The sequence below is a fragment of the Triturus cristatus genome, chromosome 5_1, assembly GCF_964204655.1.
Source record: "Triturus cristatus chromosome 5_1, aTriCri1.1, whole genome shotgun sequence".
Lineage (NCBI taxonomy): Eukaryota > Metazoa > Chordata > Amphibia > Caudata > Salamandridae > Triturus > Triturus cristatus.
The window spans coordinates 641,592,907-641,881,264 of NC_140587.1; positions in this window are offsets into that span (position 1 = coordinate 641,592,907).

The window sequence follows — 288,358 nt, forward strand, 5'->3', positions numbered from 1 at the left end:
ACCTGCACCACACCCTTTCTCACCAAATCTTGTATGATAGAGAGCAGAGCCCTTTCGCACGCTGGGGAAATCTTGTATTGAGGTACACGTGGGAGCCAGGCATTATGTTTTAGAGTAATAGAAACGGGTGGAATCTTCAATAATCCTACATCTGTGTCGCAAGTGGCCCACAACGTTGCTGGAATAGCTGTAAGTTCAGGAGGCAAGGGGTTCATTTTTAGTGAAACACTGCGAAGGATGTTTCCCTAAAGAATTAATAGTCAGATGAACGCCATCGGGCGAACAATGAATTTTAGCATGCAATTCCTTCAACCAGCCCCAAACCCAGCAAATTTTCACCACAGTTAGAAGTCAAAAGAAACGGGGAGTCTATTGTAACGGGACCAATCGTGAAGGGAATAGGTTTAGAAATGGGGCTCACCACCGGAATTCCCAAGAATCCTACCGAAACATTATTGTGCCCGGACAGAGCAGCTCCTGGGACCAGGGACCCAGAGATAGAACTGTTCGTTGCTCCCGTATCAACTAAAAACTTTGCAGATGTCCCCATCAAATGTGCCCGTACATAAGGTCCTTGCTGATCAACGGGTACCGACACCTGACCCTCACTCTGTCCATGGCTGTCCTATGTATAAACATACCCCTCGGTCCTGTCCATTTCGCCCTCTTGATTAAAATATTGCCTACCTCTGGGATTATCAAAATAATTAGTCTCCTGTCCAACTTGCGTCGCCTCTTCTCGTCGCATGTCGCTGCGATCTGCACTTCCCCGACCCCTTCCTCTACTTCTTATAGCCCCGTTCTGGACTAGCAACGATGGACACTCGAATCGCCAGTGTCCTTCCTCCTTGCAATAAGCACATTGCTTTATTCCTAAAACAACAGCCGTCCCTCTGCCTCATCCAGCCCCCGCTCCTCTCGAGACAAAACCTCTACCACCTCTTCCTCTACCTCATTTTTGAGCGACTTGCTGCAACAACACCCGCGTTTTAAGGTCCTTCGTTTTCTTTTCCATCTTATCTTTACTCTCATTTTCTCTATGCTCATAATATTGGGCCATACTCAATATGACCGAGGGCATGGAAGTGGTCCAGGTACTTTCAGTGGCTTGTAGCCGCGCAGAAACTTCTGGTAACAAATTAGTCACGAAACGATTAACGAATAATCGTATACCGCCTTCCACCGATAAATCCTGTCCACTAAAATCAATAAATACGCCCTCAAACCTTGTGAAAAAATCAGAAACACTTTCATCTTTCTTCTGTTTACATGCGGTCAATTTGTCCCAATCCACCTTACGAGGTGAAATGAGGGAATGCATATAGGTGATGATACGGCCAGGTAATACCAATATTTCAGGTCTTGGCTTATCCCCAGGATTACGATCCTTATCCCAATCTTTAATTTGGTCCCACGTTCCACTTAACTCTGGGGCATGATCCTGATCGTGCACCTGACGCCATATGTCAACAGGGTCTAATAAAGCAAAGAACAGTTCTATGTCCACTAAGGTCATGACAGCCTCCGTAAGTTCTTTATAATAAGGCGTAGGATTTTTCCGAGGGTAGGGTAACTGTAGTTTTAGCAAGAGGACCTCACTCCTCTTCCAAGGGGTATAAACCCATTGTTCCTGCACTTGAGCCTCCACACGAGGTCTAGTCACTACGCCATGATCATCTTTTAATTCCGGTATCTCGGGATAAAGGATAGGATGGACCTCTCGCATAGGATGCTGAGCATCCCGTGAGGGACACCTCTGATACATCCGTCCTCGATAATTTAATAAAACCTGCACATTTTTATACACCTCTTCTGGACTAAGTTCAGACTTATGAGCCCTGTCCCGGATGTCATACATCACTTGGGGGGCCAACCCTTCTGGGAAACACTGTTCCCAGAGAGTAATGAGACATACAGCCATATGCTTCAAAGCATGCTGCTGCATAACAGGCTCATAGTCTCGGAGTGTGCTCCATATATCAGTTATATGGTAAATAGGCTGTCGCATCTACTGGGATGACTGATCCTCAATCATCTGTTTCTCATGCTGCCCTATAGCCAAACGAGTAAACAACTTCCGTGTGTTGAAATCCCCCGGAGCACGAAACGGAGTCAAAACAGCTGGAGACAGGGTCATGCTCGCAGAAGAAGAGGCCCACACAGGGGTGGGAGGAGACAAAACAACTGGGGACATAACGGAAGACGGCGGAATAACAGGCAACAGGGTAGCTGCTGCAGGCATTGAGGGAGACACAGCAGGGGCGAGAGGGGCAAGCAAAGAAGAGTCAGCAGGGGCGGAAACTGAAGGGGCTTGTACTGAAGTCGGGGGAACAACAGGATATCCACGCTGCGGAGCATAAGGTGGAGGTGGACGAGTATCCAACAGATCCTCTATCTCATCCTCCGCATCTGTCTTAGCCACATAGGTCTTATCTGCTTGCAATCTAAACTGTCTGTCTGCACAGTCAATCCCCTATTCTGTTTGCGCTTTATCATAAGCTATAGCCTTTTGCGTAATCGTCTGATTCCCTTTCATCCTATACATTTTCTCCTCCCTCATTCATCTATGCTTTGCTTCCTTCTGCCACAGGTTCAGGGAGTCAAACATTGACTGTCGGCTACGTCTAGAGAATAATCGATCCAGCAGAAAATTAATCTTTTTCTCATCAAAAGACCCGGTTAAGGGCCATTGCAATTCCACATTGTCCTTGGCATATATATGCCATAAAGTATTAAACAAAAGGGGTGTAAATACCATGCTTTACATACATATCATAACTCGGGCTGCCCTCTGGCAGGGCAGGTTGGCTTTCAGCCAGACGTGTATCATTAGGGCGACAACAACATTTAAAACAATTCAATTTGCTAAAACTCGGCTTAATGATTGTCGTCACGTGTTCCTCATTCAATCATTCAAATAAACCTTCACATTCACACCACATACCACCTCACACTTATACAAACATGCACAAGTCAATAACACATCTATATATATATATATATATATTACCTACTGGCGGTCGCCAGTAGGTAGTTATAGTTAGGACCCTGTTTCCATAGGAAATCCGCAACATTCTATTTGGAATAACTTTGGCGCCGGTCGACGAATCCTCACGAAATTTTCAAAATAGGTGGGGCGCTCCGCTCCGCTCCTACCCTGAAAGTCTCGGGGGGATTCGTCAAGCAGGGGCTGAGATAAAAGGGGGTCCCAAAACGCGTTTTTCCCATGCATTTTTCCATAGGACCTTTAGACACAGCTACAGCCCGAACGGCTGAACAGAGTTACTTGAAATTTGGCAGAGAGGTAGTCCTCAGGTCAAGGAAGTGCCTTTTGTAGGTCTGGTGTAAATCTGTTCAGTAGTTCCTGAGAAAATAGCATTTAAATCAATATATATATCTGAGCCAGCTTACGGTGCGCTTACGGTAAGCTTACCGTACGCGTACGGTGACGTGCGCGAGCGCGATTCTGATTGGTTGTTAGATCTTAGTAAACATTCGAATCGTTCGAAACCAGGAAGCGACGGCCGCCATTTTCTCTCTCGCACTCTTAAGGGAGGAAGAATAATAAAGTCAAAAAACATGTAATGGGACTGTTTAGAAAGCTCCTAACCACCTAGCCATGATTAATGGGTCCCCAAAGTTCCCCCAAGGTCAAAAATTCCTTTTTATTTTTTTATGAAAAATCGCCGATTACGCTTACCGTACGCGTACGGTAAAAAAAATCCCAAAAAATATAAATTAACCACACTCTCCCCACCCCGTGTGCAAATAGTGGCCGAAGGGCACCATTTGTGCATGGCATATATATATAGTAGAGAATTTAAAAGATTACCTTTCCCAACGAAGCGCATAATATGTCCTCCATGTGCGCACGGTGCGCGAAGCGCATCGTGCGTACATGGCCCATCCACGGCACTAACTGCGTAAAGTGGGCGCGTGCTCACTGTGCGCGCACGGTGCGCGAACCGCACCGTGCGCGCACGGAACGAACTGCGTTAAGTGGGCGCGCACGCCACGAATGGCGTAAAGTAACTTAGCATTTAAAAAAACCGTACAAATTCACTGAAAAAACCATAGGTTTCACACACGTTATAGTTAGGAATTAGCATTTAAAAAACCTTGCAAATTCACTTAAAAAACCATAGGTTTCACACATGTTATAGTTAGCTGGACATTTTACTGATAATAAACCATTGAAATTCCCCCGTTATAGTTAGTGCAGGCAACTATAACTCACGCGACCGCAATCCTCTGCTGATGACATATGTATCTTTATGAAAAAAAAATATTTGTAATATATGTATAGCTAAAATTTAATGGAAGAAGACATGGGCAAATAAGTGTCTAAATACAGTATTAGCATCAGCAGAGGATTGCGGTCGCGTGAGTTATAGTTGCCTGCACTAACTATAATGGGGGAATTTCAATGGTTTTTTATCAGTAAAATGTCCAGCTAACTATAACATGTGTGAAACCTATGGTTTTTTAAGTGAATATATATATATATATATATATATATATATATATATACACAGCTATTCAAAATGACGTATTTTCTTACCAAACAAGGAACAGAGCCCGTCGACTCCTGTTCATGGAGAATCAATCCAATTCAGATTCAAGACCACACAGATACAAAAATCAGGCAGTTCAAAGACTACCAAGAGACCGTCGGACAGGTATAACCACAGACTGTCCTACAGACCCTCCTGCAGCCTTCCTGGTTCACCCTTTGGACTATTCTGACTAAGCCCGCTACCTTAGCACCGCTTTAGATGTGTCACCGAGGCTACCCAGGTACAGCCACAGGCCTTTCCGAGACCAGTCCGACTGGGTGCGCATCACACATGCTACACCAAGGCGTCCGATCGGCGTCTCTATTGTTCACCAAACAAGTCCGTGGAGCATCTACACGTGCAACCACAATGCTGCCCCGTCAGACCCCCAAGATTCTCCGTGGTACACTGACCACCAAATACTATACAGTTAACTGTTTCCAAAAGCACTGCTCAACAGTGCGTTCCAAAGACACCAAAACAATCCACTCACCTGGTGCACACAGGTACGAATGCACGTTCTTCACCGCCAGCTTCCTGGGACCAACATGGTCAATTCCTGGGTTACGCCCGTAGGACTCCGGTGAAGGGTCACTAGCAGCTGGGGAATACTCTGATCGTGAGAGTGGAGTAAGTTCATACAAAAAATTGCTAAATTTCAAAGGATCCTTTTTCCGTCCACCCTCTCGACCAGAATTTCCCCTTGTCCTTACCACCCGCTTACGGGGAGGACGACCCTAGCACGGAGTCCCGGCGGAGTCACCAAAAAATAAACTAAAGGACTATACTTACTAATAGTCCCAATACCATTACCCAATAATCAGTCAGCTGGCGGTGAAGAAGGTTCAATCATTTATTAAGCAAAATACTCTATAGAGGAGCCTTCCTGAACCTCACCCATCAGGTGCGCCGAGAAGACTGCTGGCTCATATTCAAACATGGGGTTATATACTTTTCAGTTCAACACATATAATACAGTAAATGGAAAAACACCAGTTGGCCCTGGAGCTCCAGGAAAGGACCATATATGGCATACACCAGATCAGTACAAAGGTTTGGCTATCTATTACCGATGAGGTCAGGAGGGGTGACTCCCTTTTGTCTTGGTGCCTGGGAGTGTAGACACGCCGCCTCCAGGAATGCGCTTATCACCCCCAAAGCCAGATGTGACCTTGAGCCTTAGACCAGAGGAGTAAGCAGCCTACCTTCCACTGCTACCAGTAATTCAGATGAGCAGGGACCTGACAACCGCACGTCATCAACAAGTGATCATAGCCTGCGCTCGAGCATGAATTAAAAGATGGCGTCTATCTAGTTCTCAGCCTACTCTCCTAATAACAATTATATATGAAGAGGGAACTAATACGTTTCCTCCAAGCAGATATATATGTCAAGCAGAGAAGTGTATGTGTAGATGCATCATGCTAACATAATATATGTCCGATACTTCGTATATACAGGAAATCTACCTCTTAATCCCTCAAGGTCTTTCACACTAACAAGACAGTATACTATTGTGAAGAATTCTGTCAGCAGTAAAGACGGCTGTGCTACAAGGATTGCCAATCTGTTTGACTGCTGAAGAACAGCTTTTCTGCTTTTCTGTGCTGCCCTGCTGCCTGCTGATCTCTGCCCTGCTGAGGACAAGGACTGGACCCATCTCACTTGAACCCAGAGTGACTCAAAGGGCTTGCAGTCTTGCCCCCTCTTCTGGGCCATCAAAGCCTTCCTCGAACCCTGCAACAGCACCTGGACTCTGCCATTTATAAATCCTTTCCTGCCAAGGGGTGCCAATCAAGTCCTAGGACTTTTTAATTATTGCTGTGTTGATACATCAAAACTGATGCATCAATGACTTTGCACCGATTGGAACCAACGCATCACTCGTCAATGCCAAAGCACCTGCCACTCAACGACATCGCTTCAACAGTCTGCTTGGCTCCATGCCAACAGACTGTGCCATTCAACAATGATGCATCACCTGCAATGTAAAGGGGGTAATTAACGAAGCCTTTATCAACTGCGCAGATTTGAACCAAAGCCCCGCCTGCATCCACGGGATCAACAACAACGCCGCGCCTCCTCTGCTCCTCGCCATTCGGGTCTTCGACGCCGATGTTTCCTCCATCCAAGGAACTTTTGCAGTGGGACCTGTGTGAGCTCCATATTGAAGATGCAGGGGGATCATTGCTTCATAGGCTTTTAGTACCATTCTGCATGACACAAAAGGAAGGGACATAACCAAAGTGGGAATGAATAGGGGCATATCACACAAACAATGATGGAGATGGTAAATAAAAGTGTAACCAACCTTTCCAACAGAACACTTACATTCGAGGAGGAGGAAGTGTTAAGATTGGGTCTATATTCTGTCCCACCATGAGATTTGACTTTGTGCAGACCAGAATACACTTATTTAATGTATTACAAAAACTGACATTGAAAACACATTTCCTTTCGAATGTGAAAACCAGACAGGGGGAGGAAATGTAACTGTATATGATTAGTATATTATTAAAATATGTGATGTGGACATGCTTGTTATGCTGCATGGACTGGAAAGTGGCAATACAATAGGGAAAGAAAAAGCAGAAACGTTTCTGAATGATTTAGAAATATTATACGATAGGAGCATCCCAAGTCATTTCAGACCTATCTCCACATTTACACATTATAGATGCTTATCAAGAAAACATAATAAGGGAATCGAAAATATTGAAAAAAAAGAGATACAAACATAAGAATAATCTCATTGATCCCAAATAAAAGCCGTTAAAGGAGGAAATGTGGTAATATTGTCAGTTGAAATGTAAAAAACAGAAGCCAATAATCAACTTACCCCACAAGATTACTATGAACCCATCAGAAAAGATGCCTACCACTCCACAATAGGAAAATCTGGGGACAAATTGGAAAGATCAAGGCTGACTTGAGCAAGAGGAGTATGACTACCTGGAATGTATTTTCTCACATAATCTTGTTTTTTACCTCTTACCCAAACCACACAAAGATGCTAGTAACCAACCATGGAGGCCTATTGTATCCTCAACAGGGAACATTCTTGAGAATAGCTCTAAGTTTGTTGATCATTCTATTAAACCTTATGTGACAGGTCTGCCCTCTTTTGTTAAAAACACAAAAAGTTTCCTGAAGAAAATAGAGGGTATTACCTGGGAACACCACTACTGGCTGGTTACATTAAACATTACGTCATCGTACACAACCATCAGGCATGAAGGTGGTCTTGTGGCTATGGAATGTTTTCTCAAAGCCTGGCTAGTGAGTATTCTTTCACATACTAAGATGCTACTAGAGATTGCTAAGTATTGATTAGAAAACAATGCGCTCATCTTTGATGATGTGTTGGACAGACAAACACAGGGGGCTGTGTTGGGCACCTGTTTCATTCCAATGGGCCAGTGGAAAGAGCAGGTGTTGATCGCAGAGATTGTAAAGTTGTGAGTTATGGTTAGTGTTGTCTGGCTAATGAGCTAAAAGGTTTGGAACGAGCTCCACTACTTTATAATAATTTGGACATTTGCATTGTAAATGAAAGTTTTACATTGTAAATGAAAGTTATAACTATAACTTTCAAGTTTGTGTGGTTTAAACCTTGTTTGTATAGGGAAAATAATTTTTCCTAACTATAACTAAGCTTTATTCTTTGATGTGTATCATTGAATTTCAATCGTTTTTTACATTTTTAATACAAATATGTTTAAAATCATGGAGTTCAGTGATGCAAACAGAGAGTTGTTATTGGGGGTTTTGTACAGTACAGTGGAGGGGAGTGTTGTAAGGTTTATTGTCATAGACTAGAGTGATGCAGATTGGAATGTAGTAGTATATCATACAGTGTGTTAAAGTGTTATATAGTGTAGTATCATGATGTCTCATATAGTGGAGTGAGGTATTGTAGAGTTGAGCAGCAAGTTATACAGTGGAATGGCTTGTTGAACAGTAGAGTTGGGTGCCAGCTACTGTCATTGAGTGGACTAGAGTGTTTTAGAGTGGAGTAGGGTGAAGTAGTGTGTCAGAGTGGAGTGTCGTCAAGTGGGGTGCCATCGAGTACAGTGAAGGAGGGTGTTGTAGAGTGGAGTGCTGTGTCAAATAGTGGTATTTTGTATTGTAGAGATGAGTGGTGTGTCGTTGAGTATCATACAGTGTACTACAGTGGCATAGAGTGGATGGGCAAAGAGGGCAGTAGTGTGTCATAGAGCTGCATAGAGTGAAGTGTAGTGTTGAAGAGTGGAGTTGCATACAGTGGGGTAGTGTGTCGGACAGTAGGCCTGGGTGGTAAATTCCGTTCCGCTCGCGGAATTTGCGGAATTCGCGTAATTTCGCGTTCCGCGGAGAACGCGAAATTGCTCAAAAATCTGCTTTCCGCGATTTCGCGAAATTTTTGCATGTTCGCGTTCTCAAAATGCGTGTTCGCGAGATATTTCTCCCCGAGCACGCAAACAGCAATTGTGAACAGGAAAAATGCATCGCGAACAAGCAATTCCACGTGTTCGCGGAATTTCTGTGTGTTCGCGGAGATTTTTTACCGTTTCGCGGAGATTTGCGTAACGCAATTACGCGAATTCCGCCCACCCCTATCGGACAGTGGAGCAGGGTAGAGTGGAGTATAGTACAGTGGTGTAGAGTGGGATAAAGCGTAGTAGAGTAGAGTGGAGTACACTGGAGTGGGGAAGTGTAGAGTGGAGTAAAATGTCATATCATGGAGTGGCATGTCTTAGACTATAGTGATGTGGAATGCAGTAGAATGGAGAGGCGTAGCATACAGTTGAGTGAAGTGTCCTACGTTGGAGTACTGTGTTGTACAGTAGAGTGTAGTGGGGTGTTGTATAGTATTGGAAAGCGATGTAGACTACAGGAGAGTAGAGTTGTATATATTCTAGTTAGTTTTTATAGAGTGCAGTGGTGTACAATACAGTAGAGTGTTGTAGAGAGTGTCACAGTGCATTGGCATACAGTGGTATAGAGTACATCGGCATTGAGTATCGTAGAGTAGAGTGGCGTACAGTGGAGTAGTAGAGTGGAGTAGTGAGTCAGATTACAGTGAAGTAAAGTGAGGTGCAGTGGTATAGAAAGAGATGCGTATAGTGTCATATAGTGGACTAGAGTATCATAGAGTAGAGTGGAATAGAGGGTTGAACAGTGGTATACAGTATAGTACAGTGCTGCACAGTGGATTGCCGGGGTATAGAAAGGAATAAAGTGTCAGAGAGTAGCATACAGTGTAGTGGAGTGTTGTAGAGTCAAGTTGCAAAGAGTACAGTAGTGTGTGAAACAGTGGAGCTGTGCTGAGTGGATTGTAGTATATTAGCATAGAATGAGGTAAAGCCTTGTAGAGTGGAGTTGAGTCGAGTGGAGTGGTGTAACTTGGTGTGGAGTAAAGTACAATAGAGTGTATTGGTGTGTCAAAGAGTAAAGTGGCATTGAGTGGAGTGTTCCTTATAGGTAGTAAACTGCTATAAATTGGAGTGGAGTTGAGTACAGTTGAATGAATTGCTGTGTCTACTAGAAAAGTGTTGTAAAGCAAATGATTGTTGTACATTGGAAAGTACGGTCACAGAGTCGAGTATAGAGTTGAAAAGTGGAGTGTACGGAGACTGAGTCGATTAGAATGTCATGGAATTCCCTGAAGTATGATAGACTTTTACAGATCTGAGTTATATAGAATGGAGGAGAGTGTCATACAATAGAGCAGTAGAGAGGAGTGGCATACATTTGAGTGGTGTGGAGTGAAGTGTACACGGATAGTGTGGAGTAGAGTCTAGTAGAGTGGCATTGAGAGCAGTAGAGTTTTGTAGAGTGGCGTTAGATAGAGTGGAAGAGAGTACACTGGAGTGGTGTAGAATGGAGCAGCATAGACTGGAGTAGTTTATAGTGGAATGGCTTAGAGTGTAATAGCATATAGCATAATAGCCTACAGTAGAGTGGCATACAGGTTAATAGCGTGTAGTGTAGTAGCGTACAGTGTTGTGGCATACAGTGAAGTAGTTTGGATTGGAGTGGTGTATAGTGGTGGGGCAGAGTGTAGTAGCATACAGTGGAGTGGGGTACAGTGGAGTGGGGTGGGGTTCAGTAGAATATGATATAGTAGAGGGGCAAAGATTGAAGTTGCCTGCAGTGTAATAGCATAGAATGATGTGGTGTATAGTGGAATAGCGTGAAGTGGAGTACAGTGGAGTGTAATAGTATAGTGTAGAACAGGTTAGAGTGGAATAGCGAAGATCAGAAAGTGTAGAGTGGAGTGGCGTGGCGTAGAGTGGAGTAGTGTAGAGTGGAGTGGATTAGACTGAAATAACATATAGTGGAGTGGGGTAGAGTGGAGGGGCATCCAATGGACTAGCATAGAATGCAGTGTCATAGAGTGGAGTGGTATACACTAGAGTGGGGTAGCATATAGTGGACCTACATACAGCACAATCGCGTAGAATGAAGTGGTGTACAGTAGAGTGGCGTAGACTGGAATAGCATATATTGCAGTAGTGTACAGTGGAGGGCCATGCGGTGAAGTGTTGTAGACTGGAGTGGCATACACTGGAATGGAGCCGGGTGTAATAACATACAGTGGAGTGACATTTAGTGGAGTGGCCTCCATAGAATAGCGTAGAATGGAGTGAAGTAGAGTGGAGTGACATTCACTGGAGTGGCATAGAGTCGAGTAACATACAGTGAAGTATAGAATAGCATAGAGTGGAGTGGCATACAGTGTAAATGTGTAGAGTGGATTTGCATATGCTGGAGTAGCATATAATGAAGTGGCATACTGTGGAGTGGCGTACACTGACAAAACATAGAGTGGAGTTGCATACAGTGTAATAGCGTAGACTGGAATGGCATAGAGTAGATTTCTGAACAGTGCAATAGCATAGAGTGTTGTACAGTGGGGCAGTGTAGAGTGTAATTGTGTAAAGTGGAGTAGCTTATAGTGGAGTGGCGTCTAATGGAGTGGTGAAGACTGGAGTGGTGCAGACTAGAGTGGCATACAATGGCATCGGGTAGACTGTAATAGCATACAGTGAAGTGGTGTACATTGGAGTGGGGTCAAATTAAACAGTGTAGAATGACGTGGTGTAGAGTGGAGTGCCATACACTGGAGTGGCATAGAGTGGAGAAGCGAACAGTGGTGTGGCATACAATTGAATAGCATACAGTGGAGTGTTGTAGAGAGGAGTGGCACAGAAAGGAATAGAGTAGAGTGGAGTTCCGTACAGTAGAATGGTGTAGAGTGGAAAAGTGAATATTTTATAGTGGAGCAGCATCCAGTTGTGTGGCATACATTGGAGTGGCGCATACTGGAGTGATGCAGACTGAAGTGGCTTACAGTGGCGTTGCGTACAGTGTAATAACATAGAGTGGTGTGGTGTGGTGTAGAGGGGAGTCACATACAGTGGAGAGGCATACAGTGGTGTGGCGTAGAGTGGAATAGTGTAGAGTGGATTGGTTATAGTGGCATGTCATACTGATCTATGTAAAATTTTGCAGCAATGTAGATTATGGTGTGCATGGTGTTTCATCAGATTTATCAAACAATGCAGGGCCACGCAGAGGGCATGTGTTCCTTTGTAATTTTGACAAATATTACGTTGCCCATAAGCTATTGTGAGCAACACAAGAGTACTGCAATCCAATACTACAACTAGGCATACGTTATATTTTGGGCCATGGCATTCTATGATAACTTTGCAGTATACCATAAACAAATATTAAATAAATACTCTCGCATTTGTAAAGTGACAGCTATTCACCCCTCAAGGTCTCAAGGCACTGGGGCCATCGAGAAGATTAAGAGAACTATTGCCCAGAGTCACATGGTGCTGAGCTCAGCTGCTGCCTGTGCCGGAGCTCGAACCGTGAGACCCCATGTTCCCGAGTCAGCTGCCCTGGCCACTGCACCAAAACCTCTTCCTCATGTTACATGATGATGACAAGCCAGTATATACTTGGGTAAAAGCGTTTTTTAGAAAATAAAAAGGCAGCCATATTGTTTTTACCACATTTTGGCTGTGTTAAGTGTTAGGGCCTTAGGTATAGGTAATTAGTAAATCCCTACCTATTACCAATTTATTACAGTTTACAGCCATGTACCGCAATAGTTTCATAAAATGTTGTGACATTCCTCAAAAATACAGCAGTAACAGATATTACTAAGTTTAAATGCCTTATAACTTAACAATTAATGATGCTCCATATTCATCTGAGCTATTTTGAACTTACTTTCAGGCCTCTAATGCAATACTAATTTATAGGGCAATTTGTGCAAAAACAAAGCTTGAATCAATTATATCATTTGAAATGTCATCAGTGATGTCATAAATGATGTAATAGAGCATATCATGAGTGATGTGATATGTTAGGTCATAAACAGTGCATGGTGGGGGCACAAGTTATAGTTATCTCTGCTAATATAACTTGTGAAATTCTGTGTTTTTTTGCACACGTTTATTCTGTCACTGACAAATTAATTCACCTAACTATAATGTTACTTTGACCTTTTTCAGTGAACAAATATATAGGACAGTGAAAAAGTCATTAGGCCATATGATTGACATGAAACTGTGCTAATAAATGCACATTCAAAGATTTATTAATACAGCACAAAGTCCAAATTTCAGTTTATTATCACAGGAGCATCACGTTCACATTGGAAAATCATTGTACTGCATCTCAGATTACATGTTATAATTACTTTACACTTGGAAGTTACTCTCCTTAGGTGGTAGGACCTCTTCAGTATGGTTTTACCTTATTCCACAAATGTACCCCCTTGTATGCTCTGTTTTTTAACTGCCTTTTGTTAAAACAAATGCACATGAAAACTGCCATGAAATACACCACATAGGTAGATGTGTAGTAAGGCATTGATTACCATTGATGAGCGAGGGGAAGAGCATTAGGAGTGGAGTCTGCATGCAGCTTTATGTGCATGGATGCGTGTACCCAAGGACATTAATATTTTATTTTGTTATGATCAGGAGTATGCATGTCCATTGCTCAGACTCTGGTGGTTGTTATGTTTGGAACCATCTTTGATGCCTATGAGGCTTTGTTGCTCTTCTGTGTGAATGTGTGTGTGGCAATGTTACGTAAAAAGTTTCAGCATGATTGATATATACGACTGTCAATATACCATTAATGTATGTAGCTTAGAGGTTATTAGATGTATTAGAGACATGTTGAGCACATGATTATGCCAGGAGCTGTGTCTTTGTGTAGGGAAATGTGTGAGAACATCTTAAATTTGATATGCAATTGAGGTGGCACGTATTGAGCCACCTACATTTCTTACAACCTTGTTGTGAGCATGAGTCAGAGTTGTATCAAGAGTGTATGCATTTTAAAGTTACTTGGACAAAAAAGAGGGACCACATGTTATTTTATGCTTATACCAATAAAGTACACCATTCTGCCTTATCTAATCTTCCCATAAGTAAATGAAATCTGTTTCGATTTTGCTCACTTGTCGGCACTTTTTGCACACATTTTGCAGTGTGAACTTTTATACTACGTTTGTGCAAAATTCTCTACTTATCTTATTTAAATCAATTCATTTGCTTCAGGGGGCCATGTGAAAGAAATAATCTGTCTCCTTCAGCAAATATTGACATATCCCATTTTTATCAATGCATAATGTTGCACTGCTACAAACGTTCACTTATTGTCTTCATTTCGCAATAGGAGAAAGCCTCAACATTATTCTCACAATGTGCTTTTATTGTACATTATTGTATATATAGTAAAATTAAGTTTTGGGTCTGGTCTTCCTTGGCACACAAAAAATACCGCAGAGGTTTTACTTGCCCTCTTCACAGGTTGCCGCAGAACCCTTATTGGATTTTGAATCTTCTCCTGGCAGACGACATACTTGCAGGCTCCAGCCAGTACAAATAATCCTCCTGTTCTTAGTTAGGAAAGATGACAGGGCAGCAGCATTCATAAGAGGTTTAACCATACTCCAACTACTTATGAGAGCAATGGAATTCTGCCATATGCTCTGTCTAAATGTTTAGAGACTCTGTGCTATCAGAGCGCCAAACTGTAATAATGATTAACAAGTACTTACAGCTTTGGAATGATTTATCCACCGGCCGGTGAAATCAGCAGTGCATTTCAACATTGTAGAAACTGTAAAGGAAATTGAAAAAAACACTTCTACTATCTTCCCAAGCAGCTGCTGAAAATGTTTGCATACTCAGTTGGGAACAATCGATTTGATTAGGCTTGAACGAATCTTAATAATGTAGGGGCCCTAATTGACAATTCTTGCAGCATAGCCCTACCATGCTAGGTCTCATGTGTTTTCGAAACAGAAGAAAAATGGAGACTATTTTTATGATGATTAAAAAGGGGCCATATAGATTAAACAATGCTTACTAAATTGTTGGAGACAATTACAACCCCTATTTTGTGACAAGAAATGTTGTAAATTAACCTATGTTCCCATAGGTTGGTTAACAAAATTCCAAATAGTAGAATGTAGCACTCCAACCCACCTCATCAATATAAATAAGGTAGATTGCAAATTGTGACTCCGTGGGATTGGTACCGTCACGAGTATGGTGGACTGCTGGGTTGAGCAGGCTAGCATGTATCCATGTATCTGAAATATATGTATCAATTACATATGCATATTACAAAGTGGCAGTAGTTATAGTTAGGGCTTCCAGAGATAGGGATTTCTTGAATGTTGTCCCTTAATAACATTTCACCCGCTTGCTATATCACTGCAAAATAGGGATTTCTTGAATTTTGTCCCTTAATACCTTTTCACCCGTTTGATATATCACCACAAAACTTTGCAGACCTGTTATACCCATTACATTGTCAAAGGATTGAAAGTTTCACTGTGTTTGGTCAAGGTGGTGCTAAGAAAAAAGGGGGATCCCAAAACACTGTTCAAATCCAATGGATTAAACATTGACTTTTTCTATTTCAAATAGCAGCAAAACATCTGAATGGATTATAATGAAATTTTACAGCAATTTACATTAGACTATGTAGATGACTCCTTTTGTTATTGCAAGTGATGTTATGAAGTTGTTACGAAGTTATAAGGACCAACAGCTTAGTGATATCTTGGATCATAATCCTTCTAAAAGTAGAAAGCAAGCCCAAAAAATAAACTAGACTGCATATGTAAAATTTCAGATTTACTACAGAAATAACTAAAATACTCATTTATGGTCGCATGCTAATGGAAACCTATAATCAACTCCACTCCACTCCACTCTACTCCATTGTATGAGACTTTCCTTCACTCTTTGCTACTATAGAACAATCCACTCTACGCAGCTCCACTGTTTCATAAAGTATTGTACTTTATGCAAACCCACTCTAAAACACTCTACTACACTGTATGCCTCTTTCTGACACTTTACTCCAGTCTATACACCTGCACTCCACTGTACAACACTGTACTATACTGTATGCCACTGTACACCACTCTACTCCACTCTACTCTATGATACTCTAGTCCACTATACAACACTGCATGCATCTCTTTCTATGACACTGCACCCCAGTTTACTGCACTCTAATCACACACAGTACTTCACTCTACTCCACTACTCCACTGTACTCCACTGCACTCCACTCTATGATACTCAATACCGTTGTACTCTATAACACTGTATGCCAATAAACTGTACCACACTCTACAACACTGTACTGTACTGTACACCACTCCACCCTACGAAAATCAACAAGACTGTGTACCACTCAACTCTTCTGTAGTATATAACACTTCACAATACTGTAAAACACCCCACTACACTCTACTGTACAGCATGGTACTCCAAAGTAGGACACTTTACTCAACTGGATGCTATGCCACTCCCTATACTGCATTCCACGCCACTATAGTCTATGACACACCACTCCACTCCATGACATTTTACTCCACTCAGCACAACTCAACTCCAGTGTGCTCCAGTCCACTCTCCTTCACTTTTTCCCATTCTACACCACTGTACTGTACTCCACTCCACTCTACCCATGTCCACTGTCTGACACTCTACTCCATTGTATGCAACTCCACTCCACAACACTATAGTACACTCTATGCCACTCTTCTCCACTCTATGCTCATCCGCTCTATGCCACTGTACCACCACTCATCTTCTCTGTACGATAGGCCATACCACTATATGACACAGCACTCCTTTCTATAACACTCTCCTCCACTGTACTCTATGACACTCCACTTGATAATACTCCACTCTATGGCACTGTACTTCACCCTACGTCTCTCTAAAATACTCCATGTCAATATACAACACCCTACTCTACTTTTTGACATTCCCTTCCACTGTGCAACTCACTGCTCCACTCTTTGATACTTAAGTCCACTATTTGCGACACCATGCCACCACACTATATAGTATTTTACTACACTGTATGATACACTAACACATTCTACTCCACTTGATTTCAATCTACAGTACTCGAGTCTTTGACAACAGACTTTACAACACTCTCCTTCATTGTATTGTACGAAACTCCACATAACAACGATCTGCTTGTGACACTGGACTCTACGATTTCAAACACATTTTTATGAAAAAAAGTTTTAAAAAGCATTGACATTCAATGAAAAAAAAAAGGGTAAAGCTCATTTATAGTTGGGAAAAATGATTTTCCTGTACAAACAAAATTTAAACTACACAAACTTTATAGTTATAACTTTAATTTACAGTTTATCCACCACCCTCAAATTAGGGGACCTCATTACACATTCTTTTCAGCTCGCTAACCAGAAAACATTGACAATAACCATCCACTCAACCATATATGTATGTGTATATATTATCTACTGGCGGTCGCCAGTAGATAGTTATAGTTAGGACCACGTTTCCATAGGAAATCCGCAACATTCTATTTGGAATAACTTTGGCGCTGGTCGACGAATCCTCGCAAAATTTTCAAAATAGGTGGGGCGCTATGCTCCGCTCCTACCCTGAAAGTCTCGGGGGGATTCGTCAAGCGGGGGCTGAGATAAAAGGGGGGTCCCAAAACGCATTTTTCCCATGCATTTTTCCGTAGGACCTTTAGACAGGGCTACAGCCCGAACGTCTGAACAGAATTACTAGAAATTTGGCAGAGAGGTAGTCCTCAGGTCAAGGAAGTGCCTTTTGTAGGTTTGGTGTAAATCTGTTCAGTAGATCCTGAGAAAATAGCCTTTAAACCAATATATATATCTGTGGCAGCTTACGGTGCGCTTACCGTGCGCTTACCGTACGCGTACGGTGCCGTGCGCGAGCGCGATTCTGATTGGCTGTTAGATCTTAGTAAACATTCGAATCGGTCGAAACCAGGAAGCGGCGTCCGCCATTTTCTATCTCGCACTCTGAGGGGGTGGAAGAAAAACAAAGACAAAAAACATATAAAGGGGCTGTTTAGACTGCTCCCAACCACCTAGCCTTGATTAAGCTGTCCTCAAAGAACCCCCAAGGCCAAAAATTCAATTTTAATTATTTTCGAAAAATCGCCGATTACGGTTACCGTACGCGTACGGTAAAAAAAATCAAAAAAAAAAAATCTCCATATTCTCCACACCCTGTTTGCAAATTGGGTCCGAATGGCACCATTTGTGCATGGCATATTTGACGACTCTTGCACTACACAAAAGCAAACATTACCATTCACAACGAAGCGCATAATATGTCCTCCATGTGCGCAAGGTGCGCGAAGCGCATCGTGCGTACATGGCCCATCCAGCGTAACGTGGGCACGCGGTGCGTGTAGCGCACCGCGTGCCCACCCTGCGTGCACGGCACTAACTGCGTAAAGTGGGCGCGCGGTGCGCGAAGCACACCGCGTGCTCACTGTGTGCGCACGGTGCGCGAAGCGCACCGTGCGCGCACGGAACGAACTGCGTTAAGTGGGCGCGCACGCCACGAATGGCGTAAAGTAACTTAGCATTTAAAAAACCGTACAAATTCACTGAAAAAACCATAGGTTTCACACACGTTATAGTTAGGAATTAGCATTTAAAAAACCTTGCAAATTCACTGAAAAAACCATAGGTTTCACACATGTTATAGTTAGCTGGACATTTTACTGATAAAAAACCAATGAAATTCCCCCGTTATAGTTAGTGCAGGCAACTATAACTCAAGTGACCGCAATCCTCTGCTGATGCTAATACTGTATTTAGACACTTATTTGCCCATGTCTTCTTCCATTAAACTTTAGTTATACATATATTACAATTTTTTTTAATAAAGACACATATGTCATCAGCAGAGGATTGCGGTCACGTGAGTTATAGTTGCCTGCACTAACTATAACGGGGGAATTTCATTGGTTTATTATCAGTAAAATGTCCAGCTAACTATAACATGTGTGAAACCTATGGTTTTTTCAGTGAATTTGCAAGGTATTTTAAATGCTAATTCCTAACTATAACGTGTGTGAAACCTATGGTTTTTTCAGTGAATATATATATATATATATTACCTACTGGCGGTCGCCAGTAGGTAGTTATAGTTAGGACCGTGTTTCCATAGGAAATCTCAAAATTCTATTTTGAATAACTTTAGCGCCGGTTGACGAATCCTCGCAAAATTTTCAAAACTAATGGGGCGCTCCGCTCAGCTCCTACCCTGAAAGTCTCGGGGGGATTCGTCAAGCGGGGGCTGAGAAAAAAGGGGGGTCCCAAAACGCGTTTTCCCCATGTATTTTTCCATAGGGACTTTAGTCGCAGCTACAGCCCGATTGGCAGAGAGGTAGCCATAAGGTCCATGAAGTGCCTTTTGCAGGTTTGGTGTAAATCTGTTCAGTATTTCCTGAGAAATTAGCATTTAAATCAATATATATATCTGTACGCGCGTACCGTGCGCGCACTGAGCAAGTCCTGTGCGCGCACCTTGACGATCGCGAGCGCACTTCTGATTGGTTCTTAGATGTCAGTAAACATTTAAATCGGTGGAAATCAGGAAGCGGCGGCCGCCATTTTGTCTCTCGCATAAAGAGGGGGTGATAAACAAAGGGGGAGAACTTGAAAAGGGGGCAGAGTGGGGAGATATTGACCCACTAGGCATTGTAAGGGGGTCACAGTAGGACCTTGTAGGGCAAAAAAAAAGATTTATATTTTGAAAAAAAATATCGCCGAGTGCGCCCCCGAAAATTAAAAAAAAAAAAAATCGTAATTAAGTAAAAAGATATAAGGTGGCTCTAAAAAGAGCCCTTGTGTTTATGAAGTGTTTTTCGGTACCTACAAGTAAGTACCGATGCAGAGTCTAAAGTTCAAGAGGAAGACTCTGTTGCCTTCATCAGTGAAGTGTACACCATCTCCTCTATAAATGTCTTGCATGTTGTAACGCAAGTTGTTGTGGTATATAGAACCCATACCATAGTCTCTGATGAAAGCAGAAATAGATTTGTTGACGTGCTTCCTTGCTTTGTCAATCTGCGGACAAAATTGGTTGGACCAGTTCCACTTTTGCCTTTGGCATATGTTAGAATATACGAAGGCAGATTGAGGAAAAAGCGACATCAATTGCACAAAGGTGTCCTTAATAAGCATTTCCAGACCTACCCCAGTTAAAGTGCCTAGGTCATTTCCACCACAGTGCACAATAATAAGGTTAGGCAGTGGGAGATGTAGAAAGTTTTTCACCAAAGGCATTAATTAGTGCCACTTTAACCCTCTCTGACCAATCCATTTAATGTCTACATTTGGCAAACCAAGGTCTCTCACCATACCTCTTTTTTCTGCATACTTTTCACTCCAGAAGACATAGCTGTGACCTACAATCCACACTGTGAACATCTTCCAAAAAGATCTGGATGCACTCAGGAGGTGTCTTTCAGTAGAAAGGCAATATGAAATGAAAGGCAGTTGAAAAAAGGAGGCACACATACTTTTTTTTATAAAAAGAACTCACTGGCTGTTTCAAACCATTCTACACTAAAAACTAGGCTGTATGTTTAAATTTTAAAAAGCATGTTTTGTATTGTTTGAGAAAAATGTGTGAACAAAGAACATTAGTTTGGATTTGCTGTTAGGTTTGAAAAGTCAAGTAGTCTTGCTCTTTGAAAATGAAACATTGTCTGCTGAACTTCTGACCTCTCTGCTCACACCTGTGTTCCATGACCTGTTGCTATGGTAGCAGGCAGAAGTCAAGTTGGGGGAAGGGTACATTTGGAAAGGGGTTGAAGTTTTCAACCAATAGAAATGTGTGATTTCATTTGAAAAAATGTGGGAAGCACAGAGATTTGAAATTAACATGTATATGTGTGAAAAAAGAGAGGGAAACTGTGCCATTAACTGGTTCTGCTGAGAGGAGAGAGGTGTTCAGCTCAGAGATTCTGGTCTGATAAACTGCTGTGTGACTGCCACATTTCTTTCACAACTAACTAATTTTAAAGGTGAGTTATGAGTTTGAGAGGGGGTGTTTGTGGTTAATTTAGATATAAAAAAAGAATTGTGATTATTTGTTTAAAGTTGTGATTTACATTTTCTGCAGAGAAGAATTGTTGACAGAGATTTAATTTGTGTTGCTGTTGAAAAGTAAGACTTGCAGTTGAAAGAAAAGGACAGCTTCTTTTTAATTGTGATGGTTAGCATTTAGCAGAAATCACTTTGAAAGAAAAGAGAGGAAAATGGCAGCACATTTGAAAAAGGCTTTAGTTCTGTAAGAATTGATAACTCAGGAAAGGGGCAGCCTGTGTTTTGTGCCTACCAACACAGCATGAGTCTGTGTGTATATAGGAATTGTTGTCTGAGATTTAATTTGTGAAGTTGTTGTTCAGTAAGAAATGCAGTCCTAGGAAAGGGGCAGCCTATGTTATGTGCTTAAAATGATGGCATGACTCTGTGTGCACACAGGAATTGTGGGCAGAGATTTAATTTGTGAATTTGTTGTTCAGTAAGAATTGCAGTCCCAGGAAAGGGGCAGCCTGTTGTGTTTACACAAATTATCCCTTAGCACACATGCACTGTTACATACATGTACAATCAGAAGTATGTATGTTTAAAAACATTAGTCGAAAAATGTTTCATAGAAGAGTGATGTTAAATTTGCTAAAGGATCTGAAAAAATATAAGAAAAAAACAAAATTTATTAAGAAAATTTTTTTTATAGAAAATATTGTAAGTAAGGCTCTGGAAATAAAAAGAAAACTTTTTATTCTAATTTTGAATAGGATGCGTAGATTAGAAAAATTAGTGAATGCAATGAAGTCACAAAGCAAAATGAAAAGAGAAGTGAAAAAAAGTAACTTTTGTAAAGTGTTCTTGGGAGAATGGAAATGCAGTTCAAGTACTGAACCATTTTTTAATGAAGAGAGTTATCTTCAAAGTAATAGTTTGTTGCATGCAGTTGACACCAATGGTAGAGCATATGAAGTTAAGGATGGTTGTGTGATGCAAAAAGAGAAAATGGTCCCAAGAAATGAGGAAGAAGTAATGGCTGCTGAGGCTATGGGGAGACGTCCAAAAGCCCCAGTGTACACTTGGAACTGTAGTAGTATTTGTACTGTGCGTCAGGAATCTATTGATAAATTACGTGACTTTCTAAGAGAATATAGTAAAAAGAGTGTAAAACAGAAGATGAAGGTGCTTCAAACACTAGATCCATGCAGAGTGAGAGAAAATACTGGTTTGCAGGGACATTCTCTGGCTTGTCTGTCTAGAAAAGTGTGTAAAAGTGTTTTTCATCATTTTAGGATGCTGGCTGTTCATCATACTGAAATGAGAAAGTTTGTGAGAACATTGTATTTTGCTAAAAGTCCAGCAGTAAAGTTGAATGAGTTGAATAATGCTCTGTTCCGTGGATCTGTATCAGATGTAGTGAAGGTTACTGATGAGATTCAGTTTTGTTACTTTGGCCCAGAACAAGAAAGTGCAGAAAAGGACACAGTAAATGAGGAAAATGAGGAACAGAATGTAGAACTCATTATTACTAAAAATTTTGAGGATGAAATGACAAAATTTACTATCACCTCTAACGAAAGACCAAATATTACTTGTATTTGTTGCCGCAGAAGTCATTATAAAATTCAAACAAGGAGTGTTGATCTGTATAAAAAAAGTGAAAATGAAGATAATTATAAGTGGAAGGATTTTGCAACATATATATATATAAATTGATTCATACCATTTGTTATTCCTTTTCAAATACAAATTTGCTCTTTGTACTTTCCGTACATCTACCAGCTCCTGCCAAATCTTCTTATTCTTTGTAGGTACACCATTAACCAGAATAATTAATGGCTCAGTTTCCAAAGTATCCGCATCAATAGTTTCCATATTTTTTTTCAAATCCAAGGGCAAATACACCACTCTACCTTTTAAACCTCTCAGTAAATCTGAAGGAGGTAATTTACCAGTTTTGGGCTCCATACGTACTATGGTCTGGAACGGATGAACACATTGAATGAGTATAGACTCATATGTATTTAATTCAGAAAGTTCAGCAGGAATAGCATCCAATTCTAAATTATTATGTACAGCTCTGGTCGGCATTCTATTTTCTTCTAACTTATTATAACAGTATTTACAAATACGCTGATCTTCACCCAATTCAAAACAATTTTCAAGAAATATATATGTGGCAAAATCCTTCCACTTATAATTATCTTCATTTTCACTCTTTCTGTAGAGATCAACATACCTGGTTTGTTTTCTATAATGAGTTCTGCGGCAACAAATACAAGTAATATTTGGTCTTTCATTAGAGATTATTGCAAATTTTGTTATGTGATCATTAAATGTCTTACTTACAGAGGGTTCTACATTCTCTTCCACTTCTTCCTCATTTACTGTGTCCTTCTCTGCACTGTTTTGTTCAGGACCAAAGTAACAAAACTGAATTTCATCAACAACCTTCTCTACATCTGATACCGTTCCACGGAACAGAGCCCTATTCAATTCATCTAACTTTATTGCTGGACTTTTAGCAAAATACAACCGTCTCACAAACTTTCTCATTTCAGTATGATGAACAGCCAGCATCCTAAAATGATGGAAAACACTATTACACACTTTTCTAGATAGACAAGCCAGAGAATGACCCTGCAAACCAGTATTCTCTCTCACTCTGCATGGATCCAAACTTTGAAGCACCTTAATCTTCTGTTTTACACTTTTTTTACTATATTCTCTTAGAAACTCACGAAATTTATCAATAGATTCCTGACGCACAGTGCAAATACTACTACAATTCCAAGTGTACACTGGGGCTTTAGGACGTCTCCCCATAGCCTCATCCGCCATCACTTGTACCTCATCTCTTGGAACCATTATCTCCTTCTCCATTATGCAACCATTTTTCACTTCATAAGCACGACCTCTGGTGTCAACTGCATGCAGCAAACTATTACTTTGAAAATAACTCTCTTCATTAAAAAAAGGTTCACTACTTGAACTATGCATCCATTTTCCTAAAAACACTTTAGAAAAGTTTGTTCTGTTCACTACTCTTTTCCTTTTGCTATGTGATTTCAGTACATTAACCATTTTGTCTAATGTACGCATCCTATTCAAAATTAAAATGAATAGTTTCCTTTTTAATTCTAATGCCTTTGCTGCAATGGCTTCAATTTCTTTTTTTCTCTTATAAAACTTAGCCTTTTGCTTATATTTCTTCACATCCTTTATCAAATTGGACATAACTCTTCTCTGAAACATTTTTCTACGTATCTCTTTAAACGCTGTTTTTCTGTTTAAGTTAATCTTTTTAGTTGCAGAAGGTATATTTGCATTAACTAAATTCTCAATTTTTTCCTGTCCTTTTCGATTGAAATCATTCTTTCCAGTACAGACATTTTGTACATTTTTCCTTTTTTTGAATATGTTCTTTAGAAAATTTTTTGTCTGCTTACCAGAAGATTTTTTCTTTTTCCCAACATGAGCATCTTCAACTAACTTAGGTCCTCCAGTTGTCTTCAAATATAGGTTTTTTTTGTGGTCTTTTTTTACTCTGGATTTTGTAGGCATCTTAAATTTTGTTCACTGCTCTTCAGCAATACCTGAAAAAAACTAAAAAAAAATTCCTTTCTTTTATTTAAATATATTACTACATTTGTTTTCACATTAGTCACAAAACGAAATTTCTTTGCCAATTTGAAAGCACACTTACTACTCTTTTTTTTGGCAAGTGATAATCACTTTTACAGACTGACACATTATGAATCCACTTTTCAGATTTTTTAAAAAGCACATGTCCAAACTGCTTTTTCAGACCAGCACCATTTGTAACCTGGGTGACTGCCTACACTCCAGCAAGGGCAACCAGCCTTAGTGATGCTGAATGTATTTGCATTACTGACTGAAACCTCAAACCCCACTCGCTTGTGAATACTGTGCATGATTCCACATGGTAAGCAGCTGGGTGTGTGCTAAGAGTCTGCTTCTGCACCAAAAAATGGCTCCCCCTTTCCATCTAATGCAACTGTGAAATCACCAGAGCAATACGCAATAAATCTCTGCCTATAATTCCTATTTGCACACAGAGTCATGTTTTCACATTAGGCCCTTAAACGAAATTTCTTTGCCAATTTGAAAGCACACTTACTGCTCTTTTTTTTGGCAAGTGATAAACACTTTTACAGACTGACACATTATGAATCCACTTTTCAGATTTTTTAAAAAGCACATGTCCAAACTGCTTTTTCAGACCAGCACCATGTGTAACCTGGGTGACTGCCTACACTCCAGCAAGGGCAACCAGCCTTAGTGATGCTGAATGTATTTGCATTACTGACTGAAACCTCAAACCCCACTCGCTTGTGAATACTGTGCATGATTCCACATGGTAAGCAGCTGGCTGTGTGCTAAGAGTCTGCTTCTGCACCAAAAAATGGCTCCCCCTTTCCATCTAATGCAACTGTGAAATCACCAGAGCAATACGCAATAAATATCTGCCTGTAATTCCTATTTGCACACAGAGTCATGTTTTCACATTAGTCACAAAACGAAATTTCTTTGCCAATTTGAAAGCACACTTACTGCTCTTTTTTTTGGCAAGTGATAATCACTTTTACAGACTGACACATTATGAATCCACTTTTCAGATTTTTTAAAAAGCACATGTCCAAACTGCTTTTTCAGACCATCACCATTTGTAACCTGGGTGACTGCCTACACTCCAGCAAGGGCAACCAGCCTTAGTGATGCTGAATGTATTTGCATTACTGAATGAAACCTCAAACCCCACTCGCTTGTGAATACTGTGCATGATTCCACATGGTAAGCAGCTGGGTGTGTGCTAAGAGTCTGCTTCTGCACCAAAAAATGGCTCCCCCTTTCCTTCTAATGCAACTGTGAAATCACCAGAGCAATACGCAATAAATCTCTGCCTGTAATTCCTATTTGCACACAGAGTCATGTTTTCACATTAGTCACAAAACGAAATTTCTTTGCCAATTTGAAAGCACACTTACTGCTCTTTTTTTTGGCAAGTGATAAACACTTTTACAGACTGACACATTATGAATCCACTTTTCAGATTTTTTAAAAAGCACATGTCCAAACTGCTTTTTCAGACCAGCACCATTTGTAACCTGGGTGACTGCCTACACTCCAGCAAGGGCAAACAGCCTTAGTGATGCTGAATGTATTTGCATTACTGACTGAAACCTCAAACCCCACTCGCTTGTGAATACTGTCCATGATTCCACATGGTTAGCAGCTGGGTGTGTGCTAAGAGTCTGCTTCTGCACCAAAAAATGGCTCCCCCTTTCCATCTAATGCAACTGTGAAATCACCAGAGCAATACGCAATAAATCTCTGCCTGTAATTCCTATTTGCACACAGAGTCATGTTTTCACATTAGGCCCTTAAACGAAATTTCTTTGCCAATTTAAAAGCACACTTACTGCTCTTTTTTTTGGCAAGTGATAAACACTTTTACAGACTGACACATTATGAATCCACTTTCAGATTTTTTAAAAAGCACATGTCCAAACTGCTTTTTCAGACCAGCACCATTTGTAACCTGGGTGACTGCCTACACTCCAGCAAGGGCAAACAGCCTTAGTGATGCTGAATGTATTTGCATTACTGACTGAAACCTCAAACCCCACTCGCTTGTGAATACTGTCCATGATTCCACATGGTAAGCAGCTGGGTGTGTGCTAAGAGTCTGCTTCTGCACCAAAAAATGGCTCCCCCTTTCCATCTAATGCAACTGTGAAATCACCAGAGCAATACGCAATAAATCTCTGCCTGTAATTCCTATTTGCACACAGAGTCATGTTTTCACATTAGGCCCTTAAACGAAATTTCTTTGCCAATTTGAAAGCACACTTACTGCTCTTTTTTTTGGCAAGTGATAAACACTTTTACAGACTGACACATTATGAATCCACTTTTCAGATTTTTTAAAAAGCACATGTCCAAACTGCTTTTTCAGACCAGCACCATTTGTAACCTGGGTGACTGCCTACACTCCAGCAAGGGCAACCAGCCTTAGTGATGCTGAATGTATTTGCATTACTGACTGAAACCTCAAACCCCACTCGCTTGTGAATACTGTGCATGATTCCACATGGTAAGCAGCTGGCTGTGTGCTAAGAGTCTGCTTCTGCACCAAAAAATGGCTCCCCCTTTCCATCTAATGCAACTGTGAAATCACCAGAGCAATACGCAATAAATCTCTGCCTGTAATTCCTATTTGCACACAGAGTCATGTTTTCACATTAGTCACAAAACGAAATTTCTTTGCCAATTTGAAAGCACACTTACTGCTCTTTTTTTTGGCAAGTGATAATCACTTTTACAGACTGACACATTATGAATCCACTTTTCAGATTTTTTAAAAAGCACATGTCCAAACTGCTTTTTCAGACCAGCACCATTTGTAACCTGGGTGACTGCCTACACTCCAGCAAGGGCAACCAGCCTTAGTGATGCTGAATGTATTTGCATTACTGACTGAAACCTCAAACCCCACTCGCTTGTGAATACTGTGCATGATTCCACATGGTAAGCAGCTGGCTGTGTGCTAAGAGTCTGCTTCTGCACCAAAAAATGGCTCCCCCTTTCCATCTAATGCAACTGTGAAATCACCAGAGCAATACGCAATAAATCTCTGCCTGTAATTCCTATTTGCACACAGAGTCATGTTTTCACATTAGGCCCTTAAACGAAATTTCTTTGCCAATATAAAAGCACACTTACTGCTCTTTTTTTTGGCAAGTGATAAACACTTTTACAGACTGACACATTATGAATCCACTTTTCAGATTTTTTAAAAAGCACATGTCCAAACTGCTTTTTCAGACCAGCACCATTTGTAACCTGGGTGACTGCCTACACTCCAGCAAGGGCAAACAGCCTTAGTGATGCTGAATGTATTTGCATTACTGACTGAAACCTCAAACCCCACTCGCTTGTGAATACTGTCCATGATTCCACATGGTAAGCAGCTGGGTGTGTGCTAAGAGTCTGCTTCTGCACCAAAAAATGGCTCCCCCTTTCCATCTAATGCAACTGTGAAATCACCAGAGCAATACGCAATAAATCTCTGCCTGTAATTCCTATTTGCACACAGAGTCATGTTTTCACATTAGGCCCTTAAACGAAATTTCTTTGCCAATTTGAAAGCACACTAACTGCTCTTTTTTTTGGCAAGTGATAAACACTTTTATAGACTGACACATTATGAATCCACTTTTCAGATTTTTTAAAAAGCACATGTCCAAACTGCTTTTTCAGACCAGCACCATTTGTAACCTGGGTGACTGCCTACACTCCAGCAAGGGCAACCAGCCTTAGTGATGCTGAATGTATTTGCATTACTGACTGAAACCTCAAACCCCACTCGCTTGTGAATACTGTGCATGATTCCACATGGTAAGCAGCTGGCTGTGTGCTAAGAGTCTGCTTCTGCACCAAAAAATGGCTCCCCCTTTCCATCTAATGCAACTGTGAAATCACCAGAGCAATACGCAATAAATCTCTGCCTGTAATTCCTATTTGCACACAGAGTCATGTTTTCACATTAGTCACAAAACGAAATTTCTTTGCCAATTTGAAAGCACACTTACTGCTCTTTTTTTTGGCAAGTGATAATCACTTTTACAGACTGACACATTATGAATCCACTTTTCAGATTTTTTAAAAAGCACATGTCCAAGCTGCTTTTTCAGACCAGCACCATTTGTAACCTGGGTGACTGCCTACACTCCAGCAAGGGCAACCAGCCTTAGTGATGCTGAATGTATTTGCATTACTGACTGAAACCTCAAACCCCACTCGCTTGTGAATACTGTGCATGATTCCACATGGTAAGCAGCTGGCTGTGTGCTAAGAGTCTGCTTCTGCACCAAAAAATGGCTCCCCCTTTCCATCTAATGCAACTGTGAAATCACCAGAGCAATACGCAATAAATCTCTGCCTGTAATTCCTATTTGCACACAGAGTCATGTTTTCACATTAGGCCCTTAAACGAAATTTCTTTGCCAATTTGAAAGCACACTTACTGCTCTTTTTTTTGGCAAGTGATAAACACTTTTACAGACTGACACATTATGAATCCACTTTTCAGATTTTTTAAAAAGCACATGTCCAAACTGCTTTTTCAGACCAGCACCATTTGTAACCTGGGTGACTGCCTACACTCCAGTAAGGGCAAACAGCCTTAGTGATGCTGAATGTGTTTGCATTACTGACTGAAACCTCAAACCCCACTCGCTTGTGAATACTGTGCATGATTCCACATGGTAAGCAGCTGGGTGTGTGCTAAGAGTCTGCTTCTACACCAAAAAATGGCTCCCCCTTTCCATCTAATGCAACTGTGAAATCACCAGAGCAATACGCAATAAATCTCTGCCTGTAATTCCTATTTGCACACAGAGTCATGTTTTCACATTAGTCACAAAACGAAATTTCTTTGCCAATTTGAAAGCACACTTACTGCTCTTTTTTTTGGCAAGTGATAAACACTTTTACAGACTGACACATTATGAATCCACTTTTCAGATTTTTTAAAAAGCACATGTCCAAACTGCTTTTTCAGACCAGCACCATTTGTAACCTGGGTGACTGCCTACACTCCAGCAAGGGCAACCAGCCTTAGTGATGCTGAATGTATTTGCATTACTGACTGAAACCTCAAACCCCACTCGATTGTGAATACTGTGCATGATTCCACATGGTAAGCAGCTGGCTGTGTGCTAAGAGTCTGCTTCTGCACCAAAAAATGGCTCCCCCTTTCCATCTAATGCAACTGTGAAATCACCAGAGCAATACGCAATAAATCTCTGCGTGTAATTCCTATTTGCACACAGAGTCATGTTTTCACATTAGTCACAAAACGAAATTTCTTTGCCAATTTGAAAGCACACTTACTGCTCTTTTTTTTGGCAAGTGATAAACACTTTTACAGACTGACACATTATGAATCCACTTTTCAGATTTTTTAAAAAGCACATATCCAAACTGCTTTTTCAGACCAGCACCATTTGTAACCTGGGTGACTGCCTACACTCCAGCAAGGGCAACCAGCCTTAGTGATGCTGAATGTATTTGCATTACTGACTGAAACCTCAAACCCCACTTGCTTGTGAATACTGTGCATGATTCCACATAGTAAGCAGCTGGGTGTGTGCTAAGAGTCTGCTTCTGCACCAAAAATTGGCTCCCCCTTTCCATCTAATGCAACTGTGAAATCACCAGAGCAATACGCAATAAATCTCTGCCTATAATTCCTCTTTGCACACAGAGTCATGTTTTCACATTAGTCACAAAACGAAATTTCTTTGCCAATTTGAAAGCACACTTACTGCTCTTTTTTTTGGCAAGTGATAAACACTTTTACAGACTGACACATTATGAATCCACTTTTCAGATTTTTTAAAAAGCACATGTCCAAACTGCTTTTTCAGACCAGCACCATTTGTAACCTGGGTGACTGCCTACACTCCAGCAAGGGCAACCAGCCTTAGTGATGCTGAATGTATTTGCATTACTGAGTCCAACCTCAAACCCTTAAACTATTCTTTTTTTATACCAGTACACCTTAATTTATTGTGAAAACATAGTCCATATTATTTTACTTGTTCCTCACATTTAAATTTCTCCCAAAACAGAAAATAATAAACACAACTTCAACAAAAAGAATTGCATTTCTATTTTTCATTTCTTAATTTACCATATACATCCCCTCTCAAACTCTAAACTCACCTTTAAAATTAGTTAGTTGTGAAAGAAATGTGGCACTCAAACAGCATATTATCAGAGCCAGGATCTCTGTTCTTTACACCTCTCTCCTCTCAGCAGAACCAGATAATGGCAAACTTTCCCTCTCTTTTTCCACATATATACATGTTAATTTCAAATCTCAGTGCTTCCCCCTTTTTTTCAAATGTAATCACACATTTCTATTGGTTGAAAACCAACCCTTTTCCAAAAGTACCCTTCCCCCAACTTGACTTCTGCCTAGTACCCTTCCCCCAACTTGACTTCTGCCTGCTACCATAGCAACAGCTCATGGAACACTGCTGTGTGGAGTTAGGTCAGAAGTTCGCCAAACAATGTTTCAATTCCACAGAGCAAGAGTGCTTGACTTTTCAAACCTAACAGCAAATCCATAGTACTGTTCTTTGGTAACACATTTTTCTGTACCAATACAAAACATGCTTCTATTAATTTACACATACAGCCTAGTTTTTATTCTAGAATGGTATGAAACAGCCAATCAGTTCTTTTTTTTATGAAAAAAATATGTATGCCTCCATTTCCAAACTGTCTTTCATTTCTTTTTACCATTCTACTGAATTACACCTCCTGAGTGTATCCAGTTCTCCTTTGAAGATGTTCACAGTGTGGATTGTAGGGCAGAGCTATGTCTTCTGGAGTGGAAAGTTTGCAGAGAAAACAGGTATGGTGAGAGACCTTGCTTTGCCAAATGTAGACATTAAATGGATTGGTCAGAGAGGGTTAAAGTGGCACCAATTGATGCCATTGGTGAAATCCTTCATGCAAAACCAACACCCTGACCTCATAATAGTGCACTGTGGTGGCAATGACCTAGGCACTTTGACTGGGGTAGGTCTGGAAATGCTTATGAAGGACACCTTTGCACAACTGTTTTCACTTTTCCCTAAAACTGCCTTTGTGTTTTCTAACATATGCCAAAGGCAAAAATGGAACTGGTCCAATCATTTCTGTCCGCAGATTGACAAAGCAAGAAAGCACGTCAACAAATCTGTTTCTGCTTTCCTCCGTGACTATGGTATGGGTTCCATTTACCACAACAACTTGCGTTACGACATGCAAGACATTTATAGAGGAGATGGTGTGCACTTCAATGATGAAGGGAACAGAGTCTTCCTCTTGAACCTTAGACTCTGCATCGGTACTTACTTGTAGGTACCACTTAAAAATCACTTCATAAACACAACGGCTCTTTTTAGAGCCCCCTAATATCTAAACACTTAAATCTGCATTTCCTTTCTTTTTTTTTTGTTTTTTTGTTACCGTACGCTTACCGTACGCGTACCCCGTGATTTTTTTTTAAATCAATAAATTTTTTCTTTGTACTTTTCTGTCCTTCTTTGACCCCCTTACAAATGTTAGGGGGTCTGTAACTCTCCTCCTTGCCCCCTTTTCTTGTTATCACTCTTTTTTTTCTGAGTGAAACACACGAAATGGCGGCCGCCGCTTCTTGGTTTCGGCCGATTCGAATGTTTACTAAGATCTAAGAGCCAATCAGAATCGTGCTCGCGCACGCCACCGTACACGTACGGTAAGCGTACCGTAAGCGCACCGTAAGCTGGCTCAGATATATATATTGATTTAAAGGCTATTTTCTCAGAATCTACTGAACAGATTTACACCAAACCTACAAAAGGCACTTCCTTGACCTGAGGACTACCTCTCTGCCAAATTTCTAGTAATTCTGTTCAGACGTTCGGGCTGAAGCCCTGTCTAAAGGTCCTATGGAAAAATGCATGGGAAAAATGCGTTTTGGGACCCCGCTTTTATCTCAGCCCCCGCTTGACGAATCCCCCCGAGACTTTCAGGGAAGGAGCGGAGCGTAGCGCCCCACCTATTTTGAAAAATTCGCGAGGATTCGTCGACCGGCGCAAAAGTTATTCAAAATAGAATGTTGCGGATTTCCTATGGAAACGTGGTCCTAACTATAACTACCTACTGGCGACCGCCAGTAGGTAATATATACATATGTGTGTGTAAAACAATGGCCCTTAAGCGTGATGTGAGCCTCAGATGTGATGTTTGCAGCCCCAGAAGAAGAGGTTTTCACCTTGAAACGCGTTGGGCAAACTTATACTATGTGAAGCAAGAAGGCAGACTGCATGATACACGAGCGCCATCGAGTGATCTCCCAAAGCTTAAGGGCCATTGTTTTACAGATTGTTACACGGCAGCCTGGCCGTGGGGAGAGACACCATCGTCAGCTGGCAGAGAATTGAATAACCAGCTGAGCGAGGCTGCAGGTTTGCACTGTTCTAACTTGCTGAGCACGACGCTCCATATGCAAATTTAGCCTGCTTGATTGAAAAACAACCTACTAAGGAAAAAATACTGATGAAATGAGCAAATGAACATTTGAAATAACTAAAATGCATATTGTTTCTCACATCAAGGACTAAATGTCCCATCATGCACTATAATGTTTGGCACTGTGCATACGCCCACTGGAGGGCGGTGTGATACTGAAATAAAACCGGATATGGTATGCGTGATGTGAGCCTCAGATGTGATGTTTGCAGCCCCAGAAGAAGAGGTTTTCACCTTGAAACACGTTGGGCAAACTTATACTATGTGAAGCAAGAAGGCAGGCTGCATGATACACGAGCGCCGTCGAGTGATCTTCCAAAGCTTAAGGGCCATTGTATATATATATAGCCACAACTCGAATTATTCGTCGCCTGCTGCCAACAAACGAGAGCGGACCCAGAGATAAGTGCAGATTTTCTTGATATATTTACCGCAAACAAGTCTCGCCAGTTTGCAGCGTTCTGCTATGCGGAACTCCGCAAAGTGACCAAACATTTCACTGTGCTACGTGGAGTTCGCAAGCGGCACAGTGCCTTTGGTCATGCCGTTCATGTTGCTTTTCAGCACCAGATGTTTGTCCCACATGAACGGCACTGTTATATTCCATATAGGTACCTTATATAGGCGCAGGTTACATTATAACCTCTCACCTATATTCTTCCCTACATTACATACATAACGGTTCTTAGGCACAGACCTTTTACCTAGATATGACACTGTATTCAGAACGCGGGTTCTCCCTAGTTTGAATCTCATACATTATACATGAGGTTTCTTGGAAGCACAGTAGGACTACCATCTTCTGTATAATATCTCTGTATAAATTTCAGGCTCAACGTCATCATCTAGGCCAACACAGTAACACAGCAAGGCAGGACCACTGGGGAGGCCTGTGGGTAAATATACATCATGTCTTGCTTTAGAAAGACAGAGGAGACCATGACTTCCCGGCTGACACACTGACCAGAGACGCTGAGGTTCCTGCATGCAGACACTCCAGCTAGCAGTGGTCTAACATCCCCCGCGGGGTGTCCATCTCAAGACCAGGACAGGGTCCAACATTCTCTAATTCTCAGGTAATGGTATCAACTAGATCCTAGAGCGATTCTTGGCATAACACCTACATAGATGCTAGGTACATTTAGGTACATTTAGTTAGGTAGGCATCATAGGAGTACGCACTTATTATCATGTATTTTATGTACTTGTATATATTGATGATTAATGCAAAATGGTAGAACTGCACCATCCCTTTACTTTCATAGTACTTCTAATCCTATATCTCTGCTACGGTCTAATGGTTGTTGCAGCTCATCTTTTCTACACTAGAATAATAACTGTTCAATAAATCTTTATTGACAAACGCCCAGTTTGTTTATTCTGTGTATCTCTGAGACAAACTAAGTGAGCACGAGTGACTGAGCGAAAAGTAGTATATTGTTTCCATGATTCTGGGGGATCAGGTTTGTCATGTTCTGAGGTTCCCAAAAACGATTCCCTCCCCGAAAAGAGGAGATTCTAGTGGCACTGTGAGCTAGCTGATACAGACAGGCTAACGTATCCGGTGGGGGTGCACAGAATCAGTCTGCCACCAATCCCACAATTTATGTTATCCACATGCGTAGATCCTGTATAGGGTATATAGAAACTACACGACAGCACCATGTGCAGTGCAAGAGGGCGCTGCTTCTTTTCTTGGAGCTCAAGGAGATTTTCTACCCGAGCAGCAGCTTTCCTAATGCAAACAGAAGGTTACTCAACGCAAGCGTTCGGTACCATCCACAACCGCCCGTGGTGAGAAATCTGATTGCCCGCATTGAGAAATCTTTCCGGGAAGTGGATTTTCCTCACTCACACTTGCCAACTTTACATTGGTGAGCATGATAAAGTAATAAAAACTCCGTCCCACAATTTTCGGTGTTCAACGCGCAGCCATCATATATATATATATATATATATATATATATATATATATAGTGGTCCGCTCCAGGCCACGAAGTTGCCCCACTACAGTGACCAAGGGAGAATCACTCCAGAAACGCGTTTGGCAAACAGGCTTTGAAGTTACGATGCTGTGTCAAGTGCGCTGTGTTTTGCTGCAGCCTCCTGATTAAAGATGGTAAAAGGAACGTCGTGTGTGGCACTTCTCAGTTTGAGCAGTTTCGTTTGGATATATATATACTTATTCACGGAAAAAACCATAGGTTTCAGGCACGTTATAGTTAGGAATTAGCATTTAAAAAACCTTAGAAATTCACTGAAAAAAAACAATAGATTTCATAGATTTCAGCCTCCTGAATAAATATGGCAAAAGGAACGCTGTGTGTGGCACTTCTCTGTTTCAGCAGTTTCATTTGGAAATATAGTGGCCCATTCTAGGCCACGAAGTTGCGCCACTACAGACTGTGCAGGTTCGGTTGTTTCAGGACAAAGAACCACAAGGAACGACGACACCAGTTCAGCGAAGCACGAGTAAAGCAGCAAAAACGGCACCTCTTAGCACTTTCAACCCAAAGGATTTTATTGCAAGAAGTTTGAGGGACAGCTGCTACCAGTAAGGCTTTTACATACTTGACACTCCATGAACCAGTATGCAACACTCCCACATGCTCCCTGGGGTGGGACTATGAACTCAAGTGCCGTAATAGATGAAATGCAGCTCTTCCTTCCTCCACAAGCCCGCGAGTGACCAAGGGAGAATCACTCCAGAAGCGCGTTTGGCAAACAGGCGTTGAAGTTACGATGCTGTGCGAAGTGCGCTGTGTTTTGCTGCAGCCTCCTGAATAAAGATGGTAAAAGGAACATTGTGGGTAGCACTTCTCTGTTTGAGCAGTTTCGTTTGGAAATATAGTGGCCCACTCTAGGCCACAAAGTTGCCCCACTACAGACTGTGCAGGTCCGGTTGCTTTCAGGACAAAGCACCACAAGGAACGACGACACCAGTTCAGCGAAGCACGAGTAAAGCAGTAAAAACTACACCTCTTAGCACTTGCAACCCAAAGGATTTTATTGCAGGAAGTTTGGGGGACAGCTGCTACCACTAAGGCTTTTACTTACCTGAAACTCCAAGAAACAGTATGCAACACTCGCACACGCCACCAGGGGTGGGACTATGAACTCAAGTGCCGGTAAAAGATGAAATGCAGCTGTTCCTTCTTCCACAAGCCCACCAGTGACCAAGGGAAAATCACTCCAGAAACGCGTTTGGCAAACAGGCTTTGAAGTTACGATGCTGTGTCAAGTGCGCTATATTTTGCTGCAGCCTCCTGATTAAAGATGGTAAAAGGAACGTCGTGTGTGGCACTTCTCAGTTTGAGCAGTTTCGTTTGGATATATATATTTATTCACTGAAAAAACCATAGGTTTCAGGCACGTTATAGTTAGGAATGAGCATTTGAAAAACCTTAGAAATTCACTGAAAAAAACATAGATTTCAGGGGCGTTATGGTTAGCTGGACTTTTCACTCATAAAAAAACAGTGAAATTCCCCCGTTATAGTTAGTTCAGCTAACTATAACTTGCGTGCCCGCAATGCACTGCTGATGATGTCACATATTACATCACTCATGACAAGGTCAGTGACATCCCTCATGAGATCACTGATGACATCTCCAATGACATCACTGATGACATCACTGATGACATCATCCAGTGAGTGTGTGTTTTTCTGAAAACTAAATATGTTTTATATATGTATGTCTCAAGGTCGATGGAAGACTAAATGGGTATATAAGTGTCTAAATGGATGATTTTTTTGGAAAAAATTGATTGTATAACTGACTAAGTGTATCTTAGTGAATACATGGCTTAGTGAGTAATGTTTAAATATGTAAATATCTGTATCAGTCTCTAACTTTGTGTATAAGTGGCTGCATGGGTTGGTGAGTAGCTACATGAGTGTCTATATAGGTTATTAGTTGTTTTTTTGAGTATCAGTATGAGTGTCTGTATGGTTCGGTGGGGGGTATTACGTAGTGCATAGATGCATGAATGAGTGACTCACTGTTTGTATGTGTTGAAGACAGCGGGCCCGATTCACAGAACTAACTTAAGACAAAATCCTAAACTTACTACCATTTTGGTATTCACAGAAGGCACTTACTCATTTTGGTATTCACAGAAGGCACTTACTCATTTCGGTATTCACAGAAGTTAGGAGTCCTAACTTTAGGACTCCTAAATGCCTTCTGTGAATACCGAAAGCCTTAAAATTAGGATTTTTCTCAGTTTAGTAGTAGTTTAGTTAGGACTCTTAACTTTAGGACTCCTAAATGCCTTCTGTGAATACCGAAAGTCTTAAAATAAGGATTTTTCTCAATTTAGTAGTCCTAAAGTTAGGACTCCTAACTTTAGGACTCCTAAATGCCTTCTGTGACTCCCGAAAGCCTTAAAATTAGGATTTTTCTCAGTTTAGCAGTAGTAAAGTTAGGAGTCCTAACTTTAGGACTCCTAAACTGAGAAAAATCCTAATTTTAAGACTTTCGGTATTCACAGAAGGCATTTAGGAGTCCTAAAGTTAGGACTCCTAACTTCTGTGAATACCGAAGTGAGTAAGTGTCTTCTGTGAATACCAAAATGAGTAAGTGCCTTCTGTGAATACGAAAATGGTAGTAAGTTTAGGATTTTGTCTTAAGTTAGTTCTGTGAATCGGGCCCCGCATGTATGCAGGACTGTATGGGTGGATGAATGTGTGTATGGGTGTGTTAGTGAGTGAATGACTGTCTCAATAGTGTCTTTATGAGTAACTACATATGTTTTAAACTAGTATATGTGACTATTGGTGTATATAAGTGAGTATATGTGAGAGTGAGAGATTGGAAGAGTTCCTGTATGAATAAGTATGTGTTTCTATAAGTGATTGTTTAAAAGACTAAGTATGTGTAAGTTTCTGTAGAAGTAAGTGTAGTGGTGTGTGGATAACTGTATATGCAAGTAAATAGATGTTTGATTCTTTATTAGCATGAGTGACTATGTGTGTGAGTAACATTATGGATGAGTGGCATTGTGTAACAGGTTGTATAGGTGTATGAGTACATATGATGAGTGAGTACATGTATGAGTGACTGTATAAGACTGTTGGTGAATGAGTGGATGTGTATGTGGATCTTAGATTTACTGAATAGGTTGTTGTAACTGGTATTGGTATGTCCATTGTTTTGAAAATTGAAGTTTCTATTTTTGAATGTGTGTTATATTAGGGTGAGAGGTGGTCTGCCACTTTATCACAAGGATGATGTCATCAGTGATGTCATCAGTGATGTCAATTGAGATGTCATGAGTGATGTCACTGACCATGTCATGAGTAATATAAAATGTGACGTCATCAGCAGTGAATTGCGGGCGCGCAAGTTATAGTTAGTGAGTGAAAAGTCCAGCTAACTATAACGCCCCTGAAACCTATGGTTTTTTCAGTGAATTTCTAAGGTGTTTTAAATGCTAATTCCTAACTATAACGTGCCTGAAACCTATGGTTTTTTCAGTGAATTTCAAAGGTTTATTAAATGCTAATTTCTATCTATGCCTACAGAGATAGGACATGTGAAGAAAGAAGAAAAAACGCACAGAAAGAAAAAAAAGAAATGCAGAAAGAAGCAACAGAAGTCCTCAATGACGTAGAAAAGTGCAGGAAGAAGGATAACATGCAGAAAGAACAAAGAGAAGAGCAGAAAGAAGCCTTGTTGCAAAATCATCCTGTACCCTCAACTTTTTCAGACGGATATTGGTGGTAACTGAGTCTGACTAACCAGTCCTAGAGCCAGTGCTATGTTAAAAGACACTTAGAATACAGTGAAAACACCTACATACACTAGGGAACACTATGCGTTGGGTTCACCCTGTGTAAGCCCCTAGTATATAATAGGGCAGGGGGATTAAAACTACCTCTTAAAACGTGCCACAGGGCGTCTTTGAACACGTCACCTTAGGCCCCGCCCCTCCCTTCCCCACTGTGTAAACACACCCTGTGGCCGTTTTAAGTTGGGAGATTAAGTCCCCTTGAATCCTGAGGATCCCTAGGGTCCAACTAGCCCACTAGGTACCTCCAGTAAGCGCCACAGAGCTGTGTTGCTGAGAGATGTAAAAAGGGGCACGGCCTAGACCACCTCTCTGCAACGCAATGCAGTGGCACTTACTGGAAGCACCTGGTGTTCTAGTTGGCCCCCAGGGTCCCTCAGGATTGAAGGTGAATTATTTCCCCAACTAAAAATGTGCCACAGGGCGTGTTTGCACACGTCACCTCAGGCCCCGTCCCCTCCCTTCACTACTGTGTAAACATGCCCTGTGGCCGTTTTTAGTTGGGATATTAAGTTCATTTGAATCCTGAGGGTCCCTAGGGTCCAACTAGCCCACTAGGTACCTCCAGTAAGCCCCACAGAGCTGCGTTGCAGAGAGGTGTAAAAAGTGACACGGCTTGGACCACCTCTCTACAACGCAGTGCAGTGGCGCTTACTGGAAGCACCTGGTGGGCTAGTTAGCCCCCAGGGGCCCTCAGGATTGAAGGGGAATTATTTCCTCAACTTAAAACGCGCCATAGGGCGTGTTTGCACACGTCACCTCAGGCCCCGTCCCCTCCCTTCCCCACTGTGTAAACCCGCCCTGTGGCCGTTTTAAGTTGGGAGAAAAAGTCCCCTTGAATCCTGAGGGTCCATAGGGTCAAATTAGCCCACTAGGTACCTCCAGTAAGCGCCACAGAGCTGCGTTGCAAAGAGGTGTAAAAAGGGGCGTGGCCTCAGAACACCTGTCTGCAACGTAGCTCCCTGGCGCATACTGAAGATACCTGTTGGGCTAGTTGGCCCTAAGGGACCCTCAGTATTGAAGGGGAATTAATTCCCCCATCTTACAACTCACCAGGGGGCGCGTTTGCAGAGTGCTGCAAGGAGGGGGCGTGGCCTCTGGCGCGATGCCGATCTTTTTTTTTTTTTTAAGAAGGGTGGCAGTGTGGCCCCCCTTCTTTTTCTAATTTATTGGCCCTGGGGACCCCATCCCCAGGGCCTGCCCCCTAATTTTTAATTTTGAAAAAAAAGAGATTGGAAGGGGGCCGTGTGGCCCCCCTCCCGAGGCCTTATTTGGCCCCGGGGACCCCAACCCCCGGAGCATGGTCTTTTTTTTTTTGATTCTTTAGGAGTGGGGCTGCGTTGCCCCCCTCCTCAGGCCACTTTTGGCCCTGGGGACCCCATCCCCCTGGGTCCGGCCTTTGTTTTTTAATTTCTTTTTATATATTTTTAGAAACACCTAGGGCATGCTGGACAAACCGTACGTACCTATCACCATGACGATTTGCGTGATATTCATTAAAAGGCGACAATGCATACAATGAATCCACGTGGAATGTATTTACACCACTAGTGAAGCTCTGACATGTCTGACGCCCTACCGTGCCTAATTCCAGCGCCCGCGCCGGTGGGTACTCTCCAAGTAGACACCCTTGTCGTTTATTTATACAAACATGGGTAGCTATTGATGGGCACATTTAATACACACGCACACCAAGCCATTCAAAGGGGATTCGACAAAAATTCAACCAAAACTATGCAAGAAACCCCCTCACGGTTAATAAAACACACATCCACCGCCAGATGTGTAATACTTTTTATCTTACTCTCTGGAAAGGAGACAAACCTCACTTGAGAGTCACAGCGCGCTCCTGGCTGAGCCCAATGCTGTGTTACACCCACCAGTGCCCGCCGAGGGCCAGACACCTCTGTGTTGTATTCCACCAGCTAGTGCGTATGCTATGACACTCTCTAACCCATGTGCACTGTAACACCACCCCGTGAATATGTCATGCCACACTTGCCTTTGCACGGGTTATTTATATTGCCCCATCTAACGTGCCTTCCTCGATGCCTATGTTATAACGCTATGCAATACATATTACGATTTGTCACAGTGCATATGCAACATTACACTCCCCAGCACATATTTTATTTTACAACTTTAGAGACTAGTTAGGTTACACAACACTGCCCTGTGCATATTACACTCCAAGGTGCATATCGCATAGCATGCGCTAGTGCCTGTGCTATCTCGCGCTCTCCAATGAATCTGTCATTGCGCACAATGTATTGCATATATTATTTCACGCCCCGGTTCATCTTATATCACACTTTTTGGCGCGTAGTTTATACCACACACTATATCTAGTTTACATTTTCAATCGTGCTCTCAGGACTATATTCTATATAACAATGCGTTCACCTACCCTTTTCACGGGCATTACATTTTGCGATGGGGGGTGGAGGGTCAGGGGGTGTTTCTGCCAAGTGAGCCCGGAGTTACAGTCACAAACGTCCTCTTCTTCCTGAATAAAAGTGAGATTATGCTGCATCCTTGTTCATATTTTAAGTAGTTCACACAGACACACATTTTAAAAACAATAAAGTTCCTAATACCCGCCTTCTCTGAACAGTTACCTTGCTGCCCCATCCACCTCCTCCCTATCCTCGGTTGTCTGAATCCATGGACTAGCCTCCTCCCTCCAGCCATGCATGCTCTGATGTGCTGCCACTGCCCTCCATTTAGCATGATGTACCAGTCCACTCCTCCTGCCCTCTATTGCCCAATTCAACGCCACATCATTGACCTCCTGCTTAGCCTCTGTGCTTAGATTGCTGCCCCTATCATCCTTCCCCCTGCCCTCCGATGTCTTTGTGCATGCCCCTACTCCATCCTTTTTGCCCACCATGTTCCATGGACCTGCCACTCCTATCTACTCTGAGTGTTCTGTTGAGCTGCCACCCTCCTCCCACCTGCCTAGCATTGTCAGATGACTGTAACCTGTCCCTGCCACCTCCACCCTGCCTGCCCACATTCCATGCCCCTATCGCCTTCCTCCTGTCCTCCATGGTCCATTTTACTGCCACACCCTTCTGCCCTCTCTGGTCTGTTGTGCTGCAACTGCTCCTCCTGCCTGCCCCGCATGGTCTTCCCCTGAACTCTCTTGTCTGTGCCCAGGTCCTGACCCTCCCTTCTATCCTCCATGGTCCTTTGTGCATGCCCCTGCACCCTCCTTCTTGCCCATCATAGCCATTGTGCTGCCACTAACCCTCCTGTTTGCCATGCATGGTCTTCTGTGCTGCCACAGCCCTTTCCACCTTCCCTGTGTGGTCAGCTAGCTGCCGCTGACCCCGTCCCTCTTCCCTCCATGGTCATGTGGCCATCATAGTCTCACTGTTGCTCTCCATGGTGTGTCTTGCTTCTAGTGCCCATCCTGCCTGACCTCCATGGTCATCTTGCTGCTCCTGCCTTGCCCCCTTGCCCCCAGCCCTCTGTTTCCATGTGCAGACACCTATTCCCTCCCTCCTGGCCTTTATGGTCAGTTATGCTGCAGCTTTCTCTCCTGTCTGTCCATTATGGTCAGGTAGCTACCATTGCCTCTTTCCACTCTGTTCTCTGTTGTCCATGTGCATGGTCCTGTCCCCTCCCTATTGCTTTCTATGGATTGTTGTGCTGCACTCCTGTCCCGCATGCCCTGTGTGGTGTAATGTGCTGCTGCAAACCCTGATGCCTGCCCAGTAGGGTCAGTTTGGTGCACCTCTCCATGTCCCTCCTGTCCTCTGTTATACGAGTCCATGTCCCTACCCCAATTCCTCCTGCCTTCCATGATCCAATGTACCATACTTGCGAACATTTTGAACTTGGTAAGAGGGAGATTTTGAAAAGAAACTGGGGTATTGATTTTCCCCTTTGAGTTACATTGAAAAAGAGGAGACAGATCAAATAAATCCCATTTGAGCTTAAAAACATTGGACGTTTCCTGGCTGAATCGGGTCTGTTGACATGTATGGCTGTACTACCACTGCCTCTTCCTTCTGCCCACAATGGTCTATTATATTGCCACAGCCTCTCTTGCCAGTCCTGTATTGTTGGTTTGTTGCCCCTGCCCCCCTTTCCACTGCCCTCCATAGTCTGTTGTGCTGCCACTGCCCTTCCTGCCTGCCCAGTATGGTCAAATTGTTGCCTCTGCACCCTCCTACCTGCCTTCAATTTTCAGAGTCTGTGCCCCTGGCCTCTGCCTCTCAACAGTATCCTAATGAACAACTAGATTGCTAACATTCTAAATTTATTACAAAAGTGTGGAACGCGTGACGTCATCTTGATGTAATCAAAACTGTAATACCTAGAGCATTTCAATTAGAAATTACATATATGAGAGGGTCTTATTTGCATCAAAATTATGGTTAGTGCTCTAAAAAACTAAAATGAGTACATATTTTCTAAGTTTTCAAATATCGACAAAGCACTTTTAAATTATCTGTTATCTTTATGTTTTTTTATCCAGTTGACCACTTGAATAAATGTTGCACTTAGGGGAGAGGATGTGGTGTTAGTTCCAGAGCTGCAGACTTTGCAACTGGGGAACCAGGTTGGAGTTTCTGCTTCAGCTCGACATTTTGTGATTCTGTTCAAATCACTTAATCTCCCCATGTCTACAACCAAAATAAATTTTTTCTTGTGTGATGTAACCAATGGTCATGTAAAGCACTCCAATACCTGACAAGTCTGCACTATATAAAACTGCAAAAACACACAAAATAATAAGTCTTTTGCACACTTCTGTCATTGGGCTATATTTGGGCTACATCTGGGTGATATTTGTGCTGCATTTGGGCTCATTTGTCTCTTGTGGCCATCTTGGGAGATTTATTTGTTATGAAGTTTCCTAATTTCCTCATTTACTGCAGTCTCCTCAGTAGGAAACACTTTAAGTTTTTTACTTTGATTCCCTCAAGAAGGTATTCAGATATGTCACACATTTGCCATAAATTCTGAATGTTAGCACTCTAGTTGCTCATTAGATCACTGTAGTAAAGCTACTGCTCACCAGGGAAGACTGCTGCTGGTATTCAAAGTGCATGTTTCAGTCTGCATGTCAGAAGTTTTTAATGAAATAGAAGAGGATTTGAGAAGTCAAAATGTGCCCTAATTTTTCTTTCTGCAGCACTAATCATAATTTCTATGGCAAAATGAACCCCCTCATTTTGTTCCTTTGCAAATTAAATGGTTTAAGTGTAACCACTTTATCCAATCAAGATGGCGTCAGGTGTGCCATACTTTTATCATAAGTAAGACTGTTAGCGCTCTAGCTGTTCTTTAGAACACTCTGGGACATTCTGTCATTTGGCTATACTTGGGCTACATCTGGGTGATATTTGTGCTACATTTGGGCTCTTTTGTCTCTGGTGGCCATTTTGGGAGACTTATTTATTATGAAGTTTCCTAATTTCCTCATTTACTACAGTCTTCTCAGTAGGAAATACTTTCAGTGTTTTACTTGGATTCCTTCAAGAAGGCATTCAGATGTGTCACACATTTGCCATAAATTCAGAATGTTAGCACTCTAGTTGCTCATTAGATCACTGCAGTAAAGCTACTGCTCACCAGGGAAGTCTGCTGCTGGTATTGAAAGTGCATGTTTCAGTCTGCATGTCAGAATTTTTTAATGAAATAGAAGAGGATTTGAGAAGTCACTCAAAATGTGCCCTACTTGTTCTTTCTGCAACACTAATCATACTTTCTATAGCAAAATGAACCCCCTCATTGTGTTCTTTTTTAAATTAAATGTTTTAAGAGTTACCACTTTATTCCAATCAAGATGGCTTCAGGTGTGCAATACGTTTGTCATAAGTAGGACTGTTAGCGCTCTAGTTGTACTTTAGAACACTCTGGGAAGCTGCTGTAGAGCACAAAGGAATCAACTGACAGTCTCTGCCCTTGTTAGATGTACTTGTTTTACTGAGAATGTCAGACTTTATTCTCACATGACTAAGAAAGATAATGTGAATTTACAGAAAATATGCTCTCAGTTTAGATTATAGATCACCTTCCAAACCTCTGTGGGAAAAGCATGAGAAAATCGTTTATAATGTAACTAAAGTCTTAAAACCTTCTATTAACTGCAATGCTTTTTAATGAGGTGCTATCATGTATATTGGTCCCAAGATCGCTGCCAACACTTCTTGGATGAAGTGCTGACAGCCAATCAGATCTCACAATGAGATGTTTGGTTAGGCTCTTCCCAAATATGTATGTGATTTTACTTTTGATTTTCTCAGGAACTACTGAACGGATTTACATCATTTAACCAAAAGGCACGACTCTGAACCAAGGGCTACCTTTTTGCCAAAATTGGTGTAATTCCGTTCAGCAGTTCGGGCTGTAGCTGCGACTAAAGGTTCCTATGGAAAATTGCATGGGGAAAACACGTTTAGGGACCCCCTTTTTTCTCGGTCCCAGTTGACAAATCACCCCGAGTCTTTCAGGATAGGAGCGTCCCATCAGTTTTGAAAATTTCGCGAAGATTCGTCAACCGGCGCCAAAGTTATTACAGATAGAATGTTGCGGATTTCCTATAGATAATAGGTCCTAACTATAACTATCTACTGGTGACCGTCAGTAGGTAATATATATATATATATATTCACTGAAAAAACCATAGGTTTCACACATGTTATAGTTAGCTGGACATTTCACTCTTAAAAAACCATTGAAATTCCCCCGTTATAGTTAGTTCAGCTAACTATAACTCGCGTGCCCGCAATCCACTGCTGATGACGTCACATATTACATCACTCATGACATGCTCAGTGACATCACTCATGACATCACTGATGACATCTCCAATGACGATAACTATAACGGGGGAATTTCAATGGTTTTGTACGAGTGAAAAGTCCAGCTAACTAGAACGCCCCTGAAACCTATGGTTTTTTCTGTGAATTTCTAAGGTTTTTTAAATGCTAATTGCTAACAATACACTGCCTGAAACCTATGGTTTTTTCTGTGAATTTCAAAGGTTTTTTAAATGCTAATTTCTAACTATGTGACGTCATCAGCAGTGGATTGCGGTCGCGCGAGTTATAGTTAGCTGAACTAACTATAACGGGGGAATTTCAATGGTTTTTTACGAGTGAAATGTCCAGCTAACTATAACATGTGCGAAACCTATGGTTTTTTCAGTGAATTTGCAAGGTTTTTTAAATGCTAATTCCTAACTATAACGTGTGTGAAACCTATGGTTTTTTCAGTGAATTTGCAAGGTTTTTAAAATGCTAATTCCTAAGTGTGAAACCTATTTCTTCCATAAACTTATAAACAGTTTTTTTTTTTGTTGAAAGTTTTCCGCCTCCGTGTGCGCATGAGTGCGTGCTCCGTGTGCGCATGCGTATGTGCTCCGTGTGCGCATGCATGCGTGCTCCGTGCGTGCGCGCATGCTCCGTACGCACATGCGCACGTGCTCCATGCGCGCATGCACGCGTCCTCCGTGCGCGCACCATGCACGCTCGGCGAGTCATGTGATTACAAAATAACACTTTTCATTGGTTCAAAGTAGTTTCAGTTCCAGAATCTTCCAACACCACACCCACTCCCCTCATTATTACTTCTTATTTCCTGAGAGAAGGAGCTGAACTGCTTTTCCTGCACCTGAAAATGGCAGAACAGGAGACTTCTTCAGGGAGTGAGGAGGAGACCTTTGTGCCCCCAAGGCAGAGGAAATAGAAGGACTCATTTATTTGGCAATTTTTTTACTTTTCCAGAGGGTCAGAAGAAGGTGAATGCTCCTAAAGTCACCTGCACTGTTTGTGGAGTGGTCTTATCTAGAGGAGACCCTAAATAAAAATACTCCTTTAGTATTTACTCCATGATAAGGCACTTTAAAGGAATGCATCCTGTGGCTTATGCTCGGGCTGCAAGAGACAACCCTCCAGCAGCTCAGCCGAGCACATCATCTGCAGCCGCAGCTCAGCCGAGCACATCATCTGCAGCCGCAGCTTCACCTTCTTCTAGACCTCTGGATATGCACCCTCTGTTCCAGAAGGTGCATATACGGTGCAATGTGTGCAATGCTGTTCTCTGTTATGGTGAGAGCAGCATTAACCTAATAGAAGACAAGATACAGCAGCACACAAGCTCCACCCCCTAATTTTTTTCCTTTTTTATTTTTTGTTCCTGGTGAACAGTTTTTCATTTTTTTTTGTTGCATTTTTTTTTTGCTGCTCGACAAAAAACAACAGTTCTTTTCAGAACTCACTTCACTTCTCCAAGATGAGTTATATTCCTAATATACTGTGTTGTAATTTTTTTAATGAATTTTTTGCCTCCGTGCGCGCACACCGCGATTTAAAAAAATAAAAAAAAAATGTTTTTTTCACCCTTCGGGGTCCTTCAGGGACCCCCTGACAAAGGCTAGGGGGTCAGGAACTCTCTACCCTGCCCCCTTTTCACGTTCTCCACCTTTCTGTTTCACTGTCACACACAAAATGGCGGCCGACACTTCCGGATTTTGACCGATTCGAATGTTGACAGACATGAATCCACCAATCAGAATTACGGTCGCGCACGGCACCGTGCGCGCACAGTGCGCGCGCGGTCGTGCACGGTGCGAGCTTTTAGATATTTATGTGCTTTTAACTGCAATTTTCTCAGGAACTACTGAACAGATTGACACCATATTTGCAAAAGGCACATGCCTGACCTGAGGACTACCTCTTTGCCAAATGTCAAGTAATTCTCTTCAGCCGTTCGGGCTGTACCTTCGACTAAAGGTCCTATGGGAAAATGCATGGGGAAAACGCGTTTTGGCACCCCCCTTTTTTCTCAGCCCCCGCTTGACGAATCACCCCAAGACTTTCAGGGTAGGAGCTGAGCGGAGCGCCCCATTAGTTTTGAAAATTTTGCGAGGATTCGTCAACCGGCGCCAAAGTTATTCAAAATAGAATTTTCAGATTTCCTATGGAAACTCGGTCCTAACTATAACTATCTACTGGCGACCGCCAGTAGATAATATATATATATATATTACCTACTGGCGGTCGCCTGTAGGTAGTTATAGTTAGGACCGTGTTTCCATAGGAAATCTCAAAATTCTATTTTGAATAACTTTGGCGCCGGTTGACGAATCCTCGCGAAATTTTCAAAACTAATGGGGCGCTCCGCTCAGCTCCTACCCTGAAAATGTCTCGGGGTGATTCGTCAAGTGGGGGCCGAGAAAAAAGGGGGGTCCCAAAACACGTTTTCCCCATGGATTTTTCCATAGGGACTTTAGTCGCAGCTACAGCCCGAACGGCTGAACAGAATTATGTGAAATTTGGCAGAGAGGTAGCCATAAGGTCCATGAAGTGCCTTTTGCAGGTTTGGTGTAAATCTGTTCAGTATTTCATGAGAAAATAGCATTTAAATCAATATATATATCTATACGCGCGCAGCGTGCACGCACTGAGCAAGCCCTGTGCGCGCACACTGCCGTGCGCGAGCGCACTTTTGATTGGTTGTTAGATGTCAGTAAACATTCGAATCGGTGGAAATCAGGAAGCGGCGGCCGCCATTTTGTCTCTCGCAGTCTGAGGCAGTAAAAAACAAAGGGGGAGAACGTGTAAAGGGGACAGAGAGGGGAGATATTGACCCACTAGGCATTGGCAGGGGGTCACAGTAGGACCTTGTAGGGCAAAAAAAAAGAATTATATTATCTTAAAAAATATCGCCGAGTGCGCGCACCCAGCGCGCACCCGAAAAAAACTTTTCACAAAAAAAAGAAAAAAAAATCACAGTGAAGTGTTTAGATATTAGGTGGCTCTAAAAAGAGCCCTTGAGTTCATTGAGTGCTTTTTTTGGTAGTACCTACAAGTAAGTACCGATGCAGAGTCTTAAGTTCAAGAGGAAGACTCTGTTGCCTTCATCAGTGAAGTGTACACCATCTCCTCTATAAATGTCTTGAATGTTGTAAAGCAAGTTGTTGTGGTATATAGAACCCATACCATAGTCTCTGAATTAAGCAGAAATAGATTTGTTGACGTGCTTCCTTGCTTTGTCAATCTGCGGACAATGTTGGTTGGACCAGTTCCACTTTTGCCTTTGGCATATATTAGAATATACAAAGGCAGTTTGTGGAAAAAGTGACATCAATTGCACAAAGGTGTCCTTAACTAGCATTTCCAGACCTACCCCAGTTAAAGTGCCTAGGTCATTTCCACCACAGTGCACAATAATAAGGTTAGGCTGTGGGAGATGTAGAAAGGTTTTCACCAAAGGCATTAATTGGTGCCACTTTAACCCTCTCTGACCAATCCATTTAATGTCTACATTTGGCAAATCAAGGTCTCTCATCATACCTCTTTTTACTGCATACTTTTCACTCCAGAAGACATAGCTGTGACCTACAATCCACACTGTGAAGATCTTTCAAGGAGATCTGGATGCACTCAGGAGGTGTCTTTCAGTAGAAAGGCAATATGAAATGAAAGACAGTTGTAAAATGGAGGCTAACATACATTTTTTAAATAAAAAGAACTGATTGGCTGATTCAAACTATTTTACAGTTAAAACTAGGCTGTCTGTATACATTTTTAGAAGCATGTTTTGTATTGGTTATGAAAAATGTGTTGCAACTGAACATTACTTTGGATTTGCTGAGAGGTTTGACAGGTCAAGCACTCTTGCTCTTTGGTTTTGAAACATTGTGTGCTGAACTTTTGACCTCTCTGCACACACCAGTGTTCCATGACCTGTTGCTATGGCAGCAGGCAGAAGTCATGTTGGGGGAAGGGTTCAGTTGGAAAAGGGTTGAAAATGACAACCAATAAAGAAGTGTGATTCCGTTTGAAAAAATGTGGGAAGGAATGTGATTTGGAGTTAACATGTATATGTGTGAAAAAAGAGAGGGAAACTGTGCCATTAACTGGTTCTGCTGAGAGGAGAGAGGTTTTCAGCTCAGAGATTCTGGTCTGATAAACTGCTGTGTGACTGCCACATTTCTTTCACAACTAACTAATTTTAAAGGTGAGTTATGAGTTTGAGAGGGGGTGTTTGTGGATAATTTAGATATAAAAAAAAAATTGTGATTATTTGTTTAAAGTTCTGATTTACATTTTGTGTTTTGGGAGATAATTAACTGTCTTGAATATGTAAAATATTATGGAGTATGTTTTCACCATAAGTTAAGGTGTACTGGTAACAATGAGGAATAATATTTTGTGCCTACTATCAAACCATGAGTTTCTGTGCAGAGAGGAATTGTTGACAGAGATTTAATTTGTGTTGCTGTTGAAAAGTAAGACTTGCACCTGAAAGAAAAGGAAAGCTTCTTTTTAAAGGTGATGGTTAGGATTTAGCAGAAATCACTTTGAAAGAAATAAGAGTCAAATGCCAACACATTTGTAATTAGCATGGTAGATTTTCGTTCTACATTAAAAGTTGTGAATTACATTTTATGTTGTGGAAGATATGTATCTGTCTTGAACATGTTAGATATTTTGGAGTATGTCTTCCCCAGAATCAAAGGTGTGCTGAAACTATGCACTGTTACATACATCCCAGCAGTCTTCATGCATTTCTCTTGCACCAGACAATAAACAGTCTCTGTGTGCTGTTTCAGATAGCACTGTGTAATGCAAACACATTCAATGTCACCAAGGCACATTTCCTTTGCTCTAGTGTAGTCACTCACCCAGATTACACATGCTCATGGTATGAAGTAGCTGTTAGGACATGTTCTCTTTTCTGCCTCTGTGATATACAAGGAAAATGTGTCAGGCAGTAATAGTAATTATCACTTGCTCTACCACAGTAGTAAATGTGCTTTGAAATTGCCAATCAAATTCTGTTTTCTGCTTAGAAGCACACCATGAGGCTGTGTGCGCACAGGAATTGTGGCCAGAGATGTAATTTGTGTTGCAGTTGTTCTGTAAAACATGCACTTGCAGGAAAGGGACAGCTTGTTTTCTTCAAATGTGGTGGTTAGCAGTCAGCAGAAATCACTAAATCGCAAATGAGAGGCAAAAGCTAAAACATTTGAAACCAACAGGGTAGATTTTCCTTTCAAAATATCAAAGGCACAGGTAGTTGCCATATGTTCAAAACTGAAAATAACCCTTAGCACACATGCATTGTTACATACATCCCAGCAGTCTTCATGCAGTTTTGGAAGTCTCTTTGCTCATCTGTCTTGCACCAGACAATACACAGTCTCCAGAAACACACTCTTGGCACACACGCAGCAGCTTCTCCAACACTCCCATGTGTAGTACTCAGCTCTGTGTGCTGTTCCAGATAGCACTGTGTAACGCAAACACATTCAACGTCACCAAGGCACATTTCCTTTGCTCTAGTGTAGTCACTCACCCAGATTGCACATGCTCATGGTATGAAGTAGCTGTTAGGACATGTGCTCTTTTCTGCCTCTGTGATCTACAAGGAAAATGTGTCAGGCAGTAACAGTAATTATCACTTGCTCTACCACAGTAGTAAATGTGCTTTGAAATTGCCAATCAAATTCTGTTTTCTGCTTAGAAGCACACCATGAGGCTGTGTGCGCACAGGAATTGTGGCCAGAGATGTAATTTGTGTTGCAGTTGTTCTGTAAAACATGCACTTGCAGGAAAGGGACAGCTTGTTTTCTTCAAATGTGGTGGTTAGCAGTCAGCAGAAATCACTAAATCGCAAATGAGAGGCAAAAGCTAAAACATTTGAAACCAACAGGGTAGATTTTCCTTTCAAAATATCAAAGGCACAGGTAGTTGCCATATGTTCAAAACTGAAAATAACCCTTAGCACACATGCACTGTTACATACATCCCAGCAGTCTTCATGCAGTTTTGGAAGTCTCTTTGCTCATCTGTCTTGCACCAGACAATACACAGTCTCCAGAAACACACTCTTGGCACACACGCAGCAGCTTCTCCAACACTCCCATGTGTAGTACTCAGCTCTGTGTGCTGTTTCAGATAGCACTGTGTAACGCAAACAAATTCAACGTCACCAAGGCACATTTCCTTTGCTCTAGTGTAGTCACTCACCCAGATTGCACATGCTCATGGTATGAAGTAGCTGATAGGACATGTGCTCTTTTCTGCCTCTGTGATCTACAAGGAAAATGTGTCAGGCTGTAACAGTAATTATCACTTGCTCTAACACAGTAGTAAATGTGCTTTGAAATTGCCAATCAAATTCTGTTTTCTGCTTAGAAGCACACCATGAGGCTGTGTGCGCACAGGAATTGTGGCCAGAGATGTAATTTGTGTTGCAGTTGTTCTGTAAAACATGCACTTGCAGGAAAGGGACAGCTTGTTTTCTTCAAATGTGGTGGTTAGCAGTCAGCAGAAATCACTAAATCGCAAATGAGAGGCAAAAGCTAAAACATTTGAAACCAACAGGGTAGATTTTCCTTTCAAAATAGCAAAGGCACTGTTAGTTGCCATATGTTCAAAACTGAAAATAACCCTTAGCACACATGCACTGTTACATACATCCTAGCAGTCTTCATGCAGTTTTGGAAGTCTCTTTGCTCATCTGTCTTGCACCAGCCAATACACAGTCTCAAGAAACACACTCTTGGCACACACGCAGCAGCTTCTCCAACACTCCCATGCGTAGTACTCAGCTCTGTGTGATGTTTCAGATAGCACTGTGTAACGCAAACACATTCAACGTCACCAAGGCTCATTTCCTTTGCTCTAGTGTAGTCACTCACCCAGATTGCAGATGCTCATGGTATGAAGTAGCTGTTAGGAAATGTGCTCTTTTCTGTGTCTCTAAATGATAAGGAAAATGTGTCAGGCTGTAACAGTAATTTGGTACTATCCAGGAACACTGTTTTGTGCCTAAAATCACAGCATGAGTCTGTGTGTATACAGGAATTGTGGGCAGAGATTTAATTTGTGAAGTTGTTGTTCTGAAAGAATTGCAGTCCCAGGAAAGGGGCAGCCTGTGTTATGTGCCTAAAATGTCGGCATGGGTCTGTGTGCGCACAGGAATTGTGGGCAGAGATTTAATTTGTGAAGTTGTTGTTCTGAAAGAATTGCAGTCCCAGGAAAGGGGCAGCCTGTTTTCTAAACTCAAATTATCCCTTAGCACACATGCACTGTTACATACATCCCTGCAGTCTTCATGCAGTTCTGGAAGTCTCCTTGCTCATCTCTCTTGCACCAGAGAATACACAGTCTCCAGAAAAACACTCTTGGCACATATGCAGCAGCTTCTCCAACACTCCCATGCGTAGTACTCAGTTCTGTGTGATGTTTCAGATAGCACTGTGTAAAGCAAACACATAAAAACATCATCAAGGCCTCATTTTCTTTGCTCTAGTCTAATCACTCACCCAGGTTACACATGCTCATGGTATGAAGTAGCTGTTAGGAAATGTGCTCTTTTCTGTCTCTGTAAACTATAAGGAAAATGTGTAAGGCTGTAACAGCAATTATCACTTGCTCTACCACAGTAGTAAATGTGCATTTAAATTGCCAATCAAATATTATTTTCTGCCTAGAATCATACCATGAGGCTGTGTGCGCACAGGAATTGTGGGCAGAGATTTAAAGTGTGTTGCAGTTGTTCTGAAAGACTTGCACTTGCAGGAAAGGGGCAGCTTGTTTTTTTCAACTGTGGTGGTTAGCACTCTGCACAAATCAGTAAATCACAAATGAGAGGCAAATGGTAAAACATTTGAAATTAATGAAAAGCTTAAAAAATATTTTAATGAATTATAATTACAAAAAGGAATTTTTTTTAAGTTTCTTGCAGGTATTGCTGAGCAACAGTGAAAAAATAAAAAAATGCCTTTAAGGACAAGAAAGAGGAAAGAAAAGCAACAACAAGTATATCTGGACAAAACTGGGAAAAAAAAATAGGAGGAAAAGCTTGTGATGGAAAAAGAAAAACTCTACTGGTAAGAAAACTAAAGTTTTCTTTAAAAATATCTTCAAAAAAACAGAAAATGGCAAAAATAAATGTAAAACAAACAGTGTTTTATGTACAAAGCAACAACAGAGTCAACAGCAAAAAACAAAAGCTAATGTACAATCTGAAGTAAGTAAAACTGATTTAACACGAAAATTAGATTTTAAAAACATTAGTCGAAAAATGTTTCAGAGAAGAGTGATGTTAAATTTGCTAAAGGATGTGAAAAAATATGAAAAATAATCAAAATTTATTAAGAATTTTTTTTTTATAGAAAATATTGTAAGTAAGGCTTTTTTGAAATAAAAAGAAAACTTTTTATTCTAATTTTGAATAGGATGCGTAGATTAGATAAATTAGTCAATGCAATGAAGTCACAAAGCAAAAGGAAAAGAGAAGTGAAAAAAAGTAACTTTTGTAAAGTGTTCTTGGGAGAATGGAAGCACAGTTCAAGTACTGAACCATTTTTTAATGAAGAGAGTTATCTTCAAAGTAATGGTTTGTTGCATGCAGTTGACACCAATGGTAGAGCATATGAAGTTAAGGATGGTTGTGTGATGGAAAAAGAGAAAATGGTCCCAAGAAATGAGGAAGAAGTAATGGCTGCGGAGGCTATGGGGAGACGTCCAAAAGCCCCAGAGTACCCTTGGAACTGTAGTAGTATTTGTACTGTGCGTCAGAAATCTATTGATAAATTACGTGACTTTCTAAGAGAATATAGTAAAAAGAGTGTAAAACAGAAGATGAAGGTGCTTCAAACACTAGATCCATGCAGAGTGAGAGAGAATACTGGTTTGCAAGGACATTCTCTGGCTTGTCTTTCTAGAAAAGTGTGTAAAAGTGTTTTTCATCATTTTAGGATGCTGGCTGTTCATCATACTGAAATGAGAAAGTTTGTGAGAACATTGTATTTTGCTAAAAGTCCAGCAGTAAAGTTAAATGAGTCAAATAATGCTCTGTTCCGTGGATCTGTATCAGATGTAGTGAAGATTAGCAATGAGATTCAGTTTTGTTACTTTGGTCCAGAACAAGAAAGTGCAGAAAAGGACACAGTTAATGAGGAAAATGAGGAACAGAATGTAGAACTCATTATTACTAAAAATGTTGAGGATGAAATGACAAAATTTACTATCATCTCTAATAAAAGACCAAATATTACTTGTATTTGTTGCCGCAGAAGCCATTATAAAATTCAAACAAGGAATGTTGATCTGTATAAAAAAAGTGAAAATGAAGATAATTATAAGTGGAAGGATTTTGCAACATATATATTTCTGGAAAATTGTTTTGAATTGGGTGAAGATCAGCGTATTTGTAAATACTGTTATAATAAGTTAGAAGAAAATAGAATGCCTACCAGAGCTGTACATAATAATTTAGAATTGGATGCTATTCCTGCCGAACTTTCTGATTTAAATACATATGAGTCTATACTCATTCAATGTGTTCATCCGTTCCAGACCATAGTACGTATGGAGCCCAAAACTGGTAAATTACCTCCTTCAGATTTACTGAGAGGTTTAAAAGGAAGAGTGGTGTATTTGCCATTGGATTTGAAAAAAAATATGGAAACTATTGATGCAGATACATTGGAAACTGAACCATTAGTTATTCTGGTTAATGGTGTACCTACAAAGAATAAGAAGATTTGGCAGGAGCTGGTAGATGTACGGAAAGTACAAAGAGCAAATTTATATTTGAAAAGGAATATTAAATGGTATGAATCAATTTATATAGAAGAAGAAAAAGAAGATTTACAAGAAAACACAGAAACACCAACTGGACAAATTGAAAAAGTGGACAAGTCAAAAGAAGAAGAAATTTATGAACATTTTAGCATACATCCTCTTCATTCAAAAGAAGTTATGGGAGACACTATTGATCTGTTTTAGATGAAGAAAGCAAAAGGAACTCCTGTGAGTGTATGGGAGAAGAGCTTGGAAGCTCGATGTTTTCCTCAGCTGTTTCCTACAGGAAAAGGTGGACGATACGATGAACGCCCAGAACAGATTCCAGCTTCTGAGTATCGGACTACAAGACTATATGCTGAAGATTCAAGATTTCGTCAAAGTATTCCTTATTTGTTTCATCTTTTATTTGAAAGCGACTTGTCTGCATTATCTTATGCAGTAAATCACATTTTAAAAAGTGGAGTACATCTACAAAATGTGTCTGCTAAGGATTTTATGGAGAAAGTGCAGCACCGAGATGATCATTTGGAAACACAATTGATCAATCTGATGGCTTGTCAGCGGGGGACAAATGAATATTGGTACCGACGCCATGGAGAATTAAAATGCATGTTACGGAATTTAGGAACTCCTACATGGTTCGTAACCCTAAGCTGTGCCGAGTACGCTTGGGATGATTTACTGGATTTTCGACGAGAGGCAAATTCAAACATTAAAAACATTAAATACAAGACAGCAGGAGAACTGTGCTCATTGGATCCGGTTAATGTTTGCAGATATTTCAATCATAGATTTGAGGCTATGATGTCCTTCATCTGCAATAAAAAAAATCCACCTCTTGGAGAAATAGTGGATTTCTTTTGGAGAAAAGAGTACCAAGCAAGAGGTGCTCCTCATATTCATATGCTGTTGTGGATCAAGGATGCCCCAAAATTTGGAACAGATGCTGATGAAGCAGTGTTATCTTTCATTGAAGAATATGCAACATGTGCCATACCTAAAAGCACAGAAGAGAAAAAGTTAAAAGAGCAAGTTTTACGTTTCCAAAGTCATCGGTGTGGAAAATACTGTCGACGGAAGTACAAGACCAAAGATAAATTCTACACAAAGTGTTGATTTGGATTTCCTAGACCTGTTCTTTCAAAAGGAAGAGTCAACAGTTTTATGTCAGCTGTGCGACATACTATAACCAGAAAATCTCCCAAAGAAACATACAACCTAAGAAGAAAAGAAGAGTCAAAATTTATAAATGACTACAACCCAGTCATTTTAACCATGTGGAATGCTAACATGGATATTCAGTATGTGGCAGACAATTCTATTGCTGTTGCTCGGTATGTCACATCTTACATCACTAAATCTGAGAAAACAGAATTGAAGGAAATGTGGGAAGAGATTTCTCACGAGAAGACTGTCAGTAAGAAGCTGTACAGTTTCAGTTTAAAGATGTTATCGCATCGAGAAATTGGATCCTACGAATGCTCAGATAGGTTATCATCTGCAAGTCTTTACTCGAAATCCAGAAAAATAATTTGGGTCAGTTTAGGCCTTGCAGGAATGCGAAATCGGGTACTGAAATCTGTTGGAGAAATTGAATATTTGGCCGAGAATGACCCAGAAAGTACAGATATTTTGAAAACAAACATGTTGGACACATATTAGCCAAAAAGAAGTCATCATCTTGAGAACATGTGTCTCTATGAAGTGCTGCAGAACTACATTTTTTCACGGAAAGCCACAGAAGACATCAACAATGGAAAATATAAAGTCATTGGTGAGGAAGGATGTTTGGTGAAGCAAACAAAAGGAAGTTTGATAAATCACAGGAAGCTGAGTTGCGACACTACTGACAAAAAGGAATTTTACTACTTGGCACTTTTACAGCTGTTTAAACCATGGCGTTCAGAGGACGAACTACTGGGAGAATTTCAAAGCTATGAGGATTCATTTAATGCATGTAAAGACAGCATAGAATGCAGTACTTTCACAACTTATGTCCAAATGTTAAATGAAGAAAATGAACAGGAAGCAAAAATTTCAGCTGAAGAAGCGAGAGACAGTTCTCAAGACAGCCAAAGTTCTGGAACACTTAGTCAAGATCCCCTAGGACAACCAATCGTAGAAAATGAAGCTGCAGTAGCCATGACTGAAGTAGAAATGGCTATGAATCAAGCACAGGAAGATTCAATAGACTTACTAAATCTGGAACAACAACTGAATGAAGAAAAAAAACAAATTTATGAAGAAGTCACCAAAAAAATTGATCATGGATTACTACATGAAAAAAAACAGTGCTCATGCACATCATTTGAACCAATCAGGATGTATGTGAGTGGACAAGCTGGAACTGGTAAAAGTTTCTTAATAAAAGTCATCAGAAGCTACCTACAGCAAAAAACAGCTTCAAATTTGTCTTGTGTGGTAACTGCTCCAACTGGGTTAGCAGCCTATAACATAAAAGGAATTATCTTACATCGCTTGCTAATGTTACCAGTGGAGCATGAAAACAAAATAGAATACCACAAGCTAACTGGAGAAGCATTCTTCGAAGTTTCAAGAGTGTTGAAGAAGATGCAAGTTCTCATTATTGATGAGGTGAGCATGGTATAAAACTTAATGCTTGCCTTTGTGCATTTAAGAATGCAACAAATTCTTAAGAGAGACTATGACGTGTTATTTGGAGGTAAACACGTCATAGTTTTTGGAGATCTTTTACAGCTCACTCCAGTTAAAGGACAACCTGTGTTTAATACTGTCACACATGAAGACACGAAGAAGTCATTAGGAAGCATTGGTAATGTGAATATTTGGTCGTTCTTTGAGTACAAAGAACTCACTACCAATATGAGACAAGCAAACGATGAAGATTATGCAAGTATTCTGAAAGATATCAGAATTGGACTACTCACAGAAGTTGGCAAAAAAGCATTACAGAGTAGGATGCTACATAATTTATTTCCAAATGAAGAAATAGTTGCAGAGAAAATATACAAGAACATTGCTGAAAAAAATACTGTAATCTGCTTAATGCCAACACTACGTGAGTGCTCAATATTCAATGAGGAACTTTTGAAATTGGAAAAGGAAAAGATTAAGAAAATGGAAGCAGAGGACAAAATTCAGCATGAAAGAATTACTATTACATTAACAGGCAAACTGAAAAATAAATTGGATTCACTAGAGAAGAACATTTCCAAAACAGCTGGATTAGAAAAAAATCTATATGTTTGCATGAATTGTCGAGTGATTTTAAGGAGAAATTTGGATGTAGGAAAAGGTTTAGTGAATGGAGCTATGGGAAGAGTTGTGGGTTTTATTAATTACCAGAAAAAAGTTGGAATTGAATGTTTAAAAATAAAATTTGATCAGATAGAAGTTAAAGACATTTGTCGTTGTTCAGTTCGTTTCATGCTTGTGAAAGACTTATATGTGCGTAGAAAGCAGTTTCCATTTTCTCTAGCATCTGCTGTAACTATTCACAAGTCTCAAGGATTGACTGTAGATAGTGCTTTTGTAAACATTGGTTCTACTGTGTTCAAAGAAGGTATGGCATATGTTGCTCTGTCACGAGTAAAAACATTATCTGGTTTATTTATGATAGACTTTGATGACTCAAAAGTTAGTGCTGATACAAACTGTGTAAAGGAGTATAATAGATTAGGAAGAACCTATGCTCCTCATTTAGGTCAGTATCCTGTGATTGAAAAACATGTTGTTTCTCGGAAAAGGAGAATTGAAAATATCTGTAATGTGGATGAACAGAACAAAAAAAAAAGGACAGTGATGTGATAGCAAGGAAAAAGAAAAAGGACAGTGTTGAAGAGGTTGTTGGTTGCCAATTTGAAAATAGCTCTGGTGTAAACTGCTATGCAAATGTAGTGCTGAATGTTGTATTTTATCTTGAAAAGTTGCAAGAACAGATAATAGTAAATCATGGAAAAAGATTGTGTTCTCTGCTGAGTATCCTTTATGAGAAGCTAAGTACTGATAAAACTAAAATAGAAAGTGCTTCTGATGTTAGAAATCTTTTAGATGTATGTTCTGGATCTACACAGTTTAAAGAAAATGTCCAGCAAGATGCACAGGAATTCTTAATATATATACTGAGCGTACTTGAAGATGAAGGAGTAGAAGTAGAAAACTTATTTGGCTTCTCTTACAAATGGGAACATTGCTGTGAAAACTGTATGAACACATGCAGTAGTAATGTTGAATCAGAAAGGTTCATATTTTTACCATTACCACAAAGAAAATCAGTGACTTTTAGTAAATTAGTTAAAGATGCCAATCACAACATGGAATGTTCTGAATGTAAATCTGACATGTTTTCCACATTATTTTTACAGAAATATGGTCAGTATGTAATTTTAATGATGCAACGTTGTAGAGCTGATGGTTCAAAATTGGATACTTTAATAAAGAAGTTTATAGGACAACAATTATCAATTTCTGGAAAAACTTTTGTTACAGTTGCAATAATTTTTCATGAAGGACCTACTGTAACTTCTGGACATTACACAGTTTATCTTAAATGTGAAAAAGGCTGGACACTGTGTAATTATTCCCAATTGATTTTCAAGCAACGTTTGCCTTATGATTTACCCAATTCTTACTTAATTTTTCTGAAACCTAAATTTTGAAAAGTAAAAACTGCATCTGAAGAAAGCAGTTTTTGTAATTTAAAAGGAGTATAATTGAAGATATCACTTAAAAAGGATTTTGAAATTACTATTTGGCCTAAAGGAAAAGTAATAAAAACAATTGTGGACTCCTTTGACAGAAATTATTTTGGCATGTGTGCTTTTGCAACAAGGTTTAAAGACGGTTTATCTAGAAAAATTGTATTCATCTAGAAAAGTATTTGTAATATATATGTAATATTTCTAACAAGGTATATTTTAGTGAGGATAGTTTTGGGGCTTTTTTTAAACAATCTTTCTGATTGTTTTTTTTTTTGCCCGCTGTTAAATGATGAATACAATTGTTTTCACTATTTTAAGTGAAAATTAAAAAATTCTGAAAACAGCAAAAAAAGGGCAAAAAATTGCTTTGTTAAATATGTAAAAACATGTAATGCTTTTTAAAATGTTTGATTGTATAGTACTACTTTTTTTCTTTTTTTGCAGAACTAGAAAGAAAAATTAAAAAATGAAATTGTGTTCCCTTGCAAATTACTAAAAAAAAAATGTTTCTTAATAAGTTATTTTTTAAAAACAAATAAGTGAAAAATATTTGTATTTCTCAATCCTCCCTTATCATTTCTTCACCTCTCTTTGTACATTAACCCCAAAAAAATAAAAAAATAAAAATCCCCCAAAAACTTTTGGGGGTTTAGTTTTTAAGTGGCTCTTAAAAGAGCCCTTGAGTTAATGTAGGGAAACAGGAAGAGAAAAACGAAAAAAAAGAAAAAACATCTATGGCCTACTGCACTCATGCGCATCAAATTTTCTCTGAATGAGATCAAGACTGGTCTCACCCACAGAAATAAGTCGACCGCAATTAGTGCAGCGTGTGGACAACCTCGCCAAACAAGGTGGTCCAACAAGAGGTGTAGAAAAAGGTGAAGGCACCATCGCAGTAGAAGTGCTAGCCTGAGCTGCCGAAGATGTGCTCGGCTGAGCTGCTGCAGATGTCGTCGGCTGAGCAGGTGGAGGGATTGCTCCAGAAGCTCGACGAAAAGTCACTGGATGCATTTTGTCAATATGCCTCAACATAGTGTGAATGCTAAAAGAATACTTCTTGTTAGGATTCCCACGTGACAAGACTTTTTGACAAAGTACACAAGTAACTTTAGGTGCATTTACCTTTTTTTGTCCCTCTGGAAAAGTGAAAAACTGCCATATAAAGCTGTCTTTCTTCTTCCTGTTCCTCTGTCTCTCAAGATTGTCCTGGTCACTGTCTGAAGATGGTTGCTGTTCAGCCATTGTCTCTCAACAACAGAATAGCTCCTTCTCCAAGTGAATCAGAACTAATAATGAGGGGAGTAGGTGTGGTTTGGGAAGAATCTGGAACTGAAAGTACTTCAAACCAATCATAAGTGATGATTCTTGATCACATGACTTGCCATGAGGGGATTGGGTGTGGTGTTGAAACAATCAGAAACTGAAAGTAATGATAACCAATTAGAAGTGTTGTTTTATTAAGCACATAACCCGAGGTGCACTCACTGCGCAAGCTCCGAGCGCGCACCTTGTGAATACGCATGCGCGAACGCGTAGCAGCGCATGTGCATACGTCATATGCGCGTACGTAACGCGCATACGTTGCGCACGCGTATACGCGAACGAAAAAGCGCGTAATTTAAGTGTATTCGGAAGTGAACCGCGTGGAGCGCGTACGACGCACGCACGCATGCGTACGTATGTACGCATGCGTACTGGGTGCGCGCTCCCAGCGCGCACTAATATGTATGTATGCGTACGTAAATAACGTACGACGGTATTCATAAAAAACTTACGAAAATGTAACTATGAGTGACTGTACAGGTGAGTGTGTGGAGGTGAATGAAGACCTAAAAGCTATTTTTTGGGTATGCAGTTATTAGTATTGCATTTTTTATGGATTTGAGAATAGTACTGTGTAATTTTCAGTTGGTATATCAAATGTTTTATAAGGGTGTGAGAAGATGTGGTAATTTATCACATTGATGTCTTCAACAGTGACGTCATCAGTGATGTCATTTGAGATGTCATCAGTGATGTCATGAGTGATGTCACTGACCATGTCATGAGTGATGTAATATGTGACGTCATCAGCAGTGGATTGCGGTCGCGCAAGTTATAGTTAGCTGTACTAACTATAACGGGGGAATTTCATTGGTTTTTTACGAGTGAAATGTCCAGCTAACTATAACGTGTGTGAAACCTATGGTTTTTTCAGTGAATATATATATATATATATATATATATATATATATATATATATATATATATCCAACCAACAACAAAAGTTATATGTCGTACGCTCTCAGGAAAAAACCAAGCAGCAGTCAAGAATGGTGATCCAAATTTAATCCTACACAACGCGTTTCGGCGACAGCCTTGTTCACGTGAACAAGGCCGTCGCCGAAACGCGTTGTGTAGGATTAAATTTGGATCACCATTCTTGACTGCTGCTTGGTTTTTTCCTGAGAGCGTACGACATATAACTTTTGTTGTTGGTTGGATAATTATCACCGGCACGCTCCGCCGGAGTGTACGCCACCTTCCAATGGGGCCCAGTATTCCAGAAGGAGCTGTGTAACTTTTCGTATATATATATATATATATATATATATATATATATATATATATATATATATATATATATATATATATGTATATATATATATATATATATATATATATATATTACCTACTGGCGGTCGCCAGTAGGTAGTTATAGTTAGGACCCTGTTTCCATAGGAAATCCGCAACATTCTATTTGGAATAACTTTGGCGCCGGTCGACGAATCCTCGCGAAATTTTCAAAATAGGTGGGGCGCTACGCTCCGCTCCTACCCTGAAAGTCTCGGGGGGATTCGTCAAGCAGGGGCCGAGAAAAAAGGGGGGTCCCAAAACGCGTTTTCCCCATGCATTTTTCCATAGGACCTTTAGACACAGCTACAGCCCGAACGGCTGAACAGAATTACTTGAAATTTGGCAGAGAGGTAGCCATAAGGTCAAGGAAGTGCCTTTTGCAGGTCTGGTGTAAATCTGTTCAGTATTTCCTGAGAAAATAGCATTTAAAAGCATATATATATGTGGGCGGAGCCTAACCACACATCTCATCCTGAGATCTGATTGGCTGTCAGCACTTCATCCAAGAAGTGTTGGCAGCCATCTTGGGACCAATATACATGATAGCACCTCATTAAAAAGCATTGCAGTTAATAGAAGGTTTTAAGACTTTAGTTACATTATAAATCATTTGTTGATGGTACCATACTCATTTTAGGAATTGTGGTATGTTCTAAGGTGATTTCACCATGTGAAAAAGCCTTCTGCTGGGATATCATGATTGAGAGAAAAATATTTTCTCATGCTTTTACCACAGAGGTTTGGAAGGTGATCTATAGGCTAAACTGAGAGCTTATTTTCTGTAAATTCACATTATCTTTCTCAGTCATGTGAGAATGAAGTCTGACATTCTCAGTAAAACATGTACATCCAACAAGGGCAGAGACTGTCAGTTGATTCCTTTGTGTTCTACTGCAGCTTCCCAGAGTGTTCCAAAGAACTACTAGAGCGCTAACAGTCCTACTTATGATAAACGTATGGCACACCTGAAGCCATCTTGCTTGGATTAAAGTGGTAACTCTTAAAACATTTAATTTAAAAAGGAACAAAATGAGGGGGTTCATTTTTCCATAAAAAGTATGATTAGTGCTGCAGAAAGAAAAATTAGGGCACATTTTGAGTGACTTCTCAAATCCTCTTCTATTTCATAAAAAAATTCTGACATGCAGACTGAAACATGCACTTTCAATACCAGCAGCAGTTTTCCCTGGTGAGCAGTAGCTTTACTACAGTGATCTAATGAGCAAAAAGAGTGCTAACATTCTCAATTTATGGCAAATGTGTGACACATCTGAATGCCTTCTTGATGGAATCAAAGTAAAAAACTGAAAGTATTTCCTACTGAGGAGACTGCAGTAAATAAGGAAATTAGGAAACTTCATAACAAATAAGTCTCCCAAGATGGCCACCAGAGACAAAAGAGCCCAAATGTAGCCCAAATATCACCCAGATGTAGCCCAAGTATAGCCCAATGACAGAATGTCCCAGAATGTTCTTAAAAACAACTAGAGCGCTTACTGTCTTCATTATGACAAAAGTATGGCACACCTGAAGCCATCTTGATTGGAATAAACTGGTAACACTTAAAACATTTAATTTAAAAAGGAACACAATGAGGAGGTTCATTTTGCCATAGAAATTATGATTAATGCTGAAGAAAGAAAATGAGGGCACATTTTGAGTGACTTCTCAAATCCTCTTCTATTTCATTAAAACATTCTGACATGCAGACTGAAACATGCACTTTTAATACCAGGAGCAGACTTCCATGGTGCAGTAGTTTTACTACAGTGATCTAATGAGCAACTAGAGTGCTAACATTCAGAATTTATGGCAAATGTGTGACATATCTGGATACCTTCATGATGGAATCAAAGTAAAAAACTGAAAGCATTTCCTACTGAGGAGACTGCAGTACATGAGGAAATTAGGAAACTTCATAACAAATAAATCTCCCAAGATGGCCACCGGAGACAAAAGAGCCCAAATGTAGCCCAAAATCACCCAGATGTAGCCCAAATATAGCCCAATGACAGAAGTGTGCAAAACACTTATTATTTTGTGTTTTTGCAGTGTTATATAGTGCAGACTTGTCAGGTATTGGAGTGCTTTACATGAGCATTGGTTACATCACACAAGAACAAATTCATTTTGGTTGTAGACATGGGGAGACTAAGTGATTTGACCAGAATCACAGAATGTCGAGCTGAAGCAGAAACTTCAACCTGGTTCCCCAGTTGCAAAGTCTGCAGTTCTGGAAGTAACACCACATCCTCTCCCCTAAGTGCAACATTTAATCAAGTGGTCAACTGGATAAAAAAACATAAAGATAACAAATAATTTAAAAGTGCTTTGTCGCTATTTGAAAACTCAGAAAATATGTCCTTATTTTAGTCTTTTAGAGCACTAACCATAATTTTGATGCCAATAAGACCCTCTCATATATGTAATTTCTAAAGGAAATGCTCTAGGTATTACAGTTTTGATTACATCAAGATGATGTCAGGCGTTCCACACTTTTGTAATAAATATAGAAAGTTAGCAATCTAGTTGTTCATTAGGATACTGTTGAGAGGCAGAGGCCAGGGGCACGGACTCTGAAAATTGAAGGCAGGTAGGAGGGTGCAAAGGCAACAATTTAACCACACTGAGCAGGCAGGAAGGGCCGTGGAAGCACAACAGACTATGGAGGGCAGTGGAAAGGGTGGCAGGGGCAACAAACCAACAATACAGGACTTGCAAGAGAGGCTGTTGGATGGAAGATCTATTACGGGTCAAGGAAGCTAGGGGCGGTCCCCAGATCCCCGGGAGCCACCACAGAACTGAGCAGGAGAGTGAGTCAGGGACAAAAGGGGCACCTTAATTTGAGCCGGGGTGCCTAGGAACGCTTGCTCCAAAAATGAAGAAAACAGACATATGAGACATGGAATTGGAGGCAGAATACAATGGCAGTTTAATGAGAAGATGCAACTTCAAAGAAACCGCAGAATAGAGACATAAAGTACAAAATACAGAATCCAGATAATCATACAGCTGTCATAATATTCTCTGTATCTCAATTAATGTACTGACAGAGAGAGAGAGAAAACACATCTATAAATGCATCATGAGAAACAAGTTACACCAAGGAAAATGTTACCTAGGAACACTCACGTTTACTCTTAGAGCAAGCATTCCTGCAATTACAATACAAAATCTTTTAAATGCAAAAGTAAAGAGAACAATGGTTAAACATAACATGACATTTCATATAGGTAAAATAGAATAAGATACTTCAAGCAAAGCAGAGCAAGACATTTTAAGCAAAGGAAGACAAGAGCTCCCAGCTCTTGGGGAAAACCTGCACTGCCTGTTAACCTACATACAGACGGCGAGGTAGTCCGTCGATATCTGTGGGTGCTCCCTTTTTATATCATTTTGTGGGCTCCTTTGCACGCTACATCTACCTACGTATGCTACCCAAAAGCTTCGTCTGCAGATTTTACCAGACATTTCGTCATTTACCCACTTAATGCTGACAATGGACTGGGTGAAAACGTCAGTCTCTCAGGCCAATCGCTTATCGTAAGTTCCATAGAGCAAGCAGAAAATAATGGGTATTGTACGGGAATTCAATATATTCATGTATAAAATCTCCTCAGTTCTCCTAACTTGACGCTCTGCGGTTGCCACTTCCTTAAAAGCGGGAAACCTGCCCAGGAAGCAAGTACCAGTCCAGGATGCAGCCTACTGTATGCCGACAGCTTCAGGGGGATGTTGAACTTTGATACCGAGCACGGAGCACTCGGGTAGGGTGGGGGCTACTAGTTTGGATCAGAAGGCCTCGCAGACCTGCCTTCAGACTGCTATACACTAAAATTGCAGAGCTATGGTCAATTTAACAAAGAGGCCTACATATTGAACAGAAGGGCCTACACAGGGGTTTTATGCTGGCTGAGTGGTAAGGATGTCTCAGGATAATTATATAGCAACACAGGACCCGCTGGTCAATTTAATACGGCCTACAAATGCAGCTGGCAGGGCAAGGACAAGGGTCTCATACTTCAGGTGTGGACAGAACGGGCCAGGGGCCCCCTGTGATACAAAATCTACCCTCCTTCAAGGCTGTGGCAATGTAATAGACCATTGTGGGCAGAAGGAAGAGGCAATGGTAGTACAACCATACATGCCAACAGACCCGATTCAGCCAGGAAACGTCCAATGTTTTTAAGCTCAAATGGGCTTTATTTGATCTGTCTCCTGTCTACAATGTCCTCTTTTTCAATGTAACTCAAAGGGGAAAATCAATACCCCAGTTTTTTTTCAAAATCTCCCTCTTACCAAGTTCAAAATGTTCGCAAGTATGGTACATTGGATCATGGAAGGAAATGGGATAGGGACATGGACTTGGATAACAGAGGACAGGAGGGACATGGAGAGGTGCACCAAACTGACCCTGCAGGGCAGGCATCAGGGTTTGCAGCAGCACAATACACCACACAGGGCATGCAGGACGGGAGTGCAGCACAACAATCCATAGAAAGCAAGAGGGAGGGGACAGGACCATGCACATGGACAACAGAGAACAGAGGGGCAAGAGGCAATGGTAGCTAGCTGACCATAATGGACAGACAGGAGAGAAAGCTGCAGCATAACAGACCATAAAGGGCAGGAGGGACGGATCAGGGGCATTACAATGGAACAGACAAGCCAGGAGGGAGGGAGTAGGGCTGGGGGCAAGGGGGCAGGGCAGGAGCAGCAAGATAGCCATGGAGGTCAGGCAGGATGGGCACTAGAAGCAAGACACACCATGAAGAGCAACAGTGAGACTGTGATGGCATACACACAGACCATGGAGGGAAGGTGGGAGGGGGTCAGGGGCAGCTAACTGACCACACAGGGAAGGTGGGAGGGGCCATGGCAGCACAGAAGACCATGCATGGCAAGTGGGAGGGTTAGTGGCAGCACAATGGCTATGATGGGCAAGAAGGAGGGTGGAGGGGCATGCACAAAGGACGATGGAGGATAGAAGGGAGGGTCAGGACCTGTGCACAGACAAGAAAGTTCAGGGGAAGGGACCTCACAACAGACCACACGGGGCAGGCAGGAGGAGCAGTTGCAGCACAACAGACCAGGGAGGGCAGAAGGGTGTGGCAGTACAATGGACCATGTAGGACAGGAGGAAGAGGATAGGGGCATGGCATGTGGACAGGCAGGGTGGAGGTGGCAGGGACAGGTTACAGTCATCTGACAATGCTAGGCAGGTGGGAGGGGAGTGGCAGCTCAACAGAACACTCAGAGTAGATAGGAGTGGCAGGTCCATGGGACATGGTGGGCAAAAAGGATGGAGCAGGGGCATGCACAAAGACTTCGGAGGGCAGGGGGAAGGAGAATAGGGGCAGCAAGCTAAGCACAGAGTTTAAGCAGGAGGTCAATGATGGGGCATAGAATTGGGCAATGGAGGGCAGGAGGAGTGGACTGGTACATCATACTAAATTGAGGGCAGTGGCAGCACATCAGACCATGCATGGCAGGAGGGAGGAGGCTAGTCCATGGATTCACACAACAGAGGATAGGGAGGAAGGGGATGGGGCAGCAAGCTAACTGTTCAGAGAAGGTGGGTATTAGGAACTTTATTGTTTTTAAAACATTGTGTCTGTGCGAACTACTTAAAATATGAAGTATGCAGCATAATCTCACTTTTATTCAGGAAGAAGAGGACGTTTGTGACTGTGACTCCGGGCTCACTTGGCAGAAACACCCCCTGACCCTCCACCCCCTATCGCAAAATGTAATGCCCGTGAAAAGGGTAGGTGAACACAGTGTTATATAGAACATAGTCCTGAGAGCACGATTGAAAATGAAAACTAGATATAGTGTATGGTATAAACTATGCACCAAAAAGTGTGATATAAGATGAACCGGGAGTGAAATATAATATGCAATACATTGTGCGCAATGACAGATTCATTGGAGAGCGCGAGATAGCACAGGCACTAGCGTGTGCTATGCGATATGCGCCTTGGAGTGTAATATGCACAGGGCAGTGTTGTGTAACCTAACTAGTCTCTAAAGTTGTAATATAAAATATGTGCTGGGGAGTGTAACGTTGCATATGCACTGTGACAAAGATATGGATCCCAGATTGTAATATGTATGGCATAGCACTGTGCGTTATAACATAGGCATCGAGAAAGGCACGTTAGATGGGGCAATATAACCCGTGCAAAGACAAGTGTGGCATGACATATTCACGGGGTGGTGTTACAGTGCACATGGGCTAGAGAGTGTCATAGCATATGCACTAGCTAGTGGAATACAACACAGAGGTGTGTGGCACTCGGCAGGCAATGGTGGGTGTAACACAGCATTGGGCTCTGTCAGGAGCACGCTGTGACTCTCAAGTGATGTTCGTCCCCTTTCCAGAGAGTAAAATAAAAAGTATTACACATCCGGCAGTGGATGTGTGTTTTATTAACCGTGAGGGGGGTTTCTTGCATAGTTTTGGTCGAATTTTTGTCGAATCCCCTTTGAATGGCTTGGTGTGCATGTGTATTAAATGTGCCCGTCAATAGCTACCCATGTTTGTATAAATAAACGACAAGGGTGTCTACCAGGATTAGGCACGGTAGGGCATCAGACATGTCAGAGCTTCACTAGTGGTGTAAATACATTCCACGTGGATTCATTGCATGCATAGTCGCCTTTTAATGAATATCACGCAAATCGTCATGGTGATAGGTACGTACGGTTTGTCCAGCATGTCCTAGGTGTGTCTATAAATATATATTTTTTAAAAATAATAAAAAACAGTGGCCGGCCCTGGGGATTGGGGTCAAAAAAATATAATTAGGAGACTGGCCCTGGGGGATGGGGTCATCAGGGCCAATAAATTAGAATAAGAAGGGGAACCAAACAGCCCCCCTTCTTAAAAAACTAAAATAAATAAAAGACTGGCATCGTGCCGGAGGCCATGCCCCCTCCGTGCAGCACTCTGCAAACGCGCCCCCAACAGGCATCTCCAGTATGCGCCAGGGAGCTGCGCTGCAGCCAGGTGTTCTGAGGCCAAGCCCCTTTTTACACCTCTCTGCAACGCAGCTCTGTGGCGCTTACTGGAGGTACCTAGTGGTCTAGTTTGACCCTAGGGACCCTTAGGATTCAAGGGGACTTAATCTCTCAACTTAGAACAGCCACAGGGCGCGTTTACACAGTGGTGAAGGGAGGGGACGGGGCCTGAGGTGACGTGTGCAAACACGCACTATGGCACGTTTTAAATTGGGGATATAATTTCCCTTCAATACTGAGGGCCCCTGGGGGCTAACTAGCCCACCAAGTGCTTCCAGTAAGCGCCACTGAGCTGCATTGCAGAGAGGTGGTCCAGGCCGTGCCACTTTTTACACCTTTCTGCAACGCAGCTCTGTGGCACTTACTGGAGGTACCTAGTGGGCTAGTTGGACCCTAGGGACCCTCAGGATTCAAATGAACTTAATCTCCCAACTAAAAATGGACACAGGGCGTGTTTACACAGTGGTGAATGGAGGGGACGGGGCCTGAGTTAACGTGTGCAAAAACGCCCCGTGGCCTGTTTTAAGAGGTAGTTGTAATCCCCATGCCCTATTATATACTAGGGGCTTACAGAGGAGGTCATGCTAATCACAGGGGGACCCCAACGCATAATGTTCCCTAGTGTATGTAGGTGTTTTCACTGTATTCTAAGTGTCTTTTAACATAGCACTGGCTCTAGGACTGGTTAGTCAGACTCAGTTACCACCAGTATCCGTCTGAAAAAGTTGAGGGTACAGGATGATTTTGCAACAAGGCTTCTTTCTGCTCTTCTTTTTGTTCTTTCTGCACGTTATCCTTCTTCCTGCACTTATCTTCATATTTGAGGACTTCTGTTGCTTCTTTCTGCACTTCTTTTGTTTCTTTCTGTGCATTTTTTCTTCTTTCTTCACATGTCCTATCTCTGTAGGCATAGTTAGAAATTAGCATTTAAAAAACCTTTGAAATTCACAGAAAAAACCATAGGTTTCAGGCACGTTATAGTTAGGAATTAGCATTTAAAAAACCTCAGAAATTCACTGAAAAAACCATAGGTTTCAGGGGTGTTATAGTTAGCTGGACTTTTCACTTGTACAAAACCATTGAAATTCCCCCGTTATAGTTAGTTCAGCTAACTATAACTCGCGCGCCCGCAATGCACTGCTGATGACGTCACATATTACATCACTCATGACATGGTCAGTGACATCACTCATGACATCACTGATGACATCTCAAATGACATCACTGATGACATCACTGATGACATCATCCTTGTGATAGAGTGGCAGACCTCCTCTCACCCTAATATAACCTTTGATACACACATTCAAAAATAGAGACTAAAATTTTCAAAACAATGGACATACCAATACCAGTTACAACAACCTCTTCAGTAATTCTAAGATCCACATACACATCCACTCATTCACCAACAGTCCTATACAGTCACTCATACATGTACTCACTCATCATATGTACTCATACACCTATACATCCTGTTACACAATGCCACTCATCCATAGAGTTACTCACACACAGTCACTCATGCTAATAAAGAATCAAACATACATTTACTTGCATATACAGTTATACACACACCACCATACTTACTTCTACGGAAACTTACACATACTTAGTCTTTTAAACAATCACTTAAAGAAACACATACTTATTCATACAGGAACTCTTTCAATCTCTCACTCTCACATATACTCACATATATACACCAATAGTCACATATACTAGTTTAAAACATATGTAGTTACTCATAAAGACACTATTGAGACAGTCATTCACTCACTAACACACCCATACACACACTCATCCACCCATACAGTCCTGCACACATGCTGTGTTCAACCCATACAAACAGTGAGTCACTCATTCATGCACCTATGCACTACGTAATACCCCCCACCGAACCATGCAGACACTCAGACTGATACTCAAAAAACCAACTAATAACCTATATAGACACCCATGTAGCTACTCACCAACCCATGCAGCCACTTATACACAAAGTGAGAGACTGATACAGATATTTACATATTTAAACATTACTCACTAAGCCATGTATTCACTATGATACACTTAATCAGTCAGTTACACAATCAATTTTTCAAAAACAAATCATCCATTTAGACACTTATATACCCATTTATTCTTCCATCGACCTTGAGATATACATATATAAAACATATTTAATTTTCAGAAAAACACACATTCACTGGATGATGTCATCAGTGATGTCATCAGTGATGTCATTTGAGATGTCATCAGTGATGTCATGAGTGATGTCACTGACCATGTCATGAGTGATGTAATATGTGACGTCATCAGCAGTGCATTGCGGGCGCGCGAGTTATAGTTAGCTGAACTAACTATAACGGGGGAATTTCAATGGTTTTGTACAAGTGAAAAGTCCAGCTAACTATAACACCCCTGAAACCTATGGTTTTTTCAGTGAATATATATATATATATATATATATATATATATATATATATATATATATATATACCTACAACTATAACTACCTACTGGCGGTTGCCAGTAGGTAGTTATAGTTAGGACCTGGTTACTATAGGAAATGGCAACATTCTATTCCCAATAACTTTGGCGCCGATTGACGAATCTTCGCAAAATTTTCACAACTAATTCTTTGTTGAAATCAGCTCCTATGTATAAAGTTTGGGGGTGATTCATCATGGGGGGGCCGAGAAAAAAGGGGGGTCCCTAAACATGTTTTCTCCATGTTAATTTCCATAGGAAACTTTAGACAAGGCTACAGGTCGAACGGGTGAACGGAATTACCCCAAATTTGGCAGGGAGAAGGGTCTTGGTCTAGAAAGCACGCTTTTGTTTATTTGGTGTAAATTCGTTCAGTAGTTTTTGAGAAGTATCGAAATTTACAGATATCAATATTTGGGAATTCTGCCATCTGATTGGCTGAGGCGTTACGAGCACGAGCTTGTTGCTGATTGGCTGCGAGCGGTGTGAGTTGCAACTAGGAAGTGTTGGCCGCCATTTTGTGATTCCGTTGAAGCGAGTAAGGTGAAAAAAGGGGGGAAAAGGGGGAAGAAGTGGGAAATAGGAGGGTAGGAGCACTGTAACCTCTGTGGGGTGTTTAGGGTGTGCTATAGAGGGGGTGCGCAGCAAAGTATTTACCCCTACCAGTGTGTAAGTGGTGGGCTATGCAAATTAAGTGAGGTATTGGGTAGAGTCTGATGCGGGTAAATTGAGCTGGTACGGGACTCGGGGATTAAAGCGTGAGCCCAAATTGTGTGTCTTATGCTGTGAAGTCATGTGCCGTGGCCGCTGCACTACAGTTGTGGAAGTAGTGTCCAGGTGTGTTTATAACTACTAGGACGAACTACTGGTATGAAAGTCCTGGGGTACAGAATATATGTGAGGTATTGTCTAGAGTCTCATGTTGCTAAGCTGAGCTGCTGCCAGAGTCGGGGATTAAAGCATGAGCCCAAACTGTGTGTCGTATGCTGTGAATTAATGTGCTCTGGCTGCTGTGCCACATCTGTGCATGTACTGTCAGCATTTAGTTATAGGTACTTGGATGAATTTTTGTTTAGAACATTGTAGCTTGTGTCTGGTGCTTAGGTGGTGTTGTATAGGGAGTGCGAAGGTAAATCAATATGGTATTTGTAGAGCGCAAACTACTCACCCCTATGGGTGAGTAGAGCCTGGGATCAAAGCGAGAGGTCTGTGCTACAAAGTGAGATCATCTGGCCACTGCGCCACAGCTGTGTGGAGAATAAATTATGGCAAGGGTGCGAGAGTTGGCGTTATCTGGTCCTACAATAGCGGGCCTAAGTTGTAAGTTATAGGGTGGCTCTAAAAAGAGCCCTTGTGTTCATTTGTTGGAGCTAAATATAAGTGCGGATGCACAGCTTCAAGTTATTCAGGAAAACTCGGTTTCCATGATCTGTAAAGTGTACTCCATCACTTCTGTATATATCCGCCATATCAAAACGTATGTTGTTGTTGTATATGGCCCCCATTTTGTGGTCTCTGAAGTATGCAGAGACAGCTTTGATGACTTTTTTCTGACATTTTTCAATCTGAGGACAACATTGTTTGGACCATGTGCACTTCTGTCTTTGGCATATATTGGAATATACAAAGACAGTTTGAGGTAAAAGTAACATCAAATGTCCAAAGGTGTCCTTCATAAGCATTTCCAAATCTACCCCAGTCAATGTGCCTAGGTCGTTTCCACCACAGTGCACAATCATGAGGTCAGGGTGTTGGAGATGCAAACAGGTTTTAACCAAAGGCAACAATTGGTGCCACTTCAATCCTCTCTGTCCAAACCATTTAATGTCCACATTTTGTAAACCTAGGTCTAAGTCAATACGTCTCTGTTCTGCATACCTCTTGCACCAGAAAACATAGCTATGTCCTTCAATCCACACTAGCATTTTGAAGGTATGGCTGGAAGGTATGGATAGATGTCTGTAGCTCATGCAGTTCCTTCGTAGAATAAGAGATATGTTTAAAGATGGGGAACTAGTTTCTTTTCGCATACAAAACGGTACCTGATTGGGAGATGAAAAGCATTGCTTTTTAAAAGTAGGATGCACATTTGTTTTGTGGAAAAGTATGTTTGTGATTGGTTAAGAAAAAGCAGTTTGCACGTACATGTTATAGTACATATTATAGGATAACATTTGCACAACTCAACCACACCTGCTACTTGCATTTGGAAGGCACTGTTCGAACTTAAAACAATCGTGAACTTTTAACCTGCACGTGCCGTTAAATGTTTGAGAAAATGTTGCAAAAAAATATCGTTAGGTTTAAAAAAAATGGATGAACTTTTAACCTCCGCATGTTGTAGAATGTTCTAGAAAGTGTGTTGATAGAATACGTTGCATTTCTGACTTCGATGTGTACTTGAGTATTAAAAAAACTATTTATATGGAAAAGTAGAAAGACTGTAATAGAGAGAATTTTTGAAAGCTAAAAGAATAAAGGAACTATTGTAATTTGTTCTGGATTACCTACTGGCGGTCGACAGTAGGTAGTTATCACTGTTAACGGTCTGAAAGTGCGGTGTTGCTCAGAGTGGCATTGTGGTGATATGATATGGTGCTACACTCGGGTATGAAACCGAGAATCTAAACCGTGAGGTCATTGCTGTAAAGTGATGTGGTCTAGTGTTTGTAGCATATGTGTGCAAGTAGTGTTAGTAGGCGTTTATACCATACAGGGAGTGGGAAGCGTACTACTCACCGCTACTGTGTGTTGCTAGTAAACCGGAAGCGGAGTAGTTATGCCTACCGGTGTGAAGACTTGGGGATGAAACCAAGCTGATTGCTGTAAAGTGATGGGCTCTGGGCGGTGTAGGATACTAGCCGCTGTAGTATAAGTGTGTAAGTAGTGTTCATATGCGTTTATAGTATATAGGGAGTGGGAAGCAAACTACTCATCCCTACTGGTGTGAAGACTCTGGGATTAAACTGTGAGCCTAAATTGTGAGCTCATTGCTGTGAAGTGATGTGCTCTGGGTGCTGTAGCATACTTGTGGAACAAGTGTTAGTTTACGTTTATACAATATAGGGAGTGGGAAGCGAAAGTCTAACCCCTACCGGTGTCAAGACTCATGGATGAAACTATGAGCTCATTGCTGTAAAGTCTTGTGCTCTGTGTAGTATTCCATTGTCATATTAGAATGTTAGTATGTATTTCTACTAGAATCTAAGGGGCATATTATCAAGGAACGGCGTTAAAATTATCGCCACTTTAGCGGCATGAAACTGCCGCTAAAACAGCGATAATGGGCTTGATAATATGCCGTAGAGAATTCCAATAGAAGCCCATGTTAATACGAGAAAATGGGCTTCTATTGGAATTCTCAACGGCATATTATCAAGCCCAGTATTGCCGTTTTAGCTGCAGTTTCCTGCCGCTTAAGCGGCGATAATTTTAACGCCGTTCCTTGATAATTTGGCCCTCAGTATGTAATGTTAGAATGTAGGGCTGTCATGAGGGGAACCTTGCGGAGTTTGTACACGGTGCTGGATTAGACGGTTGCTTTTCTCTCTGCTCCTGTTGGTGGTTATTTCAGGTCTCTTGTTTTCTTGTAATAAATCTACATATTGGATTCACTACTGTCCGCCTCTTAACTACATACATTTGGCGACGAGTGGGAGAAGGCAAAAAGAAGGCACCATTCAGCAATATTTCAAAATTGCTTGCGTTGTGCTGAAGACCGTTTTTGTTCGTGTAGCTGTTTCTACTCATGCCAGGGTCATCGGCTCATTGAACTATGTCATCCGACTTCTGGTAGGATTTATATTTTTAGATTTTGCGCTTCCTGTGCTTCTTCACTACATCACTGGTCGCTGTACTACACGTGTGTAAGTAGTGTTAGAATACGTTTATACTAACAAATGCATCATGGTAGTAGGGAGGGCGACCTCTCAGGCTGGACATTTGTGTTTGCTATTAGAGGGTGGTGCATGACTTCCACCCTGTGATAGCAAATACTTGTTCGACTACTTGAAGCGAGAGGAGGGAAACCTCGTATCGCTGTAATAGAGGGGATGCGGATGGTAAAAATGGAGAGAAAAGAAGAAAACAAAAAAAACGGGGTCTCACCAGTTCTTTTAAATGAGACCCCTGGTGGGTGGGTAATGTTCCGTGGCCAATCCAATTATTATATTTCAGGGTCTCTGTAGGACTGGAGATCTTAATGTCACATGTAAATTAGGCGCAGAAGGGCACAGAGACGTTTTGCAGCCTAGGGGAGCGCCACCTTCCCGGGTATTGTTTACTAATTGTTCGGGGGGTTCGAGGCCAACTGAAGTCCGGGGATCGCCACACTCCGGGTCTTTATTTAAATATGCAGGGTGGGCCTCGGCAGTCCCTGAAGCCTCGGTGGTCCTAGGCAGTGCCTTATTTGTTCTGTAATCACACGGGCAGTACTTATGGTGTTATAAAGTGATACACTCATAGAACTCTTGCAGTTGTACAATTACCCAGGCTTCATTTGTCTAATAGTCAGTTAGATTATGTTTGGTAGGTGCACCCTGATATTAAATAATGTTGTCCTTAAAATCTCCTATAAACGGATGATATTCACAATAAACAATAGACAAGTATCGTCAGAAAAAGAAGACCTATACACTCAGTTACTTATTTGAAAAAATAAGTGACCTTTATTAAAACAGAAATAAATAGAAATGGAACTTTAATAGAACAGTATAATAAAAAAACGTGGGTTGGACTCCAGTGGAAGCAGCATAGGAAACCTGCAAGACCAAAATAAAACATAAGTATGTGTGCTATGTGGAAGAGGTAAAGAAAGGTAGTCCGAATGAAAGGACCATAGTGAGAATGGAAGGGAGGGGGAGTGGGTGGAAGGGAGAAGGGGAGGGAGAGTCAGAAGAAGAGAGGGAGGAGGAGACAGAGCGTTTGCCTATTGCACCCAGCCCTTAGTGTTTACACTCCATCACCTGTTTGTCTAGGACGAGAAGGAGTGTGGTTCAGCAAGTCCTTAAAATTAAATAAATGAGGCCAGAGATTATGGGCCATATTATGAAGGAAGGGCGACAACATTATCGCCGCTTTAGTGGCAGGAAACTGCCGCTAAAGCGGCGATAAGGGGCTGATAATATGCCCTTGTGAATTCCCTTAGAAGCCCAGGTTCTGGTGTGAACCTGGGCTTCTATGGGAATTTACAAGGGCATATTATCAACCCCTTATCGTCGCTTTAGCGGCATTTTCCTGTCGCTAAAGTGGTGACAATGTTATCGCCGTTGTTTCATAATATAGTCCTACATTATTAGCTACGGGAAAATCGCTTGCATGCACCTGTACACCCAGGGTGCTGCACCCCAACCCCTTCCCTGCACTGTGATCAATTGCAGGTCTCGCACACCGAGGCTTCACTGCTCACCTGCCACCACTGGTGTGTCCCACGACATGTTTTTGCAAGCTTCTAGTCCGGGGGTATGTTTGTCCGATAGACCAGGTCTCTGGTCGATGACGGTGTATTGATACCACGATGGAAGGTGTCAGAATGCCAGGGCATCATTGTGGGGTCAGCTCCCGCTCCGCCCTTCTTGTGACAATCAATGGAATGTCTGAAGAGGGAGAAATAATTTAATGGTGGAAACGTCTGGAGGTAAATGAAGGTTTATTTCAAACTTGATAGAAAATAGGAGTTGAGTGCATCCTTCGTTTTTAAAGTGCGATCTACCAGCTGTTAGTGGTAATCGTGGTTCAAAGAGGAGTTGGAGTGCAAGAGAATACACAAGGTTAGATAATAATATGTTATACCAATGTTCATATACAAAGGAACAGAGCACATGCTAGAAGCATAATGTGCGTGTGTAATGCAGTGGCGGGAGCCTGTGTGCATGTACTCTTAGTAAGGAGCTCAGTACAGTGCCCTACAATCCAAAGCCACGTGTCTGTAGGGCAGCGCTGCCCGCTGCCTCAGGCCTACAGTACGGTCCAGCAGGTCCTTAAAATTAGACCAATGTGACTGAATGAGGTCAGAGATCACATCATTATGCACGGCAACTTCGCTTTTTTTTCACACGTGTGCACTCAGGGTGATGCACCCCACCTTCCTGCAGAACCGCTCTCAACAGGTGTCTGTAGGACAGTGCTGCCTGTAAGTTAAGGCCTACCTTATGGTATAGCAGGTCTTTAAAATGAGACAGAGATGTGACTGAATGCGGTCAAAGATCACATCATAACAAATAGCAATATCGTTTGTTCGGACCTGCGCAGCTAGGCTGAAGCACCCCACCCCTCTCTCCGCAGCATGCTCAATTGGAGGCCCTGTGCACCCATGCCGCTCTGCTTACCTGCAGTCATTGTTGTGCGAGCAAACACTATGGGCAGCAGGGCTCACAATTTAGATGGAGTGTTGATTGCAGGAGAGTGTACACCTCATGGATCTCTTTCGTAGACGACGGGCAGTAGGGCTCACAATTGAGAGCCCGTGTTGATTGGCAGGATGGAGTACACCTCATGGATCCATTTCCTTTTTCTATTGCGCATTGTGATATGCGAGGTAGATGCGGCACATCATTTGAGGTAGTGTGGAAGAAGAGGGACGTGTGGCGTCATGGTTATCCTTTTTATACGTACGCAAAGTGTGCTGGGCTTGCGTACGCCAGGCCAGCATAGAGGTGTGAATAATTATTCCGGGGACTTGGGCGTTGTTCAGTTCCTGCTTGGCCAGGAAGTGTACTTCTATGTGTTTTTTTAGTAGTTTTGACCTCGCAGAGTGTGCAATTTATATTAGTGTAGCATATGTCGGGAGGGCGGAAACTATCGTTAAAGAGATGGCATGTGAACTAGGATGTGCAGTCTGCCCATGGCTGATGATGCTCCCTATAGCCAGCAATACCCAGGCCGAAAGGCAGCACAATTATGTGCAGACACACACACCAGGGGCATCGTGTAACACATATTTTTTTTTTTTTTTTTTAAACTTTGTTTATTGAAGTTTTATGGTTCACTTTCTCATACATACATAACGAAAAAGAAAACAAATGCAGGTTCAAATGGCAGTGAGGGTTAAACAGTACATGTGCATCATATATACCTCTGCCCTTGGAGGCGATCGAGTCTCGTCACATAGCAATGCATATGGCCAGTGGCCTACCCAAATAAGGGGGACATCAGGTAGGGAAATAATGTACATCGTAGTTGTCCATAATCAGCTTGGGAGCCTTTAAATCAATCGTAGCAGTCTTTTCGATCCCCTCTGACGCCTGGCCCCCTCCCAGCAGCTGGGCCTCCCCAGCACAGAAACAAGCGACAAGTCATATGTAGCATAAGATCATTATCTCATCATTCCCAAGGTACCTCTTCAGAGAAGCAAAAGTAACAAAACGGGTGCACCTATAGTGCTCCAGCAATATACCCCCCTCACGATGCAGGATGTCACCCTTGGGTATTGGGAGTAGGATCAGCAGGGGCCGTAGGGGGGGCGCTTTCCGCCAGAATCTCAGGATGTTGTAACAAATAATTTTGCAACGGCCCCCAGATGTCGGCGGGGCGGGACCGGGCGGGAAGTAGCTCGGAGTAGATCAGTACTTGCTCTTGACAATATATAAGGTCTTTGAGCCACTCCTTGAATTTTGGGGCCCGGCCCCGTCCCCAGCGGCAAGCAATACGCCGTTTCGCTAATAAAAGCGCTATCATGACAAATCGGCGACAGGAGCGCGGAATCTGTTTGGTATATCCTAGCAATGCCTGTACCGGCTCAGGCGCAAGAGGAAGCTCTATCATGTGCGCAAGAGCAGAGTACACCAGTCCCCAGTAAGTTTGAATAGCAGGGCACATCCAGGAGAGGTGGAGGAAGTCCGCCCGAGGGGCACGACATCTCTCGCAATTATCAGAATCTTGCAGTCGAAATTTGTGTTTGGTTACAGGAGTGCAGTAGAGACGGTTCAAAAATTTAAAATGGATGATCCGATGCCTACTACTCGCTGAGATCTGCTCTGTCTGCAAGCAGCAGTAGGTCCATCTGTCATCACCGAGCTCCAGCCCCAACTCACGCTCCCACTCCCCACGAGCCCTCGAGGCAGAAACAGGCGCATCCGAGCGAACCGCATGATATAATATCGAGACCAGATGGGAGGGTGAGGCTGCCTGTAGGAGCCTATGTAGGGGAGCAAGGGTCTCGGGCTCATCCGGGAACGTCTGCAGTAGGGCCTTCATGCCGTGTCTCAGTCGAAAGTAAGTAAAAAGCTCCAGAGGGGTGGGCGCGTGGCCTGCAAAGAAGTGATCCCTGTCACGAAACTGCCCACTCGTAAACAGATCCCCCCAAGTCAGAATCCCCAATTTGCGACTCAAGTTTTGAAACAGCTTCTCCTGCAAAAGGGGGAGCTGAGGCTGGTAGGCAATGGGGAGGAGAGGCGAGTACAGAAACGGGCTCCCCACTCGCTTTGATATTTCCAACCACGCATCCACCGTACCCTGGAGGGCGTTATAGTTAGCGGTGGTATGTGGGAGCACGCTATGCAACAGGCCAGGCAGGGGCAAAGGCGCCGCAAGCCAGTCCTCAGCAGCGAGTTGGGGCATGAAGGCAATGGGACGGAACCAGTAGTACGCGTAATGCGCCTGGGCACAGTAATAGTATAGCTCCAGATCCGGAATATCGAAGCCCCCCATGGAGTAAGGAGAGGTCATCACAGCCCATTTCAATCTAGGTCTCCTCCCTCCCCACACCAGCCGTATCAGTTCCGAACGCAACCGGGAGAAGAAGTGTCTCCCCGGAGGAAAAGGAATATTCAGGAACAAGTATAAGAGCTTAGGAAGCACCACCATCTTGATCAGAGCGGCTCGTCCGGCCATCGATAATGGGAGCGCAAGCCAGCGGTCAACGCAAGAGGCGATATGCAGCAGCGTCGTACCATAGTTTAATCGCATCAACTCCTCCCTATCTCGAGAGACCTTAATGCCAAGATATTTGACCTCAGAGTCGCTCCATTCGATGGGGTAGTCAAGCGAGAATGTCCGGGAGCCGTCTGTCAAATGGAAGATCTGAGACTTAGACCAGTTAATCTGTATTCCCGACACCTCCCCGAAGACTACAAATTCCCGAAGCAGAGGGTTCAGATTATTTTGAGGGTCCCGAACATATAGAGTGATGTCATCTGCATACAGCGACAGCAGAATCTGTCGCTGCTCACAGAATAACGCCCTGTTCTGATGGTGCTGCCGCAGCCTCGAGGCAAGTGGCTCAATCGCCAGTGCGAATAAAAGTGGGGAGAGAGGGCACCCCTGTCTGGTCCCTCTGGCGACCCGGAAAGGTTCCGACACTCTGCCATTAACCAAGACTCTAGCGCACGGGCTACCATAGAGGATAGCTATCCACCCCAGGAACACCAGAGGAAAGCCCATGTGAGACAGCGCGGCCACCAAGTAGTCCCATTCCAGGGAGTCAAATGCTTTTGTGGCGTCCAAAAAGACCGCCACCATCTGCAGGTCGGGATCCACGTTCTGTAAAGTAGCGAATAGTGTACGCAAGTTGTGCGACGTCGCCCTACCAGGTATAAATCCCGATTGGTCCGGGAGAACCAGTCCATCCATGAGGAGTGCCACACGATTAGCCAAAGTCTTAGCAAGAATCTTCGCGTCGCTATTAAGGAGGGACAGTGGGCGATAAGAGTCCGGGGAGGTTGCCGGCTTACCCGGTTTTAAGAGGGAGGTGATTAATGCCTCTCTCATGGAAGGCGGAAGCACTCCCAGCGTATGGGCCTCATCAAACACCACCTTCAAGATCGGCGCAAGAATATCAATATAGGTTTTATAGAATTCTATCGGGAAGCCATCAAGGCCGGGGGCCTTCCCTGAGGCCATTTGCATTATAGCCTCCCGGATTTCATCCAGGCCTAGCGGAGCCATAAGGAACTTTCTCTGCGTATCAGAGAGCCATCCCAGTGTGATCTCTCCCAAGTATCGGTCCAGCTCCGGTGGGTGTGCGTGAGCGGAGGAATATAAGTCAGTGTAATGAGTAACAAACTCATGCATTATAGCCCGGGTATCTCTGTGGAGGTCTCCCGAGTGTCCCCGTAATTCGAGGACGTGATTAGTAAATCGAGGCGGTCGCGTCGCCCAAGCCAAGAACTTGCCCGGGCGTTCACCCTCCCCGTACCGTCGGGCCTGAAAGTATTTCCCCCTGAATCGAACCTCTCTGTCCGCAGTTGCCGTATAGTCAGACAGCAGGTCTCGGAATTTGGTTTGCGCTTCAGCATCACTGGTGAACGTAGGGCGAGACTCCAGATCTCTAAGGTCGGATTCCAATTTACGGAGAGTGTTACGCAGATCTTTGAGAATGCCCCCCCCCCCTTGGAAATGCACAGCCCCCGAATGGTGACCTTGAAGGCCTCCCAAACCACCGCCACACTATCCACCGTCCCACCATTACGTTGGAAGAAACTCTCAATTTCCTGTGCTAGTTCAGACCGGAAGACGTCGTCTAATAGGACAGTAGGCTGCAATCTCCACGCCATCGGAGATCCAACCAAGTCCACTAAGTCCACACCCATCGAGACAGGGGCATGATCGGAGTAAGTGCGGGCCAAGTGTTTCACCCAACAGAGCCTGGGAGCCAGCCCAGGGGAAATCAGGATACAATCCAATCGTGCCCATGTGGAGTGTGCAGCCGACCAGTGTGTGCCCTCAAGGGTCGTAGGGTGTCCATGGCGCCACGCATCAACCAGATGGCGATCAGTAAGGAGGCCATGGATGTAAGCCTGGGAGCGGGAGTAGTGCTGAGGGCCAGGGTTCGCTCTCTCCTGTGCGGGGTCTGCAACTAGGTTGAAATCTCCCCCCCACACTAGATACGTGGAGCCAATGTGCAAAATCTCAGTCCAAAGCGCCTGGAGGCAGTGCGGATCGTCCGAGTTAGGGCCATAATAACAGGCTAGAGTAAGCGTATCCATACCCAGACGTCCCCAAATAACACAGTATCTGCCCTCTCTGTCGGTGCGCTCTCCTATGTACGCAAAGGGGGTATGCTTCCGAATAAGGATGGCAACGCCTCGAGAATATGTGGAGTAAGAGGAAAAAGCACGATGATCGGCCCATCGTGACGCAAACAGCGAGGGCCTGGAGGGGTCGAGGTGTGTCTCCTGAAGGAACGCTACCCCAATGTGATGTCTATCTAGGTATGCCAGAATCTGCCTACGCTTTCTAGGGTTACCCAAGCCCCTCACATTCCACGTGAGGAAGGTGAGCTGATTAGTACGGTCCCCACCCGTTAGCGGATCACTCATAATAAATCACCAAATACATATAGCACAACACAATGCACCCGTCGCCCCCCACATGATGCAAAGAGAACAATGCAAATGTCACTTCCTGCCAATCGGAACCATCAAATACCTTAAATCCCCAACACCCCCCTCCTCCCCCCGCCCACAGCAGTATCCCAATCATGCCATCTGGATCAACCCCCTGCCCCCCTCCCTCCCCCAAAACTCCCCCACAGCAAGTACCATAAGGGTTCAACATATAACAATGAACGGTCAATGGGGTGATACCCTTGAGGGCGCAATCTAGGTGGAAACACTATGCCCCCTGAGCCATTAGAGCATACCCAGTAGGAGACCGAGCGCTCACCATGGACAGAGGGTGCTCAGCAAAGCAGAACGTCCTGAAAGTCTGACGCGCCGGGGAGTAGGAGCAAGATGCCGATAGCTGCCCCCCGATACAGTTCAGGTAGGCTCACAGGCCATCATATCCAGTGTCGTATCAGCTTTCACACGCATTAACCTACCAGTCACTGAGCCTCCGGTCCCAGCGTTGCACAACATTGGCCTGGTTCCATCAGTCCGAGGTCGGCGTGGAGGGGCGTTCGAGGTCGCGCTTCTTGACATGCTTCAGAAATTCCTCTGCTTGTTGAGGACTCGTGCAGAAGGTCTGTTTCCCCTGATGCGTGATGCGCAAGCGGGCTGGGTATAATAGCGCATAGTCAATTTGTGCCGCCCTCAGTTTTTGCTTGACTACAATGAACTTCTTACGTTCTTCCTGAACCACGGGGGTGAAGTCCGGGAATATAGTGAAGGAGTTGCCATCATAGGATAAAGTCTTCTGTTCCCTCGCCGTCCGAAGGGCCGCGTCGCGGTCCCGAAAGTTCAGCAGGCGAGCAATGATGGGGCGAGGGGGAGCCCCCGGCGGTGGCTTCAAAGCTAGCGATCTATGCGCCCTTTCGACAATAAAATGAGTAGAGAGGGAATCCGTGCCCACCACCGCTCGCAGCAAGCCCTCCACATAGTCCTCCATCTTACCCGTGTGGGTGGACTCCGGTACGCCAATGATGCGTATGTTTAGGCTGTGGGGTTTTAGGTTTAAACCTATAATAACTGATAAAACCCCACTGACAGAGAAATAGCCCTCACCAGTGAAAACATATAAACACTGAAAAAACACCTGCACAACCACAAACTAAATGCCATTCAAAAAAAGGAAAATGAGTGTGAAAGAGTCATTTGTTTTCTTCCTGAAGCGGCCAATACAATATAACTTTGTGTTACAAGCTAGCAGTAAGAAAGACTGGGCTAACATTACTCTGCTTGAGTTTTGTTGTTTAGTGAAGCCTCTAAAATATTGTTTTTTGTTCCTTTTGTTTTTTTCAGTTTTGTGGTCTTTGGTCTAAAGATGCAGGGTTTATAAGCATGGTTTAGGTCTTGTTTAATTACTTTATAAACTGTAGAGAATCAAGAAACATCAAAATCATATTTGATATTTTGGCTGCATTTGATTCTTTCACTGATAGGTAAAATGGCTGGTTTCATAAAAATCTTTCCTAATATGTGTCATCACATTTATCCACAGAGAATGGATAAAAACCCTTAATACATCAGCCACCAGTTTCTAGCGGGTCAGTATTGATAGTAGGTGAATTGCCAACACCTCAGGCTTTAAACATTCAATGCGAGGTATAGTGACAAGTATATGTATAAAGAGTGCTATCACCAAGCATCTGGGATAGTGGTGAAAACATGGCACCAGACTTTTGGAAAACATAAATAGCGGTGTCACTTGGAATGCTCTGCAAAAAAAGGTTCTTTCCAAGTTCAACAAAGATTGGAGTGATATTGTTTGTATTTGCAGTGATTCAGCTACGTATATAAAAAAAAGTTGGGTGATGACCTGTCAAAATTGATACCCGAGCTGAAGTGATTCCCGGAAGAAGATCCTTGCCACTTGTTAGATGGTATGCCGAAAGCATCTTTACAAACTTCAGAGTGATTGAGGGATGCTATTGACTTTTTAGTCCATTCTGGTGCACTGTTTTCTTATGCACAGGAACTAAAACGCAAATATTTATAATTTTGTGTTTTGTGTGTGGCCTCAAAGAAAGAGTCATCCCAACTGTGTCCATTAGCTGATGGTTCTCAGTCCAAGGGCCTATGAATGCTATATTATCCATGTGGTAACAGTTTACAGAATTTTTGCTGAGTGATGATGCCAAAGGCAAGAAATATGAGGATCTTTGGTCATTTTTGACCGCTTCAATAACTCTGAGGCATAAGCGCCCAGCTCAATGCAAATGTTGCAGAACCTGCCCTGAGAATCGCAATCTTCAAGTGCACCAGTATTGGCATGGAAAGCTATGTCAGTGGCCAGAGTTAGCAAATTGTGTACTGGCTGTTTTGGAGTTGCCCGTCTCAAGTGCCAATGTTGAGAGGGCCTTTCACAGAAGTTTACAAGGGAAGGAAAGAGCGAGCGCACATGACCAAAGACTCACTGAAGAAGTATTGTATGGTGTACTACAATAAGTTTAATTTGCAAAAATCTATTTGCACTTATACACTATACATAGACTGTCTATATACCATGTTCTATCACCAGGAATAATTAAAGCAAAACGTTCCATAAACACCGGAAAAACACTTTTTCTGTTGTTTTTAGTGGCGCGAAAATGTGTAGCCACTGATAACAACTGTTTTTTTAAGGTATTGAGATCACTTGAAAACACTGAAAAAACCCCACCAGAATTTACCAAAAATAGAAACTGAAAACAGGAAAGCCTACGTATGTTATTTCTGCGACTACGCGCCTCCAACTCCTCGTTCTTGGCTGCTATCACTCGGAGGACTTTATCCATACGTGTCACCGTAGCCGATAATTGTGTGGTCCGGTCTTCTGAATCCGAAATACGTCGCTCCGTCTCTGTGAGGCGTTCACCATGGCTATCCACCTTGTGGACTATGGAGTCCATGCGTGATTGCATAGAGTTCATCTTGTCGACGATAGTCGCCAGACTCTGCCTCATGTCCAGTAGGATGGACTTGACATCGTCCACCGGCGGAGCGGCCGACTGGGCCGACCCTCCCGCGTCTTCTCTGGGCTGGGATTTAGTGGCTTTTTTCGCCTCGAAGGTGAGACGAGGCTGACGGCTGTCCGGCTTCCCCATGCCAGTCCCGACACCCAGACCACTGCAGGCACGAAGTCAGAAACTCGCGACCCAATGTGTCCTGGGCGCAGCAATACAAGGCAGTCCGCCCGCTCCTCAATGAGCAACACCCCAGGGCAACCGGATCCTCCTCGCGGTATCACTAGGGCGACCTTCGTCTCCGGCTCCGCGCCCGGAGTCAGCCCCAAACATGCGGGCAGACCGTGCACTCCCTCAGCAGGCCATCCGCCGTCAGGAGTTTGGGAGCGATAGTGACCTCCGCATCCACAGTCGCCGGCAGTCAACAAGGGGGGGGGCAGGGTCGGGGCGACAGAAGTCGGGGTACCCCAGAGTTCACAGCAGGCCTCTTACCTCCGCCGCAACGCCGTCCAGGCCCAGCAGGGGAGGAGCGCGACACTCCGACCAGTGCCCCCAGGCAAGCAGCAACCACCGCAATCTAGGCAGGGCGCACTAGCGGGCGCCAACACGGACCCCTCGGTCGCCACACTCACGTCCTCCAGACCGGGGGCAGCGATGCTTCAGCCTCCTCTCCTAAGCACCAGCACCCTCCCTCCGGCTGGACAGGCAGGCCGCAAGATCAATCAGGAGGCAGCAGGGCACAGCGGGAAGGAGCGTGGAGGGCCGCTTCACACCAGGCAGGACCAATGTCCCAACGCCAGTGGTTTCTTCAGGTAAGGGCGTTAGGAAGGGTTCCGCAGCCTCTCCGCACCTCCAATGTAGGTCCGATTGTCCGGGACCCAGAGGACGCAGCGGGGCCTCTCCGCCCACGTGTGCAGCACCGGCCTCACGTAACAGTCACCGCCCGGCTCCGGCTCCAGCAAGGAGTGCACGCCAGTCGGCGGCCGCGACAGCGACCGTATATCCAGCAGACGCCTGGCCTCCCAGCTCCACGAGGGTCACAATCGGTGGCAGGGTTAGCAAGGCGCCTACCGAGACCCTTTCCGACAGGTTTTGCGACGTTCAGGAAGGATTATAGCAGGATTTCAGTGCTGAGCAGCGGGAGCTTCACCCAGAGGCAGCCATTCCGCCGTGCGCCACCTAGCGCCCCCACATATTTGTTTTTTGATGGAACGTTTGAGATGCATGGCAATCACACGTGGAAGGCTAATGTACAGAGCATGAATATTGATCAAGATGATCGTTGCATGTTGTGTGTAGTATAAGATATGTGTATACAGAAAAACACTTTTCTAAGCAGAAGAGGTGTCTCTCATTAAACGCTGTAGAGAGAATAGGTAAAATGGGTGGGGTCGTATAACTGTTACAATGGGAAATGTTATGAACCAATCAAATGCTTTTTAATAAGGTCACATGGCAATCGCACACCGAGTGCGCAAGGAGGCCGCACCCGACGCGATTTTGACAAAATATATTTATCATAATATAAGTTTATTACAGTTAGAAATATATAAATGTTTAAAATAATTTAGATTTTTGCGTGCTCTCATATACTGTTTAAAGTTATTTAGATATACTTTTGAGACAAAAAAAAGGGAATGGCGTACCCGGCGCGATACTATATGTCTGTGACGTAACACAGGGCCTGGCAGCGTGTACTCGTCGAATACGCAACGCGCAGAGGGCGCGACCCCATATGTACATGGCGTAACACGTGGCTTGGTACTGTGTACCCGTCGGATACCAAAGTAGTACCTGGGGTGACTTCATGCGTATATGATGTTATGCGGGACGCGGTGCCACGAACTCGTCGGATACGAAATTTGCATCATTCACGAGTTTAGCACTATGGTGGATAGGATTCGTATGGTGATGGAGCTTGGTATGCTACCAGTATGGGAGTGCAGTTTTCTCCACCCAAAAAAAATATACATATTTTTGGGGGAAGATATAAAACATTACATGGTTTTTAAAGTTAAAAACAAGAAGTATAATAGAGTTCCAAAATATTTAAAGATATAATAGAAAAAATATAGGTTTTATAAATATTAAAATATGAAATTAATATTTAAAAAACCTTTGAAATTCACTGAAAAAACCATAGATTTTACAGACGTTATAGTTAGAAATTAGCATTTAAAAAACCTTTGAAATTCACAAAAAAACCCATAGGTTTCAGGGACGTTATAGGTAGTTGAACATTTGACTCATATAAAACCAGAGAAATTTGCCTGTTATAGTTAGTTGAGCTAACCATAACTCACGCGCCCGCAATGCACTGCTGATGATGTCACATATTACATCACTCATGACATGGTCAGTGACATCACTGATGACATCATCCACGTGACAATCTGATGCACATACTGATGCTCTAATATAAACTTTGATACACCCATTCTAAAATGCTGACTACTATTTTTGAAACCATACACAGAAGAATGCCATATACTACCTAGCACTCACTATTTCCTAGGTCTACACACACATCCAGTCACTTATACATGTAGTTACTCATCAATAGAGGACTATAATATACACTCATACATCTATACATGCAGTCATACGCTGCCACTAATCCATAGAGTTACTCACACGCCTAGTCATTAATACAAAGAATGAATCACATACCCATTTAATCATGTATACAGTTATACACACCAACTTCGTTATTTTTAGACATACCACATCACTTATTTATACAGATACTAACACATATTTACTGTCTTATACAATCACTGATAGAAGCAGACACTTATTTATACACCCACTCTTGAAATAACTTAGTCTCACGTATACTCATTTATATACTCCAACACTCACATATAGTGGCTTAAAACTTATGTAGTTAGTCACAGATATACCACTGAGACATTTATTCACTCAGCAACACACCCATAGACACACTAACTCACCCAAACAGCCCTTTCCAGATGCACTTTTTAATCTATACAACCACTGAACCACCCACTCAGACATCTATGCACAGCCTTATACACCCACCCGCCCACACAGACACTCAGGGACCAATACAGATACTCAGACAACAAATCAATAACCTATATAAACACTCATGTATGTAGTCAATGGCGAGACTAATACAGACTTTTACCCAGTTTAGTTGGTAACCCATGCATTCAGTAAGACACGTTCAATCACTCACTTATACAGTCAGTCACATACATACGAAATAATTCCTTTAGGCACTTGTAAATGCATTCATTCTTCAATATACCTTGGCATATATATATATAAAACATATTTACATTTTATAGAAACACACATTCACTGGATGATGTCATGAGTGATGTCATGAGTGATGTCATTTGAGATGTCATCAGTGATGTCATCAGTGATGTCACTGAACATGTCATGAGTGATGTAATATGTGACATCATCAGTAGTGCATTGCGGGGACACGAGTTATAGTTAGCTCAATTAACTATAATTGTTTTATATGAGTCAAATGTTCAACTAACTATAACGTCCATGAAACCTATGTTTTTTTTAGTGAATTTATATATATATATTTATATATACGACAATGCATATGCAGAAAGCTTATTATGGTGCATACTGCCAACAGGAAGGAGCAAGTGGGAGAATGTATGAGCTCTTTAGTCCCAAAAGCGATTGTGTACCAAGAGAGGGAAAGATCGGTATAAAGAACAGTGGTCCTATACTATTTTTTTTAAGGAAGGTATTCTTAAATCAAAATCTATATACCCGGTACACATAGAAATCAAGTTGCATCATAAATGTACCCCAGTTATTTCTCAATTTGATTCAGTATATCCTCAAAATGATACATAAGCACCAAAAATAGCTCCAGTAGTGACTGTTTAATTTCACAGTTACTATAACAGATCAATGTAGATAATACTTCAAAACAGAAAGAGGGTTGCTCCAGGGGGAGTGTAAAGAAAGAGAGTGCTCGTGAGAACAGAACAGATATATAGGAAGGGAAATCAGGGAAAACTTTAGAACAATCAATTTCATATTGTAATGTCCTTAGTAAACTGGTCGTGGTTTACAATAACACCAGTCTTACAATGGGGTCTGTCTCTCATAGATTTTACAGGTTATTTGCTATTATCTGATGGCGCACAGAGTATATTCATTTGTGAAAAGGCAGGGCTGGGGTGAAGTAGGGTACAGGCCCACTTGGGGAAAGTGTTGACGTTTCGACCCTGGGACATGTAGGGTAGTTAGTATCCTCTGCAAGCGGGTCTTCCTCAGGACAAGTAGAACAAGAGGTGAAGTCAGGATTACAGCCCATCAAGTGGTGGTCTGCATTAATTCAGCGGTGAATTGAATAGGTATGAAGGATTCAAGGCTGCAGTGTAGATTGAATCAGAACACTGGTAAGTAAATTACCCATGGCATCTCATTAAGCTTTCACGGCACAGTCCCAATGATCAGCACTGTACTCCTCGAGTCAGAGAGGGAAAGAGGCACTGAGAGATTACCCCGCCAGAACCCCAAGCCCTGGAGCAGAATGAGAATGGGGAAGAGTGCTTAACAGGGACCCCATCTTAAAGCACATGGGACTCACACCCAAGTATTGCATATCTACCATAATATTGTGCGTGGTAGAATTGTGCCCTTATGTAAAAAAAAGTGCTTGCTTTTTTCAAAAGAGAAGCACTCTACTGGACAATTGCCTTGTTGTGCTGCTGGGCCTATGTACCCCTATACTAACATCCCTGAGAAGCCTGCACACTACTGCAACCACTGACACTAAACTGCTGAAAGAGTTGTTGGCCCAATTTGCAGAGCAATAGTAGGAACCACCCCAGGAAAGTATTGCCAATTGACCCAAGATCCCCCTGCTGTGGCCCAATAACCCCTGCCTGCCATGCAAATTCAGACGAAAGTGGCCTAACGCTAATTCTTACTATGTGATATCTTGCCCTTCCTTTAAAGAAAATAAACAATAAAATAAAAGGCAACAGGCAAATGTTAGAAAGAAAAAAAAGAAGGATAAAAGTAAAAAGAGAAAAAAGATAGCATTAAAGATTGAAAGGGTATAATAAGGCAAATGTGTAGTCAACAGAGTTGTTCACAACTGTTTAGTAACTGTTGTGGGGGATGGATAGCTCTAGTTGTGTGTTGACAATAACCAGTTCCTTTCAGTTTACATAGTTTATAGATATTGATGTTTAAATTGGCAGAGAAGAACAATGTTGATTTCCAATTTCAGATGTCGGTTCATTTCAAGGTAATGATACCTCTGCACATGCAAATGCTTTTTGTACCTTTATTCTTTTGAAATGTGAAAAATTTCTGGTGATAGGACCTTCTTCTGCCTGATGGTTTCTTGACTTTCAGGAGTGTTGATTGAAAAAGCGTATCTGATTGCAAGTGTATTTCTAACGGACTAACCCCTGAAGAGATACAAGATCTGTTTTCATGCTTTTGTGATCGGAGTATTCATTTTATTTTTTTGCAGGGTTGTCATGTTCAGCAATGTCTTTCTTGTGATTTATATTTCAATTTTGCAAAACAAGTCTGACACACATTTCCAAACATCAGTTCTGATGCAATCCTGCCTGTTGAACCATCAGAGGTGTCATGATAATTGCACAGTACCTGGCACGATGCTTGTGCAGATATTTGCATTAATTTCACCCTTTACATGGTTCCATCAAGGGTAGCATAAACATTTCTGCCATTTCATTAGCTTGAGGGTATTGACGTGTGATCTTGCAGTCCTCCATGCCCCCATTTATTGCACAAACCTTTTGAATGTACTTCTTCTGAATGCGGGCCCATTATCTCACTTTAAACTGGACGCCAAAATAGCTGCTGCAGACTTGCATGATGCTTGCCTCACAATTAGAAATTAAAACTTTACATCAATGAACACATGCAACAAATGACCTGAGTAAAGGAGGGTGTAAAAATCCATTGCTACAGTGAACCACATTCTTTCTGGCAGTCCTGACATTATCATCTTCTCAGGACGATTATTGTTTCCTATGCTCTGACATATGACAGGACTTGATAGTTTTATCTACAAATGCATCATGACCAGCCAGGTAACTTTGTCATGCAAGAAGTTCTAGGTTGCAATCAGTACACCTGTGACTCTCATTAGCAAATGATATTACTCTTTTACGAAGAGATTGTGGAATGAAAATAGGAGGTCCTCTCACAATTACTCCTTCAGCAGTAAAAGAAAACTGATTTTGGACTTTCTTGCAAGCCAGCATTTCTGATTTTCTCACATTTTGTGAGTACAGTGGGGAGTTTAAGACACAAATCCAAAAGTTCTCAATTATATTCTTTAAATCCCTTTTATTGTTCGATCTTCTTGAGAATCTTTATTTAATTCACTCTTTGGTACTTAGTCAGGTATGCACTGGCCAATGATAAAGTTAACATGTGCTTCAGCAAGAGAAACACTGCTTTTACTGTCTGCAAGTGGGTTCATGGAGATGTCAAGCTTGTGCACAATTTTGAATTCATATTCCATATTCCATGAGGCAAATCCCCCATTTTTCAGTCCAGATCATATCTTATCACAAGCAATGGAATATTGCAATGCATCTTCTTCGTTTAGCTCGAGTTGATGATAACCTATGTAAAGATTTAGGGCCTGATTATGGTGGTGGAAGGCCCGCAACCGACAGCCTATCGGTGGCAGGCCCTCCACCATCACACCTCACTTTTCTGCCTGCCATATCATGATGGCAGGGGGAAGCATTGGTGAATCGTGGTGGTTGAAAAGACTGACTGCCACGGTTCCAACTGGCGGTCCTTTACGACCGCCTGTTGGAGCACTCACATTGCCCAATGGTGGCGCTGCCTGCCAGGCACCGCCGGTGGCAGCCCGCAACGAAAAGGCAGGCAGAAACGGATTTGAGGGCCCGTAGCGGGCCCCCCTTCATCCCTGGGCCTGGGGCAAGGGCACTGGGGTGGCCCCCTACATATCCCTGCAGCATGTGGCAGGCATCTCATGGTGCTTGCCACTTAGTGCAGGGATTTGCAAGTGCCTTTTTTTCTGCATTGCAGCGGGGCTGCTAACCGCATCCCTGCCACAATGCACAGTATAGGTGGGGGTCGCATCGTAATTCGGATTGTGGAGAGGCCGCCTCATAGGTGGCCTGTCCCAAATCAGAAATGATGGCAGATGGACTGAAGTCCGTCCGCCATCGTAATTACATCCTTAATTTGGAAATGATAGTGGCTGCTTTAAGCCAACTCTTCATTTGGTTAAGATGTGGGATGTCATCAAGGGTGACTCTCTCTCATTTCCTACATTAGATAAGAGCATGTCTGCACATATTCAAATTTTTGTGCTACCCTTCTGTGACACAACTATAACAAGAAACGTCCATGCTGTTGGTCTATGGCATTTTGAATCACAGTCTTTTAATTTCATCTTTAACTTGAGCAAGTTAGTTAACTGGTTTATTTGTTTATGCTACAAGCATGGGCAGTTGCTTCTGTAGGGCTCTGGGGAGGAGCCTATCCAATGCCCTGCAAAAGAAACATACCAATTTTCTAATTAATATTAAATTGTTATGATAGCAGTTAGAAAACGAGTAAAGCATGGCTGGTTGCCACTTTTTGAACTTGTGCGACCTATAAATCATAGAGTGCTCCTGGAGGCTGCCTATACCACCCGTCATGAATTAAATTTAACACTTCTTGAATAGACTGGTCTTCTAGACAAGCAGCAGACCAGCGATCTTGAGAAATTATTTTATAGTCAATCCCACAAACAAAATCATGAGGTAGACTTAAACTAGGATCATCTTGAGAGTCAGAGTGGTTAAGGGGAACCAGTCTCAACAGCATATCAGCACCAAAGTTTTCTGGGCCAGGAACATGTTTGACAGAGAAATTGAAACCTTGTAAACCAACAATCCACTTGGGGATTCTCAGTGAAATAGAATCAATACCCTTGTTAGTCAAAACCTCGCATAATGCTTTGTGGTCAGTCCTTACCATACCATTGAGAAGTGTGGCTCAATGATTAGAGCGGCAGACCCTGAGGCAGAGGTCTAGCCTGGGACCAGGGTTCAATTCCCCGCCTCGGCGGGTCTTGGGCTCAAAAAATCCACGGACCTGATAATTCTCGCCTCGATGCCATTCTAATCATGGAGTCCCACTCTGAAACTCTGGGCAATAGCTTGCTTAATCTCCACAACGGCCCCCACAACGCTAAGGATGCCTGGCCTTCACCTTGGGGGTGCCCAGGAGTGGACGCCTCACAGGGAAAAGCCAGGATGGGTTCCACAGCGGTATTCGTACAAGCGCCGAGAGGCCTCCGGGTAGTCGTGCGCTATACAAGTATCCATATATAAACGAAGTACCCCAAAGAATTTTTTTTAATTTCTTAATGGCCCAATAGACTGCAAGGGCCTCCCTCTCAATTACAGAATATCTGGATTCTGCCCCCTTCAAACTCCTTGAAATGAACATAATGGTATTCTCAGGGTTAGTTCCCCCTTGATATAAAACAGCACCTAACCCCTTAAGGCTAGCTTCAGTGGAAATGACAGAACATTTAGAGGGATCAAAATTATGAAGTTTGGGAGCAGCTTGCAATTTGCATTTTAATTCAACAAATTCTCTATTACACGACTGATCCCAAATAAATTTGACTACTTTTTAAAGCAAATTTCTCATATTATAAGTAGTTTCAGCAAAATTCTTAATGAACTTATTATAATATTCTGCCATTCCCGGGAAACGCATGAGTTCTTCCTTTGACAAAGGAGGAGTTAGATCCCTGATAGTATTCACCAATTCAGATTTGGGAACAACACCATCTGCAGTAATTGAATGACCCAATTAGTCAATTCTATCAAGACCAAATTTGCACTTTTCACACTTGATTGTAAGATTGTGAGTAGAGAGACTATCTAAAACTAATCGAACTCTCTTCCCATGTTCTAATTCATCAGGACCATACACCAAAATATCATCCTGATAAACGCAGACCCCAGGTATGTTGACTAATACCTTCTCCATAACCCTCTGAAAAACAGATGCAGCGGAGACAAGACCAAAGGGAAGTCTTACAAATCTAAACATTCCAAAGGGTGTCACGAAGGAAGTTAGATCTCTAGAAGATTGGTCAAGCGTAATCTGATGGTACGCGGATGTCAAATCAATGGTGCTGAACACTTTGGCATCACGCACCATGCTCAAGAGTTCTGAGATATTAGGTAAAGGGTATTTATCTATAAGAACACACTTGTTGAGTTGTCTGAGGTCCATACATAGGTGGCAATTACGATCCAGTAAAAAAATTCCCCGTGCGACTCGTATCCGGTCTTTTTACCGTACGAATCGTACAAGTGCCGTACGAACTGGCAATCACGATTCGCATGGTAAAAAGTCCATACGAACCGCATTGGGAATCATTCCCCACACGTCCTCGGGTCGGAAAATGTGTCCGACACGTCCTCGGACGATTTACCGTACAAATGTGAAAGGTGAAGTCCGACCGAGGAATCACGATCCATCCCGTGCGTCCGATCTCACAACCGTATGGAAAAAACACCGTCCGCACCGAACTCCCATAGCAACCATGGAGACATGTGCCCGCATACGCGCCCAACACTCCCCCCGCCCCCCCGTACGTCTGACACGTACCCCCTGTGTATGTACACCCCCACCCGTGTATGTACACCCCTGTACGTTCGAGTCCTACCCCCACCCCTGTACGTGTCGTACCCCCGTCAATGTACACCCCAGTACGTTCCAGTCGTACCCCCAACCCTGTACGTGTCGTACCACCGTCTATGTAAACCCCAGTACGTTCCAGTCATACCCCCACCCCTGTATGTGTCGTACCACCGTCTATGTACACCCCAGTACGTTCCAGTCGTACCCCCACCCCTGTACATGTCGTACCACCGTCTATGTACACCCCTGTACGTTCCAGTCGTACCCCCACCCCTGTACGTGTCGTACCCCCGTGTACCTACACCCCTGTACGTTCGAGTCGTACCCCCACCCCTGTACGTGTCGTACCACCGTCTATGTACACCCCAGTACGTTCCAGTCGTACCCCCACCCCTGTACGTGTCGTACCACCGTCAATGTACACCCCTGTACGTTCGAGTCCAACCCCCACCCCTGTACGTGTTGTACCCCCGTGTACCCACACCCCTGTACGTTCGAGTCCTACCCCCACCCCTGTACGTGTCGTACCACCGTCAATGTACACCCCAGTACGTTCCAGTCGTACCCCCACCCCTGTACGTGTCGTACCACCGTCTATGTACACCCCAGTACGTTCCAGTCGTACCCCCACCCCTGTACGTGTCGTACCACCGTCTATGTACACCCCAGTACGTTCCAGTCGTACCCCCACCCCTGTACGTGTCGTACCACCGTCTATGTACACCCCTGTACGTTCCAGTCATACCCCCACCCCTGTACGTGTCGTACCCCCGTGTACCTACACCCCTGTACGTTCCAGTCATACCCCCACCCCTGTACGTGTCGTACCACCGTGTACACACACCCCTGTTCGTGTCGTACCACCGTCTATGTACACCCCAGTACGTTCCAGTCCTACCCCCACCCCTGTACGTGTCGTACCACCGTCTATGTACACCCCTGTACGTTCCAGTCGTACCCCCACCCCTGTACGTGTCGTACCACCGTGTACCCACACCCCTGTACGTGTCGTACCACCGTCTATGTACACCCCAGTACGTTCCAGTCCTACCCCCACCCCTGTACGTGTCGTACCACCGTCTATGTACACCCCTGTACGTTCCAGTCGTACCCCCACCCCTGTACGTGTCGTACCACTGTGTACCCACACCCCTGTACGTGTCGTACCACCGTCTATGTACACCCCAGTACGTTCCAGTCCTACCCCCACCCCTGTACGTGTCATACCACCGTCTATGTACACCCCTGTACGTTCCAGTCGTACCCCCACCCCTGTACGTGTCGTACCACCGTGTACCCACACCCCTGTACGTGTCGTACCACCGTCTATGTACACCCCAGTACATTCCAGTCCTACCCCCACCCCTGTACGTGTCGTACCACCGTCTATGTACACCCCTGTACGTTCCAGTCGTACCCCCACCCCTGTACGTGTCGTACCACCGTGTACCCACACCCCTGTACGTGTCGTACCACCGTCTATGTACACCCCAGTACGTTCCAGTCCTACCCACACCCCTGTACGTGTCGTACCACCGTGTATCCACACCCCTGTACGTGTCGTACCACCGTCTATGTACACCCCAGTACGTTCCAGTCCTATCCCCACCCCTGTACGTGTCCTACCACCGTGTACCCACACCCCTGTACGTGTCGTACCACTGTCTATGTACACCCCAGTACGTTCCAGTCCTACCCCCACCCCTGAATGTGTCGTACCCCCGTGTACCCACACCCCAGTACGTTCGAGTCGTACCCCCACCCCTGTACGTGTCGTACCCCCGTGTACCCACACCCCAGTACGTTCCAGTCGCACCCCCAACACATCCTCCTAAGTACGGAGCGCACCCCAGGCCCCAACATCACAACCGCATGTACGAGTCGTACCAAGCCACACACAAGGACAGCACCGTACAACCAAATGGCCCATGTACACACCGTACACACGCTCAAAACGCACGTACACAACCAGGACAAAACAAAACAACACAAGAATACACTATTCGAATGGCACAAAGCCACTAAACATGGCCAACAAACACTAAAAAAACACATTCACTGACCTGCAACTGCCAAAAACAAACAGAGGCCCTAAACACCACCACTCCTTATAACACACCCACCCAAACTTCAAACACAGCCACACCCACCAATGGACCAATAAAAAGGGCCCACACACACTAACCATGAGCCTTTGCAACAGACTCACTGCTGCCAGACACCACAGACAACCTACAGCACCATACTACAAGCTTCACCACACCTTACACTTGCACACCTTCACACAACCACCTTCACAAACACCCCCTCATCACATTCACACACACACACACACCTGCACAACCACACCCACACACCCACAACCATCCACACACCCCCCCACCATCCACACACACCCCCTACCATCCACACCCACACCCCTCACCATGCCCACTACCAAGAATCCAAAGTTCAGTAACCGAGAGTTGGAGGTTCTTGTCGATGAAATCCTCAGAGTCGAGCCACAGCTCTTTGGAACATTGGTCAGAAACACCAGCATGGCAGCTAAAACAGCCATGTGGCAGACCATCATCGATGCTGTGAATGCTGTTGGGGACACCAGAAGGACCAGGCAGGAATGCCAATCCAGGTGGTACGATCTGCGGAGGAGGGTCCGAGCCAAGATGCAGGAGGAACACAACCAGGCCAACGCCACTGGAGGAGGGCCCTCCCGCAGACCCGTACACTACCAGCCCTGGGAGGAGAGGGTGATGGCCATACTGCCGGTGGAGGCAGTGGACGGATTAGAAGGACTCCGAGACCCGGGTGAGTACACAAACAACGCACCTCACATGGGGGGAACGTCATCCACAACCAAAATCACTAACAGGCACGCAACCACCCCAAGCTATCGCATGACTCAACCACACTCCATGAACACGCACATGCCACTGCCGCCACCATGCCCCATGCACCCAGCTGGACAATGTCAAGTCACAGGCCACAGAAGACACCAACACATGACACGGTAACCCGGATGGCGGGAGGGTGGGTCACAAAATTCACATAGTGCAACTCAGAAGCAGACAACAATGCCCTCTGCCCATATGGCCTAGGTCACAGCCAGACAAACACTGTGTCCCCACACAGGAAAGACTCGCCAGCAAATGGCGGACGCCTTGCATCAACACATGGGGGTGAAGGCACAGTTTTGCACATGACAGCAGCTAATGAACAGCCAACATTGTGAAAGAGTGGCAGCACACACCACCACAGCAGCAGCGCACAGACACACACTACACCCAATGGGTGCCTGGAGATCAGAAACAAACTCACATCAACAAGCCAAGGGCCATTCAAAGATCTGCTAACAGTGTGTGCCCAGGAAGCTGGCCTGAGGTGACAGAGGGTGACACACAGAGGGAGGGAGAGGGGGACACAGAGGGAGGGAGAGGGGGACAGAGAGGGTGGGAGACACAGGGACACGGACAGAGGGAGGAGGCTGACACACGGAGGGAGGGAGAGGGGGACAGAGAGGGAGGGAGAGGGGGACAGAGAGGGCGGGAGAGGGGGACAGAGAGGGAGGGAGAGGGGGACAGAGAGGGAGGGAGAGGGGGACAGAGAGGGAGCGAGACACAGGGAGAGCAAATCAGCCGTGTGGCGTGTGCGAATGTCTGCTCGTCAGCAGGTAGACTGCGTGCATGTAGACAAGGGTGGCCAGTGCCAGAACCCCCCCTCTTCTCCATGGCAAAACACAGGGCCATGTCACAACCTGTTCACGAGCACAACGACAGCTACCTGCATCATATAAGTGTGTGGATCCACTCCATGTGCACATGTACAGTGCTACATGGAAGGCGCCAATGCATGGCCGCCACACCTGCCCACTCCACTGCTGACTGCAGTCACACTTGACGCAGCAAGTGAGACTGTGCCACACATAGCTAAAGGGGCCAAAGTGGTGCCCAAGGTACACACCCATGCACAAGTGCACTGTGAGTGGAATGCAAGACAGATCCTAATTCCAAGAGGAAAATTGCCAACTTTGAAACTGATGAAACATGGATGTTGCATGGACCAAAATTAACATTGTCTCTCTCACACACAGGTCAACGTCGTGGTTCACCCCCCAACACTGGGGGGGAAGACTCACAAACCCAGATCTGCAGGAGCCCGATCCCACCGGCAGCGACCACTCTCACCACTCTGTGGACGATCCCAACCAACCTGGCCCCTCTGGTGTCCAACCACCTGCAGCACCTGCGTCAGGTACAACTGTGCCAACCACCACCCCCACTCCTGCCACATCCCAGGAGACACCCAGGATCCCTGCCCCACCACCACAATGCAGCCAGGCTGGCCAGGAGGGACACGGTGTCCCGGGCACCCAGGAGGAGGCAGGCGACAACGCCAATGCCACCCCTCAGGGGTCCCGGAGACCCGATGTACCCACAAGGGCAGGCCAGGTGCAAGTTGGCAGGGGTGGTGGGAGTGGAGGACGGCGGAGGCGCGAGCCTGACCAGTTGGCTGGGGAACCGGTATTTGCCCATGTCCGTAACATCATGGACGCATACCGGCAGGACACCACGGGCATGGCTCAGGTTGTGTCCATCCTCGAGGGGATCAAGACCCAGCAGGCCCAGCAACATGCCTGCCTACTGCAACACCAACGGAGGATGGAGGACAGACAGGCTGAGCAAGTGACGGTGTTCCAGGGGATTCACGATACACTCCGTCGGATGGCCGACAACATGGCCGGCCCTCCCTGTGCCAGAAGGCAGAGAACATCACCACCCACAGGGAGGGAGCAGGAGGAGGAGGAGGAGGAAACATCCGATGGAGCATCCCAGACGTCGTCACGGCCTGCTTCTGAGGGTCCCCGCAGGAGGGCGGGTCGTCCATGGAAAAGACCGTGAGGGTCGGCGCAACATCACCATCTCCCAGGACACCTGGCCTGGCACCTGGCCCACTGGAGCAACAGCATCACAGCATCAAGAGACATTCTCTGCCACATGGCCCTGCTGGTCACTGTCTGACCAATGTTGACAAAGACTGTGGCATGGACTATGAGGATTTCCAATGGCAAGGACACCAACTCCCCTACTGAACTTTGGATTCCAAACTCCCGGAAAGCCCCTCACTTTATCCCCCCCCCCAAATAATAAATCACACTATGATGAGAAGATGCCTGCTGGTTGCATTATTACCTTACATGTGTGTTGTAAAGTCTAAACATGCCTGAGTTCTCTTTTGACTTCAACCATCCACACCCTGGGGCCTGAGTCTGGCACAGGACACATGGGTCACAGTGTATTAGGCAAGACAGACATGGAGCACCATACACACCCGTGATGGGCCCAACCAGCTGAGGGGGTGGCCGCACAACCGTGCTGACAGACACATTGAGTACAGCAACAGTCATGCGCAGAGGTCAGGGATCATGTGGAGTGTCCTGGGGGGCACCCAGGTATGTGTAGACAGGTGGCAGAACCATGTCCTGCAAGCTTGAGTCCGGTGGATGCAGAGAATGGGGGCCTGGCCAACGTTGGATGCATGGGGATGGCACATGTCACAATACCCACACAGTCATGGACATCATGCCCACTACACAGTCTCAGCCCACACACACAGCTTGCATCTTGCTACTCGACACATTGACACATAGCCACAATCAGGGAATACCATGCCAGACATGCTGGATGCACCGTGGCAACACACCAGCATTGACTGAGAAGAGGCACCTTGGAGGCATAGGGACACCTTTATTAGTCATGTTTTCGGGATTGCAGAGGCAACTTGAAGTACACATGAACACATCTTGTGGAGTGACATGTGGGTCCAACACTGGCACCCCCCTTCTGCAGCACAAATGCGTGTTAGCCATGGAACTGGCACACAATTGTCGGCTAACAGCTAAACACCCACAGCTGCTCACAGAGAGCCTGCCATACACCATTGATCCGGTGATGTGGAAGTCCCACACCATGTCAAGCCAATGCTAACCGTATGTGTCCGAGGGCAGTGTCACACACATTGATGCCAGCATCACAATCCACTATCCCATCACTGATGACTGTCAACCAGTCAGACCATCTATTCAGGTGTACACAGCTGCATGTCGTGTCCCATGGTGATGCTACATGGCTGCAGAGGAACCAAACATCGACAGGGGCAGTGTGCGTACATCTTGACCAACTGCCACACCCAATACACCCCTGATGCATCCCTTACCCTATGGAGACTTCCAAACGTGTCCGTGCCTGTAACGCTGAGTCAGCCCATGATGACGTGTCCATGAGGAATAGCAGTGCCACAACAATGCAACCAGCAGACGGCATGCGCAAGTACCTGGGGAAGAGAGACACACAAGAAGTCAGCCACAAAAAGCACAGCCACTTGCATGTGCATTTACTCGACACATGTATGGATGACAACATGCTAGGTCACAATTATGACTGGGGAAATGCAACCATCACTGCCACCATCACTCCAGTGACACACCCACACACACCTCTGACTCACATGCCATACATGCAGGTGGACACACACATCACAACACATGCCACACGGGGACAAATGCGTGCACACTCAGACGCTGGTACTCACCACTAAGCAAAGAAGTCGCGTATGAGCCGAGTCCGGATGTCCTCCTGCGGCTCCACATCCTCCACATCACTAGCCCCATTGCCAAGGCCTTCGTCCTCCACGGGTGGATGGTCCTCGTCATGTTGATCCAGGATGAGTGGCACAGCTTTCTCAACTGCCATGTTGTGCAGCATACAGCAGACCATGAAGATTTTGCAGACCTTCGCAGGGGCATATGGGAGGGCACCGCCGGTCTTGTGGAGGCACCGAAAGCGGCTCTTCAGCAGGCCAAACGTCCTCTCTATCACTCGCCTTGTCCGGCCATGGGCGGTGTTGTAGCAGAGCTGGGCCGGCGTGATGGGGTTGCGGAGAGGTGTGAGCAGCCAAGGCATGTTGGGATAGCCAGCGTCCCCTACATGGGAAGCACATGGACATCGTTAGAACTGGTGAAGCGGTCGTGCTGGTAGGCTATGCAAAATACAGGACAGACAGACTGTACCCACCAACAACACATGCTCTTTAGTTGTGCAGCTGCATCATCATTTCAGGCATCCTGCTACACCTCATGATGTAGGCATCGTGTGCTGATCCTGGAAAACGAGCACAGACATGTGAAATCAACATGTTGGACTGACACACCACAAGGGCATTGATGGAGTGGTAGTGCTTCCGATTGTGGTACGCTACCTCCCGTGCGTGTGGTGGTACCAAAGCTACATGTGTCCCATCTATGGACCCAATGACATGGGGCATCCCTCCCAGGGCATAGAATCCACGCTTGACCGCAGTCAACTGTTCAGGGGTTGGGAACTTGATGAAGTCATCCAGGTGAATCAACATGGCCTCTAAGAAATCATGCAGCACACGGCAGAACATGCTCTGGGACATGCCACCAACATGAGCTATGGTATATTGAAAGGTACCCGTGGCAAGAAAATGTAGGGCAGCCATTACCTTCAGCTGGGGTGTCAGTGCCGTAGGATACCTGTGCTGCGGTTGCAGGTGTGGTGCCAGTCTCGCCGTCAACTCCAGAATCAACGGTTGGAGGAAGCGGTAGCAACGGATGCTGTCATTCTCCCGCATGTCAGCCAAGTCCGGAATTGGTCGGGCAAGAGGCGGCGCTCTGCAGTAATTAGGAAGTGACAAGGAAGAGTGAGTGCACTACGACAACAATTCATATGTACTGAGCACATGTTAATCTGTCAATACACATATGCTACATAGGGAGTCAGGTATGTGCTACATGCCCAGGACACGTATGGCTGCCAGGTGACACTCCTACCAAGACCCAGCTACACACGGAGATTCTGAACCTCCACATGCCATGGCATGGGAATAGCTGTGTCCCAGTGCAAGTGAACAGCCAGACACAAGACAGGAGTGACATACGCCCACACATCTGCAGAAGTAGGATGCCTATTGCAGAGACTGGTAGCGGAACACTAGAGACACAGGTCACATGACATTACACTAGGACAGCCCACACACCTTGCCATGAAGGTGCACATGTCATGACTCACCACACAATCATTGTGAGGATGCAGACATGTCCTTGTTACGCTACTCCGTGTCCCATGCATACATGTGCACCTCACATCCGATACCACATGTGGCATGGTGTGCGGAACAGTGTGTGATGTCCATCTACACACAGACACATGTTGGTTGCTGCAACAGCTGCAGCTTTTGAGGGTGCTCCAACATCAACCTGATGGGAAGCCCCCACACATACATGACATAGTCACATTGTGCACCGTGGGTAGTGTCAAGGCAGGTGTGGTAACCCCTGTACCGGGCATGAGGGGACACTTCCGTGTGTTGGTGTCCGTGCCATGCCAGTGACGCTCACCCCAAGTGTGCAGTACGACATGCACACATGTCAAAGGAGTCAAGGGTATGCCTGGCACACATTGCACCGTCACACAGTACACCTGAACACATCTCATCATACATGTGGTGCCTTCTCCACTCAGGAGTAATGTTCCACATCACAGCCTGTCACACCTGTGCCCCACACATGTAGTAATGCACAGACGATGCCTTGATGTCCATTCCTGGACAAGTATGTCCATCCATGGACAAGTATGTCCATCCATGGACAAGTATGTCCGCCCTATTCCTACCTGTGTGCCGCCTATCACCACTGTGATGTGTGAAAACTGCCGTACTGCTGCTAAGAGGGCCTGTGTACGTTCCCAAATCACTATGGGAGTGCTGCCGTATGTGTACCCATCGTGATGGCGAGCGTACAGGCATTTGTACGGTCCGTACCACTACGAGTACGCATACGCAAGAACACCCATAGTGGTAGGGCCGTACACACGCATGTACGCTCACTATCACTATGGGTCTCCTCGCGTATGCGTACTCGTAGTGGTACGGGCCGTACGCACGCATGTACGCTCACTATCACTATGCGTCTCCTCGCGTATGCGTACTCGTAGTGGTACGGGCCGTACGCACGCATGTACGCTCACTATGACTATGGGTCTCCTCGCGTATGCGTACTCGTAGTGGTATGGGCCGTACACACGCATGTACGCTCACTATCACTACGTGTACGCATACGCGAGGAGACCCATAGTGATAGTGAGCGTACATGCGTGTGTACGGCCCGTACCACTATGAGTTCGCATACGCGAGGAGACCCATAGTGATAGTGAGCGTACATGCATGTGTACGGCCCGTACCACTATGAGTACGCATACGCGAGGAGACCCATAGTGATAGTGAACGTAGGCACGCGTGTACGGGCCGTTGCAATGCATTTGGGGTGCCCTAGGGCCCCGAAACGCACCGTACCTGTGTGTGACGCTCCAAATTACATAGGGGACACATGAGGGACAAGTATTAAGGCCTACATGCATGCTGGTTGTCATGGAGACCAAGTTCAAATTTCGAATTTGTTCTGGAAGGTGCACAGCAGAAGTCAGTTGGAATTCTTCTACTTTGTTGCAATGTGTTTGTGGGGCTGACATCATGCAGGAGAATGAAACCGATAGAGAACCCACAGACTGCTAGGTTTGAAGGGATTGGAGGAAACATAGGATGCAAATGTGAGTGACCAATCACTCTGTACTCCTGTGCATGAGATGGGCCAGCAAGGCAGATATAAGGCAGCCAGGTCCCATGAGGGAGCACTTGCCTGCACATCTCTGTATTCCACGACCCAGCTGCTGCTACTGATTCCCTGGAACCATGTCAAGGGCTGTGGAGAGGTCACAGCCATTCACCCTGGAGGAGAACATGGCTTTGGTGGATGTGATCCTCCCACGGTACCCCATGCTGTATGGGCGACCAGGTTATCAGGTGAGTGCAGTGTCCACTGCCACAGACTGTGTCCCTTTTTTGTGACTGTGACTTCTGCCATTGTGTCCAGGTGTGACACACATGCTATGTACTGTAGGGGGGGTCCCAAGGGGGGGGAATGCCTGATGACTCCCAGCAGTGCCCTGAGACAGGAGGGGTGGGTGCAGAGTCCTCCCAGCAGTGCCCTGAGACAGGAGGGGTGGGGGCCTATCACTCCCAGCAGTGCCCTGAGACAGGAGGGGTGGGTGCAGAGTCCTCCCAGCAGTGCCCAGAGACAGGAGGGGTGGGTGCAGAGTCCTCCCAGCAGTGCCCTGAGACAGGAGGGGTGGGGGCCTATCACTCCCAGCAGTGCCCTGAGACAGGAGGGGTGGGTGCAGAGTCCTCCCAGCAGTGCCCTGAGACAGGAGGGGTGGGGGCCTATCACTCCCAGCAGTGCCCTGAGACAGGAGGGGTGGGTGCAGAGTCCTCCCAGCAGTGCCCAGAGACAGGAGGGGTGGGTGCAGAGTCCTCCCAGCAGTGCCCTGAGACAGGAGGGGTGGGGGCCTATCACTCCCAGCAGTGCCCTGAGACAGGAGGGGTGGGTGCAGAGTCCTCCCAGCAGTGCCCAGAGACAGGAGGGGTGGGTGCAGAGTCCTCCCAGCAGTGCCCTGAGACAGGAGGGGTGGGGGCCTATCACTCCCAGCAGTGCCCTGAGACAGGAGGGGTGGGTGCAGAGTCCTCCCAGCAGTGCCCAGAGACAGGAGGGGTGGGTGCAGAGTCCTCCCAGCAGTGCCCTGAGACAGGAGGGGTGGGGGCCTATCACTCCCAGCAGTGCCCTGAGACAGGAGGGGTGGGTGCAGAGCCCTCCCAGCAGTGCCCAGAGACAGGAGGGGTGGGTGCAGAGTACTCCCAGCAGTGCCCTGAGACAGGAGGGGTGGGGGCCTATCACTCCCAGCAGTGCCCTGAGACAGGAGGGGTGGGTGCAGAGTCCTCCCAGCAGTGCCCTGAGACAGGAGGGGTGGGGGCCTATCACACCCAGCAGTGCCCTGAGACAGGAGGGGTGGGTGCAGAGTCCTCCCAGCAGTGCCCTGAGACAGGAGGGGTGGGTGCAGAGTCCTCCCATCAGTGCCCTGAGACAGGAGGGGTGGGTGCAGAGTCCTCCCAGCAGTGCCCTGAGACAGGAGGGGTGGGTGTGATGCACAGTGTGAGCCTGGATCATTGATTGTGTCGTTGCCCTCATTCCACCTGTGTACTTTCAATGGCACGTACTGCTTTTGCCCTTCCCCAGAGGATCATGTCCCTATGACAAAGGTGCAATGCGTTGGATGCATACTAGGCCTTGTTGTAAACAGCGAATGTGTTCTAATCTGTGTCCCTGTGACATGTGCCAGGTGTATTGATGTAGTGTCACTTGTCCATCCTCACAGGTAGACGCCTCTGCCAAGGAGCAGATATGGCTGGACGCCGTCAGCGCCGTGAGGAGTGCGGAAGGTCGGAAGCGGCGCCTGTCCCAGGTGAGGAAACGCTGGCAGGATATCCGGTGCTGGACGTGGAGAATCGCACGGGTCCTGCTGGGGGACTCACCTGAGAGCCACAAGAACCGCGGGCGCCGCCGTCTCTCCCACATCCAGAAACGTGTGCTGGCGGTGGTCTTTCCTGACTTGGACAGGTGTCTACAAGAGATGCAGCAACCGGAAGGGGGTAGGTACATGTGTGTGTTTGTTGTGTTTCACCAGCATTTGTAAGTGCAATGTTCCAGGGTTTATGATGCTGTGCAGATCCTATTCCCCACAGTATTGCAGTGCTCTCCTGCCTCCCTTCCCCTCCTTGCAATGTGTTCCCTGGTCTGTGTGTAGTCATTCCATCACAAGGTTATGTAGCCTGACACCTTCTACAAGTGTACAATGCCTGCAGCATCATGTTCGGGGGTGGTGTGTAACAGGTTTTGTGACCTTGCCTGTGCCCTGTCCAGTTCTGGACTTGTGGGTTCCATGTCAGTTGGCACTAATGCCGAGTCCAGACATGGGAGTTAGTCTCTCAAGTGTGAGGCCTTACAGCACGCATGTCCTATGTGGTGGCCTGTGACATGATGTGCATGAGTGTGCGGTACGCATAGTGCAGGGATGTTAGCGTGTGTTGCAGTCATTCCCATTCAGGAGCATGGAGTTGTGTGGCCACTACTGTTCCCAGGGGCATATTTTCCTAGGTATCATGTGTGTAATCCGAATATGTCGACAATCTCTGTGTCTACAGCATAGGTTGTGCTCTGTGCCATTGTCCCCTGGCAACATGTATATTGACGTGCGATGTATTAAAAGTGTCCACTGTACAGCCTGACCGGATTTTCCTATTACATACTCACGGTGGCCATTGCCTTTGTGTCTTGTTGCAATCATCTGATGCTGCCCATTTGTACATGATAATTTGCACAGCCGCACCTTGGGTAGTTTGTGTGCAATATAGAGGTTTTGCATCACATGTGTATTTCACCCTGACTAAGAGATGTACGTGCTTCCTGTGTCTCCATAGATTTGTCTCATGTAGGGGGTGGGTGGTGCGGGCATGTCTGACATGTCAAGACCTGATATCTCCTTGCTAGGACTGGCCAGTGTGTGATGTTTGCCTGGACATACACTCAAGGTGCAGTGTGCCAGTCAGGGTGGGCATGTTATCAGTATTACCTATGCTGCATGTGCCTGTAGTTCCTGCCTATGGTCCCTGCTCATCCCTATTTGCTGCCACGCTGTGTGGTGCAGATGCAGTGCTGGATTGTCCCCAGGGCCTTGCTCCTCAGTCAGAATACCATGTCATCTCATTTGCTATTGTGTCATGCTCTCCATATTTTTTCCATGGCATGGTGGGTCGAAAAACTGTGTCTTGCATGCCCTACATATGTACCTTGTTTTGTAGATGTAACTCTTCCTTTGTTTCAGGCTATGCACTGTAACCCACGTAGATTTGACTCATGTGACATATGTATACAGGTGTATGGTTACTTTCTGTCTCTTCACCCTGCCCACAGCATCTTCGGGGGACACGGAGGGAGACATGGACACAGACGGCGCGGAGGGACCGAGCACCAGTGCCAGCGGTGACACCGGGGTTGGCACTTCGAGTGGGACTGAGGCGGTGGAGAGTGAACCCGGGGACCTGTCGACTGCCACAACAGAGTATGAAGCTGACGGGTCCCTTCCCAGTGTGCCCGGTCCCCACATGTCTCCTTCCTGCCAGGCACCGCACCCCCTGCCCCTGTCTCCACTGCTGCCGCCAATGCTGAGTCTGTGGACATCCAGCGGCAGTTGCAGATTGGTCAGACTGCGATCCTTAATGTCCTCCATGGCCACAGCCAGGTCCTCAACAACATGGAGGCATACTTGGAGGGCATTCATTCATCGCAGGCTGACCAACGCAACTTGCTGAGGTCCATAGACTCCACACTGACTGCAGCAGTGGGTCTCCTGCAGCGCTACGTCCCACCCCCTACCCCTGCTCCTTCCACAATTCCCACTCCCATGCCTGTCCCACATACACCCAGACGTAAGCATGCACCCACCACAACAGACACAGGCACCACACCAGCAGGGAAAGTCCGCCGCACACCTCCTGACACGCACACACAGGGTGCAGTAGGCACACCCACTGGGTCGGGGGGCAAACGTGTGACATGCAGCCAGAGTGGAAGTCCGCATTCCACCCAATCCACTCCCTCCAAATCCCCTCCCCTCAGCTCTCCTGGCCACATCTCCCCCAAAGACTCGTTCATGGCCGCTCTGTCCCTGAGCCCCACATTGACACCCCCCCGCAAGCGGTCAAGGAAGTCCCCGGTCAGGGTGCTTGAGTCCCCCCCCTGTCCACAACCACCCCCAGTGGCACTGCGACCCATCCCTCTGACCCCCCCCCCCCTCCTTGGGGCCTGTGGTTCCTTCGGGTGCAGGGGAGTCCCTGGAGGACCTTGCCAAGGTGTGCAGCGAGATCCTAGAATCCACCTTTGGCCCTGCCCCACCCCCTGTGGTGGAGTCCTCCATCCCTGCACCCAATTTGCCTACCCTTTGCCCTCCTGTCCCTGCGGTGCCTGTTCCTCCCCCCCCCATGATGCCCTCACCCCTGTGGAAGACGACGACTTGTAACTGTGCAGGCAAGCTAGGGGACACGCATCCCACTGTGTCCCCCATCCAGCTGGGACTCCTGGACTGCCCTATGGCCTTTGTTAATATTGGACTTACGTCATACTAGTTTTTTGCTCATGCTGAATAAAGCTATTTATATTTTTTCCCTTGGAACACTCCTGCATTGCTGGCATTGCTGTTGGTGGGGCTGCTACATGGTTGTGGGTGTTGGTCATGTGTTGGGTGTGTGGGAAATGTAGTAGTGTGCTGCTCATAGGGGGGACCCTGGGATCTGTGTGCCTCACACGGTGTTAGCTACCTTTCTCCATTCATGTAAGCAGTTGCTGCATGTTGCAATTGTCCCAAGGTGTATTCCTTCCTCTGTGTACCCTGACTTCTTCCCTGCTGGGTGTCCCCTGACTTTAGCACAGAGCTGTGTGTCCATTAGCTGGGTGTGTGACCTAGTCCTTCACCTTTGCACATGCATGCTGAGCGATGTCTCCACCTGCATCATTCGTGGCATCCTTGGTAGTCATTGTACTTGTGTATGTGGCCTATTGACATGACTTCATGTGTACATGTTTTCTTTTCTGCGCTATACATGGGTATACTCCCAGCCTCGCACACATGTGGTACATGTACTGCAGGGTCTTTGTGCACCTGACTGACATTTGTGGGCATGGTATATGTGACTACTCCACCCTTTGCGTTCCATGGGCACTGCTGGGAGTGATGGGCACCCACCTCTCCTGTCTCAGGGCACTGCTGGGAGGACTCTGCACACATCCGTCCTGTCTCAGGGCACTGCTGGGAGTGATAGGCCCCCACCCCTCCTGTCTCAGGGCACTGCTGGGAGGACTCTGCACCCACCTCTCCTGTGTCTGGGCACTGCTGGGAGGTCTCTGCACACACCCCTCCTGTCTCTGGGCACTGCTGGGAGTGATAGGCACCCACCCCTCCTGTCTCTGGGCACTGCTGGGAGTGATAGGCCCCCACCCCTCCTGTCTCAGGGCACTGCTGGGAGGACTCTGCACCCACCTCTCCTGTGTCTGGGCACTGCTGGGAGGTCTCTGCACACACCCCTCCTGTCTCTGGGCACTGCTGGGAGGACTCTGCACACACCCGTCCTGTCTCAGGGCACTGCTGGGAGGACTCTGCACACACCCCTCCTGTCTCAGGGCACTGCTGGGAGTGATAGGCCCCACCCCTCCTGTCTCAGGGCACTGCTGGGAGGACTCTGCACCCGCCTCTCCTGTGTCTGGGCACTGCTGGGAGGTCTCTGCACACACCCCTCCTGTCTCAGGGCACTGCTGAGAGGTCTCTGCACCCACACCTCCTGTCTCTGGGCACTGCTGGGAGGACTCTGCACACACCCCTCCTGTCTCAGGGCACTGCTGGGAGTGATAGGCCCCCACCCCTCCTGTCTCAGGGCACTGCTGGGAGGACTCTGCACCCACCTCTCCTGTGTCTGGGCACTGCTGGGAGGTCTCTGCACACACCCCTCCTGTCTCTGGGCACTGCTGGGAGGACTCTGCACACACCCCTCCTGTCTCAGGGCACTGCTGGGAGGACTCTGCACACACCCCTCCTGTCTCAGGGCACTGCTGGGAGTGATAGGCCCCCACCCCTCCTGTCTCAGGGCACTGCTGGGAGGACTCTGCACCCACCTCTCCTGTGTCTGGGCACTGCTGGGAGGTCTCTGCACACACCCCTCCTGTCTCAGGGCACTGCTGGGAGGACTCTGCACCCACCTCTCCTGTGTCTGGGCACTGCTGGGAGGTCCCTGCACACACCCCTCCTGTCTCAGGGCACTGCTGGGAGGACTCTGCACCCACCTCTCCTGTGTCTGGGCACTGCTGGGAGGTCTCTGCACACACCCCTCCTGTCTCTGGGCACTGCTGGGAGGACTCTACACACACCCCTCCTGTCTCAGGGCACTGCTGGGAGTGATAGGCCCCCACCCCTCCTGTCTCAGGGCACTGCTTGGAGGACTCTGCACCCACCTCTCCTGTGTCTGGGCACTGCTGGGAGGTCTCTGCACACACCCCTCCTGTCTCAGGGCACTGCTGGGAGGTCTCTGCACCCACACCTCCTGTCTCTGGGCACTGCTGGGAGGACTCTGCACACACCCCTCCTGTCTCAGGGCACTGCTGGGAGTGATAGGCCCCCACCCCTCCTGTCTCAGGGCACTGCTGGGAGGACTCTGCACCCACCTATCCTGTGTCTGGGCACTGCTGGGAGGTCTCTGCACACACCCCTCCTGTCTCAGGGCACTGCTGGGAGGACTCTGCACCCACCTCTCCAATTGCACAATATGTACGCTCATGACATGCACGGATGTGGGTACGCTCCATGCATTCGAGGTGGGGGTACGTGTCGTACTTACACTGTTGGGGTGGGGGTACGCTCTATACGTACGCGGGTGGGGGTACGTGTCGTACTTACACTGTTGGGGTGGGGGTACGCTCCATACGTACGCGGGTGGGGGTACGTGTCGTACTTACACTGTTGGGGTGGGGGTACGCTCCATACGTACGCGGGTGGGGGTAGGGGTCATACTTACACTGTTGGGGTGGGGGTATGCTCCATGCATACGGGGTGGGGGTAGGGGTCGTACTTACACTGTTGGGGTGGGGGTACGCTCCATACGTACGCGTGTGAGGGTACGTGTCATACTTACACTGTTGGGGTGGGGGTACGCTCCATACGTACGCGGGTGGGGGTAGGGGTCGTACTTACACTGTTGGGGTGGGGGTACGCTCCATGCATTCGAGGTGAGGGTACGGGTCGTACTTACACTGTTGGGGTGGGGGTACGTTCCATATGTACGCGTGTGAGGGTACGTGTCGTACTTACACTGTTGGGGTGGGGGTACGCTCCATACGTACGCGGGTGGGGGTAGGGGTCGTACTTACACTGTTGGGGTGGGGGTACGCTCCATGCATTCGAGGTGAGGGTACGGGTCGTACTTACACTGTTGGGGTGGGGGTACGCTCCATGCATTCGAGGTGAGGGTACGGGTCGTACTTACACTGTTGGGATGGGGGTACGCTCCATACGTACGCGGGTGGGGGTACGTGTCGTACTTACACTGTTGGGGTGGGGGTACGCTCCATACGTACGCTGGTGGGGGTACGTGTCGTACTTACACTGTTGGGGTGGGGGTACGCTCCATGCATACGGGGTGGGGGTAGGGGTCGTACTTACACTGTTGGGGTGGGGGTACGCTCCATGCATATGGGGTGGGGGTAGGGGTCGTACTTACACTGTTGGGGTGGGGGTACGCTCCATGCATTCAAGGTGAGGGTACGGGTCGTACTTACACTGTTGGGGTGGGGGTACGCTCCATACGTACGCGGCTGAGGGTACGGGTCGTACTTACACTGTTGGGGTGGGGGTACGCTCCATACGTACGCGTGTGACGGTACGTGTCGTACTTACACTGTTGGGGTGGGGGTACGCTCCATACGTACGCGGGTGGGGGTACGGGTCATACTTACACTGTTGTGGTGGGGGTACGCTCCATACGTACGCGGGTGGGGGTAGGGTCCATACATATCCGTCCCCACGCTATGTGATGCTTGTGCGGCCCGTACCCAGGCCTTTGCCACGTGGGTACAAGCCGTCCCGCCATTGTTGGGGTGACGTGGGTGTGGGCATGGTACGACTCGTACCCACGCTCTTCAGGCGTGGGTACGGGACGTACATGTCTGGTTGTGTTGCCGGTTCGCGTCGTGGCGGACTTCCGTTGTGGCGGTCGCTGGCTTAGCTGGACACGCCCCCACCCCCTCATAGTGACCAGGGCCTGGGAGTCAGGTATGTCCAGGGCATGTGTGCTGTGTGACTTTGGTGGGGGGTTTGTGGCCTGCCCTGGTCCTGCCACCCCCACCCCACCCCACTTTCCCCCCTCCCTTAGTTGTTCTGACCTTCTGCGGCGTCTGCGTCGGAACCTGTAGAGGAGGTCGAGTGCTATGAGGGCCGGGATGACACGTAGGTTCGGGTCCATGTCTGTCAGTCGCATACGGGTCCTCCTTGTTCGCGTCGTCCTGTCTGTCCGTTGCGTACTGGTCCTCCTTGTTCGCGTCGTCCTGTGTGTCCATCGCGTACTGGTCCTCCTTGTTCGCATTGTCCTGTGTGTCCGTCGCGTACTGGTCCTCCTTGTTCGCGTCGTCCTATCTGTCCGTCGTGTACTGGTGGTCCTTAGTTGGCGTCGTCCTGATTTCCCGGCAGTTTTTGGCTGCCGGAAAATATTCACCGTGCGGGATGACGTCGGTGCGAATCGTAATTCCTGGTTCGTGAATGGCAGGCTGCGAGCGTCCCGACGTCAGGTCGGCGCTTTCCCGGATCGCATTTGTAGGATTATTTTGTTCGGTGGGGGTTTTTTACGATTCGTACGGAAATGGTGTTCCCGTGCGAATCGTAATTCCATGTTTGTATTTTTTTACGACCGGGTACGCGTCGGACGGAGAATATGCTCCGTCCGACGGTTCGTACCCGGTTTTTTACAGGATCGTAATTGGCACCATAATCTCAAAGAACCATCCGACTTCCTTGCGGCCACTACCGGAGCCAACCAGGAAGTGCCTTCCACTTCTTCAATAATCCCCTGTGATTTAAGTTTTACTAATTCTCACAACATCTCATCCCTGACACTAAATGGAACATTGCATACTTTGCTAGAGACAGGAATGGAGCCTGGAGCCAATTTTATCTTGTGACAATACCCCTACAAACACCCAAGTCGGTCACCAAAAACACGGGGATATTCTTCCATAAGTTGAGTTTGTAAGGAAGAGTGAAGACTTATGGTTTCTACGACCTTTTTCTCTTTGAGTATTATTGGGGGGTTATTATTAGGATCTAACATGACTCCTAGATCTTTCTGATGCCACCAACTGATGATGCTGTCACCCTTTTTTGAGACATAAACTTTTCCAGACGTATAACGGCCCTCATATTCAATCAAACCAATGAAATACCCTCTTAGCCCAATAGGGTCTCCACCATAAGCAGTGGGAAAATATCAGCTTTAAGTAGGTTAACTTTGTTACTTAGGTTTTCATTAAAGAACCTACTAGAAACAATAGTAATTTTCGCCCTAGAATCAAACAAAACTTTTGTTTTCTGGTCTTCAACAAGAATGTAATCTAAAGATCCCTCATTGCCTACTTGAACAACAATCTGTGCACACTCAAAGTCGTGTTGATCATTAGAACTTTCTTGGCTTATTTCATTAACTCTTTGTTTAGAGGATTTAATCCTGCAGGCTATTACAAAGTGCCCTCTTTTTTTTACAGTAGGTACAGACAGCATTCAAGGCAGGACACGATATGTCGTCAGCCCAGTGACCAACATTATTACATCAATAACACTTGATATCTTTATTAAACTGTAGACTAGATTTCTGTAGCTGTTTATTCTTGACTTGAGATTTCGTTTGAAAGTCTTTCATGTTAGTATTAGGAACTGGAGTAGAGTTGGTATTGACAATTGCAACATCTTTATAGAGTTTTTTTTTAATTTATTTAACACATTCAACACAATGTTCAATTCTCTTTGCCAAGAGCAAAACTTCATCAAGAGTAGGTTCATCTTTTAACCATAACTCATCACGCACCTTTTCAGACGCACAACCCAACATGAATTGGTCCCGTATCCTTTCTTCAATGAGTGTATCAAATTTGCAAGTGGAATCTAATCTTCTTAAATCTGTAACATAGTTTTCAATGCTCTCTCCTTCATTTTGCATTAATTTTCCAAAATGATAGCGTTCAAGTATAGTACTGACTTTGGGTAAGTAATGTAGATCTAACTTATAAATGCAAATTTCAAATTCATTGAGGCTTGTAGCAGTACTACCTGGAACATTAGGAAGATGGTCAAAAACATCTTGACCCTCGGACCCAAGACAGTGCATGAGTAAAGCTGTTATCCTTTCAACACTAAGTGACGTGCCACATACACGAGCATATCGTTCAAATACTGTTTTCCACTTGGACCATTTTAAGGGTGGATCTCCTGGAGTTTGTTAAAAAAACGATGCAGCTGTGACATTCTGCATTACTAAATTAGGACAGAATAGTTGAAGAAGATGAGAAGAAAAGAAAGTAATAGAAGAAGAGAAAAAAAAATATGAACTTGTTATAATTTGTACGAAAAAAAGGAAAAATGTGATTATACTAGAGAGGTTGTGTGTATCCTCTTGTATTATTTAAATGTGGGTAAAGATGTGACTGTGAAGTTGGGCTTATCAGAGTTGAAATAGAGATTTTTTTATATTCTAATCAATTAAAAAAGAAAAATGTCTACTTTAAATAGAATGAAATGCTATTAAGTATACTGCAAGACTGTGGTGCCGATTACGATCCGGTAAAAACCGGGTACGAACCGTCGGTCGGAGCGTATTCTCCGTCCGACTTGTACTCGGTTGTAAAACATTACAAACATGGAATTACGATTCGCACGGAAACACCATTTCCGTACGAATCATAAAAAACACCGACCGACGAAAATATGCATATGAATGTGATCCGGGAATGCTGCGACGTGACGTCGGGACGCTTCCAGGCAGCGTTTCACGACCCAGGAAGTACGATTCGAACCGACAGCAGTCCGGACGGCAATATTTTTACGGCACCCAAAAAGTGCCGGAAAAGAGAAGTACGGCGCGAAACGACCAGAGTAGGTGGCCCGGTAAGCACCGTACCCCCCCCCCAGCCCCCGCATGTACGCGCTGTACCCCCCCAGGCCCCCGCATGTACGCGCCGTACCCCCCCCAGCCCCCGCATGTACGCGCCGTACCCCCCCAGCCCCCACATGTACGCGTCGAACCCCCCGTGTATGTACACCCGAGTACGTGTCGAACCCCCCGTGTATGTACACCCGAGTACGTGTCGAACCCCCCCGTGTATGTACACCCGAGTACGTGTCGAACCCCCCGTGTCTGTACACCCGAGTACGTGTCGAACCCCCCGTGTATGTACACCCGAGTACGCGTCGAACCCCCCGTGTATGTACACCCGAGTACGCGTCGAACCCCCCCGTGTATGCTACGCGCTGGGGGTACGCACCGTACATACACGGGTGGAGGTACGACTCGAACGTAGTCGGGTGTACATACACGGGGGGTTCGACACGTACTCGGGTGTACATACACGGGGGGGTTCGACGCGTACTCGGGTGTACATACACGGGGGGGTTCGACGCGTACTCGGGTGTACATACACGGGGGGGTTCGACACGTACTCGGGTGTACATACACGGGGGGGTTCGACGCGTACATGCGGGGGCTGGGGGGAGGTATGGCACGTACCGGGCACCTGTTTGGACGTCTCCATGGTTGTTATAGGAGTTCGGTGCGGACGGTCTTTTAACCATACGGTTGTACATTCGGACGCCCGGGACGGATCGTGATTCCCCGGTCGGACTTCGCTTTTCACGTTTGTATGGTAAATCGTCCGAGGGCGTGTTGGACACTTTTTCCGACCCGAGGACGTGTGGGGAATTATTCCCAAAGCTACTCGTATGGGCTTTTTACCATGCGAATCGTGATTGCCAATTTGTACGGCACTTGTACGATTCGTACGGTAAAAAGACCGGATACGAGTCGTACGGGAATTTTTTTTACCGGATCGTAATTGGCACCTGTGTGTATCACAAAATTCTAGAGATGAGGAACTGACGATGAACCTGTGCCCACAATGCTGTGCGTATCAGCGTTAAAAGCTGTACACACCGTAAGGCTGTGTGCATCAGCGTATACACACTGTAAAGCTGTGCGTATCAGCGCTAAAGGTAGAGATGTAGAATTGTTTCTTAGATGAAGATGACGATAAACTGTGCCCACAATGCTGTGTGCATCAGCGTGAAATAATAAAGGTTTCAATCTGCACGCAGGTTTGCGCTCGTATATGTAAAAAACAATATCGCTGTGAGCGCGTATGCAATGTAAAGCTGTGCGCATCAGCGTGCAGAATATAGCCATGAGCGCATACACACTGTAAAGCTGTACACACCATAAGGCTGTGTGCATCAGCGTATACGCACTGTAAAGCTGTGCGTATCAGCGCTAAAGGTAGAGATGTAGAAAGCTATGCGCATCAGCGTGCAGTTACAAAAGGTTTTAATCAGAAAGTAGCTATGCGCCCGTATCAAAAGAAATGAAGTCTCGCTGTTGTGCCAACAGTGCTGTGCGCATCAGCGTGAAGGGATTGCTTATGTGTCGGATCTTCGTTGCCAAGCAACAGGCAAGAGCGTCAGGAAGTAAACTCAGGCTGCGTTCCAGTGACGAGTGGTGAGAATGCTGGGAAAAATCAGAGACGTCAGAGAAACCAGCGCGGATGATGACGATGGTGCGAGGCAGCAGAAGCAGACAATGGGTGCAATCGACAGAAGCTCGAGGAGGTGGTTTTGAAGGTAAACAACAAAAAAAGTTTGGTTTTCCGTGAAGTTAGAGCCTGAGCACTTAGATCTTTTAGATCTTTTAACTGCATAACAGTACGCTACATGACAAAGCGTTAACTATAACCATCAAAAGGTTTAAAAAAAAAAAGTAAAAATCATGTGAATTAATTTAAACGAAATTTCAGTCATCCAAGCTTGAGGCAGACGATGCAGGCAGAACAGAAGGAGATAGATTTACACACTCGAGTAAGGTTTAGTAAGAGTAAGACTCCTCTCATCCCGGATCGGTTTTAAAAAGGCTTGGCATGCATAGACCACGAGCGCTCAGATGATCCTTAAAACATCAGCACCACACAGACTTGAAATATGAACAATCTTACTTTCTCTTGAAAATTGGTCAGCAATGGTGAGAGCGGCAAGGTGGTCTGTAGAAATGTAGTAGTGTCAGGAATCAAGAAGATCTACTTCTTTTGTCAGAAGATGTAGAATTTTGTTTGAAGTAAGATGATTATCTGGAGTTGAGCTGTAGAAGTTCCCAGTTGTCGCCATGGTTAAAAGGTAACTCCTCTGAATGATGACAGGAGAAGGTGAAGGTTTCTTCTTGGTATTTATTTCATAGGTAACAGGTAAAACAGCTCATCCACCCAACTGCCTCAAGTTCATCTCTCAAAATCCCCACCAAATTCTAACATTGAGTCAGAGCAGCTGTAATATTCTAGAATACACAGATGTCATCAAAAGACAGGATCAACAGGGAAAAAAGTAAAATGCAAATAACATTACAACACAATGTGACCTGGAGTTATCATAGCCATGAGCTCTGATGACTCTGTGGCATCAGGTCAGTAGTAAAGAAATACACTGCACACGTTTTAGCTAGGCACGCAGTGTATCTGATGGAACTTGAACCTGCTTTCACTTTCCCTTTGCTGCTGGTGGGGGAATTGACCCTGCAAAAGAAGACTGTGAATTGCCTTCCAGCACGGGTAAGTCATCTCCTGCAGCAAGTATGAAAATCTATCAGTAACACTTGGTTTGGAGCATGCAGTAATGTGTCCATACCAGTAATTGGACATCTAATACTCTCTGTCTTAATGTGCAGAGCTGACGCAACAAGAGTTATTCTGGGCACATTCTTTCAAAGTTGTGAAGAGGCTTTTAAGCTTTTTGAATGAAGGAAATCCTTCATTGTAAATGTTTGTGCGCACATGTAGTCTCTCTATCCTTGTCTCCTGTTTTCTATTGGTTTTAGGCATGTTCCTTGTTCACATTATGCAAGACTCACACTGAAACGGTGTGGCAATGCCTAAAGCTGATCTCCTTATGTTAGTGTGTTTGCCTGATTCAGAATTGGACTATATTTTCTAGGGTACATTTATGTGGCAGTTCAGGTGCTTTGATGTCCTGTGATTGATACTTGGTAGTTGTACCTCAGGACCCACCTGGTTTGACTGCATTTCTTCCATTCTGTGTTTGGCGTCCCTACAGAGGCACTTCACAATCCATTCACTTCTGCTTTGCTATAAACACTCCATCAGTATGCCCCAGCTGTGTAGGCCATATGCTCAGACAGATCCTGGCCACTCTGCACAGAACTATGTTCAAATAAATGAGAATGAGAGAGTGAGATTGTAAGTGGCAGTAAAGAAAGCACATGAGTGACTGACAATAAGTGTATGGCAGTGTGAAGGCGTCAGAGATTATAGGAGTATGGGTGAGAATGAATGAGAGAGAATAAGAATGAGCAAATGAATACAGGTGAGCATGAGTGAGTCACAGTGTTAATGTGAGTGGGTTAACCTTGTGAGTCGGTTGTACGAGGACCCCCACCAGTGACGACTCCTCCACTAAGGCGGAGGAGCATCCCCCGACTGGTCTCAGAGCAGGAAAAAGGTAAAATAAAATAATAATAACCACAGTGCTCAGACCAATCACAATGCTGCATTGCTGCGTTGTGATCGGTTTAGTGAAGCCTGGGTGCTTCCTGCTTCTGGGACTCGCCGGGAAGTGAAGCAATGATGGGGGAGGGACGGTGGCCGTGAGAATGTAAGTGGTTTTTTTATGTTTTGTTCCCTATGGCCTACCACTCCCGTTACCTGCCAGCTGCCACTGCCCCCGACCCTCACCTTTTCTGGAAAAAAAAGAACTTGCTCTTGGGAATTCAAGGCAATTGAAGTATTACGCCTCACCAGTGTCAGAGATCTCCAGCCGCCACTGGCTACTAGGTATGTTCCTTCACTTATATGTAGGATTACATGTGTGTTTCAGCTTTCCAAGGCTTTTGAGGACTGATTGAAATTTCTCAATAGCATAATGAACAGATATAATGCTGAAAGTCATGGTCACCATTCCCATTAATTGTTCAGCTGCATTGCTTAGTAAACAATGTGCTGGTACCTCTCTTTTCAGAGCAAGAACTTTCCAATGAAATGATGTATGGACATTATGTTATTCCCATTTAATTTGCCCAGAGTGATTACAATTTGTTTTGCACCCCACTGGAAAACACCTACTTTGGAAGGCCTCAATGTTGTCTGTATTGCATTCATACAAGTTGCTCCTCTGGCTAAAATAAGAAAAGCAGTAAATGATTTACTGTGAGCACCACTGAAGTTGTTTTCTTAATGACTTATCCACTTAAAAGGTTCATTTTTTTCTTAATTTCCAGTATTATCTGATGCTGAAGTATTGGTCATCCATTTAAATGTCCAACAGGCGACAGGCCAGCAGATGTATCTTGTTTCTGATCATCAACTTGCTGAAGATATTGTTGAAGTCTTTTCTCTCTTCCTCTACCTCGTGAAATTTCATTTTCTTTATGTGTGAGATCTCATCTTGCATACAATGACAAAGTGTTTTTTTTCAATTGCAATTACTTTTTTGCCAAGTACCTGCATGTGGGAAGGACAGCTTATAGCAATAACATATTTTCTTGCTTTTCTTTACATTAGTTTGTTTCTTTGATGTGACTTTCTCAGGGACGGGCATCTGTCTAATTTGTTCACTGGTCATGTGACAACCAGTCTCGCATGGACTTCAGTGCGAACTTCAATGCTCGCAATTTCTACTTTTTTTGTAATTTACCTATGAATGCAATAACGTAGCAGCCTTCAGTGATGTGAAGTTGACTATTCATTGTTATATATATGAAATTCACACCATTTGGTCAGTGTTCGCAGTATAGTTGCAAAAACGTCCATGGACTCATCTTACCCTGCCAGGCCGTATTAAATATGTACCAATCAAAGTCAATGGGGCCTGTTCACAAAGGTAGCTCCACACGTTTACTACTAGTATATTCACTCTTAAACTTGTGCATATCTTTACTTCTTTGCAGCCGCGGTCGGTAGTAGGAGTTCCTGCAGGGCGGTGACGTGGGGAGAGGGAGGGGCAGGGTGAGGGGTAGTAAACTATGGATTACGGAGGTTTTCAGGTAAGTAAACATATAAATTAATAAAACGAATTTCGTTGCACGCAACACCTTCCTAACCCTATTGTTATGTTGAACAAGAAGGAGGTGCACCAAAAAGATTAATATTAGTCCATAATGTTTTCTTCAACATTGTTCTTAATTTTAAATCACAAAACCAGCCATCACGTTTAGTTTCCAAGCATGAAACTGCGGAACTTCATCATGGCTTAATGTTTGCGCCCAAATTCACAAAGGGGAACGGGTCCCTTGGGGACCTCTTCCCGTTTGCAAATGAAGTTGGTGGTAACTGCAAATGTTTTGCGACAGCATTCCTGCTCACAACACATTCATACATATCAGTGCTATCCAGTATTAGGAAGGAACACCCTAAACACGCCCCTTCCTAATACATATGCGCTAAAGCAAAATGCAATTCGGTAACAAGTTACTGAGTCGCATTTTGCCTTCTGTACATGGCAAAAAGCATTTTACAGATGAAACGGCCCAATGATTCATGCATCTGCCCCATGGCTTCTATACTTGTTGTGATTCAAAACGTTCATTAAAGCACTAAGCAGGACTCCAAACAAATTCTTCAGCATCATCCCCTAATACATTGAGCAATAGATCTCTAGGTTGTTCATCTGTGTGCTTTTTTCAAGCTCCTTGAAGATTGTGCTAAAATGTCTACATTTTTTCGATTTGGGGCCCAGCGTTTGTTGTTCTGCCATATCAAATGGAGGTGTGCACAGAATATTGTAATGGAGATGTTTTCCTCTTTAGATGCTCAATTGGCTCACAGACATGCTTGCGTGTCAGATGGCGTAGAGCTTTCAGCCGACATGTCTCTAAGGTGATTTTTTAGTGATATGTGGTTTGTCAGTGATGTCTCGGATTTAAAAAATCAAATCTTAATTTGCTTCCTTCAATTTTAAAATCTAAATGCAATTTAACATTGTGCATTTAGAACATGGAAGTATTGTTTCAGTACTTTGATATTGTTATTTTCTAAAACATTCTTTATAGGCAATGTTTGTTTATTTGTATAATGGATGTCATTTTGCATCAGTGGACAATTCAGTTGAGCTAATATTACCAAGTTCACTTATTGACTGCACTTAATTCAGCTGCAGTTTTCCTTTTGTATTGTTTGTTTGTATCATAACTTGCTATTTTTTTTCCATTGTCGTTCGTCTTCTTTTTTATGCTGTGTAAACCATTCTTACGGGGTCTTCTTTCATTTTAACTGCCTGCAATGTCTTTCCCTACACGATCACATATCTTACCAAGGTATAGGTAGCACGATTAACAAAATGTCTTCTCTGCCCCCTGACACTTTTTCCTTTTCTTCGCTGCCTTACCTGCGTGGAATGCATCTTCAACACATTTCAGCAGCTACAGGATCTCAAATGAGAGCTCTTAAATAAACAATTATTGGCAGCTTTCAAACTGCCGTTTCTCTAGTGCTACCGTAAATTCCTGGTAAGATATATTTTTTCTAGATATATTTGTATTTCCTGCTTTTCAAGAAACAGAATTCTTCTGCGCTGTGTTTTTTATTCCCGCCTTTGCTGTAATTATTTTAATGTGATTTTTGTTCATGTGCTTCGTTCAGAACACACTGACCCTAAGGGATGTGTGGCGTGAGGCATCAGAGGAAGTGTCTTCTTGTCGGCAGGGATCTACAGAGTACGAAATCTCCTCATCTTCGGCTGTCCGATTGACCTCATATATGCACTCTTGACCATTCCAAGTTAAACAGGGATTTCATTTTCTACAACCTAACTACAAAGTCCTACCACAGCTGGGATCTAGGAACATTCTGTCCAGCTGATCATTTCTCTCTTAACTGTTAACTTCTTGACTCCACCTTTTCTGGTTCTGTCCAGACCACTGTCCATTGTGTAAGATGGAACGTTCCAAATTACAGTAGGAGGAGCACGGTGACTGATACATATAAACTATTATATGACAAATCATGATGTACAAGGGCAGTATTACTGGCCAGCCTGGAAATATGCTCACACTTTTAAACCAACATGAATGTAAATGAATAGACATTTTGTTATCGAGTAGGAGGCAAAATTTGGTCATGCCCCAGTCCTCTCAAAGGGCAGGAAACACCATACTGATCCATATATCTTCTCTACGTTCAATTATGTTCTGAAGTCTTTTGGGATGGAAGCCTTTTTTGTATATGGACCCCTGGCTTGTGGTTTGTGAGATGATCCCACCCTATCATCAACAAAAAAATGATGGACGGAATGCTGACAATGCATACATTCTCCCCCAGTCAAGAGATCTGGGTTAAATCCATCGTTCTTTTGCCCACTACGCCACCCCAGTTCAGACATGGCCATATGCAAATCAGTCTTGACCCTGTGCCTCATGGGAACAGTCCAGCCCGAACCGCCAAGCCATGTCTTCCCTGGACCAGAATCAAGCATCCTAGGACCGGTTTCTGGCTATCAGCCGTCATCAGCCAGGATAGCTTGACTCCAGTGGCGTAGTGAGCACGGGTCCCACGTCTGGGAATACCCATCCCACTTAGGGCGAAAAGCGTTACAACAAAAAAATGATGGACGGAATGCTGACAATGCATACATTCTCCCCCAGTCAAGAGATCTGGGTTAAATCCATCGTTCTTTTGCCCACTACGCCACCCCAGTTCAGACATGGCCATATACAAATCAGTCTTGACCCTGTGCCTCATGGGAACAGTCCAGCCCGAACCGCCAAGCCATGTCTTCCCTGGACCAGAATCAAGCATCCTAGGACCGGTTTCTGGCTATCAGCCGTCATCAGCCAGGATAGCTTGACTCCAGTGGCGTAGTGAGCACGGGTCCCACGTCTGGGAATACCCATCCCACTTAGGGCGAAAAGCGTTACAACAAAAAAATATTACAACAAAAAAATGATGGACGGAATGCTGACAATGCATACATTCTCCCCCAGTCAAGAGATCTGGGTTAAATCCATCGTTCTTTTGCCCACTACGCCACCCCAGTTCAGACATGGCCATATGCAAATCAGTCTTGACCCTGTGCCTCATGGGAACAGTCCAGCCCGAACCGCCAAGCCATGTCTTCCCTGGACCAGAATCAAGCATCCTAGGACCGGTTTCTGGCTATCAGCCGTCATCAGCCAGGATAGCTTGACTCCAGTGGCGTAGTGAGCACGGGTCCCACGTCTGGGAATACCCATCCCACTTAGGGCGAAAAGCGTTACAACAAAAAAATGATGGACGGAATGCTGACAATGCATACATTCTCCCCCAGTCAAGAGATCTGGGTTAAATCCATCGTTCTTTTGCCCACTACGCCACCCCAGTTCAGACATGGCCATATGCAAATCAGTCTTGACCCTGTGCCTCATGGGAACAGTCCAGCCCGAACCGCCAAGCCATGTCTTCCCTGGACCAGATCTCTGTACTGGGGTGAATGTATGACATTGTTCTGCATTCTGTCCATCAATTGTTGTTTTTGCATTTGTCACCCCGAGTGGGAAGGGTATGCTCAGACGTGAGTCCCTTGCTCTCCATGCCACTGGAATCAAGCTATCCTGGCTGATGAGGGCTGAAATCCCGAAACCGGTCCTAGGATGCTTGTTTCCAGTCCAGGGAGGACCTGGCTTGGCAGTTCGGGCTGGACTGTTCCCATGGGGCACAGGGTCAAGACTGATTTGCATATGGCTGGGTTCAAACTGGAATGGCATGGTGAGCAAAAAAACGATGGATTTAGGCCCAGATCTCTGTACTGGGGTGAATGTATGACATTGTTCTGCATTCTGTCCATCAATTGTTGTTTTTGCATTTGTCACCCCGAGTGGGAAGGGTATGCTCAGACGTGAGTCCCTTGCTCTCCATGCCACTGGAATCAAGCTATCCTGGCTGATGAGGGCTGAAAGCCCGAAACCGGTCCTAGGATGCTTGTTTCCAGTCCAGGGAGGACCTGGCTTGGCAGTTCGGGCTGGACTGTTCCCATGGGGCACAGGGTCAAGACTGATTTGCATATGGCTGGGTTCAAACTGGAATGGCATGGTGAGCAAAAAAACGATGGATTTAGGCCCAGATCTCTGTACTGGGGTGAATGTATGACATTGTTCTGCATTCTGTCCATCAATTGTTGTTTTTGCATTTGTCACCCCGAGTGGGAAGGGTATGCTCAGACGTGAGTCCCTTGCTCTCCATGCCACTGGAATCAAGCTATCCTGGCTGATGAGGGCTGAAAGCCCGAAACCGGTCCTAGGATGCTTGTTTCCAGTCCAGGGAGGACCTGGCTTGGCAGTTCGGGCTGGACTGTTCCCATGGGGCACAGGGTCAAGACTGATTTGCATATGGCTGGGTTCAAACTGGAATGGCATGGTGAGCAAAAAAACGATGGATTTAGGCCCAGATCTCTGTACTGGGGTGAATGTATGACATTGTTCTGCATTCTGTCCATCAATTGTTGTTTTTGCATTTGTCACCCTGAGTGGGAAGGGTATGCTCAGACGTGAGTCCCTTGCTCTCCATGCCACTGGAATCAAGCTATCCTGGCTGATGAGGGCTGAAAGCCCGAAACCGGTCCTAGGATGCTTGTTTCCAGTCCAGGGAGGACCTGGCTTGGCAGTTCGGGCTGGACTGTTCCCATGGGGCACAGGGTCAAGACTGATTTGCATATGGCTGGGTTCAAACTGGAATGGCATGGTGAGCAAAAAAACGATGGATTTAGGCCCAGATCTCTGTACTGGGGTGAATGTATGACATTGTTCTGCATTCTGTCCATCAATTGTTGTTTTTGCATTTGTCACCCCGAGTGGGAAGGGTATGCTCAGACGTGAGTCCCTTGCTCTCCATGCCACTGGAATCAAGCTATCCTGGCTGATGAGGGCTGAAAGCCCGAAACCGGTCCTAGGATGCTTGTTTCCAGTCCAGGGAGGACCTGGCTTGGCAGTTCGGGCTGGACTGTTCCCATGGGGCACAGGGTCAAGACTGATTTGCATATGGCTGGGTTCAAACTGGAATGGCATGGTGAGCAAAAAAACGATGGATTTAGGCCCAGATCTCTGTACTGGGGTGAATGTATGACATTGTTCTGCATTCTGTCCATCAATTGTTGTTTTTGCATTTGTCACCCCGAGTGGGAAGGGTATGCTCAGACGTGAGTCCCTTGCTCTCCATGCCACTGGAATCAAGCTATCCTGGCTGATGAGGGCTGAAAGCCCGAAACCGGTCCTAGGATGCTTGTTTCCAGTCCAGGGAGGACCTGGCTTGGCAGTTCGGGCTGGACTGTTCCCATGGGGCACAGGGTCAAGACTGATTTGCATATGGCTGGGTTCAAACTGGAATGGCATGGTGAGCAAAAAAACGATGGATTTAGGCCCAGATCTCTGTACTGGGGTGAATGTATGACATTGTTCTGCATTCTGTCCATCAATTGTTGTTTTTGCATTTGTCACCCCGAGTGGGAAGGGTATGCTCAGATGTGAGTCCCTTGCTCTCCATGCCACTGGAATCAAGCTATCCTGGCTGATGAGGGCTGAAAGCCCGAAACCGGTCCTAGGATGCTTGTTTCCAGTCCAGGGAGGACCTGGCTTGGCAGTTCGGGCTGGACTGTTCCCATGGGGCACAGGGTCAAGACTGATTTGCATATGGCTGGGTTCAAACTGGAATGGCATGGTGAGCAAAAAAACGATGGATTTAGGCCCAGATCTCTGTACTGGGGTGAATGTATGACATTGTTCTGCATTCTGTCCATCAATTGTTGTTTTTGCATTTGTCACCCCGAGTGGGAAGGGTATGCTCAGACGTGAGTCCCTTGCTCTCCATGCCACTGGAATCAAGCTATCCTGGCTGATGAGGGCTGAAACCCCGAAACCGGTCCTAGGATGCTTGTTTCCAGTCCAGGGAGGACCTGGCTTGGCAGTTCGGGCTGGACTGTTCCCATGGGGCACAGGGTCAAGACTGATTTGCATATGGCTGGGTTCAAACTGGAATGGCATGGTGAGCAAAAAAACGATGGATTTAGGCCCAGATCTCTGTACTGGGGTGAATGTATGACATTGTTCTGCATTCTGTCCATCAATTGTTGTTTTTGCATTTGTCACCCCGAGTGGGAAGGGTATGCTCAGACGTGAGTCCCTTGCTCTCCATGCCACTGGAATCAAGCTATCCTGGCTGATGAGGGCTGAAAGCCCGAAACCGGTCCTAGGATGCTTGTTTCCAGTCCAGGGAGGACCTGGCTTGGCAGTTCGGGCTGGACTGTTCCCATGGGGCACAGGGTCAAGACTGATTTGCATATGGCTGGGTTCAAACTGGAATGGCATGGTGAGCAAAAAAACGATGGATTTAGGCCCAGATCTCTGTACTGGGGTGAATGTATGACATTGTTCTGCATTCTGTCCATCAATTGTTGTTTTTGCATTTGTCACCCCGAGTGGGAAGGGTATGCTCAGACGTGAGTCCCTTGCTCTCCATGCCACTGGAATCAAGCTATCCTGGCTGATGAGGGCTGAAACCCCGAAACCGGTCCTAGGATGCTTGTTTCCAGTCCAGGGAGGACCTGGCTTGGCAGTTCGGGCTGGACTGTTCCCATGGGGCACAGGGTCAAGACTGATTTGCATATGGCTGGGTTCAAACTGGAATGGCATGGTGAGCAAAAAAACGATGGATTTAGGCCCAGATCTCTGTACTGGGGTGAATGTATGACATTGTTCTGCATTCTGTCCATCAATTGTTGTTTTTGCATTTGTCACCCCGAGTGGGAAGGGTATGCTCAGACGTGAGTCCCTTGCTCTCCATGCCACTGGAATCAAGCTATCCTGGCTGATGAGGGCTGAAAGCCCGAAACCGGTCCTAGGATGCTTGTTTCCAGTCCAGGGAGGACCTGGCTTGGCAGTTCGGGCTGGACTGTTCCCATGGGGCACAGGGTCAAGACTGATTTGCATATGGCTGGGTTCAAACTGGAATGGCATGGTGAGCAAAAAAACGATGGATTTAGGCCCAGATCTCTGTACTGGGGTGAATGTATGACATTGTTCTGCATTCTGTCCATCAATTGTTGTTTTTGCATTTGTCACCCCGAGTGGGAAGGGTATGCTCAGACGTGAGTCCCTTGCTCTCCATGCCACTGGAATCAAGCTATCCTGGCTGATGAGGGCTGAAAGCCCGAAACCGGTCCTAGGATGCTTGTTTCCAGTCCAGGGAGGACCTGGCTTGGCAGTTCGGGCTGGACTGTTCCCATGGGGCACAGGGTCAAGACTGATTTGCATATGGCTGGGTTCAAACTGGAATGGCATGGTGAGCAAAAAAACGATGGATTTAGGCCCAGATCTCTGTACTGGGGTGAATGTATGACATTGTTCTGCATTCTGTCCATCAATTGTTGTTTTTGCATTTGTCACCCCGAGTGGGAAGGGTATGCTCAGACGTGAGTCCCTTGCTCTCCATGCCACTGGAATCAAGCTATCCCGGCTGATGAGGGCTGAAAGCCCGAAACCGGTCCTAGGATGCTTGTTTCCAGTCCAGGGAGGACCTGGCTTGGCAGTTCGGGCTGGACTGTTCCCATGGGGCACAGGGTCAAGACTGATTTGCATATGGCTGGGTTCAAACTGGAATGGCATGGTGAGCAAAAAAACGATGGATTTAGGCCCAGATCTCTGTACTGGGGTGAATGTATGACATTGTTCTGCATTCTGTCCATCAATTGTTGTTTTTGCATTTGTCACCCCGAGTGGGAAGGGTATGCTCAGACGTGAGTCCCTAGCTCTCCATGCCACTGGAATCAAGCTATCCTGGCTGATGAGGGCTGAAAGCCCGAAACCGGTCCTAGGATGCTTGTTTCCAGTCCAGGGAGGACCTGGCTTGGCAGTTCGGGCTGGACTGTTCCCATGGGGCACAGGGTCAAGACTGATTTGCATATGGCTGGGTTCAAACTGGAATGGCATGGTGAGCAAAAAAACGATGGATTTAGGCCCAGATCTCTGTACTGGGGTGAATGTATGACATTGTTCTGCATTCTGTCCATCAATTGTTGTTTTTGCATTTGTCACCCCGAGTGGGAAGGGTATGCTCAGACGTGAGTCCCTTGCTCTCCATGCCACTGGAATCAAGCTATCCTGGCTGATGAGGGCTGAAAGCCCGAAACCGGTCCTAGGATGCTTGTTTCCAGTCCAGGGAGGACCTGGCTTGGCAGTTCGGGCTGGACTGTTCCCATGGGGCACAGGGTCAAGACTGATTTGCATATGGCTGGGTTCAAACTGGAATGGCATGGTGAGCAAAAAAACGATGGATTTAGGCCCAGATCTCTGTACTGGGGTGAATGTATGACATTGTTCTGCATTCTGTCCATCAATTGTTGTTTTTGCATTTGTCACCCCGAGTGGGAAGGGTATGCTCAGACGTGAGTCCCTTGCTCTCCATGCCACTGGAATCAAGCTATCCTGGCTGATGAGGGCTGAAATCCCGAAACCGGTCCTAGGATGCTTGTTTCCAGTCCAGGGAGGACCTGGCTTGGCAGTTCGGGCTGGACTGTTCCCATGGGGCACAGGGTCAAGACTGATTTGCATATGGCTGGGTTCAAACTGGAATGGCATGGTGAGCAAAAAAACGATGGATTTAGGCCCAGATCTCTGTACTGGGGTGAATGTATGACATTGTTCTGCATTCTGTCCATCAATTGTTGTTTTTGCATTTGTCACCCCGAGTGGGAAGGGTATGCTCAGACGTGAGTCCCTTGCTCTCCATGCCACTGGAATCAAGCTATCCTGGCTGATGAGGGCTGAAAGCCCGAAACCGGTCCTAGGATGCTTGTTTCCAGTCCAGGGAGGACCTGGCTTGGCAGTTCGGGCTGGACTGTTCCCATGGGGCACAGGGTCAAGACTGATTTGCATATGGCTGGGTTCAAACTGGAATGGCATGGTGAGCAAAAAAACGATGGATTTAGGCCCAGATCTCTGTACTGGGGTGAATGTATGACATTGTTCTGCATTCTGTCCATCAATTGTTGTTTTTGCATTTGTCACCCCGAGTGGGAAGCGTATGCTCAGACGTGAGTCCCTTGCTCTCCATGCCACTGGAATCAAGCTATCCTGGCTGATGAGGGCTGAAAGCCCGAAACCGGTCCTAGGATGCTTGTTTCCAGTCCAGGGAGGACCTGGCTTGGCAGTTCGGGCTGGACTGTTCCCATGGGGCACAGGGTCAAGACTGATTTGCATATGGCTGGGTTCAAACTGGAATGGCATGGTGAGCAAAAAAACGATGGATTTAGGCCCAGATCTCTGTACTGGGGTGAATGTATGACATTGTTCTGCATTCTGTCCATCAATTGTTGGTTTTGCATTTGTCACCCCGAGTGGGAAGGGTATGCTCAGACGTGAGTCCCTTGCTCTCCATGCCACTGGAATCAAGCTATCCTGGCTGATGAGGGCTGAAAGCCCGAAACCGGTCCTAGGATGCTTGTTTCCAGTCCAGGGAGGACCTGGCTTGGCAGTTCGGGCTGGACTGTTCCTATGGGGCACAGGGTCAAGACTGATTTGCATATGGCTGGGTTCAAACTGGAATGGCATGGTGAGCAAAAAAACGATGGATTTAGGCCCAGATCTCTGTACTGGGGTGAATGTATGACATTGTTCTGCATTCTGTCCATCAATTGTTGTTTTTGCATTTGTCACCCCGAGTGGGAAGGGTATGCTCAGACGTGAGTCCCTTGCTCTCCATGCCACTGGAATCAAGCTATCCTGGCTGATGAGGGCTGAAAGCCCGAAACCGGTCCTAGGATGCTTGTTTCCAGTCCAGGGAGGACCTGGCTTGGCAGTTCGGGCTGGACTGTTCCCATGGGGCACAGGGTCAAGACTGATTTGTATATGGCTGGGTTCAAACTGGAATGGCATGGTGAGCAAAAAAACGATGGATTTAGGCCCAGATCTCTGTACTGGGGTGAATGTATGACATTGTTCTGCATTCTGTCCATCAATTGTTGTTTTTGCATTTGTCACCCCGAGTGGGAAGGGTATGCTCAGACGTGAGTCCCTTGCTCTCCATGCCACTGGAATCAAGCTATCCTGGCTGATGAGGGCTGAAAGCCCGAAACCGGTCCTAGGATGCTTGTTTCCAGTCCAGGGAGGACCTGGCTTGGCAGTTCGGGCTGGACTGTTCCCATGGGGAACAGGGTCAAGACTGATTTGCATATGGCTGGGTTCAAACTGGAATGGCATGGTGAGCAAAAAAACGATGGATTTAGGCCCAGATCTCTGTACTGGGGTGAATGTATGACATTGTTCTGCATTCTGTCCATCAATTGTTGTTTTTGCATTTGTCACCCCGAATGGGAAGGGTATGCTCAGACGTGAGTCCCTTGCTCTCCATGCCACTGGAATCAAGCTATCCTGGCTGATGAGGGCTGAAAGCCCGAAACCGGTCCTAGGATGCTTGTTTCCAGTCCAGGGAGGACCTGGCTTGGCAGTTCGGGCTGGACTGTTCCCATGGGGCACAGGGTCAAGACTGATTTGCATATGGCTGGGTTCAAACTGGAATGGCATGGTGAGCAAAAAAACGATGGATTTAGGCCCAGATCTCTGTACTGGGGTGAATGTATGACATTGTTCTGCATTCTGTCCATCAATTGTTGTTTTTGCATTTGTCACCCCGAGTGGGAAGGGTATGCTCAGACATGAGTCCCTTGCTCTCCATGCCACTGGAATCAAGCTATCCTGGCTGATGAGGGCTGAAAGCCCGAAACCGGTCCTAGGATGCTTGTTTCCAGTCCAGGGAGGACCTGGCTTGGCAGTTCGGGCTGGACTGTTCCCATGGGGCACAGGGTCAAGACTGATTTGCATATGGCTGGGTTCAAACTGGAATGGCACGGTGAGCAAAAAAACGATGGATTTAGGCCCAGATCTCTGTACTGGGGTGAATGTATGACATTGTTCTGCATTCTGTCCATCAATTGTTGTTTTTGCATTTGTCACCCCGAGTGGGAAGGGTATGCTCAGACGTGAGTCCCTTGCTCTCCATGCCACTGGAATCAAGCTATCCTGGCTGATGAGGGCTGAAAGCCCGAAACCGGTCCTAGGATGCTTGTTTCCAGTCCAGGGAGGACCTGGCTTGGCAGTTCGGGCTGGACTGTTCCCATGGGGCACAGGGTCAAGACTGATTTGCATATGGCTGGGTTCAAACTGGAATGGCATGGTGAGCAAAAAAACGATGGATTTAGGCCCAGATCTCTGTACTGGGGTGAATGTATGACATTGTTCTGCATTCTGTCCATCAATTGTTGTTTTTGCATTTGTCACCCCGAGTGGGAAGGGTATGCTCAGACGTGAGTCCCTTGCTCTCCATGCCACTGGAATCAAGCTATCCTGGCTGATGAGGGCTGAAAGCCCGAAACCGGTCCTAGGATGCTTGTTTCCAGTCCAGGGAGGACCTGGCTTGGCAGTTCGGGCTGGACTGTTCCCATGGGGCACAGGGTCAAGACTGATTTGCATATGGCTGGGTTCAAACTGGAATGGCATGGTGAGCAAAAAAACGATGGATTTAGGCCCAGATCTCTGTACTGGGGTGAATGTATGACATTGTTCTGCATTCTGTCCATCAATTGTTGTTTTTGCATTTGTCACCCCGAGTGGGAAGGGTATGCTCAGACGTGAGTCCCTTGCTCTCCATGCCACTGGAATCAAGCTATCCTGGCTGATGAGGGCTGAAAGCCCGAAACCGGTCCTAGGATGCTTGTTTCCAGTCCAGGGAGGACCTGGCTTGGCAGTTCGGGCTGGACTGTTCCCATGGGGCACAGGGTCAAGACTGATTTGCATATGGCTGGGTTCAAACTGGAATGGCATGGTGAGCAAAAAAACGATGGATTTAGGCCCAGATCTCTGTACTGGGGTGAATGTATGACATTGTTCTGCATTCTGTCCATCAATTGTTGTTTTTGCATTTGTCACCCCGAGTGGGAAGGGTATGCTCAGATGTGAGTCCCTTGCTCTCCATGCCACTGGAATCAAGCTATCCTGGCTGATGAGGGCTGAAAGCCCGAAACCGGTCCTAGGATGCTTGTTTCCAGTCCAGGGAGGACCTGGCTTGGCAGTTCGGGCTGGACTGTTCCCATGGGGCACAGGGTCAAGACTGATTTGCATATGGCTGGGTTCAAACTGGAATGGCATGGTGAGCAAAAAAACGATGGATTTAGGCCCAGATCTCTGTACTGGGGTGAATGTATGACATTGTTCTGCATTCTGTCCATCAATTGTTGTTTTTGCATTTGTCACCCCGAGTGGGAAGGGTATGCTCAGACGTGAGTCCCTTGCTCTCCATGCCACTGGAATCAAGCTATCCTGGCTGATGAGGGCTGAAACCCCGAAACCGGTCCTAGGATGCTTGTTTCCAGTCCAGGGAGGACCTGGCTTGGCAGTTCGGGCTGGACTGTTCCCATGGGGCACAGGGTCAAGACTGATTTGCATATGGCTGGGTTCAAACTGGAATGGCATGGTGAGCAAAAAAACGATGGATTTAGGCCCAGATCTCTGTACTGGGGTGAATGTATGACATTGTTCTGCATTCTGTCCATCAATTGTTGTTTTTGCATTTGTCACCCCGAGTGGGAAGGGTATGCTCAGACGTGAGTCCCTTGCTCTCCATGCCACTGGAATCAAGCTATCCTGGCTGATGAGGGCTGAAAGCCCGAAACCGGTCCTAGGATGCTTGTTTCCAGTCCAGGGAGGACCTGGCTTGGCAGTTCGGGCTGGACTGTTCCCATGGGGCACAGGGTCAAGACTGATTTGCATATGGCTGGGTTCAAACTGGAATGGCATGGTGAGCAAAAAAACGATGGATTTAGGCCCAGATCTCTGTACTGGGGTGAATGTATGACATTGTTCTGCATTCTGTCCATCAATTGTTGTTTTTGCATTTGTCACCCCGAGTGGGAAGGGTATGCTCAGACGTGAGTCCCTTGCTCTCCATGCCACTGGAATCAAGCTATCCTGGCTGATGAGGGCTGAAAGCCCGAAACCGGTCCTAGGATGCTTGTTTCCAGTCCAGGGAGGACCTGGCTTGGCAGTTCGGGCTGGACTGTTCCCATGGGGCACAGGGTCAAGACTGATTTGCATATGGCTGGGTTCAAACTGGAATGGCATGGTGAGCAAAAAAACGATGGATTTAGGCCCAGATCTCTGTACTGGGGTGAATGTATGACATTGTTCTGCATTCTGTCCATCAATTGTTGTTTTTGCATTTGTCACCCCGAGTGGGAAGGGTATGCTCAGACGTGAGTCCCTTGCTCTCCATGCCACTGGAATCAAGCTATCCTGGCTGATGAGGGCTGAAAGCCCGAAACCGGTCCTAGGATGCTTGTTTCCAGTCCAGGGAGGACCTGGCTTGGCAGTTCGGGCTGGACTGTTCCCATGGGGCACAGGGTCAAGACTGATTTGCATATGGCTGGGTTCAAACTGGAATGGCATGGTGAGCAAAAAAACGATGGATTTAGGCCCAGATCTCTGTACTGGGGTGAATGTATGACATTGTTCTGCATTCTGTCCATCAATTGTTGTTTTTGCACCCTATCATCAAAGCATTTCCAAACTGCAGGTCAACCCTATTTTGCAGTGGCCCCTGTATTTTTACGGTCGGATTACAGGAGCCAAGGGCCAGTTTCTGGACATTTTTGTCCTTTCCGGAACTGTCATAGTAAAATGAGAAAACTGCTCAAGAAAATTAACCTATCCGAATTCTGAGCCTAAGCCACCTTTTGTGTCGATTGGAAACACCTTGGCTCGGAGTAAGCCACCATCTAAAGCTAGCATCCCACCTAAACCCGGTCTACAGTAAGCAGAGCACTCTGAGGGGTATATTCACAAGAACGTGTGATAACTACCGCAAGAGTAGCGTAACACAACTTTCAATAACGCAGCCCATCGTGGGAAAATATCCCCGTGGCAATGTGGGATTCACAACAAGATGGTAACATGCAATAGTCTGCCGAAACCGCGGACAATGTCTGCGATAAAACCACTTCAATGGAGATAAAAACACAAAACACAACACCAAAAAAACCTACGATGGTCCAAAGCGCGATGAGGAAATCAGCGATAAGCAGTGCCAGGCCTGCAACACACACCTGGCAGGTGGGAAAAATCTCCATAAAATCAGGAAAAGCACCCACACACAAACTGACCTACACCCAAGCACCATGGAGGCAGCCGGAGCAGGCGCAGAGGACGAGCGCAACCCCACAAGCACCCCAGACGACGAGCCTGGGACCTCAGGGACAGGGAAGGGCAAGGACAAGAAGATGAGGAAGATGAAGTTCAGTCCGCAGGCGAACAGAATCATAGTCACGGAGGTGATGGAACACCATCAACAACTTTTCGTCACCTCCAACGTGTCACTGGGCACCAAAACTGCAATATGGCGGGACATCGTCGACAAGGTGAATACCGTCGGAGAGCACAAGAGGACAATGGACGAGGTCAAGAGGCAATGGAATGACATCAAGCGGAAGCCCAAGGAGAAACTCTCTGCCAACCAGAAGGCAGCAACGCAGACTTGAGGTGGGGTTCCCAGCACCACAGCTGGAGCTGGATGACATGGAGGAGCTGGTGTCGACAGTCATCAGTGTGGAGACTGTGAACGGAGTCGGGGGACCAGACACTTCTTGACAGGACACAACACAACGGCAACAGGGTGAGTGACCACCAGGTACTGGGGGGACGGGTGGAGATGGGCACAATGGCACACATGCACAATCAAGAAGAGCACAGTGCACACCCACAATGCTATGCTGTCTGAATGTCAACCTGTACCATGCATCTACACACATGTCGATACATTGTAATACACCGTCTCCCCTTCACATTGCAAGTGCACCGTCAACACCTCCTGCAGAGCAGTCCCAGCCCCTCTTCACGGATGACAAGGAGGTCAATGCCAGAATCGTAGCCCGAACCATCCAAGACATCATTAAGCTCATCCTCCGCTCACCTCCAGGCTCAGGGCAGCCCAGCTACATCGATGATACCCCACCCACCACCCAAACCACCCAGCAGGAGGCACCCACAGCCCCGGCACCCTCCCAAGACCTCCAGGAACAACACATGGTCTTCTAACGCCGTGTGCTGGAGTACCAGATGAAGATGGCTGAGCAGGTGCAGGTGGGCTTCGGCTTCATGGCCGCCAAACTGGATGCCATCCTTGGGTGTCTCTGTCCGCCTCATGGTCTCCAACGAGCCCTGACTGACATTGCTGGAGTCTTGACGCAAAGAGAAGAACACCTGTCTGCTCAGAGTGGCTCCACCGATGCCAGCCGTGAGCTGGCACACATACGGAGGCTCATGGAGGACATGGTGCGGATGGAGGCAGTAAGGATGGCAGCCACCGCTGCACATCATCGAAATGTAGCTGGGATCTATCATGCCCTACTGACCTCCACCATGGCATTGCCGCCACAAGGTGTGGCGCTGATGAATGCTGCTGCACCCACACCATCCACATCCCCACCCCCTGGTGTGTCAGTGCCCCCCAGTGCCGCAGCCGGATCCACTCAGGCCCCTGATGTGTCAGTGGCACAAGTGCAGCAGCCGGATTCACTCAGGCCCCTGATGTGTCAGTGGCACACAGTGTGGCAGCCGGATCCACTCAGGCCCCTGATGTGTTAGTGGCACACAGTGCAGCAGCCGGTTTTGCAACACCTACAGGTGGGGCAGGGCATACACCCAGGGACAAGGACATAGATGGGACTGTGGTCAGAAGGACCAGGCACTAGCATTCATCACTGCCACCTGGCCTGTTCTGCTTGGTCCCGCACATGGCCTCATGACCTTCCACTGACACACGATACCCTCGGATGCACTCACCTTAGACAGCGACATGGACTGCCACTTCCGGATTTATGCCCAATGACACGGTGACCAGGCTGCGGACTGTACCCTTCCCTTCAGCAGGACTTGTCATCCCGGATGGACTCTGGCTGGCCCTCCATGGGCCCATATTGTGTAGTGTGCTGGCCATTGCCTTGAACTGCTCCAGCTGCATAACTGCACTGGATGTGCAATAAACATCCATTGACGCACTGCTGTGTCATGTCTATCATCAATCATGTATGTATGTGTGGATGAATGTAGGGACAGTGCTTTCCCTTGCCTCAATGATGCGCATCCTGTGGGATGCCAGTCAGAGGGTGCTACATTGCATTTTGTGTACCGGGTCCCGTGGACACTACAACTGGGACACATGCATCACTCACTTCCTTGTCCGGACATGGACTGAACCACGCTCAGAGCCCATGTGTCATTGTGGCAAGCCCTGCGCTAGTCCGGCGTACGGCAGGCCAGACCACTCTGCTTACGCTCCGAGGGGGGCCCTCATTGCTACCCATCACAGGGGTACTCGCTGGTGGTGTGCAGTAGGGGTGGGCGGAATTTGCGTAGTCCCGCTACGTAAATCTCCGCAAAACGGTAAAAAATCTCCACGAACACGCAGAAATTCCGCGAACACGCGGAATTGCTTGTTCACGATGCTTTTTTCCTGTTCGCGATCGCTGTTTGCTTGCTCGGGAAGAAATATCTCGCGAACACTAATTTTGAGAACGCAAACAAGCAAATAATTCCACGAAGTCGCGGAAAGGAGAATTTTGGTCAATTTCGTGTTCTCCGCGGAATGCGAAATTACCTAAATTCTGCAAATTCCGCGTGCGGAGTGGAATTTACAGGCCAGGCCTAGTGTGCAGGTCACTGGTCTAGTTTTCAGCATGTCACAGCCACTCCCTGAGGGCAGGTTTGCATGCACACCACACCCATCCGGCACAGGAACCACAGGCCTAGTGACTCCGCCAACATAAGGGGCTGACGACATCACTTTCTCCTCTGCCCGTGGTGACTGGATGACGGACGCCACGGTTCCCAATCATAAAGGGCACAAGAGTTTTGTTGCGCACAGGGTTAGTGGGATCCCAGGCCTGCGTACAGCACGGGCTGACCACTGCTGTGGCGCTGACTGAGGTTGCACAGGGTTAGTGGGATCTCAGGCCTGCGTACAGCACGGGCCGACCACCACGTGGCGCTGACTGGGGCTGCACAGAGTTAGTCGCACCCAGCGCATTGCGGCAGGCACCCCGCCACGGGGCTGTGACTTTGGGTGCACTGAGTCAGTGGCACCTTAAGCTGCTGAGCAGGTGGGCACCCTGCAATGATGCCCCATCCCGGCGGTCCGGGCAACTCAGGTTTCGTGTGCCCTGCTGGACCGCAGTGTAGGACAGAGCCAGTGGGCAGCGCGAGCCTACCGCCACATGGCATGGCTTCTGGGTCACAGACTTCGTGGCACCCATTGAGTTGATCGGGTGTGCAAAAGACACACAATTGATGTACGTAATGCTGAGCAAAGCAAAACTGAGCGGGTGTGCAGCCTGCAATGTTGCCGGGTGCACTGGTATGTCCTCAGCCATGGAGTATTCAAGACCCAGCAACACACGTGAGACCTGGTGGCCTGTGGAGCATGGCTGCATGGTGTGGAGGGTGCCATGTCCGCGGGCCCTGGGCTTGTGGCTTGCAGCGGCACATAGTGGGACATCCAGTCTACACGCCACTGGCGGAAGGGGAGCAGTGAGGCCTGGGTGTGCATGGGCGGGCATGCTCCAGGGGCAGCGGGTGCCTTTGTGATGCCTCTGCCTGGGTGTGCATGGGCGGGCATACTCCGTGGGCGGCGGGTGCCTTTGTGTAACCTCTGCCTGGTTGTGCATGGGCGGGCAGGCGCTGTTGTCTGGTGCGAGTGTGTGTTCTGTGCCAGTCATGTATCTGGACTCGGTTTCAGATGACGGCTCTGACTCAGATATGTGACCTAATGGACTGTACTACATTCCGGCAAGTGGTTGAAAACACACCGGTGGCAGCAGGTGAGTTGTGTGGCCTGGGTGCGCTGGGGCAGTTCTCTCTCTTCTTCTCTCTCTCTCTCTCTCCCCCTCTCTTCTTCTCTCTCTCTACCCCTCTCTTCTTGTCTCTCTCTCTCCCCCTTTCTTCTCTCTCTCTCTCTCTCTCTCTCTCTCCCTCTCTCTCCCTCTCTTCTTCACTTTCTCTCCCCCTCTCTTCTTCTCTCTCTCTCCCTCTCTCTTCTCCGCTCTCTCTCTCTATCTCTCCTTCGCTCTCTCTCTGTCCTTTGATGTGCGCAGGACACACCTTCTCATCATGTTTTTTGTCTTGCAGGGGGTGACCTACAGACTGTCCCGCGGGGAGCCGCCATGTGTCTTCATTTGATTTCGGGGCTTTTTTTGTTGCTTCGGAAGTGAATGTGTGATGCTCCTTTCTGTGTCGACACATGCATTTCAACTGTTGTGATTGTGCGACATCATGCAGAATATTTTGTACATGTTTTTGTGTAGCTGATGTGTCATATATTTGTTGGGGGGTGCGAGGGAGGGGTGGTCCGGGGGGTGTCCGTGGGTGTTGTGGCCCTCTTGGGTGTCCGGGCCGCATGATGTGTGACTTTATGGCATCTGTTGCACTTCTGATGTGGCCCTGGGCTGGTCTCCCTTTTGTGGTGCTGGCTGCCATCTGACTTAACACCAGGGTGCCGATTACGATCCGGTAAAACTTTACAAACATGGAATTACGATTCGCACGGAAACGCCATTTCCGTACGAATCGTAAAAAACACCGACCGACGAAAACATACATACGAATGTGATCCGGGAATGCTGCGACGTGACGTCGGGACGCTTTCAGGCAGCGTTTCACGACCCAGGAATTACGATTCGAACCGACAGCAGTCCGGACGGCAATATTTTCACGGCACCCAAAAAGTGCCGGAAAAGCGAAGTACGGCGCGAATCGACCAGAGTAGGTGGCCCGGTACGCACCGTACCCCCCCCAGCCCCCGTACGTACGCGCCGACCCCCCCAGCCCCCGTACGTACGCGCCGACCCCCCCAGCCCCCGTACGTACGTGCCGACCCCCCCCAGCCCCCGTACGTACGCGCCGACCCCCCCCCAGCCCCCGTACGTACGGGGGCTGGGGGGAAGTGTTTTAAAAATGTTTATATATTTTGTAATATTTAAAAATAATTATTTAGAAATTGTAAATTAAATTTAGAATTTTACAAATAATTTTAGGAGCGGGATGTTGGTTTATAGGGGATAAGGGTGGGAAGTGTTTTAAAAATGTTTATATATTTTTTAATTTTAAAAATAAATTATTTAGAAATTGTAAATTAAATTTAGAATTTTACAAATAATTTTAGGAGCGGGATGTTGGGTTATAGGGGATAAGGGTGGGAAGTGTTTTAAAAATGTTTATATATTTTTGAATTTTAAAAAAAAATTATTTAGAAAATTTAAAAATTATTTAGAATTTAACAAATAATTTTAGGAGCGGGATTTTGGGTTATAGGGGATAAGGGTGGGAAGTGTTTTAAAAATGTTTATATGTTTTAGAATGTTTAAAAAAATTAATGTAGAAATTGTAATTTTAATTTAGAAATGTAAATTTAATTTTAGGAGTGGAATGTTGGGTTATAGGGAATAAGGGTGGGAAGTGTTTTGCAAATGTTTATATATATATATATTTTTTTTTTAAATATTTATAATTTTAAATGTAATTTAGAAATTTAGTTAAAATTTTCGGAGTGGGATGTTGAGTTACAGGGGATAAGGGTAGGAAGTGTTGTAAAAAAATTTTTTTAATTTGGAATATTTAATACATTTAAATTGAAATTTGGAATAAAAATATATTTTTTATATTGTCTTTTAGGAGTGGGATGTTGGGTTATAGGGGATGAGGGTGGGGAGTGTTTTAAAAATTTAGATTTATCTATGAATAATTTGTATACAAATTTTAGAAAATTATAATAAAATTTCGAATGTTATATTTAATTTTTGGAGTGAGATGTTGTGTTATGGGGATGAGGGTGTGGAGTTTGATAAAAATGTGTAAAATGTTGGTAACATTGTATAAAAAGTATGTATAAATTTTGATTCTACAATTTAAAATTATTTTGGGGTTTGGGACGTTGGCTTATAGGGAATAAGGGTGGGGAGTGTTTTAACAATTTATTTGAAATTAGTAATATTGAGTAATTTATATAAAAAATTAATATATTATAATATAGTATTTAGGGATACATTTTAGATTGGGGATTTGGATTTGTAGAGGATAAGTGTGGGTATTGTTTTATGTAAGTTTTTTAATAATGATTAAAACTTATTTTTTATATATATATTTATATTTATATATTTATATTGCAATTACTGTAATTAAATACATATTGGAGTGGGAATATAACATTAATTAAGATTAGTATACATGATCTAGTGTAATTAAAAATATTTATTAGTGGGAATACTAAATTAATGAAGTTTAGTGTTTTGCACCTACCATAATTAAATATAGATGTGAGTGGGAATGGTTAATTAATTAAGTTCAGTGTCCAGCACCTACTCTAATGTAATATAGGTTGGAGTGAGAATAGTAAATTTATTAAGTTCAGTGTACAGCACTTATCTTAATTAAATATAGCCTGGAGTGGGAATAGTAAATTAATTAAGTTCAGTGTCCAGCACATACTCTAATTAAATATAGGTTGGAGTGAGAATAGTAAATTAATTAAGTTCAGTGTCCAGCACTTATCTTAATTAAATATAGACTGGAGTGGGAATAGTTAATTAATTAAGTTCAGTGTCCAGCACCTACTCTAATGTAATATAGGTTGGAGTGAGAATAGTAAATTAATTAAGTTTAGTGTCCAGCACTTATCTTATTTAAATATAGACTGAAGTGGGAATAATTTATTAATTCAGTTCAGTGTCCAGCATATACTCTAATTAAATATAGGTTGGAGTGAGAATAGTAAATTCATTAAGTTCAGTGTCCAGCATTTATCTGAATTTAATATAGACTGGAGTGGGAATAGTAAATTAATTAAGTTCAGTGTCCAGCAGCTACTCTAATTTAATATAGGTTGGAGTGGGAATAGTAAATTAATTAAGTTCAGTGTCCAGCACATACTCTAATTAAATATAGGTTGGAGTGAGAATAGTAAATTAATTAAGTTCAGTGTCCAGCACTTATCTTAATTAAATATAGACTGGAGTGGGAATAGTTAATTAATTAAGTTCAGTGTCCAGCACCTACTCTAATGTAATATAGGTTGGAGTGAGAATAGTAAATTCATTAAGTTCAGTGTCCAGCATTTATCTGAATTTAATATAGACTGGAGTGGGAATAGTAAATTAATTAAGTTCAGTGTCCAGCAGCTACTCTAATTTAATATAGCCTGGAGTGGGAATAGTAAATTAATTAAGTTCAGTGTCCAGCACATACTCTAATTAAATATAGGTTGGAGTGAGAATAGTAAATTAATTAAGTTCAGTGTCCAGCACTTATCTTAATTAAATATAGACTGGAGTGGGAATAGTTAATTAATTAAGTTCAGTGTCCAGCACCTACTCTAATGTAATATAGGTTGGAGTGAGAATAGTAAATTAATTAAGTTTAGTGTCCAGCACTTATCTTAATTAAATATAGACTGAAGTGGGAATAATTTATTAATTCAGTTCAGTGTCCAGCATATACTCTAATTAAATATAGGTTGGAGTGAGAATAGTAAATTCATTAAGTTCAGTGTCCAGCATTTATCTGAATTTAATATAGACTGGAGTGGGAATAGTAAATTAATTAAGTTCAGTGTCCAGCAGCTACTCTAATTTAATATAGGTTGGAGTGAGAATTGTAAATTAATTAAGTTCAGTGTCCAGCACTTATCTTAATTAAATATAGACTGGAGTGGGAATAGTAAATAAATTTAGTTCAGTGTCCAGCACCTACCCTAATTTCATATAGTTTGGAGTGAGAATAGTAAATTAATTAAGTTCAGTGTCCAGCACTTATCTTAATTAAATATAGACTGGAGTGGGAATAGTAAATGTATTAAGTTAAGTGTCCAGCACCTACTCTAATTTAATATAGGTTGGAGTGAGAATAGTAAATTAATTATGTTCAGTGTCCAGCACTTATCTTAATTAAATATAGACTGGAGTGGGAATAGTAAATTAATTAAATTCAGTGTCCAGCACCTATCCTAATTAAATATAGATTGGAGTGAGAATAGTAAATTAATTAAGATCAGTGTCCAGCACTTATCTTAATTAAATATAGATTGGAGTGGGAATAGTAAATTAATTAAGTTCAGTGTCCAGCACATACTCTAATTAAATATAGGTTGGAGTGAGAATAGTAAATTAATTAAGTTCAGTGTCCAGCACTTATCTTAATTAAATATAGACTGGAGTGGGAATAGTAAATTAATTAAGTTCAGTGTCCAGCACCTATCCTAATTAAATATAGATTGGAGTGAGAATAGTAAATTAATTAAGTTCAGTGTCCAGCACCTATCCTAATTAAATATAGATTGGAGTGAGAATAGTAAATTAATTAAGTTCAGTGTCCAGCACTTATCTTAATTAAATATAGATTGGAGTGGGAATAGTAAATTAATTAAGATCAGTGTCCAGCACTTATCTTAATTAAATATAGATTGGAGTGGGAATAGTAAATTAATTAAGTTCAGTCTGTAGTGGCAGTAGTATGTTAATTAAGTTTGGTAAATAGGAAATATTAGATTTAAATATAGAGTTGAATAGGAACAGTTAAATTAATTTGTTTTAATTTACAATAAATCTGTAGATTTGAGTTTTGGTTGGATAAAAGATAGAAGTTATATCAGAATGCAAATTCCAAATTTTTGTATAAAATAGTCGAAAGGAAAATAAGATTTGTTTTATAGTTGTTGGAATGTATATTAATTAGAGAGAAAATATTGTTTATTATTACGCATATTCTAATAATTAAATAATTGAAATAAACATGTAATAAAATAATTAATATTTAACATTTGTATTATTGTAATAATTTTTTTATAATGGATATATATTTGTTTAATGTATATTTTGGACATTAATATATGAACAGACAAAATAATAAAAAAAAACAATTCAGATTTGTATAGCTGTTTAATATTTTTACATTTATTTTGTGTACTCTCAATATTTTTAGACTTTATTTGAATTTATAAGAAATTGGATGTTTTGAAATATATGATAAATATATTTTAATTATTAATATTTATATTAGATAATTAATATTGAAATTGTTTACATTTTAGAATATTTCTTTTTATTTTTAGTTTTGGTATGTTGTAGATACAATATATTAATTATATCATGTTCATCCATTTTTTTGGTAATATATACAGTTTTATTATTATATTAATAAATATATTTTATTTATTATATTTATTTCTATACGTTAAATAATTTTCACATATATAAAAAAAATGGTATTCTTTTTGAGTATTTTATTCTAATGTTTTACTAATTTTTAAAGTAATGTGTAATGTTAAATAAATAGTTAGGGCATTTATTGGTATTTTTTTAGTTGTTATGTTTGTTTGGGTCTTTTATTTTGTAACCGCTCGCTGTTGTTTTGGGTTATTTTGGTCGAATCCAGGTCGCGGTCGGGAGCTGTTTCGCGTTTGAGAAGGTAAGAGTTATTTTCTTTATTATTAAATAGTTTTAAGTGTTTTGTGGAAGTAGTAATGTTGTAATAAGTGTGTATGGATTGATGTTTTAGAAGTTAGGGTGTTAGTAATAGTTTGTATACGGTTTTATAATTTACATTGTGTTCCGTGTTTGTGGCTTTGTTAGTGTTTTGTTATTTCGGTGTGTTAAAGTTTTATAGTATTTGAATAATGTTTGTAGTGATGTTTTTAGGTGCCTTATGTGTGTTTGTGTGTGGGTGGGAATGTTTGTTTCTCTTTTGTAGGTGTTTACGGAGAAGATATTTTCGTCGGTTTCAAACACCTTATTTTTTTTAAAGGAAGTGTGTATTAGTTGTGTTTACTAATCTTTATTTTACACTTCCTTTATTGTTCAGGTTTCCAGGAGCGGTTATTTACCTTTTTTATATTTTTCGGGATTTTTATGGTTAATGGATAGTCGTTTTTTTGCGTAGACGTTTTTTTCGATAAACAGTTGTATTTTTCCATTTTATTTGGATTTCTTTTTTATACCTATGGATTTTGAACTACCTGGATTTATTTGGAAGGAATGTTATTATCCCATTGGAGCAACTACACAGGTAAGTTCATTTAAATATTTTAATTGTGGGTGGGCAAATCTTATATATTTAATATTGTTGTTGTGTACTTGGTTTGTTTAATTATGTTGTCTAAATATATGTAGATATAAATTATTTATATATTTTAGACCACATAATTAAATATGTGATATAATAAAGTGGTTTATTTATGTTGTGATAGTTGTTTTAGTAGAATTGTGGGTTAATATTTTGGAAAGGGTTTAGAAGAGAGTTTGAGCTATTATATTTAAGTACTCAAGTCCTCTTGTGGATGGGTATAGCTGTACCTGTTGTTGTAGGTAATTATACATTTGAGTAGTTTGTCTAGATTGTTTTGGTTTTAATTGTAGGACAGATTGTTGCATTCTTAATTCTTGGAAACTTTGTTCCTTTTGTATGGCAATTAGTAGTTTTTGTAGTGTTGGAGTTGTTCTCCCAGTAGAAGTTAGGAATGCATTATGCCAGCCCTCGACGGCGTTGTTAGTTTTGGCTTGTTGGTTGAGTGTACTTACATTTACATTCCACCAAGGTATTTGGAACTTGGGCTGACGTCTATGGCCTGATCTGTGTAGTCTCCCCACCCAGGTATCCTCAAAATAATCTAAGAGGGGAGATAACTTTACTTCATTTTGTTTGTAGAATGGACTTTCTAATAAAATATTGTAATGTTCTGCAACATCTGTGGTTGGTACATAAGCTAGGGCTGTTAGAAGTTTTATTTGATGTGCAAAACTTATGTTAGTGGCATATTCTACACTTAGGTGCCGATCACGATCCTGCAAAAACCGGGTACGAACCGTCGGACGGAGCACAATCTCCGCCCGACGCGTACCCGGTCGTCAATTTTCACAAACAAGGAATTACGATTCGCACGGGTACACCATTACCGTACGAATCGTAAAAAAGCCCGACCGAACAAAAAAACACCTACCAATGCGATCCGGGAAAGCGCCGACCTGACGTCGGGACGCTCGCAGCCAGCCATTCACGACCCAGGAATCACGATTCGCACCGACGTCACCCCGCACGGTGAATATTTTGCGGCAGCCAAAAACTGCCGGGAAATCAGGACGACGCGAACAAGGACCACCAGTACGCGACGGACAGACGACGACGCGAACAAGGAGGACCAGTACGTGACGGACACACAGGACGACGCCACCAAGGAGGACCCGTACGCGACAGGACGACGCGATCAAGGAGGACCCGTACGCGACAGGACGACGCGAGCAAGGAGTACCAGTACGCGACGGACAGACATGGACCCGAACCTACGAGTCATCCCTGCCCTCATAGCAGTACACCTCCTCTACAGGTTACGACGCAGACGCCGCAGAAGGTCAGAATAACTAAGGGAGGGGGGAAAGTGGGGTGGGGTGGGGGTGGCACGACCAGGGCAGGCCACAAAACAACCACATAAGTCACACACCACACATGGCCTGGACATACCTGACTCCCATGCCCTGGTCACCACGAGGGGGTGGGGGCGTGTCCTGATAAGCCAGCGACCGCCACAACGGAAGTCCGTCACCACGCGAACCGGCAACACAACCAGACAGGTACGTCCCGTACCCACGCCTGAAGAGCGTGGGTACGAGTCGGACCACGCCCACACACGTCACCCCAACAATGGCGGGACGGATCGCACCCACGTGGCAAAGGCCTGGGTACGGGCCGCACAAACATCACATAGCGTGGGGACGGATATGTACGGACCCTACCCCCACCCCGTATGCAAGGAGCGTACCCCCCAGCCCAACAGTGTAAGTACGACTCGAACCCTCACCCGCGTATGCAAGGAGCGTACCCCCCAGCCCAACAGTGTAAGTACGACCCGTACCCCCACCCGCGTATGCATGGAGCGTACCCCCCATGCCAACAGTGTAAGTACGACTCGAACCCTCACCCGCGTATGCAAGGAGCGTACCCCCCAGCCCAACAGTGTAAGTACGACCCATACCCCCACCCGCGTATGCATGGAGCGTACCCCCCAGCCCAACAGTGTAAGTACGACCCGTACCCCCACCAGCGTATGCATGGAGCGTACCCCCCATGCCAACAGTGTAAGTACGACTCGAACCCTCACCCGCGTATGCAAGGAGCGTACCCCCCAGCCCAACAGTGTAAGTACGACCCGTACCCCCACCCGCGTATGCATGGAGCGTACCCCCCAGCCCAACAGTGTAAGTACGACCCGTACCCCCACCCGCGTATGCATGGAGCGTACCCCCCATGCCAACAGTGTAAGTACGACTCGAACCCTCACCCGCGTATGCAAGGAGCGTACCCCCCAGCCCAACAGTGTAAGTACGACCCGTACCCCCACCCGCGTATGCATGGAGCGTACCCCCCAGCCCAACAGTGTAAGTACGACCCGTACCCCCACCCGCGTATGCATGGAGCGTACCCCCCATGCCAACAGTGTAAGTACGACTCGAACCCTCACCCGCGTATGCAAGGAGCGTACCCCCCAGCCCAACAGTGTAAGTACGACCCGTACCCCCACCCGCGTATGCATGGAGCGTACCCCCCAGCCCAACAGTGTAAGTACGACCCGTACCCCCACCCGCGTATGCATGGAGCGTACCCCCACCACACCAGTGTAAGTAGACTCGTACCCTCACCTCGAATGCATTGAGCGTACCCCCACCGTGTATGTTCCAAGCGTACATATCCTGAAATCGGAGGTGTGTGTGCAGAGTCCACCCAGCAGTGCCCTGAGACAGGAGGGGTGTGTGCAGAGTCCTCCCAGCAGTGCCCTGAGACAGGAGGGGTGGGTGCCTATCACTCCCAGCAGTGCCCTGAGACAGGAGGGGTGGGTGCAGAGTCCTCCCAGCAGTGCCCTGAGACAGGAGGGGTGTGTGCAGAGTCCTCCCAGCAGTGCCCTGAGACAGGAGGGGTGGGTGCAGAGTCCTCTCAGCAGTGCCCTGAGACAGGAGGGGTGGGTGCCTATCACTCCCAGCAGTGCCCTGAGACAGGAGGGGTGTGTGCAGAGTCCTCCCAGCAGTGCCCTGAGACAGGAGGGGTGGGTGTGGAGTCCTCCCAGCAGTGCCCTGAGACAGGAGGGGTGTGTGCAGAGTCCTCCCAGCAGTGCCCTGAGACAGGAGGGGTGTGTGCAGAGTCCTCCCAGCAGTGCCCTGAGACAGGAGGGGTGGGTGCAGAGTCCTCTCAGCAGTGCCCTGAGACAGGAGGGGTGGGTGCCTATCACTCCCAGCAGTGCCCTGAGACAGGAGGGGTGTGTGCAGAGTCCTCCCAGCAGTGCCCTGAGACAGGAGGGGTGGGTGTGGAGTCCTCCCAGCAGTGCCCTGAGACAGGAGGGGTGTGTGCAGAGTCCTCCCAGCAGTGCCCTGAGACAGGAGGGGTGGGTGCAGAGTCCTCTCAGCAGTGCCCTGAGACAGGAGGGGTGGGTGCCTATCACTCCCAGCAGTGCCCTGAGACAGGAGGGGTGTGTGCAGAGTCCTCCCAGCAGTGCCCTGAGACAGGAGGGGTGGGTGTGGAGTCCTCCCAGCAGTGCCCTGAGACAGGAGGGGTGTGTGCAGAGTCCTCCCAGCAGTGCCCTGAGACAGGAGGGGTGTGTGCAGAGTCCTCCCAGCAGTGCCCTGAGACAGGAGGGGTGGGTGCAGAGTCCTCTCAGCAGTGCCCTGAGACAGGAGGGGTGGGTGCCTATCACTCCCAGCAGTGCCCTGAGACAGGAGGGGTGTGTGCAGAGTCCTCCCAGCAGTGCCCTGAGACAGGAGGGGTGGGTGTGGAGTCCTCCCAGCAGTGCCCTGAGACAGGAGGGGTGGGTGTGGAGTCCTCCCAGCAGTGCCCTGAGACAGGAGGGGTGGGTGCCTATCACTCCCAGCAGTGCCCTGAGACAGGAGGGGTGTGTGCAGAGTCCTCCCAGCAGTGCCCTGAGACAGGAGGGGTGTGTGTGGAGTCCTCCCAGCAGTGCCCTGAGACAGGAGGGGTGGGTGTGGAGTCCTCCCAGCAGTGCCCTGAGACAGGAGGGGTGTGTGCAGAGTCCTCCCAGCAGTGCCCTGAGACAGGAGGGGTGTGTGTGGAGTCCTCCCAGCAGTGCCCTGAGACAGGAGGGGTGGGTGTGGAGTCCTCCCAGCAGTGCCCTGAGACAGGAGGGGTGGGTGCCTATCACTCCCAGCAGTGCCATGAGACAGGAGGGGTGTGTGCAGAGTCCTCCCAGCAGTGCCCTGAGACAGGAGGGGTGGGTGTGGAGTCCTCCCAGCAGTGCCCTGAGACAGGAGGGGTGGGTGTGGAGTCCTCCCAGCAGTGCCCTGAGACAGGAGGGGTGGGTGCCTATCACTCCCAGCAGTGCCCTGAGACAGGAGGGGTGTGTGCAGAGTCCTCCCAGCAGTGCCCTGAGACAGGAGGGGTGGGTGTGGAGTCCTCCCAGCAGTGCCCTGAGACAGGAGGGGTGTGTGTGGAGTCCTCCCAGCAGTGCCCTGAGACAGGAGGGGTGTAACACATGTGTGTGAGGCCAGAATTATCCACATGCATACTGGCTACAAGGGAACATGTCCCCATGAACTCATGTCAACAGACTCCACACACAAGTACAGTGATCACCAAGGATGCCACGATTGTTGCAGGTGGAGACATGGCCCTGCATGCATGGCCAAAGTAGAAGGGCTCCGTCACACACACAGCTCATGTAGACACAGCTCTGCGCTAAACATTGGGAACACCCTGCAGGGAAGAAAGCTGGGTACACAGAGGAAGGAATACACCCTGGGACAAGTGCACCATGCAGTAACTGCTTACATGAACAAAGAAAGTTAGCCAACACCTTGTGATGGCACACAGATCCCAGGGTCCCACCAATGAGCAGTACACTACTACACATCCCACACACCCAAACCATTACACACCACCCAAAACCATGTAGCAGCCCCACCAACACCAATACCAGCATAGCAGTAGTGTGATAATGAAAAAAAAATTAAGCTTTATTCAGCATGAGCACAATGTCCGTGGATCGCAGGCAGTTCAATCTTCACAAAGCCCAAAGGGCAGTCAATGATTCTCAGCTGGATGGGGGACACAGTGGGATGCGTGTCCCCTACCTTGCCTGGACAGTCAAATGGCATCGTCTTCCACACTGGTGAGGGCATCAGGGGTGGGGGAAGCAACAGGCACCGCAGGGACATCAGGGCAAAGGGGCGGCGTTGTGGGTGCAGGGATGGAGGACTCCACCACAGGGGGTGGGGCAGGGCCAAAGGCGGAGGCCAGGATGGCACTACACACCTTTGCAAGGTCCTCCAGGGAGTCCCCTGCACCCGAAGGGACCTCAGGCCCCAAGGAGGGGGGGGGTCAGAGGGATGGGTCGCAGCGCCACTGGGGGAGGGTGGAGACAGGGGGGGAGACTCAACCACACTGACCGGGGACCTCCTTGACCGCTTGCGTGGTGGTGTAACCGTGGGGCTCAGGGACAGAGCGGCCATGAAGGAGTCCTTGGGGGAGATGTGGCCAGGAGAGCTGAGGGGAGGGGATTTGGAGGGAGTGGACTGGGTGGAATGCGGACTCCCACTATGGCTGCGTGTCACACGTTTGCCCCCCGACCCAGTGGGTGTGCCTACCTCACCCTGTGTGTGCGTGTCAGGAGGAGTGCGGTGGACCTTCCCTGCTGGTGTGGTGCCCGTGTCCGTTGATGTGGGTGCATGCCGACGTCTGGGTGTACGTGGGACAGGCATGGGAGTGGGAAGTGTGGATGGGGCAGGGGTAGGTGGGGGGAGGTCGCGCTGCAGGAGACCCACTGCTGCAGTCAGTGTGGAGTCTATGGACCTCAGCAAGTTGCGTTGGTCAGCCTGCGATGAATGAATGCCCTCCAAGAAAGCCTCGATGTTGGTGAGGGTTTTGCCGTGGGCATGGAGGACATTAAGGATCGCAGCCTGACCAACCTGCAGTTGCCGCTGGATGTCCACAGACTCTGCATTGGCGGCAGCAGTGGAGACAGGGGCAGGGGGTACGGTGCCTGGCAGGAAGGAGACATGCTGTGACCGGGCACGCTGGGAAGGGACACGAGCAAGTGGGAGGCGGCTGATGGAAACTGAGGGGGCGGTGCGAGGTGTTGTTCCGCTGTCAGCTGCTGGTGCAGCCTCCGCCCACTCGGAGACATCCTCCTCGGACCTGTCAGCTTCGTAGTCTGATGTGCCATTCGACAGGTCCTCGGCCACACTCTCCTCCGCCTCTGTCCCACTCGATGTGCCAGACCCGATGTCACGGCTGGCACTGGTGCTCGGTCCCTCCGCCTGGTCTGTGTCCATGTCTCCCTCTGTGTCCCCCGACGATGCTGTGGGCAGGGTGGAGAGACAGAAATTAATCAGACACCTGTACACATCTGTCACATGAGTCCAATCTACATAGGTAACATTGCATAGCCTGAAAAGGAAGATCCCTAACATCTACTGAACAGGGTACCGATGTAGGGCATGAAACACACAGTTGGTTGAGCCACCATGCCACTGAAATACCATGGAGAGCATAAGACAATAGCTAAAGACAGGAAACGGAGTCTGACATAGCACCCAGGCCCTGGGGACAATCCAGCACTGCATCTGCACCACACAGCGTTGGCGAAAATACCGATGACCAGGGACCATATCCATGAACTTGAGACACATGCTGCATAGGTAATGCTGAAAACATGCCCAACATGACTCGGTCACTGCACATTGCGTGTGTGTCCAGACACATCACACACTGCCCAGACCCAGCAAGTGGAAATCAGGATTTGACACATAGGCATTGCCCGCCCCAACAAGACCCTACACGAGGCAAATTGTTGAGACACAGGTGGCACCAACATCTCATAGTCTGGGTGATACACACAGGGGCAGGCAAAAAGCAAGATTGGACGCCAAACAGCCAAGGTGCGCCTGTACAAATAATGAGGTACCAGTGCCCATCCTCAGATGAGTATAACAAGACACACAGGCACTGGCAACTGTGAGTATGAAGAAGGACAATCAGGTCAGGCTGCACAGTGGACACCTGTACAAAATAGCACGTCAATATACATGGTGACAGGGGACAATGGCACAGAGCACAACCTACGCTGTAGACACTGAGATTGGCCACGTTTATGATGACACATACACCACTGAGGAAGAGCTGCCCCAGGGGACAGTAGTGGGCACACAACTACATGCTACTGAATGGTAATGACAGCAACACACGTCACCATCCCTGCAATATGTGTATCGCACACTCATGCACATCATGTCACAGGCCACTACATAGGACATGCGCGCTGTAAGGCATGACACATGAGAGACCAACTCCCATGTCTGGAGTCAGCATCAGTGCCAACTGACATGGAACCCACATGCAGTGAACTTGACAGTGCACAGGCAAGGTCCCACAACCTGTTACACACCACCCCCACACATGATGCTACAGTCATTGTTCTCGTGGACAAAGCGCCAGCCTACATTACCTTGTGAAGGAGTGACTACACACAGACCAGGGAAAACATTGCAAGGAGGGGAAGGGTGGCAGGGGCACAGTGCTATACTGGGGCAAACAGGATCTGCACAGCACCTTTAAACCCTGCCAGTGAATTCATGCTACTGTGCCCTTACAAATGCCGGTGACACACAACAAACACACATGTACCTACCCCCTTCCGGCTGCTGCATCGCCTGTAAGCGCCTCTCCAGGTCTGGAAAGACCACCGGCAGCACACGCCTGTGGAGGTGGCTCAGACGGCGGCGGCCGCGGTTCTTGTGGCTCTCAGGTGAGTCCCCCAGCAGGAGCCGTGCAATCCTCCGCGTCCAGCACCGGATATCCTGCCAGCGTTTCCTCACCTGGGGCAGGCTCCGCCTCCGACCATCCACACCCCTCACGGCACTGACGGCGGTCAGCCAGATCTGCTCCTTGGCAGTGGCGCCTACCTGTGAGGAGGAACAAGTGACACCACATCAATACACCAGCCACATGTCACAGAGAGACATATGGGTACAAATTAGCTGGTTACAACAAGGCATGTCATGCAGCCAACGCATTGCACCTTTGTCATAGGGACATCATCCCCTGGTGAGGGAAAAAGCAGTACGTGCCACAGTGGGTACACAGGTGGAATGATGGCAATGTCACAATCAATGATCAAGGCTCACACTGTGCATCACACCCACCCCTCCTGTCTCAGGGCACTGCTGTGAGTGATAGGCCCCACCCCTCCTGTCTCAGGGCACTGCTGTGAGTGATAGGCCCCCACCCCTCCTGTCTCAGAGCACTGCTGGGAGTGATAGGCCCCCACCCCTCCTGTCTCAGGGCACTGCTGTGAGTGATAGGCCCCCACCCCTCCTGTCTCAGGGCACTGCTGGGAGTGATAGGCCCCCACCCCTCCTGTCTCAGGGCACTGCTGTGAGTGATAGGCCCCCACCCCTCCTGTCTCAGGGCACTGCTGTGAGTGATAGGCCCCCACCCCTCCTGTCTCAGGGCACTGCTGTGAGTGATAGGCCCCCACCCCTCCTGTCTCAGGGCACTGCTGTGAGTGATAGGCCCCCACCCCTCCTGTCTCAGGGCACTGCTGTGAGTGATAGGCCCCCACCCCTCCTGTCTCAGGGCACTGCTGTGAGTGATAGGCCCCCACCCCTCCTGTCTCAGGGCACTGCTGGGAGACATCAGGCACCCCCCCGGGACCCCCCCCGACAGTACATGGCATGTGTGTTACACCTGGACGCAATGGCAGAAGTCACAGTCACAACATAGGGACAGTCTGTGGCAGTGGCCTATGCACTCACCTGATACCCTGGTCGCCCATACAGCATGGAGTACTGTGGGAGGATCACATCCAGCAGAGCCATGTTCTCCTCCAGGGTGAATGGCTGTGTCCTCTCCACAGCCCTTGACATGGTTCCAGGGAATCAGTAGCAGCAGCTGGGTCGACGAATGCAAAGATGTGCAGGCAAGTGCTCCCTCATGGGACCTGGCTGCCTTATATGTGCCCTTCTGCCCAGTCTCATGCACAGGAGTACAGAGTGATTGGTCACTCACATTTGCATCCTATGTTTCCACCAATCCCTTCAAACCTAGCAGTCTGTGGGTTCTCTATCGGTTTCATTCTCCTGCATGATGTCAGCCCCACAAACACATTGCAACAAAGTAGAAGAATTCCAACTGACTTCTGCTGTGCACCTTCCAGAACAATTTCGAATTTTGAACTTGGTCTCCATGACAACCAGCATGCATGTAGGCCTTAATACTTGTCCCCTATGTAATTTGGAGCATCACACACAGGTACGGTGCGTTTCGGGGCCCTAGGGCACCCCAAATGCATGGCAACGGCCCGTACATGCATGCCTACGCTCTCCATCGCTATGGGTCTGCACGCGTATGCGTACCCGTAGTGTTACGGACCGTACACACGCATGTACGCTCTCTATCACTATGGGTCTGCACGCGTATGCGTACCCGTAGTGTTACGGACCGTACACACGCATGTACGCTCTATATCACTATGGGTCTGCACGCGTATGCGTACTCCTAGTGATAGTGAGCGTACATGCGAGTGTACGGTCCGTACCACTACGGGTACGCATACGCGTGCAGACCCATAGTCATAGTGAGCGTACATGCGTGTGTACGGTCCGTACCACTACGGGTACGCATACGCGTGCAGACCCATAGTGATAGTGAGCGTACATGCGTGTGTACCGTCCGTACCACTACGGGTACGCATACGCGTGCAGACCCATAGTGATAGTGAGCGTACATGCGTGTGTACGGTCCGTACCACTACGGGTACGCATACGCGTGCAGACCCATAGTGATAGTGAGCGTACATGCATGTGTACGGTCCGTACCACTACGGGTACGCATACGCGTGCAGACCCATAGTGATAGTGAGCATACATGCGTGTGTATGGTCCGTACCACTACGGGTACGCATACGCGTGCAGACCCATAGTGATAGGGCCGTACACACGCATCTACGCTCACTATCACTATGGGTCTGCACGCGTATGCGTACCCGTAGTGGTACGGAACGTACACACGCATCTACGCTCACTATCACTATGGGTCTGCACGCGTATGCGTACCCGTAGTGCTTTGGACCGTACAAATGCCTGTACGCTCGCCATCACGATGGGTACACATACGGCAGCACTCCCACAGTGATTTGGGAACATGCACAGGCCCTCTCAGCAGCAGTACGGCGGTTTTTACACATCACTGTGGTGATAGGCGACACACATGTAGGAATAGGGCGGACATACTTGTCCATGGATGGACATACTTGTCCAGGAATGGACATCAAGGCATCGTCTGTGCATTACTACATGTGTGGGGCACAGGTGTCACAGGCTGTGATGTGGAACATGCCTCCTGAGTGGAGAAGGCACCAGATGTATGATGAGATGTGTACATGTGTACTGTGTGAGGGTGCAATGTGTGCCAGGCATGCCCTTGACTCCTTTGACATGTGTGCATGTGGGACTGCGCACTTGGGGTGAGCGTCACTGGCATGGCACGGACACCAACACACGGAAGTGTCCCATGATGCCCGGTACAGGGGTCATGACACATGACTTGTCACTACCCACAGTGCACAATGTGACTATGTCATATATGCGTCCGGGATTTACATCAGGTTGATGTTGTAGCACCCTCAAAAGCTGCAGCCGTTGCAGCAACCAACATGTGGCTGTGTGTAGATTGTCATTGCACACTGTTCCCAACACCATGCCACATGTGTTATCGGATGTGAGGTGCACATGTATGCATGGGACACGGAGTAGCGTGACAAGGCCATGTCAGCAAACTCACAAGGAATGTGTGGTGAGTCATGACATGTGCACCTTCATGGCAAGGTGTGTGGGCTGGACTAGTGTAATGTCATGTGACCTGTGGCTCCAGTGTTCCGCTACCAGTCTCTGCAATCGGCATCACACTTCTGCTGATGTGTGGGTGTATGTCACTCCTGTCTTGCGTCGGGCAGTGCACTTGCACTGGGACACAGCTATTTCCATGGCGTGGCATGGGGAGGTTCTCAATCACCGTGTGTAGCTGGGTCTTGGAAGGAGTGTCACCTTGCATCCATACGTGTCCTGGGCATGTAGCACATGCCTGACTCCCTATGTGGCATGTGTGTATTGCCAGATTTACATGTGCTCAGTAGACATGAGTTGTTCTCGTAGTGCACTCACTCTTCCTTGTCACTTCCAAATTACTGCAGAGCGCCTCCTGTTGCCCGAAGAATTCCAGACTTGGCTACCATGCAGGAGAATGACAGGATCCGGCTCTACCGCTTCACCCAACCGTTGATTCTGGAGCTGACGGCGAGACTGGCACCACACCTGCAACCGCAGCACAGGTATCCTACGGCACTGACACCCCAGCTGAAGGTAATGGCTGCCCTACATTTTCTGGCCATGGGTACCTTCCAAAATACCATAGCTCATGTTGGTGGCATGTCCCAGAGCATGTTCAGCGGTGTGCTGCATGATTTCTTGGAGGCCATGTTGATTCACCTGGATGACTTCATCAAGTTCCCAACCCCTGAACAGATGACTGAGGTCAAGCGTGGATTCTATGCCCTGGGAGGGATGCCCCATGTCATTGGGTCCATAGATGGGACACATGTAGGTTTGGTACCACCACACGCACGGGAGGTGGCGTACCGCAATCGGAAGCACTACCACTCCATCAATGCCCTTGTGGTGTGTCTGTCCAATATGGTGATTTCACATGTCTGTGCTCGTTTCCCAGGATCAGCACACGATGCCTACATCATGAGGCGTAGCGGGATGCCTGATATGATGATGCAGCTGCGCAACGAACGGGCATGTGTTGTTGGTGGGTACAGTCTGTCTGTCCTGTATTCTGTATAGCCGACCAGCACGACCGCTACACCAGTTCTAACGATGTCCATGTGCTTCCCATGTAGGGGACGCTGGCTATCCCAACATGCCTTGGCTGCTGACACCTCTCCGCAACCCCATCACGCCGGCCCAGCTCCGCTATAACACCGCCCATGGCCGGACAAGGCGAGTGATAGAGAGGACGTTTGGCATGCTGAAGAGCCGATTCCGGTGCCTCCACAAGACCGGCGGTGCACTCCCTTATGCCCCGGCGAAGGTCTGCAAGATCTTCATGGTCTGCTGCATGCTGCACAACATGGCAGTTGAAAGAGCTGTGCCACTCATCCTGAATCAACATGACGAGGACCATCCACCCGTGGAGGACGAAGGGCTTGGCAATGGGGCTAGTGATGTGGAGGATGTGGAGCCGCAAGAGGACATCCGGACTCGGCTCATACGCGACTTCTTTGCTTAGTGGTGAGTACCAGGGTCTGAGTGTGCACGCATTGGTCCCCGTGTGGCATGCGTTGTGATGTGTGTCTCCACCTGCATGTATGGCACGTGGGTCAGAGGTGTGTGTGGGTGTGTCACTGGAGTGATGGTGGCAGTGATGGTAGTATTTCCCCAGTCATAATTGTGACCTAGCATGTTGTCATCCATACATGTGTCGAGTAACTGCACATGCAAGTGGCTGTGCTTTTTGTGGCTGACTTCTTGTGTGTCTCTCTTCCCCAGGTACCTGCGCATGCCGTTTGCTGGTTGCATTGTTGTGGCACTGCTATTCCTCATGGACATGACATCGTGGGCTGACTCAGCGTTACAGGCACGGACACGTTTGGAAGTCTCCATGGGGTAAGGGATGCATCTGGGGTGTATTGGGTGTGGCAGTTGTTCACGATGTGTGCACACTGCCCCGGTCGGGGTTTGGTTCCTCTGCAGACATGTGGCATCCCCATGGGACACGACATGCAGCTGGGTACACCTGAATAGATGGGCTGCCTGGTTGTCAGTCATCAGTGATGGGATAGTGGATTGTGATGATGGCATCAATGTGTGTGACACTGCCCTCGGACACATACGGTTAACATTGTCTTGACATGGCGTGGGACTTCCACATCAGCGGATGTATGGTGTATGGCAGGCTCTCCGTGAGCAGCTGTGGGTGTTTAGCTGTTAGCCGACGCTTGTGTGCCAGTTCCATGGCTATCACGCATTTGTGCTGCAGAAGGGGGGTGCCAGTGTTGGAGCCACATGTTACTCCACATGATGTGTTCATGTGTACTTCAAGTTGCCTCTGCAATCCCAAAAACATGACTAATAAAGGTGTCCCTATGCCTCCAAGGTGCCTCTTCTCAGTCAATGCTGGTGTGTTGGCACGGTGCATCCTGCATGTCTGGCATGGTATTCCCTGATTGTGGCTATGTGTCAATGTGTCGAGTGGCAAGATGCAAGCTGTGTGTGTGTGCTGAGACTGTGTATTGGGCATGATGTCCATACTGTGTGGGTATTGTGACATGTGCCATCCCCATGCATCCAACGTTGTCCATGACCCCATTCTCTGCATCCACCGGACTCAAGCTTGCAGGACATGGTTCTGCCACCTGTCTACACATACCTGGGTGCCCCCCAGGACACGGGCCAGGATCCCTGACCTCTGCGCATGACTGTTGCTGTACTCAATGTGTCTGTCAGCACGGTTGTTCGGCCACCCCCTCAGCTGGTTCTGAACATCACGGGTGTGTATGGTGCTCCATGTCTGTCTTGCCTAATAAACTGTGACCCATGTGTCCTGTGCCAGACTCAGGCCCCAGGGTGTGGATGGTTGAAGTGAACAGATGACTCAGGCATGTTTAGACTGTACAAGACACATGTTAGGTAATAATGCTACCAGCAGGCATCTACTCTTAATAGTGTGATTTATTATTGGGGGGGGGGGGGACAAAGTGAGGGGCTTTCCGGGATTAGGGAATCCAAAGTTCAGTAGGGGAGTTGGTGTCCTTGCCATTGGAAATCCTCAGAGTCCATGCCACAGTCTTTGTCAACATTGGTCAGCCAGTGACCAGCAGGGCCATGTGGCAGAGAATGTCTCTTGATGCTGTGATGCTGTTGCTCCAGTGGGCCAGGTGCCAGGCCAGGTGTCCTGGGAGATGGTGATGTAGCAGCCACCCTCACGGTCCTTTCCGTGGACGACCCGGCTTCCTGCGGGGAACCTCAGCAGCAGGCCGTGACGACGTCTGGGATGCTCCGTCGGATGTTTCCTCCTCCTCCTCATGATCCCTCCCTGTGGGTGGTGATGTTCTCCGCCTTCTGGCACAGGGAGGGTCGGCCATGGTGTCGGCCATCCGACGGAGTGCAGCGTGAATCCCCTGGGACGCCGTCACTTGCTCAGCCTGTCTGTCCTCCATCCTCCGTTGGTGTACCTGTAGACAGGCTATTAGCTCCGCATGTTGCTGGGCCTGCTGGACCTTGATCCCCTCGAGGACGGACACAACCTGGGCCATGCCCGTGGTGTCCTGCCGGTATGAGTCCAGGATGTTACGGACATGGGAAAATACCGGATCCCCAGCCAACTGGTCAGGCTCGCGCCTCCGCCGTCCTCCACTCCCACCACCCCTGCCCACTTGCGTCTGGCCTGCACTTGTGGGAACATCGGGTCCCCGGGACCCCTGAGGGGTGGCATTGGCGTTGTCGCCTGCCTCCTCCTGGGTGCCCGGGACACCGTGTCCCTCCTGGCGAGCCTGGCTGCATTGTGGTGTTGGGGCAGGGATCCTGGGTGTCTCCTGGGATGTGGCAGGAGTGGGGGTGGTGGTTGGCACGGTTGTACCTGACGCAGGTGCTGCAGGTGGTTGGACACCAGAGGGGCCAGGTCGGTCGGGGTCGTCCGCAGAGTGGTGAGAGTGGTCGCTGCCGGTGGGATCGGTCTCCTGCAGATCCGGGTCCTGTGAGTGTTCCCCCCCAGTGTTGGGGGGTGCAGCACGACGTTGACCTGTGTGTGAGAGAGAAAATGTTAATTTTGATCCATGCAACATCCATGTTTCATCCGTTACAAAGTTGGCACATTTCCTCTTGGAATTAGGATCTGTCTTGCATTCCACTCACAGTGCACTTGTGCATGGGTGTGTCCCTTGGGCACCAATTTGGCCCCTTTAACTATGTGTGGCACAGTCTTACTTGCTGCGTCAAGTGTGACTGCAGTCAGCAGTGGAGTGTGCATGTGTGGCGAGCCATGCATTTGCGCCTTCCTTGTAGCACTGTACATGTGCACATGGAGTGGATCCACACACTTATATGATGCAGGTGGCTGTCCTTGTGCTCGTGTACAGGTTGTGACATGGCCCTGCGTTTTGCCATGATGAAGAGGGGGGGTTCTGGCACTGGCCACCCTTGTCTACATGCACGCAGTCCACCTGCTGACGAGCAGACATTCCCACACACCAAAGGACTGATTTGCTCTCCCTGTGTCTCCCTCCTTCTCTGTCCCCCTCTCCCTCCCTCTCTGTCCCCCTCTCCCTCCCTCTGTGTGTCAGCCTCCTCCCTCTGTCCATATTCCTGTGTCTCCCTCCCTCTCTGTCCCCCTCTCCCTCCCTCTCTTCTCTGTCCCCCTCTCCCTCCCTCTGTGTGTCAGCCTCCTCCCTCTGTCCGTCTCCCTCCCTCTCAGTCCCCCTCTCCCTCCCTCTGTGTCCCCCTCTCCCTCCCTCCGTGTGTCACCCTCTGTCACCTTGGCCCAGCTTCCTGGGCACACACTGTTAGCAGATCTTTGAGTGGCCCTTGGCCTGTTGATGTGAGTTTGTTTCTGATCTCCAGGCACCCATTTTGTCTGCTGTGTGTCTGTGCGCTGCTGCTGTGGTGGTGTGTGCTGCCACTCTTTCACAATGTTGGCTGTTCATTAGCTGCTGTCATGTGCAAAACAGTGCCTTCACCCCCATGTGTTGATGCAAGGCGTCCGCCATTTGCTGGCAAGTCATTCCTGTGTTGGGACACAGTGTTTGTCTGGCTGTGACCTAGGCCATATGGGCAGAGGGCATTGTTGTCTGCTTTGGAGTCGCACTATGTGATTCTTGGTGCCCAGCCTCCCGCCATCCGGGTTACCGTGTCATGTGTTGTTGTCTTCTGTGGCCTGTGACTTGACATTGTCCAGCTGGGTGCATGGGGCATGGTGGCAGCAGTGGCATGTGCCTGCTCATGGAGTGTGGTTGAGTCATGCGATGGCTTGTGGTGGTTGCGTGCCTGTTATTAATTTTGGTTGTGGTTGCAGTTCCCCCCATGTGAGGTGCGTTGTTTGTGTACTCACCCGGGTCTCGGAGTCCTTCTACTCCTTCAACTGCCTCCACCGGCAGTATGGCCATCACCCTCTCCTCCCAGGGATGGTACTGTACGGCTCTGCGGGAGGGCCCTCCTCCGGTGGCGTTGGCCTGGTCGTGTTCCTCCTGCCTCTTGGCTCTGACCCTCCTCCGCAGATCGTACCACCTGTTCTGGCAATCCTGCTTGGTCCTCCTGGTGTCCGCAACAGCATTCACAGCATCGACGATGGTCTGCCACATGGCTGTTTTGGCTGCCTGGCTGGTGCTTCTGACCAATGTTCCAAAGATCTGTGGCTCGACTCTGAGGATTTGATCAACAAGGACCTCCAACTCTCGGTGACTGAACTTTGGATTCTTGGTAGTGGGCATGGTGAGGAGTGTGGGTGGGGATGGTGTGGGTGTGGGGGGTGTGTGGATGTTGGGGGGGGTGTGGATGGTTGTGTGTGTGTGTGAATGTGATGAGAGGGTGTTTGTGAGGGTGGTCGTGTGAAGGTGTGCAAGTGTAAGATGTGGTGTAGCTTGTAGTCTGGTTCTGTGGTGTCTGGCACCAGTGAGTCTGTTGCAAAGGCTCATGGTTTGTGTGTGTGGGCCCTTTTCATTGGTCCATGGGTGGGTGTGGCAGTGTTTGAATTTTGGGTGGGTGTGTTATAAGGAGTGGTGGTGTATTGGGCCTCTGTTTGTTTTTGACAGTTGCAGGTCAGTGATTGTGTTATTTTAGTGGTTGTTGGCCATGTTTAGTGGCTGTGTGCCTTTCGAATGGTGTATTCTTGTGTTGTTTTGTTTTGTCCTTGTTGTGTACGTGCGTTTTGAGCGTGTGTACGGTGTGTACATGGGCCATTTGGTTGTACGATTATGTCCTTGTGTGTGGCTTTGTACGACTCGTACATGCGGTTGTGATGTTGGGGCATGGGGTGCGCTCCGTACTTAGGAGGTTGTGTTGGGGGTGCGCCAGGAACGTACTAGGGTGTAGGTACACGGGGGGTATGACACGTACTGGGGTGGGGGTGGGGCTCGAACGTACTGGGGTGTAGGTACACGGGGGGTACGACACGTACTGGGGTGGGGGTACGACTGGAACGTACTGGGGTGTAGGTACACGGGGGTATGACACGTACTGGGGTGGGGGTACGACTGGAACGTACTGGGGTGTAGGTACACGGGGGGTATGACACGTACTGGGGTGGGGGTGTGGCTCGAACGTACTGGGGTGTACATGGACGGTGGTACGACACGTACAGGGGTGGGGGGTGTACATGGACGGTGGTACGACACGTACAGGGGTGGGGGGGTGTACATTGACGTGGTACGACACGTACTGGGGTGGGGGTACGACTGGAACGTACTGGGGTGTAGGTACACAGGGGGTATGACACGTACTGGGGTGGGGGTACGACTGGAACGTACTGGGGTGTAGGTACACGGGGGGTATGACACGTACTGGGGTGGGGGTACGACTGGAACGTACTGGGGTGTAGGTACACGGGGGGTATGACACGTACTGGGGTGGGGGTACGACTGGAACGTACTGGGGTGTAGGTACACGGGGGGTATGACACGTACTGGGGTGGGGGTGGGGCTCGAACGTACTGGGGTGTAGGTTCACGGTGGTACGACACGTACTGGGGTGGGGGTACGACTGGAACGTACTGGGGTGTACATAGACGGTGGTACGACACGTACAGGGGTGGGGGGGTGTACATTGACGGTGGTACGACGCGTACTGGGGTGGGGGTACGACTGGAACGTACTGGGGTGTGGGTAGACGGGGCTATGACACGTACTGGGGTGGGGGTGGGGCTCGAACGTACTGGGGTGTAGGTTCACGGTGGTACGACACGTACTGGGGTGGGGGTACGACTGGAACGTACTGGGGTGTACATGGACGGTGGTACGACACGTACTGGGGTGGGGGGGTGTACATTGACGGTGGTACGACACGTACTGGGGTGGGGGTACGACTGGAACGTACTGGGGTGTACATGGACGGTGGTACGACACGTACAGGGGTGGGGGGGTGTACATTGACGGTGGTACGACACGTACTGGGGTGGGGGGGTGTACATTGACGGTGGTACGACACGTACTGGGGTGGGGGTACGACTGGAACGTACTGGGGTGTACATGGACGGTGGTACGACACGTACAGGGGTGGGGGGTGTACATTGATGGTGGTACGACACGTACTGGGGTGGGGGGGTGTACATTGACGGTGGTACGACACGTACTGGGGTGGGGGGGTGTACATTGCCGGTGGTACGACACGTACTGGGGTGGGGGTACGACTGGAACGTACTGGGGTGTACATGGACGGTGGTACGACACGTACAGGGGTGGGGGGTGTACATTGACGGTGGTACGACACGTACTGGGGTGGGGGGTGTACATTGACGGTGGTACGACACGTACTGGGGTGGGGGTACGACTCGAACGTACTGGGGTGTAGGTTCACGGTGGTACGACACGTCCAGGGGTGGGGGTACGACTGGCACGTACTGGGGTGTAGGTACACGGGGGGTATGACACGTACTGGGGTGGGGGTGTGGCTCGAACGTACTGGGGTGTAGGTACACGGGGGGTACGACACGTACTGGGGTGGGGGTACGACTGGAACGTACTGGGGTGTAGGTACACGGGGGGTATGACACGTACTGGGGTGGGGGTACGACTGGAACATACTGGGGTGTAGGTACACGGGGGGTATGACACGTACTGGGGTGGGGGTGGGGCTCGAACGTACTGGGGTGTAGGTTCACGGTGGTACGACACGTACTGGGGTGGGGGTACGACTGGAACGTACTGGGGTGTACATAGACGGTGGTACGACACGTACAGGGGTGGGGGGGTGTACATTGACGGTGGTACGACACGTACTGGGGTGGGGGTACGACTGGAACGTACTGGGGTGTGGGTAGACGGGGCTATGACACGTACTGGGGTGGGGGTGGGGCTCGAACGTACTGGGGTGTAGGTACACGGGGGGTGCGACACGTACTGGGGTGGGGGTATGACTGGAACGTACTGGGGTGGGGGTAGACGGGGCTATGACACGTACTGGGGTGGGGGTGTGGCTCGAACGTACTGGGGTGTAGGTACACGGGGGTACGACACGTACTGGTGTGGGGGTACGACTGGAACGTACTGGGGTGTAGGTAGACGGGGCTATGACACGTACTGGGGTGGGGGTTCGACTGGAACGTACTGGGGTGTACCTAGACGGGTGGGGGTATACATATACGGGGGGTACGTGTCGGACGTACAGGGGCTGGGGGAGTGTTGGGCGCGTATGCGGGCACATGTCTCCATGGTTGCTGTAGGAGTTCGGTGCGGACGGTGTTTTTTCCATACGGTTGTAACCTCGGACGCACGGGATGGATCGTGATTCCTCGGTCGGACTTGGATTTTCACGTTTGTAAGGTAAATCGTCCGAGGACGTGTCGGACACATTTTCCGACCCGAGGACGTGTGGGGAATGATTCCCAATGCGGTTCGTATGGACTTTTTACCATGCGAATCGTGATTGCCAGTTCGTACGGCACTTGTACGATTCGTACGGTAAAAAGACCCGATACGAGTCGCACGGGGGAATTTTTTACCGGATCGTGATCGGCACCTTAGTGAAGATTTTTGTAAATGTCTCCATATACATTGGTTTAGATGGAAGTAACATCCTTGGATAGCTGTATGAGGGTACAGTTTTAGAATGCAATTTATCATGGCTTGCTCAAAGTCTATGATAATTCTTTGAGGGTAAAAATCATTTGATTCTTGTTTTAGTTTTCCTAGCATTTCATTATATGTTGTGTTTTGTTTGTTAGGTAATAGTGCATAAATTAAAGGTATGGAAGTGTTGTGATATTGACAGTGTATTGTGTAAAGCTGGTAGAATGGTTTTGGGCATATTGTAAAGGTGCCATCCATCATCCATGTTTGGCATTGTTGGAGTTTAGTTATATTGTTTGCAGTAGCAAACATTATGATTCTTTTTTCTGTGCTTTTGTTATAAAAAAAAATAAAAGGTTCATTATTGTGGGTGATAGTTAATTCTGGTGGAATGATGATATCTTGAAAAGTTTTAGGGGATGGTATAGTTGTCGTGGTTGCTTTTTTGGTCCTAGCAATAGTTCTTTTTATAGAAGCAATTGATGGTAATTGGCCTCTTGCTTCTTTGGGCACTCTAGGTAATAGTTCTTTTAGGATTACACTTGTAGCAGTTTGTGAACCAGTGCTTAATTCTTTGATATTTTCAAGGGTTGATCTGACTTCTATTTCAGAGAGATTGGGTGGATGGTTATGCTCTCTTGTATATAGTACAGTTGTTTCTCTTGTTGTTGCTCGTCCGTAGCATTTGTTAGAATAATATTTAGAACACTTCCAGTTCACTTTTCGGTCCGTCTGCTTTTCTTGGGTGTATGTGTAACCCATGTAACACAATAGGAATTTTCCTTTCTGCGAAGTTATAAATTGGGCTTCTGCTGTCATCGTGATGTTTTAGAAATCTGGAAAAAATTTATATGAAAATATATGCAATAGTACTTTATTTATTTCTATAAAAATAGGAAACAAAAAACTTTTTTATATATACTTACATAGGTGCCAATCACGATCCGGTAAAAAATGTCCCCGTACGACTCGTATCGGGTCTTTTTACCGTACGAATCGTACAAGTGCCGTACGAACTGGCACTCACGATTCGCATGGTAAAAAGTCCATACGAACCGCACTGGGAATCATTCCCCACACGTCCTCGGGTCGGAAAATGTGTCCGACACGTCCTCGGACGATTTACCTTACAAACGTGAAAAGCCAAGTCCGACCGAGGAATCACGATCCATCCCGTGCGTCCGAGCTTACAACCGTATGGAAAAAACACCGTCCGCACCGAACTCCTATAGCAACCATGGAGACATGTGCCCGCATACGCGCCCAACATTCCCCCCAGCCCCCGTACGTCCGACACGTACCCCCCGTGTATGTATACCCCCACCCGTCTAGGTACACCCCAGTACGTTCCAGTCGTACCCCCACCCCAGTACGTGTCATACCCCCTTGTACCTACACCCCAGTACGTTCCAGTCGTACCCCCACCCCAGTACGTGTCATACCCCCGTGTACCTACACCCCAGTACGTTCCAGTCGTACCCCCACCCCAGTACGTGTCGTACCACCGTGTACCTACACCCCAGTACGTTCCAGTCGTACCCCAACCCCAGTACGTGTCATACCACCGTCTATGTACACCCCAGTACGTTCGAGCCCCACCCCCACCCCAGTACGTGTCATACCCCCGTGTACCTACACCCCAGTACGTTCGAGCCCCACCCCCACCCCAGTACGTGTCATACCCCCGTGTACCTACACCCCAGTACGTTCGAGCCCCACCCCCACCCCAGTACGTGTCATACCCCCCGTGTACCTATACCCCAGTACGTTCCAGTCGTACCCCCACCCCAGTACGTGTCGTACCACCGTCTATGTACACCCCAGTACGTTCGAGCCCCACCCCCACCCCAGTACGTGTCATACCCCCGTGTACCTACACCCCAGTACGTTCCAGTCATACCCCCACCCCAGTACGTGTCGTACCACTGTCTATGTACACCCCAGTACGTTCGAGCCCCACCCCCACCCCAGTACGTGTCATACCCCCGTGTACCTACACCCCAGTACGTTCGAGCCCCACCCCCACCCCAGTACGTGTCATACCCCCATGTACCTACACCCCAGTACGTTCGAGCCCCACCCCAGTACGTGTCATACCCCAGTACGTTCGAGCCCCACCCCCACCCCAGTACGTGTCATACCCCCGTGTACCTACACCCCAGTACGTTCCAGTCGTACCCCCACCCCAGTACGTGTCGTACCACCGTCTATGTACACCCCAGTACGTTCGAGCCCCACCCCCACCCCAGTACGTGTCATACCCCCGTGTACCTACACCCCAGTACGCTCCAGTCGTACCCCCACCCCAGTACGTGTCATACCCCCGTGTACCTACACCCCAGTACGTTCGAGCCCCACCCCCACCCCAGTACGTGTCGTACCACCGTCTATGTACACCCCAGTACGTTCGAGCCCCACCCCCACCCCAGTACGTGTCATACCCCCGTGTACCTACACCCCAGTACGTTCCAGTCGTACCCCCACCCCAGTACGTGTCGTACCACCGTGTACCTACACCCCAGTACATTCCAGTCGTACCCCCACCCCAGTACGTGTCGTACCACCGTCTATGTACACCCCAGTACGTTCGAGCCCCACCCCCACCCCAGTACGTGTCATACCCCCGTGTACCTACACCCCAGTACGTTCCAGTCGTACCCCCACCCCAGTACATGTCATACCCCCGTGTACCTACACCCCAGTACGTTCCAGTCGTACCCCCACCCCAGTACGTGTCGTACCACCGTCTATGTACACCCCAGTACGTTCCGGTCCTACCCCCAACACAACCTCCTAAGTACGGAGCGCACCCCAGGCCCCAACATCACAACCGCATGTACGTGTCGTACCAACCCACACACAAGGACAGCACCGTACAACCAAATGGCCCATCTACACACCGTACACACGCTCAAAACGCACGTACACAACCAGGACAAAACAAAACAACACAAGAAGACACTATTCGAATGGCACAAAGCCACTAAACATGGCCAACAAACACTACAAATACACCTTCACTGACCTGCAACTGCCAAAGACAAACAGAGGGCCAAAACACCACCACTACTTATAACACACCCACCCAAATTTCAAACACTGCCACACCCACCCATGGACCAATAAAAAGGGCCCACACACACAAACCATGAGCCTTTGCAACAGACTCACTGCTGCCAGACACCACAGAACCATACAACAAGCTACACCACACCTTACACTTGCACACCTTCACACAACCACCCTCACAAACACCCCCTCATCACATTCACACACACACACACACAACCATCCACACCCCCCCCAACATCCACACCCCCCCCCACCATCCCCACCCACACCCCTCACCATGCCCACTACCTAGAATCCAAAGTTCAGTAACCGAGAGTTGGAGGTCCTTGTTGATCAAATCCTCAGAGTCGAGCCACAGATCTTTGGAACATTGGTCAGAAACACCAGCCTGGCAGCAAAAACAGCCATGTGGCAGACCATCGTCGATGCTGTGAATGCTGTTGCGGACACCAGGAGGACCAGGCAGGAATGCCAGAACAGGTGGTACGATCTGCGGAGGAGGGTCAGAGCCAAGAGGCAGGAGGAACACGACCAGGCCAACGTCACCGGAGGAGGGCCCTCCCGCAGACCCGTACAGTACCATCCCTGGGAGGAGAGGGTGATGGCCATACTGCCGGTGGAGGCAGTCGAAGGATTAGAAGGACTCCGAGACCCGGGTGAGTACACAAACAACGCACCTCACATGGGTGGAACGGCATCCACAACCAAAATCACTAACAGGCACGCAACCACCACAAGCCATCGCATTACTCAACCACACTCCATGAGCACGCATATGCCACTGCTGCCACCATGCCCCATGCACCCAGCTGGACAATGGCAACAACAACACATGACACGGTAACCCGGATGGCGGGAGGCTGGACCCCAAAAATCACATAGTGCGACTCCGAAGCAGACAACTATGCACTCTGCCCATATGGCCTAGGTCACAGCCAGACAAACAGTGTGTCCCAACACAGGAATGACTTGCCAGCAAATGGCGGACGCCTTGCATCAACACATGGGGGTGAAGGCACTGTTTTGCACATGACAGCAGCTAATGAACAGCCAACATTGTGAAAGAGTGGCAGCACACACCACCACAGCAGCAGCGCACAGACACACATCACACCCAATGGGTGCCTGGAGATCAGAAACAAACTCACATCAACAAGCCAAGGGCCACTCAAAGATCTGCTAACAGTGTGTGCCCAGGAAGCTGGGCTGAGGTGACAGAGGGTGACACACAGAGGGAGGGAGAGGGGGACAGAGAGGGAGGGAGAGGGGGACAGAGAGGGAGGGAGAGGGGGACAGAGAGGGAGGGAGACACAGGGAGACGGACAGAGGGAGGAGGCTGACACACAGAGGGAGGGAGAGGGTGACAGGGAGGGAGGGAGAGGGGGACAGAGAGGGAGGGAGAGGGGGACAGAGAGGGAGCGAGACACAGGGAGAGCAAATCAGCCGTGTGGTGTGTGGGAATGTCTGCTCGTCAGCAGGTAGACTGCGTGCATGTAGCCAAGGGTGGCCCGTGCCAGAACCCCCCCTCTTCACCATGGCAAAACACAGGGCCATGTCACAACCTGTGCACGAGCACAATGACAGCTACCTGCATCACATAAGTGTGTGGAACAAATCCATGTGCACATGTACAGTGCTACACGGAAGGCGCCAATGCATGGCTCGCAACACCGGCCCACTCCACTGCTGACTGCAGTCACACTTGACGCAGCAAGTAAGACTGTGCCACACATAGTTAAAGGTGCCAAAGTGGTGCCCAAGGGACACACCCATGCACAAGTGCACTGTGAGTGGAATGCAAGACAGATCCTAATTCCAAGAGGAAATGTGCCAACTTATGAAATGATGAAACATGGATGTTGCATGGACCAAAATTAACATTGTCTCTCTTACACACAGGTCAACGTCGTGGTGCACCCCCCAACACTGGGGGGGGGAACACTCACAGGACCCGGATCTGCAGGAGCCCGATCCCACCGGCAGCGACCACTCTCACCACTCTGTGGACGACCCCGACCGACCTGGCCCCTCTGGTGTCCAACCGCCTGCAGCACCAGCGTCAGGTACAACTGTGCCAACCACCACCCCCACTCCTGCCACATCCCAGGAGACACCCAGGATCCCTGCCCCAACTCCACAATGCAGCCAGGCTGGCCAGGAGGGACACGGTGTCCCGGGCACCCAGGAGGAGGCAGGCGACAACGCCAATGCCACCCCTCAGGGGTCCCGGAGACCCGATGTGCCCGCAAGGGCAGGCCAGGCGCAAGTGGGCAGGGGTGGTGGGAGTGGAGGACGGCGGAGGCACGAGCCTGACCAGTTGGCTGGGGATCCGGTATTTTCCCATGTCCGTAACATCCTGGACTCATACCGGCAGGACACCACGGGCATGGCCCAGGTTGTGTCCGTCCTCGAGGGGATCAAGGCCCAGCAGGCCCAGCAACATGCGGAGCTACATGCCTGTCTACTGGTACACCAACGGAGGATGGAGGACAGACAGGCTGAGCAAGTGACGGCATTCCAGGGGATTCACGCTACACTCCGTCGGATGGCCGACAACATGGCCGACCCTCCCTGTGCCAGAAGGCGGAGAACATCACCACCCACAGGGAGGGATCAGGAGGAGGAGGAGGAAACATCCGACGGAGCATCCCAGATGTCGTCACGGCCTGCTGGTGAGGTTCCCCGCAGGAGGCCGGGTCGTCCACGGAAAGGACCGTGAGGGTCGGCGCTACATCACCATCTCCCAGGACACCTGGCCTGGCACCTGGCCCACTGGAGCAACAGCATCACAGCATCAAGAGACATTCTCTGCCACATGGCCCTGCTGGTCACTGGCTGACCAATGTTGACAAAGACTGTGGCATGGACTCTGAGGACATCCAATGGCAAGGACACCAACTCCCCTACTGAACTTTGGATTCAAACTACCCGGAAAGACACTCACTTTGTTTCCCCCCCCCCCAATAATAAATCACACTATGAAGAGTAGATGCCTGCTGGTAGCATTATTACCTAACATGTGTCTTGTAAAGTCAAAACATGCCTGAGTCATCTTTTGTCTTCAACCACCCACACCCTGGGGCCTGAGTCTGGCACAGGACACATGGGTCACAGTGTATTAGGCAAGACAGACATGGAGCCCCATACACACCCGTGATGGGCCCAACCAGCTGAGGGGGTTACCGAACAACCGTGCTGACAGACACATTGAGTACAGCAACAGTCATGCGCAGACGTCAGGGATCCAGTCCAGTGTCCTGGGGGGCACCCAGGTATGTGTAGACAGGTGGCAGAAACATGTCCTGCAAGCTTGAGTCCGGTGGATGCAGAGAATGGGGGCCTGGCCAACGTTGGATGCATGGGGATGGCACATGTCACAATACCCACACAGTCATGGACATCATGCCCAATACACAGTCTCAGCCCACACACACAGCTTGCATCTTGCCACTCGACACATTGACACATAGCCACAATCAGGGAATACCATGCCAGACAAGCAGGATGCACCATGACAACACACCAGCATTGACTGAGAAGAGGCACCTTGGAGGCATAGGGACACCTTTATTAGTCATGTATTCGGGATTGCAGAGGCAACTCGAAGTACACATGAACACATCATGTGGAGTAACATGTGGGTCCAACACTGGCACCCCCCTTCAGCAGCACACATGCGTGTTCGCCATGGAACTGGCACACAAGCGTCGGCTAACAGCTAAATACCCACAGCTGCACACGGAGAGCCTGCCATACACCATAGATCCGCAGATGTCGAAGTCCCACACCATGTCAAGCCAATGCTAACCGAATGTGTCCGAGGGCAGTGTCACACACATTGATGCCATCATCACAATCCCCTATCCCATCACTGATGACTGTCAACCAGGCAGACCATCTATTCAGGTGTACACAGCTGCATGTCGTGTCCCATGGGGATGCGACATGGCTGCAGAGGAACCAAACACCGACAGGGGCAGTGTGCACACATCGTGAACAACTGCCACACCCAATACACCCCAGATGCATCCCTTACCCCATGGAGACTTCCAAACGTGTCCGTGCTTGTAACGCTGAGTCAGCCCACGATGTCATGTCCATGAGGAATAGCAGTGCCACAACAATGCAACCAGCAGACGGCATGCGCAGGTACCTGGGGAAGAGAAACACACAAGAAGTCAGCCACAAAAAGCACAGCCACTTGCATGTGCATTTACTCGACACATGTATGGATGACAACATGCTAGGTCACAATTATGACTGCGGAAGTACAACCATCACTGGCACCATCACTCCAGTGACACACCCACACACACCTCTGACTCACGTGCCATACATGCAGGTGGAGACACACATCACAACGCATGCCACACGGGGACCAATGCGTGCACACTCAGACACTGGTACTCACCACTATGCAAAGAAGTCGCGTATGAGCCGAGTCCGGATGTCCTCTTGCGGCTCCACATCCTCCACATCACTAGCCCCATTGCCAAGCCCTTCGTCCTCCACGGGTGGATGGTCCTCGTCATGTTGATTCAGGATGAGTGGCACAGCTCTTTCAACTGCCATGTTGTGCAGCATGCAGCAGACCATGAAGATCTTGCAGACCTTTGCCAGGGCATATGGGAGTGCGCCGCCGGTCTTGTGGAGGCACCTGAATCGGCTCTTCAGCATGCCAAACGTCCTCTCTATCACTCGCCTTGTCCGGCCATGGGCGGTGTTGTAGCGGAGCTGGGCCGGCGTGATGGGGTTGCGGAGAGGTGTGAGCAGCCAAGGCATGTTGGGATAGCCAGCGTCCCCTACATGGAAAGCACATGGTCATCGTTAGAAGTGGTGAAGCGGTCGTGCTGGTAGGCTATACTGAATACAGGACAGACAGACTGTACCCACCAACAACACATGCCCGTTCGTTGCGCAGCTGCATCATCATATCAGGCATCCCGCTACGCCTCATGATGTAGGCATCATGTGCTGATCCTGGAAAACGAGCACAGACATGTGAAATCACCATGTTGGACAGACACACCACAAGGGCATTGATGGAGTGGTAGTGCTTCCGATTGCGGTATGCCACCTCCCGTGCGTGTGGTGGTACCAAAGCTACATGTGTCCCATCAATGGACCCAATGACATGGGGCATCCCTCCCAGGGCATAGAATCCACGCTTGACCTCAGTCATCTGTTCAGGGGTTGGGAACTTGATGAAGTCATCCAGGTGAATCAACATGGCCTCTAAGAAATCATGCAGCACACCACTGAACGTGCTCTGGGACATGCCACCAACATGAGCTATGGTATTTTGAAAGGTACCCGTGGCAAGAAAATGTAGGGCAGCCATTACCTTCAGCTGGGGTGTCAGTGCCGTGGGATACCTGTGCTGCGGTTGCAGGTGTGGTGCCAGTCTCGCCGTCAACTCCAGAATCAATGGTTGGGTGAAGCGGTAGAGCCGGATGCTGTCATTCTCCTGCATGGCAGCCAAGTCTGGAATTCTTCGGGCAATAGGCGGCGCTCTGCAGTAATTTTGAAGTGACAAGGAAGAGTGAGTGCACTACGACAACAACTCATGTGTACTGAGCAGATGTTAATCTGGCAATACACACATGCTACATAGGGAGTCAGGTATGTGCTACATGGCTAGGACACGTATGGATGCAAGGTGACACTCCTTCAAAGACCCAGCTACACACGGAGATTGAGAACCTCCCCATGCCACGCCATGGGAATAGCTGTGTCCCAGTGCAAGTGAACAGCCAGACGCAACACAGGAGTGACATACGCCCACACATCAGCAGCAGTAGGATGCCGATTGCAGAGATTGGTAGCGGAACACTGGAGCCACAGGTCACATGACATTACACTAGGCCAGCCCACACACCTTGCCATGAAGGTGCACATGTCATGACTCACCACACATACCTTGTGAGGATGCTGACATGTCCTTGTCACGCTACTCCGTGTCCCATGCATACATGTGCACCTCACATCCGATACCACATGTGGCATGGTGTGCGGAACAGTGTGCAATGACAATCTACACACAGACACATGTTCGTTGCTGCAACGGCTGCAGCTTTTGAGGGTGCTCCCACATCAACCTGATGGGAAGCCCCCACACATACATGACATAGTCACATTGTGCACCGTGGGTAGTGACAAGTCAGGTGTCATAACCCCTGTACCAGGCATCAGGGGACACTTCCGTGTGTTGGTGTCCGTGCCATGCCAGTGACGCTCACCCCAAGTGCGCAGTACGACATGCACACATGTCAAAGGAGTCAAGGGCATGCCTGGCACACATTGCACCATCACACAGTACATCTGTACACATCTCATCATACATCTGGTGCCTTCTCGACTCAGGAGTAATGTTCCACATCACAGGCCTTTCACACCTGTGCCCCAAACATGTAGTGATGCACAGACGATGCCTCAATGTCAATTAATGGACAAGTATGTCCATCCATGGACAAGTATGTCCGCCCTATCCCTACCTGTGTGCCGCCTGTCACCACTGTGATGTGTGAATCCCGCTGTACTGCTGCAAAGAGGGCCTGTGTACGTTCCCATATCACTATGGGAGTGCAGCCGTATGTGTACCCATCGTGATGGCGAGCGTACAGGCATCTGTACGGCCCGTACCACTACGAGTACGCATACGCGAACCACACATACTGATAGGGAGCGTACAGGCGTGTGTACGGCCCGTACCACTACGAGTACGCACACGTGAGGCCACACATACTGATAGGGAGCGTACAGGCGTGTGTACGGCCCGTACCACTACGAGTACGCATACGCGAGGCCACACATACTGATAGGGAGCGTACAGGCGTGTGTACGCTCCCTATCAGTATGTGTGGCCTCGCGTATGCGTACTCGTAGTGGTACGGGCCGTACACACGCCTGTACGCTCCCTATCAGTATGTGTGGCCTCGCGTATGCGTACTCATAGTGGTACGGGCCGTACACACGCCTGTACGCTCCCCATCAGTATGTGTGGCCTCGCGTATGCGTACTCGTAGTGATAGGGAGCGTACAGGCGTGTGTACGGCCCGTACCACTACGAGTACGCATACGCGAGGCCACACATACTGATAGTGAACGTAGTCACGCGTGTACGGGCCGTTGCAATGCATTTGGGGTGCCCTAGGGCCCTGGAACGCACCGTACCTGTGTGTGGAGCTCAGAATTACATAGGGGACACATGAGGGACAAGTATTAAGGCCTACATGCATGCTGGTTGTCATGGAGACCAAGTTCAAAATTCGATTTTCTTCTGGAAGGTGAACAGCAGAAGTCAGTTGGAATAAAAATACTTTGTTGCAATGTGTTTGTGGAGCTGACATCATGCAGGAGAATGAAACCGATAGAGTACACACAGACTGCTAGGTTTGAAGGGATTGGTGGAAACATAGGATGCAAATGTGAGTGACCAATCACTCTGTACTCCTGTGCATGAGACAGGGCAGAAAGGCACATATAAGGCAGCCAGGTCCCATGAGGGAGTACTTGCCTGCACATCTTTGAATTCGTTGACCCAGCTGCTGCTACTGATTCCCTGGAACCATGTCAAGGGCTGTGGAGAGGTCACAGCCATTCACCCTGGAGGAGAACATGGCATTGCTGGATGTGATCCTCCCACAGTACCCTATGCTGTATGGGCGACCAGGGTATCAGGTGAGTGCATAGGCCACTGGCACAGACTGTCCCTATGTTGTGACTGTGACTTCTGCCATTGTGTCCTGGTGTGACACACATGCCATGTACTGTTGGGGGGGTACCAGGGTCCATGCCTGATGTCTCCCAGCAGTGCCCTGAGACAGGAGGGGTGTGTGCCTATCACTAACAGCAGTGCCCTGAGACAGGAGGGGTGGGTGCCTAACACTCCCAGCAGTGCCCTGAGACAGGAGGGGTGGGTGCCTAACACTCCCAGCAGTGCCCTGAGACAGGAGGGGTGTGTGCCTATCACTAACAGCAGTGCCCTGAGACAGGAGGGGTGTGTGCCTATCACTAACAGCAGTGCCCTGAGACAGGAGGGGTGGGTGCTGAGTCCTCCCAGCAGTGCCCTGAGACAGGAGGGGTGGGTGCAGAGTGCTCCCAGCAGTGCCCTGAGACAGGAGGGGTGTGTACCTATCACTAACAGCAGTGCCCTGAGACAGGAGGGGTGTGTGCCTATCACTAACAGCAGTGCCCTGAGACAGGAGGGGTGTGTGCCTATCACTAACAGCAGTGCCCTGAGACAGGAGGGGTGGGTACAGAGTGCTCCCAGCAGTGCCCTGAGACAGGAGGGGTGTGTGCCTATCACTAACAGCAGTGCCCTGAGACAGGAGGGGTGTGTGCCTATCACGAACAGCAGTGCCCTGAGACAGGAGGGGTGGGTGTGATGCACAGTCTGAGCCTTGATCATTGATTGTGACATTGCCATCATTCCACCTGTGTACCCACTATGGCACGTACTGCTTTTTCCCTCACCAGAGGATCATGTCCCTATGACAAAGGTGCAATGCGTTGGCTGCATGACATGCCTTGTTGTTACCAGCTAATTTGTTATCAAATGTCTCTCTGTGACATGTGGCTGGTGTATTGATGTGGTGTCACTTGTACTTCCTCACAGGTAGGCACCACTGCCAAGGAGCAGATCTGGCTGACCGCCGTCAGTGCCGTGAGGGGTGTGGATGGTCGGAGGCGGAGCATGTCCCAGGTGAGGAAACGCTGGCAGGATATCCGGTGCTGGACGCGGAGGATTGCACGGGTCCTGCTGGGGGACTCACCTGAGAGCCACAAGAACCGCGGGCGCCGCCGTCTGAGCCACCTCCACAGGCGTGTGCTGCCGGTGGTCTTTCCAGACTTGGATCGGCGCTTACAGGCGAAGCAGCAGCCGGAAGGGGGTAGGTACATGTGTGTGTTGTGTGTCACCGGCATTTGTAAGGGCACAGTAGCATGAATTCACTGCCAGGGTTTAAAGGTGCTGTGCAGATCCATTTTGCCCCAGTATAGCGCTGCGCCCCTGCCACCCTTCCCCTCCTTGCAATGTGTTCCCTGGTCTGTGTGTAGCCACTCCTTCACAAGGTAATGTAGGCTGGCGCTTTGTCCACGAGAACTATGCCTGTAGCATCATGTGTGGGGGTGGTGGGTAACAGGTTTTGGGACCTTGGCTGTGCCCTGTCAAGTTCACTGCATGTGGGTTCCATGTCAGTTGGCACTGATGCTGACTCCAGACATGGGAGTTGGTCTCTCATGTGTCATGCCTTACAGTGCGCATGTCCTATGTAGTGGCCTGTGACATGATGTGCATGAGTGTGCGATACGCATAGTGCAGGGATGGTGGCGTGTGTTGCAGTCATTACCATTCAGGAGCATGGAGTTGCGTGGCCACTACTGTCCCCTGGGGCACCTTTTCATCGGTGTTGTATGTGTCATCATAAACGTGGACACTCTCAGTGTCTACAGCGTAGGTTGTGCTCTGTGCCATTGTCCCCTGGCACCATGTATATAGACGTGCTATTTTGTACAGGTGTCCACTGTGCAGCCTGACCTGAATGTCCTTCTTCATACTCACAGTTGCTAGTGCCTGTGTGTCTTGTTATACTCATCTGAGGATGGGCACTGGTGCCTCATTATTTGTACAGGCGCACCTTGGCTGTTTGGCGTCCAATCTTGCATTTTGCCTGCCCCTGTGTTTATCACCCAGACTATGAGATGTTGGTGCCACCTGTGTCTCAACTATTTGCCTCGTGTAGGGGGTGGTTGGGGCGGGCAAAGCCTATATGTCAAATCCAGATTTCTACTTGCTGGGTCTGGGCAGTGTGTGATGTTTGTCTGGACACACACGCAAGGTGCAGTGACCGAGTCATGTTGTGCATGTTTTCTGCATTACCTATGCAGCATGTGTCTCAAGTTCATGGATATGGTCCCTGGTCATCGGTATTTTCGCCAACGCTGTGTGGTGCAGATGCAGTGCTGGATTGTCCCCAGGGCCTGGGTGCTATGTCAGACTCCGTTTCCTGTCTTTAGCTATTGTCTCATGCTCTCCATGGTATTTCAGTGGCATGGTGGCTCAACCAACTGTGTGTTTCATGCCCTACATCGGTACCTTGTTTAGTAGATGTTAGGGATCTTCCTTTTCAGGCTATGCAATGTTACCTATGTAGATTGGACTCATGTGACAGATGTGTACAGGTGTCTGATTAATTTATGTCTCTCCACCCTGCCCACAGCATCGTCGGGGGACACAGAGGGAGACATGGACACAGACCAGGCGGAGGGACCGAGCACCAGTGCCAGCCGTGACATCGGGGCTGGCACATCGAGTGGGACAGAGGCGGAGGAGAGTGTGGCCGAGGACCTGTCGACTGGCACATCAGAATACGAAGCTGACAGGTCCGAGGAGGATGTCTCCGAGTGGGCGGAGGCTGCACCAGCAGCTGACAGCGGAACAACACCTCGCACCGCCCCCTCAGTTCCCATCAGCCGCCTCCCACTTGCTCGTGTCCCTTCCCAGCGTGCCCGGTCACCGCATGTCTCCTTCATGCCAGGCACCGCACCCCCTGCCCCTGTCTCCACTGCTGCCGCCAATGCTGAGTCTGTGGACATCCAGCGGCAACTGCAGGTTGGTCAGGCTGCGATCCTTAATGTCCTCCATGCCCACGGGCAGACACTCAACAACATCGAGGCATACTTGGAGGGCATTCATTCATCGCAGGCTGACCAACGCAACTTGCTGAGGTCCATAGACTCGACACTGACTGCAGCAGTGGGTCTCCTGCAGCGCGACCTCCCCCCACCTACCCCTGCCCCATCCACACTTCCCACTCCCATGCCTGTCCCACGTACACCCAGACGTCGGCATGCACCCACATCAACAGACACAGGCACCACACCAGCAGGGAAGGTCCACCGCACTCCTCCTGACACGCACACACAGGGTGAGGTAGGCACACCCACTGGGTCGGGGGGCAAACGTGTGACACGCAGCCATAGTGGGAGTCCGCATTCCACCCAGTCCACTCCCTCCAAATCCCCTCCCCTCAGCTCTCCTGGCCACATCTCCCCCAAGGACTCCTTCATGGCCGCTCTGTCCCTGAGCCCCACAGTGACACCACCCCACAAGCGGTCAAGGAAGTCCTCGGTCACGGTGGTTGATTCTCCCCCCCTGTCTACGCCCTCCCCGGTGGCGCTGCGACCCATCCCTCTGACCCCCCCCCCCTCCTTGGGGCCTGTGGATCCTTCGGGTGCAGGGGACTCCCTGGAGGACCTTGCAAAGGTGTGTAGTGCCATCCTGGCCTCCGCCTTTGGCCCTGCCCCACCCCCTGTGGTGGAGTCCTCCATCCCTGCACCCACAACGCCTCCCCTTTGCCCTGATGTCCCTGCGGTGCCTGGTGCTTCCCCCCCCCCTGATGGCCTCACCCCTGTGGAAGACGACGGCATGTAACTGTGCAGGCAAGCTAGGGGACACGCATCCCACTGTGTCCCCCATCCAGCTGAGACTTATTGACTGCCCTATGGGCTTTGTGAATATTTAACTGCCTGCAATCCACAGACACTGTGATCATGCTGAATAAAGCTTTATTTTTTTTCCATTCTGACACTACTGCTATGCTGGTATTGGTGTTGGTGGGGCTGCTACATGGTTTTGGGTGGTGTTTATGTGTTGGGTGTGTGGGAAATGTAGTAGTGGGCTGCTCATTGGGGGGACCCTGGGATCTGTGTGCCATCACAAGGTGTTAGCTAACTTTCTTTGTTCATATCAGCAGTTACTGCATGGTGCAATTGTCCCAGGGTGTATTCCTCCCTCTGTGTACCCTGATATCTTCCCTGCAGGGTGTTTCCAATGTTTAGCGCAGAGCTGTGTCTACATGAGCTGTGTGTGTGACGGAGCCCTTCTACTTTGGCCATGCATGCAGGGCCATGTCTCCACCTGCAACATTCGTGGCATCCTTGGTAATCACTGTACTTGTGTGTGGAGTCTGTTGACATGAGTTCATGGGGACATGTTCCCTTGTAGGCAGTATGCATGTGGGTACTTCCAGCCTCACACACATGTGTTGCACACCTCCTGTCTCAGGGCACTGCTGGGAGGACTCTGCACCCACCCCTCCTGTCTCAGGGCACTGCTGGGAGTGTTAGGCACCCACCCCTCCTGTCTCAGGGCACTGCTGGGAGGACTCTGCACCCACCCCTCCTGTCTCAGGGCACTGCTGGGAGGACTATGCACCCACCCCTCCTGTCTCAGGGCACTGCTGGGAGGACTATGCACCCACCCCTCCTGTCTCAGGGCACTGCTGGGAGTGTTAGGCACCCACCCCTCCTGTCTCAGGGCACTGCTGGGAGTGTTAGGCACCCACCCCTCCTGTCTCAGGGCACTGCTGGGAGGACTCTGCACCCACCCCTCCTGTCTCAGGGCACTGCTGGGAGTGTTAGGCACCCACCCCTCCTGTCTCAGGGCACTGCTGGGAGGACTCTGCACCCACCCCTCCTGTCTCAGGGCACTGCTGGGAGGACTATGCACCCACCCCTCCTGTCTCAGGGCACTGCTGGGAGGACTATGCACCCACCCCTCCTGTCTCAGGGCACTGCTGGGAGTGTTAGGCACCCACCCCTCCTGTCTCAGGGCACTGCTGGGAGTGTTAGGCACCCACCCCTCCTGTCTCAGGGCACTGCTGGGAGTGTTAGGCCCCCACCCCTCCTGTCTCAGGGCACTGCTGGGAGTGTTAGGCACCCACCCCTCCTGTCTCAGGGCACTGCTGGGAGGACTCTGCACCCACCCCTCCTGTCTCAGGGCACTGCTGGGAGGACTCTGCACACACACCTCCTATTTCTGGATATGTACGCTTGGAACATACACGGTGGGGGTATGCTCCATGCATACGCGGGTGAGGGTACGGGACGTACTTACACTGTTGGGGTGGGGGTACGGTACGTACATACGCGGTTGGGGTGGGGGTACGCTCCATGCATACGCGGGTGAGGGTACGGGTCGTACTTACACTGTTGGGGTGGGGGTACATTCCATGCATACGCGGGTGAGGGTACGGGTCGTACTTACACTGTTGGGGTGGGGGTACGCTCCATGCATACGAGGGTGAGGGTACGGGTCGTACTTACACTGTTGGGGTGGGGGTACGCTCCATGCATACGAGGGTGAGGGTACGGGTCGTACTTACACTGTTGGGGTGGGGGTACGGTACGTACATACGCGGTTGGGGTGGGGGTACGCTCCATGCATACGCGGGTGAGGGTACGGTACGTACATACGCGGTTGGGGTGGGGGTACGCTCCATGCATACGCGGGTGAGGGTACGGTACGTACATACGCGGTTGGGGTGGGGGTACGCTCCATGCATACGCGGGTGAGGGTACGGGTCGTACTTACACTGTTGGGGTGGGGGTACGGTATGTACATACGCGGTTGGGGTGGGGGTACGCTCCATGCATACGCGGGTGAGGGTACGGGTCGTACTTACACTGTTGGGGTGGGGGTACGCTCCATGCATACGAGGGTGAGGGTACGGGTCGTACTTACACTGTTGGGGTGGGGGTACGCTCCATGCATACGAGGGTGAGGGTACGGGTCGTACTTACACTGTTGGGGTGGGGGTACGGTACGTACATACGAGGTTGGGGTGGGGGTACGCTCCATGCATACGCGGGTGGGGGTACGGGTCGTACTTACACTGTTGGGGTGGGGGTACGTTCCATGCATAGGGGGGGTGGGGGTAGGGTCCGTACATCTCTATTCCCACGCTATGTGATGCTTGTGCGGGTCGTATCCAGCCCTTTGCCACGTGGGTACGATCCGTCCCGCCATTGTTGGGGTGACGTGGGTGTGGGCGTGGTACGTCTCGTACCCACGCTCTTGAGGCGTGGGTACGGGACGTACCGGTCTGGTTGTGTTGCCGGTTCGCGTGGTGACGGACTTCCGTTGTGGCGGTCGCTGGCTTAGCTGGACACGCCCCCATCCCCTCGTAGTGACCAGGGCATGGGTGTCAGGTATGTCCTGGGCATGTGTGGTGTGTGACTTTGGTGGGGGTTTTGTGGCCTGCCCTGGTCCTGCCACCCCCACCCCCCCCTTTCCCCCCTCCCTTAGTTGTTCTGACCTTCTGCGGCGTCTGCGTCATAACCTGTAGAGGACTGCTATGAGGGCCGGGATGGCCCGTAGGTTCGGGTCCATGTCTGTCCGTCGCGTACGGGTCCTCCTTGTTCGCGTCATCCTGTGTGTCCGTCGCGTACTGGTGGTCCTTGTTCGCGTCGTCCTGATTTCCCGGCAGTTTTTGGCAGCCGGAAAATATTCACCGTGCGGGATGACGTCGGTGCGAATCGTGATTCCTGGTTCGTGAATGGCAGGCTGCGAGCGTCCCGACGTCAGGTCGGCCCTTTCCCGGATCGCATTGGTAGGTTTATTTTGTTCGGTCGGGCTTTTTTACGAATCGTACGGAAATGGTGTTCCGTGCGAATCGTAATTCCTTGTTTGTACATTTTGACGACCGGGTACGCGTCGGACGGAGAATATGCTCCGTCCGACGGTTCGTACCCGGTTTTTACCGGATCGTGATCGGCACCCAAGTGTTTTTGGTTGTATTTGAATGAAGATGTTCTTTGTAGACAAAATGCTGTTTAGTTGATGTAGTCTCTGAAAGTTAAAGAACATATAGGTGCCGATTACGATCCGGTAAAAACCGGGTACAAACCGTCGGTTGGAGATTTTTCTCCGTCCGACGCATACCCGGTCGGAAATCTTTACAAACATGGAATTACGATTCGCACGGAAACACCATTTCCGTACGAATCGTAAAAAACACCGACCGACGAAAATATACGTACGAATGTGATCCGGGAATGCTGCGACGTGACGTCGGGACGCATTCAGGCAGCGTTTCACGACCCAAATGTATGTTTTCGGAAAATATTGTATTTATGTTGTTTAAAGTATTGGTTTTATTAGTATTAGAATTGTCGATATATTTAAAAAAAACGATATTATTGATGTCTATATTTTGGTTATCGATATTTGTGACATGTGTTATATTTATTTACATATGTCGATATTTAGTATTGCGATATTTATGTGTGCGATTTTTGTGTGATCGATATAATTGTATTACGATATTGTAGTGTCGATATTAGTGTAGTTTTTTAATTAAGTATACAATGTCGATAATTTTGATGTCAATATATTTGATGCGATATTTGTGTAGTTCGATAATGTGTCTTTCGATAATATGTCAGAGATCCGTAATTAACTTCCTACTGGCCTCCTTTCAAGTTTCAACTTTTCTTCCCAGGGAGTCATTAGCAGCAGAGCTGATGAGAGGTCATTATTTTTCCTGGAGGAAGGTGAACCTCCCTTAAATGACTGGTCAGGCTTCAGCCACTGATAAACAGCTCCGATTTATACTTATCAAAAACAAGGTAGGGTAGATTATCTCCCTAATCCTTCCCTTAGCCAACCTATGAAAAATATGTCTTTTATTCCTAAGCAGGCCTTTCCTATGGGAAAACACGATTGCAGCCTATACAGTGAGTTACTTTGATTATAGTTACTGTAAATGAATGTTAATTTCTTGATTAGAATGGCTCACCCTTACACATTATACGATCAGGTCTTGCATGCACTGAATCACTAATCCTGGATGGCTTAATTAAACTTACAAATCGACATTTCCATAGATATGATGGTGTTTGTTTCTGGCAAAAAGTAAAACGTAACCTGAAGAAAACTGTTCAGATATATTTTTTTCATCAAAGCTTTCTTGACAACATTTTCTTCCACAACGTTTTTCACCAGGTTGATAAAACCTACTTGGTGAAGCCATTCTTGAAGAAATATGTTTTTCTTCAGGATAGCATTGGTGTCTTTTAGGAGGGGGTTCTCCAGTTACCCCCAATCCATTTTTTGTTTTTTAAGCAGGGTTCCTCCTTCCCCTGATCCTTTCACTCTCTCACCTGCGTCAATACCCCTTATCTGGCTCCTCCTCCTTCTTTATCCTGATGCTTTTTTACTAACAACCTCCCTAACACATGCACTGGGAGAGCACATGCACTGGGAGGTATTTAGTAGCCCCTCAGTTTGCGCCCTCATATGTAGTGTAGGGAAAAGGGAAGTTATCTCTCCAGTAGGAATCATATTCTTCCTATGGATGAACAAAAACAAAAACAACTTAAATGTGATATTTCACATTTGCATTACATTTAAGCATGACGAATGTTGTACTTCTACATGTTTACACAAATGAGTCTCCTGCATATTTAGGACCTGAATGCTCCATGATTCCTTTGTGAATCTCTAGAAAGTTCACAATTTTCTACAAACACATACGTAATCATAAAACCATGAAATCCATAAAACCATAAATTCATCAAATCATTTCAGACACTTGATCCTTAGGTTTTGTGATTTGGGCTCATTGTTGAGGCTTGAATACTTGAATAAGAAGATAATTGACCGGGGAATGCAAAGGTGAAAGTAGTAGACAATTGGAGATAAACTAAAAGCAAATGTATGGTAAAGTAATCTTCAAAAGCGGCAATGGATTTCAACACTGATAATAAGTCACATTTCATCCTGGTTATTTTAGATAAGTAAGAATTCCCTCTGAATATTAAGCAAAGCATTGTTTAAGAATGGGAAGTTTCACTTCACAATGAACCCATTCAATCTAGTAATACTTGTAGCATCAAGGAAATGTAACCGATTTAGGCAACGTTTTGTTAGGAAGCAGGGTTAAAGTGATAGCTTACCTCTTAGACTCAGCCAGCATGGGAGAGCGATACTCCAAACCTACTCAAACTGAATTCATCTCAGGAAAGGAAAGGCTGACAGTCCTTGCAGAGTGTCAGAGGTGTCTGGAGGGAGGCCTCACTTGTGTGATGTAGTGAAATAAATGATAGTGCTACAATGAAAAACATTTCCCAGCAGGCCATGAGCTCTGGTAAGACTGAATAATTAAAATGCTAATTATTTACATTAACATAAAAAATGTGTAAGGATTAACGAAAGAATTCAGAGCTGAAATGACACGCTTTTAGAATGTGCAAGCTGCAACAGGCAGTCATAACTATGTGTATAATCCATAAAAATACTAAGAAGCAAGCTTTCCTTTAACTAGAAATTAATGTGATTCAGTGGGTGAGTATAGCTGAACTGTGCACAAAAGTAATTTAGAAGTTTGACCTTAATGTGACATGCTTAGAAATGTTTGTCATAACTGCAGAATATCCCAGGATTAATCAATGTATTATTTTACTACACAACATATTGTTTTTAATGATTACCTTCAGATTCTCACCCTATTTCACATAAGGCCTGAATAGATTAGTTGCACATTCAAAACAATGGGGCATATTCTCAAGAACTTGTGATAACCATTGCAAATTTAGCTTAGCACAACTTTGCATATCGCAGTCCATCGCGGGAAAACAACACCATGTTAACATGGTATTCACCATGCGATAAACACAACGCCCCACCGCAAAAATGCGAAACACCAACACCAAAAAAGAAGCAATGAGGCCAACTGCGATACAAAAATCAGCGATAACCAGCGACAGGCCTGCAATTCCCACGCCTCATGCGGGAAAACGCAACACAAAATCAGAGCAGAAAACCTGCGAGATGACAATGTAAAAGCACACTCCCACATCCGTGACGTAGAACAAATGACCATTGTCCCGCATCACACAGACATCTCCACACAGTCACAATGTACAAGGACACGCAGCCTACATGTAAACAGCGCCAATGCAGACACATGCTTGGAACAGACAGTGAAACCGCATTTTACCACGGCATTGCAGAGGGACAATCAATCATGCCAGTGTGGATGAATGTAGGGGCAGTGACTCCCGCTTACGTACATGTTGCACATGTTGTGGGATCTGAGTCACAGGGAGCATCCCTGCATCAAGGTGGTACATAACCGACCCCACAATTAGCCCTGTTGTCACCTGTAGGCCACAAATGGCAGCCAAAACGGAATGACCCTGGACACATGTGAAACACCGAAGAGTGGGAAACCCTTCCAACTGTGACACACAGGACTGGCAGTTCGAATATGTGACACCCCAAACAGCACCACTGCATAGATGAGACACACCCACCATCCATAAACACATCACAAACTCGCCATCAACACATGTCACACTCACACCTGACTGAGCGACGTGCCAGTACAGATGAGTGACATGCACTTAGTGAATATAGTTTAGCAAGGCATTTAATTGCAAATTCAGTGCCAGTGTTCAATCTGTGCTGTCCCATGAATGCCAAGGACAGTCACAATGTGACTTGATCATCAAATGAAATTTGTAATGATGTCGTCCCTGCGGGATATTCCTGCTGCTGCTGCAGTGGGGCGTGGTCCACCTGCCTCATCCTCATCATCCTGTGCCTCTGGGACTGGTATCCATGGTGCCCCACTGCGTACACATATGTTGTGCACACACAACATGCAATGATCCTCTTGCACACGATGTCTGGCCTGTACAGGAGCCGTCCACCAGTGACGTCCAGGCACCTGAAACATGACTTCAATATGCCAAATGTGTGTTCCACGATGCCCCTGGTGCGTTTGTGGGCCGCATTGTACTGCCTTTGGGACTGTGTGTTTCGGGCATGGAGGGGTGTCATCATCCAAGCGCAGAGTGCATATCCCTGGTCACCTGAGACAGTGCAGAGAGACATGAGTCAACAGTTTGGTTCGGCATTATGTGTTGGCAGGCTCACTGTGTCATTGGTGTGTGATATGTGTGACTATGTGATTCCTGTATGACTTGTACTGCCTGTTGCACATGAGCGGCATCAATGTGTAGTACGTAGCCTCACTGCTCCCCACCATCACCCCGAGCCAATTTACCAGTGTGCGCAGTGCGGTTGCATCACCTGCACCCCTCTTCACACCATTGCCATGCCCGTATGCGCATGTCCACAAGCCTGACAATGACACAGTGATCTAGTTTGCTGAAGGTGTGCGGCCATGTGCCTGTAAGCCTATGGTAAGGACAGGGCGGACACAGATGTAAGGTACATGCCTGGCTCGCACTGCGCTTGAGTGTAGACCTCTGGCCCATGCCTCGGAAATAGCGATACACACAACAGTTGGCATGTACGTTCCCGGACCCCGTGCGGGCTTGCTCACCCTCATGTACCCCTCGGATAAGGTAGCACACCTTGGGTATGGCATGAAGCAACATCGCACATTGCGTGATGGGTGGCGCCGGCACCACACCAGACACACATGCATCAGTTGCCTCTTTCCCAAGGCCTAATCTCAACCACGCCCAGAGCCACGTATCGAAAGACCACACCCCACGCCATACTGCCATATGCCAGTAAACTCACTTACGCTCACAGTGGGGTCCAACACAGCCACATGTCAAAGGTCTACACCACTGCTTGAAATGACAAGGTTGCGCATGCTGTATACAGCATGATGTGATGTGGTATGGCCCGGGGCCCTCATGCATACATAATGATCACACGGATACAATGAGATAATTTGTGGTATGGGCACATGCGCCCGGCACCTTTATTGCCAGGGTCACACGTCCAGTGATGCCTGTGCTGGATGGGTGTAGGGTAGTGTAAGCAACTCCTCAGGGGTTGGCTGGTGATGCCAAAAACTACAACAGTGATCTGACAATCAGAGGTCCAAAGTTCAAACAGCAAAGGTCCATGACTTCAGCTGCACAGAGTTAGTGGCACAGGATGCACTGCGGCAGGCACAGGCACACCCGCAAGGAACGGTGACTTGTGGTGCACTGAGATAGGGCCACAAGAGCTGAGCGGGTCCTCGTTGATGCCCCAGGAGAATGTCGCAGAGTGTTAAGGGGGACAGTGGAAGGTGCCCATCCAGGGAATGATGCAGAGGGCAGGAGCAAGCGGAAACAGGCATAATGTAGGAGATGAATGCTACAGTCTCCTGTATCCCACCATGTCAGTATCAGCTACATGATGAAGCCAACCCCCAGGCCATGGACTCAGACGCCAATATAGTCCAACGGGAGGGTGTCCATGACTCCCGTGGCACAGAGTCAGTGGCACCAGAGCTGGAAGGGGATGCAGTCTGCGATGAGGTCTGTACACTGATATCAACTCTGCAACTGACAAATCAAGAGTCAGTTCCAAATGAGTGTCTGACACGAATGCAGTGTGTGCCGGTGGCAGGGGTCATCGTGGGCCAGTCACTGTGCAGCCAGCTCCTCCTGGATCACTAACACACTGTGTTGGAATGGCATGTGGAAAGGTTTCCTGGGTGACGGAGGTGGAGGCACCAGAGCAGGGTGGGTGTGCACACAGCGACGATGCCGTGTCCTGGCTGGGACGGACTAGAAAGGATTTGTCAGAGGCCTGCTGGAAAGGTGTGTAGGCCTAAAGCTGTAGTCCGCAAGGGCTAACAGACATGTGTGGTCGGACTGCTATGCAAGGAGTTGGTGGCACCACACCGAAGGGAGTTTAGGGATTTGAGCTCTGCCTTAAAAATGTACTCTGCCATTGCATCATCAAGACTCAGTTCCAAATTTGCAACCTACTTGTCAGCTGTGTATACAGGTGGAGTGCATCAACGGGAAGGAGTACTGCGTGCCTTGCACGCGGAGGCTGTGATGGTCTGAGGAGGCTGCCATGGTCACGGGCCTCAGACATTGAGCTAGCACAGGCACGTGGTGGGCACTCTTGGAGACACGCTGGTGTCGGCACATGTGCAGTGTGGACAGAATGCTCAGGGGCGGACGAGACTGGTTCGGGGAGCTGCGGCCCGGCTGCGGCAGGCACACATGATCGCAGGCACCGCCGCACACGGTGTCGGACTCGTGGCGGGGTGTGAGGCGCCACCCTGGCAGAGACGTTGGCCATTCCAGAAGAGAACCACGGCCAAGGCTGCGTGCTTTTTATTCACACCCCTGCGCTAGCCTGGCGCACGCCGGGCAAGTCTACTACACACACGCTTACAGGGGGGACATAACAAGCAACATTTCCAAGATCTTTCCCACTGGCTGGGGTGACATGGTTGCATCCATTGTCCACAACACTACCAACACCAACATTATTTGTCGACATGGATATGTATGCGGTCTGCATACTGCAGTCTGTCCAGCACATCCATGCCACAAATGGCAATGCATGCATTCTCATTCATGGGTCACTCGCCTCCTTTGCACATGCCTGGTTGCCACCTGCCTCCACATACCGCTGATGTGCCATGCCGTTGGTGGGTCATATATATGGCTAGCCCAGGTTAATGTTAATGTTGAAAATGACTTATAAAGCGCACGTACACCGGGTGGTTTCATGGCGCTGCAAAAGGTTCTGTAAGCTACCAGTGGACACATTAATTATAGGCTTGTGCAAATAGCCACGTTTTAAGGGACTCAATTGCAAAAGGTCAGTGCAGGACCAGATCTCCAGCGGGAAGGAATTCCACTGTCTGGGGGCAAGTGTTGCAAATCTGTGGCCTCCCTGTCGTACCCTTTTGAATGCAGGGATGGGGATGAGTGAGAGCAGAGCGTAGGTTACGAGAGGGAGTGTGCCTAAGTATCAGGCTGTTAATGAATTTGGGGTTAGTGCCATGCAGGGATTTGAAGATAAGGCAGCCCACCTTAAAAGCGCAGAGTTGAGGAATAGGGAGCCAATGCAATTTCCTCAGCAGAGGGGCTGCTGGCTGCCATCTAGGTTGACAAAGAATCATTCTGGCTGCCTGATTTTGGGCCATCTGCAGCCATTTGAGCAAGTAGATTGGCATGCCCAAATACACAGAATTAGCATAGTTCAGGTGTGATAGGACAGTGGCTACTACAACTTGGATCAAAGCTTACTGTGTGAGAAAATGGTGTATCTTCTTAATCTTCCGCAGTTGGAAGAAACATTTAGAAATGACCGAGCCAACCTGAGTTTTCAGAGACATGTCACTTTTGAGGGTGACTCCTAGTGTTTTGGCTGAGGGGGAGGGAGAGAGTGGAGGACCTAGCCCTGATGGCCAGTAGTGTGGGCCCCAAAACTTGTGGCTGTCCCTAGTAAGAACAAGATCCGTCTTACCAGGGTTTAACTTAAGGTGGTTGTGGTCCATCCATTGTTGAATATGTAGCATGGTGGCCTGAAATTTGTTGACGGAGCTGTGTGAGTTGTCAACCGTGAAAATTAATTGCAGGTCATCCGCATAATTAAAGACTGTCACCTTCCTGTCTTTAAGGGACAGGATCAGGGGAACAATGTAGAGATTAAATAGGTGGGGAGAGAGAGCGGAGCCCTGTGGAACACCACAGGTGGTTTTACGTGGTGGGGCCAAAAAATGGTCTTGGCGGACAGCCTGGAACCAATCGTCCAGGAAAGAGGTGAGCCAGCGAGCCGCCACACCTTGAATGCCAGCATGTTTGACACGGTCGACCAAAATAGTGTGGTCGACCCTGTTGAAGGCGGCGGAGAGATCCAGTAGCACCAGTGCCTGGGGAGAGCATTTATCGGCGTTGTCACGAAGAGTGTCCAGGACAGCTAAAATTACGGTTTCAGTAGAATGGGCCGGCCAGAACCCTGCCTGATAAGAGTTGAGGTATTTAGATTCCTCCAAGAAGGTGGACAAGCATTTGGCTGCGTGGGCCTCTAGTACTTTCGCCAGAAACAGGAGCAGGGAGATGGGATGGTAGTTAGGCAGAAGTGAGGGGTCAGCTCCAGGTTTCTTCAGGAGGGGGACCACTATAGCTTTCTTGAAGGCTGTAGGAACTTGCCCGGAAGAAAGTGATTAGTTTGTGATGCGAGTGCCGGGCCCGGGCAGACTGATAAACAGTCGTTGAGTATGTGAGGTGGACAGCAGTCAGAGGGGGCTCCTGATTTAACTTTCACTAGGAGCTCCTGAAAGATCTCGGTGCTAATGGGGGGAAGCTACTGAGTGTGCAATTGTTTCTGTGCATTGTAGCGGAGGTCAACATGGGGGGGTGCTTAGGAATGCTGGCTTTGATGGTGGTGATATTTTCAATGAAATAGTCATTTAGTCAGTTGCACAGTGCTTGAGAGGGCGTATCCTTTGCGAGGATTCTATCTGGATTGGACAGTTCATTCATTATGACAGATATTTATTTGGAGCTTTTGTTGGAATTGAGGATGCGCGCGGAGAAGTGAGCAGCTTCAGCTGCGAGAATGGCCTTCATATATTTTTTCCGGGCTGTGGTATACAGAAATTTCTTGTCAGGGGAATATTCCTGACGCCACTGCCTCTCTAGTTGACGCAAGGCTAGTTTCTGAGTTTTAAGTTCAGAAGAGATTTGCCACAGTAAATTGTGCTGTCGGGTCTGGTGGGTGGGCATGTTGTTTGGCATGTTGTTTGTGGGTTTGTGACGTGTGTATTGACAGAGTTGTGGGTTGCATAATTGTGGAGTTGAGGTGTGTGGTGTGTCCAGTTGGTACTTATAAACGAGCACTGCATTTCCGTAGGTGCCATCCTGGAAGCTCCTGTTGATGGTGAACTGTCGGAAGATGTATGAGTCGTGCACACTGCCTGGGTAGTTGGCGACAACATTGGTGAAGAGTCCCCCGTGGTCCAATATTGCCTTCACATTGATGGAATGCGTGTGCTGTCTGTTGCGTTAATTGTGTGCAGTGTCGGCAGGGGGGACAAGTAGGACATGTGTGCAGTCGATTGCCCCCAAGGCGTGCGGGAATCCAGCTATGGCGTAGAATCCTTGCTTGATCTCCAGCTGTTCCTGCGCAGTGTAGGAGAAGTATAGGTACTGGGGTATCAAGTTGAGGAAGGCATCCAGGACTGGTTTGAGGAACTTGGATAGGGCTGGCTGTGAAATTCCTCCGACTATGGCAGTTGTTGGTTGGAATGTCCCAGAGGCCAACAGGTGCAGCACAGCCAGCAGCTTTGTCTGTGGAGGGATGTTGGTTCTCCACTGTGTTGGTGCCGTCAGCCTGTGGGCAATGATGTTCAGGATGCGTTGGATGGTTGTCCTTTTGAGCCTGTAGTGGGCAATGACATGCTCTGGTGAGCTAAACCTATTCAAGAGGAGGGCTGCCATTTGATTGACCCACAAAGGATAAAGCCTGCTGCAATGTCTGTAACATGTATTCATTTGTTTTCTATCAGTGCGTGTTCCTAGTTAGTTTCAATGCTTCTCCAAATGCTTTTTTCTAATGCTTCTGACATTCCTTCTTGCCCTAGACTGATGGTTGCAGCTACTGTCACTTCGGCTCACCCCTACTTTTTTTTTGAGGCTTCATTTTTACAGATTGCTACTGCAACTGAATGATCAATTACTCGAATTACTGAGACTCAGCTAAGTTTAATTAACTACTCATTCTAATCCTTGTGAACTTGAACTCTTCATAGGTTCTAATATCTCTGAAATACTGGTCTGAACTTTTAGAATAGGGTTTTATTTCTTTATGAAGTGGATTTGATGCCCTATTTGTCTATTTGATTCTAACCAAACCTTTTTCTTATCTCTAAATGAGAATGATGCTTTTAAAACGTATTCAAACTCTCATTATTGGCTGAACGTTTAATTGAATTTGAAATTGCTTGTGATGATGAAATATCTCTTTGAATCAAAATATGGTGGCAAAGATTCATCACCTTAACTGAGGAAGAAACAGCGTGGAAACAGACCCGACCTTGCAAGTCATGGTAATTGAAATGGTGAACCATATTACTTACATTTTGGGCCCAGTCCACCTTGCCAATTTTTTGGTACCAGAGGATGGTTACACCTTAATCAAAAAGCTATAAATAATTACCCAAGTTAGAATAAAATACCCGTATCCTGAAAACTAGTGCCCTGAAGTTTCAGGAGCTGAGAAGGTGCGATTTTTGAAGGCAGTTGCTGGTTTGGAGGTGTTAGAATTAAATAGGGTGATTTGATGTCTATTGCAATCATGTGTACGGTTATATTATTGAGTTGAGAGTGAATGGTTTAATGAATGAAGAGTTTTCAACTTATTGTATTCTAAGATCACGGGTTAGAGAGATAGACACTGAATTAAGTGTAGAAGACACTTGATAGACATTGAGATAAGAGTATAAGACACTTGAGTAAGCCATCGTCGAATGGTATTTGTTGTTTGAAGGTTTTGTGGTCTAGAGTGTGAGGTACCATGACCTACACAATTGAGATAGAAATACTAATACTCTGTTGTTGTTGTTTAATATTGATTGATGTTAGTAGAACCTAGTTGCGCTAAAGGGTGAGTCTGCATTGATTAGGGTGATTTCACACTGGACGAGATTTAACTAGCGATTTTGGATTTCTTTTGTGTGGATGAATTACAATTGTTTTCTTTAGAAAAACAAACAAGAATTTATATATATTTTGTTATTGTCATTTGAAAAGTTTTGGTGGTTTTGTATGAGTACGAGAGAAATTGTAAAGGAGGGTGAGCTGCTGTGAGGAGTGAGATTATACATCATAGTGTTTCATACTGCAATTGGTTGGTTGGCACTGGGATTGGTTGGTGACGTCAAGGTGCCGTGCTGTGATAGGTCAGTGATCGTGTGAATATTGCATTGGAATTTGTTAACAGGACTTTGATAAAATAACAACTGTGACAAGATTAGAGGAAAGGAAATCTGATGTTTACGGAACAGAATCAAAATATTGAAGTGAAATTGTTTGCTTTTCAACTTTATGTAGAATCAAGAAATGTTTTAAAGAATTTAAGAGTTGTGTGTAGGGTGATGATAAATTACTGATATGGGAGAGTGAAGGGGTACCTCCTGAGGGTAGACCTGCACAATATATGGCAACTGAATTGGGATTACATACATGTTTATGGCTTCTGCAATGATGCAAGATCACTGAGAAGGAAGGTGCATTAAGATTTCCAAAATACAGTAGCTTTAAGACTGAAAATTATTGAGAGATTGAAAGAAAAATAGTTCGAAATGAGAACTGCCCCCTTGATCTACACAATATGAAGCCTTAAGAGTGTGGGAAAAGGCTTCTTGAGAGAAAGAAAGGGAAAAACATCAGAAAAGAGGACACTGTAATTATGTGGTTGCTCGAAGAGATGAAGGATAGCAGACATAGAGCAAATCCATAGTCAAAGGCACTGGATTGTATCCAGTAATTTCTACAGAAATACAGGAGAAAGGGAAGAAGAACAAGGCCCAGGGGAGAGATAAAGAGGAAAAACAAAAAGAAAATGAGACAGATGGTGATTCAGTGGGTGATAGTTTAGAGGAAAGGTTGGCTGCATGATCCCCGCTTTATGCAACACCAACAGATAGTATTGAGAGCGGTGCGACAGCAAGCAGTAAAATAGCCACTTCCCCTGTAGAAACTAGAGTAGTACAAATTAAGAGACCTCTTCAAGTGTTATGGATTGCTCCACCACAAGTTGCCCAGTCACGGACTCTTCCTACACCTGTGGTAAATACACCTGTTAAGCATGGTCCTGTGCAAGTGCTACAACCAATAGTTGTACAGTCAGTGCCTAGACCAGTTGCAAATTATATGAAATATATTTAAATGCTGGTTAATTAACTTAATCTCATTATTAGGATATTGTTATGGTTTGTATTAACATAAACAATAAAGTATACATTTGAAATTTGAAATGCAGTTGCAAATGCTGCAGAAAATGTTAACTTGACTTCAGAGGCTCAAGGAGCAGTAGGAGATTTACTGAGATCAGGATTCAGTACGACTTCTCAGAATTCACAGACTGTTGTGTGGAGACCTCCTCAGACAGTTCAGGCATTAAGAGGTGGGGGAATATCAGTAACCCCAGGGGAAACAAATTTCTTTGAAGATGGAATTCTTCCACCATGGTTTGAAAACGATGTAGGGATTTCAAAGACAGAAAGCACAGTGTAACAGGCTAGCCTAGAACCAGAAAAAGAGAGATCATTAGATCTTTCCAAATTAAAGGTTGAATTAGAGGAAATAATTAGAGGATGTCTAGAATGAGAACATTTGAACCAATATCAAGAGAAAGAATTGGTTTACCTGTGTAAAGAAATTACAAGACAAGCAGCAATTACACATAAATTGACCAAACTGGCTCAGAAATATGAGGTATATCTTTCTAAATGTTTTCCTTTACAGTAAAGTTTCAAGCTTCAATTAGATGATGAGGCAATTGATGCAATGTAAAGGCACATTACAGAATTAATAAAATGTATGCGCATATGGAGTGAACATGAAAAGTTAGAAAACATGAAAAGAAAAAGAAAGAACCTGAGTTAGTAGAGGAAAAGAATGAACACCATGAGGGGGGAGCTTCAGCTTGTCCATCAAGAGAAATAGTGGGAGGAGTGTATGTCCATGGAGTAGAGGAGAACTTGCAGCTTTTTTTCAAACAATTTCCCATAGTTGAGAGATAAACCTATGCAGTGGTACACTCAAGTTGATCGATTTCTTAAAATTTCAAAAGTGCTGTGGATTGATTAAAATTTACTCTTTCATATTGTGGTACGAAGTGATTTGTTGGCTCTAGTCTAAAACTGCTGTACAATGAGCCTGTGAAGAACCATCAAGAATGGCACACACTAACCATCACCTGTACATATGGGATAAGATGAAGCAGTGATTACTTTCCCGAAAGGCAGAGTGCCTCCAAAAGATCTTGATTGGTTGAAAATTAATTGAGCAACACAAGAGGAAAAGAATCAGTTTATAAGCACTATGAACGGTTGTTGCAGGTGCTTCAACAGCGCAGTGGAAGAGAATAACCAGATGAGAAAGATATGGGAATTTTTGTATCTCATTTTGTTTTAGGATTGAGACCAGAGATCAGTTTGCATATAACCCAAACTTTCATCTGCTGGGAGAGTAAATCATTGGATGAGATCCTGAGCTATGCAAAATATTGCCGTGGTGATACGAAATTAAACAGAAATAGATTAAAGAAAGATTCATACTTGCTCAAACGAAATCTCTGCAGAAAGGTTTTCAGAATCCTTTGTTTGAAGGATATCAAGGATGTATGCAAGGTGTTGTTCCACATTTGTGTTTTCAGGGAAATCCAAGAGGTTTTGTTTTTCACAAGGTAAAGGTATTCCAATTGATCCAGGTCCAGGAATGGATGTTGCAGCCATCTTGTCTCGTTTGTAACTGGGTCAGGCTTTGGAAGAGGGAATGCAGATTTAAACCATGATAATGCAAATGGAAATGTGCAAATGCAGAAGGGAGTGCAGATGCAGAATATGAAAGTACAACAGACGCAGGTGTCATGGAAAAAACAAGTTCCAATGATGCAGGTCCCACTCCTAAAAAGGTGGCCGAGAGCCTTGGCATACTTGTCGTTGAAGATCTTTCTATGAAACCCCAGATTTCAGCAGTGACTTCTTCCTATTTCTTTGAAGTCTGTAAAATAAAAAATATCTGAAAAATGTTCTCAATCTAAGCCATCATCCAGATTAACATTGCACTAGTGATGTGCCTATGCGAACACTCTTTACCTAGGCCTCCCAAAGAGTCTGAGCCAAAGATTGCAATTGGTCCAGAATCATCCAGCAAGATTGGTCTATCAACAACCTAGATACTGTCACATCACACTCCCACTAAAGAAACTGCACTGGCTGCACGTGCACTTTAGAAGCTCCCTATAACATAACATAACAAGCTCAAATCATCTTAAAGAATATGGGAAACCCAAGTTTTAATTTGAACCAGATGCCAAAAGCTAATAAGAATCCTTTTCTAAACGCAAATCAAAATACATTTCAGCATTTCCCTAACTCAAATCAGAATGGCTTTCAGGTTTTCCTGTTTTGATAATGATGGCTCAGGCTCTGATACGTCTCAATGACAGTGTCTGAGGGGGAGGAAGATGGCTTGCTTGGTGAAGTCTCAGAGGTAGACCAGAGTGGTCCATTTGTAGAAGGTGAGGTGAATGGCCACCCCGTATCCTTCCTGAAAGATACAGGTGTTACCAGGTCTACTGTTAGAACTGTGCGAGTCCCTGACCTACCCCTCTCAGGGAAAAGATCCTAGTTGTTGGAGTTTCAAATAAGTAGATTACCAATCCAGTTTCAGAGAAAGTCCCCGTAAAATAGCCTTATTTGAAGAAAATCACCAATTTGTTGTTTGTGACTCAAGCCCAGTAAATCTATTTGGGAGAGATTTGTAGTTCAAGTTTAATTGTATAATCTACTGCATGCCGGAATGTGTGGAGTTCCAGATGCATGATGAGGATGTAGAGTTTAAAATTGCTCAGCAAAAGACAGTTGCAGGATTGTTTACATTTATGACAATTGAAGAATTACCCGCTGACTTGAGGTAGACTCTGAATCCAGAAGTATGGGATTTCACAGGGAAAGACATTGGACTGATTAAAGCAGGAGAACTAGTCCGAATTACCTTTAAGGCAAATGTAATATACCCAAGAACACCACCCTACTATCAGACTCCAGAAACAATTGCAGGAATGATAACTATAATAAAGACATGATATAGAAAGGGAGTTTGTGGGATTTGATTGAGAGTCCCAAAAACTCTATGATCATGGTTTTACAGACACACAGTGTGAATTACAGAATAGTGCATGACCATAGGAAAATTAACAGCATAGTTGTTCCATGCTGTCCTGTGGTACCGAATCAAGCCACAATATTATTCCAGATTCCTTGTATGCAGAATGTTACTGTTCCTGACTATTGTCAGGCTTTCTTCTCAGTGTCAATGCATGAAGATAGCCAGTTTCTTTTTTTCATTTATTTTTCAACAGAGAGTTTTGGCATGGTGCTGAGTCTCACAAGGGTATACAGAGAGTCCATCAATCTTTAACCAGATCATGAAAACAAATCAAGCCTTGTGCAGTACATAGATGATCTGATTGTAGCATCAGAAACACATGAAGCTTGTAAACAAGATTCTACTGCTCTGTTGAATCAACTGGCCAAAAATGGACATGAAGCTTCACTAGGTTATATATTGCAGTACTGTCAGAAAGAAGTTCAATATCTGGAACACATAATTGAGAAGGTACCTAGAAAGGTGTCAACAGAAAGAGTTGAAGCAATTTTTCAGATAAATCCACCTCTAACACAGAAATAATTCAGGGTATTTCTGGGAATGGGTGGCCACCGTAGACAGTAGATACCAAACTTTTCCCTAGTGGCAAAGCCTTTACTGAGGCTGACACACAGAGATGTGTCTGATCCACTACCTTGGGATGAGTGCTTGAAAGCCTTTCCAGAGCTGAAAGAAACACTTTGTCATGCCCCAGAACTCAAGAATACCAGATTACAGTAAAGAGTTTATATTATTTTACAGTGAGAGGTATGGATGTACTCTCTCAGTGCTGACTGCTGGCTCAAACACATGGTAATGCTCAGAAGTCAGTGGCATACTTTTTTACTTCTCTTGACTCTGTAGCTGCAGGTCTGACCCAGCTGCATTAAAGCAGTTGCTGCAGTGAGCACTAGTTTGAAAAGGAGTGAGAGCATAAATATGGGATATCCTTTAACTGTATTGGTCGCACACTATGTGGAGCTTCTATTGACACAAACAGCAACCCAATACATGACCCACAATAGTCTCACCAGAAATGAGCAAATCATTTTGTCATCTGATAATGTAGTTTTTAAGGGTGGGCGTAGTTCGCGAAGTAGCACTTCGCGAAGCTAAGCAAAGTGAAGTTCGCACTACGCGAGCTACGCGTAGCACTTCGCGAACTGCGTAGTAACATGTTCGCACTGTGCAAGATGTTGTTTTCAATGATTGCACAGTGCGGACAAGCAACCGGAACTGTGCAATCATTGAAAATGGCATCTTGCACAGTGCGAGCTGTAGTTTTCTGCTGCTCGAGTAGATTTTTACTCGAGCTTCAGCTTTCTCAACGCGAACTGGTATTTTCTCATCGCGAGCATACGCGACCACTCGCAATGAGAAACCTGACCTCCTCGCGTTGGGAATCTCGCCGGGAGGTTTATTTTCCATGCTCGCGATCGCCAACTTGCAGTTGCTGATCGCGAACAAGGAAAAAGTCTCGCCGGGATGTCATTTTGCTTGCTCGCGGTCGCCAACTTGACGTTGAGGACCGCGAGCAAGCAAAAAATGACCGCAGCACTACGCAACACTACGCTACGCGTGTTCGCACTGTGCTACATGCAGTTCGTGTAGTGCGAAGTAGCGCAAACTTCGCAAACTACGCGAGCGTAGCGTAGTGCTTTGCCCAGGCCTAGTAGTTTTGAAATGCTGTCAAATTGTAAATATATCAACTTTGCTGCCAATGAATGACACTATTTGGGAAGAAATGGAACATGACGTCATGGATGTATGTACCAAGCCTAGGCCTGATATTAAGGATGAACACCTGATTGAGCCCCACCATGTGATTTTTGAAGACTTCTCATGTCTAAGAAATAATGTCAGTACTCTGAGAGCATCTTGTGCTGTATGTACAATACAGGGTATTGAAGCTTCATGGCTTTTTAGGAGTTGCATCAGCACAAGTTGCAGAATTGATTGCCTTTACCAGAGCATGCAGTTTAACTGCTTTAATGAGAGTGACTAGATTTACAGATAGTCAGTACCGTTTTGGTGCTGTCCGGGATTTTGGGCAATTATGGTCTCAAAGTAGTTTCATGACCTCCTCAGGTACCCCTATAAGGAATGGGCTGCAAGTGAAAGATTTATTTGAAACCTTACAATTGCCTTCAGTAATTAATGATGTTAAATGTGCAGCTCATCCACAGGGGAATTGATACATTGCCATGGAAAATTGGTACGCAGATTCAGTAGCACAATAATGTGTTCTGTTGGCCTGTACATTTAATGGAAATTTCACAGGTGATTCTGAGAGGCACAATTAATTTTCAATGTTGATGAAAGTAACCAATATTTTGGATGAACTAGAAAGAGTACAGGAAAATGTTTCAGAAGCAGAACAACAGAGTTGGATTAAAGCAGATGACATATGGATGTCAGCTGATGGGAAACCAGTGTTACCTGAAAGTTTGCAGTTCCCAATGACACAACACTTTCATGGCTTTACACATTTAGAGAGGGATGCAATGGTGAGACTCTTTAAGCAAAATTGGTTTAATCCCAGGTTCAGGATGCTTGCAAAAGAAGTGTGCCATCGGTGTGTGACATGTCAACAATTGATGCAGGGAACTGAGCACACATTAAAGTGAGTCACATAAGAAAATTAGGTTGTCCTTTCAACAGAATGCAGATCAACTTCATCAAAATGCCTATTTTCAAATCGCTAAGATATGTCCTGCCCATGGTATGTGGCTTCTAAAGATGGGTGGAAGCCTACTCAAAAAAGAAGAAATGATAGTCTCACAGTAGAAAAACTGTTATTACGAGAACTGATTCCAAAGTACGGAATGCCGGTTTCTCTGGAATCACAAAGGGGTACCCACTTTAACAATGAGGTTCTGAAGATGATTTGCACAGCATTACAAATTGAGCAAAGACTACATTGCAGCTATCAACCTGAGGCTACAGGTATGGTCAAACAGATGAATGGGATTATCAAGTCTTGACTTTAGCATCACTGAAATGGCCGGATGATTTACCTTTGATGCTAATGAGTATTCAAAATATTCCTGATAGGAAGCCAGGTTTATCGCCTCACCAGATTCTGATGAACCGTGCCATGGGACTGCCTGATGTACCTGCAAATGCAGTATTGAAAATCACAGATGATATGATACTAGATTACAGCAGAAGATTGGCTGATGTGCTCCATTCTGTTTCTTTCCAGGTTGCAGCTACCACTAAAGATTTGCATCAAGAGCAGTGAAACAACTTCAATCCTGGTGACTGGATCGTGATTTAGAATCATGTTCAGAAAACTTGTTTAGAACTGAGATGGAAAAGCCTCTTCCAGGATATATTGGTAACAAACACTGATGTTAACTGTGCCATAGTTCCTAAATATGTGCACGCATCACACACTAAGAAGATGAGATATCCAGAAGAAGAAATTGCGCTCTTTTAGCCTGAACAAATAGCATTGGTGACTGCGCCACCACTAGTTGAGAGACAGAAAGGAGCAGTGTTACTGAGAACACAACAGCAAGAAAGAGAAGCAAGGGGTGAAGATTCACTGCAACAGAAATCCAAGTACCTGTTGTTTCACAGAGTGGCATTGACATTTTTATCAAAGGAGAAGAAGAGACTAGCTCTCAACTTGTAAACTCTACTGAGACAACATCAGTACAGCCAAAAGATGTGGGTGATGGAACAAGCACTGAAATGAGAGTTGAATGGCCACAGGACTGTAATCAATGAAGACTGAGAAATAGCATCTCAGTTGATCACAATGCAACAACTATTCCTGAGGAGACAGATTCAAGTGATGAAAGTGATAGAGAAGGAGATCATCAAAAACTGAGAAGATCAAAAAGAGAAAGAGTGGCTTGTCAGAGGTATTCAGAATCTGAGTGGTCTTTCTATAAACACCAAAACTGAATGGCACAGTAGATCAGTTGTATGATGTGAGATCTGAATTGTTTGAACCGCCATGATTTCACCACAGTAAGCATTGTTGGGATGGAGATACATGATGAAAACAAAATGTGCAATCATAAAGTGACATTGAAAAAAAATGAATCAAAAAGGTTGTTTGAAAGAGATAAAGAGACTGATACTATTTAACAAATTTTTTATTTAAGAGAAGATTACCTAGGTTTGAGTCTACTGTAGAAGAGAAGGGTGTACCAATTTGGAAGCGCACGGAGTAAGGTTAGGGATTGTCTATAAGAATATTGCTTTGCTGTAAGTTACCGATCCTAACAAAGCTGCTAACGAAAATTCTGCATTAAACTTTGAACTTGGCTGCATCTAACCTGCTTTTCGAGAAACAGGTGTAGCCTTAGAAACAAGTGTATATATAGTATGTGTTCGATGTGGGATTATTGGAAGATTATGATTGGGCGGAAGCCATGCAAAGCCCTAGGGAAATTGCCATCCGTGCCAGATTTAGGTCAGTCCAACTCAGGATTCTACACAGGTTCTAATTGGCCTGAACACTACAGCAGAGGCTGAGCCAATGTGAGTCTAGTCAATGTGTTGGGGCTGTGTGGAGGCGGGAACCTTTTTCCACATCCTTTGGACCTGTCACATGATTTGGCGGTACTGAGAAGGGGTTTCCCGGGTGATGGCAGCAGTCGTGGGTCTGCAGGTCCCTGTTGAGGTGAGATGGCACCTGCTGAGTGTGACGAGGTAGATCGTTTGGCCCAAAGAAATAAAAACGTGGTTGGCACTGGTGTCTGGGGTGGCAAAAAGGAACATAGCGGAAGCATGGGGTGCGGCAGAGCCGCTAAAGGTGGGAGCTTGGAAACCTGACCTAGAGTAGAGGATGTCCCAAAAAATAGGAGAAGCATTTTATTTTTTAAATTCTTTATTTGAAAAAGTCGCTATAGATTTGGTGGTCTGCTGACCCTAGCAGGCCACCATCCCAGGGAGTACTAGCCATTCCCAATGGGGTTTCAAATTGCACCTGCCTCATTAATATTAATGATGTAGGCAATATGCGATCCCATTAGGAACCGCAAACAGTGTCTGAGACACTGTTGTAAATTTCAGTTTGCGCATCTCAAACTGTGAGTCGCAAAATGACACAATTCGCAAATTGGAAGGGTCGTACATCTGGCCCTACATGTAATAAACTGCTTTCACATGTATGTAGATGCAAACATTTTGAATGTTTCTATTCTGACTATGACAATACTTTCAAGAGTGCATTAAGTTCAAACCATGAACTTACACCTGCAAGCAAAAGAAATGAACACAGCTCGATACTATTTTATGCCACATAGACTTATAATGTTAAGCTTATTTAAACAATTTAACCAGCTTAATGTGAACCCTGGAGAAGGTTTTCAGTATGACTTTAGAGGAGAGAAATAGTAACATAATGCTTAGTAAAGATAAACACAATGATGTTTTGAAAAAGGTTTGGAAGAAAGAAGACAGATTTAGAAAGAGAATGGCTTACCCAAAATTAAGATTAGACAGTCAAACCAGAAGAAGGACACCTAAGAGAACCACACATGTAGGGATTAGTAGTTGTGAAAATACATTCAAATTAATGGGAGGATCATGGCAAATCTTTCAGGGAGAAGAATCTACAATTCCCGGAGTTTATTTTGTTTGTGGACAGAATGCCTACTTTCTGCTGCCTGCTGAGTGGGAGGGTATATGCTATTTAGCTGTGCTATTTCCTATGTGCCATGTGAATAGTATAAATGCACTAACAATGACACTAGCACACAGACTCACTGGTAGTACAGAAAAGAAAGGTGAATTAGTGGGAGACATAATTGCTGCAAGCATTCCACCGGTAGGAGTCATTAAATGGTGAAATGGTTGGAAAACTGTCAACTGGTGTCAAATTATAACAACCCAAAGTTTTATTTAGCTAATCATATTATATTAATTTACAACTATTTGTTCCTAAATAAATACTACACTAAAACAATCATATTGAAAAATAATTTAATTTAACATACTACCAACCCTAAACCCCTATACTTTCCAATAAAATGCTTATAAAATGTTTTTATGATACTCAGTTTTATTATACAGTACACTGTGTGAATTAATTAACCATAAATGTTATTATAATGATTTTTTAACACGTATATTTATTTACGATGCAGCAGCAAAGGATACATTTTATACATAGAATATTCCATGTTTACCAAAATAAAACACAAAGCAAGAATACAAAGACTTTCTCAAAATTAAATCCCAATTTCATTCTCCAAATTCATTTTGCCATCTATTTGGAAAAAGTAAAGTGCTTCTCATTTACATTTTCCCTCTTAGGCTCCCACAAAATCATTAAATAGACTTTATTGTACAACAAGCTTTGGAGCAATTGCTTGTAAAGTGTATACACAGTTATCAATCAATAATAAAGTGCATATAAAATCTTAATCTAAGACTGTCCACAATAATATTTTAGTAGTAAATTTAAACATTATATATTAATCTATTTCCTATGTAGCTTGTATCTGGCTTGTTTTTGTTTCAATAAATGTAACATCAATTGTCTCTTCTTTAGGTATTCAGCTCCAACTCTTTTATGTTTTATTTAATTTTACTAAGGAGCCTACCCTTTTGCATATAAAACTTCTAGAGTAAAGACTCTTTGCAGTTTCACGAGCCATTTAGAAGCTGTCAGAATAGTCTCTAATTTCCAGTGTGTTAACATTAGTGATCTTGCTACTAAGGTGCCTAAAAAGAAAAACTATTGGCAGTGACCAATAGTTAATTCTTATGGTGTTTCCGCTGTGCCAAAGAGAGCGACTGAGGTGCCCGGAGAAAAACAAATAGATAACGATTTTACTAATTTCTAAAAAGATGTTTTGCCAGAAGTTCATTAGATAACTACATGTAAAAACAGTATGAAGCCAGTCTCCATTGGCTTGTGTGCATCTGAATCATTTGGAATCCACACAGGAATACATTTCATGGAGTTTGGCGAGAGCATAATTAATCATGCATTTGCTAAGCAACGCCATCCTCTTTAGGTTAGCAGCTCCTGCTGCCTTGCAACTCATCTAATATATCCCAGCCACTGTAAGATGCTAAAACAGCAGTCTGTGCACGTTTGAATAATTTTCTCCAAATTATCTGAAATCTCCAGCTTATTTCCTGCAGGTATGAGTAGTCTATACCAGTTTCCCAGTCCTTTAATTCTCTAGACAAAATATGCCTTCCACAGATGTGTTCCACTAGTTTCTACTAGTTTCTTCTCTGACTGTTATAAACAAAACTGTTTTATTTGAACATAACTAAAAAAAAGACATGCATAGATGTTAAAATTCTGATCTGCTATATCCTGCCATAATAGAAAGTTCTCACTACCAAAAAGACCTGTATTCTATGAAATCCCAGACAAGACCACTGAGAGCAAGTTTGCTGGGACCACCGCAGCCCTGGTGGAATGCAATCTGATATTCTTAACTGTAGAAAAATCTAATGGACTCCATATATTTCCCAGATTCTTTGGAAGCGGAAGATTATGACCCCAGGAGTCTTATAACTTGATTTCTTAGGTAACCTAGGAATTCAAAAGAATGTGAAGGATGCCTACATCTGAGTCCATTAGCATAATTTTTAAAAAGACGTTAGCTGCCTGCGAACCCTCAGAGAAGTTATAGCTTAGCCAATTAAACAGTGACGCCTGGTAATATAATTTGAAATTGGGAAGAACAATACCTCCTTCATCCATATCCAGCTGTGGAGGTTGGGATTTCAATCTTGGCTTTCTCCCATGCTATATAAATTGTCTAACTTTGAGATTGATAGCATCAAAAATAGACTGGGAAACCTTGATCATTATATTAGAAAACAAAAATAAAAACAATAATAAGTGTGACTTACCTCATAATTGATAAGGAGAGATTTTGCCATTGTTTTAAACACGATCACACATTTTATTTAGTGTTAAAATGAAATTTAATGCAGATAGACCTTCTGGCCTAGCATTCAAAAATATCCCCAAATATCTTATCACTGAAGCTGTTGAATAGTGGGCCTGCATAGAAGGTGGTATTATTTCTACAGAGCAGTTAAAAGGTAGCGCCTCTGATTTTGAATGGTTTATTTTTAACCCCCCCTATTGCCGTATATTCACTTATTTTGGAAAAGTAATGAGACGTGTTATCATTGTTTGCTGCTAAATGTAAAGCTATATCATCTGCAAATAGTTTTAGTTCTGTAGACTGTAACACAGGAGTTTGAATGGTGCCATCTTGCAAAATAGCACACACCAAAGGCTCAATATCTTAAGAAACAACCCAGGAGATAGGGGACATCCTTGGCGCATTCTACGACTAATTTAGATTGATCCTGCCATAGTTCTATTAATATTGATAGATGCCCTTGCATTATAAAACAGGTTTTTCCTACCTGGCTAAATTTAGATGGCTCCATAAATGTATCCAAGACTGCAAAAAGGACATTCCACTGGACTCATGTAATGCCTTTTCCACATATGACTTTATTATATCTGCTTCATCTTATTTGTAGAAAAAAAATCAATGGCCTGAGTTATGTAGTGCGTGTTAGTTGCCAGAAAACCATTTTGATCCAAATGGATGATGGAGAGAGTTACTTGTGCAAGATGGTTTGATAAAATCATTGAGAAGATTTTATAATCACTATTCAGTAGGCTTGTGGGCCGGTATTCAACTCTTTCTCAGATTTCCCTTTTTTAACAAAACTAACCTATGCTGCCTGCGTGAAAGTGTGGGTAACTGAGCCCCCTTAAAGGTTCCCAATAAAAAGTGGCACAAAAATCACCTTCAGTTGGGGTAAGAAAGCCTTATTAACCTCTGTAGGTATTCCATCTAACCAACAAGCTTTTGCAGAAGGGGATGCATTTACCGCCTGTGTAACTTCTGCGAGGGAAATCCTTGAGATCAAATTCTCAATCTATTCCTCTGTCAGCGTTGGAATATTTTGCCCTCCCAGCCACCTTTCAGCTTCCTCTAGTGTTGTATTATGCAAATCGGAATATTGGTCCTTATAATGATTTTTTTTTAAATCTTAGCGATTTCTTGAGGATGTGAAGTAAGTCTTGCCAAGACAGGGTCCAATATTTTCTTTAGCACAGTTGACATTTGGCTTATGGATAGCCAACCAGCAGAGATGTTTACCTATAGGGTCACTCTCCTCACATCAATTTTGTAATACAGAGCTATGATTCAGGTTATACTTGGCACAAGTTAGTTTAGTTTTGCCCTCTTGTGCAGGTGAGGCTAGATAATTTGCTGTTGCCTGGCCAAATTCTTTTTGCAACTGCAACCTTTTTTCATTTCACCTCTAAAAAAATCCTTTAAGGCATCGCGCATTGAGAATTCAGATGCTGTATCGATATTTAGTTATAAAAACACCTATAGCGCCTGCTGCATCTGAATAACCCACTACTCATCTACTGATAATGATTTATCGAAAATCCATCTAATCTCTGCCTTTCACTGAATAGTGATTCTGAAAGTGACTGTGATTACTGCATGGTCGGAAAAAGGGTTCTTAGTTATTTCTGACTCTGCTTTTAAAAGTGCATGGGAGATAAGAAAAAAGTCAAAATGAGAGGAAGAATGGAAAAGCCCAGAATAGCATGGATACTTACTCTCAATTGGGTATTCACATCACCAACAATCAACCAGGACAAAATTGCGCATAGAATCTTGCAAGAGCTTTTTTTCGACTCCGCTTTTGTCAGTGGTTCATTTGCCCGTGAGGAGTCTAAAGTTGGATCAATCAGAATGTTCAAATCGCTGCCTATCAGTACAAAAACAAATTGTGCTGTTGCAAAATTGTAGAGAGATTGCAAAGTTTCAGGTGAGTCCTCAGTAGGGCCATAACAGCTCACCATATTTATTAGCTGCTCTGCTATCTTCATCTAAACCCATAGCCACATAGCACTGTGGTCTCTATTAACCATCGTAATTTCGGATGGATGATTTTTAACAATTAACAGAGCTACACCCCTGATAACTGCACTAGATGAGGTATAAAACTCGTGCTGGATGAATCCTGGAGTTTTCCCAAGTGAGGGTCCTTCCTTTTAACTTGCCTCCTGTATTCAAATTATATTAGCTTGTAATATGTTAAACCACGACAACATAGACCAGTGCTTCGCTCTGTTATTAAACCCATTCACATTGCATGATATAATTTGTCAGCACTTGTGCGACATACCTCAAATTAAATTGGTACCTTGTACGTTTTTCTCAAGCATCAATTTTGCGCTCTACAGCCACATTTTCTTTTAGATTGCCGTGATTTTAGGAGTCCGCTAGCTTTGGCTACTAAGCTTAAAATTCGAAATTTACCGTCCAACATTTCTTTCATTTTTGATTGCTGTACTAGCATATCTTGAATGCCTTGTTCCCTTAGTGGATCGATTATGGATTTGAATTTGTGTCAGCCATGTGCTGCTGCCATGGACATATCGGAAAAGATATTCAAATGACGTTTTCCTTCTGTCTGAAATCCTTTTGATTTTATGGCCTCAGATAGATTTTTTTCCTTTATTCGAATGTTCTTAAAAGGAACCAGGAATGCCCGAGGATATCTTGAATTTGCTGATTGGGTAAAAGCGACTAGATGCGTGCATAATTGAGAAATCGTCTGCAGGTCTTTGTTCATTTGGAAGTACATATTTTTTTACTATCTCAGCAGTGAACTTTATGGGGTCTTGGCCAGATTCTTGTCCTTCCAGAATCCCAAAAAACCTAAGATTAGAGCGTCTGTTTTCCAGTTTATCCACTTTCATCTGGAGCTCTGCTATCTCACGACTAAATTTGACAGACCCAAGTTTGAGATTCATTTGACTGTCTTCAAGTTCTGATACTTACTGTTCACCCTGCGTCAATCTCAAATTCAAGAGAGGCTGGCATTTATGTTACTAAGCGGAAGTTGCACTTCCAAATAAGCCTTGTCATGGGCATTCCGCATATTACACACTTTGTCTAAAATCTGTTAAAGTAAGGAGACCATCTGGATACTTGTCCCTGGTCCTGAATCTTCTCCTGACGTTGTAGTTTTGTTAATGAGATTACTCTTCTGTGAGGCCTCCGAGGTCTCTAAGTTGGCTCTTGGCCTTGCAGATTGCATCCAAGAAGCTTCTTTACTTAGTTTGAGGTGTTTGGAGCATTAGGTTTGCAGTTCCTTGTGCCGCTGTAGTGATCACCCAGAATTGGCTTAGGTGTGGAGCTACTGCCAAATTTTATTATAATTATTGATATGTCTCATTTTTTTATGTTGAGAAGCTGACCCCTTCATATAGCCTGTTCGCCCACTTTTTAAACTTTAGTTTTCTGAACCTTTGACACAGTTAGTAAGTCTGCCTTACTTAAAATTAAATATTTTATATTGTGATATCACATAGTCTGATGTGTGCACTGCAAGAGTTTGGATGCCAGGCCTGCGCAGTGGGGGATTGGGCACCAGTGGGGTTTGAGCATAGTCTGGCCACAGGCTGCATATGGTGCGGAGTTTGCATTACACTTGGTAATCAAATAGGACTTTACATTAAAAAAACACCCTAGACAGTGACTGAAAAAAGTAAAGTTTAAAGTAACATTATAGTTTTGCAATTATAGCAAATTTTAAAGTAACATTATAGTTTTGCAATTATACCATATTTTGCATTAAACAAAACCTTAGTAATTAACTGAAAAAAACAAAGGCTAAAGGGAGATGGTCAATTAAAACATACTGTTTAAATGACCAAAACCACTGAAATTCATCAGTTGTCGTTACCTCAAGTAACTATAGCTTGTGCCACAAAGTAACTATAAATCGCACCCTCGTCCCTCGCCATGCACTGCTTTGACCTCAGATATTACATCACTCATTGTATGTTCTATGACATTACTGATAACATGACTGCAACATCTGAGATGCCATCATTGCTGACAACAATTTGTATGGTCAGGACACCTAACTATATCATATAAGATCAAGGCCGCTAGTTTGGCAGAAACGCGTCACGGCAGACTTTGGCAAAATAAATTAATTTAAGCACTCATCTAGGTCCACACTCGTTTTTTCGAGGATTTGGATCAGCAGTGAGGTGTTTGGATATATATATATATATATCTCTCCGGGGACCAAGAAAAAGGGGGTAAAAAGGTACAAAGGTGCCATTCCCTTTTCCCATAGGACATTAGCACATTTAGTCTAAACTGCAGCCCAAAGCACTGGACAGAATTGCACCAAATTTGGCATAAAGGAAGATTTGTTCATGCAGATCACATTTTCAGTTATTTGATGTGAATCCGTACAGTAGTTGTTGGGAAATGTAAGAAAAAGAAGTTAGTGATATCTGTGGCCATGGCTGATCTGCTACAAATTCACGCTTAATCGTGAATGCGTGAGCCAACAGGAATGCCAGGGTTTGCTAGCTGCAACCTGAGAAGAGAGTTGAGGCCTCCATTGTCTGTAATGGGAGATGGTCCCCGGGGGCTGAAGTTGAAAGCTGGAAGAGGTGCAACGGGTCAGGGTAGAGGTACCCTGACCTCATTTTTCACCTATAGGGGAGTTAATGAAACAACCTATTTACCTAAAATCGTTTTTTTCCACATGTGATATTCGCGAAGTTCCCGTTGCAGTCTATGAGCCCCCGTGTACCGTTGCAACAAATTTGTGAATATCTGTGACAAAAAAACAATTCAATGATATATTCAAACTCTAATGTATTTACTCACAAATAAACTCAAACAGTTTTGCACCCACTCACATACCCACTGAAAAACTTTGACACCCAGTCATGGAACCAGTCAGAGCCTCATGTACCTTCTCACACACCCACTCAGAGACTTATGTGTCATCTCACATATCCACTTAGACACTTTTGCTTCTAGTCACAGTCACTCAGACACTGATGCATCCACTCACAGACCCACTCACAGATTCATGGACCCACTCACAGACTCACTGAGAGACTTATGTAGCCGGTCACAGATCCACTCAGACACTGACGAACCCGCTCACAGACCCAGTTAGACACAGACACACCCACTCAGAGACACTGACACACCCATTGTCAGACCCATTCAGACACTGATGCACCCACTCACAGATCCACTCAGACACCCGTTCATAGACTCACTCAGATGCTGACAAACTCTCTCAAAAACCCAGTTAGACACTGACACTCCCACTCAGAGACACTAAGAAACCCACTGTCAGACCCACTCAGACACTGATGCACCCACTCACAGACCCAGTCAAAGACTCATGCACCCACTCACAGACCTACTTAAGCACTCATGCACCCACTCACAGATCTACTCAGACACTCACACATCCATTGACACACCCAGTAAGGCTGACACATCCACTCACAGGCTCACTCAGAGACTGAGACACCCACTGACAGATCTACTGAAACACTGATGCACAGCTGACATATGCACTCAGAGAGTCAGACACCCACTCATAGATCTACTCAGACACTGAGGTATCTACTCACAGGCACACTCAGAGACTCATGCATCCACTCACAAACCCACTGAAAGAGTCATGCAGACAGTCAGAGATCCATTAAGATATTGACACACCCGCTCACAGACCCAAGATGTCATGATGATAAACTAAATAGAAAAAAAAGCCACAGTTATTAATCCACTCAAACAATTAATGACGGACAGCTTACTTAAAGACCTCCCAGCGCGTTTCCCTAAAATTTTGGAGAGGGGTTCTTGATGCCTAGGAATATGAATACATGTCCACCAAATAAAGAAACACTTACTTCTGTAAAGTAGAAATTATTCAAGTGTGCTTTCACTGCAGTTCCATCTTGTAAAGTTATCTGTTGAAGAAGCTTGAGCAAAAATCAAATTGGCAAAGGTACAAACACACATCACTAGAGAAATGTCCTTGGTGTTCTCTGCTCAGTTGTAGTATAGGAGATGAACTATACATTTACCCAACAGGGTAGCACTTATTAATTGGTCATTAGAAAGTACTTCAGTCGGGTAGAGATGTTGCACAAAGCGGTGGCCTCTTGTTGGATCAATAAGCAGGCTAGGATTCCTTCTGGCATGATGCTCATTTCACAGAAATTAAACCTAAACTGGTTACAGTTAGGAAATAAAAATTTTAAAAAACATTGAAATTCACACAAAAAAACAAGTTTAGTGGGACATTACAGTCAGGAAATAGAATTTAAAAAACTGTAGCAATTCACTGAAAAAACAAAGGTGACAAGACATTATAGTTAGGAAATAGAATAAATAACCTTTAAAAATTCACTGAAAAAACAAAAGGTTACAGGATTGCTATAGTTAGGCTCAGATTTCACTCATGCAAAACCAGTGAAGTTCAGCAGTTATACTTAACTGAGCTAACTACAACTTATGCCCCGCAATGCACTGCTTATAATCTCACAAATTACATCACTCATGACAGAGTCTGTGACATCACTAATAACATCACTGATGACATCTCACATCACATCACTAACGACATCATCCACAGAACCACTCATACACCCACTCACAACCCCATACAACCTCCCATATGCCCACTCACACACCCAGACAACTACTCACATGCCCATTCACAGACTAGGGGTGAGTGGTTGAAAAGTTTCAGCACTCTGTCCATCATCTTGTTTTGTTTGCTTTGTTCACCCTAAGTGACAAAGCATATGCCCAGAGGTGGGTCCCTTGCTCACAGTGCCACTGGATTCCAGCTATCCTGGCTGAGATGGGGTGAAACCCCAAAACCGGTCTGAGAATGTTTTTTTCTTTGTCCAGGGAAAACCTGGCTGGGCAGTTTGGGCTTGACTGCTCGCATGAGGAGCAGCGTCAAGACTGATCTGCATATAGCTGGGTCCAAAATGAGGTGGCATAGTGGGCAAAAGAACTATGGATTAAACCCAGATCTTTGATTGGGGATGAGTTGTTGAAAAGTTTCAGCACACCGTCCATCATCTTGTTATGTTTGCTTTGTGCGCCCTAAGTGGACAAGGGTATGCCCAGACGCGGGTTCCTTTCTCCCTGTGTCACTGGATTTAAGCTAGCCTGGCTGATGAGAGATGAAATCCCAAAAATCATCCAAGGATGTTTGTTTCCGGTCCAGGAAGGACCTGGCTTGACAGTTTTGGCTGGACTGCTCCAATTAAGAGCAGGGTCAAGACTGATGTGCATATGGCTGGGTTTAAACTAGGGTGGCATAGTGAGCAAAAGAACAATGGATTAAACCCAGATCTTTGACTGGGATGAGTTGTTGAAAAGTTTCAGCACTCCGTCCATCATCTTGTTATGTTTGCTTTGTTTGCCCTAAGTGGCCATGGGTATGCCCAGACGTGGGTTCCTTTCTCGCAGTGTCACTGGATGTAAGCTAGCCTGGCTGATGAGGGATGAAACCCCGAAACCCGTCCCTGGATGTTTGTTTCCGGTCCAGGGAGGACCTGGCCTGGAAGTTCGGGCTGGACTGTTCCCATGAGGAGCAGGGTCAAGACTGATTTCCATATGGCTGGGTCCAAACATAAATTATATAGTGAGCAATAGAACATAAATTAAACACAGATCTGTGACTGGGGGTGAGTCGTTGAAAAGGTTCAGCACTCCATCCATCCTCTTGTTGTGTTTGCCATGCAAGTACTTACACAATTACTCACTTATCCATAGAGCCACTCACACACCTACTCACTCACCCAGAGAAACTGATTATACAACCAGTCACTCATCCATACAGCCAATCACACATCCACATACTCACCCAGACAGCTACTGACACACCCAGTTATTCACATAGTTAGCCACTCACATACCCATTACTCACCCAGACAGTCTCTCAGCAGAGCAATTCACTCACCCATATAACCACTCACCCACTCACTCACACCCACACAACCACATACATACACATTCACTCATCCATACAACCACTCACACCACACAGCCACTTACTCACCCATACAGCTTACCCCTCAGATACTCACTCTTCCATGTAGCCACTCACAAACCAACTTACTTAACTAAACGCCAGCTCAATCAGCTATTCCCTTACCCATACAGCTACGTATACACCCAATCACTCACTCATACATTTGTTCAGACACCCACTGACTCACCCATACAGTCACTGACACACACACTCACCCACCCATACAATCACTTACTCACCCACCCATAGAGCCATTGACACACCCACTTACTCACCAATACTGTCACTTACACAGCCACTAAGTCACCCACACAGATACTCATACACCCACTTTTAGACCCATAAAGACCCTCACACACCCACTTGTACACCTGGACAGTCACTCAGACAACCACTCAAACACAGAAACACACAGTTACACAGCAACTCACAGAAACTATGTTAAAAAAATGGAATCGCTCATTAGTAGTATATATACAAAGTATACTAATTTAACTTTTGTAATATCTTAGTAAATAGGTTTAACACACAAAAACATTTAGAAAACACTGGATGTTGTCTTCAGTGATGTCTTCACGGGTGACTGACTCAGTGTGTGAGTGGCTCTATGAGTGGGTATTTTAGTGGTTGTATGTCTGTATGGCTGTATGTGTGAGTGGCTGCATTTGTGAGCGAGTGGGTACATGAGTGGTTGTATGGGTGAGTTAGTGGTTATGTGAGAGGCTGTATGAGTGAGTGGATGTGATAGTGGCTCTACAAATCAGCGAGTGGGTGTGTGAGTACTTTTATGAGTCTGTGAATGAGTTTGTGAGTGGTTGTGTGGGGGTGGGTGTATGTGAGGTTGTATAGGGGTGTGAATGGGCCTGTGAGTGGTTCTGTGGGTGAAGTCATCAGTGATTTCATCAATGATGTTGTTTTAGATGTCATCAGTGATGTCACTGAACATGGCATGAGTGATATATTATGTGAGGTCATAAGCAGTGCATTGCGGGGGCGTAACTTATAGTTAGCTCAAGTAACTATAACTGTTGAATTTCACTGGTTTTGAATGAGTGAAATCTGAATCTAACTATAAGGTCCCTGCAATCTTTGACTTTTTAAGTGAATATATATATATATATATATATATATATATATATATATATATATATATATATATATATATATATATATATATATATATATTCACTGAAAAACACAGGTTTCAGGGATGTTATTGTTAGTTGGACATTTCAATCGTACAAAACCAGTGAAATTCAGCCGTTATAGTTAGTTCATCCCCCTCAATGCACTGCTGATGACGTCACATATTACATCATTCATGACATGGTCAGTGACATCACTGATGACATCTCAAATGACAACACTGATGACATCATTCATGTGATAATCTGATGCACCTCTTTACACCCTAATATCACCTTTGAGACACCCACTCTAAAATACAGACTACCATTTTCAAGCCCATAGACACACCAATACCAGTTGCTACATACCCACTCACTGATTCGTAGGTCTACACACACATCTACTCATTCACCCATACAATCACTCATACATGCGGTAACTCATCAGTAACGCACTATCATATGCACTCATACATCTATACAGACACTCACACCCCACCACTCATCCATAGCGTTACTCACACACCTAGTCAGTCATGCAAAAATCAATCACTCTTCCATTTACTCACCTATACAGTTATACACACACACCACCTGACTTATTCATACAGATACTAACAGCATGGAGAGCGACCCTTGACCCTTCTTAGGCAGGTCACTCCCCACGCCGCACAACACCACCAGTGTGCCCGTGCCCTCAGCCCAGCTGCCGCTGCAACTGACGAAGTACGAGGCCCTCCTCCATCAGCAGGCTACCACCTGCGCCTCATCCCTGGTGGCCAGAGGTAGGCCGTAGGTTTGTTCTGCTGTTGTCCTGTTCTGCTGTATTTGCATTGCCTCTGTGTTAATTGTGTATTCTGTCTCTTCCCCCATACTCTGTTATTCCTGTACCCTTTTGCTTTCTGTACCCTCGCCGCTCCTGCCCCCGTTCTTCCCGCCGCTGCGTTCCCCTGTTGCCCCGCCCCCCGCTTGCTTCAATTTGCCTTAGCGTATTTATGCTGCTTTGTTGACACTGGTATTTTATCTGCATTTTCTTCCCCCTTCCCCCCTTGTGCCATTCTGTGCCCTCTGCCCATTTTGCCTTGTGTACCCCTCGCCATTCCTCACTCCCGTTTCCCGCCGCTGCGTCCCCTGCGGCCCGACCCCTGCTATCCCATTCATCCGCTCCCACTTCCCAGCTGCTCCTTCCTCCCACCTCCCCTTCTTATGGCGGCCGCTGCGCAGCTGGCGTGCCAAGGGCGCGCCTAAGGCAGGCCCGCCTGCGCCCGTCTGCGCCTGTACTGTGCCCAGCGACAGAACCCCTGGCCCCCGCGAATGCCACAACACTCGTCTCTGCTACGATGCCAGTGCCCTCCACGCACTCAACACCGGGCGATCACGCACCTGCTGCCTGGCCGCCCTGAAGCGCACCCAAGGACCCTTCTCCTGCCGGGACTGCAGCTTCACCAGCATCCGGCCCGCCAAACCACTGACCAGGAAAGAACCCAACTACCTCAGATGTATTCATCTCAACACCCACTCCGCCACAAACACGCCGTTGAACTCTGGGATCTACTCGACTCAACCTCCCCAGACGTCGCCTTCCTGACGGAGACCTGGCTGAACCCCTCCTCAGCACCCAACATCGCCATAGCCAACCCGGCAGGATACAAGATCACTCGCAGGGACTGCGAGAATGGAGAAGGAGGAGGAATCACCATCATCCACAGGAACTCTCTGAAAGTCTCAACAAACACCGACGACACCCTCAGCACCGCCGAACAGCTGCACTTCCAGATCCACACCAACCCCAACACCACCCTCAGTGGAACCCTCATCTAAAGACCCCCCGAACCCTGACCACAGTTCAGCCACTCCATCGCCGACTTCGTCAGCACACACGCCCTCGCCTTCATGGACTACATCCTCCTTGGGGACCTGAACTTCCACATCGAGAACAACAACAACACCAGCTACACCACCCTGATCGACAACCTCGCCAACCTCGGACTCAGACATCTCGTCACAACTCCCACCCACTCGGCCGGCCACATGCTGGACCCCATCTTCTCCGCGAGACCCCAAGTCTCTTTCAACCACACCACGGAACTCCACTGGACCAACCATCGCTGCATCCACTTCACCTTTGGGAAACCCACCACTTACCACCGCACCCAACAGATGCCTCACCGATGCTGGAGCAAAGTCACCACAGACCAGCTAACAACCACCCTCGCTCAGAGCCCACCCGCCGACCCCACCAACCCTGACACCGCAGCCCGCCACTTCAGACAGTGGATCGACGACTGTGCCAACACCCTCGCCCCGCTCAAGAAACCCTCCAACAACCACACTAGCAAGAAAGCCATCTGGTTCACTGAAGACCCCCAGGCCTCCAAGCAAACTTGCCGAAATCTAGAGAAGAACTGGCTCTGTCAATGAACACCGGACAACTACGCAGCAGACAAGGACGCCACCCGCAGATACCATCACTTCATCAGATCCGCCAAAAGGGCCTCCTTCAAAGACCACCTAGACAACAACGCACACAACAGCAAAGAGCTCTTCAACATCGTGAAGGAACTCTCCAACCCCAGCTCCAACACCAACGACATCCCACCTTCGCAAGACCTGTGCGACTCGCTGGCCATCTTCTTCCATCGCAAGATCACAGGCATCCACGACAGCTTCAAAGCCACAACCACCCGACAACCACTGAGACCTCCGCCCCCATGACCACCACCCGCACCAACCGTGTGATCTCCTGGACCAACATTAATGACGACGACACGATCAAGATTATGAACACCATCCACTCCGGATCCCCGTCAGACCCATGCCCACACCACATCTTCAACAAAGCCAGCACCGCCATCGCACCTCATCTCTGGAAATCCATCAACATTTCCTTCGAGACAGCAACCCTCCCAGAGAGCTGGAAGCACGCCAAGATCAACGTCTTACTCAAGAAACTCAACGCAGACCCCAAGGACCTCAATAACTTCCGGCCTATCTCCCTGCTCCTGTTCCCGGTGAAGGTCATCGAGAAGACCGTCAACAAACAACTGACCCGCTACCTCGAGAAGAACAGTATCCTGGACTCATCCCAGTCTGGGTTCTGCAGCAACCACAGCACCGAAACCGCCCTCATCGCCGCCACCGATGACATCAGGACCCTGCTAGACAACGGAGAAACCGTGGCCCTCATCCCCCTTGACCTGTCAGCAGCTTTCGACATGGTCTGCCACCGCACCCTATGCACACACATCCACGACACCAGCATCCAAGAGAAGGCCCTTGACTGGACCACCTCCTTCCTCTCCGGCAGAACACAGAGCGTCCGCCTCCCCCCCTTCCGCTCCGAAGCCACCAAGATCATCTGCGGCGTACCCCAGGGCTCATCCCTCAGCCCAACGTTATTTAACATCTACATGGCACCGCTCGCGCACGTCGCCCGATTGCACGGCCTTAACAACATCTCTTACGCCGATGACACCCAGTTGATCCTCTTCATCACCAAGGACCCCCACAGCGCCAAAACTAACCTCCACGAAGGAATGAAGGCCGTCGCCGAATGGATGAGAAACAGCCGACTAAAGCTGAACTCGGACAAGACGGAGGTTCTCATCCTCGGATCCACCCCTTCGGCTTGGGACGACTCCTGGTGGCTGACCGTACTGGGAACAGCTCCAAAGCTGACCGACCATGCACGCAACCTAGGGGTCATCCTCGACTCCACCCTCTCCATGACTAAGCAGGTCAACGCCGTCTCTTCCTCCTAATTCAACACCCTCTGCATGCTCCGCAAGATCTACAAGTGGATCCCCACTGAAACGAGAAGAACGGTCACCCAGGCCCTAGTCAGCAGCAGGCTGGACTACAGAAACGCCCTCTATGCAGGAGCCTCGGCCAAACTCCTGAAAGGGCTTCAACGCATCCAGAACACCTCTGCATGCCTGATCCTCGACATCCCTTGCCGCAGCCACATCACACCCCACCTGAGAGACCTGCACTGGTTCCCCATCAAAATGAGGATAACCTTCAAACTCCTCACCCACGCACACAAGGCACTCCACAACACCAGACCAGTGTACCTCAACAGATGACTCAGCTTCTACACCCCCACTCGCCAGCTCCACTCCGCTGACCTCGCCCTCGCCACAGTCCCCCGCATCCAAAGAGCAACAGCCGATGGCAGATCGTTCTCTCACCTCGCCGCCAAGACCTGGAACACCCTCCCCACCCACCTACAGCAGACCAAGGACCTGCTGACCTTCAGAAGACTTCTCAAGACCTGGCTCTTCGAGCAGTAGCAGCATTCCCCACCCCCCAGCGCCTTGAGACCCTCACGGGTAAGTAGTGCGCTTTACAAATGCTATGATTGATTGATTGATACTTACTCTCTTATACAATCACTGATATAACCACACACTCATCCATATAGCCACTCTCACAATCTCTCTCTCTCACATATAGTCATTTATATACTCCAAGACTCACATATACTGCCTTTCACATATGTAGTTACTGACACATGTACCTACTGACTCATGTACTACTGAGACATCCATTTACTCACCAACACACCCATACACACACTCACCCATCCATACGGCCCCTCACAGATGCACTCTTGAACCGATACACCCAGTGAATTTTAAAGGTTTTTTAAATGCTAATTTCTAACTATATCGTCCCTGAAACCTATGTTTTTTTCAGTGAATTTCAAAGGTTTTTTAAATGCTAATTTCTAACTATGTCTACAGAGGTAGGACATGTTCAGAAAGAGAAAGAACGATGCAGAAAGAAGTAAGAGAAATGAAGCAAGAGGCAACAAAAGTCCAGAAAGACGAAGGAAAGTGCAGAAAGAAGCAATAGATATGCAGAAAGAACCAACAGAGGTGCAGAAAGAGGCTTGATTGCAAAGTCATCCTGTGCCCCCAAAGTTTGCTGACTGGTACTGGTGGTAACTGACTCTGACTAACCAGGCGCAGAGCCAGTGCTATGCTAAAAGACACTTACAATACAATGAAAACACCTACATATACTAGGGTACACTATGGGTTGGGGTACCCCTGTAATTGGCATGGACTCCCCTGTAAGGCTCTGGTATATAATAGGATAGGGGGATTAAAACTACCTCTAAGTCAGAGGTTCAAAAACATGCTACTTTAAGTAATAGTTGCATTTGCAGAGTGGCAGAGAAAGGGTTCTGGGCCTCCGACCAGTGCTCAATAATTCTGCTGTATGGGACTTACAGGAGGTACCAGGAGGGCTTCTTGGCCCCCAAAGTCCCTCAGGAGTAAATTGGACTTCATTCCCTATCCTGTAGTCTGCCTGGAGGCACGTTTGCAGCGTGGTGGAGAAAGGAGGGCATGGCCTCTGAAGATGTCTTAGCAATCCCACTGTTTGGGACTTACTGGAGGTAACAAGAGGGGTAGTTGGCCCCCAAGGACATCCTTGGGGGGCAACTACCCCTCCTATTACTGCCAGTAAGTCCTACACAGCAGGATTGCTAAGTTCTTATAGCAGGCCATGCCCCTTTGCCCACCACTCTGCAAACGCGCTCCCTGGTACGCTCTTGGATGGGGATTGAAGTCCCCTTCCCTGCTGGGGTTGTTTAGGGGCCAACTAGCCTACCTCTTAACGCCAGTAAGCCCCACATGGTGGGATTACTGAGAGGTGGACACCTTTCTCCACCACTCTGCAGACACACCTCTTGGCACATTCTGGGTTGGGGGACTAAGTCCCCTTGAATCCTGAGGGTCCATGGGGGGCCAACTATCCAACCAGGTATCCCTAGTAAGCACTACAGAGCTGCACTGTAGAGAGGTGTTCTGAGGCCATGACCCTTTTAAAACCACTCTGCAAACGCGGGTCCTGGCGCACAGCTGCTCGGAGGATAAAGTCCACTTGCTGCATGAGGTCCTCAGGACACAAGAGGACCTCATCACCCCACCAGCAGTGCACCAAGAGGTGCATTTGCAGAGTGGTTTAAAAGGGGTGTGGCCTCGGACCACCTCTCTGCAATGCAGCTCCGTGGCACATACTGGAGGTACCTGGTGGGCTAGTTGGCCACCATGGACCCTCAGTTTTCAAGGGGAATTCAGTCCCCAACTTACAACATGCCAGGGGGAGCGTTTGCAGAGTGGTGCAGGGAGGGGGCGGGCCTCCAGCGAGATACCGGCTTTTTTTGTTTTATTTTTTGAAGGGGGGCTGTGTGCCCCCCCTTCTTTTACTATTTTTGGAGTCTTGGGGACCCCATCCTCCAGGGCCTGTCCTCTTTTTAAAAAAGATGAAAAAAATGGGAAGGGGGCCCACCTCCTGAAACCAATTTCGGCCCCAGGGACCCCATCCCCAGGGGCATGGCCTTCTCTTTTATAATATATTAATAGGGAAGGGGGGGCGCATAGCCCCCCTTCCCTTGGCTACTTTTGGCCCCAGGGAACATATCCCCCGGGGCCTGGTGTCTTCTTCTTTAAATTTTTACAGGGAAGGCGGGCTGCGTGGCCCCCTTCCCTGGGCCACTATTGGACCCCATCCCCAAGGGCTTGGCAATTTTTTTTTTTTTTTTAGGAGTTGGCCCCCTTCCTAGGCCGATTTTCCACCCTGCCATTCTTCTTTTTTTTTTAAATGGTGGGGGGCCGCCTGGCACCCCTCCCTAAATTAGTAAAGCCCGGGGAGGTGGTTGCCCCCGGGGCAGTGTGGGGGGTACACTTAGATCTTAAATTAAGCCTCGGGAAGGTGGCGGTCCCCAGGGCTTGGGGGGAAACGTGAGGACCCCTGCATATAACTATACAGTGCACAAGGGAGGTGGTGGTCCCCGGGGCAGTGTGGGGGGGGGGGCAGGAGCCCCCCCACACATTTATTAAACAGAGCCCTGGGGAGGTGGCAGCCCCCGGACTGTGGGGGTGCCGCGTGCCCCCCTGCATATAATTAAAGAAAGCCTGCAAATTAATGTGGCATAGCCCCTAGGACGTCCCTGGCCCCCCCCAGGGGCTTTAAGAAACGAAGCACGGGAGCCCACGCTTCATTTAAAAAAAAATTCTAGGCCGGATTCGTGACCCCAGCACGAATTCGGCTGATTTGTTTTCAAAAAAATGCTTTTCTTTGGCCCTGGGGGTGCTTGTGGGACCCCCAGAGTAGGCCTAGGGAGTCAGGGTGTTTGTACGCTGAGTTACAGAGTCACAAAATTGCTGCCAACACTTCCTGGTTTGGAGTCAGTCAATCAGAGTGAAGTTCGTGCCTCTGAGGGTTCGGGAACCCATCTTGGTGCTCAGATATCGAAACTTTTCTTTTTCCATTTTCTCAGGAACTACTGAACGGATTTACACCATTTAAAAAAAGGTTGCTTTGTGAACCAAGTGCAACCTTTGTTGCCAAATTTGGTGTAATTCCGTTCAGTAGTTCGGGCTGTAGCCTATAATAAAATTTCCTATGGAAATTAACGTGGGGAAAACGCATTTTGGGACCCCCCTTATTTCTCAGCCCCCGCTTGACGAATCACCCTGAAACTTTTAAGACAGGAGCAGACCCGAATGAACCTGAATCAAACTTTTTGGTGGGAAAATTTCGCAAGGATTCATCAAACAGATATTAGCAAAAGAAAAAGCGCTTTTGAATATAAACAAGGTCCTAACTAAAACTACCTACTGGCGACTGCCAGTAGGTAATATATATATATATATATATATATATATATATATATATATATATATATATATATATATATATATATATATATATATATATATTCACTGAAAAAACCATAGGTTTCACACATGTTATAGTTAGCTGGACATTTTACTGATAAAAAACCAATGAAATTCCCCCGTTATAGTTACTGTAGGCAACTATAACTCACGCGACCGCAATCCTCTGCTGATGCTAATACTGTATTTAGACACTTATTTGCCCATGTCTTCTTCCATTAAATTTTAGCTATACATATATTACAAATATTTTTTTTTCATAAAGACACATATGTCATCAGTAGAGGATTACGGTCGCGTGAGTTATAGTTGCCTACAGTAACTATAACGGGGGAATTTCATTGGTTTTTTATCAGTAAAATGTCCAGCTAACTATAACATGTGTGAAACCTATGGTTTTTTCAGTGAATTTGCAAGGTTTTTTAAATGCTAATTCCTAACTATAACGTGTGTGAAACCCATGGTTTTTTCAGTGAATTTGTACGTTTTTTTAAATGCTAAGTTACTTTACGCCATTTGTGGCTTGCGCGCCCACTTAACGCAGTTCGTTCGCGCACCGCGTGCCCACGTTACGCTAGATGGGCCATGAACGCACGATGCGCTTCGCGCACCGTGCGAACATGGAGGACAAATGATGAGCATCGTTGTGACAGGTAAAATATATGTTTTGTTCAATGTCGAATAAGCGATGCTTTTGCACACGGGGTGGTGAGAATGTGGATTTTTTTTTTTTTTAATTATTTATTACCGTACGCGTACGGTAAGCGTAATCGGCGAAATTTCTGAAAAAATTAAAATTCCCTTTATTCACTTGGGGGAACGTTGGGGACTCCCTCGACATGGCTATGTGCTTGGGAGCTGTCTTAACAGCCCCTTTACATGTTTTTGCACTTTGTTTTTCAACCCCATGTCAGAGTGCGAGAGAGAAAATGGCGGCCGCCGCTTCCTGGTTTCGACCGATTCGAATGTTTACTAAGATCTAACGGCCAATCAGAATCACGCTCGCGCACGTCACCGTACGCGTACGGTAAGCGCACCGTAAGCGCACCGTAAGCTGGCTCAGATATATATATTGATTTAAAGGCTATTTTCTCAGAATCTACTGAACAGATTTACACCAAACCTACAAAAGGCACTTCCTTGACCTGAGGACTACCTCTCTGCCAAATTTCATTAAATTCTGTTCAGCCGTTCGGGCTGTAGCTGTGTCTAAAGGTCCTATGGAAAAATGCATGGGAAAAACGCGTTTTGGGACCCCCCTTTTATCTCAGCCCCCGCTTGACGAATCCCCCCGAGACTTTCAGGGTAGGAGCGGAGCGGAGCGCCCCACCTATTTTGAAAAATTCGCGAGGATTCGTCAACCGGCGCCAAAGTTATTCAAAATAGAATGTTGCGGATTTCCTATGGAAACGTGGTCCTAACTATAACTACCTACTGGCGACCGCCAGTAGGTAATATATATATATATATTCACTGAAAAAACCATAGGTTTCACACATGTTATAGTTAGCGGAAATTTTACTGATAAAAAACCAGTGAAATTCCCCCGTTATAGTTAGCGCAGGCAACTATAACTCACGCGACCGCAATCCTCTGCTGATGCTAATACTGTATTTAGACACTTATTTGCCCATGTCTTCTTCCATACATTTTTAGCTATACATATATTACAAATATTTTTTTTTCATAAAGACACATATGTCATCAGCAGAAGATTGCAGTCGCGTGAGTTATAGTTGCCTGCGCTAACTATAACGGGGGAATTTCACTGGTTTTTTATCAGTAAAATTTCCGCTAACTATAACATGTGTGAAACCTATGGTTTTTTCAGTGAATTTGCAAGGTTTTTTAAATGCTAATTCCTAACTATAACGTGTGTGAAACCTATGGTTTTTTCAGTGAATTAGTACGGTTTTTTAAATGCTAAGTTTTTTTCCCTTATAATAAGCCCTGTACATTTGGTGGCCTTCGGCCACCAAAAGCACAGGGGGTGGGGTAAGTGTGGATAGTGTTTTTTGCCCTTAACAAAAGCGCTGTACATTTGGTGGCCTTCGGCCACCAAAAGCACAGGGGGTGGGGTAAGTGTGGATAGTGTTTTTTTTATTTTTATTTTTTTACCGTACGCTTACGGTAAGCGTACGGTAAGCGTACCCCGCGAAATTGCCGAAAAAAAAATAAAACCGTTTTTGCACTTGGGGGATGTTTGGGGACTCCCTCAACATGACTATGTGGGAGGGAGTTGTCAAAACAGCCCCTTTACATGTTTTTGGGCTTGATATTTTAAAAATCAGTCTCAGTGCGAGAGACAAAATGGCGGCGGCCGCTTCCTGGTTTCGGCCGATTCGAATGTTTACTAAGATCTAAGAGCCAATCAGAATCGCGCTCGCGCACGCCACCGTACGCTTACCGTAAGCGTACGGTAAGCGTACCGTAAGCTGGCTCAGATATATATATTGATTTAAAGGCTATTTTCTCAGAATCTACTGAACAGATTTACACCAAACCTACAAAAGGCACTTCCTTGACCTAGGGACTACCTCTCTGCCAAATTTTGAGTAATTCTGTTCAGCCGTTCGGGCTGTAGCTCGTTCTAAAGGTCCTATGGAAAAATGCATGGGAAAAACGCGTTTTGGGACCCCCCTTTTATCTCAGCCCCCGCTTGACGGATCCCCCCGAGACTTTCAGGGTAGGAGCGGAGCGTAGCGCCCCACCTATTTTGAAAAATTTGCGAGGATTCGTCGACCGGCGCCAAAGTTATTCAAAATAGAATGTTGAGGTTTTCCTATGGAAACGTGGTCCTAACTATAACTACCTACTGGCTATCGCCAGTAGGTAATATATATATATATATATACTCCAGACACCCTCCTTTCAAAGAGAGAAGAAGCCGCACTCCAACAACGAAGCTTACATCCATTTATTAAGGCAACCGGCAGTCCTGACATGTTTCGTTCTTGCTGAACTTTTTCAAAGGTGCGCCGCTGACATCAATGAGTCATTAGTGAACCAACACGCATATCACTGTATTTCAAGTGTTGGCCCGCTAGTGGACACCCACAGTTGGTTGCAAAGCTTTGTGGTACCTGTGGTTCACCATTTCCATATTGTATGTGTATATATATATATATATTATCTACTGGCGGTCGCCAGTAGATAGTTATAGTTAGGACCCTGTTTCCATAGGAAATCCGCAACATTCTATTTGGAATAACTTTGGCGCCGGTCGATGAATCCTCGCGAAATTTTCAAAATAGGTGGGGCGCTACGCTCCGCTCCTACCCTGAAAGTCTCGGGGGGATTCGTCAAGCAGGGGCTGAGAAAAAAGGGGGGTCCCAAAACGCGTTTTTCCCATGCATTTTTCCATAGGACCTTTAGACACAGCTACAGCCCGAACGGCTGAACAGAGTTACTTGAAATTTGGCAGAGAGGTAGTCCTCAGGTCAAGGAAGTGCCTTTTGTAGGTCTGGTGTAAATCTGTTCAGTAGTTCCTGAGAAAATAGCATTTAAATCAATATATATATGTGGGCGGAGCCTAACCACACATCTCATCCTGAGATCTGATTGGCTGTCAGCACTTCATCCAAGAAGTGTTGGCAGCCATCTTGGGACCAATATACATGATAGCACCTCATTAAAAAGCATTGCAGTTAATAGAAGGTTTTAAGACTTTAGTTACATTATAAATCATTTGTTGATGGTACCATACTCATTTTAGGAATTGTGGTATGTTCTAAGGTGATTTCACCATGTGAAAAAGCCTTCTGCTGGGATATCATGATTGAGAGAAAAATATTTTCTCATGCTTTTACCACAGAGGTTTGGAAGGTGATCTATAAGCTAAACTGAGAGCTTATTTTCTGTAAATTCACATTATCTTTCTCAGTCATGTGAGAATGAAGTCTGACATTCTCAGTAAAACATGTACATCCAACAAGGGCAGAGACTGTCAGTTGATTCCTTTGTGTTCTACTGCAGCTTTCCAGAGTGTTCCAAAGAACTACTAGAGCGCTAACCGTCCTACTTATGATAAATGTATGGCACACCTGAAGCCATCTTGCTTGGATTAAAGTGGTAACTCTTAAAACATTTAATTTAAAAAGGAACAAAATGAGGGGGTTCATTTTTCCATAAAAAGTATGATTAGTGCTGCAGAAAGAAAAATTAGGGCACATTTTGAGTGACTTCTCAAATCCTCTTCTATTTCATTAAAAAATTCTGACATGCAGACTGAAACATGCACTTTCAATACCAGCAGCAGTTTTCCCTGGTGAGCAGTAGCTTTACTACAGTGATCTAATGAGCAAAAAGAGTGCTAACATTCTGATTTTATGGCAAATGTGTGACACATTTGAATGCCTTCTTGATGGAATCAAAGTAAAAAACTGAAAGTATTTCCTACTGAGGAGACTGCAGTAAATGAGGAAATTAGGAAACTTCATAACAAATAAGTCTCCCAAGATGGCCACCAGAGACAAAAGAGCCCAAATGTAGCCCAAATATCACCCAGATGTAGCCCAAGTATAGCCCAATGACAGAATGTCCAAGAATGTTCTTAAAAACAATTAGAGCACTTACTGTCTTCATTATGACAAAAGTATGGCACACCTGAAGCCATCTTGATTGGAATAAACTGGTAACACTTAAAACATTTAATTTAAAAAGGAACACAATGAGGGGGTTCATTTTGCCATAGAAATTATGATTAATGCTGAAGAAAGAAAATGAGGGCACATTTTGAGTGACTTCTCAAATCCTCTTCTATTTCATTAAAAAATTCTGACATGCAGACTGAAACATGCTCTTTTAATACCAGGAGCAGACTTCCATGGTGAACAGTAGTTTTACTACAGTGATCTAATGAGCAACTAGAGTGCTAACATTCAGAATTTATGGCAAATGTGTGACATATCTGAATACCTTCATGATGGAATCAAAGTAAAAAACTGAAAGCATTTCCGACTGAGGAGACTGCAGTACATGAGGAAATTAGGAAACTTCATAACAAATAAATCTCCCAAGATGGCCACCGGAGACAAAAGAGCCCAAATGTAGCCCAAAATCACCCAGATATAGCCCAAAAATAGCCCAATGACAGAAGTGTGCAAAACACTTATTATTTTGTGTTTTTGCAGTGTTATATAGTGCAGACTTGTCAGGTATTGGAGTTGTCAACTAGATAAAAAAACATAAAGATAACAAATAATTTAAAAGTGCTTTGTCGCTATTTGAAAACTCAGAAAATATGTCCTTATTTTAGTCTTTTAGAGCACTAACCATAATTTTGAAGCCAATAAGACCCTCTCATATATGTAATTTCTAAAGGAAAGCTCTAGGTATTACAGTTTTGATTACATTAAGATGATGTCAGGCGTTCCACACTTTTGTAATAAATATAGAATGTTAGCAATCTAGTTGTTCATTAGGATACTGTTGAGAGGCAGAGGCCAGGGGCACGGACTCTGAAAATTGAAGGCAGGTAGGAGGGTGCAAAGGCAACAATTTAACCACACTGAGCAGGCAGGAAGGGCCGTGGAAGCACAACAGACTATGGAGGGCAGTGGAAAGGGGGGCAGGGGCAACAAACCAACAATACAAACCAACAATACAGGACTTGCAAGAGAGGCTGTTGGAGGGAAGATCTATTACGGGTCAAGGAAGCTAGGGGCGGTCCCCAGAGCCCCGGGAGCCACCACAGAACTGAGCAGGAGAGTGAGTCAGGGACAAAAGGGGCACCTTAATTTGAGCCGGGGTGCCTAGGAACGCTTGCTCCAAAAATGAAGAAAACAGACATATGAGACATGGAATTGGAGGCAGAATACAATGGCAGTTTAATGAGAAGATGCAACTTCAAAGAAACCGCAGAATAGAGACATAAAGTACAAAATACAGAATCCAGATAATCATACAGCTGTCATGATATTCTCTGTATCTCAATTAATGGACTGACAGAGAGAGAGAGAAAACACATCTATAAATGCATCATGAGAAACAAGTTACACCAAGGAAAATGTTACCTAGGGACACTCACATTTACTCTTAGAGCAAGCATTCCTGCAATTACAATACAACATCTTTTAAATGCAAAAGTAAAGAGAACAATGGTTAAAAAATAACATGACATTTCATATAGGTAAAATAGAATAAGATACTTCAAGCAAAGCAGAGCAAGACATTTTAAGCAAAGGAAGACAAGAGCTCCCAGTTCTTGGGGAAAACCTCCACAGCCTGTTAACCTACATACAGACGGCGAGGATGTCCGTCGATATCTGTGGGTGCTCCCTTTTTATATCATTTTGTGGGCTCCTTTGCACGCTACATCTACCTACGTATGCTACCCAAAAGCTTCGTCTGCAGATTTTACCAGACATTTCGTCATTTACCCACTTAATGCTGACAATGGACTGGGTGAAAAGGTCAGTCTCTCAGGCCAATCGCTTATCGTAAGTTCCATAGAGCAAGCAGAAAATAATGGGTATTCTACAGGAATTCAATATATTCATGTATAAAATCTCCTCAGTTCTCCTAACTTGACGCTCTGCGGTTGCCACTTCCTTAAAAGAGGGAAACCTGCCCAGGAAGCAAGTACCAGTCCAGGATGCAGCCTACTGTATGTCGACAGCTTCAGGGGGATGTTGAACTTTGATACCGAGCACGGAGCACTCGGGTAGGGTGGGGGCTACTAGTTTGGAGCAGAAGGCCTCGCAGACCTGCCTTCAGACTGCTATACACTAAAATTGCAGAGCTATGGTCAATTTAACAAAGAGGCCTACATATTGAACAGAAGGGCCTACACAGGGGTTTTATGCTGGCTGAGTGGTAAGGATGTCTCAGGATAATTATATAGCAACACAGGACCCGCTGGTCAATTTAATACGGCCTACAAATGCGGCTGGCAGGGCAAGGACAAGGGTCTCATACTTCAGGTGTGGACAGAACGGGCCAGGGGCCCCCTGTGATACAAAATCTACCCTCCTTCAAGGCTGTGGCAATGTAATAGACCATTGTGGGCAGAAGGAAGAGGCAATGGTAGTACAACCATACATGCCAACAGACCCGATACAGCCAGGAAACGTCCAATGTTTTTAAGCTCAAATGGGCTTTATTTGATCTGTCTCCTGTCTACAATATCCTCTTTTTCAATGTAACTCAAAGGGGGAAATCAATACCCCAGTTTTTTTTCAAAATCTCCCTCTTACCAAGTTCAAAATGTTCGCAAGTATGGTACATTGGATCATGAAAGGAAATTGGATAGGGACATGGACTTGGATAACAGAGGACAGGAGAGACATGCAGAGGTGCACCAAACTGACCCTGCAGGGAAGGCATCAGGGTTTGCAGCAGCACAATACACCACACAGGGCATGCAGGACGGGAGTGCAGCACAACAATCCATAGAAAGCAAGAGGTAGGGGACAGGACCATGCACATGGACAACAGAGAACAGAGGGGCAAGAGGCAATGGTAGCTAGCTGACCATAATGGACAGACAGGAGAGAAGGCTGCAGCATAACAGACCATAAAGGGCAGGAGGGACGGATCAGGGGCATTACAATGGAACAGACAAGCCAGGAGGGAGGGAGTAGGGGTCTGCACATGTAAACAGAGGGCTGGGGGCAAGGGGGCAGGGCAGGAGCAGCAAGATAGCCATGGAGGTCAGGCAGGATGGGCACTAGAAGCAAGACACAACATGAAGAGCAACAGTGAGACTGTGATGGCATACACACAGACCATGGAGGGAAGGTGGGAGGGGGTCAGGGGCAGCTAACTGACCACACAGGGAAGGTGGGAGGGGCCATGGCAGCACAGAAGACCATGCATGGCAAGTGGGAGGGTTAGTGGCAGCACAATGGCTATGATGGGCAAGAAGGAGGGTGCAGGGGCATGCACAAAGGACGATGGAGGATAGAAGGGAGGGTCAGGACCTGTGCACAGACAAGAAAGTTCAGGGGAAGGGGCCTCACAACAGACCACACGGGGCAGGCAGGAGGAGCAGTTGCAGCACAACAGACCAGGGAGGGCAGAAGGGTGTGGCAGTACAATGGACCATGTAGGACAGGAGGAAGAGGATAGAGGCATGGCATGTGGACAGGCAGGGTGGAGGTGGCAGGGACAGGTTACAGTCATCTGACAATGCTAGGCAGGTGGGAGGGGAGTGGCAGCTCAACAGAACACTCAGAGTAGATAGGAGTGGCAGGTCCATGGGACATGGTGGGCAAAAAGGATGGAGCAGGGGCATGCACAAAGACATCGGAGGGCAGGGGGAAGGAGAATAGGGGCAGCAAGCTAAGCACAGAGTTTAAGCAGGAGGTCAATGATGGGGCATAGAATTGGGCAATGGAGGGCAGGAGAAGTGGACTGGTACATCATACTAAATTGAGGGCAGTGGCAGCACATCAGACCATGCATGGCAGGAGGGAGGAGGCTAGTCCATGGATTCACACAACAGAGGATAGGGAGGAGGGGGATGGGGCAGCAAGCTAACTGTTCAGAGAAGGCGGGTATTAGAAACTTTATTGTTTTTAAAACATTTTGTCTGTGCAAACTACTTAAAATATGAACAAGTATGCAGCATAATCTCACTTTTATTCAGGAAGAAGAAGACGTTAGTGACTGTGACTCCGGGCTCACTTGGCAAAAACACCCCCTGACCCTCCACCCCCTATCGCAAAATGTAATGCCCGTGAAAAGGGTAGGTGAACACAGTGTTATATAGAACATAGTCCTGAGAGCACGATTGAAAATGAAAACTAGATATAGTGTATGGTATAAACTATGCACCAAAAAGTGTGATATAAGATGAACCAGGCGTGAAATATAATATGCAATACATTGTGCGCAATGACAGATTCATTGGAGAGCGCGAGATAGCACAGGCACTAGCGCGTGCTATGCGATATGCGCCTTGGAGTGTAATATGCACAGGGCAGTGTTGTGTAACCTAACTAGTCTCTAAAGTTGTAATATAAAATATGTGCTGGGGAGTGTAACGTTGCATATGCACTGTGACAAAGATATGGATCCCAAATTGTAATATGTATGGCATAGCACTGTGCGTTATAACATAGGCATCGAGGAAGGCACGTTAGATGGGGCAATATAACCCGTGCGAAGACAAGTGTGGCATGACATTTTCACGGGGTGGTGTTACAGTGCACATGGGCTAGAGAGTGTCATAGCATATGCACTAGCTAGTGGAATACAATACAGAGGTGTGTGGCACTCGGCAGGCAATGGTGGGTGTAACACAGCATTGGGCTCTGTCAGGAGCGCGCTGTGACTCGCAAGTGATGTTCGTCCCCTTTCCAGAGAGTAAAATAAAAAGTATTACACATCCGGCAGTGGATGTGTGTTTTATTAACTGTGAGGGGGGTTTCTTGCATAGTTTTGGTTGAATTTTTGTCGAATCCCCTTTGAATGGCTTGGTGTGCATGTGTATTAAATGTGCCCGTCAATAGCTACCCATGTTTGTATAAATAAACGACAAGGGTGTCTACCGGGATTAGGCACGGTAGAGCATCAGACATGTCAGAGCTTCACTAGTGGTGTAAATACATTCCACGTGGATTAATTGCATGCATAGTCGCCTTTTAATGAATATCACGCAAATCGTCATGGTGATAGGTACGTACGGTTTGTCGAGCATGTCCTAGGTGTGTCTATAAATATATATTTTTTTAAAATAATAAAAAACAGTGGCCGGCCCTGGGGATTGGGGTCAAAAAAATATAATTAGGAGACAGGCCCTGGGGGATGGGGTCATCAGGGCCAATAAATTAGAATAAGAAGGGGAACCACACAGCCCCCCTTCATAAAAAAATAAAATAAATAAAAGACTGGCATCGTCCCGGAGGCCATGCCCCCTCCATGCAGCACTCTGCAAACGCGCCCCCAACAGGCATCTCCAGTATGCGCCAGGGAGCTGCGCTGCAGACAGGTGTTCTGAGGCCAAGCCCCTTTTTACACCTCTCTGCAACGCAGCTCTGTGGCGCTTACTGGAGGTACCTAGTGGTCTAGTGTGACCCTAGGGACCCTTAGGATTCAAGGGGACTTAATCTCTCAACTTAGAACAGCCACAGGGCGCGTTTACACAGTGGTGAAGGGAGGGGACGGGGCCTGAGGTGACGTGTGCAAACACGCACCATGGCACGTTTTAAATTGGGGATATAATTTCCCTTCAATACTGAGGGCCCCTGGGGGCTAACTAGCCCACCAAGTGCTTCCAGTAAGCGCCACTGAGCTGCATTGCAGAGAGGTGGTCCAGGCCATGCCACTTTTTACACCTCTCTGCAACGCAGCTCTGTGGCACTTACTGGAGGTACCTAGTGGGCTAGTTGGACCCTAGGGACCCTCAGGACTCAAATGAACTTAATCTCCCAACTAAAAACGGACACAGGGCGTGTTTACACAATGGTGAAAGGAGGGGACGGGGCCTGAGTTAACGTGTGCAAAAACGCCCTGTGGCCTGTTTTAAGAGGTAGTTTTAATCCCCATGCCCTATTATATACTAGGGGCTTATAGAGGAGGTAAGGCTAATCACAGGGGGACCCCAACGCATAATGTTCCCTAGTGTATGTAGGTGTTTTCACTGTATTCTAAGTGTCTTTTAACATAGCACTGGCTCTAGGACTGGTTAGTCAGACTCAGTTACCACCAGTATCCGTCTGAAAAAGTTGAGGGTACAGGATGATTTTGCAACAAGGCTTCTTTCTGCTCTTCTTTTTGTTCTTTCTGCACGTTATCCTTCTTTCTGCACTTTTCTTTGTCTTTGAGGACTTCTGTTGCTTCTTTCTGCACTTCTTTTGTTTCTTTCTGTGCATTTTTTCTTCTTTCTTCACATGTCCTATCTCTGTAGGCATAGTTAGAAATTAGCATTTAAAAAACCTTTGAAATTAACAGAAAAAACCATAGGTTTCAGGCACGTTATAGTTAGGAATTAGCATTTAAAAAACCTCAGAAATTCACTGAAAAAACCATAGGTTTCAGGGGTGTTATAGTTAGCTGGACTTTTCACTTGTACAAAACCATTGAAATTCCCCCGTTATAGTTAGTTCATCTAACTATAACTCGCGCGCCCGCAATGCACTGCTGATGACGTCACATATTACATCACTCATGACATGGTCAGTGACATCACTCATGACATCACTGATGAAATCTCAAATGACATCACTGATGACATCACTGATGACATCATCCTTGTGATAGAGTGGCAGACCTCCTCTCACCCTAATATAACCTTTGATACACACATTCAAAAATAGAGACTAAAATTTTCAAAACAATGGACATACCAATACCAGTTACAACAACCTCTTCAGTAATTCTAAGATCCACATACACATCCACTCATTCACCAACAGTCCAATACAGTCACTCATACATGTACTCACTCATCATATGTACTCATACACCTATACATCCTGTTACACAATGCCACTCATCCATAGAGTTACTCACACACATAGTCACTCATGCTAATAAAGAATCAAACATACATTTACTTGCATATACAGTTATACACGCACCACCACACTTACTTCTACGGAAACTTACACATACTTAGTATTTTAAACAATCACTTATAGAAACACATACTTATTCATACAGGAACTCTTTCAATCTCTCACTCTCACATATACTCACATATATACACCAATAGTCACATATACTAGTTTACAACATATGTAGTTACTCATAAAGACACTATTGAGACAGTCATTCACTCACTAACACACCCATACACACACTCATCCACCCATACAGTCCTGCACACATACTGTGTTCAACACATACAAACAGTGAGTCACTCATTCATGCACCTATGCACTACGTGATACCCCCCACCGAACCATGCAGACCCTCAGACTGATACTCAAAAAACCAACTAATAACCTATATAGATACCCATGTAGCTACTCACCAACCCATGCAGCCACTTATACACAAAGTGAGAGACTGATACAGATATTTACATATTTAAACATTACTCACTAAGCCATGTATTCACTATGATACACTTAATCAGTCAGTTACACAATCAATTTTTCAAAAACAAATCATCCATTTAGACACTTATATACCCATTTATTCTTCCATCGACCTTGAGATATACATATATAAAACATATTTAATTTTCAGAATAACACACATTCACTGGATGATGTCATCAGTGATGTCATCAGTGATGTCATTTGAGATGTCATCAGTGATGTCATGAGTGATGTCACTGACCATGTCATGAGTGATGTAATATGTGACGTCATCAGCAGTGCATTGCGGGCGCGCGAGTTATAGTTAGCTGAACTAACTATAACGGGGAAATTTCAATGGTTTTGTACAAGTGAAAAGTCCAGCTAACTATAACACCCCTGAAACCTATGGTTTTTTCAGTGAATATATATATATATATATATATATATATATATATATATATATATATATATTACCTACTGGCGGTCGCCAGTAGGTAGTTATAGTTAGGACCCTGTTTCCATAGGAAATCCGCAACATTCTATTTTGAATAACTTTGGCGCCGGTCGACGAATCCTCGCGAATTTTTCAAAATAGGTGGGGCGCTACGCTCCGCTTCTACCCTGAAAGTCTCGGGAGGATTCGTCAAGCGGGGGCTGAGATAAAAGGGGGGTCCCAAAACGCGTTTTTCCCATGCATTTTTCCATAGGACCTTTAGACACAGCTACAGCCCAAACGGCTGAACAGAATTACTTGAAATTTGGCAGAGAGCTAGTCCTCAGGTCAAGGAAGTGCCTTTTGTAGGTTTGGTGTAAATCTGTTCAGTAGATTCTGAGAAAATAGCCTTTAAATCAATATATATATCTGAGCCAGCTTACGGTGCGCTTACCGTACGCGTACGGTGGCGTGCGCGAGCGCGATTCTGATTGGCTCTTAGATCTTAGTAAACATTCGAATCGGTCGAAACCAGGAAGCGGCGGCCGCCATTTTCTCTCTCGCTCTCTGAGTTGGGCAGCAAAAACGAAGCCAAAAAATGGCTAAAGAGGCAGTTTCGTCACATCCTAACCACCCAGCATTGATATAGGGGTCCCCAAACAACCCTCAAGCCCAAAAAAAAAAATTTTTTTTTTTTCGGAAATTCGCCGATTACGCTTACCGTACGCGTACGGTAAATATTATATAAAAAAAAAATTATCCACATTCTCCCCACCCCGTGTGCAAATGGTGCCCGAAGGGCACCATTTGTGCATGGCATATAACAACAATAAAATTAACAAAGAATACATTTCAAAAAGATGCGCATATGCGCGCACGGAACGAACTGCGTTAACTGGGCGCGCAACGCCACGAATGGCGTAAAGTAACTTAGCATTTAAAAAACCGTACAAATTCACTGAAAAAACCATAGGTTTCACACACCTTATAGTTAGGAATTAGCATTTAAAAAACCTTGCAAATTCACTGAAAAAACCATAGGTTTCACACATGTTATAGTTAGCTGTACATTTCACTCGTAAAAAACCAATGAAATTCCCCCGTTATAGTTAGTGCAGGCGACTATAACTCACGCGACCGCAATCTTCTGCTGATGACATATGTGTCTTTATGAAAAAAAAATATTTGTAATATATGTATAGCTAAAAATTAATGGAAGAAGACATGGGCAAATAAGTGTCTAAATACAGTATTAGCATCAGCAGAGGATTGCGGTCGCGTGAGTTATAGTTGCCTGCACTAACTATAACGGGGGAATTTCATTGGTTTTTTACGAGTGAAATGTACAGCTAACTATAACATGTGTGAAACCTATGGTTTTTTCAGTGAATATATATATAGCTATATATATAAAAACGCGTTTTGGGACCCCCCTTTTTTCTCAGCCCCCGCTTGACGAATCCCCCCGAGACTTTCAGGGTAGGAGCAGAGCGGAGCGCCCCACCTATTTTGAAAATTTCGCGAGGATTCGTCAACCGGCGCCAAAGTTATTCCAAATAGAATGTTGCGGATTTCCTATGGAAACACGGTCCTAACTATAACTATCTACTGGCGACCGCCAGTAGATAATATATATATATATATATATATATATTATCTACTGGCGGTCGCCAGTAGACAGTTCTAGTTAGGACCGTGTTTCCATAGGAAATCTGAAAATTCTATTTTGAATAACTTTGGCGCCGGTTGACGAATCCTCGCGAAATTTTCAAAACTAATAGGGCGCTCCGCTCAGCTCCTACCCTGAAAGTCTCGGGGTGATTCGTCAAGCGGGAGCTGAGAAAAAAGGGGGGTCCCAAAACGCGTTTTCCCCATGCATTTTCCCATAGGACCTTTAGTCGAAGGTACAGCCCGAACGGCTGAACAGAATTGCTTGAAATTTGGCAAAGAGGTAGTCCTCAGGTCAGGCATGTGCCTTTTGCATATATGGTGTCAATCTGTTCAGTTGCACCATAACGTGCGCGAGCGTAATTCTGATTGGTGGTTACATGTCAGTCAACATTCGAATCGGTCGAAATCAGGAAGTGTCGGCCGCCATTTTGTGTGTTTTGTGTGTGACAGTAAAAAGGAAAGGTGGTGAACGTGAAAAGGGGGCAGGGTAGAGAGTTCCTGACCCCCTAGCCTTTGTCAGGGGGTCCCTGAAGGACCCCGAAGGGTGAAAAAAACATTTTATTTTATTTTTTAAAAATCGCGGGGTTCGCGCACCGTGCGCGCACGGTGAAAAACCTTTAAAAAAAAAATACATTTTAAACGAGCCATTCCATATTACAAGATACAGTCAATCTATAACTATATACATAGGTAGCTTATTGTAAAAAAAAATATAAAAAATATAATAAAACATACATAACTTAGCATTTAAAAAACCTTACAAATTCACTTAAAAAACCATAGGTTTCACACATGTTATAGTTAGGTGGATATTTCACTCGTAAAAAACCAATGAAATTCCCCCGTTATAGTTACTTCAGATAACTATAACTCGGGCGCCCGCAATCCTCTGCTGATGACGTCACATATTACATCACTCATGACATGGTCAGTGGCATCACTCTTGACATCACTGATGACATCATCCTTGTGATAGAGTGGCAGTCGCGCGAGTTATAGTTATCTGAAGAAACTATAACGGGGGAATTTCATTGGTTTTTTACGAGGGAAATATCCACCTAACTATAACATGTGTGAAACCTATGGTTTTTTAAGTGAATATATATATATATATATATATATATATATGTGTTTTCATAGTTTACCCCTTCAGGTGGAGGGCACACTCGGGATCGCTCCTCATTACAGGTCGGTGTAGCAGCCACATCCTCGTTATTTTGGCCAACGCGTTTCGGGCAGAGACGCCCTTCTTCTTGGGCCATAGCTGAAGATGACGACAAAAGAGCACTGTCAGTACAAATCCCTCTTTTATTTCTACAATCAGCATGTTAATCATCCCCCAATGTATTCTGGGACTGGTAGTGCAAAATGTCTAACCCATGTGGGCGTCGTCAAAGTCATTTCTTGAACAATCAAAATGGGATAAAAGGTGCTGTCCACCTCACTGTACAATATATTTGGCATCTCCCGCTCCACTCAAACTGTACAATCCTAACAGCAAGCAGACCCGCGTGGCTCCGGGGGTGGAACTCCAATGTAGCAACGGCCACACAGGAAATGCCTCTTCCGTGTAGCTGACCAATTCAAACAGCACACGGACCCACGAAGCACAGGCGGTGGTGCACCTCCGTGACCAAGGGCTGGCCACTAATTTGTTTTCATAGTTTACCCCTTCAGGTGGAGGGCACACTCGGGATCGCTCCTCATTACAGGTCGGTGTAGCAGCCACATCCTCGTTATTTTGGCCAACGCGTTTCGGACAGAGACGCCCTTCTTCTTGGGCCATAGCTGAAGATGACGACAAAAGAGCACTGTCAGTACAAATCCCTCTTTTATTTCTACAATCAGCATGTTAATCATCCCCCAATGTATTCTGGGACTGGTAGTGCAAAATGTCTAACCCATGTGGGCGTCGTCAAAGTCATTTCTTGAACAATCAAAATGGGATAAAAGGTGCTGTCCACCTCACTGTACAATATATTTGGCATCTCCCGCTCCACTCAAACTGTACAATCCTAACAGCAAGCAGACCCGCGTGGCTCCGGGGGTGGAACTCCAATGTAGCAACGGCCACACAGGAAATGCCTCTTCCGTGTAGCTGACCAATTCAAACAGCACACGGACCCACGAAGCACAGGCGGTGGTGCACCGCCGTGACCAAGGGCTGGCCACTAATTTGTTTTCATAGTTTACCCCTTCAGGTGGAGGGCACACTCGGGATCGCTCCTCATTACAGGTCGGTGTAGCAGCCACATCCTCGTTATTTTGGCCAACGCGTTTCGGGCAGAGACGCCCTTCTTCTTGGGCCATAGCTGAAGATGACGACAAAAGAGCACTGTCAGTACAAATCCCTCTTTTATTTCTACAATCAGCATGTTAATCATCCCCCAATGTATTCTGGGACTGGTAGTGCAAAATGTCTAACCCATGTGGGCGTCGTCAAAGTCATTTCTTGAACAATCAAAATGGGATAAAAGGTGCTGTCCACCTCACTGTACAATATATTTGGCATCTCCCGCTCCACTCAAACTGTACAATCCTAACAGCAAGCAGACCCGCGTGGCTCCGGGGGTGGAACTCCAATGTAGCAACGGCCACACAGGAAATGCCTCTTCCGTGTAGCTGACCAATTCAAACAGCACACGGACCCACGAAGCACAGGCGGTGGTGCACCTCCGTGACCAAGGGCTGGCCACTAATTTGTTTTCATAGTTTACCCCTTCAGGTGGAGGGCACACTCGGGATCGCTCCTCATTACAGGTCGGTGTAGCAGCCACATCCTCGTTATTTTGGCCAACGCGTTTCGGGCAGAGACGCCCTTCTTCTTGGGCCATAGCTGAAGATGACGACAAAAGAGCACTGTCAGTACAAATCCCTCTTTTATTTCTACAATCAGCATGTTAATCATCCCCCAATGTATTCTGGGACTGGTAGTGCAAAATGTCTAACCCATGTGGGCGTCGTCAAAGTCATTTCTTGAACAATCAAAATGGGATAAAAGGTGCTGTCCACCTCACTGTACAATATATTTGGCATCTCCCGCTCCACTCAAACTGTACAATCCTAACAGCAAGCAGACCCGCGTGGCTCCGGGGGTGGAACTCCAATGTAGCAACGGCCACACAGGAAATGCCTCTTCCGTGTAGCTGACCAATTCAAACAGCACACGGACCCACGAAGCACAGGCGGTGGTGCACCTCCGTGACCAAGGGCTGGCCACTAATTTGTTTTCATAGTTTACCCCTTCAGGTGGAGGGCACACTCGGGATCGCTCCTCATTACAGGTCGGTGTAGCAGCCACATCCTCGTTATTTTGGCCAACGCGTTTCGGGCAGAGACGCCCTTCTTCTTGGGCCATAGCTGAAGATGACGACAAAAGAGCACTGTCAGTACAAATCCCTCTTTTATTTCTACAATCAGCATGTTAATCATCCCCCAATGTATTCTGGGACTGGTAGTGCAAAATGTCTAACCCATGTGGGCGTCGTCAAAGTCATTTCTTGAACAATCAAAATGGGATAAAAGGTGCTGTCCACCTCACTGTACAATATATTTGGCATCTCCCGCTCCACTCAAACTGTACAATCCTAACAGCAAGCAGACCCGCGTGGCTCCGGGGGTGGAACTCCAATGTAGCAACGGCCACACAGGAAATGCCTCTTCCGTGTAGCTGACCAATTCAAACAGCACACGGACCCACGAAGCACAGGCGGTGGTGCACCTCCGTGACCAAGGGCTGGCCACTAATTTGTTTTCATAGTTTACCCCTTCAGGTGGAGGGCACACTCGGGATCGCTCCTCATTACAGGTCGGTGTAGCAGCCACATCCTCGTTATTTTGGCCAACGCGTTTCGGGCAGAGACGCCCTTCTTCTTGGGCCATAGCTGAAGATGACGACAAAAGAGCACTGTCAGTACAAATCCCTCTTTTATTTCTACAATCAGCATGTTAATCATCCCCCAATGTATTCTGGGACTGGTAGTGCAAAATGTCTAACCCATGTGGGCGTCGTCAAAGTCATTTCTTGAACAATCAAAATGGGATAAAAGGTGCTGTCCACCTCACTGTACAATATATTTGGCATCTCCCGCTCCACTCAAACTGTACAATCCTAACAGCAAGCAGACCCGCGTGGCTCCGGGGGTGGAACTCCAATGTAGCAACGGCCACACAGGAAATGCCTCTTCCGTGTAGCTGACCAATTCAAACAGCACACGGACCCACGAAGCACAGGCGGTGGTGCACCTCCGTGACCAAGGGATGGCCACTAATTTGTTTTCATAGTTTACCCCTTCAGGTGGAGGGCACACTCGGGATCGCTCCTCATTACAGGTCGGTGTAGCAGCCACATCCTCGTTATTTTGGCCAACGCGTTTCGGGCAGAGACGCCCTTCTTCTTGGGCCATAGCTGAAGATGACGACAAAAGAGCACTGTCAGTACAAATCCCTCTTTTATTTCTACAATCAGCATGTTAATCATCCCCCAATGTATTCTGGGACTGGTAGTGCAAAATGTCTAACCCATGTGGGCGTCGTCAAAGTCATTTCTTGAACAATCAAAATGGGATAAAAGGTGCTGTCCACCTCACTGTACAATATATTTGGCATCTCCCGCTCCACTCAAACTGTACAATCCTAACAGCAAGCAGACCCGCGTGGCTCCGGGGGTGGAACTCCAATGTAGCAACGGCCACACAGGAAATGCCTCTTCCGTGTAGCTGACCAATTCAAACAGCACACGGACCCACGAAGCACAGGCGGTGGTGCACCTCCGTGACCAAGGGCTGGCCACTAATTTGTTTTCATAGTTTACCCCTTCAGGTGGAGGGCACACTCGGGATCGCTCCTCATTACAGGTCGGTGTAGCAGCCACATCCTCGTTATTTTGGCCAACGCGTTTCGGGCAGAGACGCCCTTCTTCTTGGGCCATAGCTGAAGATGACGACAAAAGAGCACTGTCAGTACAAATCCCTCTTTTATTTCTACAATCAGCATGTTAATCATCCCCCAATGTATTCTGGGACTGGTAGTGCAAAATGTCTAACCCATGTGGGCGTCGTCAAAGTCATTTCTTGAACAATCAAAAGGATAAAAGGTGCTATATATATATATATATATATATCCACAAAAGGTTTGCCTTGAGGTAAGAACGAGCCAACTGCAGGGTGGCGTAGTCATGAATTTATTGATTACAGCAATCTCAGTTCAGAGTTAAAAATCTCTCTCCCATATTCCTAACGCATTTCTAAACCAAGCGGTTTCTTCGTCAGAGGAACATCGCATAGAAGGAAAATAGCCCCAAGCATTTAAACGGACGCACCGTAACAATTACTCCCAGGTGGGCTTTGTATTTAGCATGCTGGTGCTTGTAGTTTTTAAGGTGACAGGAATCTTTATTACCCAAGTGGATTCCATCCAAAGCGTGGATGAAAGTATATTATTATTATTCATGACCTTTAGGCGCAGCTGAGTTATGGAAAAAGAAAACTGGGGATTTCATTCCAAAACCCACTGTGGCATTTTATTCGTTTAAAACAAAGGATACTGTTACCTAAACTGAACCCACATGGGGAACACTTTACTTGGACTCAAAACTACAGGTACCAGCATGCTGCAATTGTGACTCACATGAGAAGCCCACGAGGGCTGTACATATAATGCATGCAGTTAATGGCGCCTACCTTGCTTTTCAGTTTGGCAGTGTCATCCTCTGAAGAAAGAGCCTGGGGGCTCTGAAACGCGTCAGGAACTTGTAAATGTTTGGAGCTGAAAATGCAGTTTTTCAACAATAAAGGCTTTTGAAAAGCAACTCAGCTGGGAAGTTGCGTCCTTGCTTCAAGGCAAACTTTTATGTGGATTTATACTCGGCATCCTGGCCGAGAAGGATGCCTCACATTGGAGTCAGTCAAAATGGGGCCACAGAGGTTTGAACATTCATGACCTTTAAGCGCAGCTGAATTATGGAAAAAGAAAACTGGGGATTTCATTCCGAAACCCACTGTGGCATTTTATTCATTTAAAAGAAAGGATACTGTTACCTAAACTGAACCCATATGGGGAACACTTGGCTTGGACTCAAAACTACAGGTACCAGCATGCTGCAATTGTGACTCACATGAGAAGCCCATGAGGGCTGTACATATAATGCATGCAGTTAATGGCGCCTACCTTGCTTTTCAGTTTGGCAGTGTCATCCTCTGAAGAAAGAGCCTGGGGGCTCTGAAACGCGTCAGGAACTTGTAAATGTTTGTAGCTGAAAATGTCCGTTTTCAGCAATAAAGGCTTTTGAAATGCAACTCAGCTGGGAAGTTGCGTCCTTGCTTCAGAGAAAACCTTTTTGTGGATTTATACTCGCAGCTTGGCCGAGAAGGATGCCTCACCATGGAGTCAAAATGGGCCCACAGAGGTTTGAACATTCATGACTTTTAGGTGCAGCTGAGTTATGCAAAAAGAAAATTGGGGATTTCATTCCGAAACCCACTGTGGCATTTTATTCCTTTAAAACAAAGGATACTGTTACCTAAACTGAACCCACATGGGGAACACTTTCCTTGGACTCAAAACTACAGGTACCAGCATGCTGCAATCGTGACTCACATGAGAAGCCCACGAGGGTTGTACATATAATGCATGCAGTTAATGGCGTCTATCTTGCTTTTCAGTTTGGCAGTGTCATCCTCTGAAGAAAGAGCCTGGGGGCTCTGAAACGCGTCAGGAACTTGTCAATGTTTGGAGCTGAAAATGCAGTTTTTCAACAATAAAGGCTTTTGAAAAGCAACTCAGCTGGGAAGTTGCATCCTTGCTTCAGGGCAAACTTTTTCGTGGATTTATACTCGGCAGCCTGGCCGAGAAGGATGCCTCACCATGGAGTCAAAATGGGGCCACAGAGGTTTGAACATTCATGACCTTTAGGCGCAGCTGAGTTATGGAAAAAAAACACTGGGGATTTCATTCCGAAACCCACTGTGGCATTTTATTCATTTAAAAGAAAGGATACTGTTACCTAAACTGAACCCATATGGGGAACACTTGGCTTGGACTCAAAACTACAGGTACCAGCATGCTGCAATTGTGACTCACATGAGAAGCCCATGAGGGCTGTACATATAATGCATGCAGTTAATGGCGCCTACCTTGCTTTTCAGTTTGGCAGTGTCATCCTCTGAAGAAAGAGCCTGGGGGCTCTGAAACGCGTCAGGAACTTGTAAATGTTTGTAGCTGAAAATGTCCGTTTTCAGCAATAAAGGCTTTTGAAATGCAACTCAGCTGGGAAGTTGCGTCCTTGCTTCAGAGAAAACCTTTTTGTGGATTTATACTCGCAGCTTGGCCGAGAAGGATGCCTCACCATGGAGTCAAAATGGGCCCACAGAGGTTTGAACATTCATGACTTTTAGGTGCAGCTGAGTTATGCAAAAAGAAAATTGGGGATTTCATTCCGAAACCCACTGTGGCATTTTATTCCTTTAAAACAAAGGATACTGTTACCTAAACTGAACCCACATGGGGAACACTTTCCTTGGACTCAAAACTACAGGTACCAGCATGCTGCAATCGTGACTCACATGAGAAGCCCACGAGGGTTGTACATATAATGCATGCAGTTAATGGCGTCTATCTTGCTTTTCAGTTTGGCAGTGTCATCCTCTGAAGAAAGAGCCTGGGGGCTCTGAAACGCGTCAGGAACTTGTCAATGTTTGGAGCTGAAAATGCAGTTTTTCAACAATAAAGGCTTTTGAAAAGCAACTCAGCTGGGAAGTTGCATCCTTGCTTCAGGGCAAACTTTTTCGTGGATTTATACTAGGCAGCCTGGCCGAGAAGGATGCCTCACCATGGAGTCAAAATGGGGCCACAGAGGTTTGAACATTCATGACCTTTAGGCGCAGCTGAGTTATGGAAAAAAAACACTGGGGATTTCATTCCGAAACCCACGGTGGCATTTTATTCGTTTAAAAGAAAGGATACTGTTACCTAAACTGAACCCACATGGGGAACACTTTGCTTGGACTCAAAACTACAGGTACCAGCATGCTGCAATCGTGACTCACATGAGAAGCCCACGAGGGTTGTACATATAATGCATGCAGTTAATGGCGTCTATCTTGCTTTTCAGTTTGGCAGTGTCATCCTGTTGGAAAACCACTCCCACACTAGAAGGGGTGGTGGTGGACTTCCCGAACACACTGTGGTAGCTTGGCTCGAGTGGTCAGGAATCAGGCACCGTGCTAAGCATACAATATACCCATACAATAACCATGCGTGCATCCGTTCCAAAAACGACTCTACACCGTAAAAATTATGAAAATATCTCTCTTTATCTTTTTCTCTTAGTTGCTGATTGGAAAAAATAAATAAGTCAATCACAATATACAAATTTTAAATAGTGCAGGTCAAATAAATACTGTCTGAAGATTCAATAAATAGGGGTGATCATAAATATAAAGGACATAAATATAAGTGCAGGTAATACAGGCAATTAAATATTCGGAGGCAATAAATACTGTACCAATAAATATTGTGCACCAACAAGTCCTGTGGACCAATAAATATAGTAAAGCAATAAATAGGTAAAACACAATAAATACAGTGCCCCCAATAAATAATTAAAAGTATACAGCAACACTCATGTAATCAGATCACTTTTCAATTCCTAAGGGCTGATTTGGCCCAGGCACAGCTTGTAGGGTTGTGGAAAGCTTGAGGGGGGCTACTCCCTGGCTGGGACAAGGCTGAGGCCTAAACTGAGGTAGATCAAGGGGGGAATACCAGTGCCCTGGCTTTCTCTCTCCACACAACCTCTCTAGGTTAGTCCCAGTTCACCCCTGGCACAGTCAGGTTGGTTTCAGCACCTCCCTAGCCCCTTAGAATAGTCTCTCAGGTCTCCACAGGGCCTTAGGCGCCCTCTACTCCACTTACTGCCCTTTTTCTGATGCTCCGACGCCGCTGGAGTCGTGTCGATGCCGTGAGGCGGTTCCGGTTCGATCTCGGCGGCCTCGGCACAATGTCAGTTCTTTGACGACGCCGGTAGGCGGTTCCGGTCCGATGTCGGCGGCCTCGGTTCGATCTCGACCTCCGATTCGACGGCGTCGGGCAGTCTCTACTCGATGTCGACTTCGGGCGGCTCCGGTCCGATGGCGCTCTCGGCTTCGATGACGTCAGCCGGCCTGGCCTCGATGTCGACTTCCGGCGACTCCGGGGTGCGATCCTCACCCCCGACCTCCGGTGCTCCTCCTCTCAGGTTCCGGGCGACTCCGGAGTGCGATCCTCACTCCCGACCTCCGGTACACTTCACCTCGGTCTCCGACGACTCCGGAGGGCGGACTTCACTCCTCCGATGACGCCGCTCACTCGACCTCGGTTGACTTCCTCCTCGACCTCTGGTATTCCTCACGACCTCCGTCGGCGCCCTCTTACGACCTCAGGCGGCTCCGGGTACGACGTCTGCTTCTTCAGTCAGCGCCGCTTCTCCACCTCGGGCTCCAGGTCTCAGGCTACTCGACGCCGGACTCCAGGGAAACCAGTTTCCAGGTCAGGATCTTGCTGCTTTCTGTTTCTAAGGCCTGTTCCTGCTGTCCAGGTCCTTAGGATGAGTTTTTCTGGCTTCTTCCCACACAGGGCTACAGGCTGGGATCCATCAGTAGGGACTAGTATCAAGGGTGGGTTTATGGACCCCACTCCAGGCACAAGTTTCCACCCCTGCTGCTTCACTCCTTCCTCCTTCACTGTTGTGCTGCTCTCCCTTCACCAGTCAGGTGCCAACTGCCAGCTCCAACTGCCAACACTCTGTCTTAACCTCCCAACATTCTAAACCGCCTCCAACTGTCACAGAGTTCTGGAATGTTCTGGAAGGTGCTGGTAGGTTCCAGTGGATGCTGGTGATGTCACAGGTGGCCACCATTTTGTGCTCCAGGCCCTCAGACAGAAGTTTCAGGGGTAGCTAAAATGGCTCCCTGAATCTGTAGCAACACGAAAAAGTCTGGTGGTTCCCAAAAAGGAAAAATTCAAACAGGGTTTGAGGCAAAAGTGGGACAAAATAAATAATGATGAGGAGGGACCACCCAAAGGGCTGACAGGTCTAACACGCGTCCCCCCCAGCTGAAAGTGGGGAGAGCTACCCAACCCCTTGGGAGTTCTCATCACTAAGGCGGAAATACCTTGAGAGACCGTCTGCATTGGCGTGGTCCACTCCAGGCCGATGTTCCACCTGAAAGTCCATCCCCTGTAGGGAAATAGACCACCTCAACAACTTGGGATTCTCCCCCTTCATCTGCATCAGCCAGCGAAGGGGTCTGTGGTCGGTCTGAACCAGGAAGTGCGAGCCAAACAGGTATGGCCGCAACTTCTTCAGAGCCCATACCACTGCAAAGGCTTCACGCTCTATTGCACTCCACTTCTGTTCCCTGGGAAGTAGTCTCCTGGATAGGAAGACCACGGGTTGATCCAGGCCCTCTTCGTTGAGTTGCGATAACACTGCCCCAATGCCATGTTCTGATGCATCTGTCTGGACAATGAACTTCCTGGAAAAGTCTGGGGCCCTTAAGACCGGGGCCTCGCACATGGCTTTCTTCAATCTCTCAAAGGCTTGCTGACAAGCCTCCGTCCAGACTACCCGTCGAGGTTGTTTCTTGGACGTGAGCTCCGTGAGGGGGGCTACGATGGTACCGTACCCCTTCACGAAGCGGCGGTAATATCCCGTGAGGCCCAAAAATGCTCGGACCTCAGTCTGTGTCTTGGGGGGTTCCCAGGCCATGATGGCCTCGATCTTCGCCTGGAGGGGTTGCACCGCTCCCCTACCCACCAAGTGTCCAAGGTACACTACCGACCCCTGCCCGATCTGGCACTTGCTGGCCTTGATCGTCAATCCAGCTTGTCTCAGGGCCTGGAGAACAGCTTGCAGGTGACGCAAGTGATCCTCCCAGCTGTTACTGAAGACGGCTATGTCATCCAGATAAGCAGCAGAGAAACTCTCCATTCCGGTGAGGATCTGGTTTACCAGGCGCTGAAACGTGGCAGGTGCGTTCTTGAGCCCAAAGGGCATCACACAGAACTGGTAGTGGCCATTGGGCGTGGAGAAGGCTGACCTTTCCCTTGCTCCATCAGTCAAAGAGATCTGCCAGTACCCCGAAGTAAGGTCAAAGGTACTTAGATATTGGGCAGCTCCCAGCCGGTCAATCAATTCATCCGCCCTAGGGATCGGATGAGCATCAGTTTTTGTCACTGAATTCAGTCCCCGGTAGTCCACACAGAACCTCAGTTCTGGTTGGGCACCCGGTGGTGCAGCTTTTGGTACTAACACCACCGGACTGGACCAGGGGCTGCTAGAAGGTTCAATCACTCCTAGCTCCAGCATCTTAGTGACCTCACTATGAATGCTGGCCTTCACCTTGTCTGACATCCGGTAGATCTTGGACTTCACAGGTGGGCTGTCTCCTGTGTCCACGTCATGGACGCACAGGTGAGTCCTACCCGGGACAAGGGAGAACAACGAAGAGTACTGCCCCAGGACCTGGCGACAGTCCTCCTGCTGTTCAGGAGTTAGAGATGGGGAGAGAATCACTCCCTCCACCGACCCATCCTTTTCTTGAGACGCAAACAGATCAGGGAGAGGCTCGCTTTCCACGTCCTCTCCTCCGTCAGTCACCATCATCAAGATGACTTCGGGCCTCTCGTGGTGGGGTTTGAGGCGGTTGGCATGCAGCACCCGCAGGGGCTGACGAGGGGTCTTCAGGTCCACCAAGTAGGTAGCCTTACCCTTCTTCTCCAACACCTCAAAGGGTCCTGACCAGCGATCCTGGAGGGCACTAAGCTCTCCTGGTTCGATCACCCACACCTTCTGGCCAGGCTCCAACTCCACCGGGTGAGCGTTGTGGTCATACCACGCCTTCATCACTGCTTGGCTGGCTTCCAAGTTGTCAGAAGCTTGCTTCCACAACTTAGCCATTTGGCTCCGGAAGGCCAGCATGTAGCTCACCACATCCTGGGGGAGCTTTCTGGGAGTTCTTTCCCATCCGTCTCTCACCAGGTTAAGAGGTCCACGTACAGGGTGCCCACACAGAAGCTCGAAGGGGCTGAAGCCCACTCCCTTCTGTGGCACTTCCCTGTATGAAAAGAGTAAACAGGGTAGGAGGACGTCCCATTTCCTCCGCAGGCTTTCAGGCAGACTTCTGATCATGCCTTTTAAGGTTTTGTTAAACCTTTCCACCAGACCATTGGTCTGGGGGTGGTAAGGAGTTGTGAACCGGTAGGTCACTCCACACTCCTTCCACATTGCCCGCATATATGCTGACATGAAGTTGGTCCCCCTGTCGGACACAACTTCCTTGGGAAAACCCACTCGGGTAAAGATTCCCATCAGGGCCCTAGCCACGACAGGTGCTGTTATGGTCCTCAGAGGTATTGCCTCTGGGTACCGTGTGGCATGATCCACCAGAACCAGGATAAACCTGTGACCAGCTGTAGTTGGTGGATCTAATGGACCCACAATGTCGATGCCCACCCTTTCAAAGGGGGTGCTAACGACAGGAAGTGGTTCCAGGGGAGCTTTCAGCTTCACCCCTGTTTTCCCACTGGCTTGGCAAGACACACATGTCCGGCAGTAGGTATCGGACGACACTTTCATCTGAGGCCAATAAAAGTGTGGGACAAGACGGGCGAAGGTCTTGTCTTGCCCCAGGTGTCCTGCCAATGGTATCTCATGAGCCAACTCCAAAAGGAAGGCTCGATAACGTTGAGGAACTACCAAGGCTCGTGACGATCCATGTAGGGGTGCCTTGGGTTCACTGTAGAGGAGGCCATCCTCCCAGTAAACACTGTAGTTCCCTTCAACGTTCCCTGCTGCCTGGGCTTCGGCCTGTCGCCTCAGCCCCTCAAGGGTAGGGCACTCCCTCTGGCCCTGGCAGAATTCCTCCCTGGACGGGCCTCCCTCCACGTGCCACTCGGCCGGGATGGGTAGGTCCTCCAGGTTGGTAACGTCCCCCTCCGCAGACTCCTGGTCCACCACCTCCGGTGGCCTATCCGTCCTACGGGGTGGAGACGCCGAGGCAGGCTCCTCCTGTCCTCGGTTCTTCCCTTGACTGGCAGCTGGCTGGGCCTTTGTTCCAGGCTCCAGCCGGAATGAACTCCCTCTTCGGGTAGTCGCGGACCTTGTGCTAACACAGGCCCAGTCAGGTGTACCCAGCATCTCGGTGTGAGTCCGGTATTCCACCTCCTTCCAAGCGTTGTGCTCCATGTCATTCCCCAGCAGACAATCGACTGGCACGGCAGGGCTTACGGCAACTCGAAGTGAACCTGCAACCCCCCCCATTCAAAGGGAACCTCGGCTTTGGGATAGTGGCCTGTTCTGCCGTCAGCCATCGCGGCTGGGTGGAGTACATCGGGAATTACCTGCTCTGGAGACACCAGCTGGCTACGCACCATAGTCATACTGGCTCCTGTGTCTCTCAGAGCCTCCCCTCTTTGGCCGTTGATGGTGATCCACTGCCCATACTTTGCGGTATTTGCGGGCACCTGGATCTTAGGAACCATCTCCCGTTCTCCCAGGGACACTAAAGTGACACCCGCCCACTCCCTTCCCTTAGTTAAGGGTATCTCCTCCCCGAGCACTACACTAGCTACTCCGGGGGTCTTTCCTCCAGTGGGAGGGGGTGATCGTTTCTGACACTTCGGATCTCCTTTATAGTGTCCAACGCCACCGCACTCGTAGCAATGGACAACCCTTGGCTGCTGACTCTGGCCAGGATTAGGGTTTCTGGGTGGGTTAGCCCTAGGGGTGAATCCTGTTCCCTTTCCTTGGAAGCTATTTTGGGGGCTTTTGGAGAACTCCTTTTTCTTTTCCCCTCCCTCTTTCTTCTGGGGGGCGCCCGGTCCGGCCTTTTGAGTATCCCCTCCAGTCCCCCTTGTGGACACCCGGGTACTAGCCCAAATGTCCGCCTCCTCAGCAAGCTTCCGGGGACTGGTCAGCTTGCTATCCACCAGGTGTTGCCGCAGTTCAGGGAAACATTTCTCGAGCAGGTGTTCCTTCAGTACTAGGTCAAACAACTCCTCGTAGTTCCTCACTTCACTGCCCTGAATCCAACCTTCCAGTGCCTTCTTTGCATAGTCCAGGAAGTCCACCCAATTCTGGGTGCCCAGTTTGTGACTACCCCTGAACTTCTGTCTGTACTTTTCAGGTGTTAGTCCAAACTTTCTGATGAGCGCCAGTTTCATGGTGGGGTAGTGGGTCTGCTCATTCTCTTCGAGGGCCAATAAAGCATCCCTACCAGCTGGAGGCATGTACTTATACAATCCCCCTCCCCAGTACTTCTCTGGAACCCCATGGGCCCTTAACGAGACCTCATAGGCCGCTAGCCACTTGGCGATATCATCACCCAACCCATAGCTAGCTACTATGTCCTTTGGCAGGTAGGGTTTGGATTCCCTGGTGATCTCTTGGTCTTTGCTGCCACCATTAGGAACAGTTGGTGCCCCAATTCTTAGGATCTGAAGCTCTATCTCTTTCAGTCTTATCTCATGAGCCATCTTCTGTTTCTCCGTCTCATGAGCCATCCTCTGTTCCTCCTTCTCCTTCTCCAGCTTTGCTAAGTCCCATGTGAGCTGTCTTTTCTCCCTCCGATCTGCTAACTCCACTTCGGATAAGCCCCCACTAGAGACAGTGCTGCCCTTCCTAGAAAGTGTCCTGGGCCCTGCTGACAGGTTCCCCACCTCAGGTTGGTACATCTCAGCCCCCTCGGGGTCAGGCTCTCCATCCCTGTCTTCCTCCTCAGCCTTGCTTTCCCTGCGTGCCTCCCCCCAAGCCCTTAAGCTGGTTTGGAGTGCACCCTTCTTTGCTCCTGGGGGACAGTACACCCCCTCCCGCTGGCAAAACTCCCTGAGTTGGGCCACAGTGTACGTTTCTAGATTTTCTAGTACAAACTCCATCTCGCCCACTCAGGTTAGAGGACAGGTTTTGTGCAGTAACAATGCAGGGGGGTACCTTTAATAATACCTCCTCCCACCACCAGAGTAAATTTGGAAAAAACAAAAACCCACAATTAGGAAGGCCGCTTTGAGAAAACTCCCGGTGTAGGCCTATGGACTACCCACAGTTATTGTTGAGTATATGTAGGCACAGCTCTATCCCACCACTGAACACTAATTTATGTTGGAAAACCACTCCCACACTAGAAGGGGTGGTGGTGGACTTCCCGAACACACTGTGGTAGCTTGGCTCGAGTGGTCAGGAATCAGGCACCGTGCTAAGCATACAATATACCCATACAATAACCATGCGTGCATCCGTTCCAAAAACGACTCTACACCGTAAAAATTATGAAAATATCTCTCTTTATCTTTTTCTCTTAGTTGCTGATTGGAAAAAATAAATAAGTCAATCACAATATACAAATTTTAAATAGTGCAGGTCAAATAAATACTGTCTGAAGATTCAATAAATAGGGGTGATCATAAATATAAAGGACATAAATATAAGTGCAGGTAATACAGGCAATTAAATATTCGGAGGCAATAAATACTGTACCAATAAATATTGTGCACCAACAAGTCCTGTGGACCAATAAATATAGTAAAGCAATAAATAGGTAAAACACAATAAATACAGTGCCCCCAATAAATAATTAAAAGTATACAGCAACACTCATGTAATCAGATCACTTTTCAATTCCTAAGGGCTGATTTGGCCCAGGCACAGCTTGTAGGGTTGTGGAAGGCTTGAGGGGGGCTACTCCCTGGCTGGGACAAGGCTGAGGCCTAAACTGAGGTAGATCAAGGGGGGAATACCAGTGCCCTGGCTTTCTCTCTCCACACAACCTCTCTAGGTTAGTCCCAGTTCACCCCTGGCACAGTCAGGTTGGTTTCAGCACCTCCCTAGCCCCTTAGAGTAGTCTCTCAGGTCTCCACAGGGCCTTAGGCGCCCTCTACTCCACTTACTGCCCTTTTTCTGATGCTCCGACGCCGCTGGAGTCGTGTCGATGCCGTGAGGCGGTTCCGGTTCGATCTCGGCGGCCTCGGCACAATGTCAGTTCTTTGACGATGCCGGTAGGCGGTTCCGGTCCGATGTCGGCGGCCTCGGTTCGATCTCGACCTCCGATTCGACGGCGTCGGGCAGTCTCTACTCGATGTCGACTTCGGGCGGCTCCGGTCCGATGGCGCTCTCGGCTTCGATGACGTCAGCCGGCCTGGCCTCGATGTCGACTTCCGGCGACTCCGGGGTGCGATCCTCACCCCCGACCTCCGGTGCTCCTCCTCTCAGGTTCCGGGCGACTCCGGAGTGCGATCCTCACTCCCGACCTCCGGTACACTTCACCTCGGTCTCCGACGACTCCGGAGGGCGGACTTCACTCCTCCGATGACGCCGCTCACTCGACCTCGGTTGACTTCCTCCTCGACCTCTGGTATTCCTCACGACCTCCGTCGGCGCCCTCTTACGACCTCAGGCGGCTCCGGGTACGACGTCTGCTTCTTCAGTCAGCGCCGCTTCTCCACCTCGGGCTCCAGGTCTCAGGCTACTCGACGCCGGACTCCAGGGAAACCAGTTTCCAGGTCAGGATATTGCTGCTTTCTGTTTCTAAGGCCTGTTCCTGCTGTCCAGGTCCTTAGGATGAGTTTTTCTGGCTTCTTCCCACACAGGGCTACAGGCTGGGATCCATCAGTAGGGACTAGTATCAAGGGTGGGTTTATGGACCCCACTCCAGGCACAAGTTTCCACCCCTGCTGCTTCACTCCTTCCTCCTTCACTGTTGTGCTGCTCTCCCTTCACCAGTCAGGTGCCAACTGCCAGCTCCAACTGCCAACACTCTGTCTTAACCTCCCAACATTCTAAACCGCCTCCAACTGTCACAGAGTTCTGGAATGTTCTGGAAGGTGCTGGTAGGTTCCAGTGGATGCTGGTGATGTCACAGGTGGCCACCATTTTGTGCTCCAGGCCCTCAGACAGAAGTTTCAGGGGTAGCTAAAATGGCTCCCTGAATCTGTAGCAACACGAAAAAGTCTGGTGGTTCCCAAAAAGGAAAAATTCAAACAGGGTTTGAGGCAAAAGTGGGACAAAATAAATAATGATGAGGAGGGACCACCCAAAGGGCTGACAGGTCTAACACATCCTCTGAAGAAAGAGCCTGGGGGCTCTGAAACGCGTCAGGAACTTGTCAATGTTTGGAGCTGAAAATGCCGGTTTTGAACAATGAAGGCTTCTGAAAAGCAACTCAGCTGGAAAGTTGCGTCCTTGCTTCAAGGCAAACTTTTTTGTGGATATATATATATATATATATATATATATATATATATATATATATATATATATATATATATATATTCACCTTTGTTTTCCCCGTGGGGGCTCCCTCGTGCACTCACGGAAGGAAAGCTGCTTTCCTTCCGTGAGTGCGTGAGGGAGCCCCCGCGGGGAAAACGAAGGTGAATTGATAACGGCTTGACCCTCAAACGCACCGCCACAGAGCGCCCATGACTCCTGAAGTGGGTCGTGTTGTGAAAAAAAAATATATATATATATATATATATATATTTATATATAGATATATTCACTTAAAAAACCATAGGTTTCACACATGTTATAGTTAGCTGGACATTTCCCTCGTAAAAAACCAATGAAATTCCCCAGTTATAGTTAGTGCAGGCAATTATAACTCACGCGACCGCAATCCTCTGCTGATGACGTCAGATATTACATCACTGTATTTAGACACCTATTTACCCATGTCTTCTTCCATTAATCTTTAGCTATACATATATTACAAATATTTATTTTTCAGAAAGACACATATGTAATTAGTGATGTGATATCTGACGTCATCAGCAGAGGATTGCGGTCGCGTGAGTTATAGTTGCCTGCACTAACTATAACGGGGGAATTTCATTGGTTTTTTACGAGGGAAATGTCCAGCTAACTATAACATGTGTGAAACCTATGTTTTTTTAAGTGAATTTGCAAGGTTTTTTAAATGCTAATTCCTAACTATAACGTGTGTGAAACCTATGGTTTTTTAAGTGAATTTGTACGTTTTTTTAACTGCTAAGTTATGTATTTATTAATATATTTTTTTTCAGGTTTTTCAGGCTTCGGGCACCGTGCGCGCGCTGTGGGCACTCGGTGCGCTTTGCGCACCGAGCGCCCACGATGCATTGTGCGTGCCGTACGCGCACGGTGTGCGTGCCGTGCGTGCACGGTGCGCGCACCCCACGCTTTTTTGTAAAAAAAAAATGTTTTTTTCACCCTTGGGGGTCCTGCAGTGACCCCCTGACAAAGGCTAGGGGGTCAGGAACTGTCCACCCTGCCCCCTTTTCACGTTCTCCACCTTTGTTTTTCACTGCCTCAGACTGCGAGAGACAAAATGGCAGACGACACTTCCTGATTTCGACCGATTCAAATGTTTACTGACATCTAACAACCAATCAGAATTGCGCTCGCGCACGTCACCGTGCGCGCACGGTGCGCGCACGGTGCGCGCTTATAGATATATATGTACTTTTAACTGAACTTTCCTCAGGAACTACTGAACAGATTGACTCCAGATATTCAAAAGGCACATCCCTGACCTGAGGACTACCTCTCTGCCAAATTTCAAGTAATTCTGTTCAGCCGTTCGGGCTGTACCTTGGACTAAAGGTCCCTATGGAAAAATGCATGGGGAAAACGCGTTTTGGGACCCCCCTTTTTTCTCGGCCCCCGCCTGACTAATCACCCCGAGACTTTCAGGGTAGGAGCGGAGCGGAGCGCCCCACCTATTTTGAAAAATTCGCGAGGATTCGTCAACCGGCGCCAAAGTTATTCAAAATAGAATTATCAGATTTCCTATGGAAACACGGTCCTAACTATAACTATCTACTGGCGACCGCCAGTAGATAATATATATAAAGACAATCCAACTCCCAACAAGAAGAGGTACGTACACGATGTAGGCAAGAATAAAGCTTATTTATTTAGCTTCAGGTCTCCCGCAACCCCGCATAAAAGGGGAGACGCGTTTCTCCTGTGCAGTAGGCTTTATCAATCTACTTGGCGCCATAAAATTCAAAGATTATATACCCCTCCCACTTCATGAGGGCATATGTAAACATAAAAGATGGACTGCGCAATTATCAAACATGCCTATTGAGACAAGCTTGTTGTGGCTAAAGAATATGAAATGCAGAGTGCAATAACAAAAATAATAAATGTACCTAACTATATAGTACACAGCCAATTTGTTCCACCAATAGATAGAACAAAAACAACTTAAAAGGCAGCACAAAAAGAAAATTTACAAATATTCTCTGCCTTGGGGATGGGCATATCCTAATATCAAGCCAAAGTGCTATGATGTTTGTACACGTGATGGCGCCAAGTTTCTCAGCCCAACTGAAACGAAATTTTCAATTAAAAAAAATTGTATCAAAATTGTGAAAACATAAAATGTGCTATAGATAATAGCTAAATAACGGACATCACATTGCCACATTACTGAAACAGACAGAGTCACCCACAATTCTATTTGCGAAATACAGAAAAATACTTCAAATGTATGCATAAAGTGAATTACTGGCACATCCTATAACGAAACACACACATTTTAAAGGGATAATGTGCTGGTAATGAATCTTCAGGGCTCAGATTACACATTCTTAGTGCATTTGCGACCACAGTGTCGGCCCCCGTCCCCCGGATAATTAACTCTTTCCAGTGGGACTCCAAAGCCCATAATCCTCTTTGACGGCTTTGCAAATACAAATTCCGTTAATAAAATGTTTGTGGGAAAAGTTACAATATTGGATATAAACTGTTGTGCCGACAACAAAAACGATACTTCCGTTCAGGTGCCGTGATCCAAACTCGGACTGATCCAAAGTCAAACTGGTAATGATGCTAAATGTCACAGATATCTATAAAAGTAGATAGCACAGAAATGTTTATTAAAACTCGGGCACACATGCGAGGTTGGAGGAGACCGATGGAAATAAATTCACATTGCCAAGCCGACCGCACTGTTTCTGCTTCGGCATCCACGGTGCCCAGTCACCAAAGTAAGCCAGACTTCTGGGTAAGGCATTTCTAGCCGTGGAGTACAGACATGCGTGTTGGCAGTCGACAGGACCGCCCCGCTCCCCAATCTGAACGCCACAGTTGTCATCCTTTTTTCCTGCGTATTCTCTGGGGGCTCCACTGCATACCACTCCCATGCTTCTCCGAAGCAGACCCACAAAAAGGACTGGTGGTACGTATGCAGCGCCAACTGCCAACGCTGCTAAATCAATGAAGACAGTCCAACTCCCAACAAGAACAGGTGCGTACATGAGGTAGGAAAGAATAAGGCTTATTTTTTGGGCTTCAGGTCTCCCGCAACCCCGCATAAAAGGGGAGACGCGTTTCTCCTGCGCAGTAGGCTTTATCAAGCTACTTGGCGCCATAAAATTCAAAGATTATATACCTCTCCCCTTTCATGAGGGCATATGTAAACATAAATATGGACTGCGCAATTATCAAACATGCCTATTGAGAAAAGCTTGTTGTGGCTAAAGAATATGAAATGCAGAGTGCAATAACAAAAATTATAAATGTTCCTAACAACACAGTACGCAACCAATTTGTTCCACCAATAGATAGAACAAAAACAACTTAAATGGCAGCACAAAAAGAAAGTTTACAAATATTCTCTGCCTTGGGGATGGGCATATCCTAATATCAAGCCAAAGTGCTATGATGTTTGTACGCGTGATGGCGCCAAGGTTCTCAGCCCAACTGATATATATATATATCTGGATAGATAGATGGATAGATGGAAAGATAGATAGATAGATAGATAGATAGATAGATAGATAGATAGATAGATAGATAGATAGATAGATAGATAGATAGATAGATAGATAGATAGATAGAAATTCCATTATATAAATACGATATTTAGATCAGCGATATTTCATACTTTGAGATTTTAAACTTCAATAATATTATACTATTCACAAGTACCAGCCCAGTTGAAGGAATCTTGCTGAAATGCATTGCTCATTATACATTTTTATAGATGTGCTTTTGTGTTCTTTTGAATTGTAATAAATTAATCCCATTAACATACAAACCCTCTACAAAGTCATAGCTGAACCCTACCCAGCTGACCCCTACCCACATTCCATAAAGAAGATATCTTCTTTGATTGCTAAAATGAACAATTAGCCCACAGCTTCATGACAACCATGTTATCATAATAAACCTTTACATTTGGTATAAAACCATAGTAAATAGCACACAAATTTGCAAACTTGTCCAATTATGAGATAAAAGGCATGCAGTATTTCTCATGTGCTAAATAACGTATGCCCTCAGTCTACATGCGTTATGTATTGCATGTGCTATTTACCACATATGATATTTACCACATGCGAAAAATAAAGGATGTGGTAAATAACACCCAATTGGAAATATGAAAAGGTATTGAAATCCAGTGGAAAGTATCACTTTAAAATAACTCCAGTTAAAAGCCAGTGGGAAAATTTCCTTAAAGTGTAGGGAATTAAAGAAAAGCTGTAAAACAATATAAAAAACTAAGACTATCACAATATGACAATAAAACACATTATATGCACTGTTTGACCTAAAAATCACACGCACCTGCACAACTGGCTAAAGCTGCATAACAACCAAGGACAGGTGAAGCCCTTCCAAGTTGATTGCAGAAGCTCACACTGCCATTCCACAATACATCACCTTAAATTTAGCACTGCTTGGTTACTATTTCATGCTATGCCAGATTCTTTTTACATTACATTAATTTACAGACATTTATAAAGTGTGTTACTGCCCCCAACAGGGCTTCCCAGCACTGTAGAATTTGACAATTTGTAAACAGAAAGCCATCAGATGCACTTAAAATAGATTGGCACATGGGCTAATACACAGGTGAAGGGGAAGACTGTTCCATAATCTGGGTGCCAAGAGCCTGAAGTAGTGGTCCCCCTGTCTGACACAAATGATCTGGGGTACAGATGCTGGCCTTAAGTTGAAGGAACGTTCTAGTTGGGCTGCTCGGATGAAAAAGGTGCCTTAGAAAATGAGGATCAACCTTAGCCATTGTCCTATAGATGAAACAAAAGCTTTTGAACTGTATTCATTTCTCTGTCAGTAGCCAGTGCAGATCATGAAGCTGGGATGAAATTGAGTTATACTTAGGAATGTGTCCAAAAAGTCAAGCTGTCTTATTCTGAATTCTTTGTGATCTCTTCTGTGAGCTCTTTGTGAGATCCAATTAAAGCATGGTGACATAGTCTAGACTACATGTCGTTAAGGCCTGGACTATGGTTGTTTGGGTGCCTGGTGGGAGGGTCCATATGATTTTCCTGAGGAATCTTAGAAGACCAAAGTAACATTGGGACACAGTACATGTCTGCTGCTTAAAAGATAAATTGCTATTCAGCCAAATGCCCAGATTATCAAGACACCATTAAGGGATCAGGAGATGGGCTGTTTCCCAAACATCAATGTGTCAGTTTTGCTGCTTTAAAGTTTTAAGCAGTTTGAGCCCATATAATCTGCAACTACAGATGGAAGGGATTAAATTGTGAGAGCTTACTGCCTGAGTTGGGGGTGAGGGAAATATCAATCTGGGTATCAGCCACATAGGAAACTAAGTTGATGCCAAATGCATCTACAATACCCTCTGGTGGGCAGGCATAAGTACTAAAAAGCGTTGGACTCAATGATGATCTCTGAGGAATGCTGAAGTCTAAAGGCCACGATACAGATGAGGAAGGTTTAGAGGCCACCTGGAAGGATTGCCACCCAAGTAAATATTTAAACCACTCAAGGGCCTTGTCACCATGTTCCATTCCCCAGTACTTCCCAGAAGCATACTATGATCTGATGTAATAAACCATGCAGTTTATGGATGAAAACAAGGTGAGCAATCAATGACCTCAACTGGAACAGCAATACAGGGGAGCCAGGAATGACATAGCAAGGTTGGAATCCAAAAACTTGAGTCAACTTGAGATCCAAATTAGAACCTGCTTGATATGGGCATCGTACAAAACATATTTTCATCATTACAGATACCCTGTAGCCAACCATAGGGAACCAATGCACCCCTCATTAAAAAAATGCTAGCCGTGCCAGAGTTCTTTGCAACATGCAACACACCAGATAGTAGGACTGGTGCATTGCATTTCTCAGGCAACCTTCAGCAAAGTTGATCTACACTTTGCTAACAGAAAGTTGGCAGCACACAGCCAATGCCAGCAAAGCAAACATCTATGCTACAGCAGAATCTCTGGCCATCCTAGGGTCAATTGATTGAACTCATGCACACCTAGTTGTCTGATCTATATAGGAACAGGTGTTCTGCAACCATAAAATTAAAGAAGAAAGAACAATGGTCCCGAATGACAACCAAATAACAACAAACTGTCATGGAAATCAACTAGTAATTATATTTTATGATAAGATCATCATCATCACATCAGAGGGCTTATTTATGAGAGCCCTACGTCACATTTGCACCATGCAAAGTGTACATGCATAATGGAGGGCGCAGTAGCAGTTTTCTGAAGCCATGCAAAGCCACCCTGCATGACTTTGAGTGGCCTCATAAATCTTGAGTAAGGCAATGAAATTGCTGTCGCCTTACTCTGCCCCTGGGAGGCATTCCATGGGTGTTGCAGTGGGCTTTCCCTGCAGGAACCTTGCACCACAGATGAGTGGTTAAATAGTGGCAGTCATGATAACTGCTAAACAAAGAAAGAGGACTTTTCTCTGATGTCATGGACCCCGAGCATCAGCCATCTTAGAGTTACAGAGGCAAGATAGGTAAACAAAGTTGAGGCAGTAAATGGGTTGAAAAACAAGGAAAATCAAACAAAGGTGGTATTTAAAAAACAGTGGAAGATTTGATTTAACTAACAGCGATTTAAAAGATTTAGTAGAGACTCTGTTACTGGTGTGGATTGGATAAAGGGAAAGTCAACATAACAGCATGATAAAAGATAAACAAAGAAAGAGTACTAAACTCTGACGCCTTGGACCTATATCAGGGGCTATCTTACAGCCACAGAAACAATGTCGAGGAAGTAATTGTGGTTCAATGGAGGAACCAGGTAAAATTAAACAAAGGGGGTGTTTTAAAAACAATGGAAAATGAAATTAAGCCAATGGTGATTTAATAGAGACTTGATTATTGATTATTGATGTAGAGTTGGTGAAGGGGGAACCAAACACCACCCTGCATGACTTTGAGTGGCCTCATAAATCTTGAGTAAGGCAATGAAATTGCTGTCGCCTTACTCTGCCCCTGGGAGGCATTCCATGGGTGTTGCAGTGGGCTTTCCCTGCAGGAACCCATGCAATTAGACACTACTCCAGATTTACAAAATCATGTGAACCTGGGGAAGCGTTAAATCCTTATGTCTCCCAAGGTGAGGCATAACGTGGAGAAATATCTTTATTCACCCGCTTTTTTTTCATCTACTATGTGTGCTACATTCTGCAGCACACATAGAAAGAGTAAAACATCTCTTATGATTGTTTGTGTGGAGGAAAGTGCCCCTTTCTGCACAAAAGCTGTCCTGCACACAACGGAGGTACCCTTTTACCATGCTGTAAGAGTGCCAACTTTGGCGCACGGCTGCGGAAACAGCACAAGCGCAGGGAGAAAGGACAGGAATGACTGTAATCCAAAAATAGGGTGCATTCCTGCCCTTTCACTTTGGCATAGGGCAATGCAGCAAAGTGACATGCTGCACTGCCCTACGCCAAAATCCCGTAAATAAGGGCTCTATTATATATGAGCCCTAAATGTAACTGAGGAGGGTAAAAATATAACTGGGGAGGGGAAGGTAACATAGAAAAAGGGAAGCATGAATAAAATAATATATATACTGGCACATTATATACAATCAACCTTCATAATATACAACCACTTACTTAAGAGCATGTAACAATATCAGCACATACATGCAGGGGACGCCAAGAAAATGATGAAGGAGATCTATTTAGAAATAAAAGGGAAGAAGTGATGAAGAGGTTAAAATACAGCAAGAGAGGAGGGATTTCAAGAGCGTAAACAAATAAATAATTGAATTGGTAGTGTGTTTTGGCTTGGTTGAAGTGCTGGTCCGAAAAGGGCAGGAGGATTAAGGCCAAAATGCTTTGGGTAAAACATACTCACTTAAGGACCCAGGCAAAGAGAGGGGGAACCAGTGAAAAAAAAAACCCTCCTTGGAGGCCACATACAAGAATCAGCAGCCGAGCGTTTGAGAAACAGAGTGAAATTAAATAAAGCTGCAGTGACCAGTAGTGCTGGGAAGTGTGCAGTCACGGTGGACCATCTCCCAGGTAACCAATAATGTGTGAAAAACGTATGGTCATTACACCACAGATGAGTGGTTAAATAGTGGCAGTCATGATAACTGCTAAACAAAGAAAGAGGACTGTTCTCTGATGTCATGGACCCCGAGCGTCAGCCATCTTAGAGTTACAGAGGCAAGATAGGTAAACAAAGTTGAGGCAGTAAATGGGTTGAAAAACAAGGAAAATCAAACAAAGGTGGTATTTAAAAAACAGTGGAAGATTTGATTTAACTAACAGCGATTTAAAAGATTTAGTAGAGACTCTGTTACTGGTGTGGAGTAGATAAAGGGAAAGTCAACATAACAGCATGATAAAAGATAAACAAAGAAAGAGTACTAAACTCTGACGCCTTGGACCTATATCAGGGGCTATCTTACAGCCACAGAAACAATGTTGAGGAAGTAATTGTGGTTCAATGGAGGAACCAGGTAAAATTAAACAAAGGGGGTGTTTTAAAAACAATGGAAAATGAAATTAAGCCAATGGTGATTTAATAGAGACTTGATTATTGTCTATTGATGTAGAGTTGGTGAAGGGGGAACCAAACACCACAGCACAGAGAATAGTAAAGAGCCTAATACAAAAAAGAGGAAGTTACTAGAAACAGTGGCCTGTCATATTCATGTGGTTGAATGAATGAATAAAAAAGCCATCAAGAAAACTTCAGCGCTTTAACCGAGCCAAAACACTCTGCTTATTCAGATATGTATTTTGGTATGCTCTTGAGATTCCCTCTCCCTCCCAGTAATTTAACATACCCGTTTCTTCCTCCCCTTTGTTTTCTTCATAGATCTGTCACAACATTTTTTGGCCTTCCATGCATGTATGTGCTGATTGTGTTATATGCTCTCAGGTAAGTGGTTGGATATTTTGAAGGTTGGTTGCATATAATGTGCTTGTGAATATAATATTTTACTCATGTTTCCTTTTTTCTACGTTACCTTTCCTCTCTTTTTTTCCATCCCTAATTACATATAATGTCTTCTCAGACTCATACTTATTAGAAGTCCTGATGATGATCCCATCATCAATAGGGAGCACAATGCTGTCAACTAATTAGTCAAGCTTGATGAAATTTGTATCAAAAGTTGTTCTCTAAGTTGCCTATTAAGAAAGCTTTGTGATACATAACTATTTCTCTATATCACCTGATTGTCTTGCTCTTATTAACACTGAGCAAAGGCAACTTTGCACCTCATTGTACATTGTGATTTATTGTTGGGGGAACATTTGTAAATATATGTGATTATTTCATCATAAAATATAGTTACTATTTGATTTCTGACAATTGTTAGGTACCATTGTTCTTCCTTCTTTAATTAATACCCCAGGTCCCTTGTGATCATAATGTTTTTCTTGTTTTTGAGCAACCATAAAATGAAGCACACTATTAATGTGCAAATGCTGAGTAATGTAGACCATTGTATACTGAAGTGCTTTGTCAGGTGCCCTGTACCAAACCATAATGTGATGATCCAGCAGAGAAGCAACACTAGTCATACTGTGGTCTCAATGTACTGGGCAGGCAAATCAACTTTTCATCCTCAAGATTACAATTCATTATGATTGCTGCAGTTCAATATCAATACATGCCAGTTGCACAATTCGATAGTTCTTAGCCCCTATGGCAGCAGATGCATGGATCAATGTCAATATGCATAGCAAATTACAGCTGTCACTCTTCACAATGATAATGATTCTCAGCCAAGTCAACTTTTTAAAAAATACATGTACTGCCATTACACCTCTTATTTCTCTTACCTTGGATTCCTCCTTCCTCAAATCTTTCAGTGAAGTCTTCTACTCAAAACTGTTGAGGATAGTCATAATTGTTTCTTACTACAGCATGAGGTAGAGCTGAGGTAGAGAAATAGCACCAGTTGCTGAGGTTTAGTGCTTGTGCTTGCCAACTCAATAAAGCACCTTGCATTTGAAGGTTTGGAACCTGTTTTTAATTGTCCCAACATCTTGTGTCTATGTTAATGCAGTATAGATTTTACCTATGGCCTCCTAACACAGGCACAGTCTTATCTGTTTTTAGTGGCACCTTAAGCATGAGATGTCACATTAGCCAGGATCGCCAGCTCAGCTCATACATTTGTACTTCCTTTCACAGTCGGAATCATTGATGGAAGAGTTTGGCAGGTTTCTCCCCTTTCTCCATGCACTGGTCATACCCTTGGATATTATATAAGTTATAGCATGTGAAATGATAGCAGTTAAAGTAAGACTTATTACATCTGAAATGACATCATTTCTCAGAACACAGTGCATGGTAGAGTGGAAAATTACAGTCAATATCAGCCTGGCCTATCTTTTTATGTGCAGAGTCTCTGAACTTGTCAAGTTACTTTTATAATGCAGTTTTGTGAATACTGAAAAAGCGTAAACTTCCACAGAAGTATCAGTTTACGGGTGTGAATCAGGCCCTAGCTTAAAAAAAAAAAATCTCACATGTGCCTAAAAGAGAGCGCACATGTTCTGTTTATAGATTGTTTCTTGAAACACACTGTTTGCAACTGTCCGAGTTATGAACTATGGAGAAGTGACTCCCATCAATTTAATAAGCACAATCTGCTCAAGCCAAAACTCTGTCCTTAGAGGATCTCTCATCGATCTCTGGCAGCTGTGACACAACTAGCAGGCAACTCACCATGGAAGTGCCTGCTAAGGTATCTACATACAGTAAATCCAAGAAAACAATGTAAAAAAACAAAATCAAAATCTCATTTATGGAAATAGAGAAACATGTAATGGGCATAATGGCACACCATTATTATCAAGATTGCAATAGAGGAACAGGAGATATGGATTTTTGTGGCAAAACGCACCTACAAATTAAAAGCAACTTTTCATGGTTGATCAGGATTTAGGCATGATTATAGACTGACCAAGATGGAGTAAAAGCTATATACACCAAGTGGGTAATTTTGGTTGAAGCTTTTATCTTCAAACATAGTTTCGGAAAAGAAAGTCACAATCTTCCAGCATGCCAAGGTCCATGGCAGTGGCAAGTATGGTTACCTTGTCATTGCATATGTCATTGACTGGCTCCCACTGGAGCGGTTGGTTTTGGCACCAAACGCTGTGAGCAGAACTTAGCTAGATTTAGTGGGAAATTAGGGTGCTTTGCTAATCGAATAAATATGCTGCCTTGTCTCGGTCAAAGGTTCAACCTTCAAATAGAGTCACTTTTTTGGTAGACAAAATCAGCCAGTGGTGCAAGACTGAAAGCTGCAGCCAGTCATGGCTTCACAAGAACAGATGCCTTTACTGTGTGGAACAACTGAACCAATTGTCAGCGTGGCAAAAAGCTTGCATTGGTGCAAGCCTAGTTTTCTTGCCCACCTGAGATGTGACCTTCATTGGCAAGCCTTAGCACCTTGTCCTAGACCTCCGGAATTGGAAAAAAGTACAAAGGCCATGATTAGGCATGGCCTCTCAATTTCGATATGGACGGTAACAGTGGTTACTTGCCCCATCATTATTAGATAAGCTGTATGTCGCTGGATCTGTTTGCTTTCACACTGAGATTTTAGCTGTTGAAACCAGTCAAAATCTCAGTGTGAATATCTGTGGGAAAATGAGGAATTACCAGGGGTCTGACCCCGAATTTTGGATTCCCCAGGTAATTCCTCAGAGTCCAGCTTGTAATTACCTGAATTTCTCCACCTCACCACAGTTATTGATTACCTTGGTATTGATAACTTAAAGGGTAGGTAAAATTCAGTCATAGTGAAAGTCCCACTTTTTTCCAGCTGCTGGAAAAGTTTCTTCTGGTCAGTCCCTCAGCCCCTAGTTCCTCAGGACAGACTTCTAGGTGCCAAATCATTCTCCAGCCATTACTTCTGCATGATCCAGTCGTAAGTAGTCAGCTGGGCCCTCCTGGAGCCAGGAGTTCTCATGCTTTTTATGTCCCAGAAGCAGTGAAGTAGGAGGCCATCTATTCGATCCATGGAGATCAGTCCCAGTCTCTGATTACCCACAGGAGTCAGGGGTACTTAGATCAACCAATCAATCAATCGGGAGATTTGTAGAGCACTTCTCGTCACCCGTGAGTGTATCTAGGTTCTGACAGGGTCCAGTTGATTAGCCGAATAGCGAGGTCTTCAGAGACTTTCAGAATTCTAAATGAGAAAGGTCCTTGAGTGAATCTTCGACTTTCAGCAGGAGTCTTTTTTACATCCTGCAGGGCCATCTTCTTGAGGTCTTCAAGGGTCTTGCCATACCCAGGAATGTTCCAAGGATGTGGTGTTTGACGTACAAGATTTATCCCATGCTCTAGCCGGTGATTGGAGCAGCTCTGCCATTCAATCCTATTTTCTTGCAGTCCTTCTCACTTCCTTTTGTAACACTTTCTCTTAACCTTACTTTAGAATTACACAAAAGCCCCTGTTTAAATCCTTCTGCCACCAGACAGGCCTGTCTTCTGCTACTTAGACATTCCCCTATTTCCATAAGCTGACCTCCACCTGCCACTATCCAAATTGGTTCTCTGCTTCACTGCGGCTGGAGTCTGGATGTTTGAGAGGCTCTTGGGAATGAACAGGGGGGGGACATAAACAACATACAGAGCAATTAAATCAGTTTATACATGTGACAAACAGCAGCCCATATTTGACATGTTTAAAATTGCTAAGATTGTCAAGGCACAATTAATCATAATCCGTTATGACCAACAAACATCTGCAGCCAAAGAAACATCTAAAGTATGTCTTCTCATGGGGGATCGTGTGATGTTATATTCTCGTAGCACATTGTTTACGATGGGAGCCACTCGCCTGCAGTAGTCAGGCAACGTGACCCCTCTATCCTTAACAATTTGCCAAAGGTGCATACACAGCTCCAACCTGTTAGGTAAAAGTTGTGGCTTTAGACACAGCTCTCAAATGTGATGATAGTGACAAGCGTAAAATGGAAGCAGAGACCAATTCAACTCAGTGTGAGATATAGGTTTAAAAGCAGTTATGAGTAGATCCCATGTTCCCAGCTGATGGATCGTAAAGTTTTTATGATTGTGCCAGTCTGGGGGGGGGGGGGGGGGGGAGTCAGAGAAAGGGAAGGGACCACTTGGGTTTTAGCATAGGGGGACATTCATAGCTCATTGAATTGTCGTAGTCAAAAAATCCCTTTTATACTGCAGACTACCCAACTGTGCATCATGATGTTGTATGTGCACAATGTTACAAAACCGGTAGCCATGATTGCATATAGTTCCTCCCAAGTTAAACATTAGAACACTTCTAATAAGATAACAGGAACTTGTGGCAAACTCAGGAAATCTTGCTCATGTTTTTAACCAAGGCGATGTGTCGGAGGTATACGATACAATTATTGTCCGCATGTGGCGGTGCTCAGAGCGGGAACGCATCATAAAGCCAGGAATGTTAGATGACTAATTGTAGCTGAATGCAAACTCCAGACACCAGGGGTAAACGAAAACAAGCATTTGCAATGCAATAGGTCTCGCCTTTGCATACGTTTGAGCTATTGGCATTGTAAATGACAATGCCTTTTATTTATGTGTTTGGAAAACCTGCAATAAGTGCGTAAACACGCACTTTGTACTTATAGTCGCTGCTTACGAGAAGCAAAGCTGGCAGTAACTGCGCCTCTTTTACTGCCAGCCTTGCTTCTCGTAAGCAAAGACTATAAGTGCAAAGTGTGTGTTTACGCACAAACTTATGCAAAGGTGAGACCTATTGCATTGCAAATGCTTGTTTGTTTGTATGTGTCGGTATTTCAGTAGTTGAAAGTGTGTATCCTATGTGTAAGTGTGTGTGTGGGCCTATTTGGGCATTTATGTTTGTGTGCCTATCTTTGCGCACGGTTGTGTGTCTATTTGCGTGTCTGCCTTTGAGTAGTTGAATGTGTTTCTTGGTATCTGTTTGTGTGTTCTTCGCTGTCTGTGTGTGTGTGTACTGTGTGTCTTTGTGTATGCGTGTGTGTGTCTGTCCGTCCGCAGCACATCACTGAAGTGAGGCACGGCCAGGGGCAGTGCCTGCAGGGCAGAGCCCTGGTATTTCCACCACCTTTGGGGTCCCTCCGTGTGTTTACCCAGTGCTGCTGCTTTCATGTGCCCCTCCCACACACAGAGCCCAGCATTGTGTTGTGTTGTTTGCAGGTGGCCAGGAAAGGCCTCGGCGGTGCCTGGTGAGGGGGCAGCGGGCAGTTCTCATCCCATGCTTTCCCAGGGCAGGCAGTCTCTGCTCACTGCCCTCCCTGCTCCGAGACCCCCGTCCCTGCCAGCCCGGGTGATCGGCCATGGAGCGGGGTACATGCCCCCCTGGGAGCCCGCACAAAAGGGGGGAGTGTAAGGTTGGCCCGGGCCCGCGGGGGACATTTGTTCCTGGCTTGACCTGTGCTGAGCCGCCGAAGGTGAGGGGGTGATGGGCGCCCCTGACACCGCCCCGGGAGTAATCGCCCACCCTGTGAGGCTGTCAGGGCCTGAATGGGGAGGGCGGGACCCCCCACCCCACTGCTGCGCAGCCAGGCCCTACACAATTCCAAGCTGAAGTCAGCCCAGGCTTGGGCTCTCCAAGCAGCAAGTCACACTTCACCAATGGAGCCCGGGAGACAGAGCCGGAGAGACAGAGTCTGTGAGACAGAGCCAGAGAGACAGAGACTAGGACAGCGCCAGAGAGATAGAGCCAGAGAGACAGAGCAGGAGAGACAGAGACAGAGTCTAGGAGACAGAGCCGGGGAGACAGAGCCGGGGAGAAAGAGTCTAATTTATACAGCCAGAGAGACAGAGACCGAGACAGAGCCAGAGAGCTAGAGCCGGTGGTTAGAGCCAATTATAGTTCAAGCATTTAATAAAACATCCTAAATACTTTGCACTACTGATGCTGGATTTAAACTGCAGAATGTAGGACTTTGTAATATTCTCTGTCTGGTGGTTGGTATCATGAAGAAAGGTACATTTCTCAGGATCTCGGGACCCCTGACATTGTGTTCCTACTATTCGGGACAATACATGGACCAGTCTACAGTATAATGTCGCACTTACATCACAACTGAGCGAGGAGTCGTAGCTCATACGCACTGGAGTGCCCTCGGGTGCACGCACATACATTGAAAGCACCAGGAAGCAACATGCTGTTACGTCACTACATTCCTAACATTGACCATGGCTCGCACTCAATGCAGCCAGAACACGTCAAGCAGATCACTCTTTCAATGACCAGTGATAGACAAGTGACATTAGACTGCTCACTGGTTGGCGGACACACTGCGAGTGAAAAAATCAGAAGCGCGTTATTACCACACGTCACGTCACACCTGGGAAGTGGGCGTGGCACATACGCACTGCAGGCAGGAGTAAGTCAAGCCATTCACTCACTTACTGACAAGTGACACATGGGTGATACGAGGCTGTCTACTAATGCACGCATATTCACAACTAAGTCAGGATCGGAAGAATCCCTTGAGGTATTCTTCACCTGGAAAAATGGATGTGATCCCAATTTAATATTCCCTCACACAACAAGCAAGAAAACCATCACGTTCCTTGATCTAGATATAACGAACGTAAATGCCAAACTTAAAACCAAGACCCACTTCAAAGCCACAGCAAGAAACTCCCTACTCCACTACACCAGCTTCCACCCTCGGACATTACGGGAAAATATACCCTATGGACAGTACTTAAGGGTGTGCAGAAATTGTAGCTACCTGCAAGACTTCAAACACCAAGCCCAGATGTTGTCCTCTAAGCTGAAAGAACGTGGACAACCAGACAGGATTATAAACAATGATAAAAAGAGGGCACGCAATCAAAACAGGGAAGGACTCCTTGAACAGAAACCTCTGAAAGAACCAACTATCCCCCTAACATGCGTGACCACTTACAATCCAGTATCAAACCAAGTTGCACACATTATCCAAAAACACTGGAAAATACTGAATATAGGGAAGCAAAAATGGGAGAAGCCCCTGTTTGCATACAGGAAAGGGAGAAGCCTCAAAGACAGTTTGGTGTCCACCACACCCCAGTAGCACACAAGACCAATCAACACCATACACAATGCATGGGGCTCCCAAAGTTGAATGGACACCACCCGTGGGGTGACTGCAGTGTGTGCCATTTAACAAAAAACACCAAAAGCCTGAATTTAGAACCAGGTAAAATATGGCAAATTCGTAAGCACACAAACTGTAACACTACTAATGCCATCTACCTCATCACATGTCCTTGTGCTTTAAGGTACATAGGCATGACCTGTCGCAGGGTCAAGACACATATCTGTGAACGTAGGAGCAACATTTGTTGTAGACGCAATACAACACAAATGATGAACCATTTCCTGGAAAAAGGGCATACAACAAATGACATGGAGTGGTTTGTTATTGAACAACTGGAGCCAAATACCACCAATGTACAGCAACAACTTCTGGAGAAGGAGCAACGTTGGATATACTGGCTGTCCACCCATCTCCATGGATTGAACGATAATATACCATGGAATAGTCTGAACAAATGATCGTTTTGCTTGCCATATTTCAACTGTGCAGCTTATCACACTAACACAGCCTATCCGGTCCCTATGGGACTATGTGAAGTACATTTGGATCAATGAGAAAGGGACCAGGCTATTGGCCTCTCCCACTGTGTGGTTTGTTACAGAGTTTAATATGGATCATATAGTCTATGGCCTTCAAATGTGGAAAACAATCCGTTTAGGGACCCCCATCCTCTGCATTCCAATGAGAGCCTCTTTTTATAAAACCATATAACTTAAATTTTTGTCAAGTGTTCACAAATCTTGTGTTTAACATTATCAGTCCTGTAGCTTCGTTAGTGGCTGTACGACTTGACCGCATAGTCATTTAAATGAATATGACGTCCTATTTAGGTACTATGCTGATTAACAGGCGGGCCAAACACCACATCCCCATCTTGAGCGGTTACCTTAGCAACCATAGCAATGCAGCCGCTCCACAAGACGTCATCACCTAGGCGCTTCATGCACCCTGTTGAGGAGGTCTAGTTGTTTTCACACCACAGTCGCGGTAGCTTCCAACGCGGTGACGTGTCACTGTCGTGTAGTTCCTATATCCCTGATAGGCTCTGCGCATTGGAATAATATACACGATAGTTTTGACATAGGACTGAGGTCAGTATGTCTCTTTCGAGTACATTAAACTTACTTACTTGTGTCTGCCAGCTAACTCAGAGGTCACTAGAAAACTTCTCGAATAAACAAGAAGGGATTAGTTTCTGACAACCACATAAAAATGACAACTTTGTTTCCCTTAGAATCGGAACCATCTCAGAATCGTGGAAACAATAGATAACAATTTCACCCAGTCAATCTTGCATGCTTCGTTTCTACAGACTTACACAGAAATGGATAGACGGGCGTATCAATAAAAAGGGTTTATTGAACAGTCTTATTTCTCGTGCAAGAGATATGAACTGCTACAATCGTAAGACAGAATGTGAAATAAAATATGTACAGCATTAGCAGTAAGATAAAATAATACTGCAATAGCATTGTTTGTAGCTATGACAGATATTCATAAAAATACATACATAAATAACACAGGCTAAAATGTTAATACTCATCTGATGCTTCTAGCTAGTTCTACCACAATGTACCTAACCTAAGTGTGGTACGAGGTAAGAAGTAGGTGCTATGTGTCTATAGTCTAATTTAGCTATAGTTGCCAAGATTTGCCAAAAGTCCCTCTAGTTTCTAGTCCGCTCCATACCTTAGAATGAGTGAGGTTGGAATCTCTTTCCGAGTCACGATCTCTAACACCCCGCAAGGGAAGTCAGAAACACTGGAGCTGGATTTTCTGCGAGGAGGATGACAGCATCTGGTCAGTGCGTTAGGTGGGGACTTGACTTCCTTCTGAACTTGCCATGGCGAGCCGCGTCCTGCAAGTAGGCAGCCGAACCGTGGTTTGCCATGGTAAGCGAAGGTATATTTATACCTTGAAGGTGTTTAGGAATGCCAGTATTGACGTAAAATTCGGGCAGAAGAACATCATGAATGAACCCCTAAGGAATAGATGTTCATGCATAATAAATATCCAAGCAAGGGGAAGTCCTAAAGGCTTAAGAGTCTGGTTTTCCAAGAACTCGTTGTGACGTAGATGAACGGATGTAGGTTAGCATTAATAATGCCTAAATAAGGGTAGGATTTCTATGCCTTAATATGCGCAATGCGAATTGTGCCTATATAAGGACATAAATCGGGAAACCTATACACGGTATCTAAATCGACACACAACACCCACTCCACTTTCGGATAAATGACATTACTAAATCCTAAACATGCTAAACATATCTAAAATATAGCTACATATAGATGGCTAAGAACACGTTTAAAAATACATCGTAAAATGCATAAAAACTGTTGCCATGCATAAAGATGCACTGGTGCTGTACATATTAAAGCAATGTTTCATTGCAAGCATATATTTACATTGAATGCTAAATGAATGAACATACATATATATATACATTATGAAATGGCTCATAAATACAGAAGAAAAAAGGGCCGAAACCATTTCATGCTAAGTTACATAAATCAATTGGTATTGACAAGGTGACCCATTGTCCCTGAAAGTGTATCAAATAATTCTGTTCTCTATGAATAGTTCTACTATAAGCAGATTACTGTGCCATAAAAAGAAAAATTCAAATTTGGAAAAAAAAAAATTAATCATAGGAAAATGTTCCAAGTCTAGATTTTGTTTTGAAAAATGAAGGCCAAATACAGAGTCTTCCCCGTACACTGTGTGCTGAATCAAAAGGCAGTGTATGGGGATAGAGAAAACATGAAATCTTCTAACCCTGTAGACAAAAATGTGTCTACCGTTGTAGGTGAAAGTTGGATTACCTCGTTTAGAAGACTAACCGCACATAGATGAGAAGCATCACCGTCAGTATTGGTCGCATCAGCAATGTTCGTATCGGATGTTACCTGCGTGCCTGTTCTTTCCTCTCGTACCTCAGCTGTAGCAATTTGCGTCTGTGAGATCTCAATGAATGCCGTCATCAGGATTGGTAGCCGCTGGGGACAACACACAGCATGGGCCGTTACTGGGTCCAGCAGAGTATCGATATCCGTAGGCATGACTGATGGGAGTGTTAGACAGATGTCTAGCACGCATTCTTCACTGCAAAGCAGGCAGCGTAGAACAGGTAAGATGCAATCTTGCCAGATTGGTCTGAATGACAGAAACCATGTGGTATTTAATTCTCGTAGACGAGGTAAACCTAAAATTTGAACGATGCGCAAACAACACTTCATTTCCAATATAGCTCTCTCTATGGTGCTCGGAGTGACGCTGATGATTTCGCTTGCCATATCGGAGCAGTAGGAGCAAAAATAGGATCCCTGCAACGAGTCCAAAAAGTAGTGGCAGTCCGCCAAACACAGAGTGCACGAAGTTGGAAATTATTCCGAGGACTGCTTGAAAAGGTGCTAACAGTACTGAACACACAGTCTTAAATACATGTACAATACCACTCGTATCAGACATGTTTAAGAAGATACGTTCCAACATTTCTGAGAAATGTATAGGGCAGTTTGTATTCAAAAGGGCATGATTCTCGGCAGAAGTCCTTGCGACTTGTAGATCATAGGTTTCTTTGGCCGAAGTCAGTGGCACAGTTTGTTGTAAAAGAATGGCTTTCATTCTGCTTAGAGTTTCAATTCGTGTAGAAGAGATGTTCAGTGAAGGCCATAGAGGCGACTCCCTGACTGTCTGTATTTGTGGAAACAAGACTTGCATACAGCAAGTGACTCTGAATGTAACTGTTACTAGATATGGAATACCTGGCAACATGCCACAGCAGCTGTGATCATTCAACATGAGGTAACTTCCATTTGAAAGTAGTCCAAAAATTGGAGTAATCACTGCAGCTGGTGAGCCTTGCAGGTGACAGGATAAGTTTGTAGTGGAACCATCGCAGGCTCCATGTAAATGAATACTCTGACAAAGGAGTGAACCGCTTAGTGTGTTTTCACAGTTTGTACCGCTAAGAAACACTTCACGCCCACTACTCCAACATCTATGTGTGTAAGGTAAATCCCAAGATGTCTTGATGTATTCTTTACCCAACCTTTCATATTTGCCTGCTGGTATATGTTTTAGGCAATATTGAAAATGGAAAGTTGTAACAGGCAGAGTAATTTTACCATGTATGATCCACTCAGTAGCTGTTTTTTCTGCCACCGTGAATGGTAATTTCTCCAATTTTTCAATGCTCAACACCATATAGTCTGCTCCCCGTTGTGCCAGTCTGATCTGTTTATCAGTGAGATTGAATTCTGAAAACAGTGACGTAGTGTTGATTAACCCCTTCGCTGCCAGGCCTTTTCCCCTCCTGTGCCACGCCCTTTTTTGGCTATTTGGGGTAGTGCGCGCTTAGACCCCTGTAACTTTTTGACCACATAAGGTATCCACGCCAAATTTGCGTCCTTTTCCTGCAACATCATGGGGATTCTAAAGGTACTCAGGGTTTGTGGATTCTCCTAGAGGGGTCACAGAAATTAGCCAAAATACAGCAAAATGTTGGGTTTTTTCGGAAAAATTGGAAAAACGGGCTGCAAATGAAAGCATCTGGGTTTTTCCCTGCAAATGTTATCAAAAAAGGGTTTGTGGGGTTGGAATCACCATTTTCCAAGCTTTTCGGGGATACCAGACTTTTGTCAGAAACCCAACATTTTTTACACAGTTTTGGCATTTTTCTGGGACATAGCCTAATTTTGCTATTTTTTGTGCTTTTGACCTCCTTCCAGTTAATAGCAGAAATGGGTACAAAAGCAATAATGGATCCTGGAAAGCTATACATTTTCGAGAAGAAGACAAAATTCTAAATTCAGCAAGGGGTCATTTGTGTAGATCCATCAAGGTTTTTTTATAGAAACTAACAGTTAAATATAGGACAAATTAAAAATTAGTTGAAAAAAAAAGCCTTTTGTGTCAACGTTTTCACCTGTAACTTCTTCTAATTATGACAGCTCTTTGAAAGCAATATATCATTACATCCGCTGGATATTACTGGCTGTGGGGATATATAGGACTTGTAGGTTTACCAAGAACCCGACGAACCCAGAGCCAAAAACTGAGCAGCAACTTGCAATGGTTTTTTATTATGTACCGGGTATATAGTAATTATTCTGTAAAAATGTGTACATGGAAAAATCGGTATGAAAGACACCTATGTATTTCTGAAATGGGAACAAAATATAGAGTTTAGAAACAGTAGATATTTGCACATTTCTGAAATTGGGGATACTCATACTAGCATGAGAATTATCAGTCATTTTTTAGAATGACTTCTTTTTAACACAATATCTTTCATTTGGAAGGCAGAAATGCATCGAAAGTCAATAGATAATAACAGTTCCTTTACAAAACTGAATTACCCTAACTCACTTGTGTGGGTAGGCATAGTGCCCGCGACAGGAAACGGCGCAAAACGCAACGTAGTCACAACTCAATATCGCAGTGAAAATTTACCCTTTTTTGGCAAAGTACCTAGCTCTAGTTTTTGAACCCTAGCTCTGCGGGCACCTTGGGAAACCTAGCAAACCTATACATTTTTGAAAACTAGACACCCAGGGGAATCCAGGATGGAGTGACTAGACGGCCTCCCACCAGGGTCTGTTACCCAGAATCCCTTGCAAACCTAAAAAATTGACAAAAAAAACACATTTTCCCCACATTTCTGTGGTGGAAAGTTCCGGAATCTGCGTGGATCCACAAATTTCCACCCACCCCGCGTTCCCCAAAGTCTTACGAGAAAAACAGTACCTCACTTGTGTGGGTCGGCCTAGTGCCCGCAACAGGAAATGGCGCAAAACGCAACGTGGTCACACCTCAATTTCGCAGTGAAAAATTACCCTTTTTTTGGCAAAATGTCTAGCTGTAGTTTTTGAACCCTAGCTCTGCGGGCACCTTGGGAAACCTGGTAAACCTATACATTTTTGAAAACTAGACACCCAGCGGAATCCAGGATTGGGTGACTTGACTGCCTCCCACCAGGGTCTGTTACCCAGAATCCCTTGCAAACCTAAACAATTGACAAAAAAAACACATTTTCCACACATTTCTGTGGTGGAAAGTTCCGGAATCTCGTGGATCCACACATTTCCACCCACCCCACGTTCCCCAAAGTCTTATGAGAAAAACGGTACCTCACTTGTGTGGGTCGGCCTAGTGCCCGCGACAGGAAACGGCGCAAAACGCAACGTGGTCACACCTCAATTTCGCAGTGAAAAATGACCCTTTTTTGGCAAACTGTCTAGCTGTAGTTTTTGAACCCTAGCTCTGCGGGCACCTTGAGAAACCTAGCAAACCTATACATTTTTGAAAACTAGATACCCAGGGGAATCCAGGATGGGGTGACTTGACTGCCTCCCACCAGGGTCTGTTACCCAGAATCCCTAGCAAACCTAAAAAATTGACAAAAAAAACACATTTTCCACACATTTCTGTGGTGGAAAGTTCCGGAATCTGCGTGGATCCACAAATTTCCACCCACCCCGTGTTCCCCAAAGTCTTACGAGAAAAACGATACCTCACTTGTGTGGGTCGGCCTAGTGCCCGCGACAGGAAACGGTGCAAAACACAACGTGGTCACACCTCAATTTCGCTGTGAAAAATGACCCTTTTTTGGCAAAATGTCTAGCTGTAGTTTTTGAACCCTAGCTCTGCAGGCACCTTGAGAAACCTAGCAAACCTATACATTTTTGAAAACTAGACACCCGTATGCTTCCAGGGAGGCATGGCTTGGCATGGGATGTTTTCAGCTAAATTTGAGGTTTGCAGGGCATTCTGGGTAAGGAAACGTTGGGGTATCCACGCAAGCCATACCTCCCTGGAATCCCCCGGGTGTCTAGTTTTCAGAAATGTGTGGGTTTGGTAGGTTCCCCTAGATGGCGGCTGAGCACCGGGCTAAAAACCCAGGTGACCCCCCTTGCAAAACCAGGTCTGTTCTGGCAGGTTCACCCCTGAACTTTTTGCTTTTACTGGTGACCTGGTGGTAATGATTTTTGGTTTCTGCGCACTTTCCCTGTGTCCCAGAGTAAAGTGCGTGCGCACTCTGAGTGCATGTGGTGAGATAGGCCTGCCCTCCCATAGGAATGCATGGGAAATGTATGTGTCCCTGGTAGTTCCTGATGCGTGAGGTGTGCAGGCTCGAGTTTGGTATGTGCGGACTCGTGTGATTGAATGCTTCGCAATGATGTATAATGCGTGATTATGTAATGTGCGGAAGTGCTACTTCTAGGAGTTGGCATATTAGTGTAAAATGTGTCTGGCGTGTGATTGGCTGGAGCTGGCTGGTGAGCCTGGCTCCAGGAGTCAGGTTGGGTCTGCCCCAGTGGTGAGTGTGAGATTAGCATGCTGATGGCTGGGGAGGAGTGCACCTTGGATCTGAATAGGGCAGGGCTTTCCCCACACAATGCTGGCTCCGCCCCCTGTGGTGCGACTGACGACCCTAGCCCTGCCAGTGAATGGAGTGAGGGGCTGAGCACATCAAGGGTGCTCCCCAACCAGCTGCAACTGGTTTTCCCCCATACCCTGAACCAAGAACAAAGGGTTTTACAGTATAAGAAGGGGCTGTGTCCCCTTACATGTTGTTCTCTTCCAGGATCCTGCCTGAGGGGGGCTGCTGCTGCTGCTGGACCAGAGGACCGCCACTTGGACTACCTCCCTGCCTGGAGGCCCAGTGAGCTGGCTCTGGGTCCAGCCTTGCCCCCCCACCCCTGCCTTGCTGTATGCCGGGGAGAACTTTGCTGGACTTTGCTTGTATCCTCCTTTAAGCGCTGGGAGTGCTTTATTTTTCCCCTAAAGCGCCTGGAAGCGCTTTTCTTTCACTTATAGCGCTAGGAGCGCTTTATTTGTGGCCAGCAGCGCGGAGCTGCAATTATTAGCGAGGGAACCCCGACGTAGGGATTGCCTGCTATTTTGCCGTGTTGGCGGGTGCCCACCCCGCTTATTTGTGTTATTCCACGGCAGGTGCCCACCCCGCCATATATCCCTGGTTACGAGGGAGCCTACCCCTCTTATTGCCGAGATTTAATCACCGCCGCAGCCAGGCTCAAAGGAAGTCAGGCAGGCCGGGGGCGGGACTCCGGGACAACCGGAAGTAGGAGGGCGGGAGCCTACCCCGCCTCCCTCCGAGGACTCGCGACTGTTTGTTTGGGCCCCAGAGCAGACAGGAGCCTACCCTGCGCCCGGTGCCCTCGCCCGAGAAGCGAAGGGTCCCCGAGGTCCTGGCAGCCCGAGCGGGGCTCTCGTGAGGAAGAGGAGAGCCCTGCCACCTTCGGAGACGCCAGCGCCGCCTCCGCCAGAATCCCGGTGAGTGAGGGCAGCATCACTGTTTGCAGAGCGCCTGACGCTCTGTGAGGCTCCAACGCGTGCCGCGGGTGTCACGAGTCCCCCGAATGGGACTCAAACATAGGGGGCAGTGTCCTTGAGCCCCCAAGAGGCTCCAACGAAGGGGCCCATTGTTTTCAGAGCCCACGAGGCTCCCACGCTTTCGGGGGCATTATTTGTTAACGAGTCCCCCGAGCGGGACTCCAACGAAGGGGGCACCAGTTGTTCAGTGAGAGAGCGGCCCCAGAAGGCAGCGGGCCGCTCCCCCCTTGCCCCACAGTGACGTTCAGAGCCACAAAGGCTCTAGGGGGCATTTCTTGTGGGTAGAGCCCAGAGAGGCCCCACGTGACGGCGATACTTGTGGTAAAAGGCACAGTGGTGCCCCAGCATTATCCCAGCTGCCCAGCACTTAGTGGGCAGCTGCAAAGTGTAGGCTGTGCTCAGTTGCTCCTGGGCGCTTGGTGTTTTGCCTAGACTGCGTGCGCAGTCTTGCCCTGACTCTGCTGGACACAGGGCGTCCTAGCCCCCTATAAGGCAGGTTGGCCTAGGGACTGCCACAGGTGGTGGCTTATGTGAGTTTTGCGCTATTATTCCTAACCTGCACCTCTGAATGTGTTTTTATGCATCATGTATTTTCCTTCCCTACACCTCTGAATGTGTTGCGATGCATCATGTGTAATGTGCTTAGACCCCTACAGGTATTGTGATACTTAGGTGGTTGTTTTTCTCCTAGTACAGGGGATGCTAGTGAGGTCCTGATTCCCTGCGTAATATTTTCCTAAGGTGGTTAGGGTTGCGTAGGTGGTACTTACCTGTTACCAGTGGTTACTGGTTGTGTGCTACATTTTCTACTTTGTGCTACAGTAATTTTATATCCTATGTTCTAAGTGCTAATTTCTACAAAGTGCTAATTCTCACAGTGGTCCATGTGGCCCTGTCCCATGTACATATAATCCCTTGTAAATTCTGCCCGTGCCTGTTGGCACATTGTAGAGTGTGTGTTTTGATCTAATGTGTTTTGGTATAATACAAAGGTTAGTTTTATATAATACCTTGTGTGGAGTTTCTTTTGTGGTGGGCCTTGGGTGTTGTTGCTGGGTGCGCGCGCAAACGCTTTACACATCGCCTCCGGGATAAGCCTGACTGCTCGTGCCAAGCTACCAAGGGGGTGAGCAGGGGTTATCTTTGGCGTGTAACTCCCCAGCCCTGACTAGAGTGGTGGTTTCTGCCTGACTTTGGCGCAAGCCCTAGCCAACCAGAAATCCCATTTCTAACATTGGTGATCAGCGGTGGGATTTGGACTTGCGTTTGCGCTGTACCGCAGCAGCAACTGGCTGCACCACAAAACTCTGCATTTAGATAATCACATGGTATAGGGATTATTGTGCTAAGTTTGTTTTTGTCATCTCTTTGGAAATGTGTTTCTTGTGCACTGTGAGTTAGGTGTCCCTAGCTCGGGAGGGTAGATCATCCCCCTAAGTGCATTGTGTTTTCTGGATTCACCAGAGGGTGGGATCCAGTGGTGGCAGCATAATAGTGTCCAGTACATTTGTTCCCCGCCCTGCGCCCAGTGTTGGTACCTGTGCCACTTGTGGTCAGGTTGAGGAATCAGGGGTGGTAGAAACTGCCTTACCAGTCCGAGGGGAGGGATGTGTGTGGATGAAGGGTGTGTGGCACTAGGCAAGTGAGTGTGAGTTCTCTGGGAGAGAGAGCTTGCTGAACCCTTTTTGTGAATTGTGTGCTCCTGTTAAGCTCAGACCCCTAGGTTCCCTGTGTAATCTTTTCTCAAGAACGTCCGCCAAAATGGAGTCAGCTTTTGATTTCTGTGATCTGTTTGGGTACAGTATGTTGGAGTTGGTAAGGTCCTGTGAAGAGAGAGACATAGGGGTGGATGAGTCAGACACTCAGTCCGAACTTAGAAGCAGCCTGATCCTATGGCAAAAGGGTCAATGGGGTGTTCAGTGCAATAGGATAAGGGCCTAGGCCTCACACCAGGAGGGTGGTGGGTCTGTGGGGAGCCCTGAAGATTCAGAAGAGGAGGAAGAAAGTAACCTGACAGGGACGCCAGTAGATAGGGAGTCCCTTGCTGGGTCCAGTGTCAGGAGCAGCACACCATCCCTTTCCCTGTCCCCAGAGGAGTGGGAAGATAGGAGGAAAGAAAGGGAGCACCAGCTGGCATTAGAAAAGCTCAGGTTAGAGCATGCGCAGGCTATGGCGCAGCTGGAGGTCAAGAAGCAGCAGCTAGAGACTGAGAGGGTCTTGGCGCAGGAAAGGATAGAGGAGGCGGAGAGGGCCTCCACCAGAGGCAAAGGAGCTCTGGAGGGTGGACTATCCCCTGCGCGCAGTTTTTATTTTCTGGGCTCCCCAGGGGGGGTTGAGTCCAGTGGTGGTAGCTATATAGATTTCAGTGTAGGAAATCCCAGTCCCAGTTCCCCCAGTCTGGTACCTGTTCCCCAGGAGGAGGAGTTGAGGTTGAAATTCAGGGGCAGTAGGAAACTGTCTCACCAGACTTGGGAGGAGTTTGTGGATAAATGTGAGAATGCACTGTTTGATTGGATTCCCACAGAAAATGATTTTGATAAACTGTGTGATCTGGTTCTCAAAGAACACCTGCTCAGTTGTTGTGTGCCGGGGTTGCGCCAACACCTGTTGGGGTGTGGATTGTCTGAGCCATTTGAGCTTGCGGATGAAGCAGAGCGCTGGGAAAGTGCTAGAGGTTCTCTAGGGTCATTAGGGAGTGACTCCAAAAGTAGTGGTTCAGGTATCTTCCAGCCCAGCGTGGTGGAAGAGGCTCAGTGTAGCCCAGCTAGGTCCCAGGATAGCGAGGAGGGTGTAGGGGCTTATGGCCTGGCTCAGTGGAGCGGGAGTAAGTGGGTGACCGAGGGTCCCCAGATGCACGAAGCCCTGCCTCAGGACTTGGATGGTTTCTTGAGGGAACACCAGGTTGGGGACCTAGGCTGTCCTGTTAGTCCATTTGAGGAAGATCACCTAGTGAGTAGAGGAACTGGAGCGCCTGTAAACAGGGCTCCTGTGGTTCTAGAGTCTGGCAGTACCGCTCCGGTAGGGAGAGTACAGGAGTCCAGTGTGAGGAGTGATTGGGGGATGGGTTTCCCAGTGGAAGAGCCAGTGGGTCAGGGACTACCCAGTTGGGCTAGGATCCCGTGTAGTGACCATGGGGACACCACTTCTGTTCTGGGGTATCTCTGCGCACTGTCAGGTGGACAGGGGACGGGAGATCTGCGCCAGACAGACAGTCACACGACACATGGGTCATGTGTCAGCCTCAGGGGGATGGAGTATAAATCCCCAGAAGTCCTGGAGTGCCAGGCGATTATTCCACCAAAGGTTCTAGGCCGGAGGTTGGAAGGCCAGGTTCAGGGTCAGCCTGACCTGAAGGGTAGGACGTCTGTAACCAGTGTGCCGACCGGTTCTTCTTCCAGAGGTACTGCCCCAGTTAGTAGGGAGCAGGGCTCTGGAAGGGGGTGCAGAGGGTGGGAGAGCCCACCTCTGACCCCGGTGCAACCTAAGGTGTTAAACCCTGGGTTGGAATGGCGTTCTAGGTGTACCCCTCGCCAGAGGAGGAGGAACCCTAGGAGAAGAGGTAGGGGGAGGAGAGCCTTCCCTGAGACTCCTGGTCCACCTGAGGTTGTAGACCCTAGGCTGGAGAACCAGTGGCAGTCTAGTCCTGTCTTGCAGACAGGAAGAGTGGAGAATGGCCGCTATGTGCCTTGGGTTACTACCCCCCACTCTGTGATTAGGCAAAGACCGGTGGCACCTGGGTGGCCTAGGGCCTGGTCTTGGCCGCGGACAGCTTGGGAGTACCAGTGGGGTAGCCCAGTTGGTCCGGACAGTGGTTTTAGAAGGAATCCCATGGGTTCACCGTGGCGTAGAACAGGAGGGTGTCCCTGCAGTTGCGGGCCCGCGTCCGTATTCTATCGCCCCAAGCAGGGAAGTCCATCACGGTGGTGATTGGTCTGCCCTGCGTTTTGGCTGGAAGGGGGTTGTGTTGGACTTGGCCCTTCTGGCAGGTTCACCCCTGAACTTTTTGCTTTCACTGGTGACCTGGTGGTAATGATTTTTGGTTTCTGCGCACTTTCCCTGTGTCCCAGAGTAAAGTGCATGCGCACTCTGAGTGCATGTGGTGAGATAGGCCTGCCCTCCCATAGGAATGCATGGGGAATGTATGTGTCCCTGGTAGTTCCTGATGCGTGGGGTGTGCAGGCTCGAGTTTGGTATGTGCGGACTCGTGTGATTGAATGCTTCGCAATGATGTATAATGCGTGATTATGTCATATGCGGAAGTTCCACTTCTAGGAGTTGGCATATTAGTGTAAAATGTGTCTGGCGTGTGATTGGCTGGAGCTGGCTGGTGAGCCTGGCTCCAGGAGTCTGGTTGGGTCTGCCCCAGTGGTGAGTGTGAGATTAGCATGCTGATGGCTGGGGAGGAGTGCACCTTGGACCTGAATAGGGCAGGGCTTTCCCCACACAATGCTGGCTCCGCCCCCTGTGGTGCGACTGACGACCCTAGCCCTGCCAGTGAATGGAGTGAGGGGCTGAGCACATCAAGGGTGCTCCCCAACCAGCTGCGACTGGTTTTCCCCCTCACCCTGAACCAAGAACAAAGGGTTTTACAGTATAAGAAGGGGCTGTGTCCCCTTACATGTTGTTCTCTTCCAGGATCCTGCCTGAGGGGGGCTGCTGCTGCTGCTGCTGGACCAGAGGACCGCCACTTGGACTACATCCCTGCCTGGAGGCCCAGTGAGCTGGCTCTGGGTCCAGCCTTGCTCCCCCACCCCTGCCTTGCTGTATGCAGGGGGCAGGGGAGAACTTTGCTGGACTTTGCTTGTATACTTCCTTTAAGCGCTGGGAGCTCTTTATTTTTCCTCTAAAGCGCCTGGAAGCGCTTTTCTTTCACTTATAGCGCTAGGAGTGCTTTATTTGTAGCCAGCAGCGCAGAGCTGCAATTATTAGCGAGGGAACCCCGACGTAGGGTTTCCCTGCTATTTTGCCGTGTTGGCGGGTGCCCACCCCGCTTATTTGTGTTATTCCATGGCGGGTGCCCACCCCGCCATATATCCCTGGTTACGAGGGAGCCTACCCCTCTTATTGCCGAGATTTAATCACCGCCGCGGCCGGGCTCGAAGGAAGTCAGGCAGGCCGGGGGCAGGACTCCTGGACAACCGGAAGTAGGAGGGCGGGAGCCTACCCCGCCTCCCTCCGAGGACTCGCGACTGTTTGTTTGGGCCCCGGAGCAGGCAGGAGCCTACCCTGCGCCCCGGTGCCCTCGCCCGAGAAGCGAAGGGTGCCCGAGGTCCTGGCTGCCCGAGCGGGGCTCTCGTGAGGAAGAGGAGAGCCCCGCCGCCTTCGGAGACGCCAGCGCCGCCTCCGCCAGAATCCCGGTGAGTGAGGGCAGCATCGCTGTTTGCAGAGCGCCTGACACTCTGTGAGGCTCCAACGCGGGCCGCGGGTGTCACGAGTCCCCCGAGTGGGACTCAAACATAGGGCGCAGTGTCCTTGAGCCCCCGAGAGGCTCCAACGAAGCGGCCCATTGTTTTCAGAGCCCACGAGGCTCCCACGCTTTCGGGGGCATTATTTGTTAACGAGTCCCCCGAGCGGGACTCCAACGAAGGGGGCACCAGTTGTTCAGTGAGAGAGCGGCCCCAGAAAGCAGCGGGCCGCTCCCCCCTTGTCCCACAGTGGCGTTCAGAGCCACGAAGGCTCTAGGGGGCATTTCTTGTGGGTAGAGCCCAGAGAGGCCCCACGTGACGGCGATACTTGTGGTAAAAGGCACAGTGGTGCCCCAGCATTATCCCAGCTGCCCAGCACTTAGTGGGCAGCTGCAACGTGTAGGCTGTGCTCAGTTGCTCCTGGGCGCTTGGTGTTTTGCCTAGACTGCGTGCGCAGTCTTGCCCTGACTCTGCTGGACACAGGGCGTCCTAGCCCCCTACAAGGCCAGTTGGCCTAGGGACTGCCACAGGTGGTGGCTTATGTGAGTTTTGCGCTATTGTTCCTAACCTGCACCTCTGAATGTGTTGCGATGCATCATGTGTAATGTGCTTAGACCCCTACAGGTATTGTGATACTTAGGTGGTTGTTTTTCTCCTAGTACAGGTGGTGCTAGTGAGGTCCTGATTCCCTGCGTAATATTTTCCTAAGGTGGTTAGGGTTGCGTAGGTGGTACTTACCTGTTACCAGTGGTTACTGGTTGTGTGCTACATTTTCGACTTTGTGCTACAGTAATTTTATATCCTATGTTCTAAGTGCTAATTTCTACAAAGTGCTAATTCCTGACAGTGGTCCATGTGGCCCTGTCCCCTGTACATATAATCCCTTGTAAATTCTGCCCGTGCCTGTTGGCACATTGTAGAGTGTGTGTTTTGATCTAATGTGTTTTGGTATAATACAAAGGTTATTTTTATATAATACCTTGTGTGGAGTTTCTTTTGTGGTGGGCCTTGGGTGTTGTTGCTGGGTGCGCGCGCAAACGCTTTACACATCGCCTCCGGGATAAGCCTGACTGCTCGTGCCAAGCTACCAAGGGGGTGAGCAGGGGTTATCTTTGGCGTGTAACTCCCCAGCCCTGACTAGAGTGGTGGTTTCTGCCTGACTTTGGCGCAAGCCCTAGCCAACCAGAAATCCCATTTCTAACAAGGTCGTTTTGAGGTAGGCAATTTTCATGTCGCCTCAATACGTTTTGGGCCCTTGCCTGTCACGGGTACTTGGGCCTCCCACACGAGTGAGGGACCGTTTTTATCGGGAGACCCGGGGGAACGCTGGGTGGTAGGAAATTTGTGTCAGCCCAGTGATGCCTCAACTTTCCCACACAAAAATGTGTGAAAAAGGTGATGTTTTCAGCTAAATTTGAGGTTTGCAGGGCATTCTGGGTAAGGAAACGTTGGGGGATCCACGCAAGCCATACCTCCATGGAATCCCCTGGGTGTCTAGTTTTCAGTATTGTGTGGGTTTGGTAGGTTCCCCTAGGTGGCCGCTGAGCACCGGGCCAAAAACCCAGGTGACCCCCCTTGCAAAACCAGGTGGTTTTGAGGTAGGCAATTTTCATGTTGCCTCAATACGTTTTGGGCCCTTGCCTCTCGCGGGTACTTGGGCCTCCCACACGAGTGAGGCACCGTTTCTATCGGGAGCCCCGGGGGAACGCTGGGTGGTAGGAAATTTGTGTCAGCCCGGTGATGCCTCAACTTTCCCACACAAAAATGTGTGAAAAAGGTGATGTTTTCAGCTAAATTTGAGGTTTGCAGGGCATTCTGGGTAAGGAAACGTTGGGGGATCTACGCAAGCCATACCTCCCTGGAATCCCCCGGGTGTCTAGTTTTCAGAAATGTGTGGGTTTGGTAGGTTCTCCTAGATGGCCGCTGAGCACCGGGCCAAAAACCCAGGTGACCCCCCTTGCAAAACCAGGTCGTTTTGAGGTAGGCAATTTTCATGTCGCCTCAATACGTTTTGGGCCCTTGCCTGTCGCGGGTACTTGGGCCTCCCACATGAGTGAGGCACCGTTTTTATCGGGAGACCCGGGGGAACGCTGGGTGGTAGGAAATTTGTGTCAGCCCGGTGATGCCTCAACTTTCCCACACACAAATGTGTGAAAAAGGTGATGTTTTCAGCTAAATTTGAGGTTTGCAGGGCATTCTGGGTAAGGAAACGTTGGGGGATCCACGCAAGCCATACCTCCCTGGAATCCCCCGGGTGTCTAGTTTTCAGAAATGTGTGGGTTTGGTAGGTTCCCCTAGGTGGCCGCTGAGCACCGGGCCAAAAACCCAGGTGACGCCCCTTGCAAAACCAGGTCGTTTTGAGGTAGGCAATTTTCATGTCGCCTCAATACGTTTTGGGGCCTTGCCTGTCGCGGGTACTTGGGCCTCCCACACGAGTGAGGCAGTGTTTTTATCGGGAGACCCGGGGGAACGCTGGGTGGTAGGAAATTTGTGTCAGCCCGGTGATGCCTCAACTTTCCCACACAAAAATGTGTGAAAAAGGTGATTTTTTCAGCTAAATTTGAAGTTTGCAGGGCATTCTGGGTAAGGAAACGTGGGGGGATCCACGCAAGCCATACCTCCCTGGAATCCCCCGGGTGTCTAGTTTTCAGAAATGGGTGGGTTTAGTAGGTTTCCCTAGGTGGTCGCTGAGCACCGGGCCAAAAACCCAGGTGACCCCCCTTGCAAAACCAGGTCGTTTTGAGGTAGGCAATTTTCATGTCGCCTCAATACGTTTTGGGGCCTTGCCTGTCGCGGGTACTTGGGCCTCCCAAACGAGTGAGGCACAGTTTTAATCGGGAGACCCGGGGGAACGCTGGGTGGTAGGAAATTTGTGTCAGCCCGGTGATGCCTCAACTTTCTCACACAAAAATATGTGAAAAAGGTGATGTTTTCAGCTAAATTTGAGGTTTGCAGGGCATTCTGGGTAAGGAAACGTTGGGGGATCCACGCAAGCCATACCTCCCTGGAATCCCCTGGGTGTCTAGTTTTCAGAAATGTGTGGGTTTGGTAGGTTCCCCTAGGTGGCCGCCGAGCACCGGGCCAAAAATCCAGGTGACCCCCCTTGCAAAACCAGGTCGTTTTGAGGTAGGCAATTTTCATGTCGCCTCAATACGTTTTGGGGCCTTGCCTGTCGCGGGTACTTGGGCCTCCCACACGAGTGAGGCACCGTTTTTATCGGGAGACCCGGGGGAACGCTGGGTGGTAGGAAATTTGTGTCAGCCCGGTGATGCCACAACTTTCCCACACAAAAATGTGTGAAAAAGGTGATTTTTCCAGCTAAATGTGAGGTTTGCAGGGCATTCTGGGTAAGGAAACGTTGGGGGATCCATGCAAGCCATACCTCCCTGGAATCCCCCGGGTGTCTAGTTTTCAGAAATGTGTGGGTTTGGTAGGTTTCCCTAGGTGGCCGCCAAGCACCGGGCCAGAAACCCATGTGACCCCCTTGCAAAACCAGGTCGTTTTGAGATAGGCAATTTTCATGTCGTCTCACTACGTTGTGGGCCCTTGCCTGTCACGGGTACTTGGGCCTCCCACACGAGTGAGGCACCATTTTTATCGGGAGACCTGGGGGAACGCTAGGTGGTAGGAAATTTGTGTCAGTTCGGTGATGCCACAACTTTCCCACACAAAAATGTGTGAAAAAAGTGATTTTTTCAGCTAAATTTGAGGTTTGCAGGGCATTCTGGGTAATGAAACGTTGGGGGATACACGCAAGCCATACCTCCCTGGAATCCCCCAGGTGTCTAGTTTTCAGAAATGTGTAGGTTTGGTAGGTTTCCCTAGGTGGCCGCCAAGCCCGAGGCCAAAAACTCATAGGACCCCCTTTGCAAAACCAGGTTGTTTTGTGATAGGTAATTTTGATGTCTCCTCAATAGGTTTTGGGCCCTTGCCTGACGCGGGCACTATGCCTACCCATGCAAGTGAGGTACCATTTTTCTATGAAGACTTTGGGGAACGCAGGGTGGGTAGAATTTTGTGGACCCACGCAGATTCCAGAACTTTCCGACAAAGAAATGTGAGGAAAAAGTGTTATTTTGAACACATTTTTAGGTTTGCAATGGATTCTGGGTAACAGAACCTTGTGAGAGCCAGTGAAGTCACTCCATCCAGGATTCCCCTTGGTGTCTAGTTTTAAAGAATGTACAGTTTTGCTAG